Below are 241,613 nucleotides of genomic sequence, written 5' to 3'. Positions count from 1 at the left end.
ATGGCAAATGATCGAATTAGTGTTCTGTGTTGGTGGTGAAATATGAGAAATGATTAAACAGCATAACGAGAACAAATAACTGTTGTGTAACATGTTCACTGGGATCTGATGCATATAATTAGTTTAAAAATAGTTTAGGAACATTATGACGTATATTTGAATTTTTTAACAACAATTTTACGTGAACCGGTGGCGATTGTCTTGTTACCAAATTCTGCACTCGAATGATAACGTAATGTTTGTTTTCATTTCTTGCCATTTTAAATGTTTGCGTTTGCAGTTAGCACATTAGATAACTTTATGTTTAAATTAACTTTCCATTTACATTAAAGTTCTGCTAGTAATCGAATTAAGTCATTGAGCGGTTCTTCATGATGACTGGCTGAATTGACGAATGCAAATCTTAATTATATTGCTGTCGCTTATTTTCAATTGTAATTGTTTTAAAAAATGTTTAACTAAACAGAATTTTACTTTTTTTGAAGAAATGTTTTTAAATGCGTATTTATTTAATGTGACACTAATGAGCTGTTGAATTGCAAATTATTTACGTGGTTATTGTCAAATCATACTTATTTATATTTTTCATTTGTTGAAGGGAAGTATAAAATGTGGTTTTGCTATTTTAAAAATATACCTATGTTTTATAAAAATACTGATTCGTTCCCAATTTATAATTTTTTTTTCTTTGTTCCCAATTTTGGATATTAAAAAAAAATTTGAAATTTTAAATTTAAGAATTTTTCCCAAAAAGCTATTTTATTATCAAATGTACTTTTTACGATTAATAATATTAGGTGTTCTGGATTTAAATACATAAACAAATATTAATTATTAATTTACTGCTGAATGGAAAATAGTTCAACAAATTATTTAATGATACATAAAAATAAATGAAAATGTGTACTAATACAATCTTTTTTTGCAATCTTGAATCAAAATAGTGTTTTGTATTAATTGGTAAGTAATTTAAGGTAACAGATGCAATTACATCTGCAAAAGTAGAGTTTGAACATTAATATTGGAAGTTTTTTGGTGTAAATGACAATAATACATTGAAATATTGATAAAAAAATTCTTAGAGATCTATTAAACCACGAGTGCTTTAATAGATAGCCATAAACAACTCCAAATTGAATACAATAATAGACCTATTAGAGACGCAAATTCTAAAATAGCTTTTCGTATCCCACCTCCACCCGGCGGCACGGCAATTTTGCCGGGGTACATACACTATTACGGATATTACTATCAAGTAATAGTGCAGTGCTTATCAACATAATTACCGGCGTCTCGCCTCCGCATTTTGACTTTGTTGTGTATTATGTTCTGTGTCAATGTTTAGGAACTTCCTCACGATGTGACATGAGTATAATAATATATCTTTTTGAATTTCAACTACCAATGTGTTATCTAAATCAAGAATTTTTAAATTTTTAAAAAGAGATTGCGGTACTATTCCCGTTGCTGAAATTACAAGTGGTAAAGTCGAAATTTTTTCTAAACACCAAAGATTTCTCATAGCAACGGAGAGCTCTAAATATTTATTAATTTTTGTGTTATATGTCTGTGTTATATTATGTGAATTTGGAACAGCTATATCTAAAAGATATGCTTGCTTTTGTTGTTTATTTAAAATTATAATGTCTGGTCTGTTATGCTTAATATGAATGTCAGTTAAAATTGTTCTATCAAAATATAACGCATTCAAAACGAATGCGTTCACAGCTTTGTTAAAACAGCAAATTAGAAAAAGTTGGTTACTATAGATGCCAAAAAACATTATACAGGGTCTCTATAAATGATTGTCTGGTCCAGCCAGCCATAGAAACTTGTCAAATTTTGAATGTGCCGCTTTGTTCGGCAAATTTAATAATGAATGTCACATTTTCAGGTTAGGTTGTTGGCTTTTAACCAGAGACAAGTTTCAACTATGTTTTGCTCCTGCTAACATTATAGTTATTTATGTATTAAGGGCGTAATGAAGGCGTTTGTGGCCCGCGGCGTGACATTGGGCCATAACACGGTAAGGGCCACAAACGCCAATTATGCCCGTGGTACATACAAAATTTTATGTCCGGTCTAAGTTTTGAATTTTATAATAATTTAGGTAGATTCAATTTTAAAATAACGACACAAAAATCAGGAAGGTGGAATAAGCCAGTTATTGTTATTACTGTAGTAACGGCATAAACAAGGGCCATAAAAACGTTTTTTTACTACTAGTCTCAGAAGGCGTCATTATTGACTCTCGAACCGACCCCAGAAGTAGAATTTCTCTCCCTAGGTTAATAATATAATAATGAACAGCCGTCACCTAGCAACGAAAGATTTTCTTTGATTTTATTGGTTAACGTAGACAGACGATTTTCAATTTTCATAGCAACCGTTGAAAAATGAGAACTCGGATCGTTGCATCGGACAAACAAATTTAATTAATAATTATTATCAGAAAGGGTTTTAACGGATCTAGTAGTGAAAAAATAATATATACACCGCGCTAGAGAAGACAATTTTAAGGCTCGCTTCTTTATTCCCCGAGAAGCTTCGCTTCTCGGGGAATAAACTACCTCGGCTTAAAAAAATGTCTTCTCTACCTTGGCGTATAACATACTATTACAGCCCGGGGCCATAATATACTGAATTACGCCCTAAAAACTAGTCCATAAGTAGGCAAAATTCGCCCGATCGGACATAAATGTATTTATTATTTAATATCAACACCAACAGGGAACAATTAGTGTCCCCATCATACCGCCACACAGTGTACAGAAATTGGTATGAGAAGAAATCCAAACTGATAAATATTGACAACACCTTGTCCCCATATGCCACTATACAATACTGCCTTTTTGTCTGCTTTCATATTTCTTGTTTCATGCTAGAGATAAACACGACCTAGACTGAATATGGTATTGACTCCCATTTTTTCTTCCAATATAAAATCTGAAATGTATTCAACAACATAATTGACAACACTAAATAACACATTGGTATTTTTTTCATATACTTAATACATTGAAAATGTCCCCCATTAACTTCTCAACACTTGACAATTCTTCTTCATTTATTTACAAAAATATTTTGCAGAATTTTTTGGTAAATGGTACGGCAACATTGAATAATTCTGCCTGTTTTTTAAATAGCCAAAGTTTGAAAAGTCCATTGGGGTGAGATCGACAGACGAAGGGGTCACGCAGGATGTAAATTTCTACTTATAATGCGATCATCATAAAACTCTTGTAAATAATTTAATGTTTCTCGAGCTATGTGAGCTGTGGCACCATCATGCTGAAAGTATCCAGTTTGAACTTCTTCATCACAAGCTGATTAATGAATGGTTCCAGTATTTGTTGTCTGTACCTTTGTCTGTTGATAATTCCATTAAAAAATATTGGTCCAATCAGTCTACGGGAAACTGCTATCCAAAGTTCCACACGCCAATTTTCAAAAATGTAAAGGAGTCTATAAATTCGTGTGGATTCTGAGCACTCCAAATTCCATTAGTCCCATTACTTGACCGGTTGTGAAGTTGTGAACGTTGCTGTGATACTGCGCAATAGTCATGTCTCAAAATCACTTTAAAATGTTATAAAAAGAAGTAATGAATAAATTTTATAGTGAAACTGATGAAGTTTTTACGTAGCAGTGGCATTCTACTCGCGTGTAATGGCTATTCTTACTCGAATCTGATGAACACAAACATCATCTTATGAGTCATAGTCATCATTACACGCAGTTGAGTAATTTACTATAATTTAAGATTTTTGTAAATCTTAAGTATTTCTCTCTTTTCTTTTTTTAACTATTTATTTTTCAGTCTAAACTACTAAAATCTTTTTCGATATTTTCTGAGATTTTTCAAGAACATTTCTTAAGTAAACCATGCCTGAAACAATATTTTTCAATTTTTTTTTTTAATCAAAATGACATTTGAATTTCAAATTTAAGCATTTTTAACCTCCTCTGAATAATATTCATCTTTTCTGTCAACACCAACAACGTATTTAGCATTTAAATGTGTTTTTGGAAGTTGCCGAAATCCTCATTCTTGGGTGGACACTTTTATAGATTCTCGTCGAGAATAATTAACATAAAATTAATTACAAACTCTCTCATTGACAAACTGTTAATGTGTATTAATTAAAAAACATGAATCGTTTATTATATTTTATGTTAATTGTCGTGCGAATTAACATTATCTCTGGAACATGAAATACAATTGCAAAGATGTGACATGATCAAAAATTTCCCCATCACTCCGTATGTGTTTATTTTCTTATTGTAACACAATTATAAAGGCAAAGTAATTATACTGCGACCTGTCCAGTTGTAAAATGCAACTAATTATTTACGAGCAAGTAATTATTCCGGACAAAAGAATAATAAAAACTGATAACCATCGAGCTTTTTTATGGACACAACAGACTAATCTTCAGACATGTCGAGTTTGATTAACACCGCCGCCAACTTTTTTTGCGTTTTTCCCATCAAAATCGAAAGCTCAAAAAAGCACAGAACTAGACTGTGTCCTCCCACTAGACTGTACTGCCTAAGAATACTAATTTATTCGGTCATCATCGTTTGCAGCATTTGTATCACATTTAGTGTCGAAATTCGAAGACATTCCTCCCTCTCTGAAGATCTGGAATTAATTGATTGCATTCACTTCGTAGCTTTGACAGTACTCTCGATTTGTCCCATTTACTGCCAGATCATGAGTTTCTACCATAGGAAAAAATTTGGAAAAATTTGCGAACGACTTGTGTTATGTAACCCTAAGAGTGTAGCACTCGACTTAAGAGTAACATACTATTTTGAGCTTTTTTACATAGTGCTGGCCACTTCAGTGAGCACTTATTTACAAGCACGAGCCCATGACTCCGTTTCAGAGTTTATCTTCTACATTTTAACCGAATCCGTAGTGTTGCTGTCTTCGATAGTATTCGCCAACTGTGTCCTAATCTTGACCAGTAATTTGCGAATATTGAGACAAAACCTGATGGACCACGAATCAGATTTGATTTTGCAAAACTTCCAAGAGTTAGAGGAGTTGGCGCGCTTAACCAACAAAATCTTCAGTTCTCAGAACTTGACGATTTGTGCCAAAAGCTACGTCTGGATAATCTACAATTTGTTTTATATGTATCTTCAGATTAAAAGTGGGTCCATTTGGACATTTATTTTATCCAAATTTTTTTGGCTGATGAGACACCTTCTGCCCACAATATTCATATGTTGGTCGTGTGAAAATTTCAAAATTGAAATGAAGTTTTTTCGAATGGATTTGGTCAACTCCATGGTCAACAGAAACGACAAAACGGTATTTCTCTGATTAAATTTTTCTAGTTGTGGTCAAATTTGTTCTAGTTCTACAACACGGGGGTCAAATTGATGGGGTCAAATCGGACAGTTTTTAAAGCTTGTGACTGCTTCAATTTGGACATGGTATTTGTCTACAAAGTGGGTATTTAATAAACATCAAAGTTTTGTAGCGGGATGCAAAAAACTTATGCTTCTTTCAGATGGTTGCGTCTTTTATTAACTTTATCTTGATGTACAACCAGCTTCGTCATTCGAAGATTGTTTACAACAATCATTATTTGCTCACCGGTGAGTGAAAGAATTATTTTTAAATGAAATCATAAATCAATGACGAATGGAAGCAACAATATTTGCAGTGCAGTGAACTAACAATTTTTGTCTTAATAATAAATGAAGTGGTCAAGTGTAAATTATTTGATATCGAATAAAAATATTTTATTCTAATTGGATCAGTTATTTAATTTGTCTCTCTCTTTAAGTTATTTTGTAAAAATAATTTTGTTGACTCATTGATAGTGGCTCGCATTGTGAAGAATATTTAAACTGAAAAATATAATGTTTTCTTTTTGAATCTTTTGTTTTATTTTTAATCCAAGTCCAAAGTGTTGGTTTTTTGTACAGAAATGGATAGCCTAAGTTGGTAATGATTCCTTGATGGTTATTATTTAGATAAAAATAGAACACAGCATCGAGGCTGGATTTATTTATCATTCATTACTGTTATATTTTTTAACTTTTAATCTCCCTAGAAAGTGAATTTGGATCCATAGTTACCAGTAGGCGGACGTTTCTCTTTCGTTAACTTACCTTTTCCAAGACATTATCAGGAACGTATCATCCATTTCCACAATGTGCACACAACCACTTTATTGACGTTGCAGAACTTTGTTTATTTTGTATTTAATATTTTTTCTAGCAACAAATCCGTCCAAAAATGTGATTCTTTTATTTAAAATTTTGAATACAGACTGACTTTCTAAGGAGGTATCGAACAAAACCAAATACAGCACTCAAGAGTAAGGCCGCTTTCGTTCACTTGAATTGAATCGTCCACTCAGCTCCGCTTCGTCAACGAACACGCAATTTGCGTGGACGAAAGCTTTACCTTACTCACTCTTACTGTAAATAACTATTTATTATTAAATATGTTTTTACAGTTGTTGAATTCTTTCTACTTTCATTTTAGTATTGATTCTCGAATTCTTTTCTAAAGTGATTTTTTTTCGCTTTCAATTAAAATTTTTTCTTTCCTGAATATAGAGAATATACAAATATCTTTTAGAGAATTTTTATCGAAAAATAGTAATATTTGTTAAAACTTATATTATTTATTACTGAAATCGTTCTTGCAATGACGTAATAACTTTTGTTTCAAAAAAAAATATTTCAGACATTTTTTTTGTGCCAAATTAAATTACAGTTCAATATTGAATAGTTAAATCTTAGTTGGAACAACACCTTCTCCGCCACATACTATAGTCCAGTCAATAGAGACATAAAAATGGCTCCACCTTCCAAAAGGTACAGAAAAGTTTATACTTAGCAGGTATTTTCTATTAGGCATATTATTAATATTGCCGAGTTTGCGACCTTGGGGGGTTGCCGCTCGCCCCGCCATACTAGAGAGTAGGGGTGGAAAATCACACTTCTGCGATTATTTCATTATCCGTGCGAGATATGTCTATCTAAGTTATTATAGAAAATGTAGAGCGTACAATTCTCTACATTTTTTGTTCTTCATGTTTTTTTGTCAGATCAATAGTTTCGTAGTTACAGTGTGTAGAAATCGAGAATTTCTTTTATTTTTGTACTTTTTATTCTTTTCCACACCACCACAGAGGTAGAGCAATAGGGTGCGTTTTTTTTTACGTAGTGTCCCCGGTGGGCATAGTCCACGATGCAGTAGAAGTTTACTGTTTTACTCTTTTTGATCTCTTTGTAACGTTGACGGATCCAAATGATCTGGATCGATCAGTTTATGAATTCGGGAATTCCTCTTGAGAATTTTCCTCTTGTTCCTCGGGGTCATCATCATCATCATCATCAGGATCATTTGGCGTATCTTACCTGCCAAGTATAAACTTTTCTGTACCTTTTGCAAGGTAAAACTCCATATTGATTGGACTACTAATATTATTTCGTAATTCATACTAACAATTTTTTTTTACTATTTGATGATATATTCAAAATTTGACTGTTTTGTAGCATATATTTCTTTGACTAAGATCTTTTTTAAAATTTTTCACAAATGATTTTGCCAATTTTTCCAGTTTCAAGATATTAACACTGTTAACCTCAACCTATTTATCATTTAAAATATGTTTTTTGAATTTGCTGAAACCTTCATTCTTGACCAGACATTAGCTTGAAGGATAATTAGCATAATTAACATAAAGTTAATTACGAATCAACCCATTGACGAGTTTGTAATGCATCTTAATTCAAACGCATGAACCAGAATCATCACTATAACGTTAACATATTACATTTTATGTTAATTATTCTCATGAATTAACAAGGCGCTGAACTCCATAAATATAAATAAAAATTGAGTGTCTGTCTGTTATTTCAATATTTAAACAAATTTTTTGGTTACTTTAGCGTTACGGAAGACATTTTAGCAAATTTTAGAATTTTTGTCCGTTTGTTTCTCTGCTTGAATTCACGTAACTCAAAAACTGACGAATTGATTTTCTTCAAACGAATTTTGTTAGAAACAGAAAATTCCTTGTTGCGTTCTGTACTTCGTTTCATCACAATATCACACCAGAGAGCTGCGTAGTAAAAATAAATTTGCATAAGAATATTGCGGTGTAGTCAGCTCGCCTCGATTGTTTCTGGTTCTTCGGTGTGTAGTCATGTCACCTCACGTCTTGTGTTCTCTACGTTGCAAATCTAATAGACATTAATTATTTCTAAATTCAATTTTTTAACGTTTGTTACACGTTACAAGAATTTTAGGAAATTTTTCTACAAATTATTATCAATTTTAAAATCTTCTTGAGCTAGTGAAGCTTTTGAAACGACCTTTCAAACATGTTTTTAAATTGTTTTGAGCACCCAAGCGAACTACAAAGAAGAGTTTCCTGCCGTAGACTCACTGTTCTCTGAAGAACTAGTGTTTTTTGTAGAATATTTGAAGTTTGAAGGCAGGAGTTATTTAAAAACTTAATATTCAGAGTGGCGACAAAGTGTTTACGAAGAATAAATGCTGCAGAATCATTAATGAGGAAGTAATTGTTCCTGACTGATATCGGGAAAGATAAAATTAGTTTATGGACTTTTCTAACATGGCAACCCAGTCTTGAAAAATGTTGGCTGTGATCAACACTGTAGCCAACATTATTTGCGTGTTCCCTATAAAAATAAAAAAATCGAAAACCAAACTCCATCCTCCTACGAAAAAATATTACGTAAATATCCTAATCTATTCTATCATTATCATTTCCAACATGTATATTAGTTTTAAGCTTCCATTCCAAAGAATCTCACTACTCTATGAAGAACTGGAACTCATCGACTGTCTGTATTTCGCAGGCTTGACAGCACTCACCCATAATTCCATCTGCTGCCAAATCATGAGTTTCTACTATCGCAAAAAATTTAGAAAGATCTGTGAAAGGCTCATGTTGCACGATGTCAAAAGTGCTCCACTCGATTTAAGATTAATATACTATTTCGAGTTCTTTTACATAGTGTTGACCGTCTTGGTCAGCATTTACCTGCAAGTTTGGGCCCAAGACTCGCTTTCAGAAAAAATCTTTTACATACTATCCGAACTGGTGGTGTTGCTTTCCACCACTGTATTTGTCAACTTTGTTTTAATCTTGACAAGCAATTTAAGACTGTTAAGACGAGAACTGGTCCAGAACGATGTCGAGGCAATTTTCAAATCTTACCAAGAGCTAGATGAATTGGTTCGTTTAACGAACGACATTTTTGGCATCCAGAATTTAACAATCTGTGCAAAAAACTACATCTGGTTGATTTACAACTTCTTCTATTTGTATCTCGAAAACAAAACCACCCCCATTTGGTTAATGCTTTTCTTTGAATTTTTGTGGTTGATGAGACACTTGGTGCCGATGATTTCCCGATGTTGGTGGTGTCAAGATTTCGAAATTGAAGCAAAATTGTTTCGACTCGATTTGGTTAATGCCATGGTTGTAAGAGACGAACATGGTTTTGGTTTTTTTATAATTTCATTCAATTCCGTTTCAGTTCTACAATATGAGGATCAGGTTGTTGGGGTCAAGTGGAACAAATTTCATTGCTAATGGCTGGTTCAGCTTGGACGTAGCACTTCTTTACAAAGTGGGTATTTAGACTTTTTTCAGATGTTTGGTTCTTCTATTGGCATAATTTTAATGTACAATCAGCTCAGCCACTCAAAAATTAGTTATAACAATAAGTTTGTCCAAAACAGTGAATAAATATTCAAATTATTTTGACTGTTGGAGCATCTACAGGGTCATAATAAATGATTGTCCCATCGCAGTAGACGTTTAGTTGAATGTGCCGCAAGCCTCATAACATGAGTGAGACTAGTGTCACCGGTAGATGGAGCTACCGGCGGTAGTGGAAATCTGTCTACTAGTTTGTCTAACGTTGCGAGGCTGGCGGCACATCCAAAATTTATGTGGGTTTTCAACGCCAACTGCGTAGTAGTAGTTTGGATATGGACAATATTATCAACATGTGCATCACTTACAAAATCACACTTCAAGTGGTGTAACCATTTATTTTTCACCAATTTTACTGTACTTTCGATTTCTTCGATCTGCTGTCAACCGATGAATTTCTGATATATGTATAGCAAAAAAAAATGCAAAACCTGAAAGACTTATATTGTACAATTCACAAAGTGTAGACCATGATTTAAAAATGACGTACCATTGCGAGCTTCTTTACTTTACTTTACACTAACCTATTTATCATTTAATAGTTATTTAAGCTACAAGGACTGTAAGGACGTCATAACATTCGAGGTAGAATTGTACTGGCCGAGGTGTAACCGAGGTTTGTTATTCTTTCGAGAATGATTTTTAGTCCTTACATTTCGTGTCGCTTATTAAGTTTTTTACGCTACCGATACCGATTAATTAACCTCATTTCACATGATTATCTGATTTTAAATTAACATACAAATTAGAGACGTATCGACGTTTAATTTTTAAATTGCTTATGGGAGTTGCTATGTAAACATAATAAACATTACATGAAAAAAACAAAACTTGTGCGACTGATTTGCAAGAACTTTTTCTCATTTAAAACCTTAAAATATTGAAGTATATGAAGGACCAAATATTGCGTGTTTGGATTTATTGCCATCAAAATCCAGGAAAAGGTATAAATATACTTTTGACGTCTTTCAAAAGTGGTTACGTGCGAAGAATGTAACAATTATAACTGAAAATGTGATGCTGGCTTATATAGCTGAACGGTCTGAAAACTGAAGTCACCAGCCAGTTTATGGTGCGAATACTCAATGCTGAAAACAACTATTCTTTATAAAGAAGATGTGGATATCTCTAAATATGCAAAACTAATTGGTTACTTAAAGAGGAAAAATCAAGGTTATGTTCCAAAAATATCAAAAAAACCACAATAGGAAAAATATTGTGAAGTTCTTCAAAGATAAAATGAATGAAATTTACTCACTCATGAAGGTGACGTTGCAGTTTCTTGATCTTTTTAGACTGTAATAGTTGTGGGTATCGCAGGTGCCTGCAGGACTGATGAGTTTTGTAAAATGCAGTGACCTCACATTTACTGTTGTTAAAATTCCGAAGACAAAAACTGGCACTCAACATATGTTCACAATTGTGGATTGTGGATAATCCTGAACAAAGCATTAATTACTTGGACCAATTCAAGAAATATTTTGAAATTCGAAAAAAGATAACCAACAATCCTCGGTTCCTTCTTCGTTATGAGTCTGGTAGATGTGTGAACCGACGGGTTGGCAAATATACATTGATGAAAATTCCGTCAAAGGTAGCCTAGTTTTTGAACTTAGCGGAAGCAAATTTATATACAGGGCACTGGTTTCAACGTTCGTCTGCCACATTGCTAGCGAATTCTGGAGTGGGTTTCTTAGGCCTCAAAAGACACGGAGGTTGGAAAAGCTCTGGCATTGCTGAAAGTTATGTTGCCGAGTCAGTTAATAATAAATTGGAAACAACTAACAAGATTTTTACAATAAAAGACGGGACCAAAGACAAGATTTTAACAACAGCTGTGAGCATCATCGAACGGAAGAGCCAGAAGAAATAGATAAAAGGTTAGCACAAAAAGACTCACTTCTACTCTTAATGATATAATCTACTGTTCCTGCAGCAGACGTACTGTTCTCTGAAGAACTATTGGTTTCTGTAAAATATTTGAATTTCGAAGGCAGCAATTATTTGAAGACGTAGTATTCAGAGTGGCCACAAAATGTTTACAAAGAATAAATGCTGCAGAATTATTAATGAGGAAGTAATTATTGTTCTTGTCTGATATCGGAAAAGATAAAATAAGTATGGACTTTTCTAACATAGCAACCCAGTCTTGAAAAATGTTGGCTGTGATCAACACTGCAGCCAACATTCTTTGCGTGTTCCCTATAAAAATAAAAAAATCAAAAAATAACAGAACCAAACTCAATTCTCCTACGAAAATGTATTGCGTAAAAATTCTACTCTATTCTATCACCATCATTTCCAGCATGTACATTACTTTCACGCTTCCATTCCAAAAAATCCCACTACTCAACGAAGGACTGGAACTCATCGACTATCTGTATTTCGCGGGCATGATAGCATTCGGCCTTAATTCCATCTACTGCCAAATCATGAGTTTCTACTATCGCAAAAAATTTAGGAAGATCTGCGAAAGACTCATGTTGCACGATGGCAAAAGTGCTCCACTCGACTTAAGAGTAAAATACTATTTCGAGTTCTTTTACATAGTGTTGACCCTCTTAGTGAGCATTTACCTGCAAGCTCGAACCCAAGACTCGCTTTCAGAATTTACCTTTTACATTCTCACCGAACTGGTGGTGTTGCTTTCCACCATTGTATTTACCAACTTTGTCTTAATCTTGACAAGCAATTTACAACTGTTAAGACAAGAACTGGTCCAGAACGATGTCGAGGCAATTTTCAAATCTTACCAAGAGCTAGAGGAATTAGCTCGTTTAACGAACGAAATTTTTGGCATCCAGAATTTAACAACCTGCGGTAAAAACTACATCTGGTTAATCTACAACTTCTTCTATATCTATCTTGATATTAAAACCACCTCCATTTGGTCAATGCTTTTCTTTGAATTTTTGTGGTTGATGAGATTCTTGGTGCCGATGATTTCTCTATGTTGGTGGTGTGAAGATTTCAAAATTGAAGCAAAGTTGTTCCGACTCGATTTGGTTAATGCCATGGTCGTAAGAAACGAACAGACGGTGAGTTGGTTTTGGTTTTTTAAAAATATTTACTTCAGTTCTTTTTCAGTTCTACAATATGGGGATCAGGTTGTTGGGGTCAAGTGAAACAAATTTCACTGCTAATGGCTGGTTTAGCTTGGACGTAGCACTTCTTTACAAAGTGGGTATTTAGACAAAATTGTTCACAAATAATCCGACTTTCTTCAGATGTTTGGTTCTTTTATTGATCTAATTTTAATGTACAATCAGCTCAGCCACTCAAAAATTATTTATAACAATAAGTTTGTCCGAAACAGTGAATAAAAGAAGTGAAAATATGACGGTTGGAGCATCTAGTAGTTTGAATAGAGACAATATGTGCATCACACTTCAAGTAATGTTATCATTTGTAGAAGAACTGGCACTAATTATTTATTTATTTTTCACCAATTTGACTGTACTTTCGATTTCTTCGATCTACTATCTACTGATGAATATCTGATAAAGCAAAAAAAAAAAACAAAATCTGAAAGATTTATATTGTCAATTCACAAAGTGTACATTTCAACTTAAAAATGACGTACCATTGCGAGCTTCTTTACTTTGCATCGACCATCTTTGTGAGTTTTTACTTACAAAAGCTCAATCCAGAGCTAGTCTTTACCATTTTTATCGAGACAATACCGTTGCTCTCTGTGAGATTTCAAGTTGGGTCGCAAGTCATTGGCGCCGTCGTCATAGCAACGAGAATTTGCGACGGTGGTAACTCAACATGAAATTGGACCCTGGGAGATCAAATTTATTAATTGCGACTTGATGTTGATCATTAATTTGCGAATGTTGAGAGAACTATTTCAAAATAAAAGAAGCGACACTTTTAAGACAAGAGTTTCTCTTTTCCCTTTATTTCTTGAACAATCAGCTGAAAGGTGACAACACTTTTCTTCCATTTTTACATTACCTACCAAACGTTTTAACTTTGAGGTTATGTATTGCGTGTCAAAATCGACCTAAGACGATGTAAATTTATTTCTTGATCGCTCGTTGCATCATCAATCCGAGAGAAATAAAGGAGTGTTGCATTCCGACTAATCAAGTGTGTGATATAAATACTAATTACAGTTGTACCGATAACGTCCTCTAGACAAAAGCCCATAAAAGCGCTCATTTATCGAGCGCAACATCTCGAAAGGTCCCCTTCGAAACAGTCACACATGAAACAAGTGCCACTTTTAATTGTTACTTAAGTACCTACATACGTGCATAAGTTTACCAGTTATGACGTCACCACCTCCACCTACCGTCCGATGCCTGGATCAGGACATATCTCCATATTCGGCTCGCCTACGAATTTCGATCAAAAACCTTCACTCACTGAATTCTGCGGAAATTTCTTCATTCAACGGACACGAATTAGATCTCATTGACGCGGTGACGTAATCGAGGACAAACTGCACCAGAATTTTTGCCAGTTTCGTGCAGCCCTCTGATGTCACGTCGCCAAAAATATATGCAAATTTGTGATTTACAACCCTCGCCCGGATTTTTTTTTTTTTTTTGGTCTTGGAAGTGTCGTAACGGACAGTTGGAGTGATTGGGTCTTGATTGGATCTTCGGAGCTGGAAAAAGCGTCCGCGGGTTTTTAACCTAACAGTAAAGAGGCGTTGGCGATTTTTTCGGACAAATTGCTCGCATTCAACAGGTTGAAATGTTCGCCGGGATGTGTGTGGGTTAATAAGAAAAACACCAACGATTCAGGAGACATTCGGATTTATTTATTTCGATTCGAGGCGCAAGATTTTATCAGGCACAACTGGAATGTTTCTAATTTTGCGTCGTTGCGATTAAAACTCACATAAAGCTAATTTTCACTCGCTGCTCTGTGGAAATTGCACCCGTGGATGTCATTGTTTTTTTTTTTGGAATATTTTACGTTTATATTCATACGATTCTTGATGGAACACCTACGAAATTTATTGTGTTTACTATTGTATTAAGATAATGATGACTGTTTGTGTAGGTTAGAATATATTATCACTTAACAAGAATTTGGCTAGATTGTTATTGGTTGGCATAAGCTTATCTGCTTTGAATATATTAACTTTATAATTTCATAAATTTTACAATTACACTTATTCACAATTTCTTGTTGTATAAATTCCGTAAAATCTAGTAAGCCATGACTATTATGGTTGGTTGGCAGCCCTAGATTAAATACTGCCGGATTTGACAACAGTCAAGTTTTTGTTCATTATAAAACAGAAAACTTAAATATGTACGTTTCCTTGACAACAGCAATATTTAAACTAGGGCTGCAAACTAAACCGTGATAGTCATAGCTTACTCGATTTTTTCGAGTGTAGATTAATTATATGTACAGTTTAATTTTTTTTATCATTTCATTGCTGAATTCAGCTGAATTCAGAAAAAACGGGAAATGAAATTTTTCCTAATGTAAATTTGGTTTCAATTATTTGTCAATTAATTGTCTACTTGACAGTACCTATCAAATAATTTTTAAAAATGTCATTGAATTATTTATTTATAAACTGACATACCGTCAAATAATTCTAACAACATTGGCCCTAGAATAGATCCTTGAGGAATACCATTTTCAACTAGAAATACAGTAAATTAGCAACTTAAAAGGTAGATCAGCCAACGCTGAAAAAATGTTGTTCAAGTAAAAATACTAGCAATATGATAAATAAAAAATTATTCTCCGAGAGGTTTTTCCATAGTCTAAAAAAATTAATTATTTTAGTGCAAATGTTAGAAATTATTTGAAGAAAAATCGTATCAAATTTTTGGAACTCTAAGAATTTTTCCATTGCTAGAGCAGTGCTAAGAGAACTATTTAGCTACTTTTTAACATAGTGCTGCCTAAGTAAAAAACTTCCCTTTCAGAAGTAGAGAGCTTTATTCAATACAAAGCTCACCTTTATATGCTTTGCACTTTAATTTAATTTAATTTTAATATAAATAAATGATTCTACTTACCAAAATAATTGGAGATAAAAGTGTCGTTCAAAGTCAGTTGGGTGTTGCACATGCTACAATTACATTAAGTACTGGTAGGTATTTTGTATATTTTTTTCATTGTTGAAAGCTGTTACATGATAATTCTGTGTCAAACTTCACCGTTTGCAGCAAAAGCCAGTGGGATAAGAAACGAATAAGTTGCAAATTAGAGTTTTTTCAAAGTGTCTTTAGGCGATTCGTCGGATATCTAGACTTGCAATGCAATGTCTTTAATTAAAAAGCAATTAAAATGACTTAATGTGTAGGGTACTGGTGTCCTTCACGTATGTCCTCTGGCACTAGAATAAAAAAGTAATGAAGGTATCAATTGCGCAGAAAATATGTAAAGACTAGTGACAAGACAGATGATCGTAATTGAATATAGTGAATTAAAATTAAAGCAAGCTTAAGAAATGGACACTATAAGTTGCATGACATTTTTTTTATTTATCTTGTAAATTTCACCCCTTTACCATTTTTTGCTTTCAAGAGATCTTCAGAAGAAGAATGTGACACGACAAATTTCAACACTTAATAACAATTTTTACAAAGTTTTTTTTTGACAGCACCAAATTTTTACGTAAAAGGCAAATTTTCAAAATCATTTTTCAAATTTTTAGATGGTTTAGATAGGTTTGTGTGATCTGAAAACTTCATCTCGATACTTCAAAATCACGAAAGGCATGGCTTCCTTCGTTTTTTATAATATTCCAATTTCTTTATTTAGATTTAAGATAACGTAGTCAGAAAAAATAATATTGTAAGTGAAAAACATTAACTTAAAGCAAATTATAAGTTCTACAGGGTGTCCCAGAACTGGCTCCCCAGAGAAAAAAGGGAGCCTTTGGACGAATATATTAACGTGTATTTTGAAGAAAAAAAGTCCTATTTCAAATGATAACCGAGAAAAGACATTCTGAAGTTGACCAATCAGAGTTGAGCATCATTAAGGTGGAATAATCGCAATTATGCGTTGCCTGGGTTTCCTTTTTATCCGTAAACCTCTATAATTCTGTCTATTAAATTTGGTCCACTACATTTATTAGAATGATTGTTTACGTCAGTTTGACATTTGATATACAATTTCGCTGCGGTATTTAATTCAAGTGTATCATTTAACATGTATTCTTCCTCTGAGTACGTAGATATGATTCTTACTTTTGCACGATGTGGGAACAATGCACGTGAAGCAGTAAGGTTGTACCGTGAACAATTTCCACAAAGACAAAGTCATCCGGATCATAAAACAATTCTGAAATTAATCGCTCGGAGTCGAGAAACGGGTCAGATGCAGCCAGTTCGAAGAAGAAGTTGGGGGTGCTTCAAGAAATGTAAGGACTGTCGAACACGAGGAAGCCGTATTGAATGTCTTTGAGGAAGACGGCACCCGGAATATTCGAACAGTTTCTCGTGAAATGGGTTTATCCAAGAGTTCGGTGCAGAGAGTTCTATATGCCATTCACGATGTTTTGGCATAAGGGGAGGCCATGGAAAAAGTGCATTTAAGTTGGCAGTAAAGCTGTCTGTTGAATTAGGTTATGTTTTTCTAAATTTGAGGTTATAAACTGCGTCACTGTCTAGTGCATTGTTGTCAGTTTTACTAGTTTGCAATATAACAATACTCACACATTTTTAATCCAATTTAACAAAACAGGAAACTGACTTGAACAAACTACAGAATAGTAGGGACCGGGACCGAAAGACGAAGTGGCTCCTGTTAATTTATGCACCACTTAGATAACCCACCTATACAGTGTCTTAACCAACCAGTTAGTAACTTCTCAATGAATTTTTCATTTTAACCAAAACATTCCTAGAACTAGATTGTATAAAATCTTGTACCTATTTATTAAGCCTTACTTTATTCGAATCTTTCTGCAAAATATTTACACACCCATCGTCTATGACAAAAAAGAACAAAATTATTCAACTTCCATAATTTCATTAGAAAATTCTGAATCATCATTACCTGCTTCAAAATCCCAATCAAATTCCGAGTCAGATTCTCCTAATGAAATTATTAAACGAAAAACGTTTTCAAATGAAAGATTTCACATTAATTTTGCCCAATCTTCCGAAATAAGTTCTTCACAATATTTACAAAAATATTGGCAAATTTCAGGAGTACATTTCAAAATAGACTCAAGCCATAAATTCACAACTCTATCGGGAAGTTATAATAGGTCTTACAAAACCCCTGTGCCATTTCAATGGTGTCATTGTTTCTTCCTTCACTATCCGTGTTACATTTTTTTCTTGTACTCACCTACGATTCAATTTATACAAAAAAAAAAACTTGACTTCATTGTAACTTACTGAAAATATGTTCTGCAGTCTAATACAAAAACACCATCAATACGTCTTAAAGTCGCTTAATTATGATTACGGTAAATTCGGCAACATGTTACGTTCATTTTGATAGGTCCGCATGTCAGGCACTTTAGTGACAGCAGAGATGACAGAAATCAAACATGCATCCAACGTTAAAAAATGAAATCATAGCCTCCCCTTATGCCAAAACATCGTGAATGGTATATAGCTGATAATAGGAGGCATCCGTACCACTATACACGAGTACAACATCTTCTGCCAGAGGGTTATCCAATTAAGCGAGAGTTTTGTCTATGGTTAATAAACCAAAACGATGCTCCACACTTCTTGTTACGAATACTGTTTTCTGATGAGTCGCTATTTTGCCGGTAAGGTTGTTCCAATTATTACAACCTTCATATCTGGGCAGACGAAAATCCAAGAAAATTATTTCCCAGAGGTTTTCAGCATTGGTTTTCTGTTAATTTGTGGACTGGACTATTGGGCGATCGTTTGGCAAGTATAGTGTGGTGGATCCTTCCATTTGTTAAAATTCCGAATCCCCTGCTCTAGATTGGACCGTTTGAATTCCCCGCAAGATTAACGGGGGCGAGATATGCTCAGTTCATTGGCACGGAGCTACCTGATTTACTTGAAATTGTACCTCTTGCTTATCGCATAAATGACTGGTTCCAACATGATGGTGCTCCACCACAGTTTAGCAGAAACGTTCGGGAAATTTTGGATAACCAATATCCACAGCGCTGGATCGGTCGAGGAGGACCGCATCATTGGCCAGCCAGGTCTCCAGATCTGAATCATTTATCGGCGGCCCATAAATTCAGAGGCTGATCTGAGAGCTTTTGTTTCAGTTACTGAAGAAATGATAACTAGCGCTACTACAAGAAGTTTGTTACGTAGAGCACAATTGTGCATACAAATGAATGGTGGTCATTTCGAACATCTGCTTTAACATTATTACCTACTTAAATAACTGGTTCTATTTAGAATCGCCATTTTTATTGTTTTATTTCGAAGTTATTATCTTTTGCAATTGTCAAGTCTTGATGTTGATGACAGATAAACGTCAACGAATTTTTATATCGGAAAACGTCAAAATTCCAGTTGCCCAAACATTTTATTGATTTGTGCGATATCATAGATTTTTTGTTGTTGTTTAGCAACCGATCGGATTTTTTAGTAATACCTGAGGACGAGCTTCCAGGATTGGTGAAATTGAAAACTTTATAACTCGGTAATTTGAGCTAGCAGAAAATTTATTTTACTCAATTTAGAGTCTCTTTTGTTGTCGGCACATGCCTGTTTTCTCTGGGGAGCCAGTTCTGGGACACCCTGTATATTAAAAAAAAAAATTGGAAAAATTGTTCTAGAGTTGTTCTCAAATTATTATGTTATAAATAAGTAATTGCTTTCAATTATCTTTAATGACTTTTGCGTGATATAAAAGTTGCATTTTTTTGATAATATGATTTATGTGTCACATGATTCTTTATCACCGATTTCAATTGGTTAACAAAAAATAGCAAGGGGATATCACATCTATAATGTAAAACAAAAGAATTTCTTAGTTTATTTTAATCTGTTTCTGCATTTGTCAAATTTGAAACTAAAAAAAAAAGGGTACCTAGGACTAAGTATTGGAGAAACGCCACTGGCATAAAGAAGCAATCAGTAAGTTGCTCCCAAAAAATACATCTCCTTATGGATTTAAATATTTCTGATTTAGTGATTTACTATATTCTCTCATTAAACATAAACTCGTGATACGACGATGTGACTCGTGAAACCGGAGCAGCACATTCACACAGCTCGGTTTTACTCTGTTTGAAAAATCAAAATGAACATAACATGTTACTGAATTCCCCGCATTGACAGTAAAACTGACAACAATGCACTAGACATCGACGCTATTTATAACCTCAAACTTAGAAAAACATAACCTAATTCAACAGAGAGCTTTACTATCAAATTAAATGCAAGATTTCCATGACCTCCCGTTGTACCATGCATTTGATCTAAAAATCACATTTCAACCGCCTTTGATTAACATTTCAAATCGTGTTAATTTTCTTACTTAATTAAAATGAATAATTATGTTGTAATACCTACCGTCTGCAGTTGTATTTTCACCGGTTCATTAATGAACGGCAGAAGCCAGTAAGTTTCCTTGCTTTGAAGCAAACCAACTTACTCACTATACCCCACATTTAATAATCCCACTGTATATTTTTTAAAATTTTAATCTTGTTTACATCTGCTGTAAATTACTGACCTCTTCGGGTCTTTCACGCGTAACCGGTCTCAGTAATCAACGCAACAAATATTAAAATGACTCACTCGTTACATTTTATTCAGACTGGTACATTCATAATTCATGTGTTATTAGTACGACAAATAGAAAAGAGCTACTTGCTTAAATGTCGTCCGAAAAACACTCAAACAATTCTCTCTTGAACGCTTTGACATTCAGTTTTGACAATTTTCCACGAGACTTGGTGTCAAGTTTTAAAAATAATACTGTTAAGGCGTGTAGGTGTCGTGTGTTGTTTACGCGGAAAAACCAACAGAAACATAAAGTTGAAATTGTGGGAGGTGTACTTTTACTGTTTTTAATAATTTATAATATCTACTACGTTGAATATCAAAAGTTGTTCCTATTGAAAACAGTTGGGACACAGAAAGTTACGACTCATGGTCACGATTTTGAACAAACAAAAATTATTTTAATATTAATGATATTTTGTGTGTTTATTGGTTAGGATATAGGTGTCCCGTAATTATAGTTTCAAATTGCACAATGGGTGAAAATTAGTCGAGAAATAGCGATGAACCCTGTAATTATCGGAACACGTTCTGAATCATTAAAATTATAAAATAAGAGACTACTGACGGATTTTTTTATCAGATTAAACCTACGATTTTCAGGTTTTTGTAGAGTAGTTTACAAGTTTTTTTCATTAGATTGAATAACTAATTTCGAAATAAAAATGAAGTAAATTTGACATATGTCATACGTTATAAAAGGTTCTTCGTTAACTAACGAACTTGTTGTTGTTTGTTTGCTGTTGAATATCTTTTAAATATTTTTTCTTATTAGGAATTTGTTTCGATATTTGAAAAAAATCTGGAGGATGAAATATTAATTTAGAAAAAATTACATTTTGGAGATGAGAACACACTATAAACAGGAACTTTAGAGACGTCCATATCCATTTAGGATTTAATAACCAAAAGCGATTTAAAATATTCTCATTAGAAATGGAAACATTTTACATCTAGAGTTGAAAAATCAAACGTCGAAGAGAAAAAAAAATATAAATAAAAATTATTTTGTTCAATACCTCCCTAGAAAGTATCCATATTTACCAGTGGGTGACGGTTTCACTTTTGCTCATTGTCTTTCTTTCACTGTCTTTCGCTCACGCATAATGGAAATTGGATTTGAAAATAACCAATAATAAAATAACTATAACAATTCATCATTTTACATAATTTATCACGACAACCACGGAATATGCCCGTCATTAGTACAACGTTCTGAAGGATCCATTTTTGGTCTGCCGCATCCAGTAAATGCTTGCAAACATTGTTGCAGCTTTTTTCGGCTGATAGTTTCTACATTTTGTTTTCAAAAAGAAGGTAAGTCTGCTGAACCTGTACCATTTATTATATTAAAACAACAATAGTTGTTTTAATACCTATAATAAAAGGAAACCACACAAGTATTATCTCTACAGTATCGTTGTCAAAACAAATTGACATCCGCTTTACATAACGTCGTCTCGTAACGGTGTTACGCCAATTAGCTCATTCTCAAATTTGTCCCATCTGGGTCCACTCGACCCTCGCTAGTGGGAGTAATTTTTTGTCGGATTAATTTCGTCGCCGCTCTTCCAGCACCTGTGTGTGAAAGGAACCCACAGAGGCGTCATTTTTGGCCATCCGCTCACGCACCGACAAACACACCACCACATCCAGCTGTCAAATCGAACATCGCATTAACAAATCCTGAAGTTCCCCCAACAAGTCGATAAATTTCCACGCCGCGTCTGCATTTTCTCCGCGAAAATCCAATCCGATTTATTTTCGTCGACGACCTGAATGTCAAGTTTATTCTTCAAATGAAGAACAGCGTGGGCGTGAACCTGTCGCGCAAATTATTCTATTTAAGTACGAAGTAGTCTTTGATTCGTCTTATTTTTACGAGATCAAGTGGCCTGATTGCACCGTGATGTATGTAATAAGTGCATGGTGCCATGGCCGCCGCGACCAGACGCACGGAGTGAAATGGTTCGATTAAATACGCTCCTATATATGGGTATGGGTCAATGCCGACCCATTTCGATGGCTCGATCGATCTCATTTTCCCCGTGAACTTGATTTTTGCGACAGATGTGCGCCTAAAGCGTCATTTGTAATTGCAACGCCCACCACGGACTCATGGGGTGCAAATGGTCGCCGTCTGGAGGAAGAACAATCAATTTCGGGGGTCCGGAATGACCCAAATCCGCGCGTTGCGCCCCGTTGCGCACATCTGCAACGGGACGTCGTCGTGGGTAGACCTTGACGCGGACGACGCGCATGTGAAAGCGGCCTTAGCTGTTTGCCTTTTCTGGGCCGGGGGGTGACAACGATGATGAGACCAGTTTAAAAATTAAAAACTGACAAATGTGTCCGCGTGATCGAGTCGATTTTAATTTAAATAATAAAGCTTTGTTTTATTTCTGTGGGTTACATCATCCATCCAAGGATCAAGGCAAGGTCCCGCCTTTTGCACCAACGCGGTCGAAGCGTCTCTATGATTTATACTAAATCATAGGATGGTGCAAATTGAGAGTGGGTCCCTTATTATGTAATTGAGGGTAATGGACAAATTATAACGTTGTTTTTGCAACGGTAATTAATATGGACCAGAAAATGTCGCAGTTGTTTTTTAAGTTTCAAGAAATAAAACAATAATGCCTATAGATAATAATAACAATCAGAATATTCAGTGGAATCAACACTACTTGATAGAAACATCCTAATGATAAATAAAATCCGGCCTTGCTGCCGTGCCCCCTTTTATAATAATAATACGGCACTATCATAATTAGATACAAGACACTGGCCCGGTTGTATAAAGCGATGTCAATTTGTTGTTAAAGTTAACATATTGTCAAGCGATCTGATTGGGGGATATTTAACATTGAATTTGAATCAGCCAATCAAATGGACTTGACGCGTTGTTAGCTGACACGATGTTATCAAACTAAATTTTATGTAACCGGGCCCTAGTTTCTTAATCAAAGAACCACCAACCCTGCAATGTACGCCCAAGGTATAATCGGCAACAATGGATAAATCTGAAGTTAGGATAACTGAAATTGAGGTTATGTAGAAATGAGAAATGTCATCATAAGTCTAATCGACAAAACAATTTTCGTACTTGCTGTGACTTTTTCAAGTGAAATTGAAAAATTCACATTTCATATTTTCTCCGCAAATATGAATTTACGTGTGTCGGATGATTATTTGAGAGTGACAGTTCAACTAGCGCAGTGTAACCAATCAGTAGACTAGAATTATACAAAAAGAAACTGTCAAGTGTTTGTCAATAATGCCAGGAGTGTCCAGATTTCATATTAAATAAAAGTATCAAGTTATCACTGGATAATGTATTACTGGCTGCATTTAACTTTCGTTAGGGTCGGAAAGTTACGTGAATCAGTCTGTATTAAACCAATTAGCACCAATTCTTATGATCACTGTTTTGTAGGTTTTGTAGGATTTCTAAATACAGAGTGCTTACTTAATTATAATGTTTCTCGAATAGTATTCAGCTAATGACAGTAATGAATGTTTATTTATGCTAAAATGTCAGTTGCGTTTAGGTACAAATAATATTATGATGTTTAGAAAAGAACCTTTCCTGTCTTATTTTGTTGTGGAGTCCCACAAATAAACTAGGCAAAAATGAATAGGGAATTTTTCCATTTTTGAATTTTTTTTAAATAAGTACAGTTTAAAATGTAGATACATATAATGATAATAAAATGTGTTAGAAATATATATATATACACATTAAATGTAATGTTTCAAGTACCTGTAACATTTTAAATTTATGAAGGGCCAGTTTATAGAAAGAGAATTAAATATTTAATTCGAATTAAATTTTTAATGCGCGATTAACCCATATCCGAAACTTCGATTAGTTCAATCTGATCACGTGTTCAGTTAATCTCGCATTTGATTACGATTAACTTAATTTCGCTTCTGTAAACTGGCCCCTAGTGTTTAAGAATACGTGGGAGGATTGGGGCAATTATTTTGCTTTCTAAGAAAAATTGTGGAATTCCCTATTCATTTTTGCCTAGTTTACATGAATTGTTTCTTTTTTGTAGATATTTGATTTCACATTTTTAAGTTATTTGCAATAGCGTGAAAATAGCGTGAACGAAAGTTGAATAATTATTTGAAAAAAAGGCGCTGCGAAAAAATATGACGCGCTGTGGTAAATTTTGATGGTAGCATAAAATCAGAAATATAAGGAATATTGCAATATTGACAAATCAATAAGCATTTTTATAATACCATAAATTCAAGCAGTAATGCACCTAGCATTTTAAAAAACGATAATTCCTCATTCAATTAATCCAGAAATAGTTATTTATTTGTCGCGTTCTTGTGTAAATTGGGTTTTTGGCACGAGTGGGTCAATTTAAAACGCGTTTTAAAGGCCCAAGAGTGCCAAAAAAGCCCAATTGACACACGAACGAGTTGAATACAACGTTTTTTTTTGTTCGACGAGCCCCTTAAAGGCTTCAAATCGCTTAAAATCTTTAAAATTAGCTTGATGTTTCGTTTTGACAAGTGGTGACATTTATCAAAATCCGTTCACACAGGAGAAAATTCTCAAATTCTGACAGTGTCGAACAAAAAAATATTTTTATTCCATACCCCACTTAACTTTCGCTCATCGTTTTTCGCTCACTGTCTTTCACTGACTGGTTTCCATTCCCTCGTAAATTTTTCCAATTCTTTCCGATAACGTAATTTTGATTTTTTTCACAACGTGCACACAACCACTTTATTGACGTTACAGAGCATTGTTTATTTTGTATTCTATTTTTTTCCATAGCAACAGATCCGTTCAAAAATGTGACTTTTTTACTTAAAATTTTGAATACAAAGCCGCAGACTCACTTTCTAAGTGAACAAAACCGAATGCAGCACTCGAGAGTAAGGCCGCTTTTGTTCAGTTGCCTAGTCCTAGACGAACACGCAATTCGTGTGAACGAAAGCTTTGCCTTCCTCACTCTTTCTGTAAATAACCACATATACAAGGTGACTGACGAAAAACCTTTGATGCTGTATCTTACTTATTCTTTATCCGATTTGAATAAATGACACATCAAATGAAATATTTCGAAAAAGAATTCATTATTATCCTACTCGATATTTTTTTAGACATCTATTTTTTGACAGACGATGGCCAACTTTTTTTTTATTACACTGTATATATTTTTTTATTCGTTCTTATAGAGAATTTTCTCCTGAACATCCAAACATTAAAAAAAACAACAAAAAATTTATTTTAATTGAAAAAAATTGAAAATCCAAAATCGAGTAATCGAATTTTTAAACAATACAAAATGTATTCTAGTTGCTCAAAATTGCGTCAATGATGTTGCAGACACTGTCGACATCTTCTAGAAATGCCCATCTTTGCATTCAGTAAAAAATTTGAGTATTTCTTGACAGACTTCCACTATCCTTTTTATTAACTCTTCTCGGGTACCCGGTGGGGTCAAATACACAATGGGTCATATGCATAAACCATTAGCAAATGCTTTTACTTGTATTAGTAAGAGATAGAAATACATGGACTCTATTAGATAGAAAAAGACAAATATATAGTATAAGCAAATGCTTATTCTTATTCATACTACCCATTGTCTCGAAAGTTTCGAATGAATATAAAAAAAATCCAATCTATCCAAATCTGAGGATCTAGCGGGCCATCGAATAGGTCCGTGAGTACCCATTCTACGATCATCAAAATAAATTCAACACTGTTCAACACTGCTAATGGCGTCTCATCCAGAAAGTTGCTTATTTCGTTTGATAAAGACTGCTGTCAACAAAAAAGGGACCCACTAGTCCAATCTATCTCCAAAAATGCGACAACACACGTTAACACTAGGTACATTGTCTTTGGAAATTTTCCTCCACAACAACATAATAATAATAATTATTAAACTGTTTTGACAAATGACAAATATTCAGAGCTTACTTAGTCATTTCGAACATTTAGAACAAAATTTTCTCTTGTTTATTTTCTTGACTTTTGTGTAATGATTGGATATAGTTCTTTGCATTTTTATATTCAGAAAACAAATCTCTGCAATACTGAATTAAAAAAAAAATGTACAGTTATATTTGAAAAAAAGAAGTTGATCTTCATCTGTCAAAAACTGAAACAAGAATTTTTCTTTGTTTAGTTGGTATTGAAGTGTTTTCAAAATTACTTCATTTGATGTGTCATTTATTCAAATCGGATAAAAAATATAAGCAATATACAGCATCAAAGGTTTTTCGTCACTTACCCTGTATATTACATTTGACGCTAAACATAATCGAAATTAATTTCTCTGATAGATTTTAGTTTGTTTTAGTGATTATCTAATAACCACCAACGAAACAAACTAAAATCTATCAGAGAAATTAATTTGTTTCGTTGGTGATTATTAGATAATCACTAAAACAAACTAAAATCTATCAGAGAAATTAATTTGGGATTATACCGTGTAAGAGTAAAAAGCAGGTTATCCGAATGTAGTTTATTAATAATTGTCCACGTAATAGCAAAAAATTACGGAAAAACATAGCCGCTGTAATGATTTGAATACATTACTTTTTCCGCCAAATATTTGAACCTGCGCAAAACGGTAACAAATGTGGTCGTGATCGTCATCGAATCGGAGGAGCCCTACGTTGTGTCTTTCTTTTGGCGGAAAAAAGGTTCGGAATGCAAACGATGAGGGTTCCAGTTGGAAGAGTGCCGCAAATAAAACACACATGTGAGGGACGCAAAATACCTTTTATTAAAAATGCCTGTAATAACTTTGATGAAAAAGAAATTGAAACGAATACAAAGGACAGAAATTAAATTTAACGAAGTACAAGAAATTAACTAGTTGAGTACATCACAAACGACAGGATGAATGCAACAATATTTAAAATAACAGAAAAACGGGCACATGACAGACAAAATGACAGTTAAAGCTTGCAAAACAAGTAAACAAATTATGGTGCAGTTATTACAGACAGGGACGGATGAAAAACCCTCTTCAAAAACCGTATCCCAGGTATTACTCATATTTTACAATTCGATTAATGACAAAACAATGTTTAATTTGGAACTACGCGGTCAAGGTACGCCAACGGGAGCTTAGAGCTGGAGGTAACCAACTTTCGGCCGCGAGGGGACTCAGAAGAATAATCTGAATCATCTTGAGAGCAAGCGACGTTTATAGATATTCGGGGTATTAATGAACGTCAGACTATTTCGCCGACAAAGTAAGAGTGACAGAGCGTCTCGGGGTTGTACGATTAGCATCACTAAACAGCATAAGCGAATATTTAGCTCCACCGTCCCCAACCAACCGTTCCCGACAAGCCCCCGAAATCTCTATAACCTCGACGGAAGCTTCACGAAAACATCCCGCCGCCGCATAAGCGAAGACCTAGGTCCGCCTCCGCTAACGGCTTTAAATAACCGTAGCTTCCACAGAAATTTGACTAAACAACCTCCCGACCTCCTGATTGTCACCTAGCTCCCATGGGGGCGCACTTACAACATTTTACTTTAACTTTTCCGAAATCTAGCAACAACACAAAAAAAAAAACCGAGTTTAATTCAATCGAACAAAGCGTAACATTAAACGATGAGAAAATCCAGCAAAACAAAGCGCAACATTAAACAATGAGGAAATAAAAGAGAACAAAACGCGAAGTTAAATAACGATAAAATAAAAAAATGCTTTAAACAGGAATACAATACTCGCTGGCAATACTAAACAAAAATATGGCGGGTCGAGTGCCGTTAAAAAAATGTTAGTGGAAGAAAAACAAAATGGACGCACACGGTCCGGACGACGGCTACTAATTTCCGAAATTACAAGATTGCAAAAAAAAATGAACCTCCCGGGAGAAACTTAGGGATAACGCTTAAAATTAACAAATGGGCGCTTCTTAAAGAAACAGCATGCAACAAAATGAAATCTACAACGTACCCTTACCACGTGGTCCTGGTCCCAAGAAAAAAAACAACGGACAACGAACGTGAGATAAATAATTACCCGTGTGGATAAAAAAGAAACTGCCGGATTCTTCACGGGGACACAAAATATCTACTCGGGACGGTAGTGTAATTCGTTCGGATTTAACTTACAAATTTGAGAAACTTGGATCGCTCTTCGCAAGGTGTGTTCGTTTCGAAAAACTAAACAAAAGTGGCCTAGCCCCTTCAACCACCGCGCGAGAGCCCGCTTCAACCCCCGCTATATTTCCGCTCGCAGAGCCCTTAGTTCCTAGTCTAGCCGCTGGTACCTTCACATTTAAACTGGGTCACTACACCTCTTAAATACTTATGATGTTGCCGCGCTTAGAACCTTTGATAAAAAACTCTTGATCTACCTTACTTCTTGCCTGGTGGAACACGAACAAAAATAAAAATTTCTAATATTGCTAATTTCTGAAAAAAGACAAACCAATTAACGGTATTTTTACAAATTGAAAATATAACAGTTCTATTTGTGAGTAAAATTTTTCAAACGCTATGGAAAAAAGTATGACAGGCTTTACAGTAATTTCATTCAAACATTTTTTCTTATTCATAGAGATTGAAAACATTTTTTTTTTCAATTAATATAATGAGTTTTTTTATTCAGAGCTATACAGAGTGTTTCTGAAATAAGTTTGGAAAAAAAATGTAGAGTATCCTTCACACAAATTAATTCTGCGTAAATGACTTTTAGAGGTGAAATCAAAAGGATGGAAATTACCCTATATTCTTGTATTTTCAACGCCTATGAATAAGGACAATTTGTCCGAATTTGTTCATTTCATTAGCAACCATTGTTACATCAACTCCACAATGAAATCGTACGTGCAAGCACACTGCTTTGTAAATGTTTCTATGGAAATGATCGAGAGGAGTTTGTGACTGACGAGCACCTTTTACCTTTGATTATTATTATTGTTGCTAAACTACCAAGATAATCAGATAATCCCTTTAACTCAGCAGCGTACTAGCAATTTTGACCAAATTTTCAATCATTTGTATCTCGAAAACGAAAAAACTTTTATAAGAAAATTTTTTTGTCTATAACTTCTTGTCATTATCACCAATTACCGTTTTTTTTTTCAAACTTATTTCAGAATCACCCTGTATAAAAAAAATGTAGGTAAGGAGAACCCCACATGCATCACAAATAAATGTGTAGAACAATGATTTTTAGTTTTTAGCTTTGCATAGACATGAACATTTATTTTCAACTTGTCACTTCACTTCTGCAACTTTTCACTTAAATTTTTTGGAAGTTGGCCAAAATTAGGTTAAAATTAAGTGGTGAAAAGGCTAACAGTCGAAAATATGATCCGCATTTTCTATTACTTAATATTTGTAAAATCGTTTAGCGGCGTCTCTGTGAAAAATTAAAAGTTAAAGTTAGTATTTTAAAACTCGTTTCAGACAGTACGTAACCACCTTTTATCTCAAATAATTTTGTTGTTCGACACTCTCAGAATTTGAGAATTTTCTCTTGCGTGAACGAATTTTGATAAATGTCAACTTGTCAAAACGAAACGTCAAGCTAATTTTAAAGATTTTAAGCGATTTGGAGCCTTTAAGGGGCTCGTCGAACAAAAAAACGTTGTATTAAACTCGTTCGTGTGTAAATTGGGCTTTTTTTGGCATGAGTGAACCAGTTAAAACGCGAGTGAAACGAGGAACTCATTATAGTTATTTATGCAACAAGTGCAAAAAGTGATTGATTATTGCACGCGACGTGAAAATTGTCTCAAGAGCCGCAGGCGAGTGGGACAACACGTCAAGTGCAATAACACTTTTTGCACGTGTTGCATACAACATTTTTTCTACGATCGACCTAAAAAACGAGAAAAAGCAACGATAAACAACAGTTCAGTCCTGTGCGTCGTGTGTGAAAAATGGAATAAACACTCACTTTTAGCACGATCGTAGACAGACTGTTGACAGATGCGTGCAATAAACACTTTATTGCACTAGTGTGCAATAAAAAATGTCAAGAATATCAACGAAAAAATTTTTCATTCTCCCCCCATACGAAAGTGTAACTTTCTATTTTAATGAGGCGATTGAAAGCGAAAGTAAAACATGCTAGGGGATCGGTTGCTAGTTATGAAAAACTTTCGTGCCCTGGACGACAAAAAAGGAAAAATGTCAAAAACATCATTCGTTACACACCATTTAATGAAATTTTCATAAGATTAATTGTACCTACCGGTCTTTGGAATTGTCCGGCAACACACTTCTGCACGCAATATACATATGTAGCTTTTTCAATAAAATGCATTTTAAACTAAATTAAGACCAAGTATTCAACGACAACGATATTTGATATGATAAATGTCATAAAATAATGTTTTTGTATTGTTACTAAAGTAACGTTAACAACAAGCCAGCTTATACTAATTTTATTATTATATTATAATCACCGAATCATTGTATTTTATTATTAAATGTCGATGGGAGAATGAAAAGTTTAATACATTACATGCTGCGAAAGCTCTTTCATGTGCTTGGAGTTTTTAAATAACCTCGGCTACGCTTACCCTTCGCCTCGGCCATTTAAAAACATCTCGCAGATAAAAGTAAACTTTCGCACCTTGTAATGTAAATAACTATTTCCTAAACAGTTAGGAAAAGTGTGACGTTTTCAAATGTCAATTAATTTTGAAAAGTGTCACTTTATATGGCAAAATTAGAAAAAATAATTGCTTTCTTCAAGTGTTCTTGTTTATAATATCTTTAACATAAATAAAACCTAAAGAAGTTTATAAAAATCGTCGTTGTATTTGAGAATCTTAATACGTAGGTATTAAAAAATTCTGAGCTTGTTCTAAAATTAAATTTAAATTGTTTTAAAGTACCTAGGTCGTTGGCTTGAAACTTACCAAACAAGGAAATACCTATATTGTAGTTAGAACAATTTTCGTATTTGCCTATGATTCTGCTATTTGAATAAAATGTGTCATTAGCCAACACAAAACATTGGTCGAACCCTCTGGTTCAAAGACTGATAAAAAGTGTTAATAACATCGCAAATATTTGTGACGTAAAATGCCAACAAAGTCATGAAATTAATAATAAGTGTTGGGGAACAAGAGTATATTATACACCAAGGTGAAGAAGTTCATGATTATAGCTAGAGCGCCAAGCTGAGGGTTCTAAGGCGCGAAGGCTATAAGGGACTTCACCGTGGTTTATATACTATTTTTTCCACTACTAGATACGTTAAAACCCTTTCGGATAATAATGATTAATAAAATTATTTTGTCCGATGCGACGATCCGAGTTCTCATTTTTCAACGGTTGCTATGAAAATCGTCTACGTTAACCAATGAAATCAACGAAAACCTTTCGTTGCTAGCTGACGACTGTTCATTATTAACCTAAGTTAGTAATGAAAATTATTATTAACCTTGGGAGAGAAATTTTACTTCTGGGGTCGGTTCGAGAGTCAATAATGAAGCTTTCTGAGACTTGTAGTGGAAAAACTTCTTTAGAATAGCTATTTATACAACAAGAGGTAAAAGCAATATTTTTTATCACCAGGCGTGAAAATTGAGGCGAAGTCGAGAGGAACAACACGCCGTGTATACAAGATTTTATCGAATTTTGAAGAAAAATAAACTAAAAATGTTCTCCGTACAAATTTATTGTCGAATTTGATCTGGAGATCTAGAGTCGTTGCTATACCAACTTCTAACAATAACGAGTTGTTTATGAAAATTTTCAAAGTGTTCGAGTTGAAAGTGCATTTTGTTGCAAAGAAGTGAGTTCTTCTGAATATCCAAGTACTGAAAACGATGCAAATGCAGGTCTTGCAAATTTGTTGGCAAAAAAATCAAGCCAACAAGGTGTGCTGAGAAAAAGTTCTTGTGACATATTTTGTAAACAAAGCCAAGCAGCAGAAATCTCCTACTTTGTGGAGTCGAAAGAAAATAAGAAAAAAATGTCGAAAATATGGAACTGATACCATAAGTGCTAATGCTCCAGCATCGTCCACCCGCCCAGGAATCTCACCAACTATCAGTGCCGGTTTCAGAAGATAAAAAGAATTAATTTTCAGAATTGCATTATAAATATTTATAATAAATAATAGTTATTTATGCAACAAGTGAGTAAAGTAATACTTTTTTTTACAAGAAGGGAAATTTACCGCTCAAGCGAAGTGAATGCGCAAATCCGCCAAGTAAAAAAAAGATACTTTACTAACGAGTTGCATACAAACATTTTTTGGCGCCCGTAAGTTTAGATAACAATTTTTTCGACACTCAAAATTTGAAAATTTTCTCCTGTGTGAACCCGTGGACCTGCTCACGCCAAAAAAATCCCAATTTACATACGAGCTCGTTAAAAAATCTACTAACGCAAAATGCGTGCAAAAATGAACCGCTATGGCACTTTTTTTAACGCTTCTTGACCGATTCAAAAATCACATATTTTATTAACGCAAACGAATGAAGAAACTTGCATTTTTTTTTGACGGACGTTAAAAAAATTTCTTTTGCTGTTTTTGTCTTATTTATTGGAAAGAAAACTTATTCGCTATGAGTGACAAAAAGTAAAAGTAAAAAGCTCTAGTTACAAAAAGTAAAAGCAATTTATCACTAGTTACAAAAAGTTAGACTTTATAAAACTATGTACAATGAGATACAAAAAGTTAACTTTACCATCAAAATTCGATAATAGTTATTTTTCTACTGGAGTTTGGAAAACTTTAACATTGTAATACTAATTTGAGTTAGGAAAAGTGAAAAATTTCCTACTAAGGGCGGAAATAATATTTCAACACTAAAAGTTCAATTTTGGTCGTTTCCTGGAATACGTAACGTAAAAACTGGTATTTAATTGAGAGAAAAGCTTAAACGCCTTCACAATTTTTCATTACTAAATTGTTTCTCTATGGTAACGAAAGCAGAACAATTTTGATTTCGCTTTTTAATTTAGAAAGAATTAATAGAATATTAAAAATATCCAAATTTTATGTATTTTCCAAACTCCAGTAGAAAAAATCATGTGCGCAATACGTAGGAAATCCATTGTTTTCCGTACACGGCATGTTTTTGATCTCGACGAACGTCTCGATCAAAAATCCCATGCCTAAAACGGAAAAAAATTACATTTTCTAACTTATTGCACAAATAGCTATTACATAATTAGTGGAATAAAAGCAATATTACAGGACCCGATTGTGAAGACTGCAGATGACGAGGGCGTTAGCCCGAGTTCATCTGTAACACACGAGTTTCCTGTAATATGCTTTAGCCCACGTGTTATGTACAACATTTTATCTACGGCTGCGAATTATTAATAAAAAAAAACAATTTTTGGCAAAAACGTCAAATTTGACATTTACAAAAATATATTTTGATAATTGTTAAATGTCAGTTTCAATCGTTTTAATTCAAAATCAAATCAACAAGATTGAAACAATTTGCTCAATACCAGGACAACCAGCTAATTCTGTTTGTAAACAACGCGTTGTTTTTAACTTTTCATACGTGAGAGCCGGGTCGTTTACGTCTGACCGCGGCTTTCGGAAGTGAAGTGACTTCGAAAAATGTACATTGGGGTTACCCCGACGTCAAGTGAAAAAAGTACAAGAACCTGGAACAGAAGACGGAAACGTGTGTGATCCTGTTTCGAGGACCACCTGGAGTGCAAGAGACGAGCGTCTCTGGAGGTGTCACTGCAGTTTGCATCGTTTTTCCAGTATGGCGTGTATTACAAAGTGGTCTCTTGTGCGAGCACCCCAAAAGAGAATAGTAGATGATATCATTAAAAGTCGAAGTGAGTCTTTTTGTGCCAAGCCCAGACATTGAAGACCGAAACGAAGTCGATGCCGGTAACGGGGCAAACAAAATGCAAGAAGTGTGTTATGTATTTACAATAAGTACCTAGCTTTTCTTTTGTATTGTTGTATTTCAATAAATTTTGTCTGTTTGCTTCTAAATAAAAATGCGTTACGTAATGAAACCAGTGCGGTAATGAACTACATTACGCAACTGAAATGACAATAAATGAATGTGGTTATAAGGTCTTATCCAAGCAGCCGTAGATAAAAACATTTAATTGACGAGTTGGAAGAGTAGTTTATTTAACGAGTTTGTGTGTAAATTGGACCTTTTTTGGCATAAGTGGGCTTTTAAAGGTCCACGAGTGATAAAAAAGGGCCAATTTACACACGAACGAATTGAATACAACGTTTTTCACACAGGAGAAAATTCTGAAATTCTGACAGTGTCGAAGAAAAAAAGTTATATTATTTTAAATCTTTTGTTTAAATTTATCTATTATGTATCAATATTTGGACGGACGTTTACTCAGATACAAATTTAAACTTAATGCTCCGGTGGTTAATGAAATAAAAACAAATATTTAGATACCTATTTTAAACAAACTTGACCAATATAAATCAATTTAAAAATAAAATACCGAGAATGGTGAATTTCCCACTTGTTATTTTTATTAAAACCAATATGTGAACATTTGGCGCGCCCTCTGATTTGTAATGCTCTAACATTTAGCAAATTTTCCCAAGGTTGGTAGACGTAGAACTGACTAATTTGTATAGTAGGTTGCCTCGTTGCCATTTAAAACAATAGTTCGAATTTTTTCTCCCCGAAAAAGTTACTCGTGACGTCATAATGCACTAAACTTTTACGACGGAGTCTGTCGATCACTCATTAAGTGTTCCCTCACTAGAATAAAACCCAAAAAACCACTCAATAAACCCCACAGAGCTTATAAACCTTGGGTTCTATTCGAACACTCAAAATTTCTGGGTTGATCTTACGTCACGAGTTACTTTTCCCCCCCGCCCCCCAATTTTCAACGAGGCAACCTATAGTCCAATTTTTACCATTTTGAGGTGACATCACGATTTCCTTCCTCGCTTTCTCTCTACTGAAACGACAAAAACAGAAAAAAACAGAAAAAAAAAACAAAAAAAAAACAGCATCTTTATTTATTGTTGGTTACTTTGTGGTTATTTTATGCTCATGTCAATTTGAGAATTTTTAATTTCTTTCACTTATTTATTAGTCTTATTACTATGGCGGCCAAAAAATTTTGGCCGTCACTTTCTTGACATTCAAGTAAAGTGTAAATAAACCTTTAGGAATCGTAACCCCACTTTCGACTCTTGTCATTTTGACAATCAATTTAAACTGTTTGAAGCTCAGATATTCCAAAAATCCGACATGAATAAACAAAATTAGAGCAATCGTACATAGATAACCTGAGGTAAACGTTTTGTGTAGTAGAAATGACAAAATAATTTTGAGTTTTGAAATTGACCACCCAAAAAATAACGTTCATAATCAAGACGGTAATCATGATGACAATAAAGTACGGATTACACATTTTTTTTTTTTAATTGACAGACAATGACGGCCAAAATTTTTTGGCCGGCATAGTACATTGATTAAAAACATAAACTTTCAAAGCAATTGTCAACAAATTTGAAACATAATACTTATTTATGATCAATTCAAATTTGTTTCTGATTCTAGCTCAAACATACGTGAAGTTACTAGATAATGACTTCATTGCAAAAGGGTAAAAATTGGACTTTACTATACAAATTAGTCAGTTCTACCAACCTTGAATTTTCCGCCAACTAGCGGCTTCTAGCGGTGTTCAATTTAACATCTAAGCAGATAGTGCACTTGACCAGCAGTGCGTTGTTAGTAGCGGTCTAAGATTCTTGCCGCGGTAGCTTTCGTTTGGTTCGCGCAAATTTAAATGTGAACCGATCTACGCGGAATTATAAAACTGTAAATAAAGGAAATCAACCAATATATGAGTTCTAATAACTTCTGTTGATGTTATGTCCACAAAAATTATACAGCGGCTTCTTTGTCGTATTTACAAAACGAACTAAACAGGCTTTTAAATTCGTGCGAACCAAAAGAAAGGCATGCGCCCTAAAACTGGAAACAATTCGAGGTACGAGTACACTATCTGTATGGATGATTAGTGATTGCTTAATTGATTAATCTGTGGCAGGGTTATTCAGATAAGAATACGAATTTGCCTGAGAGCCATAGGCAACCCAAAATACGCCTTCCATTACCACGTTGATAACTTATTAAACCTCTACCTTATTAAATTAAATATTTTTTCAATCAAAGTTATCTCAAATACGACATCACGACACTGACATCCTGTCATCTTAATCTGGCCGTTAACAGTATTCTTTTACGTTTCATATCTTCTTCTTGTTCAGCCTATTCGTGTAAGTAACACTTTGAATAAAAGAAAGCGAATTTATTAAACTTAACTTCAGATTTGAAATTTCAAATTTTTGCGCCAACGTTAAAGTAAAAATTATAGACTACGTCCACTGATAGAATGCATTTTTTTAAATATCCTTAGATAACAAAATTCCCAAACCATAACATTAAAATATTAAGAAAGTATCATAGATTGTGTTGGTAATATCTTGAAGCATTCGCGCCACTGTTTCTCATTGGTTGTTATGAAACCACGCGAAAAATTTAAAAAGTGCAAGTGCTTTTGTTAGCTCAGAGTGAAAAGAGTCAGAGGACTATAGCATATCGCTTTGATTCGAACCAATCTATCGTATCTAAAGTTCTAAGAAGACGTCGGGAGACTGGACGACACACAAGGACGCCTGGACAAGGCCGAAAACGAATCACAACACCTCACCAGGACCAATACTTAAGATTAATAAGCATTAGAGAAAGGTTTCTCACTGCTCTCCTATTTTTTAAGATCGCATGTTAGACAATATGCACTCCGTCTGAGTGAAAATACGGTTATCAAACGACTAAAGGAGGATCGGATACATCCGAGAAGACCAGCTACTGGACCCAAGTTAACTGCAGCCCTTCGGAGGGCCTGCTTAAATTTTGCATTAGAACATGTCAATTGTGTCGAACAAGATTGGCGCAGAGTTTTGGTCTTCGATGAATCCAGGTTCTGTCTATACGAGTCTGACGGACAGGTATTAGTGTATAGACGACCTGGTGAACAATATGTGCCATGTAAGGAGGAGGTATGGAGGAGGGTCAATAATGGTATGGATAGGAATATCTTTAGACGTAGCTACAGAGCTGGTGGTTTTAGATAGAAGCAATTTAAATGCACATCGATATATCACGAACATCTTGGAACCTGTTGTTGTACCATTTGCCCCATTCGTAGGGCAAGACTTCATTTATATGCAGAATAATGGACGGCCACATATTGCAAGGGTAGTTTCCTGCTAATTTGGGAATATTGAAAATTCAGTAATGGAGTGGTCAGCACGTAACCCTGACCTCAACCCAAATCAGATAATATGGAAAAACGGTTACGGGCAGTGGAAGGGCATCCAAATCATTTCAGTCAGCTAACAAGAGCACTTCTGGATATTTGGGAAAATATAGGCCAAAACCATAACAGAAATCTCATTCTTAACATGCCAGAACATTATGGAGCTATAATTAACGCTAGAGGAGACAATACAAGATTTCAGGAAAATAATCTTTAAATTTACATGGTTTTTTCGATTTCTCATTTTTACTCGTGATGTTACCTTTTCGATTGTTTGTATTTTTTTTTTACATTTACTCTCGTGTCAAAAATAAATTACTCCCTAGAATTCGAACTTTTAGGGAAATAACGTTTTTCATGCTGTGTGTAACTAGAATTTTCAAAAGTAATTTTGAATGCCTCAGGTTGGTTACTTTGAATTGAGAGATTAAATCCACAGACAATTAAACTATAGTAAGACACTTCAATCCCATATAATAATGTTGGAATAGCTTCGACGGTGCTGCTCCGCACGCATTTGGCCAAAACACTCCGTCGTATTTATTCGCAAAATTTCGATTATTACCATTGTATTTAAAACAGTCAAAAAATATTTGTCAATTGTGACACTTTTCTGAAAAAAATAAAAATGTACAGTCGGAACGTTATAGATGTGGATTAGGGACTTGTCGTTAAGTTGGTACTACCAGCAAAAGTAACTAGGCGCGCCAATAAGGTTATTGGAATTTATGACAGATTTCACTAATGTACAGTTCAATCATAAGTTTTAAGCGACCTTGAGTTTGACAATCCATATCCAAAACATTTCGATTATAGGTGCTTATTATAGCTATTAAGACAACAAGTGTTTTATAGACGATTTAAAAATCGAGATCGTAGTTTAAATCAGAGCGACCGCAGGGAGCGAGGATTTAATAGATCGAGATTTTTAAACTATAAAACACGCGTTGTCTTCAAGATTTTTTCTAACACTAACATCTTATCAGAAATTTTAATAAATTCAGAAATTATTCGAGGCGCGTCACAATACACAAAATGCGGAGGTTGCCGTGGGTACTATGGTAATAATATCAACAAATTTGGAAAAAACAATTATCATCGTTGAAATGTGCCAAAACGTTCCAGAAGAAATAAGAAAAAAGGGGCAATTTGTTACCAATGAAGTCTAAAAGTGCATACGAAAAGGTGTATGTTTCGTTTCACGGAGGTAACGGAAGATGTCATTTTGGTTTGTAGAACTTGATTAAAAGTTAATTCACACTACGGCAAGAATAATTTGAAGAAAATGTAAAGATTGCCAGTTTTCCATGGCCGGGCACTTGCATTGGATGAAACAGCAGAAGTTAAAGAAGAAGATGTTAGGAACAAGAGCACGAAGCTAATGTGACAGTTCCAATTCAATAATTGTACTTTTCACTTTTGTGATAATTACTGTAAAAATGATGAATAAAAATAATAAATTTTTATTTTTTGTGTGAGCGTATTTTATGACTCTATAAGATACGTTGCTATTGACGACGTGTCTTATAGAGAAAAGCGTATTTTATGGGAAACATAAGGTGTGAGCTCAAATGCACCATGGAAAGAGTATAAGATATTAGTGTTAGAAAAAAGATATAAGACTTTCTGTGAATAAAAAGGTAGAAATTAGTACCATTTATTAAATGAAAGTAATTACAATAGCCAACGTTTTCAGCATTGAGAAATTGTCAATAAGAAAACAATAAAGAAAGGAAAAAAATAACATTTTCTACTTTTTCGGCAATTTGTGAATCTGCTACGTAATTTATAAAGGTAAAAACTTAAGTGATGAAACTGACTTCTTAATAAAGTTATACTTCAGTTTCAATTCAAGACAAAAAGAAACCAAACAATAGTGTGTGCCCCCGGTACCTATTCTTTTAAGGAGCATAACAAGTTAAAATTGAAACTAAAATACACAGTGGGCCGAAAAAAAACGGTACAAATTTTGTTCGTTTATATCTTCCTGAGTAATTAAGTTTTTTAAATGATTAATATACCAGTGAAAAACCCAATATTTATCGAAAAGATGAAGGCCTCTTGCTGTGTAGAGATAGTCCTAACTCAAAAGTTGTGCGTCATAACATTAAGACATGCAAACATTCTGGTTTTGAAGATTACCTATCTCAATTATGAGTTTCCAGATATGGTTCAATATGCCCTCCATTTTTATTTGCTATCATTTGTAATCGTCTTTGTCCCTCCCCAATTGCAGAAGCTACATATTTGTCTCTGAGGTAGCTGATTCCAGCATTCCGTTAATCGTTCAGGAGCCTTCAGCTCAAGGTATATGATTGTTTGTGCCGCTCGGTGCGATGTTGATGTTGCTTCATCTATCACTAGTGAAGACGATTGCAAATGGTAGCTAATAAAAATGGGGAGCATATTGAACCATATCTGGAAAACTTATAATTGAGAGAATTTTTGCATGTCTTCATGTTGTGACGCACAATTTTTGAGTTCTGGACAACAACAGGGCTTCATCTTTTCTATAAATATTGAGCTTTTCACTGGTATATTACTCATTAAAAACAGATAATAACTCAGGAAAATATGAGCGTACAAAATTGGTACTGTTTTTATCGACCAACTATGTATACCGGGTGATTTACGAGGAATAATGACCCCGACGGAATAGAAAATGCAACCCGCAATTCATCAGGAGAAAAACCCGGACATTTACCGCTTCGATGTCCGGCTTTTTGTTGCAATGTATTGTGGGTTGCATTTTCTATTCCGTCGGGCTCATTATTCCTCGTAAATCACCCTGTATACAGGCTGATTCACGTAGCCCGTTCATTAGAAACTTTTTGATTTCCCAAAATCATATTGATATGAAAATTGGTAGTTGACTATATCCGACTAGTCCAAGTTCAAATGAAATATTTTCAAAATGGCGGCACTTCTGGAAATACCGGAAATCGATGCCATCTTTGTTTTTTTTAATAGAAAGGCCCCATTTTGACTTCACATTTCGATTCTACGTTAACTTTTAAGTTTAGTACGTCTTTTTATCAATACTTATCTGTCATCGTTTTTGAACTATGTCATCTTTTTTGCAAAAAAGTGAGGTTGCAGGGCTTCATTAAAAAAATTATAATTCGTGAACCATCAGAAATAAATAATTTATTTTTATTTTACTGACTTGCCAAATATTTGGCCGCTTTTTTGCGCTATCAACGACATTTTTTTAATGTTTCATACGCCTACTGCAACTTTTTAAAATTGATAATCAAAAAATATCGAAAACTTCATTTTTTTAAATAGCAACTACCATTTCTGATACTAGATATAAATGTAAAATTGAATTTTAAGGTCACTTTTATTAACATTATGTATACCTATTTGCAGCCGTTTAGGCGTAATTTCAATTTTTTGAATAAAATATTATTTTTTATAATCAATTGTTTTATTTGAATTTTTATTCAAAAATAGCATTGCAAAAAATATTAGATAACAACAAAACAATAAAAAATAAGCAAATTAAAAAAAATATATTTTAATGTACATAAATGAATTCATTCAAAATATTTTTTTGTTAATTTGCTTATTTTTTATTATTTCGTTGTTATTTACTGTTTATTGCATGTGATTTTTGAATAAAAATTCAAATAAAACAATTGTTTGATAAAAAAAAAACAATATTTTACTCAAAAAAACGAAATTACACCAAAACGGCTGGGAATAGGCATACACAATGTTAATAAAAGTAGGCTTAGAATTAAATTTTACATTTATATCTAGTGTCACAAATGGTGGTTGTTATTTAAAAAAATGAAGTTTTTGACATTTTTTGATTAGCAACTTTGAAAAATTTCAGTAGGCGTATGAAACATTAAAAAAATTTCACTAATGGCGGAAAAGATCGGCCAGGTCTTTAGGAATTCAACTAAAAAAATCTATTATTTATTTCAGATGGTTCAAGAGTTATAAATTTGTTAATGAAGCCCTGCAACCTCGCTTTTTTGCAAAAAAGATGACATAGGTCAAAAACGATGACAGATAATTGTTGACAAAAAGACGCTCTAAACTCAAAATTTAACGTAGAATCGAAATGTGAAGTCAAAATGAGGCCTTTCCATTTAAAAAAATAATGATGGCGTCGATTTCCGGTATTTCCGGAAGTGCCACCATTTTGAAAATATTTCATTTGAACTTGGAGTAATCGATTATAATCAACTAGCAATTTTCATATTAATATGATTTGGGGAAATCAGAAAGTTTCTAATGAACGGGCTACGTGAATCAGCCTGTATGTATAACAGAAGAGTTGTGTGTTGTGTTGCCAAAATTTACGATCTAAGTGTATTTTTGAATAAAAGAAGTATTGGAAAGAAATTACGTATCGCCTTAGAACGAAAAATTAATTTTCATGGTTTATATGTAAAAGCCATTTTCTGGAAATTAAAACAAATTTGTTGGATGCATCAATCAATTTGATCATTTATAAAAAAAAAACTGCAGGACGTAAGAGGAGAATTTAAAAAAAAAATCTTCAAAGACATGTTACTTACGAAGAAAATGGGGATTTTCAGAATATTTAATTTTAGTTTTGGTTCTAGTTTTTAATTTAATTCATGTTGCTGATAAGGCAATGGTTTGCCTTTTGGTTTTTTGTTATTGAAAATTGCACAAATTTATTGACATATATTTTTCATTCTACTCTGCTTCCTTGATTACAATTTTTTTACATAAAAAATGCAACTATGCACTATGCAACTAAAAAATGTAACTATGTAACTATGGACATCAACATATGCCGCCCGCCTTGAAAAAACCTATTCTTTTTTTTTTCAAAACGAACAATACAATTATGTAATTAACTTAAATTATTACACATTTTTTCCGACATCAGTTCACGCAGCTCTAATCTAAACAATAGCACTTCAATAAACAAATTGAACAAAAAAGACAGGCCATAATAATGCACTCACTTAATATCACTCCGACAAACCCAAATTAGGCAATGCACATATTTTTGTCACAGCTCGTTTGCTGATTCCCGTCTTGAGTTGAATGGTAACGACACGCGTGATGCCATCTGGACCTGGATGCAAGGATTCGTCCAAGCTTCCACTGGTTCACTGGCACTTGGTTTTCCTTTATGATGACTAAAGTTCCAACCGCTAAGATGGTGTTTGACTGAGATTTCCATTTGCGTCTTTGCTGCAGTTCTGAAATGTACTCAATCTGCCATCTCTTCCAAAATTGTTGCGTCATGTACTGAATATGCTGGTATAAATTTAGACGATTTTCTGGTAAATGGGTGAAATCAAAGTCGGGAACATACGATGGAGATCGACCAATTAAAAAATGCGATGGTGTTAAAGGCGTTAGATCATTAGAATTTTGTGATAAAGGGGAAAGTGGTCTTGCATTTAGTATACCTTCAATCTGTACAATGAGACTATATAATTGTTCAAATGTTAGAATGGTTAAACTCATAACTCTTTTTAAATGATATTTAGTCGCTTTAACGCCTGCCTCCCAAAGGCCACCCATGTGAGGGGAATATGCAGAGATAAATTTCCAGTTGCATTGTTCTTGAGCGTAAGCTTGCACTAGTTCGTCTTCATTTTTTTCGGAGAAATTTTCCTAACTCTTCAAATTAAGATTTTGCACCTTGAAAGCTCGTTCCATTGTCAGAATTTATTTCTTGAGGCATTCCTCTTCTCGATGCAAAACGTCGCAATGCAAGAATGAAGGCCTCTGTGGTCATATCTGAGACAAGCTCTAAATGTACTGCCTTTGTTACAAATTTAGCTAACATCAAAGCTGCTTGTAATTCAAGTCTCGGAATTGTCATTCCTTTCAAGGGTGAAACTTTTGATTTTGCACACAAGAGACGTACAACTACCTGTTCATCCTTGACAGATCTTATATAAATACAAGCTCCATAAGAAGTTAAACATGCATCCGAAAATCCATGAAGTTCTAATCTTGTTGGAGTATTAATTAAAACGTGTCTTGGTATAGGAAGTTCTTGTAAATATTTGAGTTCGCTGTGAAACTTTCTCCATTCAGTGAAGATATTACTAGGTAGAGATTCGTCCCATGTTAGGTTCTCTAACCAAATTTTTTGTAACATTATCTTGGCTTGTATGATACATGGGCTCAATAATCCAAGCGGGTCGTAAATTTGAGCTATACAAGACAATATTGACCTTTTAGTCCACCTGGTTGTTGATGGTGTCTTTGTCACTTTGCATTTGATAACATCCTCTTGTTGTGACCAAAGAATACCTAACGTTTTTGTATTTGCATCTGAGCCTAAATTAGTCATGCTTGAAGTTAAAAGATTTGGGTCTAATTCCTTTAATGTTGTTGGATCATTTGAGACCCATTTTCTCAGAATTAATCCCCGTGTTTTCAATGCGTTTGTAAGAGTCTTACATATTTGTTGTGCAGATTCTATGTCATCAGCTCCTCCTAAATAATCATCTACATAAAAACAATTTCTGATAATTTCGGCGATGTTTGGTTGTTCATTTTCTATTTAATTTGCAATTCCAAGCATACGTCTAATGGCTAAATATGGTGCCGATGTAGTACCATACGTCACTGTTTTTAATTCATAAATTTGTATTGGTTTAGATGGATCTGTTCTCCAAAGAATCCGTTGTAAAAAATGTTGACTTGGATCTACCCATATCATTCGATATATCATTTGAACGTCGCTTGATAATCAATATGTATATTGTCTGAAGCGAAGTAATATTAAAAAGATATCATTTTGAAGAGCAGGACCAACTCTTTGTAGGTCGTTGAAAGAATATCCCGAAGTCGTAGGTGCTGATGCGTCGAATACGACTCTTAGTTTGGTTGTCAAACTATCTTCTTTCAAGACACCGTGATGTGGCATGTAATATGATACACCAGAATGATTTGCATTACATAAATTCATGTGGCCCAATGTTTCGTACTCTTAAGAAACTCTAAATATTTCCCTTTTAACTCAGGGTTCGCTTGAAGTTTGTTTTCTAGTGATAAAAAACGTGCTTTTGCCTTTTCATAAGAATCTCCTAGTTTGCTTAATGGTTCCTTTAATGGAATTTTTACGATGAATTTTCCATCTTCATGAATTTTTGTAGTTGAAAGAAAATGATTTTCTGTTAACTGATCTTCTTTCGATAATGTTAATGGAGTACTGGAGATGTCTTCTATTTCCCAAAATTGTTTCATTTGAGTATGGATATCGCTTGATTGTAAGAAATGACAGTGTACTGTTTTACATGATGTCTTCATCTGTAAAGGACCCGAGATTATCCACCCTAATCGTGTCTTTTGAAGTATCGGAGCATCCTTTCCAAGATTTATTCTTCCCACACAAAATAAATCCCACACGTAATCTGCACCTATGAGTAGATCAATTTTTGAAGGTAAGTATAAAATAACGAGGATTTGCTAACTTGATATGACTTGGAATTGTTATCTTGGATGTGTCAAGTTTGATAGTTGGCATACAACTTGTCACTTGAGGAACTATCAAACAACTTGCTTTAAAACCAAATTTTACATTTGAGGATTGAATGCCTACGGTGCATGCGCCTGAAATTGTAAGACTCATATCGCTGATGCCTGAAACGACCGTTTTGTCTTCAAACTTTCGAATGTCTAATTTTTTGTGAAGTTCTTCGCTGATATAACTCGATTGTGATGCTGTGTCTAGTAAAGCAATGGCTTCTTTATAATTTCCCTCATTGTCCTTGATGTTAACAACAGCTGTTGGTAACAACACATAGCTGTTGTGCTCTGAATATGACGCAAAGGTTGTGGAATTCGTACTTGCCGAATTGTCTATTGTTGTTCCAACTTCTTTTTTTTTTGTAAATGAAGGAGGGAATTATGTTTGCCTTTGCATTGTTTACAGTATCCTGATTTGCACGTTGCGGTGTAATGACCTCCAATTAAGACATAGTTTCAGTTCTTTGATCTTTTTTATCCTGTTATTGATATCTAAATTGAGAAAAGCTGTACATGAATATATGGCATGATGTTCATTACAAACAGGACAACTGGATTCTGTGGATGTTATAAATGTTTTGTTTTCTTTCCTTGCTGGATTGTTGAAATTTGTTCTGAATTTTTGTGCTTCATTTTGATCTATGGTTTCTAATAAGTTTGCATGAGTTCCAAGGAATGTTTTTAACTGATTTAAAGTGGTACATTCTTTTGTGATTTTGTATTGTTCCCATTCACGACTGGTTCTATTATCTAACTTCGTAGTAATCATGTAGATTATCAACGTATCCCACGAAGAGACATCTTCACCTAACGATACCAGTGCTCTCAAATGCTTCCAAGTATCGTCAATGAGTTTTCTTATTTTTGAAGCAGATTCCTTTGTGATTTTTTCTAAATTAAAAAGTCCTTTGATGTGGTTGTCAATCAATAATCTTCGATTATCATATCTTTCACATAACAACTGCCATGCTGCACCATAATTTTCTGCTGAAAGTTCCAATGATTTGATGACTTGAGCTGCATCTCCTACTAAAAAGGATCTCAAATACTGAAATTTTGTAATTTCTGCCACACTTGTATTGTTGTGAATTAGAGCGGAAAACGTATCTCTAAGTTCTAACCAATTGTCGTATTGACCATTAAACTTTGGTATATCAATTTTTGGTAATCGCACAGATTGACCGACATTTATGGCATTATTTTGATTTATTAATACACTGGAATCAGCGTCTGTAGTGATATTAGCTTGATTTGCAGAATTTATTATTCTTTTTGCCATCGCCACGGTTCTGTGATACGACGCTGTGAATTGTATCCTTTTTTCCACTTGCCTTTCAATTTCACAGTCTTCTACTTTAAGAATAATCTTCATATGATAGTCATCAAATTCTCGAATAAGATTTTCTACTTCGATTAAATATTGATTTTACATGCCCTCTTTGTCTCAATAAAGTAGTGAGTTCAGCCATTGTACAGATGAAGTAACACAGTTAAAAGAAGACCACCTTTACTTCCTTGTTTGCGATTTTCACGATTTATGCACTGATATATCCGGCGCTCGAAGGACCACAATGTTGTTGATAAGGCAATGGTTTGCCTTTTGGTTAAATTATACTTTTTTTGTTATTGAAAATTGCACAAATTTATTGACATTGTAACTTTTCGACTTCCTCGACTTTCCTCCATGATTTATTCTTCTCCCTCATTTGGTGTATTGTTGGTTGCCGCATTCCCTCGGATGAAATTTTTCGGAAAAATTCGAAACAAAAATAATGAGAAAAGAAATATTTATGGATCCTACGTTGTGTTTTATTTTTCATTTTGTTTAATTAGGCTCTAACGAAAGGCCGTACCTTTGGAAGGTTTTCAAAGATAAAATTAAAACGATTGCGCACACTTCACTTAAATTTTATTTAACAAATAATCGGGTGTGGTGGAGTTTGGTCCCAACAAATGATAGAAATAAATAAATGAACTTAATAACAGAATTTGGTGGAAATTTGACCCAATGAGATTTGACTCGCGCCCCTCGAATTGAGATCTGACTCATGAATAAATGACTAAGCTGGGCAAATAAAGGAGTTTATGGCACGAACAGCATTATATGAGTTTGAGATGCGAACTATGTGATCCGATTTAGATCTGAATTATTTCCCCAATTAAACTGAGCCCGACGCGATGCCCTGGAATCTCATAGATCACCCCGGTCTACTCCGGTGGTCGAAAATAAAAGGGAAAAAGGTTCTAACAGGGCCAAAGGGTACCTCTCTTCACGTGTCAGCTGGCCTAGTCTGGTCGCTGGCCCCCTTGGGGGTGACGCGGCTAATTTTGTGCTCTTACGCCGGACCACAGCTTATTGAGTGCGACGGACACTGGCGGTAGCTTCCCGAACTCGAGAATCCAAGACATAAATAATGAATGGAAATGTTTTATAATAATTGCATACTGGTTCCCCTTGACAAGAGCACGTTTCCCCAATCGGTAAATGCAAGAAGATCACATACTTCGCGATAGAGAAATTAATATAAGATTCTAAAGAGTCACGTGGTCATCAAAAGCTCAAAGAAAATAATATAATCTTTACTTTAGAACGATAAAGAACTAAATGCTGTTTGACTAATTAAATCGCGACTACAAATAATGTACAAGAATTAGAGAAATAATTTACCTTGTGAATGTAAAGAACGTGGTCACAAAATGGCTGCTGGAAGTACTGAACGTACCTCCGGCTACTTTGGAGATCAAACCCCGAGTGAATCAAAAAAGCCCTCTTTCCCGTTCCGCAATCGGTTTTATCATTTCTGGCGCACCCTACTTTCGCAACCTCTACTTGACCAAAGTGACCAATGAGCTCGGTTCTACTTTACGCCGATCGCGACGCCTTTTCGAAATCTCTAGAACTTTTGAAATTACAGTTTCCGTTTTTCCACCATTATTTTAAATGTTTAAATTTAGACTTTTGTTAGGACCAGACCGAATGTACAAATTTGTTCTTGAATTAGAAGCCTGAAAAAGAACACTAAATTACTGACTCTATACAATAATAAAAATCAGCATCAAGAAACAAACACAATCTAAAAATGGGACAAACCACAGACAATTAAACTATAGTAAGACACTTCAATCCCATATAATAATGTTGGAATAGCTTCGACGGTGCTGCTCCGCACGCAGTTGGCCAAAACACTCCGTCGTATTTATTCGTAAAATTTCGACTATTACCGTTGTATTTAAAACAGTCAAAAAATATTTGTCAAATGTGACACTTTTCTGAAAAAAATAAAAATGTACTTTTTAAAGATATAGGTAAGACTTTTTGTGAATAAAAAGGTAGGAATTAGTGCCATTTATTAAATGAAAGTAATTACAATAGCCAACGTTTTCAGTATTGAGAAATTGTCAATAAGAAAACAATAAAGAAAGGACAAAAATAGCGTTTTCTACTTTTTGGGCAATTTGTGAATCTGCTACGTAATTTATAAAGGTAAAAACTTAAGTGATGAAACTGACTTCTTAATAAAGTTATACTTTCAGTTTCAATTCAAGACAAAAAGAAACCAAACAATAGTGTGTGCCCCCGGTACCTATTCTTTTAAGGAGCATGACAAGTTAAAATTGAAACTAAAATACACAGTGGGCCGAAAAAAACGGTACAAATTTTGTTCGTTCATATCTTCCTGAGTTATTAAGTTTTTTAAATGATTAACATACCAGTGAAAAACCCAATATTTATAGAAAAGATGAAGACCTCTTGCTGTGCAGAGATAGTCCTAACTCAAAAGTTGTGCGTCATAACATGAAGACATGCAAAAATTCTGGTTTTGAAGATTACCTATCTCAATTATGAGTTTCCAGATATGGTTCAATCAATATGCCCTCCATTTTTATTAGCTATCATTTGTAATCGTCTTTGTCCGTCCCCAATTGCAGAAGCTACATATTTGTCTCTGAGGTAGCTGATTCCAGCATTCCGTTAATTGTTCAGGAGCCTTCAGCTCAAGGTAGGTATATGATTGTTTGTGCCACTCGGTGCGATGTTGATGTTGCTCCATCAATCACTAGTGAAGACGATTGCAAATGGTAGCTAATAAAAATGGGAAGCATATTGAACCATATCTGTAAAACTTATAATTGAGAGAATTTTTGCATGTCTTCATGTTGTGACGCACAATTTTTGAGTTCTTGACAACAACAACCTTTTCTATAAATATTGAGCTTTTCACTGGTATATTACTCATTAAAAACAGATAATAACTCAGGAAAATATGAGCGTACAAAATTGGTACCGTTTTTATCGACCCACTATGTATATATGTATAACAGAAGAGTTGTGTGTTGTGTTGCCAAAATTTACGATCTAAGTGTATTTTTGAATAAAAGAAGTATTGGAAAGAAATTACGTATCGCCTTAGAACGAAAAATTAATTTTCATGGTTTATTTGTAAAAGCCATTTTCTGGAAATTAAAACAAAATTGTTGGATGCATCAATCAATTTGATCATTTATAAAAAAAAAACTGCAGGACGTAAGAAGAGAATTTAAAAAAAAATCGTCAAAGACATGTTACTTACGAAGAAAATGGGGATTTTCAGAATATTTAATTTTAGTTTTGGTTCTAGTTTTTAATTTAATTCATTTATTGTTAATTTTTCTTATAATTAATAAAACGTTGTGCATTTTAAAGACATTTTACATTTGAAATTAATATTAAATGAGGACAAAATTATTAATTTAAACAACTCCATCAAGCATGCTTTATAAAATTAGTTCGGCCAACTGCTCGCGCCGCGCTGGAATCGTGTTTCCAAAAATTGGGTAGCAATGCGACGTCTTACTATAGTTTAATTGTCTGTGGGACAAACCGAATTAACAGGAACACTGAATTACCGACTCTATACAATAATAAAAATCAGCAACAAAAATTAAACAGAATTTAAATGAAACAAACATAATTAAAATGCAACAACATAATTAAAATAAAACAAACACAATTAAAATGAAACAAATTAACCTTATTTTGAAACCTAAATTGGGCTTGAAACGCTGTTACGCAAGTGCCATTTCATGCAACTAAGTTCCGTTGTTCTGCTACTTCTAAAAATAGTTCTACATTGGTTTGATTCCCCAAAACCAAAATCTAATTAATAATTACTTCGTAAATTTCATTCTCTCTCTCTCTCACTTACACGTCTGATTTCTACGACTACCTGGCTTTACCGTTACCCGGTCCTCTGTGTTTTCTACCGACTCCCTTTCTACTTTGCTTTGTTACTTTTCTAACTAAAAGTGCAAACGATTCTAGTTATTTTCTACGATAAAGCGCTCTGTTTTTAATTTGCAATTCTCGCCCTTTAATTACAAATATGCCACAAATTTGAGAATGCTAAAAAAAAGTAAATTAACCTAATGAACATTAATTTTGTTGTTCTCTCAATTTGAAACCTGCTAACATCAAATTCATTAATTCAATTATCCCCTGATTTTAACTGGACTCCCCAAATTGTCGAACGAGTAAATTTTGCAATGTTTCTTTTCCCATAAAACTGTTATCTTTGTGTTGTGTTTGGACCGGACGTGTACCTGCATTTTCAAAGAAAGGTTGGCAGATTTCACTTGAGGAATGTGGAGCCGACACGGCTTCAATAAATTTTACAACTGACCAGCATTTCCGTCGCAGATGAACGGTATTTAAAATATTTCGTTGAAATTATTTTAAAAATTAAAATTCTTAATTTATCGAACCTATTCGGACCGTTACAACATATATTTTTCATTCCACTCTGCTTCCTTGATTACAATTTTTTTACATAAAAAATGCAACTATGCACTATGCAACTAAAAAATGTAACTATGTAACTATGGACATCAACAATTCATTTATTGTTATTTTTTCTTATAATTAATAAAACGTTGTGCATTTTAAAGGCATTTTACATTTGAAATTAATATTAAATGATGACAAAATTATTAAGTTAAACAACTCCATCAAGCATGCTTTATAAAATTAGTTCGGCCAACTGCTCGAGCCGCGCTGGAATCGTGTTTCCAAAAATTGGGTAGCAATACGACGTCTTACTATAGTTTAATTGTCTGTGATTAAATCCAAATAAATATGCCGCCAGTAACCAAAATTGATTGTGAAACGAAAAATCATCTATCACTTAGAGAGAAATTAGTCTTGCTGCCTTACATTTTTGGGATATCTTTTGTTTGTCACCAGAAACCACATAGCCTCCAACCTGACCAAATTTATGGCAACCTTGTAACGAATATCCCTAAATCCTAGGGAGTAATTTATTTTTGACACGAGAGTACTCTCGTACATATCGACAAATGCCGTGAGTGTGACACAGACAGAGTTATACACAATTTTACGGGATGTTTGTATCGTGTCACGGGATGTTTGTATCGTGTCGAACAGATAGACTCCAAATTAAGTGAGATGGAAATATTGGCGCAACCGTTGTCGTCAGGGGATGAGCGGCCATGTTTTCTTTGGGGACACTTTTGGTCTTGACTGCAGAGTGGTGCAGACAGAGACAACTTGCAGAAGTACGGTGTATTTTTCTGTGTCCAAATTGTGCGATTTAGTTGTTTCTTTTTTTAATTATTGAACTGTGCTAAATGTTGCTGTCCAGCTTCTGTTTTTGAACTAGGTATGTGTTTGGGGTACTAAAATTATTGCTGTTTCGCGCGAAATGTAGTATAACAATAATAAGACACAGATGGGTCGCACGTGGGTTTCTGATGCTTCCACCATGTTTTAAAAAAAATCCACAATTATCTCGACCATCCCCATGTATTAGATACGCTTTTAACATTTATAAGCTTGCGAAGGAGCGTAAGGCAGTGTGGTTCTAGCTTTGAAAATTTTATAAAATTGTACGGATCACGTTTTCTTTTGTTGTCAAATTAGGTTTTACTAACTAACTTTCCTAAAGAAACAACCAAGGTTTAGCGTGGGTCTGTGGCTTTCACTTTTTATAAGCGCACTCCCTCATTTTTGATCCCTTTTTTAATTACTCCGAGTGACGCTTTTGGTGTAACAAGTATTTATTTATTGCTTAACACTTTAATCAAAATTTTAAAGTTTCCACTTTCCATCCCGGTAGCAACCAATTGGGTTTATATTTCAGGTATCTGCGCGGGCTTTTCCTTGTCCAGGGATATTCTACATTTAGCTATTTCCATCGTCCCGGGGCGCCCTCCATATTATTCAGGACCCCCCTTGTCGATAAACCGGCTCAACTAAGCTAGGGTCGACCGGACTGTTGTTTTAAATTTTTATGTATGTGTTATTGGTTGTTACCACTTTTCCATCCCAAACTGAAAGTGTTCTTACATTACTTCGTCAACAAAGCTTTGTCGCGGTTTCGTTTGCCTTTTCCAGTAGCTGTAAATGTCAATTCTTCCTTATCGCGAGGGTCTCTCTCTGTTTGAGGGGTTTAGTTTCTCCTAACATCCAATCGTTGAACACGACCCCGCGGCCTCTCGTTTAACATGTTGTGCCCCAAGAGAGACCCGAAAACCATAACGCTTGGCGGGGCTTGCTGAATGCTGGTCCGCAACGTCGCTCATGGTGTAAGTTGAATCCGAGTTCCTTGGCACACAACTTCCGGAATGGTGATCTGTTCTCTAAGTTTTGGTACTTGACAAGCGTCGTTTGTTTTTGCTTTGAAATAGTCATATTCAACTCAACCGCTGAACTTAGAGTAGCTAAATTGTTGACTTAACGTAAAGCAGTTCGGACTTTTCTCTTAGCACCAAATCACGGGTAGGCGGGAAATGTTAAAGTCGTAAGGATAGGTACCACAGACCACCGGACCACACAAAGCCACTCGCTCCTTCTATAGCGTATCTGCCGCACATTGTAAATTAACTTGAAAAAAAAAAAACATGCTAAAGTTCTCGTCTAGTGCTCGCTCTCGCTCGAACGGTCCGAAGTAACTGCATTGTTTGTAATGTACATGACCCTTCTGTTTTTCCTTAATTTTAGATTGTGTTGTTTATGAAATGAGGTTTGCTCAACTTACAATAACTGTCCCGTTCACGTCGTCACTTCGGATTTGTTCGTATTTTCAGGAGAGGTTTTTAGCGGAGCCTCATTCGGGGGTCTAGGGGAATGGCCAGAGCTCACCATTTTCCTAGAGTTCTAAATGAGTGGTGGGTGCCCTCTCTCGAGACGTTTTATTATACATTAATCCCGGCGTTAACAAAATCATAACATTGAATAAATAGCTGGTTATAATTATTGTGTTGTTTTATTTGCACTCTTCTGTGTGGTTCACAAACCCTGTTGGAACGAACCTGGTAATGTTTAATTTGTATATAAAAAAAAAACAACGTAGGGAAATTAACGAGGTACGATCACGCGCTCTTAGCCATTTTTTTTTTAATTTCGCGGGTTTTATTTTCATTGCGTATGTTGGTAGAAAAAAAATGAGGTGGCCGCTTGGTGGAATTTTTGAATTACCCACTTGGTTCATCACAACCAAAATTTCCGATAATATTGCGGAATCTGGAAAAGTGCCCCGAATGCTTGCAGCGTTTCCACGTTGAATGGCAAGGGAAATCCTCTTGAAAAGGAATTTCTTTGATTTTCAATCGCCTGATTCCACGATAAGTCGGTTTCCGATGACATTAAAGAAATCGATGGCTTCTTTGCACCAAGGGCCTAAGGTTTCAAATGCTAAACATTTAAACACGTAGTTTGACGAAATGATTGAACTATATTTGCTTGTTTGCGTTTGCAAGCCATTTCAGCGGCAAAACCTGAGACTTCAGATGATTTCAATACGTAACTGTCTGCAAGTGTATCTACAACAGTAACGTCCCAAACCAAAGGTTGACCTTTAATCCACGGTACTAAAGTCATCCCATGTGGGCGTTTTCCGTCATCCCGAGACAGTCCGTTTGGTTCTAAAGTTGAATTCACATGAATTGAAGTTAAAGACTGGTTGATAATGGAATTAATTTCAGTGTGTCTTGAAAATCTACCACTGCTTTTGAAACAACTTAGATCGTTGTGATGAACCAAGTGGGTAATTCAAAATTCCCACCAATCGGCCATCTCATTTTTTTTTTTTACCAACATACGCAATGAAAATAACACCCGCGAAATTCAAAAATGGCCAAGAGCGCGTGATCGTACCTCGTTAATTTCCCTACGTTGTGTTTTTTTTTTTATACAAATTAAACATTACCAGATTCGTTCCAACAGGGTTTGTGAACCACACAGAAGAGTGCAAATAAAACAACACAATAATTAAAACCAGCTATTTATTCAAAGTTATGATTTTCGTTAACGCCGGGATTCATGACTAATAAAACGTCTCGGGAGAGGGCACCCAAGTCTCCTCAAATGTGAGAAGACTACTCATTTAGAACTCTAGGAAAATGGTGAGCTCTGGCCATTCTCCCAGACCCCCGAATGAGGCTCCGCTAAAACCTCTCCTGAAAATACGAACAAGTCCGAAGTGACAACGTGGACGGGACAGTTAGTGAGAATTGAGCAAAACTGATTTCATAAACAACACAATTCAAATTCAGAAAAAACAGGAGGGTCATGTACATTACAAACAAAACAGTTACTTCGGACCGTTCGAGCGAGAGCGGGCACTAGGCGAGAACTTCAGCATGTTCTTTTTTTTCTTTTCCAAGTTAATTTACAACATACGGCAGATACGCTATAGAAGGAGTGAGTGGCTTTGGGTGGTCCGAAGGTCTGTGGTACCTATCCTTACGACTTTATCATGCCTACCCGTGATTTAGTGCTAAGGGGAAAAATCCTAACTGCTTTACGTTAAGTCAACAAATTGAGGTACTCTAAGTTCATCGGTTGAATTGAATATGACTATTTCAGAACAAAAACAAACGACGCTTGTCAAGTACCACAAACTTCGAGAACAGATTACCATTCCGGAAGTTCTGTGCCAAGGAACTCGGATTCAACTTACACCATGAGCGACGTTGCGGACCAGCATTCAGCAAGCCCCGCCAAGCGTTATGGTTTTCGGGTCTCTCTTGGGGCACAACATGTTAAACGAGGGGCCGCGGGGTCGTGTTCAACGATTGGATGTTAGGAGCAACTAAACCCCTCAAACAGAGAGAGACCCTCGCGATAAGGAAGAATTGACATTTACAGCAACTGGAAAATGTAAACGAAACCGCGACAAAACTTTGTTGACGGAGTAATCTAAGAACACTTTCAGTTTGGGATGGAAAAGTGGTAACAACCAATAACACATACATAACAATAAAACAAAAAACACAGTCCAGTCGACCCTAGCCTATTAGAGCCGGATCATCGACAAGCCCCCCCCCCCTTGGATAATATGGGGGGCGCCCCGGGACTAAACGATGAAAATACCTAAATGTAGAAGATCCCTGGATAAGGAAAAAGCCCGCGCAGATACCTGAAATATAAACCCAATTGGTTGCTACCGGGATGGAAAGTGGAAACTCTCAAATTTTGATTAAAAATGTTAAGCAATAAATAAATACTTGTTACACCAAAAGCGTCACTCGGAATAATTAGAAAGGGGATCAAAGTGAGGGAGTGCGCTGATAAAAAGTGAAAGCCACAGACCCACGCTAAAACTTGGAGTCATTTTCTTTTAGGAAAATTAGTGAATTGTAAAAACCTGCTTTGACAACAAAGGGAAAACGTGATCCGTCAATTTTATAAATTTAGCAAAACTAGAACCAGGCTGCCTTACGCTCCTTCGCAAGCTTATAATGTTAAAAACATAATACATGGGGATGGTCGAGATAAATGTGGATTTTGTAAAACATGGTGGAAACCCACGTGCGACCCATTTGTGTCTTATTATTGTTAAACTACATTTCGCGCGATGCAGAATTAATTTTAGTACCCCAAACACATACCTAGTTCAAAACAGAAGTTGGACAGCAACATTTAGCACAGTTCAATAAAAAAACAACTAAAATGGCACAATTAGCACACAGAAAAAATACACGGTACTTCTGTACTACTCTGCGGTCAAGAAAAAAGTGCCCTCCAAAAAAAAACATGGCCGTTCATCCCCTGTCGACTTTCACCCACGCCCCCAAGCGGTCGCCGACGGTACCGAACGCCGGTAATTCTATAGCTTTCATTGGTGGTCAGTTTTGAATTCAAAAGCGGTTATCTCACCGTGGGTGCCAATTTCGTCAACTTTCGCAAATATGAGGTGTACAAAGATTAAGTACAACCCAATCTTAAACCAATACAAACTTGGAAGGAAGTGTTATCTAAAAGAGTACCAATTTTAGGATTCTCTGCATTGCAAAGCCTTAAAACGAGCCAAGTCTCTAGGTGAATTAAAGATTAAGTCATTGGCAATTATTCATTTGATATTTAATATTTATTTTAATATTTAATATTATCTAAATTCTTCTGAAATTGTGGGATTGTTGGTATTTCGTTCTCATTTGCTACACCCCAGACTCCTAAAGCTTTGAGTTTAGTAATAAAGAAACAAGCTTTTTAACCCCATTAATTGAAGATAGGAAAGCAGGGAGGCAAATATCGGAAATGCGACGAATTCCCAGACCACCAAATCTAATCGGTAAAGTGGACTGACGCAATTGTAAATCAGTTAAACGTAAATTAAGTATTCTCTCTAAACAAGACTTTAAAGAAGAATCAATAGAATTAACATAATTAGAAAATTTCCAAAATGGAGTTGTTCTTAATAAAAAATTAAATTTTGGTATGAAAAGACAGTTTTTGATTAAAATATAAACCACGTGTCTGTTAAGGAGTTCAGCTTTGTTTAAAAGATTTTCAACTGTAATTATAGTTTTTCGACGGTGTTTTTGAAACCTTGGTCAAAGATTGGAGAGCCTAAAAGAGATAAACTTTTTCGGTCACAGATTTTAATGCCTGGTGCTAAATTTTGAAATTCCTTTATGACTTTTAAATCTGTGTCTCCAGAACAGCAAAAGATCTCGCATTTGTTAAAGTTTAATTCAAGGCCAATTTCCTGAGATAAATTGATAACTTTCTTAAAGTCGGATAAAACTACTTCTGGGTAATCAGCTAAGGTTCCATCATCTAAATACCATATATTCATTTGAGAATCCAAAGAGAAAATAATTGGTTGAATGGCAAAACTAAAAATCATGGGACCGCAGGGATCTCCTTGCTGGGCTCCAACAGAAGAAGAAATTAAATGATTACCGAAAAATAAAGTTGAAGGATTTCTATAGCATTGATTGAAGATAAAGGTACAGAAGTGGGGTATGACATATTGGACTTCTTTCAGAATACAATCCCGTTCGACTGAGTTAAAGGCGTTTTTGAAATCTAATTTAAGAAGAACTTTGCCACGGTTTTGATCGTTATTAACAAAGGTTCGTGTGGTATGAATTGCTGCTTCGCATCCTAGTTTAGTTGCAACTCCAAGTTGGTGTGGAGATAAATACGAATTTACAATATTTCGACTTTGAAAACAGGCTAGCTTTGAGGTCAATCTTCGCAAACAGTTTCCGATAGGGATCGGTCTAAGTCCTCCATCTTTCTTGTTAAGGGCACATAAAGACGCACCATACAATAAATGGCAGATTTCTGAAGGAAGTTGCCCAGATAATAAAAAATTGCACAGTTTGGTTAAAGCTCTTAGTGCCTTCTGACCTGCTTCACCTGCTGACAAAGATATGATATCTTTCAAGTATTGTGGTCTCATGCCATCTAAACCTGGTGAAGAACCGGCAGGAAATGAATTGATAGCTTCTCGAACGTTTTGCTCATTGACTATTAAACTAATGTCTCCTGGTTTGGAAGGGTCTGGGAAAAAAGTTCGCGAGATGGTGAAGGATGTTCTTCAGCAACATCTTCGTTGAATGAAGCTGATGAGTCATCCGAGGACAATAATTTAACAGCTCATAATTAGATTTTTGAGTTTTTATGAAATTAATGCGACCAAAGTAGAAAAAATAGTATATTACACTCGCAAGACGCACTGTGACACTCGTTCTATTGTCAACTCGTGTCACAATCAAGCGTCTTATAAAACTCGTATAATAATATGTATATTTACATACTACATATTTCTTTTTCAATTTGTAGCACTTAATTTATTGAAATGATTTTATTTGCTCTTGTGCTAAATCGTGATATCTTATAGCAATCGCTTTCTTCTCATCCAATAGCCTCATTTACAAATAAATAGAGCCTTGTTTTTCTGTGTAACAATCTTGATAGATGGAGGAGATTGCACTGGAATGGGGGGTTTACCGGTCGGACAACCTTGTCCTGAGAGGGCCCTACATCGTGAAAGGTCATCCCAACCCAAAAAACTACCAGAAAAGCATTGCTCGATAACTAATTGATAACCGTCAACATCTACTATGACAAACACCAACATTTCTTTTTCGAGTGGTCAAGACGTTGTCGTGGAATTGCACCTTGTTCTAAACACCGTCAAGACTGAGCCTAGATTTGACAGTGAGATGTTCCATCTGTCCATGATACATCACGTCCCTCACAATTTTATTGGCGATGTTTCGCTGTTGCTCGCTCATTTCGCGCATCTGATGTGCCAGGTTTTTGGCGATCGTGTCGAAAATGTCATCTTCTTCGTCTGTTTGTTTCACATCGAGCTGCAAGTGTACGCTTTCGGAGGAGAGCGACGAGTCCGATTCCTTTTTGATGTCCTGAAAAAAAGTCGAGTAGCGTGAAAGAGAAACGAGCGACGTAACACAACTACCAAATCGTCATCTGATTCTGAAGTACTGTTTTTCCGCCTGTTCTTGCGCCGCTGCAATAAAAAAAATTAGCGAATCACCTAAATTCAAAACGGCAATTACCAAATTCGCCTGGTTTTGTGAGGCTTTTGAGCCTATCCGTTTCTTGCTCGAATACTCTTCTTTCAAGAAACTCAACATCTCGAAGCACCACAGAGTTGGGGTGTAGACCTCCCCCAAGCTCTCACTCTTTTTAATTTTTTTATATTCATACAAAAACTGCCCCCTGATTAAGGATATCTTCCTGCGCACGTCTTCCGCATGGAAGTACTTCCCAGTTGTTGCCATCAACCTCTCGGTTACTTTCTTCACTGCCTCATTTCTTTTCCTTTTGTTCTTGTACTCAGGATGCGACGTGGAGTACAAGCAAGGATGGTTTTTGTAGAAGTTTATTAAAATTGCTGAATGCTCCCTACTCCAGAACGGTATTTTCTGCAAAACGAAAAAAAAAAAACAATTGGTTTCTTTTGACTGTGTCATCTCTTACAACATAATTTCCCTCTTCTGGATTATTTGCAACTGCCAAACTGTCCTCTGTTTTTGTCCCATCGCTCGTCTCGCCCTCTGCTTCCTCCCCCGCCGTAAACAACAACAAATCGTAATACCACAGGGAGGGCTTGTACACATCTTCTGGATTTGTCGAATTCTCCTTGGAGTTCAACACTTTTTTCCGTTCCTTTCGAAATGTGGAACGCATCGAGTCGATTTTCATTTTTACGAAATCCTCGTCCGCTTCGGAATAATACTCTTGACACTTTCTCACGAGAACTTCGTAGGCCTCTGACCTTTCCGTCCGGTTTCTGTACTGGGGGTGTTTCTGTCGCCACAAAACGGGCTGCTGCTTGTACAAAGTTATGAATTCGCGGATAAAAACCTCGTGCTCGCTCAAAGCGGGCACGCACTTATCCATAATTGTGTATTCACAGGTTGAAATTTGACATGTACACAAAATAAAAATTTTAGGTTATGTGTCAACCCTGTGTCAACCACAGAACACACACTTAACAGCTGCTTTCCAGGTATCTACGCGAGTAGTTCCGAACTACTCCAGGAGTACAACAAGTGTTCCATGTAATTTGTGGAACTACTCCAGAACTACTCCGTTATACCCTTCCCCTGCCCCCTGAAGTACCTACCTAAATTTTGGTACTCGGAGTTTTTTTGTGGTGGGGATGTTAAGAAATGTCAAATATACGGCGGGAATCGGACTCAGATGACACTAATGACAGTGTAGAGTGCAGGAGTAAATTCAGCGTTCCAAGCGGCACAAACCAATGAACAGTTCGGCGTAGAACTGTTCGGAGTAAATTACTCCCACTTGGAAAGCAGCTAACAACAACACTATCAAGTGTCAAAGAAAAAGTAAAACTTTCAGAATAGGACGGACCCTTCTCCTTATGAATTATGGTATACTGTCGGTAGTAGAACGTTTTTCACGTGTCCCCATAAGAAAAAATCTAAAGGATTGAGGTCCGGAAATCGTGCAGACCAGTGGCCTGGACCACCTCGTAGGTAAGTACCAAGAACCAAGAATAGTAAACAGTAACAGGACTAACAGATTGCTGCATCGATTTGAAAAAATGCCATTTTTGTTGAATATTTTATTATAAAATTATGTACAGGGTTATTTTAAATGATTGTAGTCGAAGTAGGCCATGCCCATGATATTACATTTTTGCCGCTTGCATGTGAACTGTCAGTTTTGTCGCTGTCACTCATTTTTTAGGTGAAAAGTGCGGTGATGAGATTTTTCTTCATTTTTGTAAAATTAACAATTGAATCCAGAAAGATTGAGTTGTTTTGCAATCAATTTTAAAAATATTGAGTTGTTTTGCACTCAATTTAACTCCCGTGTGTGAATGGCGTGTACTCACTTAATCACATTTTGATGTTTTTTTGGTAATTGTTCACTTTAACTACTTCTGGTATGTTCGCGTTTTTTCTGGCTAGACAGCCTCAGGACGTCCTCCTACATCGTTTCCCACCAGTCAAACTTTGTGCAAATGAAAATTTTCCTTACCCTTTAGTTATACTAAGACTTGGCGCGACCTTGACGCGACCTTGAAACACAACAAGAGAAAAAAAAAGGCATCTGCACAAGGTTTGAATGGTGGGACACGATCTAGGAGGACGCCCTGAGGGTGTCTAGCCAGAAAAAACGCGAAAATTCCAGAAGTAGTTAAAGTGAACAATTACCGTTTTTTTATGTGTAGCGGCAACCATAAATTTTACATTCAGTTTTCACGCCTACTTCGACTACAATCATTAGAATAACCCTGTATAATATTTACGTATACAAAAATATAAAAAAGTTGCGGAGGACTAGAAAGAAATAGGTAGGTATAGAACATTTTATTCTTCACTATGTTTAATTAATGATTTTATGTAATTTTCTAATTTTTTTTCTTCTACCGATGTCGCCCTGTGGAATTTTTCTTTTCATGCCCCTTGTAAATTTGGATTTTAAATTTCTGAAATTCATCGTAATTACATATTAAGCTTCGCTTGCAAAAATCCTTAATTAATTGGAATGGTAGAGTCGTTTCTGTTTTGAAGATTTTTTTTGCTCAATTTTGCATATCGGGTGTGTCAAAAAGGTCGGATAAACTTTTATCCACGAGCTACTGGCTTCATGTAGAACTCGGAAAAAATATTTAAAAAATTTTATGTCAAAAAATAACACCTCAGCATTTTCTTTAAAATCAGAGCGCTCTTTAGATGCATTTGAAGATACTGGTGAGTGATGAGAATGATGAGCTGCTTTGCAACTCATTTACATCATCATGAATTTACTCTGTTGTAATCGTGATTTCCTTCTACAACGAACAATCCATTCTTTTCTAATAATTTGTGGAACAAGGTGTCTATAGCTTTAGGAAAGCAGTGAAATGAAAATTTTTCGGCAATCACTTTTTGCTTAATATAGGTGTTATTAGATACATCCATACACCGCACATTATTGTGCTATGCATGTTTTGCACAATTAAAATATTACCTCTAAAGTTAAAATAATAAACTTCTACTAAGTAGAAAATAAAATGTCCTTTTCATAGAAAACCAAAAAATTAGCGTCTAAACACACAAGCTTTTAAGTCATTAACGAAACTCAAATAAACTGTATTTTTATTTATTTCTATTCTAGTAGAGTAGAGAATTTTTTTTTCTGCTTTCAATGATGTCTAACACGTTGGCTTTTGTGCAATAAAAATTAAATAAAGATAAATAAAAAATTCATTGTTACGATGCTTTATAAATGAATGTGAAAAAAAACAAGCGCGCCGTGGAAAACGATAATGTCAAAGGGATAAATGTCATTTCGTTATTCTTCGAACGAAGAATGAACATTGTTTGTATAAGTAAGCTGTTCATGATAAATAAAAATATCCAAGAGAAACAGAACTAACAAATTTCATAGATTGAAAATGCACTCTCACAAATGTTAGCAAACCGGTCGAGGACTGCAGTGACGTCACAAGCGATCGAGACGTTGGCGAACGCATGTCTTATGGCATCTAGCAGTCCTGTTAGGTATACTGTTCTTGGGTAAGTACGGTCGATGGACAAATAAAAATGGGATGATCAAGGACTGTTTAAGTTGGTAATGCTGAATTTTATTTTTAAATAGTACAACTGCTGCTGGAGCGCGTTCATAAAATATGGGCGAAGGTAGAGTGTGGGGAATATCACGTGACTGCAGTGTCACTCCGGCATTATGAACGGAATCGGGTAAACGCGTGTTTTTTGTTTTTGTAAATGTCGACATTGTCAACTCATATTTAATTGTCATCTATTTAACCACCTGCTTAAATGAAGATCAATAGATTAAAAATGCAATTTGACGAAAGAAAAAGAAAATTAATTGTTTCTGGGGCAATTTGTTCTGCAAAAAAACGTTTTTTCCTTGTAAATTTGTTATCACCGGATTCAATACAGGAAGGGGAAGAAGAGAATATGAGTGTGGTTGCACAAGGAATACCTTTAAGAATTGGATATGTTGAACGGATTGCACCGGGGTTAACCAACAGATAATTTCAAATGCACTGCAGTCAGCCATTCCAGTTTCGAAAATTTTGTCCCCATTATTGAAAACATAATTAAAAAATGTATAAAAACACCTCAGAACATATTTTTTCACGCAGCCGCCGCTTCACTGCCGTCAGATATTTGACAGACGTCAAATCTGACGTATGGGTAATTTCTCCCGCACCGTTAGACATCGGTAACATGGGCACACTCCTTGTGTCACTCTAAACATTTGTGAACGATCTGGGGTAGTGTGATTATTCCCCCAATTTTAATTTGTGAACGGCGTTTGGGTGACCCATAGACAACACAGTAAACCTATAGAACGCAAACTCCTATGCATTTTCCCGATTTTTTTGGAAACGCACCCACCACAAGCCGTCAGGGGACGCTGCCGTTTTATAAAAATAAAAATCGCGGAAACTTATGCCAAAATTTAAACAATTGTATTTTGACATATCAAGTCATAAGTAATAAATTTACTATTGTGCGACTTTGCACCCTGCAAAGGAATTATAAACCATGTGGAACTCGCCATAGATTTCCTAATCCAATTAAATATCCTGGGCGTTTTATGGAATGAATTAAAAAGACGGGTAACAAGCAGTTATCAACTTTGAAGCCTATGAAAGTGTAGGTACAACAGCTACACTGTGTGGACTTCATTTTACCAGCAAAGACTTCGGCACGAACGAATATGGCCGTACCCTCGATACAACTTCCTTCCTTTTCCAGTCCAGACTTACTTCCAGTAATAGTAAAAAATATTGATAATTATATTTTAACTGAAAACTACTTTTTATAGAATTTTCATCCGATCTACTGATCTACGACATTTCTACTGAAGACACTATAATTGTGTAACTCCTGTTTTATGTAGTAATGAAGATATAAATTCTTGTGAAAGTTTTAAAAAAAAATAAGAAAAGCTGAGCTTATTCAGAATTATAAAAAGGAAGAATGTCGTCCAAAATTCGGGTTCCAATGTACAGAAAATGTATATCTAAAACTTCATGCAAAATTCGATGTCAAAATAAAGAGCAATGCAATGCAAGGCAAGGATGCAATAAATTTCTATTTGCCGCAATTGAGGAAAAGAAATACCAAACCAAAATTAATAAAAATGCAATGGAAATGTATCGAAAAAGATTGAAAATAAAAACTTCAAAATAAATGTTGTCTTTTAGTTTTTTAAATGAATTACTTTAAATTAAAATGAACAAAAAAAGCCAGAATATCCAGCTGGCTGTGTCTAATTTTGCACCTACCACAAGCCAGTAGATGGCGTCGGGGCACAAAAAACTATGGGAGTTTGCGTTCTATAGGTTTACTGTGTTGTCTATGGGGTGACCCAAGGGTAACCTTTATACCTACCCAGAGTATTTATGAACGCGCTCCTGGAGTAACTTCAGGAGCGCGTTCATAAAATATGGGCGAAGGTAGAGTGTGGGGAATATCACGTGACTGCAGTGTCACTCCGGCATTATGAACGGAATCGGGTAAACGCGTGTTTTTTGTTTTTGTAAATGTCAACATTGTCAACTCACATTTAAGTGTCATCTATTTAACCACCTGCTTAAATAAAGATCAACAGATTAAAAATACAATTTGGTGAAAGAAAAAGAAAATTAATTGTTTCTGGGGCAATTTGTTCTGCAAAAAAACGTTTTTTCCCTGTAAATTTGTTATCACCGGATTCAATACAGGAAGGGTAAGAAGAGAATATAAGTGTGGTTGCACAAGGAATACCTTTAAGAATTGGATATGTTGAACGGATTGCACCGGGGTTAACCAACAGATAATTACAAATGCATTGCAGAGTCAGCCATTCCAGTTTCGAAAATTTTGTCCCCATTACACTACCCGACATTTTTGAATTTTTTTTAGTAACTGCAGTGAAAACACCTAATCTGGGGTAATTAGGGTCTGTTAATTCTATAAACGTCAACAGATTTATTCTAGCACGTCTAGATTCCGAGTTAGGAATAACATGTGACAACCCATATGCATGTTATTTTTATTAAAACAGTAAAAAAACTTAAAAACCAATGATAATTATATTGCAAATTGTTAACAGACTAAGGACGATTAAGTACCAATACAAAACAAATTATTTTTTTTCTTTTGCGGGCTATCATCTTCCTTTTGAAGAACCCAACAAAAACACCCATTATAGCGGGATAGCATATCCCCTGGTACATATGCCAAACACAACTTAAGCCTACTTAATTTTGCACCTTCTAGTGTACTCTTCATGCTTGTAAGAGAAATTGATTTACAATAAATATATTATTATATACGAGTACATAAAAAATGTTGGTCATTGTTCACTTTAACTACTTCTGGAATTTTCCCGTTTTTTCTGGCTAAACAGCCTCAGGGCGTCCTCCTACATCGTTTCCCACCACTCAAACCTTGTGCAAATGAAAATTTTCCTTACCCTTTAGTTCTACTAAGACTTGGCGCGACCTTGACGCGACCTTGAAACACAACAAGAGAGAAAAAAAAAGGCATTTGCACAAGGTTTGAATGGTGGGACACGATCTAGGAGGACGCCCTCAGGCTGTCTAGCCAGAAAAACCGCGAAAATTCCAGAAGTAGTTAAAGTGAACAATTACTAAAATGTTCATAGGTGTCTAGTTCGCAAACGTGACGTGATGGAATATGGAAATCGGGTGTCGTATAGTTCTAATAAATGAAAAGTATAAGAAATTCTCATAGTTGGGTCAGTTAGAAAAATCATGTCGGGTAGTGTTATTGAAAACATAATTAAAAAATGTATAAAAACACCTTACAACATATTTTTTTCACGCAGCCGCCGCCTCACTGCCGCCAGATATTTGACAGACGTCAAATCTGACGTATGGGTAATTTCTCCCGCACCGCTAGACATCGGTAACATGGGCACACTCCTTGTGTCACTCTAAACATTTGTGAACGATCTGGGGTAGCGTGATTATTCCCCCAGTTTTAATTTGTGAACGGCGTTTGGGTGACCCACGGGTAACCTTTATACCTACCCAGAGTATTTATGAACGCGCTCCAGGTTGTTGACGGCGTTACACTGACAGGAGTGACAGCCGCATCAGTGACAAGTGAAATTTGACATTTCAAATTAAATTAAACATGCTGGTGAATCATTCGAGAGAAGAGTTAATTTATGTTTAGAGCAAAATGGAGAGCACTTCGAGAATTTCCTTTAGTTAATTTTTAGATTATTATTCCGAATTCCAACTTTGATTTGTTTTTGCTGTTAATTTTTACTCTCATAACCTACCATTTTGTTGTTGTCAGATATTTGTCAAATAAACCCACAAAACATATCCGGTTGCAGTGTTGTAAATAGTCGAATAAAAAAATTTTCTTAATTGTCTTGCCAACTTAAACAGTCCTTCTTGATCACGCGGTAGGTAAATCAGACTATTGAATTGTCAATATATTTGTCAGTGTCTACATAATATGTCATACCAAAGTTAAACTGTTTGTGATAAAGCCGTAATTAAAGGATGCAAATTTGTAAATTTTGACTTATGTGATTGTTATTTTTGTCCCAGATTTATTTGTCCATCGACTGTACCTCGTCCGATCCAACGATTACGATTGGGATAGACCTACAGTCGCGAGCAATAAATTTTGATCGTCAAGGTCATTCTTTGACGCAATAAAAAATGCTCCATTGTAAAACAGTCGTAAATATCATAACCTATCATCATGTTGTATGACATTAATTGTCATTTTTTTCTCAATTTTTTGACACTTTGTTGACGTGGCGATAATCAGGCAGGGAAATTTTTTAAATTTGTGACAATCTAACCAAATTTTGAAATGACATTGACGACCAGAATTTATTGCGCGCGACAGTACATTCGATTCAAAATACCTTGCGCATCTCTGTTGCGCATGCGACTGAAATGTGGTGGTGCCCCGTCATGTTGTAAACACTGATTTATGCGAAAAATCAACGGAATATCTTCAAGTAAATGAGGCAGTTCCATGTTTAAAAAGTTTGCGTACACTGCTCCTGTTAAACGCGTAGGGAATTCAAGAGGTCCAATCTGAAAATAAAGAAGAACCTAAGCTGCGTTCGTTTATATCATTTTTATGCTAATGTACAGTTGCGAGCAATAAATTTTGGTAGTCAAGGTCATTCTTTGACGCAATTGAAAATGCTCCATTGTAAAACAGTCGCAAATATCATAACCTATCATCATGTTGTATGACATTAATTGTCATTTTTTTCTCAATTTTTTTACACTTTGTTGACGTGGGCATAATCAGGCAGGGAAATTTTTTAAATTAGTAACAATCTAACCAAATTTTGAAATGACATTGCCGACCAAAATTTATTGCTCGCGACAGTACGTCAAAATCGTTCGGTAATTGTAAAATGAACAAATTGATGTAAATCTAAATCGTTCGGATATTCGACGTCAGAGTCATTAGAGGAAGCTCGATTTGCTAGGAGTATTTCGACCGAGCATTTTGAGATTTTGCTGTCTGTCACAATAGTAAGGTTATGTCTGGTTATGTTTATGTCGTATGTGGAACAAGGAAGAAAAATAAGGGCATTTGCACAAGGTTTGAGTGGTGGGAAACGATGTAGGAGAACGCCCTAAGAGTGTCTACTCAGAAAAAACGCGAAAATTCGACCGGGAGTTGAAGTGAACAATTACCTACCCTATTTTTCGTTCGTTTATTTCAGATTTATCTCCAACCAGCTGTTCAAGTCCATTAAATTTGTGCTCGCATCTCCGATGTATCGGGCCTTCAAGAGCCCATGAGTTCTTTTAACTGGTTATTGCATTGATGGAAAACACCTACTTCTAATTGATTTAAAATTCTCAAAAAATTCAGGAATGATTATGTATCGCTGTAGAACATTCTATAAAAATTTCAAATTTTTTACTGAAACAAGTAAATATTTCGGTTTAATTCAATAACAGCTAGGTAAGTACATTAATTTACACAATTTTTCACTGAGAATTCAACGCACGTGTCAAAGAACCAATGAACGTTAAGAATTGGACTGAATAACAACCAATTACAGTCTCTTTTTTAATAAAAGAACCACAACACCGCAATTTACACTTAAAATAGAGCTGAAAACATTGTATACTTTTGGCCTAGGGTGAAAAATCTCATTATGTAGAAATAGGTTATTAGAGATATTAGAAGCGCAGCATGTTAATAAAGTTAACAATAACTAATAACAACTAACTTGAAAGTTTAATAAATGTCTTACTTTGCGAGGCATTTTTAATAACATGTTCAAATTTTAGATGTGAGTTTGCGTACTTTCAAGGACATTAAAAATGACGAGAGGCTAAATGACCCAGGCCATTCCATTACTTGTGCGCAAGTCCTATAATTTTGCGCGTTATTTAAATTTGACATTCACGGACTTAGAAAATATTATAAAATCGTAACTGTGGTCGAATACATTTTTACCAGCTTCTTCTTTATTTCTTTCTAATTGATTATTACCATACCATTCATATCTTTTACGACAATTTCATTACACTCAAATTTTAGATTATGTGTTTCCCTTAGATGAGCAATTAATCCCTTACTTTGCTGAAAGGAATTACTATAGCCATTCTCCAAGCAATTAAAGCTCCAAACACTTTTATCATACGATACAGGGTTTGTCTGTATTTTGTGAACGTTTCACTCGCGTTTTAAAATGGCCCACGCGTGCCAAAAAAGGACCAATTTACACACAAACTCGTCAAATAAACTACTATTTTAGAATTTGCACCCTTGTTTTAATTTTTAAATAAAAAAATTAAATTTTCAAAGTCTAGGGAATTTTGTATTATGTAATTGGTAATTCAAGGTAACGGATGCAACTACATCTGCAACATATGATAAAAAGTAGAGTTTGAAAATTAATATTGGAAGTTTTTTGGTGTAAATGACAATAATACACTGAAATATTGATACAAATTTTCTTAGAGATCTATTAAACTACGAGTGCTTTAAGAGATAGCCATAAACAACGCCAAATTGAATACAATAATAGACCTATTAGAGACGCAGATAAAAACATAATTATATCTTTAGTCTGTGTTCTACTCATCTACTGTTCTTTGCCTTTCGTGCAGCACGCGGTACAGTACCATGAGGTACATGTAACAACAAAGCAGTAAAGCACCCACTAACGCATGCGTATTGGTAAGGATCGCCCTGGGTTATTTAGCCTCTCGTTAAAAATGACAGGCGTTGGCTGGTATAGCCAACAGATATCATTAAATTTCCTAAATTTAGTAAAATTTTATATTTGCAAACCTAAATCAACAGGTCGTGGTTCTTTGATTAAAAAACAAACTATACGAGCGAGCTTTTTTGATTACACAGGCCTGCAAAACAAAACTTTTTAATCGATGTTTTGATTTTGATAACTGATTTTGCATAACATTGGAGCCCTGATTACAAAAATACAATTGATTTTTTTGTATCACGTCAGGTTTTTTCACAATTAACAAAAAAAATTAAGCAATTTATTTAGGAAAATAAGATGTTTATAATAATTCTTGGTTAATAATCTAACTAAATTTTTTATTCCTTATGAGAATGGCATCTTTAACGCTTTGTGAGGAAGCTTCTTTTAATTGATTGCCTGCTGTATATATTTTTTTGGGTACATCGCGCTGTAACATCCAGCAAAAGTCTACCATCATTGATACGCTCCATCTTCCTTGATATCACCGCTCCATTTATTTTATATCTTGGTCAAGACGTTCCCCTTGTTCCTCGCTGACAGCACCAAGATTTTTAGGAAAAAGATTTAAGTGCGAAAAGAGGAAATTCACTTTCAAACTCATATTACATCCCAAGATGTGAAAATTTTTAAACATGATTCTTACAATATTTTCGTAGTCTTCATCTTTGTGATTTCCAAGCAATTTTTCTATGACGTTCTTAAATGCCGTCCAGGCATTCCTTTCAACAACATTAATAGAATTTTGAAAATCATTACCTTTGTACAGAGATCTTATTTGAGGTCCTAACCTCTTTTCATTTGGCATTGGAGAGATCTGGTAACTTTGTACATTAATACTTGAAACATTGTCCATTTTTATCAAGAGGCTTTACAAATTGCTTCATCAAACAAAGTTTGATATGCATTGGTGGTACCTAATACTACTTTTTTTAGGATACAACTAAATTATTTTTTATTATTGCTTCCCGGTACAAGTCTAGTTTATTACAATATCGAAATTTTGAAATAATTCATTCATTCTAGGTGAACATTTCAATTTTAAGAAAAAACGATTTGTGAAAAAACTAGACGTGATAGCGCAAAACCAAAATCATTTTCGTAATCAGGGGGTCGAAATTGTTCAAAAACTGTCAATTTTATGCAAACATCGAAATCAGTGCAGGCTTGTGTTATTCTGTAGGTACAAAATAAATAGGCGATTATTCTGCATCTAACTCTTCAATTGTCACCAAATCAACAAATTCGCTTTTGACAGTTTAAATTTGTCATTATGCAAGCAAATAGATGGGGGTCTAATTCAGTGGCAGAAATTACCATTGTTGATATAATTAATAATTAATAAATACCGTTTCGTAAATGTCTGTGGTTCTGATTTGTTAAATTCTCATGTAAAATACAACTCTTGACATGAACATGTGCCGAATATATTTCTCCTGAATTTTAACTCGTTGCTATGATATTTGGAAATACAACTCGTGCTACGCTTCGCTTCGCACTCGTTATATTTCCAAAATCATAGCAACTCGTAAAATTCAGTCGAAATATAATCGGCAATTTCCATGTCACTCGTTATGTTACTACTGAGAGTCCTTTCAAACATGTAGGAAAAATTTAGTGTCATTATTGAGATCTTGAAAACATTACCGGTTTTTGAAATAAATGGAATTTGATGTTAAAATGCAGAATTCTGCCATGATTTATTATTAAATTGGGCGATCCACAAAAGAGGTTGACATGGACTGTTTATGGTACCCTTTATGGACTTAAGAATTACTAGAAAAGTTCTTAACAGATGTTACTAACAATGAGGTATTTATTTATGACACTGTATTCGTAGTAAATCTCGGTAATTTTTCGCTGTTCAAATTGGAATAATTCCAAAAAGTAATAATTTACTTTTAATAACATTTAGGTAATTATATTTGTCCTTATTTTTTTATAATAGTTAAATTGGGATATTTTCAATGATGGGGAGTGCTATGGTCACCATGGCAACCGAATTGTTTTGTTTAAATTATTATTGAAAAGTTTGCGCTACTTCCATGTTGTGTTTTTGTCGGTTGTTTTACCTGTTAAAATTTTTAATTTGACAATAGGAGATACTAATTCAAAATACTGTGATGAACCAAATGGGTAATTCAAAATTCCCACCAAGCGGCCATCTCATTTTTTTTTCTACCAACATACGCAATGAAAATAAAACCCGCGAAATTCAAAAATGGCCCAGAGCGCGTGATCGTACCTCGTTGATTTCCCTACGTTGTGTTTTTTTTTTAATACAAATTAAACATTACCAGATTCGTTCCAACAGGGTTTGTGAACCACACAGAAGAGTGCAAATAAAACTACACAATAATTATAACCAGCTATTTATTCAATATTATGATTTTTGTTAACGCCGGGATTAATGAATAATAAAACGTCTCGGGAGAGGGCACTCAAGTCTCCACAAATGTGAGAAGACTACTTATTTAGAACTCTAGGAAAATGGTGAGCTCTGGCCATTCTCCTAGACCCCCGAATGAGGCTCCGCTAAAACTTCTCCTGAAAATACGAACAAGTCCGAAGCGACAACGTGGACGGGACAGTTATCGAAAATTGAGCAATACTGATTTCATGAACAACACAATCTAAAATTCAGGAAAACAGAAGGGTCATGTACATTACAAACAATGCAGTTACTTCGGACCGTTCGAGCGAGAGCGAGCACTAGACGAGAACTTTAGCATATATTTTTTTTTTCCAGTTAATTTACAAGGTGCGGCAGATACGCTATAGAAGGAGCTAGTGACTTTGTGTGGTCCGGTGGTCTGTGGTACCTATCCTTACGACTTTAACATTTCCCGCCTACCCGTGATTTGGTGCTAAGGGAAAAGTCCGAACTGCTTTACGTTAAGTCAACAATTTTGCTACTCTAAGTTCAGCGGTTGAGTTGAATATGACTATTTCAAAGCAAAAACAAACGACGCTTGTCAAGTACCAAAACTTAGAGAACAGATCACCATTCCGGAAGTTGTGTGCCAAGGAACTCGGATTCAACTTACACCATGAGCGACGTTGCGGACCAGCATTCAGCAAGCTCCGCCAAGCGTTATGGTTTTCGGGTCTCTCTTGGGGCACAACATGTTAAACGGGGGGCCGCGGGGTCGTGTTCAGCGATTGGATGTTAGGAGAACTAAACCCCTCAAACAGAGAGAGACCCTCGCGATAAGGAAGAATTGACATTTACAGCAACTGGAAAATGCAAACGAAACCGCGGCAAAACTTTGTTGACGGAGTAATCTAAGAACACTTTCAGTTTGGGATGGAAAAATGGTAACAACCAATAACACATACATAACAATAAAAAAAAAACACAGTCTGGTCGACCCTAGCTTAATTGAGCCGGTTTATCGACAAGGGGGCCCCCTTGAATAATATGGAGGGCGCCCCGGGACTAAACGATGGAAATACCTAAATGTAGAAGATCCCTGGACAAGGAAAAGCCCGCGCAGATACCTGAAATATAAACCCAATTAGTTGCTACCGGGATGGAAAGTGGAAACTTGAAAATTTTGATTAAAGTGTTAAGCAATAAATAGATAATTGTTACACCAAAAGCGTCACTCGAAATAATTAAAAGGGGATCAAAAAATGAGGGAGTGCGCTTATAAAAAGTGAAAGCCACAGACCCACGCTAAAACTTGGTGCCCCTTTTCCTTTTAGGAAAATTAGTGAATTGTAAAACCTGCTTTGACAACAAAAGGAAAACGTGATCCGTCAATTATTATAAATTTAGCAAAACTAGAACCAAGCTGCCCTACGCTCCTTCGCAAGCTTATAAATGTTAAAACCGTAATACATGGGGATTTTGTAAAACATGGTGGAAAACCCACGTGCAACCCATTTATGTCTTATTATTGTTAAACTACATTTCGCGCGAAGCAGAATTAATTTTAGTACCCCAAACACATACCTAGTTCAAAAACAGAAGCTGGACAGCAACATTTAACACAGTTCAATAAAAAAACAACTAAAATCGCACAATTAGAACACAGAAAAATACACGGTACTTTTGTACTACTCTGCGGCCAAGACAAAAAGTGTCCTCCAAAAAAAACATGACCGTTCATCCCCTGTCGGCTTTCACCCCCGCCCCCAAGCGGTCGCCGACGGTACTCGGCACCACCGTAGCTTTTATTGGCGGTTAGTTTGAATTCAAAAGCGGGTATCTCAATACTGTTAAAATTTTGACAATTTTTTATAACATATTTTTTTTTTCTAAAAAATAACTTTTATCATTTTTCATTAAAATCTTATTTCCTATGTTTAATGTTTTGTCTGTCGGATATTCTTTGGCAAAGAATAATTTAAATAGCACCTACCAAAACAACATGATACCAAAAAAAAAAATTCTAAGACAATGAATTACTTAAAATTCAAAGTAAGTCGCGAGGTGAGTCGTTTTTTCTGCCGGTCAGTGTATTTATAATAGTAGTAATAGTACACACATAATATCATATTTTTTTTATAGTGATATAATAATATATGTTATCACTGAGTTCAATAAGAAAACACTTTTTGATCTTATTGCCGCTTCGGCTTTATTAGTTTTTCAAAAACAGAGGTTGTACCTTGTCTCTCTACGATTCAAGATGGACTTAGTCGGACTGCCGGGACTGCCCCCTCTCGTCCCATTCGCTCCTTCATCACTCCTCTTCCTCTTTTCCAGCCTCTTCTGCGCCTGCGCCCATGAGGTGCCCCATTCGCGGGAAATACGAAATACGGCGGACTTGCTAACATATATGTAATATAACAATATATTTAATATGTATAAAAGTTTATTAATCTTATTTTTACTACCAATTTTCATGAAACACAATAATACCAGCCATAAGCTCCTTTATAATTGCCTGGCACATGACGTCATGCGCAGTGTTCGCCAGTTCTCGCACAGCTACCTGTCATACCGTTGTAAGTGTATCGTGGGCGTAGGCGACATTCTAATTCTGTTAACAGTGTAAAGTAATTTTTGTAGGTAACAAATTATTCTCTGGAGTTACACAGGTTACATAGTAAGCTTTTTCCCAATTTCATATTGTCATATTCCGTGGAGGAGGAATAGGGAAAATGCACTACAAAAATTGTTGAAGTTTCGCCAGGGAGATCTTTTAATTCTAATATTTTAACATGGACACCGGTTTCAGGCAAAAAGTATCTCACTATAATAAGTACTATTTTAATCTCTTTGTGATTTGCACTATCAAAATATATTGAAACAAAATGTGTTGTGTCTCTATTAAGTTCTGCATTGTAGTGACCCAGTTTAAAATTTAAAATTTTAAAATTCCCGCTACCGCCACGAGAGCGCGCCAAATGGGAAGGTACTAGCGGCTAGACTAGGAACTAAGGGATGGGGTTGGTAATCTTGGCGAGTTGGCGACGCTGTTGAAAAGCGGAAATATAGCGGGGATAAAACGGGCTCGCGCGGGCGGTTGAAGGGGGTAGGTCACTTTTGTTTAGTTTTTCGAAACGAACACACCTTGCGAAGAGCGATCCAAGTTTCTGAAATTTGTAAGTTAAATCTGAACAATTACACTACCGTTCCGAGTAGATATTTTGTGTCCCCGTGAGGAATTCAACGTTTTAATTCACCTGGGTAATTTATCCCACTTTCGTTGCCTTTTTTTTTGTGTTTTGTTTTTGGGACCAGGACCACGTGGTAAGGGTATGTTGTAGATTTCATTTTGTTGCATGCTGTTTCTTTAAGAAGCGCCCATTTGTTAATTTTAAGCGTTATCCCTAAGTTTCTCCCGGGAGGTTCATTTTTTTGGTAATCTTGTAATTTCGGAAATTAGGAGCCGTCGTCCGAACCGCGAGCGTCCATTTTGTGTTTTTTACTAGCATTTTCTAACTGCACTCGACCCGCCATTTTCTTTTTGTTTAACATTACCAACGATTATTGTATTCGTTATTTATGCTGCTTAACGATATTTGTGCCAGTTAAAGCGTTTTTTTATTTTATCGTTATTTTACTTCGCGTTTTGTCCCCTTTTATTTGCGCATGGTTTAATGTTGCGTTTTGTTTTGTTTATTTATCATTGTTTAATGTTGCGCTTTGTTTTGCTGAATTTTCTCATCGTTTAAATGTTACGCTTGTTCGATTGAATTAAACTCGGTTTTTTTCTTTGTGTTGTTGCTAGATTTCGGAAAGGTTAAAGTAAAATGTTGTAAGTGCGCCCCTATGGGAGCTAGGTGACAATCAGGAAGTCGTGGGGTTTGTTTAGTAAATTTCTGTGGAAGCTACGGTTATTTAAAGCCGTTAGCGGAGGCGGACCTAGGTCTTCGCATATGCGGCGGCGGGATGTTTTCGTGAAGCTTCCGTCGAGGTTATAGAGATTTCGGGGTTTTGTCCGGAAACGGTTGGTTGGGGACGGTGGAGCTAAATATTCGCTGATGCTGTTTAGTGATGCTAATCGTACAACCCCGAGACGCTCTGTCACTCTTACTTGGTCGGCGAAATAGTCTGACGTTCATTAATACCCCGAATATCTTTATAGATATTTATAGACGTTTATATGTCGCTTGCTCTCAAGATGATTTAGATTATTCTTCTGAGTCCCCTCGCGGCCGAAAGTTTGTTACCTCCAGCTCTAAGCTCCCGTCGGCGTACCTGGACCGCGTAGTTCCGAGTTAAACATTGTTTTTGTCATTAATCGAATTGTAAAATATGAGTAATACCTGGGATACGGTTTTTGAAGAGGGTTTTTCATCCGTCCCTGTCTGTAATAACTGCCTTATAATTTGTTTACTTGTTTTGCAAGCTTTAAACTGTCATTTTGTCTGTCATGTGCCCGTTTTTCTGTTATTTTAAATATTGTTGCATTCACCTTGTCGTTTATCTTTGTGATGTACTCAACTAGTTAATTTCTTGTACTTCGTTAAACTTAATTTCTGTCTTTTGTATTCGTTTCAATTACTTTTTCATCAAAGTTATTACAGACATTTTTAATAAAAGGTATTTTGCGTCCCTCACATGTGTGTTTTATTTGCGGCACTCTTCCAACTGGAACCCTCACCGTTTGCATTCCGAACCTTTTCCGCCAAAAGAAAATCACAACGTAGGGTTCCTCCGATTCGATGACGATCACGACCACATTTGTTACCGTTTTGCGCAGGTTCAAATATTTGGCGGAAAAAGTAATGTATTCAAATCATTACAGCATCTAATATAGTTTGAATATATGGTACAAAGACCTGGTCAATAATACTTTCACATTTTGTGCGAGCACATGTAAATCTTGGCTCAAAACAGTGTTTTATTAACTTACATGTGCAGTCCATAGATCTAAATGTCTGATTGTGAACTACAGTATGATAAGCCCAAGCGCCTTCAATAGCTGCTAATTTTTTTTCATCGCTTTGAAAACTTCTTTTTGAAATACGACGTCATTGACGAAGAGCCAATTTCAGCAGCAATTGCCCGTTTATGTTTCCCTGTGCCAATATGATTTTCTATATCCGTTTTCCCACTATTTGCAATCGAAAATGTTCCCTTGCACTTGAAGCATTGTACTTCACTGCTTATTTTTGTAGATTTTAAGTACGGGTATTTTTGTTGTAGTTCTTCGTTAAACACACACTTTCTTCTTTTAGGCGGCATGGTCACAAATTACATGGGGCCAGGAACGTACAAATCACAATCTATCCAAGTGCACTCGCTACTCGCTCAACTTTAACCTCTAACTTAATCTAACCGCATAATAACCAAACCACAGAACCTAATTGACATTGACATTTATGGTTGGTCGTTGGTATTCTAACAACTTCAAGAACCAAACAACGTAAATTCCCGAAAGGTCTGATTTTGAAGCGCAAAACTACATATGTACTTATACTTATCCGCTTATACTTTTTTTACAATTTAAAAAAATACCTAGGTTGCCAACGTGAAAAACCAGGACAAAATCCAGTACACTGTTTATCCAGTACAGAGGTGTTAAAAACCAGTACTGTACTGGTAAAACCAGTACGAATGGTCACCTTAAACAAAATGGATCATCTTCCCCAAGGAATGTAGAATGAAATGTATCACAAAATATTTATTGATTGCAAACTTGTAATTATTAGTTTAATGCTAATGTTGAATGTAGCTGTATTTTTCGCAAATCTCATTCAAAAATCCTGAATTAAAAGTGACATACAAAAAAAATCCCACATATGCCCACTCTCTTATCACTCCTATATTGTTTATTAAACCTTCTTGTACAATACTATGCAAAAATTAGCTGCGCCCACCTGCGCTTTTTCTTTTTTTTTATTTTTCTTCGGAAATGGTGATGAAGTTGAAAAAGCGAAAATGTTTACAGAATGCATTTGATCATGTATTTTATTTCATAATTAAAATGTTGTGGACGGCAACAAACTGTTTATCTCACGAGATTGCAATTTTTCAGGCTCATTAAACCAAGTTTAACTGTAACTCTGAACGTTATATTATAATCACCATTTTGGATCCGCCATTTTTTTTTGGAAAGACTAATACCAAATTTGTAATCAGTGACCTAAAAACAGCCCCATTACTAAATTTTATTAAAATTGATAAACTTGGTAATATTTCGAATCGCCATTTTGGATCCACCATTTTGTTTTTGGAAAAACTAAGAACAAATTCGTAATCAGTGATCTCGAAAACCCCTATTTCTCAATTTTCAATAAATTATTTTGATACTTTCGACTTTTGGTCAGCGTTTCGGTAATTTTTCCCACCGTGCGGCAGTTCGAATTCTACATTCGCAACAAGTAGACGTAAATTTGTAAGCAATGGCACAAGTGAAACCGTTTTGTGTGTTCTGCAAGAAGAGAACTGAAAAATTAATCATTTTTACTGATGAGGCAGTCAACAAGTGTAAAAATATTTTGGAAATTCGGCAATAGTATATTAAGTAACAACATATCAAAAAAAAAAAAAAATAAATTAGCAATGAGTGATGCAATAGTACCATCAGAGAGTACATTTACACGGGCCACTAACGCCGGTGTTATTTAAAACCGGTGTTGTTAAAACTGGTTTAAAACGGGCGTTTACACAAGAGGTGTTGGCGTGGTGTGAGCTAAAACCTCTTCGCAGTGTGACCAACCGAAATGCTTCGAGATCGGCGATGGCGGTCGGCGCTTGTTGTTGAGCGGTTGCCAACGACAACAGTGCTTGTGTTGGCAGGCCTGCTTCAAAACCGGTGTTAAGCAAAGGTGGCCATTTACACGTACATTTTACACCCGCTTAGTAACGTCACGCCTGTTGGTGAAGTGGTGTAGCGTTAGTAAACCGGTTTGGTAATTGTTCACTTTAACTACTTCTGGAATTTTCGCGTTTTTTCTGGCTAGACAACCTCAAGGCGTTCTCCTAGATCGTTTCCCACCATTCAAACCTTGTGCAAATGCCTTTTTTTCCTCTCTTGTTGTGTTTTAAGGTTGCGTCAAGGTCGCGCCAATGTCTTAGTATAACTAAAGGGTAAGGAAAATTCATTTGCACAAGGTTTGAATGGTGGGAAACGATCTAGGAGGACGCCCTGAGGCTGTCTAGCCAGAAAAAACGCAAAAATTCCAGAAGTAGTTAAAGTGAACAATTACCACTGGTTTTAGTAAAACCGGCGTTGAATCCCATTTACACGTCAATTAACACCGGTTTAAATAAAACCGGCGTTAGCGGCCCGTGTAAATGTACAGAGAGATAAATGATTTCCAACGATATCATTCCAAGTGTTATCGATTATTTACCGCTCTACGCTCTACCAACGAAATATCGGCAACGTAATGAATCTACGTCGAATTCTGAAGCATCAAAGTAAGATTTTTACATTACTTATTAGCTTATTACATTACTTAACATTACATTACAGTACATATTTTTTTTCAGAGTACAAATTCAGATGATATTAACGAAAATTGCATTATTTCTAGTTTGACTGAACAGGTGGGAACTAGCGGAACTTCTGCTCAAGGTGCAACCATCCATCTCCCAGAGGAGTCAGTATGTGAAGCGGAAACTGAGGGAGCTGAAAATCAGGAAGCGACAAGAGAAGACGATTCAAATTCTGTAAGTGCTGAGAAATCAATAGAACATGTATGTAGGTATTGTTTGTCTGAAAAAGCGCAAAAAACATAGCGGTCGTGAGCAACAACTACAATCATGCATAACAGAAGATAGTCTGAAAAATTTGCAATCAATTGCCAATGAAATGGGTGACGAGCAGCTTAGTAATAGAATCACAGTAATGAGTACGAGAAATGAAGTAATTCTTTATCATAAAATCTGCAAATTAAATTATACAAATGCACTGCAATCAAAAATGAGGTCAGAAGCAAAAAAAGTCAATGGCATGTTACTCGTGACATTCACAAGTTGGACTTTGAGGAAGTGTGTTGCTTCGTTTCTGAAAACATTATAAAAAGTAGTAGGTAAATGCTACTTTTTAAATTTTTTTAAAGTCACTATTCGTCGAGTTTGCTTCAAATCTTGATCCCAATGCATCAATAGACGTGGAACCCTACAGTTTTGAGAACAGATTGTTAAAGACATTCCCAAAAAAAAATAAACATAGTCACTATCAACTGGAAAAAATTGTCAAACCTTATAACGGAATGATGATTGAAAACGATTTAGATCTTTTGGAAGAGGAAGATATTTTGGACCGTGCTGTATTGATTTTGAGAAAGCGTATTCGGAATATTGAACGTCGACGATTACCAGATGATTTAACAACAGATAGATACCTTGTTAAAAGGTGAATGTGACGTTCCACAAACATTGCTCAACTTTTATAGTACAATTATATCTACCAAATATCCGGCCAAAATGAGTAAAAATGTTGAGAGGCTCGCTAAATCGCTTTCAGAAGACTTGATTTATGTCGTCACTAATGGAAATATGAAAACTTCTAAACACATTAATCTGGGACTTGCTATGAAAAGCTTAACTAACAGCCGAAAAATTATAAATATTCTCAACAAATACGGGCATTGCTCTAGCTACACTACTTTGGAGGAATTGGAAACGGAAGCTATATTCGCCGCAACTTTGCGTTTGAATATTTGTCCAGAAGGCATAATTCCAACAAACAATTTGAGCACGGGATTAGCATACAATAATTTTGATCGCTTTGTGGACACTGCAACTGGAAAAGATACATTGCATGACACGGTCGGAATAATTATACAAAATATTGTCGATGGTCCACAAACTATTCCTGGAACTGATGTTCTTGCAGAGGATTTAGACGAAAATGAGCCATCTACAAGTTCGAAGAAAAGAAGTCGAACTTTTGATGTTCTAACGCTTGACTTGCAGTCGTACAACAAAAGATCAAAAATCCGTCAAAGTTTAGAACCCGTCGACAGTCCATTACGATCATTTAATGTTGATATTAAACAATTGCGATACTCGTACATCGATCTCGCTTGGTTGGTATCTCATTTTTTAAAAATACCTAATATACCCGCATGGGTCGGATTTAATACACTACTCAAAAAATAAAAGTAGTCACTTTTTTGAACTTCGATATTTTTTTTATATTTTAAGAGGTTTCATTCAAACTTGGAATATGTAAGGAACCATTAATTATTGAACTTATTTTAACAAATTAAGAACAGAGAGACACTTGAGCAACCTTCTGCTAACTTCTATGTACTAACATGTGCAAAAATAAAGAGTTTTAAATCAAATTGGATTAAAAAAAGTCTGACAACTTGGCTAATTTGTACCAATTGTGATGTTAATATCTGGTGCGGCTTCCTCTTGCCTGCCAAGCGTCGTTGCAGGCTTCGAATAAGCCTTCGCAACCCATTTTGGGGAAAATTGACCCGTTCTTCAACTAAAGCCTATGCCAACTGTTCAGTTGTAACTGGAGGATTTGGACGTCCTCGAACACGTTTCCCTAATTGTTCCCAAACCTGTTCGATTGGATTTATGTCTGCGCTGCATGCGGGTCAGTCCATTTTACGGATATTATTGTGTATTGTCAACAACTACAACGAAGAAATATTACCGATTTTGTAAAACAAGCTTACGAAGCATATTTTTTCCAAATATACAATCGGCTAAACCATCAATGTTGCACAGTGAAGATTTGCCAGTACCGATATTTACTGCCTTATCAAACGTTTCCTATGATGATGTTGAAATGTTAGACTCTTGAGAGTCAAAACAGAAGCGAAAGTGAATTTGAAGGGTGCAATCCTACACTTTAGGGTTTTTCTCAAGGAGAGCTCAATGATTTGATTGGAGATTTAAATTTATGGAAGACATATGGAAGAAATTAGAAATATCAAGGCTAGTGGGACCGCCATATGATGGTGGACTACTGCTAACCAAAATTTATTTATTCACTTTGGATCCTTCCATATAATGATGGGGTATTTTAAAGCAATTGGAAAATTAATAGACAGTTGTGGAATAACTAACATCATGGTGAATGCGGATATATTGGCGAGTGGCTCAATAAATAGCTTCATAACTGGCAAGCATTTTAATCGATGCAAACGTATTCATCCTCTTCTATACCTGGGCCTTGAAATGCTACACTTTGAAACTTTCCTTGAAGAAAATGACATTCGAGTGTCTAATGATATTAACAATTATTTATTACTATTCAGTAAAGAAAAATCAGCCAGTCCAACAATTAGACATGACGAAATGATATGTCTGTTTGAAAAATATGAAGAATCTAAAAAGCAAACTTTCAATGGTGCACATGGAAAAACGCCAGAGTTTTTTATGATATACATGCATTTAATTGAGCATTACATCATATTATGTAGGAGTATACGCACTGGTAACATAGAACTCTTCAAATATATCTTACCTAGTACTTATGTATAGCAAATACAGTCTTTACATTTAACCAGCAGAACTATTTACGTTATACTGTAATGTATCATGAAAAATTGATGAAAGCACGTGAAACTCATCCAGGATTGCATTTGCGATTACAAAATGGATCATATGCAATTAAAAGGACTGACAAACCATTTTCTCGACAGCCAATCGACTATACACTTGAAACAACGTTCAATGCAGACGCAGCGAACAAATTGACAGGAATAAGTCATATGACCAATTCAATATCAGCACGGCAGCGCTGGTCTAAAAGCCATAGTAAAGTCCCTCTACGGTAAAGTCACTAGATATACAACAAAGTACCGCAATACGTATGGACCATGTGCTAGAGAGAGAAGTACATTCGGACCCAAAATGGTGGACAACAATTGACTCTTTTACAGTTGTCTGCACCCATACCAAATTGTCATAATATAATGTACTCTTTACTTGAATTATTTGTTAAGAGTAGGAGATATTTTAGTCTCAGAGAATCTAATAAACAACATGTAATAAATTTTTTAAAATTTGGCGTCGAGGTAGGCGTTGAACTGTCGATTGTGAACGCACATACAGGTTACGGATCACAGTTCAGCTGTTTAAATCTTACGCTTTTACACGAGTGGTGCGCTCTCAATCGACTCTCTAACGCCTACTTTGACGCCAAATTAAAAAAAAAAAAAAACATCCTTTACATAGTAGTTCAGGCAAAGATGGCAGAAGTGTTGCTATGAAATCCGCAATGGCAAGAAAATAAATGTTTTCCACTTCATAATAATTCGTGTTTTATTGACAAAACTCAATAAACATTTTAATACGTATCTTTTATTCGCAAACAATCGTTTGCTGGTTACAATTGAAAATTTGAATGGCGCCTCCATTTGGACTAAAAATGGATGCCTAATTGCGGTACTTTGTATATCTAGGGTGCGTTTTTTTGCAATCTTCTAGAAGTTGAAGATTCTTCCAAAAGAGAAACTTCTCACAGTCGCTAAATCAGACGTTTTTTTGCTGCATTGTCTTTGACAGTCCACAAACACACATACCTCCATTAGTAATAAGTGTTTACTTTTTTGCCATGAATAATAACAATAACACTATGATATTATACAACATGTTAAACAAAAGGCAACTGTGATTCTGCGCAGAGGATGTGGCTAAATGAACATTTTTGTCGTTTCGGTTGCACTATTTTGCACTTTGCAACCTTGCAACTTTCCTGCTTTCTCTGCCATCTAATTTGATGGCAGAAAAGAGAGATGCTCGGAGAGAATCTTCCGCGACCAATAAAACGACACTTCTGACAGAGGCAGATTCTTCCGTTGAGCAAAAAAACGCACCCCTAGTGACTTTAAGCCATAGTATTCGTTCAACAATTACTGCACATGTAATGGAGGAAACGGGATTGTGACCTGTTCAAGATATAACAGCAGATCTTGAACGGAGTAGGATCAACCGACATTCTTTGCAACTTCAAAATTTAATTGCTCACATGAAACTACTACTAATTTGCGAAATTAATTGATTGCCTGAAAATTACATCTTCCGGGAGAAACTTAGGGCATAACGCTTAAAATTAACAACTGGGTGCTTGAGAAACAGAATGCAACAAAATAATATCTACAAACGTACCCTCTACCACGTGGTTCTGGTATCAACGAAAAAAACCACGAAAGCAGGTTAATTTTCCGTGGGTGGATTGAAAAGTTTAATTCTCCAAAGCGGGATTGATTTCTCGTTTAACTCATGGTTTCAAAATCTTGGATCGCTCTCAACACTGTGGATTCTTTTCGAAAACAAAAGCAAAAAACACCCTCACACGTCGGAACCCGCCAAAAAGTGACCTCTCTCGCTCTCTCCCCCTATCTACCCTCTACCTGCCGTGTTGCCAACCCCTCCCTTAGTTCCTCGTCTGTGCAGTAGTAATTTTGTTTTTGGCGCGCTATTGTGGCGGTACCGGGAATTCAAATTTAAATTTTAAACTGTGTCACTACAACACGTTTTCTTCAATCTTGAATTCTTGACTTAATATTGAATCTCCTACTAGTTCTGCCCACAAATTTACGGAAAATCGACGCTGAAATGCACGCGGATAAATAGCCCTTGGATTATCGTACATACGACCAGACAAATGTTGGAACATCTCTGACCCAGGAAATAAAATTTTTACTTTCTGCCGCTTTATTCAGCAACCAAACACAAACATTTCTTCGAACAGGGTAACCTTCTGGTTCGAGGTGTTGCACACAAGTACCTATAGGCATTTATTGGTAGAAGAGTTGGATATCGCGTTTTATTTTATCTATGGTTGTATTGGTTGTGCTGGCGCCATCTCATGTGAATGATAAAACTCAAGACCGATCGCGATCGGTAATCATCCGTGTCGGTAATTCAGAGAGAATGAAACTCGAAAATTGTAGTTCGCAATCACAATTCACAATATCAGGTATTCAGGTACAGAGATAACCTACGAGAAGTTAAATTGCATAAATTGTTAATAAAAAATAATTTTAATATCACTTCGAAAATCATTCCTTTTGGTACAGTATATTTTTCTCCGTTACTGTTGACTTAACCTTAAATTTTTTAGCCTATTTAAACATGTCAGACCTCGATAAGATCTGCACACTTCTGGACAAATTAACATTAGACGCCTTGACCCTAATCGAGGAGGAAATCCAAACGAAACTGAACATCGAAAATGCAATGTGTGGGGGTGAGACACATCTAGCCAAGTCTCGATACATATTGGGCCAGAGCAGTGTCTCATCTTTGCAACTACCTACAGAAAATAGTCCCGATTTCGAGGCCACAACTACAGTGCATTCAGAAGAAGATGAAGAATTGTTTGGAGCGAAGTTGAGACATTTGGAAGCAGAGAAAAAGGAGGAACAAACTGATCCAGTCAGGTGGTTTGGCTATTTGGTCCCTCAAGATTTGTACCATGCACAGACCATGTTCAGACAAGCTCTCCAGTGGATAATTAAATGTGTGAATGTGCAAACTAGACTGGTTGAGACTTGTGGTAAAATTGGACAGCTGAAAGAATTAAAAAGTGAGTTGGTAGCAAAGTAGTTGATAATGATAACCACAAATAGTTTCAATATTTTGTTATAAATAGAAAGAATTTAAATAGGTTTGTGCAATTATTAAGCTTTGCTGTCACAGCTTTTCGTGCTTGTGGTGCTTGTGGAAAATGTTTTATAAAATAAAAATCAAGTTGAGGTTGTGGTAGCCAGCTGTCACTTTGAGTGTAATTTTGGTTGCCTAATTGATTGTTGGAGCTTTAGCTTCTCGTTCGGTAGAAGAGTTTTGAAACAAATTAAAGTATTTTTTATATATACTCTGTTGCATATTAGTGTGTAAAAGGATTATAAATAAAATTGTAAATAGTTCATTTAATTTATTTATTTGAAAAAAGGTATAATACAATATTTATTCTATGAAACAGCTGTAGGGGAAAATATTGTTAAATGTAGATTCATGTATTTTATTTTAGCATCCGGAACAGAGGTGGCGCTTACGGTATCACATTCATTTGTTTCGGCGGGGATCCCGGCAGTTTGAAATAGTTTCCTGCAATTAAAGAGGAAGTCCAGGCTCGACAACAATCGGTGTTGTCGCAGGATTCTTGTCCCGGCGTGAATGATTTTTTCGTCACCATTCCGGACGGGTGTGCTGTTGGGAAGGCAATTTTTCACGTTATCGAAAACACATAAAAAATGATGAATGTCTTTATAACTGCACATTTTATTCGTCATTGATAAATCTGTTCCCATACATGAAAAAATGTTCGGTGATCAATCATGCTTTCAATAAAAATCAGGAAAGGTAGTATCGTCACAACCGTCTCCACCGGCTCGAGGAATTCTCATTCCGTTGGCGTTCTGCGAGATGAACAACAAACACAGTAATGATGTATGGAGCGGTGCAGGTAAATAATGACCCGTTCAGTCAAACTCAACTTTGACATTTTTATTATTTACGAGGTGAAAGTGTGCCTCATCAGGCTAAGTAAAAATGTATTATTCCTCCGCCTCGATTCCAAATTTGTCTGATCTTGAAGTGCGCCGCGCGAATTGAAGCGCACTTCTGGGGATGAGGTAATAATTAAAGCGCAACTACAAAATACAGTTTTATTTTGTCGCCTTTTAATTACATTTATTAACAAACAGTTGCAGCTGTAACCTGTATTAGATAGCGCGTTCGTCCTCGGAATGAAATATTTTAGCGTTAGTTCGTCTGAAAAACAACGTTCAGGCTTGTCGGAATTTGCAGAACTTGAAGTATTTTTCCCTGGCCTCTGACGCGTCTACCAATAAACCCTACGGATCATATGAAGAATTAATAAAATTTTCGCTGTACAAAAATATACATATTTTACAAAATACCACCAGGAAATGATGAAAAACGGACAAATAAAATTTGCTCCCTTAGTCACCAATAAGAGTACCAGTGTGTGCCTTGCGGGGTTGTTTCTGCACATTTAGAACAAATTATGTGTTGTTGGATTTTGGTAAAATGTTTTTGGAAGTGGTGGCAAGCGAACAAATTTTATTCTGAACAAATGTAACAAACAATCGTCTTTGCTAAAGTCGAAATTATTTAAATACAGAAGGATATCGACCATTTGTCAAACTTGCCAAAGGATAATTTGTTGTAGTTGATATATCAAATCTTAAACCGTCATCTCGATTTCAGTCTTGATCGATCGGATATGATAGCAAGCCAGATCCAAGAGCTGGGATCTCCTTCCGTACGATAAACACTTGTTACTAATATTTTTTATCAAAGATTTATTGAACTGTAAGCTCACATCGAACGACCGAAGGTTGTACAACGAACTGAAAATAAAAGACTCGTCTGCACTTTGCAAGAATCCCAATCCCTTCGGAGGTTCGGTGCGGCTCGCAATTTGTACAAATCAGATCGCTCGAATAATCGAAGTCCTACTGTACATTACGTTATATACATTTAGACAACCGCTATCAACAAAATGAGGCTGAGTCTCGCACGTTTAAAATCATCCGGGCTGTCGATTAGGTGAGGGGATGCGCATTAAGGGCGGCTTTAGCGCACTTTGTAACTTTTAACGGGCGAAAGCAAGAACAATTAAGTCGGTCGTGAAAAGTTCGTGACGAAAAGGAGTAAGTAGAAGACAACCTCGCGCGTTAATAGCCTTGTCCGAAAACATTAACATTTATACAATATAATTGCAGTATTTACAAACACATTTAATATCATATATTATGTATCACATAAAATTCGTGGAAGTTATTATTTTGGTATGTTGTGGAGTTGTAGGTTTCGCAGGAATCATCTCAGCAGGAGCAGAGACGTGACTGTGAGGACTATTGAGGCTGCTGGCGTGCTGACGGTGCTGCCGCCAGTGGAGGAGTTGTACACGACTGAAAAGAAAAAATACATTACTGGTGTGCTGGTAGCAGGGCAAAACAAACATATTTCTGTTGTTTCTACGTTGCATCATAAAAACAATTTATCGAGAAACAAACTGTTTTTCTCGCGATTTGTTAAAATTATAATAAACTTCTCGTTGCAAGATTTGTTAAAAAACTCGTAATTGCTGTTAAGGAGATGTTAAATTTTATTAACAATATTTTAAACAATCAGAATTTGTTTATACATAAATCCAATTGAATATTTGAGATATGTACCAGTAAAAAAAAAACTCATATGGTGCCTGTGTGGCGTCGCAGTAGCTAATTGCTCTAATATACGAAAATATTATCAAGCTTTTTCTATTATAATAATTTGTCGATAGCGTTACAATAATATTGTGTATTTCATTCTGAAATTTGCAATTTTTGAAAAACTGCTACACAATAAACTGTTGGATTTTGTACATTTCTTTCAATTTTCTTTCCAAGTTTCACATAAGATTTTCATGTTCGCCACGTCCAACACATCACAACACAAATTATAGATAAAATCCGCCGCAATCGCGTGCACTAGCTTGACTAATTCTCATAATGATAAGTTTTGTTTGTTGTAAGTTCTGGTCTGCAAACCAAAGCAGTTTTTCACCTGAACTGCACAACCTTATTATCTCTTTTACACTTAGGTAAAACTTATTACTACTACAGTGTGGAATAAAATGATTTACATCTAGTTACCTTTGCATTACCCTTGTAAAAATACGAAATGCCGCTCTACAAAAAAAGAAAGCCTAACCTCAAAATATTTATCCAAATTCCAAATGTAATTTATTGCGAAAGGATGATATGAATGCAAAGTTGAGATTGAAATTAAAAAGGAGCTAACAAAAGCAAGTCACAGCTAGTGTTGAAAGTGGCCACCAACGTTTGTTAATTCAATTTAGTAAATTGTAACAATTGTCAATTCGATTGATGACATTTATTAACAGAACTAATAGTTCGGCACTTCGAAAAAAAAAGTAGAGCGGTACAGGAAAATTTACATGTGCAAAAATTCCAAAAGTAACTAGATGTAAATCATTTTATTCCACACTGTATTATTATTATTATTATTATCGTTTTAATTTAATTAACCGAAGAGGTTTGTTATTAATTTTCGGCAATTGATCATTGCAATCTTCCGCAGCATTTTGCTGATGAAATTCTTCCCGAATATTAGTATCTCCGAGTAAAAACGGTCGGCGCCCTCGCCCGTCGGACATATTTGTCTAATTAAGTGAAAAAATACAGGAGAGAGCGGAGAACACAAGTTGGAAAAGCCATATTAGTCATCTCGCCGGAACAAGAAAGGATGAAGTCGCTGTCATCCGAATTTATTACTTTTGTCTGGAAATCACCACTCCCCCGACGTCGTGGGGGTGCAATAAACGGAAACAATTGAAGGACGGCGCTTTTGTTTCGGCTGTTTAGGCCGGGACCGCGAACCTATAGACCTATTACTTGTGGAATTGTGGCATGGGAATGACAAATTATATTAAGAGGGAGACCTCCACCCCTTATACATTCATGCATTGTAATAAGGATTTGGCTGCAGGAGTCTTTGTTCCCTAATGGATAACTATAAAACATAAGCATCTCTACTGAGCCACTTGGATAACATTTTTTACTGGCGGTTGGCTGTTCTATTAGATGGTCTACGCTGGGGTAAAAATTGAAGTCTTCTACTCGAAAGAGCAACATTTTGTTACAACATGTAACACATTTTGTACCAAGCATCGCGCGTGATAGGCCAGAGCCGAGCGTCTCAATGAGGCGTGGCCTGCGTGCAAACTATAAGACCATACTGTACCATATGTTAGAGTTTAATTAATTTTGAGCATAATCGCACTAAGAGATTTATCATTTTCACAACTAGAAGCGAGAAAAGAAACTTAAACATTTTTCGTCTTAGGACAAACTACAAATTGCACTTTGTTTCTAGGTTATTGTCGCTCCACTGTCGCAAAAACATGTGTAAAACGTTTTGTTTATTATAATACTGACCTTGTTTGTAGTTAATTATCGAACTCGAAGTGAACATGAACTGTGTTTGCTGATTAAGTGTGGTACTGACTACTTTGTTTCAACTGCCAATTCGATTAAACGCAACGTTATTGGTTGTCAGATGGACGTGATTCGCTCAGGTGCATTAATTAATTGCGTAATATTTGAATTTACAACTTCACGGTTTTAGTTTTTGGTTTATTAAAGTTTCGCAGTTATATTTTCAAGCAAAAGCTTCATAGAGAGAAGAAATGAATGGTCCCGCATTTCCAACTGTTTACAAGGGTTCGTTGCCTCTGGATAAAAAGTCTGTCTGTTGGCATTGCCGTTGTTCCAAATCGATGACCTTTGTTTAATCTAGACAACGACCGGATCGATTTGAATGAAATTTTACGAGGTTTAGTGACATACAAGGAGAAATAACTACTTTTTATACACAGTGGTCTGTTTTTGGAGAGTCAGCAAAGCGTGTTTTGATTTTACCTTAGGTATATCAACAATCCTCCAGCGCGGTTGGAAAAGTTGTAAGAATTCATATGTAATTGAATGGTGATGGATGATGAAAAATATTTTTGTTTTACAAATACCAACATGTCTGGAAATGATGGATACTACACTGACGATAAGTGTAGCGTACCTAACAGTGTCAGATTTAAGCAAATTAAGGAAAAATTTGAAATGACATTTTTTTTTCTTATTTGGGACACTGTTGAAAAAAATAATAATAAACGAATCTTGTAGACAGAAAAACGTACTGCGGCAGCTGAAATGGCAGCAAATTTACCCATGTTTAAATTTATATTTTGCTTGACTAAATATTTACCTCCTCTTTAATTTTCTTTCCATTTGAAAGCAGTGTTTATATGATTGTGTACGTTATAAGTTATAACTTTTTATTTTGAGTGAAATACATACATAGAATCCAACATAACTGTTTTTTTCTTGCTTGGTAAGTGCTTTGGGTAAGTCTAGTACGTCCAGTTTTATGAAAATGGCAACAATGGATTATATACTTTTTTAATTAATTAATTTAAATGCAGCCAGTAATACGTTTTTCATTCATAACTTGATCCAAAAACATGAATAATTTTAAAGTTTTGTATGGTTTGGACATCTCTCACAAAAGTTTCAATTATAAAAATTTAAAAATGTATTTTTTTTATTCAAGAAACAGATCATACAGAGTGATCACAAAAAAACGCCCCAGCTTATATCTTTCTTATTTGAAATGCAATTTCAACGAGCGGTACATCTAATTAAAGGGTTTTAAAAGTACTATAAACTGTATATAAAATATTGCCCTTAGCAACCCTACCTTCCAAGGATCAAAGGTCAACTTACTTTTTTTAAATGGCAACATCTAATTTTTTTTTGATACAGTTAGATTCATTATGTTTTTCTGAGTTAAAAAATATAGCACACCCTGTATATTGAAATGTTATTATAATACACTGCTCAAAAAATTAGGGGAACACTTTTTTCAAAACCTGTAACTTTTTAAATAATAGTTCTAGGCAAATCAAATTTGGTATGCTTTAAGGGCATATATTTAACTAAAAAAAATTCAAAAACAATTTTACAACTCTTAGTTACTTCTAAGTTACACTTAAAAATGTAAATTAATAAAGCAAAACAAAATGGAAAAAATGTAAATTATGCTTTGAATTTACGTATGAAAGCCTACTAAAGATGACAAATGAATTCAGTTGTCAATTTTCGTTGGTTAGAAGCGTGATTAGAGTAAAATGAGGCATCTTAGTGAAGTGCAAGTTGCTCGTGCTGTCGCCCTTATTCAGCATGGCCACTCTATTCGACATGTTAGCAGGGACCTTCCAGTTTCCCCTTCTGTTATTCAGCGTTTATGGAATCGGTTTCGGGAGACTGGCCAATATGTTAGAAGAGCTGGACAAGGTCGAAATCGAAAAACTACTCAAAATCAAGACCGATTTCTTGTCCTTTCCTCTCTACGTAAGCGTACTGCCACAGCACGAGACCTCCTAAACGACCTAAGACGAGCACATGGAATAGAAATTTCTGATCAAACTGTTAGAAACAGATTAAAAGAAGCAAATTTGAAACCAAGAACCTGTCCGAGCACCACGCCTTACGTAGCATCACAAAGAAGCGCGAATGAGGTTTGCTCTGGATCACAGAGATTGGCAACTTCGTCACTGGACGTCTGTACTGTTTACAGACGAGCCCAGATTTCGTTTAACTCGTTGCGACAGTCGAGTACGTGTATATAGACGTCCTGGTGAACGCTACACAGCCGCTACTGTACAGGAAGTGGATAGATTTGGTCGTGGATCTGTGATGGTTTGGGCTGGAATCAGTATAGACAACAGAACTGATCTTGTTGTGGTTCCTGGTAGACTAAATGCTATGAATTACATCGAAAATATCTTGGAGGACCATCTGGTGCCTGCTGCACATGGCGTCGGTCAAAATTTCATCCTAATGCAGGACAATGCAAAGCCACCTACCGCCGGCATCACTAATCCACCACTAACCATACAGGAACTGACACGAGTGACACAAGCCCTGATTGAGGAATGGGAAAGTATACCCTAAGAATCTCTTCGCAGACGAGTGCGAATTTTGCCACGCAGGTGTGAGGAAGTGATTCATACTCGTGGAGGACATACACAGTATTAAACCTCACCAATCCAGAGAAAACCCGACTATCATCGATACTATGACAGTCGTTTCCATTTTGTTTTGCGTTATTAATTTACATTTTTAAGGGTAACTTAGAGGTAACTATGAGTTGTAAAATTGTTTTTGTAATTTTCCTTTGTTAAATATATGCCGTTGAAGTATACCAAATTTGATTTTCCTTGAGCTCTTATTTAAAAAGGTACAGGTTTTGAAAAAAATGTTCCCCTTATTTTTTTGAGCTGTGTATAAGAAATAAATAAATGCCAATTACAAATTATCAGGAATAAGTAGAACTTTATTCGTAACAGGCCATAAATTACTTGTAGCCGTGGAAACACAAAAAATAAACATTTATTTTGAAAATAAACTTTATTTGTTGTAATTTTTGTTTATTCTCCAATTTCATATTGTGAAATAAAATGAATAATAACGAAATTATGGATATTTTACAAGCATATTTCGAAAATAATAGAAATTACTGCATGCAGAGAAACGCCACCTGAAATCCTTCTGAATGCCACGCAAAATGTGATACGTAGATGCCTCGAACAAAATGGTGCTCAATTTGAACAGTTCCGTTGAAAAATGTTTATTTTTATTTTTATTGTTTGTATTAATGAATAAAAATTGTTTCTATGGCTACAAAAATGTCTTCATAAGTAATTCATGGCCTGTTACGAATAAAGTTCTACTTGCTCCTAATAGAATTAAAAATTAGAATAACATTTAAATATACAAGGATTGCTATATTTTTGAACTCAGAAAAACATAATGAATCTAACTGTACCAAAAAAACTGTATGTTGCTATTTAAAAAAATAAAATTGACCCTTGACCCTTGCAAGGTAGGGTTGCTAAGGGCAACATTTTATATCCAGTTTATAGTACTTTTTGAACCCTTTAATTTAATGTACCGCTTGTTGAAATCGGATTTCAAATAAGAGAGATATAAGCTGGGGCGTTTTTTTTGTGATCACTCTGTATATCAATATCATATCATGCCTTTTGTCATTGCAGCACATTTTAATTAACAAAAAATATTTCAGAATTATACAAAAAATAATTGTCAAGTGATTGTCAATAATGCCAGGTGTGTCCAGATTTCATAGTAAATAAAGGTATCAAGCATGGTGTCAAGTTATAACTGAATAACGTATTACTGGCTGCATTTGAATTTCGTTAGGGTCAGAAAGTTATGTGAATCAGTCTGTGTATACATATATTTTTTTTACATAAAGCACGAAAATTAGGTGTGCCTGTAATACAGGTGATTCTGAAATAAGTTTGTAAAAAAAAACCGGTAATTGGTGATGATGAGAAGTCATTGACAAAAAAATTTTCTTATAAAAGTTTTTTCGTTTTCGAGATACAAATGATTGAAAATTTGATTGAAAAGGTGATTAGCTGATTATCTTGGTAGTTTAGCAACAATAATAATCAAAGGTGCCCGTGGAGGGAGAAAAGACTGGAGATGGCACTAATTCAAATACGTGTACCAGCCCGCGAAAACTACAGAGTCATAAAAGGTTTCTGAATATAGATGCTGGGCCAATGGCTTCCTTCGCCTTCCTTCCACACGCATTGTGCTTCTTTATCTAGCGCATTGTGGACTGGGTCATAAAAGGTTGTTGCACGTGCTTTTAGAGGGTACGGATTTTTAACATGGGAAACATAGGAAATGCCATCTCCAGTCTTTTCTCCCTCCACGAAGGTGCCCGTTAGTCACAAACGTAACCTTACTCCTCTCGATCATTTCCATAGAAACATTTACAAAAAAGTGTGCTTGCACCTACGACTTTATTGTGGAGTTGATGTAACAATGATTGCTAATGAAGTGAACAAATTCGCACAAATTTTCCCGATTCATAGGCGTTGGAAGTACAAGGATATAGGGTAATTTCCATCCTTTTGATTTCACCTCCAAAAGTCATTTACGCAGAATTATTTTGTGTCAAGGATACTCCACATTTTTTTTCAAATTTATTTAAGAATCACCCTGTATACAGGGTGTTTTCGAAGTTGAGGCGTTCCTTTTAACATGTGATAGTATGCCTTGTTCTAAAGAGTTTTAGCCAAAATCACCTTAGTAAAATGTGTACGGCAATGAAGATACAATAAGTTAATATTTTTGAAATTTTTGAAACCGGTCCTGCTCAAATTTGCTCTGATTTGTTAGAAATTAGAATTGTCAAAAAAAAATCTAATGAGCATGGACATGTATACAATTTTATCGTTGCTTAAAATCTGTTCTGATTTAATGTTAATTTTGTTAATTTAATGTTAACAGTCATTTGCGAAACAGTAAGTTCAGATCGATGTCCTGTAAGAAAAGTTTAACAAAAGATAAGAAAAGAGAGAAATTGGAATCGTCACCTATTGTTATAGTATAACAATAATTTGTGTACCATGTATTTATTTGTACGAGTATATGCTATAATTTGAAAGAAATACGATACTGTTTACAATAATCTAATAAACTTCGTTCAGAGAGAGATTGGGAGATTTTAAATTGTAGGCTTGTAACCCGACACTACAAAATGCACTAGAATACATTAGTTAGAGCATAATTTCAGGGAAAAAATGTTACTGCTTGAAGGATATATTTCAAATTTTACGTGCGCTAGATACTACCATGAGATCGAAAAAAAATTAGACTTGGCTGTGACCAAACATTTCAGTTGGCAATTCGTTAAGATCAGATGTCAGTCTTAAAAGTTAGGTTAATGATTTTGAGAATGAAACAATAAGATTTAAAAATCCCGCGTCTTTATTCAGCGGTTACTCTTCGCTTCATGTATTCAAATGACCTTCGCAAAGTCGGGACATCAATTAAATTGTAGTTATCAGTAATTACTTGCATTAATTCGGGAATTGTGCCAGGCCTGTTTTTGAGCACGTTGTTTTTTAGGTATGGAAAAACAAAATAATCAAGTCAAGTTGTTGGTAAGTGCCTTGAAAGTCCGGAAACTTTTGTTGAAATTACTCAAAAACTCGAGGTGTCGAATAGGACCATTCGCCGTTCTCAAGTCTTTCTTAATTTCTAAAGTAATACTGCACAATGAACATTTTTTGCTCTAAAGGGAACATAATATTGTAATGGCAAATTTTAATACTCAGTAATTAATAATGACAGTTACTATTGTAATGACATCTGATGACATTTGAATTAAATTTTTACGTGTTGCCAACTCAAGCGTATTAATCACGGCCTTCTAGATTTTTTTTAATTTTCGATCGCACGGCACTTTCCCTACGTATAATTTACTGATTTTTATGTCAACCAATGTTTCGCTGGACAAACTATAGTTAACTCTGCTTTGATAATGTCAAAGTTTTAATAATTCATAGAAATGCAATTTCTCAGTCGGTGTTGAAGGTGAAGTAATACGTTTTTTTTTTTGTATTTTATTTGTCATAACTAAGTCTATAAGATACAGTTGTCAGATTTAATCTAACCTAAACTATCAGGAAAATATATATACTTATTTTTATACGAAGAAATATCGCGGTGCCTCCATCATTTTTTGGTGGAAATTAATCATTTCTCGATCGGGGTTGGAGATGAAGTCAAGCTGTGTCTTGCATTCCATTCTCTAAAACTAAGTCTAGACATTACAATTTTCATATTTGATTTAGCTCAAAACGCCAAGGAGATATTGACATTTTTATTGAACAAATAACACCTTCAATCTAGCTATTTGCAGAAATGCCATTTTCTCAGTCAATCGTAGTGTCTGTCTTCTATTCGATTCGACATTACCAGATCAGTAACACAATTATCAGGTTTAAGTTAACTTAAACACTATTTTTAATTGAGGAAGTATCCCGGCGTCTCCACTATTCCTGCGAACCACATAACGTTCCTTTTCTCCTTCGGTGTTAGAGATAGAATCAAGATGTTTTCAGCATTCTATTGGTCATAACTAGATCTATCAAACTTCTATCTCAAACTATGAGGGGTGTATCGATATTTTAATTCAATAAAAAAAAACATCAATTTAGTGAGACACAAATGTATTTTTCTCAACTAATTATTATGATTAGTTATTTTTGTATTCTATCCGTCATTATCATTAATTAAGCTAAAAAACACAATTTTCCATGTACTTCTAGTTCGAATTGTACATGAGAAAATTTTATGGAATAAATAAAAATCATTAATTTAGTGAACCACAAAAATGCAATTTTCTCAACCGGTCTTAGACATATCTGGTTTTTCTTTTCGATTCGTTATTGCTATCTCTAGAAAACATAATTCTTTATTTAGTTCTAGGTTAAAATGTAAGCGAGATATCCAGATTTACATTGCAAAAATATCCTGGCGCCTCCTCCATTTTTGCAAACAATATAATGGTTTTTGTTTCTGAGTTCGGTGTTGGAAATTGAATCTAGCGGTTTTTTGAATTCCATTGTTCATAACTAAGTCTACAAAACACAGTTTTCAGATTAAATCTAGCTCCAATCGTGACCGAGATACCGTCATTTATATTGAATTAATAAAATCCATCAATTTACCAACCCACAAAAACGCAATTTTTTCAATCAGCATTAGAGGGAGAGTGATGTGGGTTTCTTTTTCGATTCCTCATCACCAAATCTAGAAAACTACTATTCTTAGTTAGTTCTAATCCAAATCGTAAAGGAAATATTAGAATTTTATTCGAAAAAATATCTTGGCGCCTGCACCATTTTTGCAACATAAATTTACAACGTTTATAAATAATAGTGCAGATAAAGAATTGCAGTTTTTTGCAGTAAATATTGTACTAGTAAGTGTCATTGAAAGAATATATAAGCTTCTCTCGTAGATGTATCAAATTCAGTGAAACCATTTTTTAAAAGAAATAAGCGATTCTTATATCCATTTTTAAGTATAGGCAGAAAAAAATGTGAATGATTGAAGAAAAATTGTTAGTTTTTATTCCTAACTAGATGCAAGCTGGTTTTTGTGTCTTACTTGACGGTATTTACATAATACATTTTTAGACATTTTGAAAGTAACAGGCATTGCGCGATAGCCTTGGATGTTGATTTTTCTGACAGACATGCTGCGTAGAACGCCAGAGGAAGTAGTTGGAATTTTTTTTAGTATTATACGGAGCGATCAACAATTAGTTAAATAAGGGGCGGCTATGGCTTTGGCATTGTCAGATTTTTCGTATCTTTGCTAACTCAGTTAATAAACGTCAAACAACTGTCACTATGGTTCAAATTTTAACGTAAAAATGGTTTTCACTTCAGGACATAAAAAATTAATCATACTTTCGTAATGGTGTTTTCAATGACGAAGAATGGACATAGAGCGCTGTTGCCGGTTTGGCCGAGTTTCGGCAAAAATTTCCAAATTTACATTGTAAAGGGAATCCCCGTCGACATACGGCCGAGATTTCAACGCCTTCTTTGATCTAAATAATTGTTGATCCCACGGTATAAGACGTAAATATACAGAGTCATTGTAAATGATTGTAGTCCAAGTTGGTATGAAAAGTGAATGTAAAATTTATGGTTGCCGCTCCATATGGAAATGATCAAAATTATATGAATTAGTGAATACACACCGTTCACACAATTGACAGTTTACGCCACACTAGAGTTATGTTTGTAAAGAGCGGCAAAAATTTCATAACATGGGCATGGCTTGCTTCGATTACAATAATTTATAATGACCCTGTATAATACAAACACAATATTTTCTGTTATTGGTAATATTTTTTTATTCTTCTCTCGTGCCAAGCTTTCAATACGCGAGTACATCCCAGGACCTCCCATTTGTCTTTTTCGAAGTAATTTAATATGAGAGCACTTACATCTTACTTTCGGAACCGATTCAGAGTCTTCGGTCAGCTCCCATTGTAGCAGCGGGTTGGTGGTGGTAGCCACGTAATGGTGGTGTCTCTTTTTCTCCGGTTCGACGCTCTTCTCGTGGCTCTTGTAGTAGATCCCGTACATATTCGCCACGCACCGTATTTTCAGCCGGTGCCTCAAGAACGACTGCTTTGTAATCCTCATCCTCAGCATCGAAACGGCCCTGGAAAAAAACAAACGCACTCGGTACATTTGGTATGCGGGAGGCGTCGAGGCGCTCTACAAATCGACGGGACGTTTAAATTTCGTTTTCGCTACGACTAACGAACGGATTTATTCCGCGGTTGCGGTAATTGGGCCCCTGCAGAAGCCGCTAATGAAATCTCTTCTCACATGTGTTTTTCCTTGCCATATCGGGATTAGATTAATTGCTAGTGTACTGTTGTTGCCGCTGTTTCGACGACGTTCTGCAAATTGGTTGCTGTGTTGGAAACGTGCAACGTAATGCCGTTATTGTTTCCGATATTCGTTGCTTCAGTCTTTCATCCGCACGAAAGAGAGGGGTTTTGTCGTGATTAACCTTTTATATCGTGTCTGGTTCTTCGCTGCTAATAGCGATGCGATTTTTAAATGCGCACCGAAGGTGGCACAAAGAAGAAGGTGCGAATTTGTAGACGCTCGAGGTGCAGTGCAGAGCTTCGGAATTATTGAAATTTTTCAAGTGCGGTGAAGAAGAGTTCTGATGAATACAACAGCAGTGATGGAAGACGTCAATCTGAATGATAATGATGTGAGGAAATAGTTATTTACGAAATGAGTGCGAGAAGATATTTTTCGCGCATGAGCGCATAATTTGAGGCACGAGCGACGAATACGTCTTCTCGCTTCGAAGTTCGTGCAAAATTTTTTGAAACGAACATTATGTCTGATTTGTCGTATACCTTTTGTGAATACGATGGCGCTTGTCGATGCGCTTGCAAATCGACGTTCGGCACTAGTGCTTCAAAATCATCCAAAAAGCGTTTGCACTAGTGCGCGAACATCGATTTCGCGCACTACTATGCGGTCGCGAAATGTCATTTTGTAGGTACTAAGTTCAAAAAATAATATATTGTAGCGTTTACTCTGACTTTAGCCTGACGATTTAAAGAAACTTGTAGAAAACATTAAAAATTAATTTATGACTGATTTGTAATTTACACTAAATCTACATTAACTTGTCATTAGAGAAAATTAAACTGAAATTGACAGTCTTGCACTAACGCTTCTTCATCACAGTCTCTCCAATCACTCGTTATCGTTCATGCCATATAGTTCCCGACATTCCAGGTAGGCCTCGGAGCCTTCCGCTGCTAAAAATCTAAATTGCTTGGAAATGACTTCCAACTGACATAACAGAAATGTCTTTATAGTATCTAGACAATATGCGAATTTTTGTTTCTTAATTATTACCAAGCTGTATGTATCTGTAAATCATGCGAAGCTGGAAAATTTCGCGAGGTGCTTTGGATCTCTTACACATAAATTTTGATATCTGCAATAGGGTGATCTTTGACTAGTTTAATGATCCCGGAAAATATTTTTTTACAGAGGCAGGGCACAAGAGAACTACCCCAATTGCATCAAATAAGCTACAGCACAATTAAAACAATATGGAATTATTTAAAGCACGAATTTGGGTCGTGGAATTGTATTTAGATTGTGGATTTCTCGACAGACATTTTAATTTACGCTGAAATTGAATAGACGTCTTGTCGGAGGTGTAGACCTGGAGGAAACATCTGTTTAGCAGCATTACCTTTTTCATAAAAAACAACAATTCTACAACATGATGGAGCTATGTAATATTGGCGAAGCCACTGCGAACGATGTGATTCTGCGTCTGACGCAGCACATTGCCCGAGGAATAACCGTTTTTGTTGTAGAGCTTTATCCATTCAGTAGATTTTGTCTAGGTTTCTAGACTAGTTCGGATAGAATACAATTGGGGCGTAAGTTCTTTGAACACAGGAAAGACAACGGATTGCATATCCATCATTACCAACTGGTAATTGTGGAGATGTTGGTGATGGAATAAAAGGGAATCAATGGAAAGAGCGTGTTTAAGAATTTTGTTAAAATTGTAATTCTGCTGTTGCGAACGACATTTTGATAAAAACCTTAAGTTTGAGTTATTTCAAGGATCCGTTATAATTATGAAGTAGGAATAAAGTTTATTTGTTCCCATTGTGGCGTACTATTGTTATAGATAAAATAATTGCGCTTTAGAGAGAAGGAAAGATAAATGGAGCGAATTCGTTGTTATTGTTTGGTGAGGGCAAACGGACAACGAAGGAAACACAATATGAGAATCTTTATACTCGCTCCATTTACAAACAAGTATTCACCATTTTATGATACATTTGTTATTGCGGTGAAGTGGACAAGAAAAAATGGATTCTCATGACCGGATCAACATCACCGTTGGAATCATGGATACTTCGATATGCTAGTTTTGTGTTGAACGTAAAACTTGTTCATTATTTGTACTAATTAGCGCGCTCCTGCTGCTCTAGAAACCAACTTTTGCTTGAAAAATTAGTTTATCTGAAGCTGGATTTTTCTATCCAATAATGGAGTGCACTCTGAAAGTACATTCAAATCACGAGACATCAAGAAAAAGTAAAATGAATAGTACGAAAATCGGAGGAGGAAGCGGTAAATTAGTTTGCTTCAAAAAAAGAGATTGGTGGTTGTGAAAAATATAAGAGTCATTTATTCAATATGTCTATGATACACAATTTTTTTTTTAAAGTAGGAAGTTTTCACGCACGGCAGCAATATGTACAGGGTTATTATAAAATGCGTCTATCGATATTTTAAAACGACCTTTTGCTTCCTTCAGTGGTTTATTGCCCGCTAACAAAGATTATCGTAAAAGTGGTGAGTAACCGATCCTCAATAATCCGCAGGTACCATCGAGAGTTTTTGTTACAGGATAGGTAAATAATCCCCTAGTAATGAGACCATAAACGACCCAAAATGTTAACGAGTGTTTAAAAAGTCGTTTCAAAACATCGATAGACACACTTTAAAATATTGTACCATCGTCGTAGGCGTCGGTGGCTTAGTTGAATGTGCCACAAGCTTCATAACATGGGTGAGACTAGTATCGCCGATAGGTGGCGCTCTTGGCGGTAGTAGAAATCTGTCTACTAGTTTGTCTAACGTTGCGAGGCTTGGGGCACATCCAAAATTTGTATGGGTTTTCAACGACAACTACGACAGCACAATGACCCTGTACAATCTCACTCGTAAAGAAACTATTTTATGTACTCGTATAACTTACTTTATTTTTAGTAACATCATCGTCTTTGCAAAATGAAATTATTAAGAAAAAAAATCATTAGTAGGACTTCAAAAGACGAATGTTGAAGCATAAACATTATTAGAGTTCTTTTGCGATTATTTTCAAAATGAGTGGTGAAAGTGATAATGGATTATTTTGTCAAAAATTCATTTCTCATTTCTACATTTGTGTAGCAAATTGAGGAAAACTTTATTAAATGAAACTGTACTAAAATGTAGAATAACGTTCCCCAAACTGTAAAACCAACAATAATTTAAAGTTACTTTATAAAATAATTACTATTTTAGAAGCAAATATGTAATATACGTATTTGGGATTATCATGGAGAAACCAATATAATTAATTGTGGTGGTTTAAAGAACAATCGGTTCAGACCAACCACCCGTTAGTATTATGTTACCACACTATATTGAAGATAAACGCAAAATAACTCATCGGATAAAGCTCAAACTACAAAAAAAAAAATCATTTCTTGGCGCCTCCGCCATTTCAGCAGAACATAAAAATGAAATTTCTAAACTGATGTTGGAGATAATGTAATACCGTTTTTTTCATTCCATTTATCATAATTTACGCTGCGAAATGCAGTTAACCAATTTAATCTTACTTAAACTACAAGTAAGATATTTTTTATATCATTGAAGAAATATCCTGGCGCCTCCGCCATTTTTGCAAGCTATTTCTCTCTTGTTGTTAAAAATAGAATCAATTGGTTTTTTACAATTCATTACTTTTAACTAACGCCATTAAATGCCACTTTCAGATTTCACCTGACTCAAAGCACCACTTGGAGTCACAAATGCAGTTGTCTAAACTAGTCTTAGACATTAAATCATGTGGTTCTTTCCGTTAGATTCGTCGTTACTAAGTCTACAGTGAGTTTTTTTTAAGACTGGCCATAGGGTTTTACATGCTAATTTTTCAACCCCCTGTTAACTTTTGTTCCGATGAAAATATTCAAAACATTTTTGGAATAAAGTTGAAAGATTTTTTAAACTATCGGATAGATTGCAATTCAAAATCCCAAACTGTCGAAAAAGTTGTGAAAAAAATATTTTCAGGGCGCCGAAATAATAGTACGTCGAGCGGCCGCCAGAGTAGCGCCATTGTCGGCTCAACCAGCACATGACGATTTCCACTTTTGGACGCTTTCGGCGCGCTAAAATAGTATATTTCAAACCAAGGTAAGAAAGTGGTTTCTTTCAGACCGCAGGCAAAGATTATAAACCGAGTCGTAGACGAGGTTTGTAAGTGCCTAAGGTCTGCAAGGACACTTTCTTAACAAGGTTTGAATACAATTTTTTTCCCTACCGGCACAACTTTATTGAAAAAAGTAAAAAAAGATGGTTATATTCGTGATTAAAACGAAAATTTTGAGAATTGAATAGTAGGCTGTGTTATTTGTTTAATTAACTTGTCATCGCATTTGAAGATTTGAGGTTTGTTCGAAAATTTGATATAAACAGGGTAAAGTAATCTACCTACCTAGCTTATCTGTTTATTTTCCAGATTATATGATTGACCTACCAACTTACTTCGTTGAATTGGCTTTCATTTATCAATAACTTATTTCACTTTTGACACTTTTGACATTTGTATTTTGGTACAGTTTTACCATAAACATTTCATGATTAACTTTCTTACCTTAGCGAGAAAGTTGAATTTTCTCACTTCAAATGAGGTATGCACAGCCTACATTTCTAACCGGTAGGGAGAAAAATATTTTTTTCACAACTTTTTTAACAGTTTGGGATATTGAATTGTAATCTATCCGATAGTTTGAAAAATCTTCCAACTTTCTTCCAAAAATGGTTTGAATATTTTCATCAGAACAAAAGTTAACGGGGGGTTGAAAAATTAGCGTGTAAAACCCTATGGCCAGTCTTAAAAAATACTCACTGTATGAAGTACAATGTATTTCTCATTTAAATTGTAAGGGAGTTATCGTAATTTTTATTGAAAACTAAGGCTAAGGGTCCCCACCATTTCTGAAAGCAATATAAATGCAGTTTTCTCAATCGATGTTGGAGATAGCATCATAAGGTTTTCTGGGTTTGATTTACCACGATTATGTCTAAAAAGTACAATTTTCAGACGGAATGTGCCTCAAACAACAATAAAATTATTGTTTTTCCTATAGAAAAAATTTCATAGCATCTCCGTCCTATCTTGCAGCATCTCAACCGGTGTTGGTGGTACAGTCATCACTCATCAGGTTTCTTGAATTTGATTCTTCATAATTTACTCTATAAAATGTGGTGCTCAGATGTGATCTTATTTAAAAAATAAGGAAGAAATGTTTATGTTCATCGAAGCAATATTTTTGCTAACTATATAACTGCTCCTTTCTCGACAGGTGTTGGAGACACAATCAAGCAATTTTTTGCGACTTGTTGCCCATAATTAAATCTATTAAACGCAGTTCAGATTTGATCTAGCTCGGATCGACAGGAAGATATCTATATTTTTATCGAAAAAAATAAAACCATCAATTTAGCGGACCAAAAAGATCCAACTTTCTTAGGCGGTCTTAAAAATAGAATCATGTGGTTTTCGCATTCGATGTGTCTTACCAAATTCATGAAACATATTTTTTGTCTAGTTCTAGTTCAAACTGTGAGAAAATATCGTGATCTTCATCAAAAAAATTTCCTGGCGTCTCCGCCATTTTGGTAAGCTACATAAATGCAATTTCCTCAACCAGTAGAGCTGTACAGTTTTCTCCATTTGATTCGTTATATTTAAGTCCAGAAGATACTGTTATCCGATTTAATATAACTTAAACCACATGGAAGATACCTCTAAATGTATAGAAAAAATATCCCAACGGCTCCACTATTTTTGCATCCTCTACAGGGTTATTCATGAGAGGGGTACTTCTGAATTTTTATTTTGCCGCAACCAACAATACCAATAGCAGTAACTACTAAATCAAATGTGTTATTTCTTTTAAATTACCCCTCTCGTGAATAACCCTGTATATTGTAGTGGTCCGAATAGGTTCGTCGGATTAAGAATTTTAATTTTTTTAAATAATTTCAAGGAAATGTTTTAAGAAACGTTCATTTAAGAACCGGACATTTTTGTCAGTTGTAAATTTTATGTTCTCGATGTCTTTGTCGGCACAAGAACCCTTAAAAGTCGTACTACATTCCTTATAGAAATTGTTAGAAATATGAATATGTGCAAGAATGGATTCTCTCAAACGCGATAATTCAAGTTCTAAATGACAGTTGGAGAATAAAACCATCGCACGTTGTATGTCAAACTTATTTTCACCGAAAATAAGCAATCCGAGCTTGACTCCATGTCAATACAATCTGCACACTGTGAATGTTTCAATTTACAAGTGCAGACAGACGGACTTTTTATTGGCGCTCTGGAAAATGCCATTTTTATCTCCGTTGTCAGCGTCACTAACATGATCAGCCGAAAATAATTTACATTCATCCACTTCCTTACAAAATCAATTCATTCCCTGTCGCTCTTACCAGAACACGTTTTATTTTAGTAACTTGACAAAAATGACGACGTTTTTGTAGAATTCCAGGTGAGAGATTTAGTGTAATTTAGTGGTAGGCCTGAGGTTAGACAGGTGATTCAATTTTTTAACAATTCACGTGTCAGTGTAATCCCATTCTGGGGTAGTAAAGAAGGTTGGAAGCAGCTTCACATATCAGAAATTCCTCACAAACTACACCCAATTGACGTAATAACCTCAATTCAATTTTCCTGTGATTTAATATCGGAGCTCGCAAAAACGTGAAAACTGCCATCACCGAGGGACTCAAGTTTATAACGTTCATGTCTTTATAAAGAAAATGAGAGTGGAGCTGTCGTGACGAAATTATTATCGAAAAAATCAAATCTACCGTCTAGTTTATCGCGATTTAATTACAGATGGAGTTAAAATGAATGAGTTATTATTTACTCTTTTTATTTGTTGCGAGAGAGTTGCTTAAAAATGGTGGATGTGCCGGGAGAATTTTATCATTGGACTTAACCTCTGAACAAAAACAAATTTTATTGTCAAACTATTTTTATTGCTGTGAGAGACTCGAAATTTTCGGAAATCTTCATTAATCATTTTCAGGTAACAACAGCAGTGATAATTAGAGCAATTGTTAAACGTAGATTGGTGTTTCAAATATTGAATATCAGTGACTGCTCGATTAATATCTAATAAACAATCGTAAGCTGAGAACCTTTACAAAGTGAAGTCACGTCATAATTCAACGTAATATTGTAACAATACGAGCGCGATTTCAAACTTTATAGTTATAGATTTCAGAGAGAGAGAGAGAGCATTATTGCAGACTAGCTGAAATCACGATATCGAAAAGTATAATATGTGAATTTGCAACTGGAAATTGTAAGTAATTCCCTGAAACAAATTGTGTTGTGTATATTTTGTTGGGTGAGTTTTTATGCAACAGATGCAACGCGCTTGCAATTTGATGCACTGGTTAGGGTAATGCTTGCAGGAAATATGTCCTTGGCTAATTTATTTTGTAGAAATCTTGAATAAACGACGTTCACAATTAAAATGTTCATAAAATTATAGGAATATTGTTTGATGCCATTTGTGTCAACCATGATCATTATGGACAATTGATAGTTGGATACTTAATTTGTCAGGAAGAGAATCAATTTGGTTTATAAGGTTTAATAATAATTAATCTGATAGGGAAAGATATAAACAGTAATATGTCAAAAATATGTTTATGTGTGCGCATTTAATTATGGTAAATGGTCATTGAGGTAAAAAATAAATGATTGTGACAATCAGATAGTTAAAAAAATGTATTGGTTATTTCAGCCAAAGAATTCGTTTAATTTTCCCTCATAACCTGGTTAGGTGGTTCTGACTTGTGAAAAGAATTAAGGGATAACTTTCGTTTTCATATGAAAATTTTCCACATATTCCTTAAGAAAATTAAATTAAAATGGAACTGGCTTAATTTTTTTAAATGCTGCTGCTACTTTAACAATCACCTGTCATATTTTGAAGAAAGTAAAAAATCTTCAATTTTTCTAATTTTAAGACTGAACTATTGAAAAGTATAAAAAATAAATGTAAAGAATATTTTTTTTTTACAAATATTTTACAGACTTAAACTCTACGGTTTTTTCTTTGTACTGAAAAAGCTAAGACCAAATTGAAAACAAGATTTTTTTGTTCGATACCTCCTGAGAAAGTGAGTCTGTATCCGTAGTTATAGTTACCAGTGTGTGAAGGTTTCTCTTTCCTTCACTTCACTTTCGCTCATCATTTTTCGCTCACTGTCTTTCACTCACTGGTTTTCATTCACTCGTAAATTTTTCCTATTCTTTCTGATAACGTAGTTTTGATTTCTTAGCAACATTTGTACTTGGCTTTTGAACGAAAGCTTTACCTTCCTCACTCTTACTGAAAATAACTACATATTTCTTTCTACTTACATTTGCAGCCTTTTGAAATTCTTTGGCAAGATTATATACAAAGGAGGATTCTTTCAGCCACAACATTTCTGAAAAACATCTAGTTTTATATTCCAACAATTTCAAAAACAAAAAATATACAATTAGGAAAATTCTTCTAGACTTGTGAATTTTACTTTAAAAAAAGGATATCATTACGGAGTGAACGCTCTAATTAATAACTTAGTTTCTTCAAAATTACCCTGTCAAAATGAAGAGTTTCTTTTGGAGCACAAATAAACTATAAAAATGATGATATATGATAAAATATTCTAATATGAGGTCTGCAATGGCATTTTTGCACAAAAGTCAGATGGAATAGATTCAAAATATACGTAAACCAAGATAGGTTTCAGCTAAGTGAAGTGAATTTTCTCCTATCTAAAAAGAAAAGAACTGCAGATAAATCCACATAGTTTCTCCATGAGTGGGAGTATATTATTCTTTCACAGGAAAGAATTTGTTCAAAAGCAAATCAATACTCCGTTATGAATATACAAACGAACTGCACCACCAAGAACTTTCTCTTCTTGTAAAATCAAGTTCACAGAGAGCGTAAAAGATTTAAAGGAGAAATCTTTGATCCTTATCTTTTATCCAGTTATCCATCTCTTTATCTAAGTTAGAAAGTGATAATCAATGTTTATTTGAACTTCTTCTAGATGACTTTTGACCAATTTGGAGAATTGTTGATATCATATATCACTCTCAGGGCATTTCTCTTGCACCCATCAACTTATTCAGTTGATTAAAAATATGTGCTTAATAAGTTACATTACTTAATAAGGAAAAATTCTCCAATTCATTCCTTGGCCACATTGTAGTGACTTTCAAACTGATTTCGAATCGTTTATAACAGTTAACAGAAAACCGATGAAACGAGTTATCACTGTGAAGACAATTTAAATCGGTTTAAAAATCATTAAAAATGTCACCAAATTCTCAAAAGTCAGACGGATGACCTTGAACTGGAAAACAAACCTCCATAAAGAAAAACACGGTGTTTTGGGCTAGAACCCGAACAATTTACCCTCTACATATTCTTTCAGCAACCACTTTTTCTTTGTCGTAGATACTTCCGATTATTATTACGTACTTTCCCATACATTCGGCGCCAGATTCTTTTGATTGATTATAAATTGCTTTGGCCTCAAATTTTTTATTCCATTGACACGCGTGTTATTTTTATTCCCGATAGACACATGATGTATCTACGTGATATCCTCGACAAGTTGTCAACCTGACAGTCCCCTCTGTTTATCAAAACGCCACTTACGTGTAATGCTGTCCATCAGCAGATTTCTGTCGAAAGTTCCTCACATGATTTTGCTCCGCTGGCATTCCATTAATGTACCAGGTGAGATTAGCCGCAGGATTGGAATGCTCTGACGTGCAATTAGCCTTGAGTATTTCCCCGTGATGATAGCGCGTTTTCATACCACTGATGTACGGATCGTTCGGTGGCAAATCCACCACCTGGAACACGAGCAACACATCTCTCTCAAAGAGTCTTGTCGCGCAAGACAGTTAACAGTTGGTTACCTGGAGGTAAGCCGTCTGCATGGAGGTGAAGAAGCTCGGCGCGTCCGCCGACACCTCGCAGCTGTAGCGACCGCTGATGCTCCTGGGGACGTGTTCGAGGACCACGCACGTGGCGTTGGAGGCGGATTCGCGAACCGTCAGACCGTTCTGCGTCGGGAACTGCTTGATGGGGGGGATCTCTTTGGGGGTGTAGCGGTAGAATTCAGTTATGCCTAGATACCATTTGACCGCATACAGCTGGTCGCCCTCCAGGTCGTAGTAACATTCCAAGATGGCGTCGTCGCCACGAACTACTGCCGAGGGTACGTTGATACGGACATCTCGCAGTCCTCGCGTGCCTGAAATGCAAACCATTGACAGATTTCATGCCAGGAATCGGAACGGATCAGCGGATAATTAGTCACGATTCGAGGGTGGCGCACGGTTTGCAGCTTGTTATGGTCAGGAGAGGACTCCTTCATTTTGTGAATTCGCCTGAGGATTGCTTAAAACCCGTAAGAAAATGCCTTCTACGAAAAGTAAAAATTCTCACATCGTCTACATCCGAAAGACATTAGCTGATGCCACGCCACACGCGCACCGCAGTAGATTTTTTTTTATTAAAAGATTTTATTTTAGTCATTTGCAAAATTCCTTTCATTACAACATAATTAAGTAATTTCATACACGTTATTTATTACACTATTCAGTTTACAGACGATCACATGTGACCATTAATAACTGTACACTTTACAGTCAGCTAGAGCGACACTGTCTTATTGTTAAACAACGATACATTATACATGTCTTTGTTTAATACATTGTAAAGTTAATTAACTACCGCTTTACATATTTGCCTAACAACGACATTTACATCTTTGTTATTTTCACACTAAGTGCATTATTATGTTATTACCAGTTGCAATAATACTGCACCAGTTAAGCTAAATCGAAATATGTTTGGTAGAACTTCTGACCGTTGTAATTTAAATTATATACAACCTTTTGCAACTTATGTATTTATTATTGCCTCTCCAAAATTACATCCATTACTGTTCACTGCTTCTTTCTATTTGTTAACAGTAATGAATCACACATTTGAGTAAAATGTTCTTGAAGACATAAAGAGTTTTTTAGGCACCCTTAATGAAAAAGGAATTTTACGTACTCCCATGCGGACAAGAAGTAACTCTTTTTCGTACGCACTTTTTCGGACGCACTTTTCAAGGCGTGGACCGTGGTGCCATCTGTTGGTCTAGTTAGTAAGTTAACAACGAAACTGACAAAACCGGCATGGACCGTGGCGCCATTTGTTGGTCTATTTAGTAAGTTAACAACGAAACCGACTGAAAATCAACGAATATTTGACAGTTAAATTTACCTAACTAAATTGTTTTATTTGCAAGTGTGGTATCGTTTATTCTGGTAGTGGTTATTTGGCGATTACTTACGATTACGATTTGGTGTTTACTTATTTTCTTCTTGTTTGTAGTTAAAATGTATTACTATAATAAATTTGTAATTTTTTCAAGAATGTCTTTTGCTTTGTAGTTGGTGCGGTTGCCTAAAAAATGTAATGTGCACCTCGGCCAAAAAGTCCCTTTTGTCCTCGCCTGTTTTCAAGTCTCGGCTCCGCCTCGACTAGAAAACTCAGACTCGAACAAAAACGATGCACTTTTTGGCCTTGATACAATAATAACTATTCTAGGACAGTCTTCGTAGGCAAACCGAAAAAGTGTAATCCATAATTTAGAGTGCTTTCAGGAATCTTGGCAACCGCGAACTTGCATTATTCAGAATAGGACTGTTATCAAATTTTGATTAAAGTGGAAATAAATATGAAGGGGAGATCTGTGTGTTGCTATGATCAGAACATCTATTGATGAGATTGTGGTCTGGGTATCTGGAACAGGTCCAGACACATTTCCGAAGTGTGTTTTGTTTATGAAGTTCGAGTTTTGTTTGCAAACGATTGGAGCAGGGAAATGGATGTTGTTAAATGTTTAAATAAGTTTGTGGGTAGTTGTTCTATAAGAGAAAAGTTTATGAATCGTTTTTTGATTTTTTTGTTTTGTCTCAGAGAAGTAAACGTAGTATTTTCTCCGCACTAAAAGTAGGAGAAGCGGCTACTGCACTCCCACCACTGTTGTCGCCCCACCCACTTGTCTTTCAAACTCCACCCACCGACCTCGAGCAGCTCCGCCTACCGCTTCCTTTAAACCGATTTCTAAGGTTTTTGCCATCCAAATTATTGTTATCAGATGGTTTAAAATGGACTTGTTAATAATTTACATCGACATTCTTGAGCGAGCTTCTGTTGAAAATTGTATCGCTTCGAAATTTATTACTTCCCAAAGTGAATCCAACACCCTTGCAGCGTAAGTAATTCATAAAATTCTCCATCTCAGATGGTGGAAGTGCCATGTAATACAGAAATAGTGAGTGCCGGTCCATAAACAACACCACCCAGAAACGTTCCGGCGTTGTCAACAGCTAAAACAAACTCGCACGAAACTAATAAGCTGCAATAGTGCGAAGCTCACTCGAAGAAAAATAATCTCGGTGGGAATATATTTAAGGATACGAGAAGGACGACAAAAGATATCTACACGTGTCCTTATCGCCTACGTTCCGCAGCGACGGAATGAAACTATTTGGAGACCTATCGCTTTAGTTGAGATGCAAAATATCATCCTTCAATTCCAGCAGCGAAAACATGGAAAATACATTTGTCACGTATACATGTTTATTCAATTGGCTCGTCTCGTCTCGCGTTTTTACGAAATTCCTTTTTAATTTGGAGTGGAGAATTCGTGAGCTGTGACGTAATCGAGTCGAGCTGCACCTGGTGCCAACCTCGGAGGCGGCACACATGACGAGAATCTTCCGTCATAACGACGTTAGCTTCCTAATTAGCCTGATGACTAGTGACTCACCATTATTTACTTACGTAGATTAAATCCACGATTTTTGTTCTCTCAGTTCTGCAAGTTTCATCATCAAATTAAATTTCAGACAGAAAACTTCGATCAGACATGACTCTAAGATTACAAATCGGGAAGTAAAGTCAGCTGGGAAACTCCTAAAGAGACGAAGACAAGTCTGCAAATAACTGAAAAATAAGAGTTTCGTTTCTTATAATTGAACAGTTGTCTGCAGCATCCATTCCACTTGTCTTGTTGCATTTTTGCATGGTGCTAACGAACCTAAATAGGAGACAGATCTAAATCTAAATCAAACCTAGACGTGTCCTCTGAAAGTTTTTTAGATTCCACAGGATATTGAAACAATCGATAAAATGTAACACTCGCCTTGATGCATAATTTAATACAACTGACTTCAGACAAATAGATAAATGATTGGAGCAAATGATGTGATGGTCTGTGGATGTATGATGCCAGAATCCCTTTGTTGGCAGATAGTTACTAAAGTATGGATATCGGACTGTGTGCATATCCGTAAATTGCACATTGGCCATCAATGGATACATACGTAGAGGTGAATAATCGCTTATTCACCATTCAGTGACAGACCGCACAAATTTCTTTGATGTCGCGAAAGAATTGTGCAACTAGGAGAAAAGAAGAGTATTTTTTCTTAATTGTACCGTCCTCTCAAGTTATTGTATGTAGATGTATGAAAAGTGGCACTGCACCCCCTCTCCCCAACTTCTTGCTTTGACCTCGACAAGCCACACCTCGTGATCTCTTAAACCCCGCCCGCTAACCTCGACAAACTCCGCCCACCGCTTCGTTTAATTCCTACCAACTTGACCTTGACAGATTCTCGATCACAATATTTTAGTCTCGACGACACCCTTACTTGTTATAAAAACGAGATAATTTTTGCGAAAATGCGCCGACACGTTTACAATCCATTAAATTCCGGTGGGGCGACTTTGCAACCCTTTAATTCCGTTAAAATAATGACGCAAAGCGGATTCGTCAGAGCAAGTGTGTGAAAAGAAAAATTCAACTGTGCCGTTTATTTATTTAAGTGTAAAGCGAGATGATTTTTTGTCGCAAATGGAAACGTGTCCGAATACCAATGGCATTACTTTGTCGACGGCAGACTTCATTAAGACGGCGGAATTTAAAAGACAAGCTGAATCCTGGACTAGGAGATTCGGAATATAGCGCACTTTAAGGAAACGTCACGTTTCAGCTAGGTCCTGGATGTAACAGTGCACGTGACTCAGGTCCGAGGTAAATGGTGAGGAGCTCCCTCCACTCCAAGAAAGAATTCAATAAGTTGAGGTGGCGAAGAGGCTGATGGCGGAAGATTGACGCGGTGAACCCTTGATTGGGAGGAATTTGATCGGACCCGTTTTGCGGTGACAATACAATGATAAACAAATGCCGGAGCTGTTCGATATTGATTGGGGGCGGCGGGGAAGGGGCAAGATCCAGAGGCAACGAGACAAGAAACGGATGTCTCGTAAATAGGATCTTGAAAAAAATAGCAACAAGAAACCAACTAAAATATTTTAATGTTGCAGCAGTTTAGTTCTTCTTGATCTGAGCTTCTAGATGAAAGTTGTTACACTTGAGCAGAGTTCAAGATCATTTGAACAAATGTTTTGGCATTCCGAGGGGTGCGTAATGACTGCAAAAATCCTGCAAATCGCAATCACTTCCACTTTGGAGCTTGCTGTTTTGCAGGAAGCGCATGCACCCTGCGAGACAAGCTCGACATCCTAAGGACCATAATTCTAGTATCGAATCTTGTGCGTTTGTCTTCCAGCTATTTGTTCAGTTCTGCAGGAAATTTAATTTCACCCCCAAGCACTTGTTTATCGAAAGCATATTAATAAAAGTGATTTGGTGAAAGGTAGCGACGGGTATAACTCGCCAAGAATGAAATGAATTCGTTCGGAATCTGTTCAGGCAGCCATTTTATTATATTTAGTGAGGAATTTGTCGGGATCGATGTGTCTTCCTCGTCAAGGCAATAATTTCGAAAATTCCAGACAAACGTCTCCAGACTTATTAGCAAGATTTATGCGATAAGTCAGGGGAAGTTTGTTAACGGAAGCGTGTGCTTGTTTTGTCTTGTCACGCATAAATTACGAGGGCTTTACAGTGCTTCTTACTTTATTTATTGACACGTGAAGCAATTTTGCACAATTAGGCACGCTCGAATCGAACTGATTCCACGCATCCGTGACGCGGCATTCAGGCCGGATGAATCTATTATTACGGATATTACTGTCAGGTTAAAGTGGAGACAAGTGTAGACATGAATGCACAAACATATTTATTTTTTTCCATTGCACGCCGTTGAATGCACTTCTTTGATAGTATTTCATTTTTCATTCATTTTTATACAGCGCAGTTCATATCTGGGGTTTATGGTAATAAGTGCATACAAACTAGGTAATAATTCATTTGCAACAGTGTGTTTTATTTTTAATTTTATTAAGTAAAAATATTCGCCTTATACATTTTTCTTTCCACATATTATTTAATTTACACTCGTTAAAAAAATATTGCATCCCTCTGAAAGAACGGAGTTACAAAACTTTGTGAAACTCAAGATTGCCATTCAAACTCTTTGAATTTTTATTTTTGAGTGATTGAGCAACGCTTTTGGGAAACATTCAGCACTGTAGCTTTATTTTTCGTTGGCGAGTAATAGATATATATTAACAATCAAATTGTAATAGTGTATTGCAATTAAATTTTAAAAAATGCTTTCATAAAATTGTGATTTGAATCGTTAGTTAATTATGAATAGGGTGGAATATAGTTAAATGTAATTCACATAAAATTTATCTGACGTAAATATTTTATGTAACATACTGTGTTTTACTGTGGCATCCTTAATAACACCGTAAAAATTTATAGCAATTGTTTGAAAAATAATTTCCAGTAATTAATGGTTAGCTAAAGCAATATTCAAAAATTTCAATTTGCACCATTTAAGAATTTTAACTGAAAAACAATATTGAATTAATGATTTTAAATTGCTGGAACGTGCTTAAATTAAATTAAATATTTACCAGCGCTAAATAAATATAACAATTTTATTGAGCTTGGGATGAATTTTTTTTGTTGATAATTTTGTACCATCTGTCTCAATTGTGCTAGTGATTTTACATAGGTAGGAATGTGCAAATAAGAGTATTTTTGACAATAACACGTTTAGAATTGTTCCTGTGATAGAAACTGTTAAGACCAGTTTTGTAGCTAGTTCCCAGAACCTGATGATAGATCCCCAAATAGAAGTGAAGAAGGGAATAAAACCAAGGAAATGGATAATGAAAGAAAACCATGATGAGAGAGATAAGTGAGGATACGGCAGGAATAAGAGAGGAGAACAAAGTACTAAAAAAGGAATTAGCTGCAGTAAGAGAGTGTGGAGCTAAGGAAAGAATTAGCGGCAGTGAGGGAGGAAAGGAAGAAAAATGGCAGGCGAAGAAGGCAGATTGAATGAAAAGGATAAAAATGATAGAAGAAAAGATGGAACAAAGAGAAAAGAGGGAGAGGAAGAATAATGTTATAATAACCGAAATAGGGGGAATAAGTGGAAATATAGAGAGGGGGGTGGAAAAATGGATATAAAAGGAGATAGGCGTGAAAGTGAATGTAAAAGGAGCATTTAAAATAAATAAAGATAAGAGCAGAAGTAGAACATTATGCTAAATAAGAGTAAAATGAAGGAAAGAAAAAGTGAGAAGATGTATATAGATTAGGATTTGACAAACGAAGAAAGGAAAACACAAAAGATTAAGTTAAGTTAAGAGAAGAGAGAGAGATACTGGAAAAAGGCGAAAATAGGATACAGATAAACGGAGAATGGTTTAGATGGGATGAGAAAGAGGAGAAACTGAAGAAATTTTTTTAGAAGTAGGAGAGAAGAAGAAAAGACGAACCGGCCAGATAAGGTACAAAGAGAAGGTGAATAAAAAGAAAATGGACAAAGGAAATGGAATACGAAAAAAAAAAACACAAAGGGGAACACAAGAAAAAAGATGCGAAAGGGAGGGGAGAAGCAAAAGTACTATATTGGAACGTAGCGGGATAAAAAAAAAAAGGAGAAGAATTTTGGGACTACGTAAGACAATTTGAGATAGTGAGTCTACCAGAAACATGGGTTGAGGAACGGAGCTGGAAAAAAATTGAAAAGACGCTACCGAAAGAGTACAAATGGGAAGGTCAAGGGGCAAAAAGAGAAAGAAAAAGGGAAGAGCTGCCGGGGAATAATAACAGGGGTGAAATTGGGGATTAAAGAAAAGTGACAAGAAAATGGAGAAGAAGAAGGATGCATGGAAAGAAACGTTCGTATAGGCAATAGGAAAAAATAATTTGCTTTGAATTTGATAACACGTGGACGTAAAAGAGTACTTCAAAGTGCAAATTTTTGTTTATCTTGAGCTGTCAGTTCTGTTAAATTTGTTATTTTAACTCATTCCGTTCACTTTTTCAAAATTTCATAATTTGTATAACTTTATATGTTTCCTCTTTTTCCACTGGAATTTTAAATTTTGAAAGTTTAATTTTGTTAGAATCAGGCTGAATTTACATATTTTTTGTTGGATTACAAATTTGAAAGCGAATCTAAATTTCTGATTCCATATAAAAATAATAGTGCAACAAAAAAGAAACAAATGGAAATAAAATTGAAGAAATTAAATAAATTTAAAATCCTAACGTTGGGTTAAATGTTATTTTCGCAAGGACTAACGAATTTGATTTGTGTAATGCCATGAACCTGTAATTTTGTAAATTTTCCAAATCTAAAAATACATTTAAAAATTATTCTACTTTTGTTTGAACTTTACAGAACATTTATAATTATCTTAAAATGTTCATTCACTTTCGCTCACTAACACATTTTGTTTCTACAAATGCAAATGATACTACAGTTGCATTTTTGTGTTTGCTGCGAACCTCTTTTCTACTTTGTTTTCTTTCTTTTCTAAATACACATGCAAACAATTTTTACATTTTCTAATAATGCTAACGTTATCGTTAGTTCCTTCTCCCAAAAATTAAGTATCAATGGTTAATTTTGATTTTGAATTTTATACATTTCTTACTCTCATTACACTTCATCGCTGCACGACTCCACAATACTCACAAATAACATATTATTATAAGAAATGTTGGAAAGAAATATTCGGCGATCATGTTAAACGAGTGAGATGAATTTGGGTCATTTCCCTCAGGTCGGCATAATTTTGCCCAAATCGATTTAAATTCCGATTTCTAGCGTCGTCCTTAAATAAGATTAGATTTTATCCAACACGTGGTTCACTCCTGATGAGTCTGAACGTGAATACACTTGGAAATACAATTTTCTTATCGTTTTGTTGTATTTTCAAGAAAATTAACTGGAAACCATTGTGCAAAGAAAACAAAATACATTTGAAAATTTAATGTATTGTTGTACGCGGCCAGTGGAGTTTTGGGAAACGAGCCGGAAAGGTGATTGCAAGTGAGGAAAATATTGTATTGTTTGGTGCTATTTTCAATATAAACACAGACTAACGATGTTGTAAGAATTTAAATTGGTATTGTTGTTGAAATATGAATTTGAAAACTTATTTACAATTTATTTCTTTTAGGAAGATTCACCAGAGCTTGATTAATTTTTTTGTTTGTCTGGTAGTTATTTACATAAAGGAACTAGAAAACAATATAGCAGAAATATGTTTATTAAAAGAAAGCTTCATGGCCACTGACGAAAAACGTACAATGGAAGCATATTTTCAGTAATGGTTTACGAATGAAAATCGCTCTCACAATAGGAGCAATCAAAAATTCATTAAAAAGAAATATGCTTTTGTTCAAACTATGAAAATGCCATAAACAAACAGAACAATCAAAGACGTAATTGAATAGTAAATGGGATATCAAAGTTAAGGTTTACAATACATATTTGTATTACAAAAAAATTCATTGAATATTGCAGTAAGTAGAAATAAAAATAGAAAAAGGTAAACAGAAACAGATTCTTCGTTAATATTGACTGTTTGAAGATTTCTTTCGTAAAACATTTAAAAAACTATTCTTTACTGATTTGTACTCGATTCACAAAGTGTCAGTGACACTTCACAGAAGTAATTAGATCATTAGAGGAAATGTGGTGCTTGCTGCAGATGCCTTCGATTGGTTGTTCACGGACAAAGGTCTGGTAAAAGGTGTTATCACATAACGTGAGCGGATTTATTGGTACAAATGCTTTGTACAGATAAATGGTTTGATAAACACGAACAAGTGATTTTACAGGTCAGTCAGCATTGACATGACGAGGATACTTTTATGGACTAATTATTGGACGGTAATTTATTGTACGCACGCACATGCAGCGGAGTGAATAAAAACGTAAAGCTTTGTCACAGTGTAAAAATGACAATGTGTTAACAAATAGCAAAAACAGATTTGAAAATATTTCTGTTTTGTCATCAAAAAATAATCAAGAGAAGTTAAAACAGAAAATTTAAAAATAGTCAGAAGAGATTCTCTATTCTTGTAATCTGCAAAGTTGAAAGACACTTAACGTTAAGGTGGAGTGAAGAGTAAAAAATATCTTGTAGATTATTTAGAACTTTTTTCAGGAGTCGTATCCACATATTTTTATAAATGAAACTGTCCGGAACTTTGCCAGATTGGTCTTCTACACTCCTCGATGTTGCTTCAATTTCCAGTTGTCTTCAGTGACAAAAAATATTTGGACAGATTTTGGGAAGATTTCCGGCAAACTGTTGTATTTTACTCAAGAAAGAATTTTGGTGGAAGAGAAGTAATAAATTGAGTGGGATTAGTTTTTTAGATGTACTAGTGTGCGGTGTAAATTCTTAAGAAGATATCAATTTGGTGGTTCTTGATTTCAACAGTAAAATATGTGGGTTTTAGATTTCCTGCGATCGGAACTGGTGGCTCTAGAACCAGAAATTAATGGACACCCAGATCACCAGATCTAAAGATAAACTCCTTCGAGTTCGTAACAAATTGATGAGGCAATTTTGTAACATTTTCTTTGAAAATTTTGGAAGCTGTATTTATTGCTTCAAAAACGATTTTCATCTTCAAGCTGTGTAACTCTATAGAAACAAAATCAAAAATAGAAAGATGGCCGTTCAAGGTTAAAAAGTAAACTTTAGACTTTAGTAGACTTTACTTATATTATTGAACCTTCAAGTACTAATAATATTGTTACTGGTGCCTTAAATTTTGAAAATTGTCATTTTACTGCAGCAAAAGAAATGAGTTCATCTCCGACTTTTTTTTTGTAATCCGTTTGAAGATCAAATAGTATATACAGTATTTTGAAAATGTGCCGAAATTTTACCTACGAGGTTGTGGGACAACGTAGAAGACTAAAAGAAATAAAAAAAAAATGTACCTCAAAAATTAAATGTAATTTTATTTTTTGAGCCAGTAGCTCGTGGTTAAACTTTTGCCGTGCATTTCTGGGACAGCCTGTAGAGTAGAAGATTTTTCTGAGCTTCGCCCAGTTGTTGACCTCGACTTGACCTCGGTCTTCAATCTCTGGGCTTAGCACAAAAATACTCACTTTTACTCTTAATGATATCAGATTGATGTACAGATTATTTCTTTTCATATTTAATAACGTAACATGATTATACATAAACATAGACCTCTCTACATTTTTCTCTTTTTTATTGCTGCCTGAAGTTCAAATTTTGCGATTGAAAAATTCACGTTGCCACATTTGTTCTCATCTCTTTTTTCCATTTACCGTTCATTATCCTGCAACGTGTTTGTCGTCGCGTCATGATATACATTTCAACCGCTTAACTCGCCGTCGTCTCTTTTGATCGCCTTCCTGTATATGGCACTGGGTTACAGAACAAACAATCCTCTCCGGAGGACCGTCCGTAAATCTACACTATGGTTTTTCCTTTCGCCGGCGAAAATGCAATCGTGGAATTTTATCAAGGATATGCTCCTTTCATCGTTCCTCGAGACTCGTCTATTATTTACGGAGCGTCAGATTAATCTTTAAAGGAAACGGTCACAACTTCCACTCTTTTCAACTCCGACGACGTTTTTGCTCCATCCTAGCTCTACGATTTATAGATTAGATTTAATAATGATCGCGCCAAACTTTTTCATCATCGTAAAATCGAAATAACTTGATTGTCGAGGCCGTGTGAATCGTCGGTGACGGCGTCTTGTTGGACGGCACGTCTTTAAGTTTGCCGGACCTAAAAGTGTTTGCTTTGCCCACTTGGTTATAGATTATCTTTCGATCTTGACATGGCTCTTCCTGATTCGGCAAAATATTTGCTCTGCAAATCCAATTCTGCTCTTTTATAGGCAATTAGTGGCTCGCGACGGGAATTGAATCTACAGGGTGAACCCTTGAACCTGTTTAAATAAATTACTAAAAGATCGAATGAAAACGACATTGTTAGATGAGGGAATGATCGAAGCGCCGATAAATAATTTACTGTTTGCTGTTGGAATGAAAATTGGAGGAGAACGGTAAAGGTTCCACAAATTACTCTTTTCAATCATTTATTTACTCTTTCGTCGAAAATATTCCAGGAATTGTGGAATTCGGTGTCTGCTTTCAAACAAGTTGTCGCTTTTACAACGACAGTAGGTGAACTTTACTGACTGAAGTCAAAATCCCACGCATTTTCTTATGGAGGTTCGTAATGCTAGTCAAGGTCATTCGAATCGTTGTATGTCTGGTTATCTAATAACGACCTCACACTCTCATTCAAGCTCTCACTACATAAAAGCTATTTAACAATAGTAGTATATTAAAGAACGAGTTTTATAAAAGTTGATTTGGCGTGTAGAAAACGAGCCGTAGGGGAGTTTTCTATGGGACGAGTGCGCCAATGCCCTTATAAAACGAGTTTTTTATGTTATTTTTTAGAATTTGCACCCTTTTTTTAATTTTTAAATAAAAAAATTAAATTTTCAAACTCTAGGGAATTTTTGTATTAATTGGTAATTCAAGGTAACGGATGCACTACATCTGCAACAGATGTTAACAAGTAGAGTTTGAACATTAATATTGGAAGCTTTTTGGTGTAAATGACAATAATACACTGAAATATTGATGAAAAATGTCTACTAAACTACGAGTGCTTTAATAGACAGCCATAAACGACTCCAAATTGAATACAATAATAGACCTATTAGAGACGCAAATTCTAAAAAAGGAATTAAGCACTCTTTGTAATTGATTAGTTATCAATAAATCACCCCTCTAAATTAATGAGGCCACTTCTATTTCAGATTTAAGTCCAATCGATTTGCTGTAGAGGGTCGATTTGGATCTATTACTGCACATGAACTTTGACATTAACGAACGAGTTGTATTTAAACATTTTTATTTTATCAAATTTTATAGACATGGTTAATTTTTTATTATTAGTTCATTCTTTCTTGTTTTATTTGTTTTTTAAATATTACTAAACGAGTTATTGTGCAATTTGATAATCCTCAGTAATTATGAAATATTGCAAATTTAATACAGTTACGAAACTTGGAGCATTTATCACATTTATCCACACCTGCAGAATAGTTGCTTGAGAAAGAAATTCAGCAATATTTTCTTATTTACACAAGAAAGCTAAATTGCTTTATAAGTCTCTACAAGGTTTGTTTTTCATATAGACTGAGAAATATCCAGCTGATTGGAAAGCTTCAAGTTTATCAATAAAAATAATTTTGCGGTTGCACAACTTTGTACAACATTTAAAAAATTATTAATGTCGCAATTTCTCTTCGCTGCATGTTGTTCGACAACCTTTGGCACACTTTTACGCCGACTAAATAAATAATTAGCATTTTAAGGTGCTCGGATTGACTTATGAAATTGTTTTTTCATCATTAATCTTCCCCTCAAAGGAAACTTCTTAATTAGTTTCCAGGATATCGCAAAAATAAACAATTTGAAGGTGCCTCTTGGGAGGTTGGAAATTAAAAGCGAGTCGGAACTTTCTCCAATAAGTAGCTCAGCAATCAACAATTAATCTAACAATCACGGAAAAAATCTTCCGTTGTGGATACTTTCTTTCATGTGAAATTTAACAAACTATTTGCAATTTAAACCCGTCTGGAGGAATTTATTTGTGGTTTAGGTCGACGCGCACAGTTCCAGCTTTGCCCAAACTCGAATAAAACAAATACATAGAGCGGATTCGTATTTATTTATTTATTTGAAGGAAAGTTTAACATGTTCAAGTAGTCGAGAAAAGTTTCCAGGGAAATGTACAAGCTTGCACCTTGCATATACAAACATTCTGGTGGTCGCCACGGAATATGCATTTGCCAAGTCGCTAAAATTGGCAATGTAAAAAATTCAAGTTTTCGATTTGCATCACAAACTCGCCTGGTTCCGCTTTCGCCGTCACAAACTCGCGCCTACTACGCGCGTTTGTGATCACACTGATTACTCAATTAGTGGTCTGCAGCTGTCGACGCATCATGATAAATCGGTCGTTCGAAGCTTCACAAACTCGCCTTTGCTTTCACTTTGAGCTGTGTCGTTTGTGCTTTGTTGAAACACTTTATTTTGCACCAAGTACAAATTTTCTTTTGATCGAGCTTAATCAGTACACGCCCCTCGCCTAAATTGTGATTTCACTGCCTTGTTGGACAAGTGTACGGTGCTTTTCGGGGCATTAACAGCCAAATCCCGCACATAAAGAGCGGTTTCATCTCCGAAAGCTCATAATACGTCCCTGTTTTAAGCGACCTGTTCGCCGTTCATTAGGATGCAGAGAAAGTAGCGAAGTTGCCCAGGAGAATGTACAGAAGCACCGGTACATCTGTAATTGGAGGGGCGGTCTGAGAAACAACCCCACGGACCAAATCGCATGACTACAATTTTTGCCCTTTTATCTCCTAAGTGAATTACCGCCTCGTTCGGCAACAATTCTTGTTTATTTAAAAGTTTCGTGCCGAAACAACGTTTGGACACACGAAACGTCAAACTTTCCAATTTCCGCTTAATGCCGAGAAATGAGTCCGCCGGGATGTTTAATTGAATTCTTATAAAGATATTGTGCGTCGAGGAACTTTTCAGATCAAACATTTTTGTATCTAACAGTCGATAAAATTAAATCAACAATTTGCGAAAAGCAAATTCCCAATTTTTATTCCGATCCTTGGCCAAAGGAAAACCGAGAGCTTTGTGTTTATCCGGGGCCAAAGCTGGACCTGAGCCGCTTCCAGATCGCGGATTATTTCCAGGAACGTCTGCACCTGATTCGTGCTGCACCCGGAAAGTTGTCTTATTGTGGTAAATTGTTGCAAAACAACATCTCAATGCACTCCGTTTCTCTTTTTCATTGCGACGTGTACGCACTGTCTGGAAAGCTCAAATGCAACTCGCGGACCATTACACAAGTCTGAGATTTCCAAGCTCCCGATTTGATCGAAGTTGTCATAATCTTGCGCCTTTTAAGCGGAAGTTGCGCCGTATTTCAGAATTCCGTCGGAGCCCGTTTTTTATTTACATAATTACGAAGCAGCTCATTTTTCTCCGCAGAGGGCGCCCCTCTTCAAATAAAGTGTCAAACATCATCTGCAGCGCCATCGTGCGGATTTACGTTTCCATACTGGTCCTGTACGTTCCTCAAAGTAACTTTTAAGGATGATTTAAAATCGCCTTTGGGTCCGATATTTTATCGAGCTGACAGCTTCTCCGTAAGAAATATTAGTTAGACGGGGGCGAAATATGAATATTTAGGTGAGGAACTGCAGCCCGCATTCGGAATTTAATATGTACAAGGTGGAACTGCCTTTGATCAGGCCATAAGATCCGCGATAAATTACACGAAGCTGCGGAATAATAGAATAAACCTACACACCGTGTATTACATGTCAAACAATTTTCTTTCATCTCGGTCGGGGGTTTTTCCGGCCGGAAAATAAATTCCCGGAACAAGGCCGACATGTATATCGAACAAGTGCGTCCCGGATAACTTCTCCTTTATTTAGTACCAAAGTTGCAAAAGATTTTTATCAACCGACAAAATAGAAAAGGAACATCCTGTGGCATTAATTTTTTCATAAATGTTAAAGCGCGAGGGCGGTTTTATTGTTACTGCCATAAAATAATTTATGGCACTTATCTTTTTACGGACGTTAAATTTTATAGTAGTTTTGAATAATAAATTTCGGAACATAACTGGAGTGTAATTATCGTTTTGCATTGATCTGTCTATGAGCTTATACCAAATTTTCGACGTTTACGACTTGTTGGTGGGTTTTTAGCGGCTCTGAGGGCTCAAATTTTATAGATGAAACCGTAATTTAACATTTTTACGACGCACCTATTGGCTGACATCATCGGAGTATTTGAAAAGACGAACCGCAGCAAGACAATAAATTCAATCCACAATTTTGTCCCTATTATTTGAATGTTCCATAAAACTTTGCCAATTTTAGTTTTCGCCTGTTTCATACAATTCCAGTTACTATCACAAACTCGCCCCGCCACAATCGTCACAAACTCGCCACTGATCAGTCGAGTTTGTGATGGCGCTAATTATCACTGTAGATTTAATGTATTTTACGTATTTCATCTGTGAGGCATCATTCTCTTTCGACTCTGCTTAAAGCTTCCAGTAAATTGTTTATCAGCAGTCTCATTAGTCAAAAAGCTTCTCGAATACTCTATTTTTCGTCAGCTTGTTAGCATTCTTTATGAACTCTTGTGAGTAAAAATAAAAATGTAAAAATATCGTTGACAACAGAGCTCTCGAGAGTCTAAATCGGTCCTCATCAAATTTACATTAGTCAAAGATTCCTGCACAACACAGGTTTGCTTACACATTTAAAAGCTTCGTTGTAAAAAACGGGAACATACCTGGATGTGCACTTCCCGAAACAGGCACATTGATACATTTTAACGAAGCGTAAACAATTTGCTTTATCTAGGAGTGTAGGCTGGTGAGAGTAAAATCAGTACCCCCACTTAAGAACAAGGTGTTGTGTTACTAATCAATTATGAAACTTACATGAAGTTGTGGTCTAGAAGTTTGGGGATCCGCAAGTAATTCTAATATCGAAATTCTGTTCAGATTTCATTGTCGTGAGGGAGCAAAATAGCATCTGCGTGGAAGCTACTCTTGTTTTGCACTTTAAAATGAATTAATTTTTCTCGTGTGTTTGCTTTTACTGTAGGTAATTTCGTTGGACAAAACACAAACAGACACAAATGTTTTTGCGTCGTGTTAAGCAGCGCAGCGTATTTTCATTACAATGCAAATATATTCTTGTACTGTCGGTGGTTTAATTACATTAAAACGTCTATTCAAATTGAAATTAAATAAAATAGGAGGAAAATATATGGTACCGAGCGCCAAAAACTTAAAATATGATAATGCAAATAATTTTTGGAAAGTAAAATATCACCTGAAAATATATCGTCGAAAGCCATTCAAACTTTTTATTTACAGAACGTGCCACCCAACAACCATGAAATTTTCAAGTGCAGATAACATGCCGGAAAAGCACATTTTCATCAATTTGGTTTTTTACTTTTGCCAATTTAGCTGATTAAATCTGCACAAGTACTCCAGATTGTATTTGGTGTAATCACAAAAGCTCTTCAAGACGACGACGCTTTAACAAGAAATACACTTATTAGTTTTGTTCAGGTAAATCTTTGCAGGGAATTTTTATTGAATATACACCGTGGACAATTTTTTGCAAATGGCTATTACTAAAATTGAGAGAAACTTGCAACGTACAGTAAAAAGTAAAAATAAAAATGTAATGTGTTGTCTTTCAAAAAAGCGAAATAAAAATGAAACCAACTTACATGAAATATAAACCGCATTTTATCTCCTATATTTTCAACTAGTAGTATTTTTCTTTTACCGTTAAAAGGTCGTGTAGCCGGATATTAAATGATCCCAAAAGGTATGATATGCGAGTTTAGACAATTGCACCTCGCTCAGATTATCGATATGAGAGAGGCGAACTCACTACGTCCCGTGCACTGGCCTTATATTTATTTTTTGTTGCGCAGCTCCCTGACGTCATATCGTGATGAAACAAAGTGCGGAACACAGTCAGGAATTTTTTCTTTCTGACAAAGTTCATTTAAAAAAAATCGATTCGTTAGTTTTTGAGTTAAGCGGATTCAAACAGACAGACACACAGACCAAAAGATCTATAAAAAATTGGAAAGCGACTTTACCGCGAATTAGACACATTGTATAAGTGTAGAAGTATTAAATTTATAACGCAACAGTGCCAACTCCTCTTTTGCATAATTGTGAATTCAGTAGATTTTGATCAATAATAATTAATGAATAAAGTAAACTCTTAATTAGGTGTGCGATTTTATTGGCGAATTCAGCCCCGGTCGTGTCAATTATTTAAATTAGAATCAGAACGGCAATACAATATTTACATTAATTTGGGCAATTGGTTGACATAAACCCGCCAGTTCCGCAACCCTTTAATTGAAATGTTTCCGATTAATTACATCGCATCAGATTTGCCCCCAAATCGCATAATTTTCTCATAAATTACAATATTATTGGCCGCATTTGCGCTATTCAAACAATTAGCTGCTGCTCCTCGCCTCGAAGATAAAACGAAAGTTTCGGTGACAGTTCATTTAACTCCGTCCAAAAGTCAAACACGTGGCGGGAGCGGTAGCAGAGTGGACTCGGGGGCGGCACAAATATTTTTTGACTGACAGGATTGGTGTTTAAATGATATAATAGAGACGAAGAGAGGAAAATATGGATGTGTATAGTTGGGTTTACGAGGGAGGTGGTCGTAAAGTCGCCAGTCGAAGAGAAATTTAAGATTGAAAATTTTATAACTAATCGGTTTTATCTTGTTCTTGCCTTGTTTATGGGATATTAGAGAGATTTATGGCAACGCTTCCACTATAACTTTCGAGTATTGACATAACGGAATAGAGCCTTGGATTTTATATCGGTGGACACGGAATCCGCTCAAGTTGATAAAAATATGATAGGAGGACAGGGTGGAGGAAAGAGGGGAGAATTAATCCGCACCGACGATGACGACGATAATGCTTTGAATTGCTCCAATAAAAATTTTAATTTTCTTACAAAGCTCTACAACTCACGACCAGTCGCTTTTATATTGTAATCTTCGTTTTATTTTATAATTGTCATTTCATGATTTAATTTGCTACAAGTTTTTTTATAAAGGTTCAAAGTTTTACCAATCGAAGCTCCAAAGGGTGGATTTTCTTCAGCTTGGACCGTACCTGAAACAGACATAAACGAGTCATTTTATTTGTCAGAAGAATAAGAAAAATTGACTAAGTATATGACACACGTCTAGATCTGAGTTATAGTGTAGTCATTTACAAATTAACTGATGGTATATTTAAGCCATCTGGTTGTGGTGATGCTCCAATTTTTGTTTCTTGAATTTTATTTTTTTTACACATATTGCGTATTTTTTTGATAAGCCGGTCTATTGCAGCACGAGTGCTCTAATGGAACGAGTGTTATGATGCCTGATGAGTATAATATACTGTTTTTATCTACGCCCGTGAGATAAATGACACTTATCCAATCCATTTTGTGTGAGATAAGAATTTCACTACCTCACGTATTTTCATTACCACACCCATTTTCATTACCGCACGCTTTTTTATAATAAATTCTTATCTCACGCAAAATGGATAGTATAACTGTCATTTATCCCACGGGCGTAGGTAAGAGCTTCATTACCACAGGCATTTTCATTACCGCACGCTTTTTTAATAACAACCAATTAATCAAAATTCTAATTTAATAAACATTCAACTACAGGAGCAATTGATATCTCTTTTTTATAAATATTAATTACACAGTTGTTGTGAATTTTTACCTACTAGGTACATCAAATTCTTGATTATAAGTAGTGGTCCATTCTCACTTCGGTAAAAAAAAATATTGTACATTACACGTGTGATAACGCAACATTAACAAGCTTGTGCGATTACACAACTTGACTTCGCCTTGTTGCGCAAATTTCGCACGCGTTTGTTAATAGTGCTCTTATCCCACTCGTATTGTAAATATCTATTTTCTACTCTGCGTAATTTCTTTAACAAAAATATATTGAATCAAAATGTGCAACATTTAGCAAGATCTGACCAACCAATTCTTAAATCGACTAGAACCTACTTGAGCGCAGTTCGGAGTAATTGTAACTGCGTTAACCCTCTTGATAAAGTCTTTGTGTTTTCGCTGAATTATGATTAACAGGTTCGTTTAATTGGTACACTAACTATTAGCATTGTTGTATGCTTACGTTCCGTGCCAGACTAGTTACGGTTGTGAGCGTCATTTATCGAATTGTGTAATAACCGCACCGAGGCATTCTGTTTAAGCCCCAGAATTTCACCCACGATCAAGGTAGAACACAACTGGTGCGTGGGATTAACACTAAAACGGAATATCGCTTAGGTAGATAGTACATTTACACAATTTATCCTCATTTTGTCAAAGGAAATATTTAAGACTCACCACTATAACAAACAAAATGTGAAAGAATCAGTGCAAAAGTGGTTACGTTAGAATTAAAAATAAATTTAATAGTGTTTTGTAGTAGTTTGTGGGGTGGCTTTGCGTGCTCTGCTTCGCCACTCCGTGACCTTGAAATTGTGTGGCACCGTGCCTCAAGCTTTGCCGCAGTTCAAATAAAAATTGAACTTGCGCACCTGAAATTTAAATATTTGAATGTGCCCGCAAAGCAATAAAACTAGCGGGATGATGTAGTTAAATCTGGTGCAATAAGTTGGCAAATTTACACAAAGCTGACTTCCCACGTGTAAAATGTTTGTTTTTGGCGAGCTTGTTTGAAGTTCATTTTCGTGTCGTCTCCATTTTTCGTGGGATCAATCTGTGAAATTAGAATAGAAGATAAACATGTTTACAATCTCAATAAAATATGTCTAGTCGAGATATTAAGCTTCACAATGGCTCACAGAACGAGTCCAATTAGCCCTTGTCTGTATCTCAATACGGCTTCATTAGACATTAAAGCTGCTTGATTTATCCGCGAGTAATTTATCTAATCATTTCATTATAACTTTACTTGTTAGTGAAGCGAATCCGGTTCGAATTCGTTACCTGCAAATTAAAATTAGATAATGGTGCTCGCTCAATTAATTTTATTGAAAAGTGGGGAAGTGATTTTTAGATTGTTGTTGGGTTATTCGATATTAAATTCTGATCTGGATGAGCCCCAGTTGAGTCAGAATTCCATCGATGATTTTGTGTTTTTATTATTTTAAGAGCATCAAAGTCAGCATCCGGCCGGCGAGGAAATTAAATTTCTTTCCTCCTCAGGAAAACAGATTAATTTATGTACGAAATAAGCCGGCGCCGCCGCCAATACCTTTGCATAAATATCTTTTCAGTTTCCCTTACTTACATTTATTTATTTATAATTAACTTTTTTCTATCGATATTTTCCCAAAACGCGCTTTTATGTCGGTTATTACGTTATTTACTTTATTGATTGGATTTTTAATCATGGAGAGTGTATTCTGAGTGGTCTTATGCAACAATCAATGACACGAAAAATTATTTAAATGGATTGGTTTTACGACTTTTAAAAAGATCGCGTGGGCGGATTTAAAAATTAAAATAATAAATATACAGTTATCTAAAAATGAGAAATAACCAAACAACTAGATAATAAAAAATTACATACAATGAATACAACAGGTTCAACAAGTTTCAATCTATGCAATTTATACAAGAAGCACTTAAATCTGAGCTCCCTCAAGGAGCAGCATTGAGACTAGTGAAACTAGAAATTTTGAAGAAGAAAACTAAACTAAATAGTTACACAATAAATAATAAGGGTAAGATATTTATTTATCACTGTTTGGAATACGATTTAATTTTCTTTAACTAATATTTGGATCAGTCGCAAGTTTTGCGTCATAACTGTTTTATGAATTTTTCTCGAGGAAAAATGAAGCAAATAAAGATCACAATTAGTTCATTTATAACTTATGAGAGAGTCTTTTCGCAGTAATAAGCTGGAAAGTTTCATGAGTCATTTGGGAAAAGTGTTTTCCAGTAGACTCTATTATGAACGAAATTAACGTCAATATTATGTAACAAAAAGACCACGTAGGAGGAGTTAAAAAATCTCAGAGGAATTTGCATTATTAAAATTGCAAGATGTTTCAAATACTGAAAACGTGAGATTCTTAGATGCAAAATGAAAATTTTTAAATGTTTCCATAGTGGAAGTTTAATTAAATTTGGAGCAAAATTTTTAGTCCAGTCGATCTACGACGGCAGCTGAGTAATAAATTGCACTAATTCTGAGAGGAATAAATATATCAAGGATACAAACGGGTTCATTAGAACCGAACACTCGGTCGAACACTCGGTCGATCCACCACTCGCCTACGGCTCGTGTTGGAATTTTCATCCTCTTGAATAATAGCCACCATTATACGCTCGTTGAAGAATGTGCTATCAATTGCCATTGAATAATATAATTCCCTTTTTTTCGCTTCCTACATTGGTCACATTTGTATGTTTTTTTTATAAACAACAACAGTTAAAACAACAAACCGTGTACCATCTTCTAGAAAACCAAAAGTGCTCTATTAGAAAAGGAATGATAATACTTTCGGAATAAATAGTACTAGGTAAGAAGTATTTTCAAATTTAGAAAAGAAAATCTAAATTAAATTTTATACCTTTTGGTGCTTTTTTATAATACCTAGATATTACGTGGTTGTTTTCAGAAGTTTTTGACATTTTTTAAAAATTCAATTGCGCCGGCTCTGCAAGTCACGCGAAAGTGAAGTATTTTGCGCCGCGCTTCTGAACTTCTTTCGCGTCTAAACTATCATGCGTTCAAATGAAAACCTGAGTAGGCGTTGGAAAAATTAAACCATTTAGAACAGTGTAAAGTTTGAATTTCCCGCCGTTTGAATCAGATTTGTTTATGTTTAATCGGGACACAATTGAATATGTTTGTTTTTAGTAAAAGGTGTCCTCAGATATTTGCTTCGAGAATAGGAATCGTTTATTCTACATGGTTATTACAAATGATTGTCACATCGCAGTTGGCGTTGGTGACGTAGTGAATGTACCGCAAGCCTCATAACATGAGTCAGACTAATATCGCCGACAGGTGACGATACTGACGGTAACTTTTACCGCCGGAAATCTGTCTACTAGTCTGTCTCATGTTGGCAGGCTGGTGGCACATCCAACATTTGTATGGTTTTCAGCGCCAACAGCGATAGGGCAATAATAACCCTGCATAATACACCTATTCCAAATTTCTAAATTATTTAGTACTCAATCTGGATAAAACTTGTGACTTGCGACACCCCTCTGTAAGTCCTTCACGACATTCATTTGATCAGCATCGCAAATCGAAATATCAAAGAAATAAACAACCGTCGTCCTGCCGCAAATTTAAATTAGTTCCTCTAAAATCGCACCGCTTTTCCCAAACACTCTCACTCCTCCGTTCCACCTCATTTAACGTTATTGTTCAATTTGTTTGTTGCCGTTAAAATTCAACAGGCGATATTTCTTAGTTAATCGATTCGCACAATGGCGGATTCTTAACGCACCCAATAATGCCGAATCCCAATGGGCGTTGGGTAAATCCCGAAATAAAGCGCGCTGCGATAGTGATCATTTTGGTAATTTTGCGAAGAGGAAGACGTTTGAAACGTTAGCGCGGCTTGCGAAATATTACTTTTGATGTTGATTACGTTTATTTTATCGAAAAAGCGTTCCGTCGACAACACATTACATTAAGTACCATTATCTGAATGGCTCTCGGGACAAATAGGCTTGTCAAAAGATTGTTTCGTGTATAAGATCTCTCATTAGAGACGACGGTTCCCTTTTCCCAAATTCGTTCCTTTGTCGATCGAATAAATTCAGACTTAACGACGTTCGCTGTGAAATGGTCCTTATGGTATTTCAGCCGGAAATCTCGTCAATATTTTTGTCTGGAGGGGCGAACCTTGACGTGATTACTTCTCTTTGAAAACTCTCTATTATGCAAGTTGTGAACTGCCTTAACACATTGTCCCGTATTTAAACACTTCAAAAAGTCAGAAAAACAGTTATTTAAGCAATACGTGTAAAAAATACAACATTTATACAAGTGGGAAATCTACACGCACGAGCGCAGAGGTGATCCAAAAAATATTTTTACTTTCCGCATTCACTGAGTACTGTAAAACTCTCGCAGATGTTGCGAAGTTGTTCATTTTTACAAAACTCGAAAGCGGGGCTGAAAGTGAAAACAGATTCGGGCTTACGTCTAATGAAAGGGTAAATAATGCATTTCACTTTAATTACTTTTTGTTAAATTTATGCACGTGCAGATGTCCTCTGTCAGCCCTGTTCAAATGAAACTTTAATTGTTTTTTAATGTGTATTATTCCGCCGACCGGTTTCCAAAAGTTGCTGTCCGCTTTGTTTCCATTCAGTATTAAAAATACATCGCAACTTTGATAAATCTTTGACAGGGTTCATATCTGAATTATCACATTATACCGCGTTAAAAGTTTGACCTAAATTTCTAATGAGGATTAGTTTTTATGACTAAATGGAAAGCGACACGCACAGAGTGATAAGCTCACAAATGATGAAGTTTCTGGATTAAAAAAAATGTTGTGTCATATTTGAACTATGTGGGAATGATTTGAAGACTTGCTAGATGCATGGTAAATATGTATTTTAACGTGAGAAGGTGTCGCTTCAATGAGGTTGCGGAGTTGTGATGAATAAGGTATTTCTGTTCGGATAAATAATGACACAGCTTTATGTCTAGTTTCCCTTGTAGCACGGTAAAATAAAAATAATAGATTTCCTCTATTAATTTTTTCATTGACTTAAATGTCAGATTTTACCATAACATTTTATGTAATAATTATTTACATTATAAATGCGGTAGGCTATATTTTACAGCGCGAGGTTTTAGATTGAAACACGACTGCGCAACGGGAGTGTTTTAACAAAAACCGAGCAATGTAAAATGCCTACCGCATTAGTAATATATTAATCTTTTTGGCCGACGACCCAGTTGTTACTAGTTTTCTCAAATTTGAAATTTGTTGTAACCGATAATTTTGAAAAACCCGTCAACGACTGACATTTGATTAATGAAATGGCAGAAAGTTATCTATTATACCGATAACTGACCTGCTTACGATTTACGGTACAAGATGGCGCTATCAGACTTTAGAAGAAAACAATTAAATTATGTTCGTTTTTGAAAACTGAGCGGATCATTGGTAGCGGTATTTTGTCTTAGTATAAATGGACTTCCTTTATGATAAGATAAATTTTTTTAGGAAGCCCCAGAACGCTTAAAATTTTCGCATTAGTTTACACGGTGTGCGGTAAAATGACAAATAGTTTGGTTAGTGTGTAAAAATCAAGATACCGTAGCTGTTCAAAATGTGTAAACATGTAATTTAGAGTTGAGGAGGGCAAAAAATGATTTTCTTAGAAGTACAGAGACTTGATTCAGGGGAAGATTTAGAATATCCTGAAAGAAATTTGGCAGAAAAATTGTAATTTTTGACACTAAAGTTATTATTTCTTTCGATCATTTCCATAGAAACAATTACAAAGCAGTGTGCCTGCACCTACGACTTTATTGTGGCGTTGATGTAACAATGAAGTGAACAAATTCGGACAAATTTTCCCTATTTACAGGCGTCGAAAATACAAGGATATAGGGTAATTTCCATCCTTTTGATTTCACTCCCAAAAGTCATTTACGCAGAATTATTTTGTGTCAAGGATACTCCACTTTTTTTTTCTAAACTTATTTCAGAATCACCCTGTATGTAAAATTTTAAAACAATTGTTTCCATTTTTCTCACAATAAAAATATACTAAGCAATATATGTTTGTAAAGTTCTAATTATTTCAATAATTTGTTATTGTAGATTCTATAGAAAAATATTTTACAGAAATGGTGGATGCGACGGGATAAAGTGTTCGATAAATAATGCAATATCTCACTTATTTTATGAGCTAGATCAAATCGAAAAACTGTGCTTTATAGACTCAACTGTGATAAATCCAATGCGAAAAGTTTCATAATCCTATCTCTGATATTAGTTAGGAAAACAGTAAATATACAGATATATTATATTTTGTAAATATGGCGCAAGGGCTGGAATAGTTTTTCAGTAAACATATCTTTGTTATTTTTCGGACTTAATCCTGGACATGTATTTTATGGCTTTGATTTCAGCGAACCAGTTATAAAACGCGGCATGATTTTATCTGTAATTAAAAAGAGCAGATACATATTTTTTGCGAAAATGTGGGAGGTTGAACCTTTGTACTAAAATTACGATACTCCGTTTATGTTTTGAGCTAAATCAAATCAACAAACTGCGTTTTATAGATTTGATTGTGGCCAATCGAATGCAAAAGTAGCGTAACTTTACCTGTAACATCAGTTTAGAAAATAGGAAATGCACATTTTGTAAGATGATGTAAGTGTGGAAAATTTCTTTAATAAAAATCTGAAAACCTATCTTACCGTTTGAGCTAGATAAAATCTAAAAATAGCTTAATAGAACTAATTGTGACAAATTAACATATTAACACAATTTCCTTGCGAAAAATGGTGGAGGTGTCGGGATATTTTTTCATTCCAAGTTACAACATCTAATTTATTTTTTAAGTTTGATCAAATACAAAAACTGTATTTTATAGATTGAAGTGTCACGAATCAAATGTAATAAGCCGTATAACTCTAGCACCAGCACTTGTGAAGAAATCAACAAACATATATTTTGCAAAAAAATCAGGAAATTAGAATATATTATTAAGAACGGTGAACTCTTAGTTGTTTGCTTGAGCTACCTTAAATTGAAAAACAATTTTGAATAGATTATATTGTGAGAAATTGAGGGAAAAAAGAAACAATTGGTTGTCTACAGTGACCTAAGAAAACGGAAAATATGTATGTAAACAAAAGGCGAAGGTGTCGAGATTCAACAATGCTCATTCAGAAAACTGCATCACCCTATCTCTTAGTATTATTTAAAAAATCACTTTTTTGTTCGACACTGTCCAAATTTGAGAATTTTCTCCTGTGTGAACGGATTTTGATAAATGTCACAACTTGTCAAAACGAAACTTCAAGCTAATTTTAAAGATTTTAAGCGATTTGGAGCCTTTAAGGGGCTCGTCGAACAAAAAAACGTTGTATTCAACTCGTTCGTGTGTAAATTGGACCCTTTTGGCACTCGTGGGCCTTTAAAACGCTCGTTTCACTCGCGTTTAAAAATGGCTCACTTGTGAGAAAAAAGGCCCAATTTACACACGAACTCATTAAATAAACTACTATTTCTAAAACTGTCTCATTTCACGAGTCATATCAAATCCAAACCTGAGTCTTAATGCCTGATAGTGGCGAATTAAACACCAAAGACAACATATCTCTGCCTCTAGCATTAATTAATGAAGTAGCAAACCCATATTTTGCAAAAGAAATGTTCGAGGTGCCTAATATATATTTTACTCAAAATAAGAATGTCTCGTTTGTTTCTTGAGATAGCTTAAACTTAAATAGATATTTTTGTATTAAGGGTGTGAAGGAGGCAATTTTGTGGAAATTGTGGAATTTCCTATTCATTTTTGCCTAGCTTATTAGTGGACAGGTCAGCAGATATATGTATATTTTTCAAAAAATGTTTATGGCTTCGGAGATTTTTTTTTATTAAAAAACTCGTAGTTGTTTTTTAAGCTAGTTTTCAATGTAATTTATTGGGAGGTATTGTTCAAAAAAAAAACCTGACTGTGCCTGGCATTAGCTGTTAAAATCCTTAATGAATCAAGCATTAAAAATTGAAAAACTCTAGCTTTAGTATTAATTATGAAAACTCCAAATATATAGCTATATCTTTGTTATTGTTTATACAAATTTAATTCTACTGAATGAAAGTTTACGAACATCTTAAATAAGAAAAATGAATTAAGTTTTTGAGGATAATTATCTGCGATCTGACTCGCGTAAATATCTACATATTTAAAAAAATAAATATGTGCTCCAAATACAGGGTTATTCACACAAGAGTACGAGCCTAACATGCAACCCAAATTACATTTCACAGGCAAATTCAATTCAAAATGTAATTTGGGTTGCATGTTAGGTTCGTAACTTGTGCGAATAACCCTGTATAACGGAATATTTTCTATTCGCTTTCTAGATGGCTGTAAATAATCCAACTACCACATCACACAATTGAGCCAAGCAGGCTCATGGCTTGTTTATTTTTATTTGTATTCTTTTCTTTCGGTGCGACACTGAACATTTATAATATTTATTTTCCTATGGGCCGGTTTCACTAACGTGATTTAAATTAAACATTGTTATAACAATAGGTAACTAAAGCAATGAAGCATTTTAACCTACAGTTAACTTGTTGTTGTTTGGCCCTTAATCTACTTCTTGATCTTATTCTCCGTAATCTATGTATTTGTTGTTGCCTTAAATTCTACTATTTTACTTTTTATTTTCTCATTTACTAAATATCCCATTCTTAACATTTTATTTTCATTTCCAATATTAAAAAATACGTTTCTGGCTTCCTCAACTCTAAATGACATGTTTACACATTTTGAACAGCTACACTAACCAAACTATCTGTCATTTTACCGCACGGAGTGTGTAAACTAACGCGAAAATTTTAAGCATTCTGTGACCTCCAAAAAAAAGTTAGCTTATCATAAATTAAGTCCATTTATACTAAGACAAGATACCGCTACCATTGATCCGCTCAGTTTTCTAAAATGAACATAATTTAATTGTTTTCTTCTAAAGCTGACGGCGCCATCTTGTGGTGTAAATCGTAAGCATGTCAGTTATCGATATAATAGATAACTTTCTGCCATTTCATTAATCAAATGTCAGTCTTTGACAAAATTATTGGTTACAACAAATTTCAAATTTGTGAAAACGAGTAATGAATGGGTCACCGGCAAAAAAGATTAATATAGTTTGTGTAGTGAGAGATTGGTTGACATAAAAATCACTAAATTCTACTTAGAGAAAGTAGTACCTAGCGCACGTAAAATTTAAAATATATCCTTGAAGCAGTAACATTTTTGCCTTTAAATTATGCTCTAATTGTAGTGTTGGGTTAATTTAATACAATTTAAAATCTCCCAAACTCTCGCTGGACGAAGTATACATTACTCATGCGGTAGGCATTTTATATCGCTCGGTCTTTATTAAAACACTCCCGTTGCGCGGTCGTGTTTCAGTCTAAAAACCTCGCGTTGTAAAATGTAGCCTACCGTATTTGTAATGTAAATAAGTAATTCTCTTTCTTTTTGCACTGAATCATCATTTATATAAAACTTTTCGTCTTTTACATTTCGTAATTTTCATTTATTCTTCATTATTTCTATCTTGTCAGTTGTGTTCCCAATTCTATCAAACATGTCTTGTCCCCAATTTTCGTTGAAATTTTACGTCTACATCCACCCCTAACTGCTTTTCTAAAAAATTCTTCGCTCCATCCTTTCACAAGTGTTCACTTTTCAAGCCCATCTGTAATCCATGAGCGACAAAATTATTACGTCTTGTTTCTCCATCCATATTCTCCACCTTTTCATTTATTCTACCTATTTCTGCTTTCAGTTCTCTATTTCCTTTCTTTAGTTTCTCATTCTCCTCTTTCAATTCCTTCATTTCCTGCCTAGGTATATTGTTTCTCTTCCTCCCTGATAACTCTTAAATCCTCCTGTATCTCCTCTTTAGACCCTGTATCATCTGAATTATTATTTCCAGTTTATCTTCACTCTTATCTCTTTTATTGGAGGTTTTCTTCATTTTCTTACTTCTTCAAAAATCTCTTTTATATTGGATTGGTTACTTTTCCTTTTTCGGTCGTCCTTTGTGTACTTACTGCTGTACATTGTTCTATTATCCTCTATATTTCTTCCTGCAACTTTCACGAACTTAGTGTTCCTTCCACAGCTGTATACCAAAAGCTTACTCAATTCCTCCCGAACCTGTTCAGAACTGACCGAGTTATTTCCATTTGCGCCTTTTCTGTTCTTCCTTATTCAGTTCTTCCTAAATCCAACCCTGTCTTAATTCCCAATATATCTCCGTAGCGCTTATCTTGATGGCGTTTTTCTGCTGAGGTTTTTATTGAAAAACGAGTTATTTACATTTATCTTCTATTCTGTGTGTTATGGTGAATAACCATCCAACTATACTAATCTTACTTTGAATCTACTCGTATTACATCCTCCTGTGCATCCACTCTAGGCCTCATAACAGCACTCTACACACGTTGTTGATTTTTCTCTAACTCGCAATCTCTCACAATATTGAGTTTAACTGCAGAGCAGAAGCCAACCAAAACACTTCGTCCCAGCAACCTATCCTAACACATTATATGTAGATGTATTATTTATTAAATGCACAGAAATTATTTCGTGTTTGTGTAGAATATCCTAAATGGTTTCGCAAAAAATCCAAGCTTTGCCGGTGAAAAAGTTGATGTAGATTATTCTCATAAGTTCCAGTTTTTGTACTGCGCGTCCATTATACAAGACAAAAGCGTCCGCTTCGAAGTTTCTCTCTCAGCAAATTAAAGACCACCCATTTTAAATTAGTATAAAACTACAATCAGTATTATCGCCCCTGTTAAAACAGTGGCGGTATCGCTCCAAGCCGCACAGCCTTCCCCTGTAATGAAGCGGCTAATTACCTCCCTAATAAATAGTAAAAGTTCAGATCGTCAGAGAGTCGACTTCCACCCTGCAGAATCACAATTTAGCAGAATCCTCCAGACAAATCCCTCACACATGAGCTCGTTAGCGGCGGTAACTTTTTGCCCACTTCTCGGATAACGTTTGTCGTCGTTTTCTTTTGGCGGCAAAAACAACGCCAAAATTACCTTCTAATTTTTATAAATGTAACGTGAAACGGTGTTCGGAAAAAACGTAACGAGCGAAATCCGAGCGGCTCCCGGATTTTGCTCCGTGTACAATGGCGGCGGTCCTCCGGTGAGACTTTTGTTGTGTTATGGCTCATAATAGACGGAGAGCGGTAATAATGAACAGAGGTAGTCATTCGAACCGCAAACTTGGCACTCTCGCAGACATTAATTTCAATTTGCGGCTCGATCGGAAGACCGATAACTTTCTTTCTTCTTATTGGTTTTCCTCTTGATTTATTAAAAACAGCAGAAGAAGCCGCTTATCGCGACTTTTGTGTTATTGTTGGCCGGAGGCCCCTCTAAATGAGCCGGCAAGTGGAACCCCTCGCCTATTATACCAATTTTATGATTTATTTTAACCAGTTTTACAAATTTACCCCACGAACTCTTACACTCCAACAGAAGGAATTCCCCATGATCTATTTAACTCTAATTAATCCTCTACTGCACACGTCCAAATAAATTATACTAATAAAGACTACCAAAATTTGTTTTGTGCAATCGTACGCGAAACGAGCACTTTGCGTACTTAAAACAGGCCACGAAACTGGATTTCGCGGCCATGACTTTTAACGACGAACGTTAAAGTAAACGTCATTTAAATATTTGATACAAATCAGACGGTATAATCGCTTTGGGCGTGAAATCCTTTAACATCCTCGAGATTGTCCTGCCTTGGCCGCAAGCGGCCTCGGCGGCAATTTTTCTCTCTGTACGTTGAAGAATGATTTCGCGGACTATAAATAACTATTACGACTGCTATAAATCGGTTCACTAGACCCTATTGTTCATTTTTACCGAACCAAATATGTACATTTAGCAATTTATAAAAATTGTTAAAGTTATTTTCTTGCACCTTCGTTAGCCTGCGTATCAAAAACTGCACCATATAAACCGAAATTGTTTAAAATATTTTCTACAGATCAGGCAGTTTTTAGTTGACGAATCTCTAAGTCACGCGAAATGGGAGTATTTCGTGACGCTCTTTTGGACTACACAATTTTGCTCTATCTGCCTCATTTTACAACACGCTAAGGTGATTTTCAACACTTGAATAATTTGTATACATTGTTTACATAATGAGAGTACAAGACATATTTTGTTTGTACTTTCGTAACATGTTTTCTTGTTTCTTTCGTCCTTCTTTTTCTACGTTCGCTTTGCACCCTCGTGTTGGTTTCTCCTGGTGACTATACGTAATCGGCGCCTCTTCTTGCGCTCCCTCAATCAGAAATAACTTTGTCGTGTATTTGTTCGTTTCCTGGGTACAAACGAACCCAATTAAAAGCAACACACTTCACAGGAAGCTGTGGGGATTAAGTGCATGTAATACTAATTTGTTATTTCGAGATCGGCGGTGTTTCCCCGGGTTGGCTTTTCATCAGTTCAAAACACGGTTATAAATTTGAAAAGTTAAGAAGTTGCGAAAAGTAATCCAACAGGAGATCCCCCGAGTGGAATAGCGGCCATTGTTCCGCGGATATGTTATACCAAAACCGTCGCAGCTATAAAGAGACAAATGGATTTGTATTTTTATATTCGAGATAAGGAGGGAGGGTCGGAGGTTTAATGACACTTGAAAATGCAATTGCAAGATACGGGAGAGCTGACGCCGTGAAATGTGTCTTTTTGTTTGTCGGTCGTGCTCGAACAGAACTGGGATTTTTATCGAAGTGCACCGACGAGAGTCCCGGACGATAACGAATCGGGAGGGAAAAGTGACTCTCGTGGACGTCGCAACCGCTCCGGACAACAATAAAAGGAGTCAATCCTTGTAAATTTGCCACTTAGGTGGCGGAATTGGGTGGAGCAAACCAGCGGAATCATTCTCGTGCAATGGAATGGATTTTAAGAGTAAAAGAAATTGAGAATTTGGGATTGCAAGACATCCATCTGCTTCAAAACATCGTGGGCAGTTCTTGCAACTTGATAATGCATCTGTCACTTGTCGATGCTGAAAGATGGAATTGTTTAGTAAAGACAACAGAACAATTTCAAGAAATTAATTTCATAAAATGGATCAGCGTGCAGAAATTTAATAAATATGACCAAAATCAATGTCCTCTCTTTTATGCAATAAACTTGCAAAACTGTACTGCTAGAAAAAAGAATGGAAAAACGTTGTAAGACTTCTTTAATGGTGGCGATCTGACTGAGTGGGAGCAAAAAAAATGCACATTTTTCATTCCCTCCCGAGGGAACGCCGGGCTGCTGAAGCTTTCCTAGCCACAGTGAAAGAAAATTTTCGGGATGCGGTGAGGATGGGTGCGGAAGGAAAGTGGTAAGGTCCTGTGCTCATATAAAAATGTGATGGTGTGGAAAAACCCCTGAAAAAACTCACACCATGTCTGGCAGCCCCGGGATTTGAACCCGGCACTTCCCCACTGCTAAGCCACGCGCTAAGCGCTTGGCCACAGTGCTCGGTGACTGGTAAGATTGAGATTCAAATACATTTATTCAATTGTTTTTGTAATACATGTCAAGATAAATTTTTGTAATAGTATAATATGTAGTGAAGCTGCCGCTGAGGCTTATGGCCTTTTCAGCAGCGGTGACTGGTAACAAACTTGAAGGATATTTATACGCTCCCGATTTTTATGGAGGGGATTTCGCGTGCTGATTGGTCGCAGTGTGCTGCATTTGGTGGCGGGAAATGTAAGTTATTTAATAATTGTTGTTTTTACAAAATAGAAAAAAACACGAATTTTTCAATTAAGAATTTCCTAAACAGTTGGAAGTTTGGATAATAACTACTTACGGCCTTCTTTAAAAAAAATGCTAATATAAATGTCTCTAATTAATATGTTTCTTCGAATCATTACAGTGTTTAACATTTAATTTATTTCTTTCTTATAAGTGCATTTGGAAAATATGCTGCAAGCTCATAAAGTCCAAAAATTAATGCTGTTTGTAGTGACAGTTCCACTTTGCTAACCTTACAGTAGAGGGTTATTGTGTCGCATAAAACTCCCTATTTGGGGTGTAATCGCAAATTACAACAAGAGGCCGTTGAAAAGATTTATTCTGTGTACAAAGGTTGCCAATATTAATCCGGAGTAATCCGTTAGTGTGGTGCAACTTTACACTATACGTTACCTTCCATTGTTCTAGCCGAAAGCTTAAGCCTAATTCACCGCAGAGTTAGTCGTTTAGAACAATAAACATCCGCTATGGAAATTATGGAATTTATTACACCAGCGTAAAACACACCCATTTAACAAAGTGCCTTCCCATAAATACTAATAGACAATTAACCCCATTCTGGCATCAAATCAAACTCTTCAACGCCTACCCACCACCCCGCGTCTGCACTTAAGAGCTTCGTTTTTGTACGTTTTTTAAGCAGCAGATGTCATCACCGATTGTACTAAAAGTGATAATAACATAATTGGAAGCAAAGGAGCGTCCCCATATACACCATTTCACAGTCCGTAATAGCGCCATCTGCACAACATCTCTTCAATCAAATAGAATCTCTTCGTCGTCGGCGAGCATAAATTTTAGAAAGAACGAATTTCTTCGCGGTGAAGAAGTGGATGAAAAAACGAGGACCTCGCTTTCTTATTTATTAACATTCTTGAGTTGTGTTTGCACACAATATAACCTAATGCCTTGCCTCGAGATTTGGGTGTTTAAATTATTAACGGTGGTGGGTTGGTAGCTTTGCGTTGGAATGCTTTATTCGGGGGCGTGTTTTTAGACACAAGGAGAATTTATTCCAGGCTGGTTCTCATCGTTTCGACTAAACTAACCGGGCCTTGTTTTACTCCATAATTACATTGGCGCCATTTTATTTTACCGGTTGGGTCCAGTCGGCCGCCCTTCACGAATTCTACAATTAAATTTTATTCCGACAAAATACGAGAAAATCACAGAAAACTTACTTGTCGGTGCTAAATATGACACAACGGGAACTACAAACTAGTAACAATAATAATAATGATGATTTTGAAGAACTTGTGCGCGAAATCTACGGTTAACTGTTGCGATTGCGTATTTGGTACATTCGCGCAAATGAAGCACTCGCTCCTTCGTCGCTCGTGCTCAATTAATGCGTTCAAGCGCGGAAAATGTCTTCCCGCGCTTGTTTCGTAAATAAGTATTTTCTCATCTCGAAAGTTCTTAAAACTAAATGTGAATTTTTCGTAAAATTCATTGTTCGTTTAAATTCAAATCGTTATAGCTTGCACATTTTAAGCCACTGAAATTGCACAAGCACTGACATAAATACACTTTATCATATTTATATACATTGCAGTTATTTACAACAACCTCCAAATAGTATTTCACAAACAAATTATTTTTAAAACAATTGCTATACATTTTAATGATGTTATTAATGATGCCAGAGTAAAACAAAATAGTATGTTAAATAAAATATTCATGTTCCATAAATTGTTTCATTACTCCACACAATTCATAATTAACTACCCATTGAAATAAAAAAATTCACAAGAAAATAAAATTTGTGAAATTTATTATTATACATACTGGTAATTTGATTACCAATCAACAAATAGTAGAGATTTAGTAGTACAATTTTTCCAAAGGAGTTGCTCATCCATCGTATGCTATCTACAAAAAAATCAAAAACTTTCTTGTGATTGTGGTGCAATTTTTTCGCCAATATTATGCGACAAGAGACAAAACGGACAAAGAGAATATTTTTACTAATGGCCGATTGCACCGTTGTGGCGTTAAGTAGGGAATAGATAAGCACTGCTTAAATTTTAAGTCGTGCTTAAAAAGTTCACCGTTGCACCGTCAACAATTTAAGAAACCTTAGTTAAGCTGAATTTAAGAATTGCGCATAGCGGCAACAGTGTAAAAATCCACTAATATTTGGGAAATTTTGATGAAATTGAGAACGCGGGCCATTTGAATGTCGAAATGATTAGCGATTTCTTGTCAACAATTAAAATGGATGAGACATTTTGCTAATTGATTATCTTGAGAGGGGGAAATCAATTAATGGCCAATACGACACAAGAAGATGAAAACAGCATTTCAGGAAAAATGCAGTAATGACCAAGAAAAAAGTGTTATTCTACCACGACAATGCACCTGTTCATTCAAGGGCAGTTGCCCAACAAAAAATAACGGAATTGACGTTTGAACTTCTTGCGCATTACCGTGTTCGACTGATTTGACTCCCTCGGACTTTCATCTCTTTCCAAAACTGAAAAAAAATTTAGCTGGAAAGAGATTTCGGTCGAATGAGGAGGTGATCTATGCGGCTAACACTTATTTTGAGGATCTCGAAGAAAGACACTTCCGGGAGGGAATCGAAAAGCTGGAGAAACGTTGGACCAAGTGTGTTAAGAAGCTTCGAGGGGATTATGTCGAAAAATAAAATATAATTTAAATAAAATTGATGTTCTTTTCACTGTTATTCCGGAAACTTGCCAATCAACCCTCGTATTGTTCAACGATTTGATTTCATGTACCTATCACTTGTTCAAATTCGTTAAAAAATAAAGAAGCTATGGACTCGTCCTTTTTGTGTCTTCCACCATGAAATTCAAGTTAAATTATTTTTAGAATATTCAGATCCAGTTCAAATCGCCTTTAAATATGTATATTTTTCTCTTTATTTTAAACATTCATTTAATTGTTTCTATTTCTCATTGAATTAAATACCCAACATTGAACGCCGCGCCGCCGCCGATAAAAATTTGATTATGTTTTGCGCTTAGCATTGCTTAAAATATTTAAGCCTTCGATTTTGCCTGCTTAAACTAAGCACTGCTTAAACAGATATAAGCATTGCTTAGGCGACGGCGCAACGAAATTTCCAATTTGAAGTAGAACTTAAAGTTAAGCAGTACTTAAGCATTGCGGTGCAAACGGCCATTAGTAAAATAAAAATAAAATACACCTTAAGAAATGAATTGTTACCTAGTTTGCATGCATGAGGTGCTGTCGCAAGGTATACAATAAACTGCAGTGCAAACTGAAATAATGCAGTTATTTCCTTAAACTTCAAAGATAAATTTCTCTATGGAAAAATGAAAACTAACATTAAACACTTCCAACCTGCAATATGAATCATACAGTGTCGCTGTTGCTGCCAAACAAGTGCATTCATTGCTGACTCATTAATTTTGCATTTAAAATGCAGCACGAATGCGTACGAAGTCATCAGACTATGACACTTAATCAAACATCATTTGCAAGGACGAAACATGAGGTACAAAAGGCGTAATTAACAGAATTGCAACTAAGCCTGATCAATATCTGAGCGTCGAAACTTTTTGTATTATTGTGTTTTGTGAAATACATTTCTTAAGACAGAATAATGAAGAAAATAATGTGTGTTTTGCAAAAATCTGCAAAGCATGCTAAAATATTATTGACACACGTGACCCACTTGCGATATATTCGTACGAGTCAAGCTACGATTTAACTTTAATTTGTCGCGTCCAGCAGAGCTTTAAAGAAAATTAGTTTCAGTAGTTATTTGAAAAACTATTGAACTGCATTCTAAACAGTTTATTTAAGGTGTAGTATTTTTTTCTAATCTTTGGAAAGGATTTTATTTCAGTTTGCCATTCAGTTCTATATCGCCGTTTCGCTTTTAGTACCGAAATCTGCACAACAAATAGATTGGAGCAAATGATTAAAAGGGCGTTTGCTTCGCATTAGATATACAAGATAAAATCCGAGAGATTGTTTAGATTTCAGTCGCGTCAAGTTTCGTGTTTATGTCCAGTAACAAAAGTTAGAAATAAATAATGTCCACATTTTTTCCAGACGTTAATACGTGTATTAAATTATTTTATCATCGGTAAATCAGTAATTCGAGACACTTAGGAAAACGAATAATTTTCGTTGGTCCAAAAGAGCTATAAATTGTTTGTAAATATGTAAATAACTCCGGGAGCGGACGCAGTTTTTGTGTCGAGGTTGGCAGATTTAGGTACTTGTTGCTTAAGAATTTGTGCAAAGAAGTGAAATCGAGATTTAGGGCAAAATGTTTTTGGCTCACTAAAAATTTAAATAAGAAGAATGAATTGAGACATAAATTGTTCTTACCTTTCATAAATGATTGTTGATTTTCTTCGGACGATTTCTTTATTTTTTATTTTTAACCAAAGGAAAAGGCTGAATCTAAACCAACACATGTAAAATTGTAGTCTTTACTACTAAACAATGCTAAAAGATTCTGTGATGGAAATTAAACAATATAGAATTGAAGCATTACTACAAAAATGTTAATATAGTTAAAATAAGAACAAAATATTATATTTGAAATGCAAAAAGAAAGTCCATTGTTCAATTCTGGGACACCTCGGGCCTTATAATAGAAGTTTACTAATAAATCTCATCAGTCATGAATTTTACAAAATTATTCGAAAAAAATGCAGAAAGACAAACTGAAAGGTTTTAAAAATCAACACAGGCGGAAAGATACAAGAAGATCCAGAGGGAACACAAGGATATCCGGGGGAGATACAGAAAGATCCGGGGGAGACAAAGGAAGATCTGTGGAGATATAGTGAGATCATGATAAAATATAGGGAAATCCGGGCGAGACACAGTGAGATTCACAATGGACAATCCAGGGAAGACAGACGAAAAATGACAGGAGAAACAGGGAGATGGGGTTGAAAGATACTGGAAGTATAATGGGAGATACAAAGAGATCCGAGGAGATCTAGGGGATATACAAGTAGATCTGGGGAACATTTAGGGAAATCTAGAGGAAATACAGTAAGATTCAAGGAAGACACAGTCAGACCCAGGATAAGAGATACACGAAAATCTAGAGAAGATACAGTGAAATTCAGGATGGGAAATCCACGGAACATACAAGAAGCCTAAAGGAAGTTAATGAAGATCTTGTGAGAGATATAATAAGATTCAAGATGGGAAATTCGGGGAAGACATAAGAAAATCCTAGGGAAAGAGAGGGAGAGCCGTGGAAGATACAAGGATATCTCGGAGGAACATGTAGGTTCTAAGGAAATACAGTTAGATTCTATGAAAATACAGTGTCATCCAAGACGGGACATTCAGAGGAGATACAAAGGGATGCAATTTAAGGGTAAGAATTACACAGAGTGGTTGATGAGATATATAGAAAGAAACGAGCTATATACAAGGAAATCTGGGGAGATACAAGTAGATCTGAGAGAACTAGAGGGGACACAGTGAAACCTAGGATAAGAAACACAGAAAATCCTGTAGAGGTACAAGGAAATCAAATGCGGGGGAGATACAGAGAGATCCGGAAGAGATACAGTGAGATTTGTGAGAGATACAAAAAGATTAATAGAAAATACAGGGAAGTTCGGATGAAATACAAAAGAAGATCATGAGGAGATATAGTTCTCCCAGAGCTGCAGCGATTTTATGGCAGGGCAATAGTAATTATTACGCCTGTTGAGATGCCGATAAGCGACATAAAAAGACCCCTGTCAATCATCATTTTCGTTCTATACCTGTCAGTTTACAGGGTAGTATTTGGACGAATTTACGATTAGGGGTTGTACTTGCGGTTTAACCCTATTGTGGGTGTTGTTAACGTTTATACAATGGTACCCTGCCATAAAATCGCTGCAGCTCTGGGAGAACTATACAGCAGTATCTTTTGTTCCGAAAATTTCTACTGACATTACCTGGATATTACTCGAAATTAATATAATATCAATTTTGTATTGTAAACCAAAATAGTTATTTACGTATAGAGAGCCGAAAGATTAACTTTACGCCCGCGGGCGAGGTTTGTTTGTCCAAGTAAAGGTCTTTCGGTCTGAGGTACTGTTACAACCCTGCTTATTAAGAAGCCCAGGGTTTGTACATAACGCTGTGTAACTCCGCAGGGGGGGAAATAGTTTTACACATGTGCTTGATTTAACTGGTATATTGTTCAACTGATTTTCATATGGTTCACACTGGGGATCGCTGGGTTTCCGGTGCTGGGTCGCAGGTGGACAGCTCCGTGCTCGTCCGGAGCAGTCTCCGGCTAGGGTCGATGTCAGGGCTGGATGATGTGGGCCGGTGGCCTTGGTTATTGTTGGGTGATGGGTCCAGGTGGACCTGGGGGAGGAAACGGCGTCTCTCGTCCCCGGTGATGGTACTGCTGACGGTGAAGCCTGCTCGCCACAAAATGGCGTGGTTGTTACTTTCGGAGAGATAAGGAGTTTCAACTTACTCTTTCGGTCTGGTGACCCCCCTTGATCCGCTCAACGGCGATATTTACTACGAGTGTCCCAGGGTTGATCCGCACGACGGCGATGACTCAAACCTTTTTCCCGGATTTTGTCACAATTATCCTGGGACACTAATTCGCGGCGGGTCTACCGTTGATGTTACTTGTGCCGACAGTGTTCAAGTGACCAAATCTCTCTCTCCCCCACGCTGACCCGTCATTTGCCCTCACCAACCGTCGTACGATGGTCCTAATGGGGTGGTACATTAGACCTCGTACAACGTTTTACGCACAAGTTTTTCTTTTAATAATATTTCTAACTGTGTTTTTAATTTTAACAAATAAACAAACAAATCATCCAAATGTATTATACAAACATTATTTTCCCATTTGCGGGGTTTTTGCTTTGGTTTACAGCCCGCCGGGCCTGTAAAGTTACTTTACCGCCCGCCAGATGTAAAATTGAAGTTTCGATCATGGTAACTAAGATGTAAACCAACTTTTCTAATGCAGTTGTGCGTAAAAGTTATTAACAAAAGCGGTCATTATAACAAATTGTTATTGTGAAGACACAGGTTCATTCAAAGCCATTGTTGATACCTTTTGAGCGCTTCCGCTCCCATTTAATATAAGTAATTGAAAATTATTATTCCTTAAAACGTTGTTGAAAGCATTGTTGTAATTTTTTCCTAATTAAATAATTAGAGATTAATTACTCCAGCCTCAAGACAATTACAAATCGTCTTTTAAGTTCTGTTGAAAATGTTTTAAAATATTGTATGATTAAATTTTTACTCATTTGTGTTTATCCTAAAAGTACTAAAAACATTATTTCATGCTTAGCAGGTTGCGCACAAAAGTAAAACTCAAAATTGTAGCTTACTATTAGTGCGTACCTCAAGGTTCCGTTTTAGGTCCTCTATTATTTTCCATATATTCTACACCATGACATTTATTACCTGGAACGAACATAACAATTCTCAAGAGTACGAGTATTGATAATAAAAATGCCGCACTCCTCCAAAACCCGTTTGTTTTTTTTAATAGTTTTCAGCGGAACTTAAGTGTAGAAGCTCAATTTCATTCAACTGTCCTCTATAGGAGTGGTGCATTTTTCTACTCGCTTCTAGCCCGCAGGTAATTCAAGCTCGTGCTCTAATTACGCAAATTCCTTTAATATGCAGTCAGCGAGTCCTCCTTGCAGACCGCATTAATCCTGCTCCAATTTAATTCGTCCCGGTTTTATTTTTCAATTAGAATTGGCATTCTTTCCTTGCCACTTAATAATTTGGTGTTTTTCCGTCGTCTACGCCGCCAAATTAAATTCCTCCTCATTCGAAAGAAGTAATTGTGGTTCCTCTCAACAATATGTTTTACGGGAAAAAAGTTCATTTACGGGACGCTCCCTGATTAATCCGCTGACGAATTTCGTCCCGAAAAATTTAATTAAACCGATGCAAACTTATATCATTAATATTGCGTCGACTTCGAAACTCCTCTAAATGGGGATAATGAGGATGAGCACTCCGGTCCAGATCGGGAAATCCGCGAAAAATAAGTTTTCGCATGTTCAGCACCGTTTTCTTTGAATCGACTCACAAAGATGGGTTTTCCTCACAAAAACAATATTTTTCCAAGAGGGTGAAAATTACCCTCGATTAGAACGTCGATCGCGAGGTGGTCATTGTCGGATCTTACCCCTAATAGTCCTTACAGGCATGTCTGAGTTGTTTTACACCACATTGTTTGTAACGATATTGATTGATGATGAGGTGGTTAATAATTCAGGGATGAATTATGAATCAGGCGGGTTCGGTAGATTCTTTCGCCTCAAAGGGATTAAAAAATAATTATCGTATTATTTTGGAGGATCAGGAGAGGAATACTGATGCGAAATTTGCACAAACTTCCTCTCAAAAATTCCGTAATGAGACTTTAATAATAAACTATAACTAATTAAACTCGGGCCGAGTAGTAAAAGCGCCAAGAAGTGTATATTTAAAATTTAATTAAAAGTTTGAATTCGGGGTCCCACGGGACCCTGGATGTATTAAAACTTCATCGAGGAATTCTTGATAATGCCCGAGATAAACCGTTGTTTTGAATTTTTTACGTCAGGTGTTTATTAACATCTTTTAAAATCTCCCAAAAGAAACTCGAGAAAATTACTCTTTCGCGACAATAATAATAATATTAATAGTTCGAAAAAATGTGTGGTTGTCGATTGATGAATCGTGCGGGGTGGGTTGGGGAGCTCCGTTCGGCCTGAATGCCGTGTCATCGATGTGAGATGTGGTACGTAACCGCCAGATTTAAAAGAAGGGAAGAAAATTTAATAGCTGTAAGAAGAAATTCTCTTTATAAGTTGTTGGAGGCCTGTCGGGGTCCTGCAGGACGATAAACTCCGGCTTGGAGGAGTGCACTCCGTTAATGAGCATCAAATTGGGAGCCTTTCCCTAACTGAAATTAGAGCATTACGCTGCACAATTTATTATCCGAGAAAATGTACACCGGCAATTAGGAGCGAATGTAAGACACGTCAAATTGTTGAGCAACGTTTGCGTAACAAGATTCTAATTACAATTAATGATCTTATAATAAACGTTTGAATAAGTAGTAAATGATAAAGAGTCTTTGTGCTGAAGACTGAGGGCGATGTAAATGTAAGGAGGAGTAAATTTTAACGGTGAATGAGATGCATAATGGAAACGAGGATAAGGGGTTGAAGCGCGGTTTTGTGCTGCGCTAAAACGAACATTTCAACAATTTCGCTCGGGGTTAATTTTTAGTATTGTTTATTATTTAGAGTCGGGGCCAAAGTGAAGCGGATCGTGTACTGTGCGTAATTAAAGTGATGGTCTTAATAAGGCATAAATATAATACAGAGTGTCTATAAAAGAACATACATCAAGAGTGCTGTGGAACTCGAATATATTTGATTTTTGCCGCTTTGTAGCATATTGTGGTACCAAATAGAAAAACAGAGGTTATGTAACTTTATTAATGACAGGTTTTTCGATTTTTAAAATAAATTTCTGTTAGGTACAGAACACACCACATGCCATTGTGTTGTCTGAAGAACGATCACTTCCAATTTGTAACACTCGATGGACTAACAATAATTCACATTTTTATTAGGTATAAACTATCAAAACATAACTTCTGCAGACACCTCATAATGAAGATTCGGGGTAATTAAAACAAACACATTTTGGGGGTTTATGTCTTCTCTATTTCAAGGGTACTATTACGACTCAAAAGGCGGGCCGGCCACAAACAGATTTCTGGTGTCCTGATTGGAGTACGGAAGGGAGAAAGAGATACCAAAGTTCAAAAGACAGCACAACGTTTATTGGGTCCTGAAATTACAGGGGCGGCTTGCCCGGTCTTTGCACCGCGCAGGGTGCGATATTGCGAGTATTGGTGACTCCTCGTTCGGGCTTGGATGACGTCGCGTGGTTCAAAAACTGTCAATTTTATGCAAACATCGAAATCAGTGCAGACTTGTGTAATCTGCAAGCAAAGTTAATATTAAAATTGTTTAATTCAATTCATCATTACAAACCTGTCATCATTCAAATTGTTTAAAAACCAATTGCAGTATTCTAAGCGCCTCTCAGAATCACCTGGTCGAAGTTCTTGAAGTGTAGTGATCTTGTACGGATATAAGTTCAGGTTTTTTCTAACAATTTTTTGGCAAGTGGAAAGTGGTACATCAGCCTGAAGTGATAACTTCCTGAGAGATGATTTTGGGCTTTGTTCAATTCGTTGGCGTAAATCTTCAACAATTTCTTCATTGACTGGCGGTCTTCCTACACTTTTACCCTTTTCAACACTTCCAGTTGCCACAAATCTATTCACAACCCTTCTAATGTGTGCAATTAAATTTGCTTCCACGATGTTGCAATTTGGAAATTTTGCAAAAAATTCTTCCTTGCAAGCGTTTATCGAGTAAACCCACTCTCCATTCTGCAGGGTACCATTTCGGTGATACGACATCACAATGAAGGTGTTTTGCTCTAGCGATAAAACCATTGCGGTTTACTGAAAAGATTGCTTATTACTTACTGTAAACGTACGAAAATAACTGTCTTACCTTCGCAACTCCGTAACTTGTTTCTGATATTATTCACAATTCACGCTTACGCGGAAAATCGTTTTAGTCTTGATAAAGACTGTTGAAGAAAATCACAAGGAAAACAACTAAGACACGGAATTCACAACTGAACTAAACTGAGAAACTGACGCTCTGACGCTAAAACGTATTTATTTGACATTTGTCATTTGACATCAATGATATCTAATTTACCGGCTTCAACGGCTTGACATAGTTCGGTCAAAAAAAGTATAGAGCCGCACAATTCCACAGCACTCTTGATGTATGTTCTTTTAGAGACACTCTGTAGTTATTTACCTAACGCATGCAGGAAGTGAAATTTCCCGCGTGAGCACTTTGTTTGCGGCACGACCCTCAAAAGTTAGGTACAATATTTTTTGAAACGAATAACTAATTTTTTTTATCTACGATCGCGTAAAAAGTAGGCACTTTTTGCCCTAAAAATCGTTGTCAAAGTTGACGTTTAGAGAAACTGACGGAATCGTTCTCTAAAAGTTTTAGAGGACGATTTCTCGCTTTTATGGCACACAACTGTCAGAATACAACAATCGAATTTGTTGGAAACATTGTTTAGGTTGCTAAACCATGTGGTTCTCAAACGACTTTGGTTATTCATGAAATATTGAACCAATGAATTATTTTATACAAATTTATGTTGAAACCGGTGTGATGATCTCACGATCGTAGATAAAATGTTGTAAGACATACGTGTAAAAAGTTCCTTTGTTGCACTCACATCTTTTAAAATACTCCCTCGTACCTCGGTCGTATTTTAAACCCGTTGGTGCAATGAAGGATAACTTTTTACACTTATATCTTAAATAACTATTAAAAATACATCAAATTAAAAAAGCAAATCATTAACATTGGTAATTTTTTACTATTGGGTTGGTAGTACCTTCCGCGCTGAATACTAGATTATTAAAATTTAAAGCGTCGGTGCCGTCTACTACGATCACACAACATGTTGAACAAATTCTTCCTCTTTACTTGAAAAACACCAATCATTATTTTCACGACCCTGTTAGTAGTCTTAGAGATATTTTCATATTTGGTGGCGGAAACAAAAGACTGAGAAATGTCACAAATTTGTATTGTCAGTGTCAAATTTCTCAAAGACGTTCGTGATTTCAACAGAAATGTAGCAAATTGGCAATAAGAAAGTTATTAATCGTCGAACTAGAGAAATAATTTGTAATACGTTTGATTATATGATAATAACTTTTCCTTTTGAAGCACTGACAAAAATTGGTTTCCTTAGAATTTGTTTTTTCAATCTATTTAGCGAAAATTTAAATTTACCTAGACATTCCTTTTTACGGCGTTTATGAGAAATTTGACATTGACAATACATTTTTGTGACATTTCTCAGTCTTTTGTTTCCGCCACCAAATATGAAAATACCTCTACCTTTTTGAATTGTATTCTTAATTGTTTTATAACAAAATTACTTATTTTTTGTGTTGATGAGAATTGATTTTACATTTGCAAATGTGAGAAAACGACCATTTTCTTCAAAGCGAATTGACGTTTCCGTCTGTCTACGTTATTAAATATGTAATACGAACCTTACAATGAAATTTCGCCTAGTTTCTGCTGCAAAGTAAAAAACGCGGCGTGCGGGAATTCATTGTTTTCGCACTACGAGGACAACCGGGAAATACCGATTTTGAAGGTATAAGCACAAAAAAATGTTTTACGATATGGTCCGGTCAAATTAAAATTTTGTTTGCATGGATTCTCATACTAAAAAGTGAATGACCGATGCAAATCAGTTCGTTGGATCACATTGTACAGGGTTATTATAAATGATTGTAGTTTGTTCCTCAGTTCACCGCTACGCGGCTCGTTCCGGAATTTCAAATTCTTGCTTCAATAGATGCCTTCTGATTTTAATATACTATTCATTATTGAAATAAAAAAATTAATGGAAATTAGTGGTCATTTAAAAATTTGAAAGTGCTTCCAAACCTGAACTATTTATCGTAAAATTATTATTCTTTCCTTTACTGTAGAATGTTGTGTTGTTATTGTTTATAAAAATACATTTTTTAATCATTATGAATTTTTTGAATGTTTATGAAATCATCAAATCATCAAATCATCAAATCATCAAATCATCAAATCATCAAATCATCAAATCATCAAATCATCAAATCATCAAATCATCAAATCATCAAATCATCAAATCATCAAATCATCAAATCATCAAATCATCAAATCATCAAATCATCAAATCATCAAATCATCAAATCATCAAATCATCAAATCAAATCAAATATTCAATAGTAATCCCGAGTGCATGTTAAGTTGGCATTTCTTTTCAGGGTGGTGATATGGGCAGTCGGGGAAACCACCCAGATTTTTTTTGTTCAAAAAGCTGTCGCACATCTGACGACCTCTTCTTGTAAGATCCGGAAAATTAATAGAAATACTGAAAAAAAATTGCGAAACATTTTTCTAAGATACTAGATAGATTTTTTTGTCTTATAACTTTTTTCGTGTTATAAACACTTTGGCGTTACAATTTTATATTAATAATTAAAGTGAATTAAAACGATAAATAAAGGGAAATTTATGGGAAATAACCAAATTTGCTCTAACTCAAAAATCTATATGTATGCTGTAAGTATTCACTGTAACATTACTTATAACACATTACTTGTATTGTAACAAATTGTTTATATTAACAAAATGTTTCAATAATATTACGGCTCTACCAGTTTTATATTTTAAATTCAATATCTCCTCTACAAAATATAATATTCGATCTCTCTATAAAATATGTATTTCAGTCTTCTTTAAAACACAAGAAATTCCAAATCTCATAAAACTGTTTCAACGAAACTTTTCTAATTGTCGAAATAGGTGTTTTATTTAGATTTCTTTTCCAAGACAATTGTCCCGTTCTACAAAAAATACAAGGTGAACGTGAAACTTTGTTGATGGAAGTTTAGTTGTATGTTTATTAAACTACATTACCGTTCATTAAATAAAGACACGTTTCTGTTCCTGTAATAAATACAACATAAATAATTAATTGTGTGAACATAAATTATAAATTGGACAAAAACCTCGCCGACACAATCGACAATCTCGACACTTTTTAACCTGACAGAGACATTACCCGAGTAAAAACCGAAGTTGACAGGAAAATTATTTCGAATATCCAGCCCTTAATCACCATCAAAAGCGACATTTGTTTTCGGGGAGAAACCATTACTTATGGGTGACCGACGAGGGCGACGATTATCGTTAACAGTTCTATTGTGCCACGAGCTAATTCGTCGGCAGCTAATCGATGAAAAACAAACATTTCGCCCTGTCAAAGGAAATAAATGACCAAACGCGGTCCGAAACGCGGCCTCTCCTGGAAATCACGTAGAGTTGTCGCCGTTCAGACAGAGATCTGTGTCGGGGCTTCCCCGTCAAATTTGAATTTCCATACGACGCCATAAATCGAACGGTAATTACTCGAGGAGGTCGGGAAATCATCCATTCGAAAAAACGATTACACTTTTCCAATAAAAATCGCTACGACATTTTTATTTCCCATTTTCGTGACTTTGATTGGAACTCGGTTTATTTTTCAATAATAACTGTCACTTTAACGCCATCATTTCTTGAAATGATGGGTGTGCTCCAACGTTAGTCGTTGCCGAAACGTAAACTGGAAAGCAAGTTCACGTCATGATAATGTATTTTGACCTTTCACCTTTTACAAGCTCACAAAAATTTATTATACCCTTCAGATTTTTGTGTATCGCTTCTATTATCTTTTTTATTTTCCACCGCAGTCTACATTTTCATATTTTAGTTTTCCCTTCATCTATTATTTTTGACTGTATCGATTGCCATAGTGAAAAATTAATGCCTGCTACAAATGGGTTCGTTGGATCCTTGTATACATTTTTCTTATTTGTGTACAAAATTTTGATATTTTTTTTATAAACAATATAGTGTTTTCTAGACATTAGACATTCAAATTATATTAAAAAAAGATATGTTTTTAGAACACACTCATTTCACAAGACATGTTGTCGAATTCGTTCCTTTAGAGCACTCCTCGCTGCGCTCGTCGTGCACTAAACCCTCTCGTTCGACAATAGACTGTCTTGTGCAACTCGTATAACAATATACTATAGGGTCATTACAAATGATTGTTTCATCGCAGTTGGCGTTCAAAACCCACACAAATTTTTGGATGTGCCTCCAGCCTCGCAACGTTAGACAAACTAGTAAACAGGTTGCCACTACCGCTGATAGCGCCACCTATCGGCGATTCGAGTCTCACTCATGTTATAAGGCGTGCGGCACATTCAACTACGTCACCAACGCCTACTGCGATGGGACAATCATTTATAATGACACATTTAAATTAATTAAGCATTGTCATTTACATTACATTTTCATATTTTCTTTTTCTTCTCTTCTATTATCATTGTATACTGTACTTTTCCTACCTCGTGGTTTCGTAATTTTTTTCCACAATTTCTAGACATTCAGAATCCTCAAAACCTTACTATTTTAGAAAATAGAAATGCTAAAATCCGCTTCAGAATCTTTTGAATTTTAAAGTTTGATTATTTGACACCACAGTCTTGAAAAACAATTAGGAAGGTAAGGAAAATATTTGTGGGGTAAATTAATTGCTTTAGGGTCCTCCAGGATTAACCCTTGACCGGCGAGGAATTTATCATTGTCCGATCATTTCGGTTAGATCTCGGTAGAGGGTTTCAGGAATTTTCAGCCCTAGTTCCAAGGATGTCTTCTCACATTACATTTTTTCGAATGCTTGGAGGTAAAGTAATTCACAGAGTTCTCTCGACATTTAATTAGAAATAATTCTGATTTAAGAAGCTTTATGAATGTTGGAACACGATGAAAAATGAAAAGAATGGCCGAAGGTGCTCCAAGAGGTTATATTAAAAATGTTGATCTTACTCGTAAGGTCATTGACATAGCACTTGACTCATTAAAAACCCCGAAAAAATATTATGTGAAGAAACAAAATATTTATTTATTTGTATTTAGTTACATTAAAGCATCATGATGGGATCGTGAACAGCTAAAGGTATTTGAAGAAATTAATACAAAAAAATTATATGTATAATTGAAGATTTTTTATTTGATTTTTTTCTAATTTGTTGGAATTGCATTTTATAAGAATATGAGGCTTTAGTGAATCTCAGTGGGTTTTTCTAACACTATTGCATTACACTGGACATTACTGTATAACAGTAGGTAAGTGAACAATAAAAATAACAGCTCAAAAATATGTTATTGCAGAAGGACCGATGTGAAGTGCAGTTTGGAAAGGACCAAATCTTGACATCAAACAACTCTAACTAAATAATAACCAACCACAATTTGGCCCCGATTAAATTAATAACTACCCTCTGACTGTCACCGCCCCCGAATAATCGTGTTTGTGCGGGTAATAAACTTACTGACTGGAAGTACAAAGAGAATATCACTTTTCGTTTTACTTTCTGTCAGAAAGAAAGTCAATAAAGTTGTTTTGGCGTTACAATCGAACACACAGGTCAAATGAAATGTTCATGAAAGGATTAAAGATTTATTCTTTCCATATTTCTACACGATCAATATTTATCGAAAAGTTCTTTCAGGATTGGTATTCTTGCAAAACCCGAAGCAAATCTAGATATTGCTAGGCTTTTTAGAAGTTTGTTTGTCTGAATCATGCCATTCAAAATTGTTTATTGTTGAAACAAGTCAACAATATGAAATACAGCTGGACCTATAACGGAACCCTGTGGGACACCACAGTGACTAATAATGATATATGAGAAATGTAAATATTTTTTGTACCTTTAAATGATACAAATTCAAATTCACTTCCAATAAAATTTAAAACTCGTTTAAATCAATATCCGGCTACGTTTAAATTTATCTGTTTGTAAATCTAGGAAAAAAGCACAATGCAGCTACTCTATCAAACAATTTAATATTATCGTGTTTTGTTAAAACAAAGAGAATTAATGCGCGCTTGACAAATAAATGGTTTTGTTGTTTTTATTTCATTTTAAACGAAATATTTTCCACGTTACGGAACAAAGAGTTTTGTGTTTTGTCGCAAATGACTAATTAAAAAAATGTACGTCTAATTTCTGAACGGAAGTAGAAGAATTAACGAATTGCATTAAGTTCAGTGATGCAAAGTCGAGCCCACTGAAAAATCGCCTAACCGCAGCGAACTTCCGCAAGAATTTACCAAACAATTAAGAGCTCATAATCTCCATCCCCAAACATTTACTTTGAGACGGTAATAAGTTTTTAAGTAATTCGGTAAGTGAATTTTAAATTCTAACTAACTAGGTATCTAGTTAAAGTGTCACCAAGTCGTGTTAGTGGAGTTTTGAATATGTTATGAGGCGAGCTTGGAATTATTCAGAGGGCAACAAATTAAGGTTTTCGCGCTTTTGAAGGTTGTGAAGACAAGTGGAATGTGAGTGTCAGGGGCGTAATTATCGTCACCAGTTTAACCAGTCTGTTACTTTTAACGCAATTAATATTATTTGCTCGAGTAATTTGTTGTGTTTTACAACATACATGTGCAGCAAAGCTGTTCATTTTTTACTAGCTTTGTGCATCAATGTGTTAAATAAAATAGCCATGGATAAAGTGCATTATTTAGTTATTTACACTTTTGAGTGTTTGTGAATCTCTTCATCGATCTTGAAATAAATTGTAAGATTTACATTGGAAGGTGGCAATTGTGTTAGTTTGATACTAGAAACACCATAATGTGCTTAAAATTTTATATTGAATGTTAAATTACAAAATCGATGAAAAGTAATCAAGTTGCGTAAAGAACGAAAGCAAATAATGCAGAGGAAACAATACACGAAGAGTATTATATCCTTTTTGATAATTTCAATTTTCAGTTTTTTCAGTTTTATTAAAGAAATACCAATTTTAATTGAGTGCAGTGACACCTCAATAATATTGCAAAGATTATGTGTTGTTCTTTAATTTTGAAAGTTAGGGACACCAGAAAGGTGAAACCAAGCCTCATCAGTAAAAAAGGAATATCTTGTATGTGATTATTAAATAAATTGTTGTACAAATAGCAAAAGTGGAGTCATTATAGCGAACCATCCTGCAAAATGCTTGCACTTGCTCACAATGTAGCTCTATTTAGAGAAACCGAAAGCAATTCGCTGCATATTCGCAAGACTGACTGCAGATATCGAATTTTGAAAAGATAATGAACGCTCGTTTCAAATGTAAAATGTTATGAGTTAAAGGAATTGCATACAACAAATTTTTGTATCGACGTATTTTTACTTTATGACCAATTTGACAATACATTTCACTTAATAATTTAACAATTACTGCGTGCTGACAACAAATATTTAACAATTCATGTAATAACAGAGGACGTATTGATTTCCATGAATAATGGATACAAATCTTTATTGTGTCAATTACAAAACAAATAAAATTATCAACAGTGGTGTCAAATGCAAAGCTGGAATGGTGTAAACAAGTTCTGTAGCTAACAGTGACAAGTTAGCGAGTTAAATATGTGGGAAAAGCGTAAAAAATAACGTTCTCTGCTGATATTTGCCTCCGGTTGCAAAAACAACACTGCATCAATTTTAACCAGTTGGTATATTGCATTTTTACGCCGCCAACCAACTAATTACGTTGGGAATTGGGAAATTGGAATTTGATTTGTCGATTTTTGAAAATGCCCGACCACATATTTTATTTATTTGATGTGTGAGATTTTGAAGGTGATCCGAAAAATCTGGCATCATCTCAAGTCAAATCCTGCAGAATTTATTATTCATCCTGGATGCGCTGACACCTGTGTTCGAGATTCGATTGCAAATCGAAATAATAAAAGACGACATCCTCGAGATCGTTTGTTCTGGCGACATGTCTAACAAGCTCCCACTAAGCGGGATTAAGTGAAAAATTGTGCGAAGCAATTAAATAAAAGAGAGAGGAAAGTCGACAAAGTTTGCTTTATCACGACAATGAGACCACCCACACGAAAAATATTTTAATAACGCTCTTGGTGGCTTTGCTTTGTGAGGAAGTTGCCGATTCTCCATACGGGAAAAAATGTAATCCGAGCTGATTCCGGCACATCCTATTAAAAGTAGTTTTTGTTGTTTCGCTAACGAACTTTTTCTAATTTTTTGTGGGTGCGTCGAGCTTTCAACGTTATTTTCGTTTTGTTATTGGCTTGGTGTATAATAGTACGAGTTCGTTATAAGATTTCATAATCAATCAAAAGTAAATTAAACTTTGCGGGCTTTTCACAGAAGTTACATGGACGTCGGCTACACAAAAATTAAAAAAGTTAATCTAATCCATCCTCCTGTTACACCGAAATCTGAGTTCGTGGTCGTCTGAATCTAACGTCTCGAACTAGAAATTAGAAACTTCTCAATGTCCAGACCTTAATTAATACTTGGATCAAATGTTCCAAAGAGGTCTTCAGGATACGAAGGTGGTTTACTCTTGATTTGGTGATATCGTAGAAATTCGTCTTTACTGGTCTCCAACTCAGAAAAACTACTTTTTCAACGCCTCTGACTAACACTTGAAATCATTAGGATTCAAATCAGGTAGATACAATAAAGAATTTTTCGATTATTTTGGAAGCTCCTCATTCGTCATCCCTTCTATAAGTAGTTCAAGCAAGAATGGCAAAAAGAAATTTAATTTCTTTTTAACTTTCACAAATGAACTTTAAAACACTTTCAACAAATTCCATCCTACAATTTGAAAATTACCATTTTCACTGTGATTATTTTTAAGGTGGAAGGAAGTCTTTAAGTAAGTTCCTTGTGTAGGTTTTATTTCACGCAAAGATGTAGGAAAAAAATTGCGGTACAAATTGCAAAAAGCACACTTTTCTACTCCTATACTTTAATTGATTTATTAAACATTTACTCTCTGTATTTTAATGAGATTCATTAAGATACAGATTTTTCATTAAGATATAAGTTTATAACCAATAGAAATGCAACATCACCGCAATGTGCGGTCAAGATCAAATATTGTCATGAGCGTCTGACAGATCTAACATTTTTCAATTTTGACAGTTCACAGTTACTGTTTACCGGGTCGTAAAAAAATACTGTATGCAGCTCACATTTAATGAGTATTAAGACACTCGTATTCATGATGACACTCGCCTACGGCTCGTGCCGTAATTCTCATACTCCTGTCTTAATAGCCATGCTTAAATGTTCGTTGCATAATACTATTAAATTACTCCCCAAAAATTCAATTGTACGATTTGATCATTTCCTTTCTAAATGTAATTACTGTCAATGAAAAAGTATTTTGGACATGTTAGCTTTTTTCTAAAATTTCTATTTTACAGATAAATAAAATATATATCAAAATGAAATTTTACTTACCTATAAAATGCAAAAATCCTCTGAATTATTTCCAAAAAATTTCATGTTACGATTTGAAAATTTCATTTAAAAATGTGAATACTGCTCACGTAGATATTTAGGACTGGTTAGCTTCTTTCTAAAGATTCTGTTTTCAGCGGAAGCGACCTAGGACAATTTCATTCCCCGACAATATTATAATTTAAGCCGCTGATAAAAAATTTCACAATAAATTTATTTTTAAAACGTCTCCACTGTCAAGGTAGAATTATTTTAAAAACGTTACGTTCCTTTTAAAGATTTTATTTCACAAATAAATGAAATAAATCGGTTTAAAAACTCCAAGAAATTTGCAAAGAAGAAAAATGTTATATCCGTCAGGTTTTTTAGACATTCTATTTCAAGCATAACCGGCAAAAGAAAATTTTATTTACCTCAATTATTGTAGAATTTGATGGTTGTGTTGCTATCAAGGTACCGTGCCTTCAAATAAATTCCGAATTAGAGTAGGCTATGATTTATATATTTTATCTGGTAACGGTTGGTAATAGACGATTAACATGTGTACTGTGCTGTCCAAGGTGCCTTTAAAAATTGCATGTTACCAACTTCATAATAAAATCACAGCCAACTTTAATTCCGAATTTATTTGAAGGCACGGTATTAACAAGTATACGTTATACCTATTTATTCTAAAAATAATTTTCAGGTAAATTTAAAAAGTATATATTATACAGGGTGTCGCAAAACTGCCTCCCCAGAGAAAAAGGGAATATTGGGGTAAAAGTGATAATCTGAATTTTAAAGAAAAAAAGTCTTATCTCAAGCGATAATCGAGAAAAGACGTCCTAAACTTGACCAATCAGAGTTGAGCAATTTTGGGTTGCCGAGATTTCGAGATTCTCTATCTAATTATTAAAATCTCCATAACTTTTCGCTGATTGTTGCGATCAATAATTAGTGAATTTGAAAACTTTATAAATGGGTGATGTGTGTTATATTTTGGACATATCTATTGTTCGGTTGCTTCTGATGATTCTCTCCTTGACGAATAAAGACGAAAATGAAATTTTATTCCATCTTACGATTTGAAAATTTCTTCTTAGAATGTGATTAGTGTCAACACAGAGATACTTCGAACGAGACAGACTATAAAATTCTTCTTCTAAAAAATTTAATTTTCTGGCAAATAGTAAATTTACCAGATATGGATGAAATGTTAAAGAAAGCACAAGTGGGGGGAGTGTGGGAGGTACAGAGAAAGTTTGGAGCCTGGCGTTTGCGAATGATTTGGTAATAGAAGGAAAGAGTGCAAGAGAAATGAGGAAGAAAAATCTAGAAGTGAATGTTGAGAAGACGAAAATGATGGTGTTCAATAAGAGAAAGAGGAAGAGTGAAGAGAATGAGTGGGCTGGGAAGAAAGGAAAATAAAACAAGTAAACGAGTTCAAATACTTGGGTTACACATACAATGAAAGATCCACGGATAAGGCACATATCACAGAGATAGTGACGAAAGCAAATAAGGTTGGTACTGGTGGTAGGATGCGTTTGGGGAATAGGAGAGAGAAAGTGAGGGGGTGGTTTCAGGAGGAGAATAATGGTGTTTGAGAGCATGATAAAGAGTATATTGATGTACGGTGCTAGGAGTGGACAGAGAAACGCCAAGTTACATAGTGAGGAAAGAGTGTAAGAGGAATAGGCTGAGAGTGAAAGCGGGAAAGAGACAGGCAAAGAATGAAGACAAAATGGATGGAAGGGAAGAGATCAAGATACTAACGGAATACTGGAAAGAAAAGAAAAAACCACGGAGAAGAAAGAGAGAGAGAGAAGTACTATCAGAGAAACGGGTATGTCAATGAAGAAGTGGAAAGATTAGAGCATAAAGAAAATGGATGAATGTAGAGCTGAGTGAAAGAGACAGAGACACAGACAAGCAAGAAAGAAGGGAAAGAATCAAATAATCAAGATAAAACAAGAAGTATGAGAGGTGTATTACAGAGGAAATTATGGAGTACCTGGAGCGAGATGGTGCGAAAGAAAGTAAAATGATGACAAGGTTTAGAAGTGGGAACGAAGAGAGAGCAAACAGGTATTGGATGGAAGGAGAGGAAAGAAGGTTCAGAATGTGCTATGAGGATTGAGAGCACATGTGGAATGGATGTAGCGAGATGAGAGAGAGGAGGAGAAAGAAACGGGGGGAAATACTAAATGTAGACGGAAGGGAGATGAGATGGATGAAAGAGATATAGAAGAGGAGGGAAAGAAGAGAAAAAGAAAGGGGTGGGGGAGAGAAATAAAAATGTTATTTTTGGAAAGGCCGTTGGGCAAATGAACCATAAAGATAGCAAATTTACTATTAAAATGTGATACTCTCAAGGTAGAATTATTTTGGACTTCCTTCTGAAGATTCAATTTCTCGATAAAACGACAAAAGAAAATCGTTGGGATCCATCTAACAATTCACTGTTAACAAGATTCCTCTTGAAGCTTCAACATTGCGAGCAACTGAGAAACTGTTTAATACTAATATTTCTGAAGGATACACAATTAATTATATGAGTTTACAAACTTATAATCTCTTCCGATGTTGCCATCATATAGTCCAGACTTCCCGCCTATTGATTTTCATTGGAGCACATTTTTCACACGAAGAGCTATATAAAATTTTGAATGTTGATTTTTACACAATTGTAATTAAAAATTAAAACATTGCACAAACAAAATTGTACACAATATATATTTTTTTTTAATTTTGACTTCACATTTTTTTCTTTGTGAAATTTTATTTTTTGTTCGCACCATTAATAGTTATTTACACAATTAGTGGGATAAAAGCAATATTACAGGATTCGAGTGTGAAGATTGCAGATGACGAGGGCGTTAGCCCGAGTTCATCTGTAATCACACGAGTTTCCTGTAATATGCTTAGCCCACGTGTTATGTACAAAATTTTATCTAAGACCGCCCCGAATTAAAAAAAAAGGTAAATCTAATTTATTTCCGCCAGTTTCATTACACCACTCAGTGGAATAATGACTTACTTATCCCACTGAGTGGGGTAATGAAGCTCACTTATCCCACTGAGTGGAGTAATGCAATGCGTCCGGTAATGAAGTTCCTTATTCCACTCAAATGAGTGGGATAAGTGTCATTTATCCCACGGGATTAGATAAAATATTGAACAACGTCGGACCAAGTCACTCCCTTGAGTAGCACCTCTCATGTTCCTTTATTAATCTGATCTTTACATTGTCAGAAAATTTCAAATTTTAAATTCGTTTGTGGTTATTCTTGATGCAATTTAATTCTTTGATCCTGCAATTTCTACAACTTCATTTTCAAACGCATCTCCTCTCTCTGAAATTAATTATTAAAATATCTTTTTCCCTTTTCCTTTACAGAATCTGATGCATCTTGGATAAATTACTCTAATTACACCTCGTTGCAACTAAATCGTCTTCCGAGCACTCCACATTTCCTTTTTTTCACTTCACCTCCGCACTTTAGCATAATTCTTCGATTCGGCGAGTTTTCCACGAAAGAAAACTTTCCGCATTGTAATTGTGCAAATATCGAAAGAGCCCTACGACAGTTCCTAATTGGACTCCAGGTAATAGAGATTTTCTTAATACTAACATCCGAACTTCAATTTAGATGGTAATAACGTAATTAAACTTTGTTACAGGCCCCTTTTACTCATTCTGTTTCAACTGAAAACACTTTTTCTCATGGTTCGGAATTTCCAAGTGCCCGGGAACATGCAAGAATTCTTCAATACTTTATTAGCCCTTTAAGGGACGCTAGTGCGAACAGGGGTATGTTTTATTTAAGCCGTCCCTTCCACATCCTGCCTTCAAAAACAAAATAAACAAGACATTTCCTATTGAAACATTATCGGAATGCCATCCGGATGTAATAAATTTCTCCGTTTCGCCACAACACCAACATAATTCTTCTCTCTCTCAATTTTTTTTTAATTCCAGTTTTACCATATTTAATTTAGTGCTTTGGCGTATTAAGATCGCTTTTTTGCTCGAAAAAAAGATACAGAGGGAGGTTTGTTTAAGAGCAAACAGAGAGATGCGATGTAATTGTGGATTTGTTTGAACAGCTCCATGAATATTCCGTTTTCCTTTTTATGCTACTGTTTGTTTTAGAACAGATGGAGAATGACAAAATAACAGAGCACCTGTCCGTTCGATCAGCAACAACACCGTTACTGTAACCAAATAATCCATAATTACGTAAAAATATATTCCGAAAAACACAAAAAGACTAAATTTCGTTACGCGAATGACCCTAACAAACTCCCACACACGCATTCTTTAATTAAAACAGGGATAGAATGTTTGTTTGGTTGTTAATGCAGGATCAGATTTGTTTTTAATTAATGCCTCTATTACTTTATTTTTTAATGAAGGTAAAATGTACGAGGCAAGTTTTTGTTGGATGAAAATGTTGCGATTTAGACGGAGTTCGTTAAGATTGTCTCGACCGTTCTGCAAGGAACGAAAGAAATTGGAAGTTTTAAGAAGCTTCAGGCACTCGATGAGAGCTTTGTTTATTGTCGAAACGTCGGTTACATTGATCGATAATGTAATTTAGTTCTATGGAGAAGATTCTTAGGAGAGTAATTTTTTGAATTTTTCTAGTTGAAAAAACAATTTTGTCCGAGCAAAAATGAGTGTTTCAACAATCTGAATAAATTCTAATAGAACGTTGGTGAAGCTCTGCAGATCTAGCCCATATTTTGGTAAAATAAACAAGATACACATAATCATGAAATTAGTGACAATTTATTCCTCGTTATTCCTAGTTTGGGAGGATATCAAGCGACGATCAGGATGACAGTCTTAAGCGAAATACTCGTATTTGATTAAATTCCACTTACCTGCGCAGCAAATTATTATTTAACATATAATACGAATTTTATCCTATTAAACCCATTCAGATTAAATCTAATGAAATTTCTTGGGTACTGCTTTTGCAAAATCCAATTTTAATTTCGACAGAATAAAGGTTGGTTCTGAAATTGGGGGGCTTTCATCACAGTGTTCTAAAAAATATTTATTAGAAGGGATGAAATTCAATTTAATGGGGTTTAAGTATTGAGGTTTTCATATTTTTTTTTAATTTGGAGAGACGAGTTGGTGGGTGTGAGTATCTTGGAGCGAGGGAGAAGACTGAAGTAGTGACATCAACTTTTGTTGAGTGTTTGGGACATTGCTAAATGTAGCGTCAATGTTTCGTAGTTTTCCGGTGTAAAAAGACACTTTAATTTTCAAATTTCAATATTTGGAAAAATAATCCAAAGTAATTCTGATCCGAAATTGGAAAGATAATTGTTTAAATAATATCTTTAGTTGAAATAATATTTATGTAGAGACTAATGATTATTTATAAACCTACATATATTTTTCAATTAAATTAATTAACAGCGGAACACTCTAATTAATCAGATGTCATAAATTAACAATAAAATGTAATCCCTTTGAGTCGTTGATACCAGAAGGAATCATTTTTTACTAATATTCCCCCGGACTGAGTTCAGTAATGTAATTAGGAAATAAACAAATACGTTTTATTTAACAGTGTCACATTCAATTCAATTTGTAATAATTAGATTGGTAAGGGGTGCCCAACAATAAAGTTGGTCAAGAACCCAATGGAAATAATATGCTGAGCAAGGACAGCAAGGTGCTTCATGATATTACATATCTTTGTCAAGTGAGAAATCCTGAATTTGTGTCAAAATATGTAAAAGCTTAACATAGCCTTACTGAACCATGCAAAAACAAGGAAGTAAGTACATATTTTATGAAATGTTATTGTAAAAGGTGTTAAAAATATCCACCATCTTTTCTATGATATACCTATTCCGATTCTGTTTTCAATTGCATTTATAATATTTAAAAAAATTATCTTGGTGCATCCACACTGAGGTGTTGCTCCATCTTGCTTAAAATATCCCTTGTAGCCAGCTCATTATAAAAAAAATGTATTCTCTATACAGATCTGCAGTTATGTTACCTAAAATTATCACCATCTTAATTTTATCTTCTATTACTTTCGAAGAAATTGATCCTCTACCACTAATGGCAACCCACACACCAAGTTTCTCCAGTAAAAAGTAGCCAAAGTACAAGTGTGGGTTTTGCACACGCCATATTCAAATTCACATATTCCGTCTTATAAAACCAAGCTTCATCAGTAAACAGTTTTGTATACAGCGTATTTAAAAACCATTCACAAGACTGAATTCACAAGCTTTTGTGCAAAATCACCAGTTAACAGTTCGAAAGCATGCGGTAAGGATATATATTTAAATCGTTTTTGATGCACCATGCACGCTTCCGCAGAAAGATTCATTTGTCGAGATAAACGACGGAGAGATGTTTTTCGTTTTCCATAATTATAATTGCCTCAATTGCATTGACAACTTCTAGAGTGTTGACCCTCCGGTACCTCTTTTTTCATGTTATGCTTCCAGTCTGCTGAAATAAACTCACAGTACGATCCAAACACTTTCGAAATTGTTTATAATCAGCGACAACTTGTACAAACGGAAACTCAAATTCTTGCAAACAATATTGCATTTGACTTTGCGTCGTTGCTAAATAATTTTCACATCAACGCTTTTTGCTCAGTTGAGTAAACCATTTTTGTTAAGAAAAATAGTATATTATATACCAAGGTGGAGAAGTTCATGATTATAGCCAGAGCGCCAAGATTAGAGCCCGAGACGCGCCGAGGGTTGTAAGGCGCGAAGGCTATAAGGGACTTCTCCACCGTGGTTTATATACTATTTTTTTCACTACTTGATACGTTCAAACCCTTTCTGATAATAATTATTAATCAAATTATTGTGTCGGATGCGACGGGTCCGAGTTGTCACTTCTTGACAGTTGGTATGAAAATCGGCTACGTTAACCAATGAAATAGACGACAATCTTTCGTTGCTAGGTGACGGTTGTTCCATTATTCACCACTGGTTAATAATGAAAAATTATTTACCTGTCACGGGGCCAACGTAGAAACACGAAACTTCTCAGTGTTCTATGACAACCGATAACGCTAGACTTTATTACTAGTAGTGAAAAAACTCTTTTTTATTAAAAACAGCACAGGATGAAAAACAATGACACTGACGAAAAAATCAAAATGTTGGGCAAAGGAATCTTGACCTGAAATTTATTTAGGTACACACCTCATTTAATTAATTATTAATTAATTAATAATTTGTTTTGTAAAATTCAATGGAAAGGAAATAAAAAAAGTAAAAACTAGCAATCTGACAAGACATAATACCTCAGGTGTTTTTTTTTTGTTTCCTAAAATACATACAAAAAAAGTACTGAAAACAAATGTTCCAAAGTTACTTCGCAAATATTTAATTAAGAAAAAAATATAACAAAGCTGGCGACAACTAAAAAAAGTTTCTGCAGAACCGCGCAAAGGATTAAACATTTCTCTGTGCTAATTGAAAAAACTCTCCGATATAAATATGCTTATTTTTCGTTTGATTTACATTTTATTAATGTATAAATTCTCATTATTTGCGATTCATCAGTTAGGTACACAATATTTATTTGGTTTTTTGTTTCTTGTATCTACAAGAATAAATATATTTATATGCAATCAGTAAATAATTAGAAAAAAATTCATGTTTGAAAAATAGTATATTATATCATTAAGAGTAGAAGTGTCTCTTTTTGTGCTAAGCCCAGAGATTGAAGACAGAAACGCAGTTGTGGTCGACAACTGGGCGAAGCATAAAAAAAGAGCTTTTACTCTGAATGATACGAGTATATACTATTTTATTTTTCACTTTAGTATAATTGCATAATAACTCCTAGGATACGAAATACGTAAACATGTCCATAACAACCGGGGAATAATACAGGGCATAATAAGAATAAGCGGACGTAATAAGAATAAGCGGGCGTAATAAGAATAAGCGAGCGTAATGAATTCATAACGCCCTCATCAATTCAAAATTGCAAAGATGCCAATTTTTTTTTTTGAAAAACACGTATAGTGAAAAATAAAATCTTGTATGCACCACGGCGTCACCGAATGATTACGCCCATCGAACGATATCCATCTCTCGGGCTGAAGCCCTCGAGCTGGATTCATCGTTGTCCGGGCGTAATCATCATTGTAACGCCCTTGGTGCATAAATAGCTATTATCTTCAAGCGGATCACCAACAAAAAATCGGATATGACCTCTTAAAATTTCTTAAAATAGTATTTGGATTTTGTTACACGTGAGAACAACTATGTGATTATTCTACTTATTATTTTTTCAGAAACAAAACTATGTCGCGATAGCTCTAATCTAATTTATCTCTCAAGCTCAGACATATAAAAGAACTTTGCCAATTGAAAACATCTTTTTTCCAATAAATAAGAAAATTAGAGTTATTTACAACTTTGCAATTGTACATTACGTAAGATTAGTATATTCAAATTTATCATCATCGATTGCTAATTTTGTCAGATTCGGTGTTTCCCAAGGGGCCAACTTCAGACCAATACTAGTTTCGAAATTTTTAACAACTTTTCAAATGCCACTCATTTGTAGAAACGGTTTTTGTAGACGATGTAAATAGTTATTTTCATATGAGTAACGCTGTCAGATCACTTTTCAGGTATGAGACCGAAATTTTAAGCATGAGGCGTCAGCTAAGTGCTGCAAAAAGGCCGAATACCTGAAAACTGACAGCGCACGAATATTAAATAACATTTTTCGTGTTCGTTTGGGCAAAGTCTTAAAAAATATTAATTTATTGTAAGTTTTGAGGTTATCTTTGACAGATGTCCAGTTAGGTATATAACCGGGAAAGTTTATACATATATTTAGTTATATACCACTTTCCCGGTTACATATCTCATGAAAAGAACACGAAAAAACACTTTAGAAACTTTATCTACATCGATAATAATCTTTTAGAAAAATTATTAATGATCGGGTGAGGTCCGTGTCATATTGCTTTTCTCTCAACCCTTCCGTGCAGTGCACAAATAGGTCTCCATTAAATGTTTTTTAGTCAATTTAGCAGAACCAACGTCAAGTTTTCTATTCAGTTAGAATTAATTTTTAAAAATGTTATGTTACTTTTTGTCCATCATATGACCTAATAGCTCCTAAATCTAATTAAAAGTGTCGGACCCACCCTCGCGCGGGCTGTACTGAATTAAGCGTCGCTCCACCAATTAAATTTGATTAATCATTCTTTCTAATTTAGCCCAAATAAAGGAAATTAGAGTAGCTTTTGTATCATTACGGCGTAATTAAAAATATTAATTCGGCGACCGAGCGAGCCGCATCTGCGGTCCGCGCCTTTGTTTTGTAACACCCCGCTCATTTTTTCCAAAACTAATGTGATGGTGCTAATCCATTCCGATAAAATCGTGCAGTTCTCGTGCAGCTTGTTGGCCGCCATTCGACGATCAATCATCAAATGGAAAAAATCCTTTACACTGGTCCACGTTGGTCGAACCATTTATTTGCTAGTCCGGCGATATTGACACAACTATAGTGCCCTGATCAATATATGCATGCGGCCTATCAATATTTTAGCGAGTTTGTCAAGTCACAACATTCGAAGCTTTCCGAATATTATTCATATTTATGAGTTGGCAAAGCTCCCGTATTAAGCGAAAAAGCGCCCCTCTCCCTCCACCTATCAAAATTTCGGCTCGGATTAGACGCGAATATTGACCCCGTTTCTTGAAATGGTCATAATTTATAGATGGCGCCAGACGACGCTATTCTTTGGGGATGTTTGTTCGGGAGTTCGAAGGGTGCACTATCGCCGCGTAACATCTCCCCACGCAGCCTCCCTTTGTTTACGGTCTTGTCTCGGGAAACTTTTAAATGTATGTGATTGTTGGAAGCGCTCTTTTAAACTTGTCTGCAGGGGAAGGGTAATAAGAGGAAAAATTCACGGACGAGCCCCATACATGAGAAATTTAATGGAAAAGTTTGCGGCCTCGGAATTAATAATTTCACAAAGGAAACTTTTATCTTGCGAACGTTTGACATCGCTCGAGAGTCAATATGCGTTCCATGAGGTGACAAGAGAATTCGTCTAACCAGCTTTTGAATAAACGCGTTGCGATTAATTCCGTGTCGGATCAAGAGGAAAAAAGCTCTAAAAGCTTCGGTGAAAAATTCGTCTTTTTACCACTGCAGTTGTCTTTTCTTTTATTGCAGAATGCTTAATTCAGCTCATTAGTTCTAATTGCTTTGAGCTGGATTAGAATCGTTGTTCTTAAAGTTAAATGCAAGATTTTGACACTTAACCCCAACTGGTACGGAGAAATCTATCATTTCTTGTATCATGTAATTACACGGGATGTGTCTCTAACTCTAATTTATTGCTTCACTAAAAATAGTTCTGCAAAAGTTTCGTAAATGTCCTGACTCCACTACCATTTTTGTAAAAGAAATACATTTTTTTAGTTTGTTTAACTATTGCTAAAGATAGAGTCACGCAGTTTTCTGTATTCTATTCGTCTTGATAAGTTCCAATAAAAACAGTTTTTGGATTTAATCTGTCCCAAACGGGAGTAGAGATAGCGAACAATTTATTAAGAAAATATCCTAGCGCATCCACCATTTTTCTTTCGTTTTTGTAATTGATTAATGACGATCACTGTTATTAATAGCTATTAAGACAACAAGTGTTTTATAGACGATTTAAAAATCGAGATCGTAGTTTAAATCACAGCGACCGCAGGGAGCGAGGATTTAATAGATCGAGATTTTTAAACTATAAAACACGCGTTGTCTTCAAGATTTTTTCTAACACTAACATCTTATCAGAAATTTTAATAAATTCAGAAATTATTCGAGGCGCGTCACAATACACAAAATGCGGAGGTTGCCGTGGGCACTATGGTAATAATATCAACAAATTTGGAAAAAAACAATTTTCATCGTTGAAATGTGCCAAAACGTTCCAGAAGAAATAAGAAAAAAGGGACAATTTGTTACCAATGACGTCTAAAAGTGCATATGAAAAGGTGTATGTTTCGTTTCAAGGCCGGAAGGTGTCATTTTGGCTTTTCTTGATATGGGGTAAGTGTGTAGAACTTCATTAAAAGTTAATTCACACTACGGCAAGAATCATTTGAAGAAAATGTAAAGATTGCCAGTTTTCGATGGCCGGGCACTTGCATTGGATGAAACAGCAGAAGTTAAAGAAGAAGATGTTAGGAACAAGAGCACGAAGCTAATGTGGCAGTTCCAATTCAATAATTGTACTTTTCACTTTTGTGATAATTACTGTAAAAATGATGAATAAAATGTGTGAGCGTATTTTATGACCCTATAAGATACGTTGCTATAGGCGACGTGTCTTATAGAGAAAAGCGTATTTTATGGGAAACATAAGGTGTGAGCTCAAATGCACCATGGAAACAGTATAAGATATTAGTGTTAGAAAAAAATATTTATTCTTCAAACGTCCGTAAATTATGACATTATCCTGCTGCATTGATAATGCTAAAGTGTCCCTTCATTGTCATGGCATCTAACGAGCTGACGAGCGGCAGATAAAGTTATTATCTCCGCTGAGAGCGGCAGATAAAGTTATTATCTCCGCTGAGGGCGTCCGTGAAGTTATTATCTCCGCTGATGAGCGGCAGTAAAGTAAACTAGCTAAATCATTTGAAATTCCTACCTGGTTTCTTAACATGTCTTAAATAATTTGTTATGAAGGTTTGAAGAAAAAATAGTATATGTTATTCAGAGCAAAAATGGTTTTATGTGCTTTGGCTGGTTTGTCTGTCTCACTGCGTTCGGCAGCCAATCTACCAGCCGCAGCACATAAAACTTCATTTTTGCTCCTCATAACATAATATACTATTTTCTATTCCTATGGGATAATACTGTAATTATTAAAGTGTCTTTCATTGGATAACAGGATTCATTACCCATGGCCCGTTGAATAATAATTTCAAAACTCACTGCAAATATCATTTTATGCAATGGTATCAAGTATACAAAGTAATAATTTTGAAACGTCAGTTTTTTCATAGTCGTAGAAAAAGTATAGTATTCTATTCGCGGAAAATGGCTGTTACTCGCTCGAATTAATTACGCCACTCGCCTGCTGATCGTGACACAAAATCATCCTCACGCGTAATACTTATCGTTACAACTACATAATATAGATACAATTATTTTTGAAAAAATTTAAACTTCCACTATTTTGTAAAATACTGCTGCAACATACTTAATTAGTGCCAGTTTATAGAAAGAGATAAATTTTTAATTCGAATTAAATTTTAATGCGCGATTAACCCATGAATCCGAAACTTGGATTGGCTCAATCTGATCACGAAGTTATACAGTTTCTGCATTCCATTAATTTAAAAATCTCAGTTGGAATTTTTTTTTAATTAAATCCGTCAACAAAAACTAAAAAAAAGCGAAGAATTATTATTTATTGAAAACATATTTGATGAGATATTTGCAGTTTTCCTAATTTATGATGAAAGTATTATTGTGAAAACCCTGCTTTATGTTCACTATAATAAAATCCATTAAAACTGTTTTCTGATGTAGTCTATTGCAGAAAAGAAGATATCGCAAAATATACTAATAAAATGTCCCAGCGTATCCACCATTTTTCCGACACATATTTACGCATTTCTTGATTACTTAATTAGTTTTAGGGATCCAGTCGTATGGCTTCTCTTACTTTATTTCGATAAGAGTTTAGCGCTAAACCCTCAACTAGTTTAGTGAAGCTGTAAAAGCTTCATAAATATCCTAATATCTTCAGCATTTTAGCAAGATGCATTTCAGCAGCAGCAACTAATAGTAGAAGTAGCGTCGTGTAGTTATTTGCATTATGTTCGTCTGAGTAAACTCGATTAAGCGCAGAACAGAAAACATAAAGAGAGATATTGATGAATCGGTTGATAAAATATCATTATTTTTTCAACACATATTTACACATTTCTTAATTAAAGCTAGAGATGACAGCGTGTTTTTGTATCGAACGATCAACTTAATTTGTAATCGAGTTATCCATGAATACGAAATCGTATGTCGTTTCTTGAACAAAAAACACAGCTTAAAACGTAGATTAGATCTGAGCATATCAATCGAAAAGACATACGGATTTAAATCCTTGGATGACTCGATTACAAATTAATTTGATCGCTCTTTACTTAATTCGTCGCGATAAAGTCTCTTCTAAACAGCTTGTAGATTTTACCTATCCGGTAAAGTAACAGAACTAACATTTGTTTTTCAAAAAAATTTAGAAAGAATAAAATTTAATTTTCTTTTTTACAGAAGCTCGCTCTAAAATCGTGTTTGTACAGGGTGTAACAGAAATAAGTATGTACATCTATTTTAACCAGTAACAGAACTCGTCATGATGAACAATTTTTCTATGTACCATTTTTTCCAAATCGGCAATTTTGTTTAGCATTTGCCCCCCTCCCCCCATAAATTAACGACGCGTTTGTGTAAACCACGGCCTCCTAGATTCATAAGAGACTCGTCTCTTATCCGGCCTATTGCATTCGATAAATGTCTGTTTTTGAAAATTCTCCATAAATTCCCCATAGACAACACAGTAAACCTATAGAACGCAAACTCCTATGCATTTTCCCCATTTTTTTGGAAACGCACCCACCACAAGCCGTCAGGGGACGCTGCCGTTTTATAAAAATAAAAATCGCGGAAACTTATGCCAAAATTTAAAAAATTATATTTTGATATATCAAGTCATAAGTAATAAATTTACTATTGTGCGACTTTGCACCCTGCAAAGGAATTATAAACCATGTGGAACTCGCCATAGATTTCCAAATCCAATTAAATATTCTGGGCGTTTTATGGAATGGATTAAAAGACGGGTAACAAGCAGTTATCAACTTTGGAGCCTATGAAAGTGTAGGTATAACAGCTACACTGTGTGCGGAATTCATTTTACCAGCAAAGACTTCGGCACGAACGAATATGGCCGTAGATACCCTCGATATAACTTCCCTCCTTTTCCAGTCCAGACTTACTTCCAGTAATAGTAAAAAAATATTGATAATTATATTTTAACTGAAAACTATTTTTTATAGAATTTTCATCCGATCTACTGATCTACGATATTTCTACTGAAGACGCTATAAGTAAATTGTGTAAATCCTGTTTTATGTAGTAATGAAGATATACATTCTTGTGGAAGTTTCAAAAAGAAAATGAGAAAAGCTGAGCATATTTAAAATTATAAAAAGGCAGAATGTTAATCCAAAATTCGGGCTGCAACTAGGGGATGCAATGTACCGAAAACGTTACATGCAAAATTCGATGTCAAAATAAAGAGCAAAATTTTGAAGGTGAGGAAAAGAAATACCAAACCAAAATTTATAAAAATGCAATGGAAATGTATCGAAAAAAATTGAAAATAAAAACTTCAAAATAAATGTAGTCTTTTAATTTCATAAATAAATTATTTGAAAATTAAAATAAATAAAAAAGCCAGGATATCCAGCTGGCTGTGTCTTATTTTGCACCTACCACAAGCCAGTAGATGGCGTCGGGACACAAAAAACTAATGAAAAACTATGGGAGTTTGCGTTCTATAGGTTTACTGTGTTGTCTATGAAATTCCCCATAGACAAAATAAGAACATATAGAACGCAAACTCCCTATACATTTTTTCGGCACAAAGCGTTTACCGTCATCTCTTATCCTGGTGAGGGTGCAAAATCACAGCCTACTGGATGAGTTTACCTTTCATTTGATTTTTTTTTATCATCCCAAATTTTCACAACAAATTAAAACGCCAGCAATACTTCCGATATTTTATTTTCAACCGTTTTGATACAGTTCTGCTTCATTTTTATAAATATTATTCCTAAATGCTATCGTTCTCGTATCCTACCATTTAAAATTCAATTTTACACCTTAATGTAAATGTGGTTAAATGAATTATTTTACCAATAAATTCATCTTCAATTTTATTTTTAAGTGAACGAAAAATTAATACATATTAGGTACTTATGTTTGAATTACCGTTGAAATTTTGCTTTTAATATTATCGGCCGAAATTATGTTCTGAATATAATTTTGAAAATATTATGAATCTTATTAACATTTGTTACAAACTCTAAAAAACTCACACTTGCCACTTTCTGCTAAATTTTAGTATAAATCCAAAAATCCTTCCAATGTTTTCATTCAATTTTTTTTATGGAAGGAAGTGCTGTTTTTTTAATCCAAAACATTTTCCAAAGTAGGTACATATTGCGTAAGTGTAGGACTGCTTCCTGCCAAAATTTTGTGTGCCCCGGATTTTTGTAAACTCCACAAGCAAGAGGTTTCTCGCAACGTGGGCGAAATGTCCCGCCCTCCAGATTATTATCAAAGAGTTTGTCAAAAATGTTATTGTTTTTGCAGTTCCCAAGTCTTCATCATTTAGGTTTGTTCTACCTGTTAGTTAAAATATATATTAGATTATTAACAACAATGTTATTAGAAATTACCACAGTTAACTAATAGCGTGATAGTTGAATTAATCATGATTATGACGACTCAAAACTTGAGTTGCATAGGACATCTTTTGAATCTTATCTGCATGTCCGTAATTTTGTGGAGGGCTCTTAATTCGCCCCACGCTGAATCATAAAGATAAACCTTCACTATATGGTCCAATTTCGCACTTAAAATTTCTTCGTTTACTTCCCAAACCAAATCTTTTGTTATCCTATAATTTCTAATTCCTTTAATAAGATATGGTGTATCAAATAATGGTGTAATCTCTTGGTCTTGAAGTACACTATCCCACCTCCACCCGGCGGCACGGCAATTTTGCCGGAGTACATACACTATTACGGATAATACTATCAAGTTATAGTGCAATGCTTATCAACATAATTACCGGCGTCTCGCCTCCGCATTTTGACTTTTTTGATGTATTATTTTTCTTTCAATTTGTTGACTGTTTTCTATATAAATTTTGCTTGATTCTCTCAACAACTAATTTAGCAATCTTAGCAGCGGTACTACATTATTTGTGAACGTGACACAGCCTCATTTTGAATTACTAGATAATGACATAAAGATTGACACTACTTTGACTGATTTTTAGATTATTGAAATTACTTTGATTTTAAAGTTTTGACTTTTTAAAACATTTGCGCCCTCTTGCGGTGTGGTGAGGGTGCGCTAAACGATTTTCCAAAAATGTATTAGGGACTTTTCATTCTATAGTATTTTATTTTCTCTATGAAATTCCCCGTATAGTATGTCCATCTAGCGACTTTAATGTGATCCATATATTAGTATATGCAACTAAAAATACGTATGAATAATGACATTTTATATAATAAATTGTCAATTTGAAAAACTAAGTGCAGTCGAAACTTTAAAAAATACCACAAACAAAGAAAAAATGTTGTATTAGTTCACGACATAAAGTTAACACTTCTTATCATAATCTACCCAATGATATTACTTTAAATGCGGCATGGAAGACACTCGAAGACAGGACTGAGAGATCATATCATGAGTGCCGCAGAATATGCAAGTAGTAAAATTTTACCAAGATTCCAAAATTTAAGGACCAATGTAAATATTTCAGTCACCTTGCAAGATAGTTCTCTGGAAAAACTAGAAAAATTGTCTTCTTTTAGTTATTTGCCAAGTACCAATTTTCAAATTGAGACGGCGGCAACAGCTTTTTTATGTGGCTACTTAATTATGAAAATAACGAAGGCAATCCATGGATGTGATTATTGCTTGTCACATTTACAAGATTCAAATTCGAAAAAGAAAATCCCGTTACTGGAATTAATTTATTACTAAGATAGAGGAAGGCTAAGTTACCCCAATGATCAATTTGTGGGTCTAGTATAGTTTGGGAATGAGAAATTGGAATTTTAGCTTCTTCACTTGCATCTTGCAATGGGTTTTGGGTAGGTTAAACATTATAGATAATAATGAAGATTTACGACTATGAGCAGTTCATTCCAGGAGGGACAAACAATCTGCATTTTGCCGATATTCGGCATCCCTTTTTAGTAACTAGCAATATTATAATCTTTACAATCTACCCTAAACCCATTGCAAGTGAAGAAACTTAAATTCCAATTTCTCGTTTGCAAACTATACAATTTACAATAATTTTAATAATAGTAGAAATTCTACCAAGCATTCCAAAGGAAAATATAAATTTTGTTTTGAAGAATATCTTGGCCTCATATCTTTCGGAAAATCCACTAATTCATTGTCCTGTTCATGGTAAAATGTGAGTGAGACACTTATTTAAAAATTAGAACTTCCTGTCATTGTAAATTTTTGTAACTTGCACTCACAGACAAATAACAAAAAATAATAAAAAAGAAATTTGTTGAAATTAAATTTACCGTTCATAAAAAATGTTTTTGATTTGAGATTTTGAAAAAGTGTCAGATGTATGTGTGCGTTAAAACTGTTGAAAAATGTTGAAAACAGCTCTATAAAACAATAATTTCCTGCAAGGCAGGCAACCAGTACAACACATAAGCCCCGTATTGTGGCGCACCCTATAAAACAAAAATAATGCTTAGAACTACGAATGCGGCAGGCCAGATAAGAGACGAGTCTCTTATGAATCTAGGAGGCCGTGGTGTAAACCTTCTAAGCACAGGGTCTAATAATGGGCAGTATTTTGATTTCGTAAAAATGCTTAGAAACGGTCGTCACATAGTCACTTCTGGTCTCCAGTGACGGGTAGCGAAATTTTTGGAAAATTTCAAACATTTTTAACACATTAACGAGAACGTTTTGTAGTTAATGCATCATGGCAAGATTTATTTATTGTTTTTAATTAATTTTAAACACATTTTTGATATCACATTGTTGAACAATAAAAGAATAGGCTTTTCTAATTCTGGCCTATTTTGCAAAATATTTACACGATGTACATGACTGACACTAGAAACAGAGTTGGTCAGTTTTTGAGTTCGATTAATCTAACACAACTCAATAGAAAAAAAAAATTAAATTAAATTTGCATCAAATACAGCGAATTTATTTATAAAGCGTTTGAAAAAGTATTTGCACTTTTCTTAATTTATTTATACATCGGATTTCTGCAGACACTATTAAAATCCATTTTTATATTTAATCTGTTCCAAACAGAACCAGAGATATTACTGAACCAGATATTTTTTTATCAGATATCCCAGCGCTTTCACCATTTTTACGTACTTGTCAAATTTAAGTAAGGTTGTGACACTTAACCCCAACTAGCACAGTGAAATCTAATAAAAAAAGATACTTATTCCTCCAATCAATCATTTTTGCACAATATATTTCAGAGTTTTTTTTAATACTGTTTTTAAATGTAAAGTAATGGAGTGTCTAGAGATCTATTCGCCCCAAAAAATTCCACTAAAATCAGTGTTCACGCTTAATACAGGGTGATTCACGAGCAATAAGTAGCCTAACGAAATTTGTGATGCAGCCAACATTACATTTGCACCGATTTGTGAATTTAAAAAAATATACTTTAATTTTACAACATAAAGTCAACATGCCCGATTTTAAATTTGTTAAATTTACTCAAAATCATTATGTGGAATAATCAATAAAAGCACAAAGCTAAAAATCTGTTGGGGATATGTATTGTTGCTTGCATCACGAATTTTGTTAGGCTCATTATTACTCGTGAATCACCTTGTATATTCCAAGCAGAAACAGAGACATCGATCAATTAGAAAAAGATCTCGACGCCTCCGCCATTTTTTCAACACATGTTTCCACATTTCTTAATTAACACAAGAGGTGAAGTCATACTCGATTCATCACAACAACGTCTACTGAAAAAATACTGAAACAGTAACAAAGATGTATTAATCTTTTGAAAAATTCTGGCACCTCCACCATTTTGCTAAATATGTTGTAGCAGTTTACACTGGTGCTAAAGATAGAGTTACGCAGTTTATGAGTTTGATTCTTTATTAAAAACAATGTTTAAATTAAATTTGCCTCAAACAGTAAACAAGGAATATTGACGAATTTCTTGAAAAAAACATGACATTATTTACAAAATATTCCGGCGCCTCCACTATTTTCCAACATAATTATGTTTGCACATTTCTTAATTAACAATATGTATAAAACAGAGTGGTGTGTTGTTTTTATCCTCGATTTATCACAACAAAGTCAATTAAAAATATTTTTTTGCATGTCGTAATGAAAGTGGCACTTGTTTACACGCAAAATCGTAGTAAAAATAGTACTTTTTTACAGGAAAAATCGTTGTGAAAGTAGTACTTTTTTGCATAATTTTATTCCATCTCCTTGGGGATGATTGTCAAAGCATACCTATTTTTTTTGTAATTTTTCATAAATCCTTTTAGACCAAATTTCTCAAATTACATCGATATGCAAAAAAATAGTGTGTACAAGACGTTATGAAAGTCTCTTTTTTTCACTTATTTGCTTGATTAACTCGAGCTATGCCCTCGTTATAAGCAATCTGCAAATTCGTGAAAAAAAGTATGACTTTCATAACTAGTGGTACAAATCACTATTTTCATGCACAAAAAAAACACTCACTTCAAGCATTTAATATTAAAATAAGTATTTCGCTTAATCAGCAAAAAATTGTATTTTTTAATCCCGGCGCCTCCACCATTTTGTTAGTTATTTGTACAACTAGTTATGAAAGTCATACTTTTTTTCACGAATTTACAGAGGGCGTAGCCCGAGTTAATCAAGCAAATAAGTGAGAAAAAGAGACTTTCATAACGTGTTGTACACACTATTTTTTTTGCATATCGATGTAAATTGAGAAATTTTGTCTAAAAGGATTTATGAAAAATTACAACAAAAAAAAATAGGTATGCTTTGACAATTATCTGCAACGAGATGATGGAAAAAAGTACTACTTTCACTACGATTTTGCGGGTAAAAAAGTGCCACTCTCATTACAATATGCAAAAAAAATATATTTCAGCTATTTGCTTATTTAAAAAGACAAGAACGACTTCGTGACTTTTTGTCTTTTCCATTTAATAGAAAGATCAAGAATTATGTATTTATTACAGTAATACATTCAAGCGACTATAAAAGCGTGACGGTTTAATATCATAAAAGTAAATACAGCGACTTGACAGCTGCCTAATACTTCGACGACAGAATTTCATTCCAATATCGCAAAGCTCGCTGTCCACCGGAAAATAGAAAAGAAATGCTGACTCATTGCGAAACATGTGAAAAGATTTAATTCGTGGCCGCCTGGAAGACAGCAATCTGGCTTCAAGAAGCCGTTGTGTCTTGCGGAGTTAATGAAGCGAGCGGTAAAGATGATAAAGGACGGCCATCGGAAGTGGCGAGTGGGGCACCGAATTCGGAAAGTCTATATTAGAAATTGTGTGTACGTATTTAATGGAGAAGTTTTCGAAGGGTTCGTTGTAAAATTTAATCGGTAAACTTGTCGAAAGTACCGGTCTCATGTTGAGCAGCTTTTATTCAATCATGCAAGATCGGAGTTTCTGCCAAACGAAAAGACGAAAGTTGTCGGGAAATTTATTATGTAATTAATGACCAATGAATTTTTATCGGGAAATTTTTGCTTCATTACAAGCTGACATCCTAAGTTTGGTACAAAATGTACAAATGTACAGTACAACTAAAATTGCATTAATTACTTTGTTTTATTACTTGAATTTATTTTGGGTTCGACAGGTTCATGTATTAACCACTGATATCGCGTAACAGTGAATGTGTAGTACTTTATTCTAAACCACAAACGCTTCAAAAGCTGAAATAACCCACATGAAACATATCTCGTTGTTTAATAATCAAAGCAGAAACTAGTTCTTTGTAACTCAAAGACTAACATTATTGCAATTTGTTCGTCATTTAATCCGTTTAACGATCCGGTGTTAATTTCAAACCACCGATGAAGTTAAAGTTAATAAAGAAGATCTAGTAACAGGTTGACAGGCTGGTTGGATATAGTGTAACTAGATTTAAGTACAAATTGTACTAAAAAAAACTCGAATGAACATTTTATCAATGATTTATCAATAAATAAACATTTATTATGGCAAGTAACATACGCATATCAAACTTTTTTCGTGTGTCTTTCAATTTAGGAACTGTCCTGTTATATTTATTTATGTGACACGCTTAGTAAATTATTCTTTACGGACGAGCTGGAAGTTTGTGGGACGAGCGGCGAAGGAGCGAGTCTCCCTAATCTAGTGAGCCCAGTAAAGATTAATTGCTAAGCGAGTTGGATACAAACTTTTATTTCCATCTTCAGCAATTAAAAATTGTTTTTTAATTATTATCTATGTTTATAAAAAGATGACATTTTGTAAGGAAAGGCGGTAGGGCAATTTATACCTACGTCGTCATAGTCTTGTGATAAACAACAAAAATACTGTCAGAAGTTTTGTGAAAATTGTTGCAAAAAGAGAGAAAAGAAAGAATGACTTTAATGGCCGATGAAGACTTTGAAGGCGATTTTCTTGAAGTAGATGGAAATATCCAAGGAATTGCCAAAGCTGCAAGTGCGGTTCTTTTGCTGATTAGATCCAAAGAGTGATATGAAAATATGTATGTAATTGCAAAAATTGCTAGTCAAATTTGTTTGTGTCAAAAATGATTTAATTAGTTTTGATTAAGTAATTATTTTTTGATGAGGATCGTAAAATTTTACAGGCTTTTCTGCGAGCCCGTAAAATGTTATCCCGTAACTACTCATTTACTTAGTTATCACAAATGCCTGTAAAGTGTCACTTACTTAGAAGGTGGAAATAAAACTATATAAAGACAATTTCCTCAACAGCTGCTAAAGATGGAGCCATGCAGCTTGCAGTTGAATGGTTATGATGAAATATACAAAACCCAGTTTTTAGATTGGATTTAACTCATACCACGAAGAAGTCATCGTTATCATAATTGAAAACATTTCCTGGCGCCTCCAGCAGTTTTGTAAACCACATTAATGCAATTTTCTCAGACTATTATAAATAAAGTAATGCAGTTTTCTGCACTTGATTCATCAGAATAAATCCTACAAAACACGGTTTCTAGGTTGGGTTTAACTCAACCGTAATGAAAATATCGTTGATTTTATTGAAAATTTTCCCGGCGCATCCACCATTTTTGTAAACAATACAAATGCATTTTTCTATTTCGTCGTTAGAGATAGAGTCATGCTGCTTTCTGCATTTGAATCGTTATAAGTCGTTCTATAAAGTGTAGTTTTCAGATTCAATCTAGCTCAAACCGTAACGTAGATATTATTATTTTTCTTTGTTTCTCAATAAGTTCCAACCATTTTTCTTCCATTTTATTTATTGTAATGAGATCTACAAAACACAGTTTACAGGTTGGACTTGAAGATGTTATTTTTATTGAATTCCTGGCTCCTTCTCCATTTTTCCAGTACAAATATGAAATAACTGTAATTTATCTTCAAGCAGTCGCCCCTTTGCGTATCTCAACAGAACACTGTTAAAGTGTCATTTTCTTTTCTGAGCGGAGTAGAAATGCTTCAAGTGCAAGTAGTAGAAGTATCCACAGGCTGCTCGACCGAGTCAAATTAAGGTCATTTCCATTTGAAGTATTTGTCACGAAATTACAAAATTATTACCCAATATTTAACCGGTTCCACTATAGTATATCACGAGTCGCCCGTTGTGGGCGTGTCCATCGCATGGATGATGGATGTCGATGTCAGATGTCAAAATCAAAAATAGCGCAAGATGACCGTTCAGTGTTAAAAAGTAAACAGTTGTAACTTGTAATCGTTTGCTATTCACGTTTTGATAATTTTTGTTATATTTAGCAAATAACTGTCTGATGCCATTGAAAACGAAATGCATTGTACATCACCAGAATTGACGCAGATCGCGGCAAACTCTATGTAGGATCTAGTCCCACCAAATTCCCGAAAAGTGTATGATTGCTTCTGATGAAAAGTATCTGGCTACAAAGCTAAAATTTCTGAGTTCTCTAGAGGAAGAATTATAAATTATTACTGGAAGGTGTAGTTATCAGATTGAATCTGGCTCAAACGGTAAGGGAGATAATATTTTTAGAGGAAAAAAATTTCAGGAGCCTTCACCAGCGCAAAAGTAAATTTCTCAATACATGCTACAGATTGTTCGCATTGTTTTTGTCACAATGAGAACTACAAAACAGTTGTCTGATTAGATCCAGGTCAAATTGTAATCGTAATCGTCATTCCTTTTATACTTAGAAGGAAACTTCCGGGTCCGCCACAAATATAAAGGCACTTTTCTCAATAGGTGTGAGAGATAGAGCTATACGACATTTTATATTTGATTTGTTCCAAGTCAGTCCACAAAACCTAGTATTTGACTACATCTAGCTCAAGCCGTCAAATAGATCTTTTTATTTCGTACTAAATTTCCCGGCACCTCCACCATTTTTGCGAAATACAAATTTGCAATTTTTCTAAATAACAAAAGTATCTAGCTATCCTCTTTTCACCTCCAATTCGTCTTTTTACACGCTATTAAGACAATTCTTAACTTTTTCATTTCTCTGATCTATCCACAAATCTAATACAAATATATTTTAACGCCTCCACCCAATATTTACAGCTTTTCAAACACTACAATTTTGCTTTTATATTTGATCTCTCTCAAATCTTAACGTAAATATTGTAATTTTATTGAACAAAAAGTCATAGAACTTCTACCCCTTCATAGATGTCCCAGGATTATACTTCTTTTTTCTTTTCGCTTCCCGCATTGAAAGATTTATTTAAACTGTCGACAATTAAAAAAATATATATATCTAAAGTATCTTAGAAAGAGTACATTTTTTTGGTTCCATCTGACTACATACGAGTATCATAACATAAAACAAATAAAATTTCATTAGATTCCAGAAACTTGAAATAAAGCCAAATAGGACCACGTTTACTTCCTTCATGTTTTATTCTTTAAGTCGGATTTGTGTCTCTTATACTTCAGATCTATATTTTTTTCGCTACATTTCCCACCATGCTGTATAAGATTTGCTTGTTTTTCTCCAAAACCCTTCGTTCCTGTTACGAATTGTCTCGCTTCTTTTTATTACATTACCCTAATTTACATAATTTATTTAATTCCATACGTCTTTTACCCTCACCTTAACGAAACAAACAATTCTCTTTCATCCCCCAACTCCCGCCCACTTTAAAACAAAACCACCTTTCCATGCTCAATTGTACCTCTAATAACATAATCGATAGCACACCGCGGACACCTCGCTCCAAACCACCCCAGAATTGATTCTCCAAATTTATTTTTAATCATTTCCAAATTATCAACCACATCTGTAAATGTTAAAACACGACTCGTACATTTACGCAACCCACTTTCTATTTCGGTGCGAATTATCTTGATAACCGCCTTTTTTCTAAATATTGTTGCGCAACGGGGGTAGTTTCTTCGAATCCCACATTTGCAGAAAAGACGCCCAACACCCGTAATTATTACGGGAATTAGTTGTGCGTGTAAAACCGCCCCCGGAATTATTCAGGTTGGGTCACGTGACCATTGTGTTGGCGGCGGGGATGATAAACAGCGCGTCTAACATTTTGCTTCGACTTAATAAAGAAATAATGTAACTGCAGCGTACGAGACTCATAACGAATTCCTTAATTTGCATTATAAAATGAATTGTGCCGGGTGTTGTATAAAAACGGACATTTCAACTAATAATCAAGGATATTGCATGCTCGAGAGCCATTTCGTTAGAGCTGAACATATTTTGTAGAATTGTCTTCGTCGAAGACTTTCGCATTTCGCGAAACAATGGACAACCTGACAATTACAATCGAGGATTCGTCGGGCGTGCTTCATTTTATGGAACATTTTTTGGGGTATAATACGTGCCCGCCATCTGTATAACGGACCGAATTCGTATTAAATAAAGTTCTATAATGGTCCATTACTTCACGGGTCATCAACTCGCTTTTTGAATCGTGCATTTTATAGGTGGAGTTTTTGTCTCTCTGACATCGATGCATTACACTGAAATTGCTCCATCAATATTGTCAGAGGAAGGTGGAGAGGAATCAATTCATAAATTATGTCAACATCTGGAGTGTATTACAATGTCAGAGATTACAACAAGCAAGAAATTATTAGAAAACATCAGGAGTTAATACGAGCATCACGTGATGTTAAGAATGAAAAAAATATGGATTATTAAAAGTACTATTGTTATTACAGAACGTGATTTCAGAAGGGCCACCCGTCCAAATGATAACTGCGACTGTCGTTGCTCCACAAATAAAAAACGTATTGATTCTACGAAAAACCACAAGTTGGGAAGAATTTTTAAAAAATCTTAATTTAGCGAACCTACTCGGACCATCACAATGCGAGAAAAAATAATAAAACTTGTTTTTGAATTTGATTTGAAATGTTTTTGTTAAGGACATTCCGAATCCCTCTCTTCAAGGATAATTTGGCCCCATCTGTTAAGGCTGGGACAGGTGACAGCAATCGATCTCCAGGACCGGGCCGGGTGACGTGTCCCAACGATCTCTCATCACTTTTTGAGCCAGCATGACGCAACTAGACAAATATAGGGGTGGGTTCCGGCATCTCAAGGTGAACGTCCTCGTGTCCGTTTTGGCCAAGACACGACATATCGACGGGCCCGGGGGCGGCTCTGCAGCGACCGCCACGCATAAACAACTCTTCCTTTCGGACAACGTAATCTACGCACCCGCACAGTTATAAAAAGGAAGCGGATCGAAGGCGATGTGCTCAAAAAACGTTGGATTTAATTCAGTGTTAGCAACAGAGCGTAAATCGGCTTGTACGATCTGGAACATGTGTTATCTTTGAGCACGCATAAATGGGGCCGCACGCGCTGTCAAAAATTACAAAAGAAATGAAATGTCATGATAAAGGGGCGGCGGGAAGGGGTGGAAGGGGTCGCCACGCAGAAAGCAGAAGTTTTGGCCACTTATGCGAAAGTAATCGTTTAATTAACTTCATTTGTAAAGAAATACACATGATATGACGCTTGCAAAGTTGTAACTGCAAAGTTGCTCTGAAGTGAGATGCGAATTAATCAAAACAGTACAGATTGGTTTAGAAGGTGAACTTAAGATCACGTTAAAATGAAATGTCATTTACGTGAAACTAATAATTAAATTAATTTCACTTGTTGACAAATTCAGATTTTTTGAAGTGAAAACTTCTTTAGGCGAACCACATACAGTTTATTCCCCCGGGTAGCGAATTAGTTTCATGCAACACGCTAGAATCGTTCGCATCACGCTAAAATCGTTCGCAGCAAGCTAAAATCTTGGGAGTCATTTGTCACTTCCAAATTTTCATTGTTCATTTTAAATTTAAGTGACCTCAGTGCAGAGCTGCAGGAGTATAAAAGCGATAAAGACACGACAGATGGATGTAGGATTTAGTAGATAATTCGCAGTTATATGGCTTCAACAATTCAACTATGTATTAGAAAAATTTGTGCAGAAAAGTGGTGTTCTATTCAATACAATACACAATAGTCAAGAAAATAAAGCTAAAATAAAACTTAAACATCAAAACCTAACCTCACAAATTTTGCCAGTCTGTTTAAAGCGGACGTATTTGCAGTTTCTATTGAAAAGTACAGATTTTCGGTGTTTATTTAAAAACAGTGTTAAGTTTAAATAATACGCCTATTAATTATTGTTTATGCCTTGTTCCTGATTCCTCCTAGTACTATCATCCATAATAATATAATTTATGTAATATAATTAATTACATACTTAAAATCAATTACGAGAGTTATAGAACTTTTTACTTCTCTCGTGCGGTCTTAAGCACAAACTGTTTTTTTAATTCTTGGAAACTTGTAACTCCAAATAAAAATTTAATAATACACTTGCTCAGATGTGGGATGCGAATTAATCAAAAGAGCACATAATGGCTTATGAGGAAGCCTAAAAAAGATTGTCTGAAATGAAATATCATGGCAATGGGGGCGGCGCAAAGAGGTGGCAATGAGCCACACAGAAAGCATATTTTTTTTGTAACTTATGCGAAACTAATCGTTTCACAATCTTTGATTCGTAGAGAAATTCAAATTACTTATTTTTTGAAAAATTATACTCCAAAAATATCTAATAATACACTTGCTCAGAAGTGGGATGTGTAGCACAAAATAGCTTGTGAAGCCAACTTAGAAAGATCTGTCTGAAATAAAATGTCATGACCAAGGTCATTAACGTGAAATTTATAGTTGCATTATTTTCACTCGTAGAGAAATCCAAATTATTTTACCTTTGAAAATTTGTAACTCGAAAGAAATTTTAATAAACTTGCCTCGAAGTGGGATGCGAATTAATCAAAAGAGCACAGAATGGCTAATGAGGAAAACCTAAAATAAATTATCTGAAATGAAATGTCATGGCAATGGGGGCGGCGGAGAAAAGTGGAAATGACCCGAATCGCTACGCAGAAAGCACAATTTTTTGTTCACTTAGGTAAAACTAATCATTTAATAATTATTTTCATTCGTAGAGAAATCCAAATTATTTTAATTTTTGAAAACTTTAACTCCAAAAAAAAATCTAATAATACACTCGCTCAGCAGAAGTAGACTGTGAATTAATCAAAAAAACACAAAGTAGCTTATGAGACAAGCTTAAAAACATCGGTCTGAAATGAAATGTCATGGCAACGGGGGCGGCAAAAGAGGTGGAAATGAGTCGGAGTTGCCACGCAGAATTTTTTAGTTACTTAGGTAAAAGCTAAACATTCAATTAAGTAATTATTTTCGTTTCTAAAGAATTCCAAATTATTTTAATTTTTGGAAACTCCCACAGAAATAGTATATGCAGATAATGATGGCTATTACTCGTGAGGATGATTTTGTATCACGAGTCGCAGGCGAGTGGAGTAATTCATCCGAGCGAGTAATAGCCATTATCTGCGAGTAGAATACGATACTTTTTCTACGAATATGAAGAGAAATTGATAAATAAGTTTCATTATTAGACAAACTGAAACTGACGTTTTAAAATTATTGCTTTGTATACTTGATACCATTGGATTAAAATTTGCGATCGGACTTCATAAACTAGTTGCTATGGTATTTGAAGTGAGTTTTGAAATTATTATTCAACGGGCCGTGGGTAATGAATCCTGTTATCCAATGAAAAAACACTTTAATAATTGCAGTATTATCCAACGGGAGTATCAAAAAAATATAATGCACTTGCTACGAAGTGGGATGCGAATTAATCAAGAATGCACAAAATGGCTTATGAAGCTAACATGAAAAAATCTGTATGAAATGACATATTGTGGCAATGGGGGTGAAGGGATAAAGAGAAGGAAATTAATGAGGTGTTATTTGTTCCCAAATTGTTTTAATTTTTGAAAACTTTTAATTCCAAAAAAATTGTTAATACTCTTGCTCCAAAGTGCGACGCGAATTAATCAAAAGAGCGCAAAATAGCTTACGAGGCGAACTAAAAAAATCCTGTCTCGTTCTCTCATTATTTATAATTTTTTGCGTTATTTCCCTCCCTTTGAAGTATTCAGGATTACGTCCTCCGTTTCCAGGACACACATCCACCCGTTTGAATTAGTTTAATGATGTCAAGTGTACTGCTCCTGCGGTACGAGTCCTTCTTTTCCGCTCCCGCTTAATCCCGGAATTAGCCCGTCGTGCATTGTTTTGATACACGACTAATTTTATGTTGGAGGGATTAAAGGCCACCCCTCGCATTCAGACCAACCACCGCTAATAATTAGTAATTAACAGCGTCGCGCCACCCCTTTCCACCTGTTCGCAAATTAAAACTAGCCGAAGCTTTCTTGGCCGCTCCACGCGAAAAAGCTCGGATTAAAGCGTTCAAAGCTAGTCGAGTTCACGTGTCCGGGCACGGCAACTTTTCAATTGAATATATAAACTTTACGGCGTCCTGCGTTTATGGCTGTGCAATAAAATAGATTAGAAAGGTTATGGCATGGTAAAGTGGCCACGTGACACACGTCAAATGCCAGTCAGTGACGTCATCGCGACGAGCCGCCTCTGGCTGACTTTATCAAGCTTTTGATATTTGTGCGAAATTAACAAGGAAATGGCGGAGAAAGGGTAAGGGTAAGGATACACGTGAGGCATCGCCGACCGATATGAAAAAAATATGAGGCAGGTTGTGCAGAGAGGAGAAATTGGAAGAATTCAGGCGAGGTTATGACTCGAACAATAAATGTTACAATGTAACATGTGTAATAAACTACCCTTGTCTCCGACAGAAGTTGTATTGATTGGTGCAGGATTATGTGTCAACTGTTAGCAGCAGGTCTGAAAGACGCGGATTTCAGCGTCGAGTTGTCGTTTGGATTTTTACAAAAAATAATAAGCGACGTGACGGCGTCTCGTTTTATTTTGATGTAAAAAGACTAATGTTGTTTCGGTGAGGAAGGATGTCATGTGACAAGCCGCATTTTATTAGAAATTCTGATTGAGGATAGGTTCACGAAAAATTTATGGAAATGAATTTGCAAATGTCACACTGACAGTTATGCAAACAAGGACGTGACACGTAATTATAATAATAATTACTACGGCGGTCCAACAACTGTGAAAGCTCTATCGTCATTCGTTCGTTAGCGTAAAGCAATATCGTATACGGACAATATTTGGATGGGAGGTCGACGGAAAAACCGCGTTTTGTTGTAATTTCATCGAAGTTACCACATTGAAATTACAAAATGCGGCCTCGCTGCCGTGCCTCTTCATCATAATAATATTTATTTATTTATATAATTACTCAAAAAGTCTGTAAACTTTGCCAAAATCGAAAACTTTTTTTCAAGGTTAACACCGTTATTTTAAAACTGACGTTTGTTTGACATTTCACCGACAAATCTGCTTACCGGTGGCGTCGCGTTTCGCAATAAAGCTGGTAAATTACCCATTCTTACGAATGTAAAATGTTGCTCTTGTTTCTTTTATAAATCATCTCAATTACCAGATTATAATAATAAAATGCAATTATAATTCCAGTCCATATGAAAAACAATATCTGTGGCGGCCTGAATGCCGTGTCGACGGCCTGAAACAATAATCGGCTATTGCCGGTCAAATTTGCACAAAGATTTACGAAACATGTAAAACAGCCTATAAATAAGTGAAATCGCCTGAAACGAACGTAGAATTCCTGAAATATCGAAGTTGTACTGTTGTAGGTGGACTGAATGGAGTTTAATTATAGGCAGTAACAGTTAATTACACCGACATCCCACTTACCAACTTGTTTTATTTACAACAACAGATAAGCAAATTTGCCCCAAGTTAGTGCTGTTTATTCGATTATTTTTGTGTTTTCGTTACTTTTCACAATTTCACAAACACGAATAAACTTGGGCAAATTACCTGAAACTTATTTTCTCTTCGGCTTGCTCTTTTACGCACAAACAAATTAAAGTGAACGACTGCACCCGGGGTCTGTAAACACCATATTGGCATCTCTAATTTCTTTGAGATGCTGTTCAAAGACTCGGTGCAACTTGCACATTTCTCCCCATCCAGATTTAATACTCGTATATCTCATTAATTTTTTCGCAAAGCCTCGACCGATTCCTTGAATGTTTCCTGCCAAATCCTAAGCCGTTCGATAAAAGGCAATAGTTGCGAATTCCTCCACTTGTCTTACTTTATTCTGTTCTCTCAGCCTCTTATCTCTAAATTAAGGTGATGGTTTGCCACAATCGTTTTCTAACCATTAAGTCGGATTTTATACGTCTTGATGTTATTGCAGGTGACGTCACAAAGAGATTTTCCCGGCCTCGGCTATCAAATGTTCGTCTTCGAGGGATGCCGTGATAAGGAGCTGGCCATTATTTTCCCTTTAAGTGCGCTCCCCACGTCCAGCGGTCCATCGCCTGCGTATTTCATTTTTATCGGCATCTTTTGCATGTTTTGTTTGGGGGTAAATTAGCCCGAGATAATGCACAGGGTAAGTCGGGGTTTATAACTACATTACAGGAGTCTTTGTGTTACGTGGTGAAACGCTAATTATAAGTTGGAATTAATGGACGGTCGTTAATTATTTAGACGGTGACGGCAGGTCAGCTCATGATTTTAGCATTTTTTATTTTAATAAAATATGTGTATTGATTATTTTATCAATTAAAAAGTCATCATTCATCATCAGAAATGTCTCGGCTAAACCAGTGGCTGTTGGACTTTCAGGCGAGATTCATCAAAGCTGGCAAAGTGGCAGCTTTAAGCTCATTACATTGTTGAACATTATTTTGTTAGTTCTAATTTATCAATGTCCAAAGAACAAAACTTGTTTCGTATCTTTTAGCCTGAAAGGACAAGAACAAAATAAGTAACTTAACAGTAAAAAAATTCCTGCATGAATATTGTACATATTACTAAAATATTATTACACTGGAATGAAGTAAATCAAATTCTGTTCTGTTCTGAACAAGTTTTAATAAGCAGAACATCACTGAAAATCTGTATCTGCTTGTAACATGGTTCAAACTAGTTTTCTTTCCAAACTAAAACTTGAAGTTAAACAAGTTTGAATTTAATCTGACTGTATGTTTTAGAAAATCACAGAATTTAAAAACTCGAGATAAAAATTATTAAGCTTCAGGTGATCTGCTTTCAATTTTATAATAAATTATAATAATCGTTATTTGTATATGAAGGCCGCGAAATCATTCTTTACCGTACCGAGAGAAAAATTGTCGGGGAGGCCGCTTGCGGCCGAGACAAGACAATCTCGAGGATGCTAAAGGATTTCCAATGTTTCGCCAATTCATTTACAAGCACTATTTTTTAAAACACTTACACCCCGTCCTAATTGACTTAAGTCATATTATCAGATCCATATCGCAACACACCCCTCATCGCTTGCGGAACATATTTATCATACAGTTCCGTGATTCCAGAGCATTCATTATTTTTTACAAGACTTTACATAAATATGTTTTCAGGTGAATTTCACACCAGCACTAAAGTGTTGCCAACGTGTTACTTTCACACGTGGGGGGGCGAATACGGTACCTGCAAGGGAGCCCTGCAGCAATTTTTATGCTTTGTTTTACATATGTCACACACACGTATTAGTATTTTTCTTTCTTATTGCCGTAGTAAACTGGCCCGAGCGAAGGATCAGATAATGAAGAAATCAATAATGAAGTACTCGGGGCGCATAAAAATAAAACCCAGAAAAAGGTAGCTTTTTATCAAAGGATATTTTAATAATATGTATATTTTGGGAGTGATACGGCAGATAGCGAGTTAAGGAATTTAGTTTTCTCGAAAATATTCTGTTAGCTTGTGTTCGGCAAAGAAAAGTTTTTATTTTGCCGTGAAACGTGTACATTTCTACTTTATAGCTTCTATAAAAAAAAAAAGAAAACATGAGTTGTTTATTTCTCAATTTTTTTTTCGAAAGTGTCCTTTTATTAATTAAAAATCATTAAACAAATCATAGGAATAGGAAAATAAAATTTACTTTTTGTTAACAAAGTATTAATGTCCTGTGACTAGCTTTTGTACTAATTAAATTTCTATTAATTTTCGCTTGTTTGTAAATAATTATTAACCTGATTAAAACAATGCATCATCGGAAAACGTCGATATAAAGTTAGTCCCTTTATAATTAACCCATTGAAGATTCATAATGCGAAAGAGAGAATGAAATAATAAAAATAATTAACATTAATTATTCCTGTTATCAACGATATTGATTCTTGGCGTAACTAATGTAGACATGAAACAACATATCGTAATCCGATATTCAGTGAACGAAAGAACATTTAGTTTGTTAACAAAGTTAATGATAGTTAATTTTTTTAATTGCTTAACGAAAATGCACAATATCGCAACAAAATTTGTTCCACATTGCGAAATATTTACAGTTGAATAAATTTGGGTTTTATTATTTGTGAAATGAAACAGTTTCTCTTGTTTGTCATCGAGTGTGGAAAGAAAAGGAAAATTTTCAGAAAGCAAAAGAAGAAATAAGTACAAGAACAAGAAGATAGAGATGATCGGAAATTTGACGGAATCATTAGCGGATTAAAAAAACAGAAATAGTAAATTGTATCATTAAGAGTAGAAGTGAGTCTTTTTGTGCTCAGCCCAGAGATTGAAGACCGAGACGAAGTCCACGTCGGCAACTGGGAGAAGCACAAAAAGACCTTCTACTCTGAATGATGTATACCATTTTATCTTCAAGCGGATCACAAAACAAAAATCGGACGTGAACTCATTTATTTTCTTCTGCTGCAGTTAGAAAAATGAAAATTTTCACTTACAATTTTGTTTGTTTTGATATTTTCTTAGATTGATTCTTTATAAATTTTAAGTTTCCTGGAACAAACGCTTAATTTTAAGAATTGTTATTTTTTTTCACACATTATCTGCGAATATTATTTATTTCGGATTTTTTGAGTAGCATTTTTTACAAAATGATATAAAATTTCAATTTTGCAACTTTTTAATAACATCACTGAAAGCAAGCCCTCACTTAATTCCACACAATTTGTTTTTATGTTGCTTGCTTTAATATCAAATAATATTTACAGAAACCCGCAGGTATTTGTTTTCCCGCGCTCCACCTCCCATCCCCTCGTCCAAATCGGGGCAAAGTGCCCCCCGCATTATTTACACCCGATTATTCCAGCAACAGCAAAACTGTGACCGCGTCTCCTTCCCCGATCCCCTTAAGCCGCGTGGGCCGTAATTCTATTTTGACAAAGAAAATATTTATAAAGAATCTGTTGTAAATTTCGGTAAACAGCATTATCCTCTCCTCCGGTCTTTATTTATCGGGGCACGTGTACATTAGGGCGTGTAGCTGCAGGTGTCGTTATATCGCCTCACTTGTTAGGGAGACAATAAAAGCTAACGGCTGCACCTGTAATCCGGGCTCCGGCTCCGCTCCGGAAAATTTTCGCCACTCCGGCTATCCCATTAGGGCCTGGAAATCCGCGTTATGCGTCAACTGCCGCACGACTCTTCTAATTTCATCAAGGGTTGCGGGTCTATGGAAAAATTACATCATTTTCCGATTCAAGCTTAAATGTCTGGAACAGAAAGGCCAATATGCTAACGGGACGGCGGATTAATACGCCGCCCCCGACTCGTTATTCCCACGTTAAGGGGTTGGTGCAGCGCTTTCTGATGACCGATTTCGGGGTATTTATTGATTTATAGGGGTTAGGTGTTTGCTTTCGCGAGTCCGGGCTTTGTGCTGTGGAGAGTTTCACTTCTGTTTATTATTCTTATTTAGTCCTCCAGATATATTGTTTCTTTATTCGACGAGACGAAAAAAAAACTAATAAAGCAAAATGATTGATAGGGTTACTAGTTGAAAACTTTTTTGGACGCTGATTTAGAGCTTCAAACACAAATAAAAATGATTTACTTTTGTTAAAGAACTCTACAAGTAAAAACAAATAAAAACATTGGTTTTTAATCCCACCAAAAATAAATAAAATTTGGCAGTCCTTCCACATTGAAAACACAAATTATTATCCGATCATAGGAGCTAAGCAGCACTGGTTACGGTTAATATATGGATGGACGGCCGCCCGCATAAGTATTATATTAATTTTTTTAATGCCTGGATTCACTCATAGAGTCCCGTCCCACACCCTGACTATTATTATTATTATTATGATTATTGCTATTATCTTCTGGTCTTTATTATCTATTTCGTATGAATGATGTGTTATTCTTGCTAATTGCTGTGTCATTTGGCAAGCTTCACATAACTGCTTGCATCATTGGCAGGGGCACATCGAGCAAGTTTGCGACGCAGAACTGCAATTGCATTATTAAACGCAAAGTTTTGTCATAATAACCCGACCCATTGCCAGACCATACGAGAAATTTCAATTAAATCAAGTGGGGCGGTTATTAAGATTCGCTGAACCGCACACAATTTAAGTAATGCAATTAGAAGGAAATTTAATAAAGTTGTCAAGATATATCACACATTTCAAAAATGAGCCGGATGGTGGGAAATCGCGGTTTTATTTTCACCGGGACGTAACGACATTAGCCTAGTTAGCTTGACGTTTATCAGACACGGGAGAGATAAAGTGTCGTGTTATTTGAAGAATAATTTTTGACGAATGGGTAAAATTGTGATTATAGCGTAATGGGGTGAAATTAGTTTAGGTGATTTGGCGGTGCGGCTCAAAAGAAATAACTAAATGAAGTAAAATGTCACTAGAGAAGAAAATAAAAAGATAGAACTAGAGAGAAGATAATTTTGGGAAAACTTTTTTTTCTTGATGTTTTCCAGCACGACGCGCTGATAAAACTGTTTAGTTCTTACTTGGTTGTTACATCGAATGTCTAATTCCTCGTGAATACTCATGGAACCTCTCGGTCAAGTCTCGAGTGATATCGGAGAAAATAAAAAGATAAGGTGTCATCAGGCTTATGAGAAACTCTTTTCACGTATCGGCTGTTTTGTCAACGATCCCCCATTAATGGGTGGTTTGGCTTCATTTTGTGCTCTGCGCCGGGCCACAGATAATTGAAAGCGGTGGACACCGGCGGAGCCTCCCCGACTGCGAGCGATCCAAGGATCGAATAATGATTGGAAAATCTTTTACTATTTTAGAGAAGCTCACTTTGGCGAGAACGCTTTTCCCCAATCGTCAAATGTAAAAAACTTTACGATAATGAATTTAAAACAAATAAAATGAAAGATTTTTAAAGAAACACTCTTTTCTTATAATTGAATTCTCAAAGAAAGTAATTTACTTTTTACTTTAATGCAAGAAAACAATTAATAACGGTAGTGAAATTTAAATCGTGAATATAAATCAAGTTAAAGAATTAGAGAAATAAGTTACTTGTGTCGAGTACGGAACGTACCACCAGCTACTTCAGAGATCAAGCCCCGAGATTTCTGTAGTGGTTTCGCTTCTCTCAAATACCCCACTTTCTCACTCCCTACTTGACTCTAGCCAATGACGAATCAGCTCTGTTAAATTCGAAATTCGTTATATTAACCAATCAAGAGGGTGTTCCGATATTTCTAAAAAAAAATTATGTAACAATTTTTCCCCCCATGAATTTTATTGTTTGATATTTAATTTTCTTTAAGACCAGACCAAATTTACATAATTTGTTGTTGATTACAAATCTGAAAATGACTCTAGGTTACTGGCTCTATACAATAACAATTGTGCGTCAAGAAAACAAACAAAAATAAAATGAAACAAATTAACATTATTTTGAAACCTAAATTGGGTTTGAAATGCTTTTACGTAAATGCTAAGAGTTTGACCTTTGCAATGCCAGGCACCTGCAATTCTGCTAAAACTAAGAATTGTTCAACTTTTGTTTGAACTTCACAAAATAGTTGTTAAGGACGTTTCGTTGAAATTAGAGAAAATTAGAAAAATCTTAATTTAGCGAACCTATTCGGACCATACAGTATCAACTTATGCAAACCACACTACATTTTAATCGAATTTATACAAAGCGGAACTGTGGTGTGCTCGAAACTGACTTTCTTTGAACGTTTCGAAATGTAACGTGATGACATTCTCATTGAAACATACCAACAGGTTTTATGGATACAAAATTGGTGACTCTGTCTTGCAGAATCTTTCTGCTGTCAAAGTCTCAGAAGTTAGCTTTTGCGGATCATTACGACTGGATAAAATTCTCATCATTCAAGGCATTAGATTTTCTCACCCACAACTGCAAAATTTTCCAGCACTACCGTACGTTTCTCTGTTAATATTTTTATTTGTGAGGTCGAGACTAGAATGTGGTTGCATTGTTTGGTCTCCAGGCTATAACACCCACTGCCTTAAAATTGAAAAAATACAAAGACAAGTTCTTAAAGTTCCTGCATTTTAAGTCGTTTGGTTTTAATCCTGAGAAAGGTTCTCTCGTCAATTTTCTCCGTTCAGAGCTTAGAAACGAGGCGTCTCATTCTATCGCTACGTTTTCTGTTTAAACTTGTGAACCGTATGAACGCCGGCAATGTTTTATTAGGAAACTGTCTTTCCTGGTGCCTCGACCCAGCACAAGAGATCAACAATGTTTCAACGTAGAGTTGTCAAGAACAAATATTCATCTGTTCTCACCAGTGGTGATTTAAATTTGTAATTTGTAAATCACATCAAATAAAGCCTCTTAAAAAAAATTTTAATAATAATAATAATAACTATCTAGCTTGGTCAATCGATGACTCTTAAAACTTATTATTATTATGATTATTATTATTAAAAGAAAAGCACAGTATCGAGGTGTGGTTTGGGTGTCCCCGGCAGCCCCCCATCCAAACATTGACCACATCCTGCGCTGCTTAAACTCTCTCTGACCGCAAGTCAAATTATTATTGTTATTATTATTTTTAGGGAGTCGATTTTTGCGGAACCCTGCGGGGGCCTAAGCCCCGACCGTGCGACCCTCTTCAATCTCGCGATTATGAAAACCGCCCCAACTTTTAACACAGATTGACCTAATGCTCTTTAACGAATCATAGCACATCACGATTTCGGCCTGCTTAGCTGAAGTTTCCCCAATCGGGAAAATGCTTATCGTTCAAGCTGACACAAATCCGCAGTTTGCGAACTATCAAAAACTCGCCGAGCCCATCGATAAATCTAAAAAATTTTATTTGCACCGAATAAAACGGCCGCAGAAGACGTGAAGACGGATCTCGTAAAGTGACGACGGAGTCCCCTCCCTCCGATTGATTTTTACCGCCTTATTCGAAATAGCGCGGCTAATTTGAACGGCGATTAGTGCGGTGTAGTTTTTAGGGGTAATTAGGGAGATTTATTGTGAGAATAAATACTTAATCCTATATTCGTTGCACTTGGTACGAATGGAATCCTCTAAAGCCGGCGAATAATTCAACCGAGCGGGGCGATTAAAAAACAATTAGAAAAAAGTGCAAAGGCACAGAGTTGCAGTTTGCAGTTCTTCATACGATTGGTGTCTTGTGCAGAGGAACCTACACCGTATTTCTTACGCCCAAGCGAACTTGAAGAATAAGAAAATTAACACAAAAGACGAATTAAACGCGACTTGCTTCCTCGACAGTAGATTTGAGAATATTTTGATAAAGTTATTAGCTTCGTAAAGTTGTTAACTCCAATCCAATTGAACTGAGTATTTAATTTGGGAAAGTTTAAGAGAATTAGTGTATTCCATTATTTGTGGTGCGGAGCTTTAATCCGAGAACAATAAACTAATTACTTTCAAATTAAAGCTCTGCAATAAAACAAAATTTTTAATTACTAGATGTGCAGTCAGGTCTAGGGAAATTTTCCTCAACGAATTCCTCTTTGCTCCCGACTAACCATTTCATTCGTAGAAACGTCTTGCCAACTTAAAAAAATTAAGTCACGAGCGTTCCCCAGCGACCCGGGGAGAAAGCAAAGAAGCACAATAGCATTTTTGGAGCATTTTATTTTACAAAACATACAAAACTGAGCACCGGTGACTACCATTATTAAATCATTATTTACTTGCAAGGCTTAATTAAAAAACTGTTCAACATTAAACGAACGTCGTTTCCGATCCCTAAACACACAAAGTAAACTGATGATTATTTCACGAACAAACACTGTTTATTTGTACTGGTAACCAATAACTACTCGTGTGTTTTAATCAAGTCATAAATAGGCTAATGTAAATGATAATTGAAAAAGTAATCAATAAATACATTATTCATTATGTAAATTATGAGACGTCTAATAATAGTCAGCTGTTCGATATTCTGTTTTCCAAAAATATTCTAAACGGGTCTCGGTGGAAATTGGTATTTGACCGGAGAGGACAAAGTGGAAGTGTATTATTGTTGCAGGCGTATATTGTGTATAACAATGGACCCAAGGTTGATCTCTGGGGAACACCAGCAAAGTAATGTGAAGTCGAGAATCGAGAGACAAAAGACAAGTTGACACAGTAGCAGTGTTAAGGATTGTCGTTCAGGGAGCAACCACCGAGGCGCTGCCTTCTGTAGTGGCGCGCTTTTCGAAGTTGCCATCTTGTAGACTGTTGGATAACGTGGCGATTGCCAAATAAATGTGTGAGTGGTGTAAAGTTAATTAGTAAGATCGATTGGACGGGTTGGTAGAGGGTAGTTCGCCATTTTTTCGAGATATTAAAAATCGTCCGGGGAAAAGTAAGAATCGAATCTCGGTCGGGCCTCTTAAATATTAAAATCAGTGGGTTGTCGTTTCGAATTGAAAAAAGGCTTTCAAAGAGGATAATTTCTGAAGCAATATAACTTTATCCCGTTGAGAGGACGGTGTTTTAATTAAAGTTACATTCGGCAAGTGACTCCGAGGTGGTCGAGGGGCGCGCCAAGATTTTTTCCGAAGCACAACACGTTGCAAGTTTGAATAAAAAGGAAGGAGCTTATTCCCGTCACGTTCGCCTTATTGTAAACATACCGGCTCGAAATTAAATACTGAAACTTCCCGGAAAAAATCACCTCGTTTATTAAAACGAAGAATTGCCAGGAGTGCACAGGCGGGATTTGAATGGGAAATGGCCCGATTTGCAATTAAAAATTGAGGAAAAAATCTTATTGGAAAAAGTTTGTTAACAAGACAACTTGAAGCCGACGTGCCTCAAGGATCTGTTCTTACACCGAGTCTATTTTGTATAGCATTTTGAGTTTGTCAAAATAAAAACAAGTATATATTTGTATGCACGTTCCAAACCGTTCGATCTCCAATTAATTTTATCAGCGACACTATTATGCCATATTGCATCCACATGCATTGTCACTATTCAACGTTGCAAACCTACTAAACACTGAATCGTTTGGTATCTGCCACGTTCATTATTTATTATCGCAGCTTTTGCACCGATCAAATAATTCCAACACCGTTTTCCCTAAACTGTGAAAACTGCGCTTTGATAGTTAAATAAAACAAATGGGCAAATAGTGAAAATTCAATTTAATCGGGACATTTTTTATTAACGAGTATTGGCACCTCCCTGTCATTAGATTCGCAAATGGAAGTTGTCGTGTAAAACAGATTAACTAAATTAAAATTTAAATATTTCGAAAATGCAGATCCCGTAACGTCCAGCTGCATATTTCCAAATTGGATTGTATTTATAGTTTCGAATAAATGAAACGAAAATGATTGGAGTTTTTTCAGTTTGACGCAAATGGATTTAAATTAGAATTGAATTTGGTCGAGTTCAATGTAAAAGTCTAGCTTTGCATAATATTTTGAAACAAATTTTTTTTGCACAACGCTTTTAAAAGTTCGTTGCGTACGGTTCAAAACTGGTTGAATTTAGCTCGCAGCTAGGCATCTGGTTTATTAAATTTGCTCGTTTGCGGGTGGGAGCAATGGCCACCAAAACCACTGTAAAAAGTCACAATACAATGTAAAAGTAGTGCTCAAGGTATCAGTCATAACAGTGCTAAAATAACATCAGACGTACAAAATTTGTTAAGAAGAGTTGCCGTCTCTTTTACATCCTTTTTTTTTTTTATTCTTTCCCTCCTCGTCCATATCTCTTTCATCCATTTTATTTCCCTTCCGTCTTTATTCAATATTTCTCCCCGTTCCTTTCTCTCCCTCTTTCCACATGTGCTCAATTATCTCTCTCACCTCATAGCACATTCTTTCCTCTCCTTCCGTCCATCTCTATTTTCTCTCTCCTTCTCGCCATCATTTTTGTCTCTCTTGCACTCTCTCTCCACAGGTACTCCGGAATTTCCTCTGTCATGCACCTCTCATACGCCCTGTTGTATCTAGAATCTTTGATTCTTTCCTTTTTTTCTTGCTTGTCTGTGTCTTTGTCCCTTTCACACAGGTCTACATTCTTCCATCTTCCTTTTGCTCTTAATTTTTCCACTTCCTCCCTGGCATACTCGTTTCTCTGATTATATTTCTCTCTCTCTCTCCTTCTTCTCCGTGTTCTTTTTTTTTTCTCCAGCATTCTATTAGTATCCTGCACTCTTCTCCTCCCGCCATTTTGTCTTCAAATTTTACCGCTCTCTTTCCCGCTTTCACTCTCAGCCTAATCCTCTTGCACTCCTCCCTCACTACGTGACCTGGCGTTTCTCTGTCCATTCTTAGCATCCCTCTCAAATATTTGTCTTACACTTTCTCTACCTCTTCTTGTTCCTTCCATTCCTCTGCCCCGTACATCAATATACTCTCTATTATGCTCTCAATCATCATTCTCCTCCTTTCGTTTAATATGTAACCCAAGTATTTGAACTCGTTTACTCGTTCCATTTTCCTTCCCAGTTCCACTCATTCTCTTCATTCTTCCTCTTTCTCTTGTTGAACACCGTCATTTTCCTCTCCTCAATATTCACTTCTAGGTTTTTCTTCTTCATATACTTTCCCAGGCTCTTCATCATTACTTTTTCGCTCTTTGCCACAATGTAATTTCAAATATTAATGAATCGATTTTCTCAAAGCAGAAATTATTTAACAGAGAAAATTGCTAATTGTGTTCTTTACTTCATTTTATTACGATATGACAAGGATAAATTTGGGGCGATTATGTCGCGATGCAGTGAGCTCAATTTGTATTGTATTGTGTTGTACAGCGTGATCAACAATGACTGAGTCTGTTGGCAATAAAACAATTGAAAAATATTGGTGTTTTTGTGTTTCGTAATTGGCACTGACCGGATGTTTTAACTTGACACGACATTAAAAAAAAAATTAGGTTATGTTTATGCTATTACAAAAATGACCCTTTGATGGTAAACGTCAAATTCGCCTGTCAACTCTGTCAAAGTTGACAACCGAAAATGCGTTTAGATTACAGTGGTACCAAAATCATTCAAATTTTCATTGTTACCAACAGATTCAGTCATTCTTGATCACGTTGTACAGGGTTGTTCTAAATGATTGTAGTCGAAGTAGGCCATACCCATGTTATTACATTTTTGCCGCTTTCATGTGAACTGTCAGTTCTGTCGCTGTCACTGTCATTTTTTAGGTGAAAAGTGCGGTGATGAGATTTTTATTTATTTTTGTTAAATTAACGATTGAATCCAGAAATATTGAGTTGTTTTGCACCCAATTTAACTCCCGTGTGTACTCGTTTATTCACATTATTTTGATGTTTTTTTATGTGGAGCGGCAAGAAAAATGCAAGAAAAATTGCTGACAAAAGCTCATAATTTATACATTTTTTAAAAATTACGTTTTTTGAGTATAATTTGCCTTCGTATCGAAAACTTCCGCAGAGAAAGCAAAATTCTATAAAAAAATTTTGTAGAGCAGAAAATTTCCTATAAGAAAGTCATAGTTTAGAAATGAGAGCGCCACGAAATTCGTCGACAGAAAAAAATTAACGGAATATCTAAATACCACAAAAAATGTTTAGTATAAGTTAGAAATAATTTCGATTTTTAATTTCAATTATTTACTGAACTTTGAAATGCTCCCTCTAGCACGGATGTAGTGTATATGATTATTTTTCTAAATTGAAATTTTTATTTTCTAAGGGATACTATACTCTCTTTTTGTTATGATCGATATTGTTTATAACAAACAAATGGAAAACCATACAGAACTGTATCTTCCTACCAATTCGTCTGTTGTCACCGGCTGGCTGATAATCGTTAAAATAATTCTAAATGTTGTTTAGTAATTATGAGAAAATTTACATAAAGTCTAGAGTCTAGATAGTGTAAAGAAATTTTCAACGCATATAGGAAGTAAATTACAATCATTTCCGATTTTTAACTCCTAAATCCTAGGACACAATTTCGAAACGTGTGCTAATTATTGCAATTTTTTTTTCAATTGTAGATTTTTTCCATCTTGAAGAATACTCTGTCAAAAGTGTTCCACATTATCTTTTACTTTTTCTAAACTGTCGATAGACTTAAACCTTCACATAAATTTTTCCACACTCCCTCTCGAATTAAATTTCAATTAGAATCCCACTTCTGAGACCCACCGATCCTGCATTCATTATCGACGATACAATTCTTCCGTGCTGCAAGCCGTTCCTTCCAACAATTTACAATTTCCGAACGTACCTAACAAACACGTCCAAGTAACGCAATTCTGTTTTTGCAACATTTAGGTCACTATTCAGGCGGATAATGTCGCCTGATTCGATGACTTAATTTCAAACTGACAATAGAGCTGGATAATTCGGTTTCATCAGCTAAATGGAACATCAATATTTCATTAATTCGGCTACTTTCATCGAAACGAAAATGTTAATTTAGTTTGGCGGGAACCAGAGCCGAACGTTTCGAATTTCGGCCGCTGCAAGAATAACATTAATTAATTTTGATTTTTGCCAGCCAGACACCAATTACGCTCTTTTTCCGCAGGAAGAACGGAATCGACGTCGTTTTATCAAGAGCGCTGCGTGATGCGTTCCTGCTGCACACTTCCTGATATGCTCCTGCAACATATTTCCGTCCTCCTTTTTAATATCTATGCAAATCGCGGCCCTTTTTAACCGTAATTTATCCGAGTGGCGGCCGTTTGGCCAACCGTATACATATGTATTTTTTGTTTTTGTTTAATTCCCAATTTAGTCCGTTACACAGCTTTTCATTAATTTGGGTGCGTTTAGCCTCTCCTGCATTTTACATGACGCGGGACTTATCTCCTGAGGAATATTCGGAGCTTGCTAAGCCAACTTTAAAGCGTGTAGTGGCGGGGTCATCGCACCGCCACCTAATCAGTAATCACCCAGTATTACGTTAAAACCGTAAAACCTAACGTTTCGGCACAAAGACCCACCGATTACCCACTCTAGAAGCAGTTAAGACTCGACGTCTGCACCCCTGCTTTACGACAAGACAAAGGTGAGAAACTTTGGATTGTTCCTGCAACGGCAGAGTTTAGCAGAAGTGCACGGAGCTTTTCACGTACACTGAGATACCGAGTGCACCGAAACAATACACAAATTAATAAACAAGAGAAAGATCTCATTAAGGGATCTTTCCTTCTGAGAAACGACTCATTGATTTTATTTTAATTCAGAAGAGAAAGTTGCAACGTACAACAAAAGATAAAAGCAAAAATATAATGTGTTGTCTTCAAGAAAGAGAAATAAAATGAAACCAAATTACATGAAATATAGACTACATTTATCTCTTCCATTTTCAACTAGCAATATTTTAGTTTTACCGTTGAAACGTCTAGCCCCAGATATTAAATGTATCTTGTATAATGTAGCGTTCCCTGCAGTACTATTTTCATCAAAAAATGTTTACGAAAGAACAATTCCCGTTAATGAAATGTGGAGAAAATAGGACATTTTATCTTCAAGCGCTCGAAAATCGCGCCTTTGTGTATCTCCGTAGAAACGGTTAAAGTGGCATTTTTTTCTGAGCGGAGTAGAAATGCTTCAAATCCTAGAAGTAGGCGGCTCGACCGAGTCAAATGTAAGGTCATTTGAATTATTTATCACGATTTATTTATCAATTACAATTATCAATCACACGAAATATTTAATAATTAAATTATCCCTATTAAAAAAAGTCTAAAAAAGAGAAATAACGAAATTATTACCCAATATTTAATAACCGGTTCTACTGTGGTGTTTCAGGAGTCGCCCCTTGTGGGCGTGTCCGTGGCATGTATGTCGATGTCAAATGTCTAAATCAAAAATAGCGCCAGATGACCGTTCAGTGTTAAAAAGTAAACAGTTGTAAGTTGTAATCGTTTGCCATTAACGTTTTAATATTTATTTTTTATTTATTATTATTATTATTTTATTTATTTTTAATACATTAATAATTTTTGTTATATTTATTGAATAACTGAAGTATGTATGTCCAACGCTATTGAAATCGAAATGCATTTGTACGCAGATCGCCGCAAACTCTATGAAAATCTATTCCCACCACGTCCCCGGCGAAAAGTGTATGATTTCTACATTACCCTCTGATGAAAAGTATCTGACTACATAGATAAAATTTCGGAGTTCCCTAGAGGAAAAATTATAAATTTTTATTGTAGGTGCGGTGGATGAATACTAGGTGTGACAGGGTTTGTCGATGCGATGAAATCACCAATTTAACAATGGGAGATATCGAAGATTTGGGCTCTGCTATCTTAGTAAAAATTCAGGATACTAAACATAAATATAACCCTCCACCACCCGGCGGCACGGCAATTTTGCCGGAGTACATACACTATTACGGATATTACTATCAAGTAATAGTGCAGTGCTTATCAACATAATTACCGGCGTCTCGCCTCCACATTTTGACTTTTTTGTGTTTTATGTTCTGTGTCAATGTTAAGGAATTTCCTCACGATATGACATGAGTATAATAATATACCTTTTTGAATTTCAACCACCAATGTGTTCTCTAAGTCCAAAATTTTTAAATTTTTAAAAAGAGATTGAGGTACTATTCCCGTTGCTGAAATTATAAGTGGTAAAATCGAATTTTTTTCTAAACACCAAAGATTTCTCATATAGCAACGGAGAGTTCTAAATATTTATTAATTTTTGTGTTATACAGTCTGTGCATTCTGAAACTCGAACATAGGCAATTAACATTGTATTGAACGTTTTTGCTGATTCCTGCTCGCCAATTGAACTTACAGGTAAGGTAATGGTATCAATAGAAAGATAAAATTATTGCGCTTGAAATGATACTAATAATAAGATTAAAGGTGCTATTTTTATTTTAAAATACTAATTTAAAACTTGGTGATTTTTAAATATGACATGCCATGATTTTCAAATTGAACAGCATTTGTCAATTTGTTGGGTTAAGTCAGCGAAAAATTAATAGTTACTCCATACAGATTAAGACAAATTTCTCTTGAAGTACGAGTAAGTTTATGTAAATCGCGGATACTGAATATCCTCAGGAAGTACAAATACCATCTCTACAAGACACAGTGTCATCAACAGATTTTTGCTGTTGATGAAGAAAGCAAGAGTGAAACCTGTTATGAAATACAGGAGCGTACTAATGATCGTCGCTTTCTGTCGACAATTTGCTTCACAGACGAATCTACTTTTACACTAAATAACGAACCAAATGTTCAAAACATGCGATATTGGGCTCAAGAAAACCCTCGAGTAAATATTCCTACTAGAACTCAGTATCCTCAAAAAATTCATATCTGGGCTGGAATTTTTAATAACATTTGAAATAAAGGAAAATTTAAATTCAGCAAATTATTTAGATTTATTATTAACTAAGGTAGGAACTGCATTGTAATTTTTTCAAAGAATTTATAATAAAAACTGCTTAAACTGCTTGCTTTTGTTGTTTATTTAAAATAATAATGTCTGGTCTGTTATGCTGAATATGAATGTCAGTTAAAACTGTACGATCAAAATATAATTTGTAATTGTCATTTTCCAAACAACTTTCTGGTTTATAAATATAATGTGGTTGAATTGTTGAATTTAGCTGCTAAATTCATGTGTATAATTTTTGCGAATATATCATGACTTCTTATATTCGCTTTGAGCCAAAACGGTGCAAGAAGAAATGATGTGTTCAATGGTTTCCCCTTCAGTTCCGCAAATCCTACATTTATCAATGATCGATTGCAAACCGCATATGTGTTTTTTATAATTTCTTGTATTTATAACAAAAAAAAAGTACCAATAATATTACAAGGGAAGTAGGAATTACTGGTGCCTTAAAATTTGAAAATTGTAATTTTACTGCTTGAATATATCTCATTCAGAGTAGAAAGTCTTTTTGTGCTTCGCCCAGTTGCCGACCTTGACTTTGTCTCGGTCTTCAATCTCTGGGCTTAGCACAAAAAGACTCACTTCTACTTTTTATGATATAATCTACTATTTTAGAACTTTTTGGAGCGTACAATGAAATAAAGAAATAGTGAGTTCGAGGAGGTGTAAGCCGGTTTCACTATCAAGCAGAACTTCTCTATAGGATGTGGCTAAAAGTGCAAACTATTTAAAAATAACAAGACCTATTTTTTTTATCGGATAAATTTTTCAATTTTACGAAAATTTCTTGCTTTGAAATTTTCCTAATTGAATTTGGGCATTTTGATTTCTGGTTAGACCCGAGAGCTTTAGCTCGAGGGTTTAACCTTTGAATAAAAATTCCCAAATTCAACGAGTAAAATTGTCTAAAGCAAAAATGTTTGAGTGAAAATTGGGAAATTTATCAGATAAATGAGATAAAAAATCAGGTCGTGTTATTTTTGGAAAGATTAATTCCAGAATACAAACTTTAACGTTAATTATTTATTTATAATATTTACAGTTATTAAAAACACATTAAAAACAATTTGAAAATCTGACAGGAGTAACATGAAATTTTATCCGCTTTTGACATAAGATAGACTAGAAGGACGATTTATCCGCGATAAACATTTTTGATTGGATGAAAGCAAGCGCTGTGATTGGCTGAATACGAACGTTTGATGTATGTGGGAATTAATCAATGAAAAAAATTGTGGGCAAATTTTTCCCTGCCCCATTGTTATAAATAAGACAAGGAAAGGATGTAAGCTTTGGGATTTGGTATACACAATATTCTACAATTATCCTAGCTGGGGTGATTTTTTTTGGACCGAGATGGCTTTGCAGGTGGGGTTGCACAGGATCCTATATTTATCGTGGTGGGGTCAATATTAAAGGAAGATGGATTTTTGGATAATTTTATTGACGCTCAGTTTTTCCAACAAATGTTATCATTACTTGATAACAGTATCCATAATGATAAATGACCTAAATGTAGTGCCACAGGATATGTAGAAGGTCGAAAGATAACAACAATTTGAAATAATTGGCAGTGATAGAGTAAACTTCGCTAAACTAATTATAATTATTAGCTGTATGGTTTGATCATACCGCGGGCCAGCCTCTATATTTTGCTGTAGTACACGCCACGTCCATTATTCTCGAATTAAATCCGAATCACAAACCTGTACCACAAATCGAGCTAAATAATGAAAATACACTAATTCTCTTAAAGTTTCTGCGAATTAGCTAATTTCATCCGAACAGGATTTAATAACTCCACAAAGCTAATAAGCAGAATTTTGTGAAGTGCTCTGCTGTCATTCATAAACTGGCAGCAAATCATGTCCGACTCCACTCGTGTGTTAATTTTGTTTTATTCAAGTGGTTAATTCAGTGGTTAGGTGCAAAATTATTTATTATCCGTTTTTATTGAGGGCAAAGAAAATAACACAATAAAATCTGCTTTTGCTGCAATACTATTTTACTTTATTAAATTACAAATGGAGTTCAACACACTCATCGGTTGTTACTTTGTTTGTATTGTTTCCGATCTTTTGTAGTGGCTTAGCATGCAAACATTTGAAGGCAAGGTTTTGACATTTCAGGCAAGCTAGGTTGCGTCAGTCGATTTCGTTAATTATTTCTTCAAATTGACAACAACGTGAAATTTGTATGAATAAATATAAATCAATACCCTAAGAAGCTCTCCTTTACAGCATCAAGTCGTCTGTGTCGGTAACTGCAACTCTAAATATAATATGTCTTGTGCACAAAGAGTGACGTTTGTGTGTTCAAATAATGGAAATAGAGAGTGCTTGCATGCGGTTTACTGTATTGAACTTTTATTCTTCTTTACCATCTAAGTATTATTGTCTGAAACAATTTTTAAATACTGCCAATTTTGGTACTTCCATTGCTTTTTAACTGTTGAATAAACTTGTTGAAGACATTAGCATTAAATGGGGAAAAAAATTAAAATCAAGAGGAGTCAAGTCAGGTCATCGTCTTGGCCACAATCCTGCACTCATCATTCGATTTGGGAAGAACTTCTCTAAATACCCAATTGTGGTTTGTGTCGTGTGAGCAGCAGCACCAGCAGCTGAATCTTGCTGAAAATAGCTGTGAAATGTATTCATTGTATTTGATATCTTCGAGCGTTATAGTTTAATTAACGACAATTGGTTTAATAATTCGCTTTCGAGACATTGCAGTCCAAACCAAAATTTAATCGGATTCAGTGGAGATTCACTAACATTGTAGGGATTGTGTGCTTACCACGTTTTATAATTTTGAGAGTTCACGAAATCAGACAGGTGAAACCAAGCCTCATCATTAAAAAAGTAATGCTACTATTCAGTAAATTATTGTGTCAATGGCAAAATTTGATTCGTGGAATAAAATCAAAAGGAAGGAGTTTTTCAACAACTAGAGGACCAGAGAGTATTTGTGGAATGTTTTTTGAAAAATCCCAAAATCAAGGAAATTCATTTTGGAGAGGAAAGCAAAAATGTTGATTTTTAATTAACTTGACGTATTTGATTTCATTTCCAAAATTTCATCCGTTCGTGAATAAAACGTAAATAAATCTCGATGTAGGTATAATATTGCAATTGTGTTGCTTGGTGGAATTTTCATTTCAAGTGAAACGAATGGAAACGTGGAAATTACGTAGAGGTATTTACGATGAAACTGTCGTTTACTCTGCTTACATGTAAATACAGTCGTTCAGTGGCGGCTGGTCGGGGGCGGCAGGTTTAGCATCGCCAAATAAAATGTTATTTCGGTAACAGTATAACACTATTGTAATACAACATAAACTACACAAGTAGAAACTTTATGGACATTTTTAAGAGCGTATGCAACCAACAAAACAATGAGTCAGGTGATGACGTCAGTAACACCTAGTCCAACAGCATTCATTGGGAAAGTGATATAGTTAAATATTTTTTTCTACGAGAAATTCTACTTTTATTGTTAATTACACTCGAGCCGCCACTGCTATCATCAGCATTTGTAGACATGAGTCTGCAATCTGCAGATCACTCATGTGGTTTTAGTAAAGGGTGGCAAGACAAGAACGACGAATTTATTTGATAAATTTCATTTACAAAAAATCTGATTAACATGTAATTGCGACAACAACAGAACGAAAGACCAATTTTTTCAGTAATATTTTTGCAGAAACTGGAACAAAAATGTTTTCGGTTGTCTCAGCCCCTCGAAATATTTTCCACCGAAATGTCACAAAATCAAAACTGTCCAAAGTGAAGCCAATTTAATTACAATGGGTTCGGATAAAGTTTGGACACCTCGGGAAATTTAAAACAGTAATTAGCGTTAAACGCTGACGTAAAATAATTAAGAATGAAGCTTTGAATAAATTGTTTTCCTGGTCACTTTTTGCTATGCAATAGTTAGTCGAGTTTCACCACCACATCTTTTTAATCATAATTTTAATTAAAACTATGCTGCGCCGATATTGGAGCTTCTGGCTGACGTACAAAACTCGAGTGGAAATATTACAATTACAAAACTTTAGTATTAGGTGTGTAAGTAAAAAAGTCAACAATATTTCATGATTTTTTTTTGATATGTGGAAACAACACTCAATTACTCACTATTAATCTGCGTGTTAATTACATTTATGGCGGACAATTTGTAATTCCCGAAATATGTCGGAAGTAGGATGGCACAAGAGTTGACCTATATCATTCTGTGACACCCCTTGACCCCAGCAATTACCCAGAGTATATCCAAGCGATTTAAGTAAAGTGCTAATCGAATATTATTCATTTACAACAAATCGCCACTACATCATTATTTTTGACCATCACAACACACATCGATCAGAAGAAAAATGAAGCTTGAACTAGAGAGACAGTACCAAAACTTTTTGACTGTGGTAGTGATATTAATTGTGGACGTTCTGGGGACCTAGAGCTTTACTGCTTCCACAGCTGAAGCTTATACCAGTCTGCAAGATTTTCAAAATTTTCGAAACGAATCTCAAACACATTCAAATTGTATTTATTTCTTTTGGAGTTTCTCCAGGTTTATTACCTATTAACTTCTACAATTTCTACTTCTTTGGGTATTTATGATACCCACCTATTATTTCGGGTGTTCATTTAAATTTATCCTCAAAATAGGCGTGAAGAGTCGATTGTGAACGCACCACGGATTACAGATCACGGATCAGCTGTTTAAATCTAACCTCACTTTTTGCGTTGTTTGTGTTTTACTCTGCAGACTGACGAGTGGTGCGTTCACAATCGGCTCTTCAACGCCAACTTTAAGGATACACCCAATTATATTATTAGAAAATACAGGGTGTTTGGGGTATAAGGTAACAAACTTCTCCTGTGTAAAGAAATAGACAAAATAAAACTTTAATTCTAGTAACATTTTTTAGTATGTGTTATAATTTTCTAGTAATGATTTTTTCAATTTGAAGGACTACTGTGTGAGATCCACCGGATTTCTAAATTATAAAGGCGGCAGCTAAGGCATTTTCCTTTACAAATCTTTATAAGCTTGGTATTAATAATTACAAATACGAACAGTGGCTCTCAAACAGTGGAAACAGAGTTTAGTCAGTTTAGTTCAGCATACTAAAAAAAGCAAATTGAAAAAATCTCACTAAGAAAGGTTATTCATTTAACCCAGCTGTGCATCTTAGAAAAGTTTGTTACCTTAAACACCAAATACCCTGTATTATACAGGGTGCGTCTACTAAAACTTTATATCCGAATATCTTTTTTAATTATCAATTAAGGTAAGGCAAGGATACAGAGTTATTTGAAAAATAACCGCAGTAAAATTATTTTTTTTTGGCTTTTTCTCAGATTACGGAGTATAACATATTCAGCTGTGGCCTCTGTATCTCCCTGTATTGTTTTTATTACACTTTTACTGATGACTACGCAATAAATTAGTGTTAAAAAGAACTAATTTTCCAGCTGTGTTCAAAACAGAGTTTATACGTAAAAAGTTGTTACGAATTTGTTTCACAGTTGACTCATTTTTCAGCAAATAATTTAGATACGTCAATTTGACGGGGCATTGTTATCTTATTTAAAATTCTTTTACTACTGAACTATTCGGTAAAATACAATAAAAATTCAAATAAGTATGTATGTACAAACTCCGGTGTAGGTACGTCTGCATCCTAGGGATCAGTCTACTCTAGAAAAATTTACTAAACTATTTTAAAGTAAGTTTTCAATAAAACGAATTCAAATGTTATTAATTTGATTTTTTAAACAATGGATCATGGGGTACCCGGTAGCCGATACCCTCCTTATTTTTTTGTTTTTTTTTTATAAAAGTGGCTATTATGGAAGTGGGTGCGTCAAGCTTAAAGAGGGGGTGAAGGTGAATAAATAATTTAAGCACACACTAAAAAAATAATAACAATTAAAATATCTGTAACACAATTAGCAGCACAGAAAATTTAAAAAATGTCCTCAAAATAAATTATGTATGTAGATGCTCAAAATTTATTTTGACCATTAACTTCCACACACCTTTCAATTCTGGAATAAAAACTCCTCAGTGAAGTTCCTGTTGCAGGATCATTTCATATGGATGAAATTTCAAAGACTTTAAAGTTCTAATAATCGTGCTTTGTGAGACATTCAGTGTAGCCGCTACTGCTCTTGTGCTTGTGTGTGGATTTTCAGTTACCTAATCAACAACGGCATTTTGAAAGTTAATATTTTTGGGGAGTGCATCCCTTACTCGTGGCAATTCTTTAACACTGCCAGTATCTTCAAACAGCTTTACAATTTATCTGATATTCATTTCGGAAAATTGATCATTTTCTTGACGGGCCTGAAGAATTCTTGCTGGGGCTCGATAGCACCGGTGACACTCTCCATACGTAAAAACAATATTAATTTTCTCTTGCTGTGAGAACGACATCTTGTATAAAAGATTATTTCAAAGATTTCACGAACTTTTTTACTTTGACGTTGTCAAATAATAAATTAATTATGTTTTTTTTTTGTAAATCAGTAAGCCTTGAAGTATTTTTTTACGTAAATACACACTGGTGAATGAAGTCTGGAAATTGTCTTTATTTAACATTAATTTATTCGTCAATAATAAGCACTAGGATGATTATTAGGCAGAAAATCTACACAGAAACATTTGATATGCATGTTAAAAGTTATATTGTTAGAAAATGGTGAAAATAATTTTTTTTCATTAATTTTTTTCTTGAATATTCCTCTTCTGTCCAGATCCTTGTTAATTTTTGTAGTGCCTATGTAAAGAGGGCAATGCAGCCTTTATTAAGACTAAATATCATTGAGCAGTCATTTAAAATAACGAAGATATTCAAATATAAAGTTTAAGCAGACGTACCCTATATAGTAAATATTAGATAAACTAGGCAAAAATGAATAGGGAATTTTTCCTTTTTTGAATTTTTTATAAATACCGTTTAAAATTTGTAATGAAATGTGTTACAAATATATTAATATACACATTAAATGTAATGTTTCAAGTACTTGTAACATTTTAAATTTATCTTATGTTTAAGAATACGTGGGACGATTGGGGCAATTATTTTGCTTTCCAAGAAAAATTGTGGAATTCCCTATTCATTTTTGCCTAGTTTATTATAAAACATATTTTGTTAATTCAAAAAATAGAAATATAGAACATTCAAGTTTGATTAATTTTGATTTTTTTTTTACTATATCAATGTGTAAAATCTCTGGCAGATACCATGGTATATTCTCTAGCACCGAACGAGTTGGTGGGACACGTTAGGCACACACAGGGCTGGGCCGTTGATCGGGCGTATACTGTAGGGATGGCCGGTGGTAGCAACCAAATGCACAGATCATATGTATGTTTGTTTGATAAAAGGTTATGAGGTAATCCCGGTTCCCAAGCACTGAAGGGACATTAGTAACGAATGGACGGGAGCTATCGCGCTCTCACGCTGACAGTGGCGGTCTCCTTCTGCGAAGACTGCGGGCGGGCTGTACATCGCAAACTACACACTGAGGGCCTGATTTCAAGTTGACTTGCGACGGTCGCAATTGTTGTTGTCATAGTAACGTCGCAAGCGAGAAAGATGACGCATATTGGTAATTAATGTGTAGGACAAAGATAGCTATACATTTGCGCTGCACCACCTATTTGCGACTATGACTTGAAATCGGGCCCTGAGGCTGTTACAATTGCTACCATAACATGCGACGCAACCTCGGAAGGTAGCGCTCTGAAGACGACGCCTGTGGTTGGAGCCTTTCATCATGATCGAGTTATGGGAAAAAAAACCCTGGTGAGTCACTGTATATCCTTGATTTGTGACAGATGTGTCAAGTGTTATCATTTACACGTTCGTACCGTCCCAATTGAGCTTTCCCGAGTTTTTTAATTTAGAAAAATATTTTTTATAATACGGTGCGATCAATTAAAAAATAAATCGAGTCGGCGTGTTACCTATGGCAACCCATGCTATAGCATAGGCTCCAAAGCAAACTCGATTTATTTTTTAAATGATCGCTCGGTACTATATAACTAAACATAGTATTGTTTTTATTTCTTGGCTGGAGATCCAGCGTCTGAATGTAGAATCTTCACAATCATCTTGATTTCTTCTCTTACAGACCTCTTTTAAATATAATATCATCATATTTATTATTGTTGAACATATTAACCCAAGCAATATTAATTACGTAAAAGTTTCTAATCTGAACCTTGAACTTTCCGATAACCCTTACTACGATGTGTTACACAAGACACGTTACGAAAAGCACTCCAGATTTGTGTCCTAATTAAGTATAGCACATTACACAACTCGGTTGCTCTCAAATTTTTACAAAAAAAAAAATTACGTCATGTAGGAAGTTGCCAGAACTTATGAGAAAAGAATCAAATCCAACTCGCTTTATTAAAGGTATTAGGCACATCAAACATCTCATTAAGAAACTTCAAATTTTGTTTTATTAAAGAGAAACCCTCTCTCACGAAGAAGCTTCCCGCTTGAACTTTCTGGCTGCACTGTCTGCGTAAAATACAATTCATTTAGTGATCTCTATACAAAACTGTTTCACAGCAAACGTTATCAACTTTTTCCGGTGTCATTCCTGTTGAACGAGTAAAAATCCTCAATGAATTTTACCTCCTTTTTAATTTTGTTCCAACTACTGAAAAAGTAAACAGAAGTCTACAATTAACAAGATTTTTTTTCTTAAATTGTGTAGGTAAAAAATGTGTCCGTTCTCACTAGGAACAATAGTCATAATAATAATAATTTCGAGATTCTGCTTTGCGGTGAAAATATTTAACATTTCATTTTGTATATGGAGCAATTTTCTCTTGAATTAGACTTAACAGTTCCCTTGGGAGCCTTAAACAAGTGATACACTTAGAAATGTAAATAACGCCGCTCCAACTTATGCTCCTTTCTAGGATTAATCCCCTCGTCCACTTTTCCACTTTTATTAAACCCCAGTCTCACCCGTTCCAATATTCCTCCCAAGAAATTATTTTAAGTATCCGATGAAATATGGGAGTAAGCAAAAAATATGCAAGTCAGGTATAGCTTTTCCGACAGAGAGAAGAAGAGAATATAAATCTGGGTCAGCATCTCCTCTTTATTAACTTTCTTAATCCAGAAGAACTGGACGAAAACTCCCTCCACTAATTTTTTCCCGAATTAATTGCTGATTATTCGGAAGACGCCGAAGTCCTCGACACACACGAGGTGAAATTCCCCCGGTCCTGCGAAGACGACCGGCCGGCGGCGGCCCGTGCTAATTGAATAACCGCCGCCTCCGACCCGGCCACCGTATCGTTTCGTCGTAATTAGTCGTTCGCGCGAAAAACAACAAGAATGTTTAGTTAAGACAATTCAGGAGGGTGAGCCAGCCGCTTTCTTTCGCCTGAAAGGAAAAGACTAAGTTGGATTAGTGGAAATTGCGAAAATTGCGCGTGTGCTGTCAAAATATTGTTATTGCGACGGCGACGGCCTAACAAAACAGACACAAACCCAAATCTCCTTGCATTACAGAGCGCGCGCGGCGCCGCCACAAAAATCGAATCCGGTGCGATTCCGGAGGAGGTAAGAATTGCAAGCGCATCCTTAGCCGAGGATTTTACATCTGGAGGCTGTTTGCCGCCGTGGAGATTAGCAGAGAGGGATCTGCGGAGTGTAACGAGCTCGATGCAGTTTGCAAGCAAAAAGGAAACTTCTTGAAAATAATAATAATACTAAGAGACACGTACAAGTTTTCAAAACTTTGGAAACTTTTCTTACAGTTGTCAGATCGAATTTTGGCCGACTGACAACCTCAATAACACAATTTTTTTAAATTACTAAAGTTTTGAAAATTACATTTTTTGATCTCAAGTTGTCAAAAACTCTGACAGCTGGGCCAAAATTGTTTAGATTTTTTTACAGAGCACAATATGTTTAAAATAAAGCCACAGATGGTATTATTCCAGCTACCATAAAAGATGTCGAGAAGCGCGCCGCGAAATGCTCCAATTTAGCATGATTCACAAGAATCTAAACGACGTCTAAAAATTTTGGAAAAATTCACATACAATCTAGATAGAGGTATTTTCATATTTGGTGGCGGAAACAAAAGACTGAGAAATGTCACAAAATTGTATTGTCAGTGTCAAATTTCTCATAAACGCCGTAAAAAGGAATGTCTAGGTAAATTTAAATTTTCGCTAAATAGATTGAAAAAATAAATTCTAAGGAAACCAATTTTTGTCAGTGCTTCAAAAGGAAAAGTTATTCTCATATAATCAAACGTATTACAAATTATGTCTCTAGTTCGACGATTAATAACTTTCTTATTGCCAATTTGCTGCATTTCTGTCGAAATCACGAACGTTTGACACTGACAATACAAATTTGTGACATTTCTCAGTCTTTTGTTTCCGCCATCAAATATGAAAATATCTCTACTACAAAGAATGTTTGAGACCAGGTAGAAATAATTTTAAATAGGTTTTCGATTTTTGAAAGTGGAAAAAATACACTTTTTTTCCTAAACTTTAAAATGCCTTGTAGTGTATACTATTTATCACAAAATTATAATTATTTTCTCAAATTGAAGACCTTTCTGTCTTCTTTTTCTTATAATACTAAATAGTCCCGATACAGGAAAGATTTTACTTACACTGCAAAAAAAATCTTAAAGCATAAGCTTGCTGTTTTCTATAAACTGACTCCCCTTGAGATATAAATTTATTTCATTTAAAATTCAACCAATTTGTTTTCTTCAACGACGTGCTGTAAAAGCAGCAGTCTTGTTTATATTTGTTCCTGTTTAACTATTCCTAGAGCAAGATTTAATTTAAATTTTTAGTGCATTTCCAAACATACTTCGCAATCTATTTTCTGTTTGTGCAGACTGAAACGAACAGATTTTTCTTGTATAAAGTGTAGACGAGCGATTTTATAAAAGTAATTCCTTTTCCAGATTATGGAAAGTTATTGATCATAACTGAAGAAACGACAGAAATGTGTTCAGAAGTCTATAATCTACGACATTTGATTGATGACCTCGTTTATATTCTGAATGTATGTTTCCAACAGTGTAGAAATTCTCTGATAAAAAAACAAACACAAAAAGTGATAATAATACAATACACATTTATTTAACAATTAATAATCTTTCAGAACTTCAAATTACAATAATTTTAATTTTAGGCATTTGCAATCAGACCAGACAAAGACAGAGATGGCAAAATAATTTTCTTTGTGATATACATAATGTTTCAGATACGTGACAGTAGTAAAATAAGACATTTTATAAAGAAATCACGCAAGAATAGAAATATTCAAAGTAGTGACAAATGTTTTTGTTTCGATTCTGAAGAGCTACGTCAAAGAGAACTCAGCTAGGGAATATCACACAGACAGCGACTGCTACTGCACTTCCCCAAGCCCAACATGAGCCCAAAAGCAACATCTCCACTTCAAATAAATTTCAACAAATGCATCCTTGCGTGAAACACTTTTAGCATAATGCTTGTGTAACTGCAATAAAAGTCTATCGAGAGACTTCTCGAGTGCTCTGTTAAGCAAGCAAATAAAAATGTCTATACGAAAAAAAATTTATCGATGGGGAAATAATAAATGAATGTTTCTGGAGAGGTCCAAAGTGTGATGATTTGCAAGGTCAAAATTCAATTATCATTGGGTTGAAAATTAACTCGTAACCCAAAATATCCCAATTATGAAAAGGTGACTGGCACAGAACAAACTAGGAATTAGCAGAAGCGAGTCGACTATTTTCCGGGCAATTACCCCACACACATTTAATTATAACGCCTCTAATAAACACCACTTAGTATGGAACATCCGGATAAATGAGAAAATTAAAATGGGAGGGACAAAATGTGAAAAGAAGAAAAAATCAGGAGATGGATGATTGTAAAGTTTCATTTGAAAAAAAAAAAAATGAGTGGAGAAGTTTCGTCGTAAAATTGCAGCTTTGAAGGGAGCATCCTCGACACAAATTTTCGACCTAATAATTTTCATAATGCACCGGAATGTGGCTCATAAATTATGAAGCACTCCTGTATTAGCAACACGCCTAACAGAACGCCTCGACAGTTGGGCAAGTTTTCGGGCGCATAAATCCCGTCCCCGGAAAATTCCGGTACTCACCTGTCAAAACCGCCGCCAGAAAAAATCCCACTCTGAAAAGCACCACCTCAAACTTCTCCATTTCGCTCAGAATTCACGGCACACCATCACTCGCGCGTCGTTCGAGCGGATCGTCGATGCGGCGTTCCGGGGGCGGCGCGCGAGACCAACTGGTGATCATCGGCGGCGAGTCCGCCGACGGGAAGCGGCGCGCGACTGCCCCCTCCGAGCGGTCTTCCTTACAGGTGGGCACGTCGCGCCCGCTTAGGGACGATGATGATGAAAAAAATAAAATAAAAAGGGACGGGAATAAACACGGCAGAGGTGCGATGGGCTTTAAATAAAGCTGTTCGGCGAGCTTTTAGCACGGCAGGACTGCGAAAGCAATCGTCTTAATGGAGAGGCTGAGTGAAAGGAGATGGTGCGGTTTTTAATTCAGTTGTGAATACTGGAGTGCTTTCGAAAATTTAATATTCTTAAACGGGAAAAAACAGGTGGGGCAGCGTGGGCAGGTGGAGAAGCGAAAGTTGGGGGCGGGAAGGGGTGGTAGTGCAAAGTGCAGATATTATGTCACAGTTAATTATAAAAATTTGGAAGTGGCTCGGAAGAGAGCCAAGGAAAAAAAATACAAGGATAAATTTTATTGTATAAGGGGGAGTTTCAAAAAATTGTAAAAAGAAATTTTCTCAAAGACTACAGTTCATAATATTTTAAATCTAATTCAAAAACTACAAAAAAAAAAATGCGAGGAGAGAGCTAGAAGAAAAAACAAGAAAAGAAGATAATTCAAGAAAAATTAACAAAACAAATAAAGATTTAAATGTGAAATTAGGTATAAGTATTGGGTACACCACTGCACAATCCATACTCCAAATAAACACTTTTAATAAATATGGATTCTTTTTTAATTGGGACAGTTAATTGTACATTGTATCCTTTATAATCCAATTAATTTGAAAAAATGTTTTAGCCCATGTACAAATTCAATACAGTCCAATTAGAGACGGATATAATTCCTAATTTGCATGAAAATTATTGTTCTGGAAGGGTGATTAAAACAGACTGATTGCAAACATGATAACGTTAATGGGAATAATTGATAAATTGTGTTGCACAAAATATTTTCAGTAAAATAAATTTAAGATGATGCTGCAGTGCGTAATTGTGCGTTATAGGTTAGTTCTTTCAGTTGAATTTTAATTTAATAATAAATACAATAATTGCCGCTTTGATAGTAATTTTTTTTTGTGCTCTGCGTCTCATGAAAAATGATACCCTAGTAAAAAATGTATTGTCAATTTATTGTTCTTCGTAATATTGAATCATCATTTGATTTTTGAAGTTTTCCTGGAATTGTATTTCATCTCTTTATTCGTGTTATAGTCTGATCAATCTACGCCGGCGGCCATTTAATCACTTGCATTAATTGTATGAATACAAAAATACAGGATGTTTCTGAAATACGTGTGTTAATTTTAACCAGTGGAAGAACGCGCCAAATCATGGAACTTTTCTCTATAACATTTTTACGAAAAAGCACTACAAATTGATTTAAAATTTGGAATAAATTAACCATCAAAGTGTATACCCGCCTATGGGTAAGGGCCAAAAATTTTCTGTTGTGATAGAAACAGAGCTTTATTAAAAAGCTCCATTGTTATAGAAAAAAATAAATAATCAAAATTTAGATTCTCATGGTTACAAAACATAGAAACTAGTTAATCACACAAAACGACTCGTTTGGTAAAAATTGTGGGGCAAAAAATCTTGGAATACTTTTACGAATTTTACAAAATGTTATAGAGAAAAGTTTCATAAATTGGCGAGTTCTTTCACTGGTTAAAATTAACACACGTTTTTCAGAAACACCCTGTATATAAAACTGGTACATTTAGATTCATTATACCCTGTTATAAGTTCACACAGGAGGAAATACTAAGGCAACTATTTAAACAATTTACAAAAATAATAAAAATTTGTAGAGCAACTATTATAGTTACATAATTAGTAAATTATATCATTAAGAGTAGAAGTCAGTCTTTTTGTGCTAAGCTCAGAGATTTTTAAAAGAAAATGTAAGAAGAGGTTTCAATTATGTATTAATTCATTTTTATTTTATAAGTTTGGACAACCGAAATGGTTTACAATACGAAAAAAACTATAACACAACAACGGTCATCTACTTATTTGCCAAATAAAATATTACTTTCATTTGCCAGGTATGTCCATTATTTCTTGAATAATTTGTTATATAAATTAGTGTAGAGAGGCAAAATGGCTATGGCGTGACGCGGCCGAATACTGCAAAACAATTATTGTAACTTAAATACATCGAGAAAGAGAGATATCGAAAAAATATAGGAAACATTTTATTAGTTTTCTTTCGTATTAATTACCGTTTCGGCCTGATAAATTTATAAACATTTGATCAAAAGAAATACAAAGAAAAAATACTAAAACCCCTTTTCTTACTTTCACTCACATTTTCGTTCGGATAAAATCAAGACATCAGAAAAAAATTGTAGGCTTGTGCGAAATTGTTTATGACATTTTGTTTACCTAAATAGTCAAAAAAAAAAAACGCCAAGAATCTGAAAATGATTTCATTGAATGGAATAAAAAAATCATTTAAAATTCAATGTTCGTTATTCGTTCCAAGCTAATTATTTTAATTTCCATAATATGTAAATAAATTTTTTGGGAAAAATCAAATGCTCAGAAGGTACAAAAATTCAAAGAATTTTGTGTAGACATTTACTGTGAAATTGTTTATAACAAGTTTGTAACTCTTGGATTTAACGCAAGCAAATTTTCAATTTGACTGGACTGTTATACAAATAGACAAATTACAAATTAGCTTGTATCATCACCACTGTTAGTGCAAACAAACTGCATAAATTGGAGTTGTTAGATAAAATATCTTCCGGTAAAACTATAATATTTATTCCTTCCTGTCATAACTTTTAATCAACAGATAAAAATAAAACTGTGCAAATATTATCATCTATTGCCCACTTCCTGCTAACTCGTAGAATGTTTTTTAATTGCAGAGGTAGATTCATTTACAATGTTTACATATAGAAAATTGTTCATTCTTCCACTACTAATACTATTTCTACATTTTTAAAATGTCGATTATCGTAATTATACAGGGTGTCCTCAAGTAGCAAGTTAAATACATTTTTTTTTTAAATAAAAGTCTTTTTGTTTTTGAATTATAAACCATTGCAAATTTGCTCAAAATTTGCTTTAAATTTCCAGTATCTTTTTTTCTCAATTACTTTAAGTCAGTAGCGTACTGGAAATTTCTAGCAAATTTTCAATGATTCATACATATCTCAAAAACAAAAACTTTTACGTAAGTACTAGAAAAAAAATCGTATTTAACTTCTATTCATCGTCACCAACTATGTACCATTTTTTTAACATGCATTTCGAGAACACCCTGTATTTATCTCGAAAGTCTCCTTTTTATTGTTGCATATTTATTGTCTTGAAAATTATTTAAACAAAAATTCATACACCACGTTAGGCTAATTTGACTCAAGCAACTTCTTTTGAAATATTGAAAAACGTGGTCAATTGAAAGTATTTTTTTACTAGTGTTTTGCTTATTTGAAAGGTTTAATTAATTCCAATGGAACACTCGTGACTCGATAATGAAATTCAAAATTTAAACAATCCCATCAAGTGATTTCAACTTCCCATTCGTTAAATATTTGAAGGAACACTTCGTAGCAGTGTTCTTAGTGTCGTAAATTTATTTACTATTTGATCAGAATGACAAGTGTTACATAATTTGTGTCCTTCTTTCCAACATCTCCGTGTCACTGTAACCACGCGCCATTAATATTTCACTCTACCCTCTGTCACTTAACAAAGCATTAAATTTGATAAACACCACCGAAAAGGTTTTTACCAACCAAGACAAATTTTATTCCATTAGCACTAACAGAGTGAGTATATTCATGTACATATACAGCTTGCATAATTTATGAGAAATTTCCAATTTAAACCGACTTGCATAATGGAATAATCCTGTCGTAAAATTGTTCAAATTCAAGGACCACAGACAAAGTTTTGCAACATTTGTTCAGAATGTCGTCGAGGAATGAAAAGGGAAAAATTAGAACAACGTGTGCTGCCTATAATGCAAAATAATGGAACAACCTTCATATTCTCTAGATCCAGTACCTAGATACTTTTTACTCTTAAAATTTTTATTTCGATAATTTTTTACTTTATAATGTCTACCAAAAATACTATATACAAGGCATTTCACCAGTGATAATAGGCCCGACTGAATTGAAAATGCAACCCACAATACATTTGCAAAGCAAACCTGAATATGGAAGCGGAAAATATTCAAGTTTGCTTTACAAATGTATTGTGGGTTGCATTTTCAATTGCGTCGGGCTCATTATCATTTGCAAAATACCATGTATAGTACCAGTTACTATAAAAAATTGAAACATAAATTACTTACAATTAGATACTTTATACTTTGAAGGGATTCAAAGTACCTTAGCACAAAAAATAAAATTATTTCAATTTTCCTACTTTTTTTGTCTCTACCAGAACTACCATAGTAAAATTTTGAGACATAAATAATTTACAATTGGAGACAATCTGATGAATTAGATATCTCACGGATATGTCTTTTTTGCGTTTTGTCCCAATTTTTTTCTGCCCAGTATATGCAAGCGCCCATTTCGCCCAAATCCGAGCTTTCGAGCCGCCCTAAATTTCCCACCTGATTAATTTGACATTTTTCCGGTTGCTAAACCCGAACGCGACTTTTTATTATAATTATTCCAACCGTTATTGTCCGAACGGCAGTTCTAGTCCTTTTTATGGTGGAGTAGGTTATAGATTTTCACTTCAAAGAGAGCAAAAGTAGTATTACCCGGGAATATACCTGCGCGTGTTGGTTTAAATTAAACGCAGGATTAGCGCACAAAAGCTCGTCACTGTTTGACAAAAAAAAATTGTTCTGAATTTTACTGTTTCAGTGGGACTTTTTTGTGAAAATAACCCTCCGCGAAATGTTTTAGGTCTGTAATGGGCTCAAACGATGCCAACAAAAATCAACTCGATTTAACTGACGGGATTAAAAAGAAATATTCGGGAATAAAAGAGAAACGCAACACGGACAGCAGCATTAAATGGAGTTTTTCATTTTGTTAACGAAATTTTAAACATTTAAAAGAGCGAGAGATAAAATGAATTAATTTTGAGTTTAATTAGATGGTAGATAAACCTAGAACACGTAAACGACGAAAGAAGTGAAAAAAGAAAGAATTTAAACTGCAAGACGAAAGCTCCAGAGCTTTTCACCTGAAGTTTTTTGCAATACTAATTCAAACGGTGAACTTTGGATTTTTAGGTAGGGAATGAGGCAGAAGAAAAATTAGAAATACTTCTAAGAAAGGTAGAAGGTTAGAACGTTCGAGTGTTGTCAAGGTGAGAATTTCAGAAGACAGAAATGGAAACTGGAAAGGAAGAAGCAAAGTAAGTCTCTCATCAAAAAGTCACGGTTCACGTTTAACATTTAAATGTATCTTAGATCTTTTAGATTCTAGAAGACTAATGTAGAAGAAATCTTCTTCTTGATATGATAACATCACCATGATTAACAATACACTCTTCAGTACTTTGGAAGATGCTTCAACAAGGTCATCAGTAACTTATTGCTATATACATCTCTCCCCCACGCAAATTATTGATGACTCTATATTCTGAAAAGAAATATTGCATCCCACTCGTTTCAATAGGTGGCAGATCCACAGAGCAAGCTGACAATGAGAACAGCTTTTCATCAATTCCCTCTACGAATCTCGACTTTTGTCTACCTACTGCATCTAGTCTTAAATTATTTTGTTAAAAAACTGTTTCTAATTCTCCAAATTCTACTGATAACTGTGGCATTTCTTGGCCCTTGAATTGCCATCGTTCTTTCTCAAATAAAATCTGAATTATTCCCATCTCAACCGATTTCTTTGTGAATTCTCTCTATCTGCAAAACTCCGATGATATCAAGAACGACAACGCTGAAGACGCATAATAGGAACATGCTCGGAGACAAATCCAGATTTTGTTTATGAAGAAATGATCATGAGCAGATCATGGGTTAGAAAATATCATCATGAGTGGTAGAATTTAGACTCGAGTATCATATACAGCGTGTAACAGAAATAAGTACATTAATTTTAACTGATAATAAAATTCATCAACTTTTCTAAAAAAAAAATGTTCGTAAACGTTCTCGTTAATGAGTTAAAATTGTTTAAAAGTTTCCAAAAATTTCGCTACCCGCCACTGGAGACCAGAAGTGACTGTAAATGTGACAACGGTTTTAACCATTTTTACGAAATCAAAATACTGTCCATTATTAGAACCTGTGCTTCGAAGGTTTACACAAACGCGTCGTTATTTTATGGGGGGGAAAATGCTAAACAAAATTGCCGATCATCATGACGAGTTCTGTTACTGGTTAAAATTACTTATTTCTGTTACACCTTGTATAGTTCAAAGTGACAAATTTGAGTTTTTAAGTGAAGAACGAGGAAAAAAGAATATTTAGCAAAGGTAATTAGAAAGATATAACATTAAAATGTTTACTTACTGTTCAGGCGAGGAGAAAGTTCAAAAGACAGAAGTAGGGAGAAAGAAGAAAATAAGTCAGACAACAAGAAGTAACCTGTCAGTGACTTAATAGAAATATTATTTGTTAACTATTTTTAGAAAAAAAAAATACAAGAAACTATATTTTAGATTCTAGAGGTGCAAGTTTTCAATTAATCTATAACCAAAGGTAATTGTCAAAGGAATTTTCTTCTTCGTAAAATATCATCATCGCGATCAACAAAGCACTCTTCAATTCTTCGGAAAATCCTTCAATGAGGTCATCAATATCTCATTGCGACATCTCATTCTAAGCAAACTATAGATGATGTTTCAGTTCTTCTAAGGTATCGAAACGACAAACTATAATCCCAAGCTATAACTATAGTCTGTATGTGGCAGATTCGAAAAAGAAGCTGATCACGACAATTGCACCAAATGTCTTTGCTCTTGAAAACTTCTCTTTATGGTATTATACTTAGTCTTGAATTGTATTGCTAAAAGCATTTCCCGTAATACCAAAGTTCAAATTCTATTGCTAACTATGGTACTTTCTAATCCATGAGTTAGCATAATTCCTCTTCAAACACAATCTGGATTAGTACCATCTCAAATAATTCCTTGTCCAATTTTTTTTCTGATTGTGTCTTCATTCATACCACCTAAATCTAGATCTTCTTCTATCTATGAGACCCAATTGATGCCAAGAAATATACGACTGGAGAGACAAATATTCAAGGGCGAATTCCAATTTGCTCATAAACGAGTGGTCCCAGATCATGGGTTAGAAGGTATCACCATGAGAGAAAAAATGTGAAATGTCATATACAGTGTGAAAACTACTTATGGAATAAATTCAGTAATGTCGAAACTAATGACATTTTTAGAAAACGTGAAACCGGTCAATTTTTATTTCTCATAGTGTTTATTTTAAGTTGCTTCACTTGTTCATGACGTCATCCATTTTTGAGTTATGATGTCATCACCAATTTTTTTAAATGGGAACCCCCACTGTTTGCTTCTGTTTCTGATAGACCTTCCTACTACCTAAACGATGAATGAGAAAAATTGGTACCTGACATAACAATTTTTTTGAGAAAATGATAAGTTTTACTTCAAAAATTTAATTTAAATTTTGATAAAAAAATTTTAACTGACCTCAAACTAAAACAAACAAACATTTAAGCTTAACAATAAAATGTAATGCAAATGTTGAAATTGCCTCCCGCCAACTATTTGGCACTCACCGACACTTTGTACACTGCGCTCAATAATGTTAGGGCTGATTTGTTCCATTTCATTCTGCCTTAAATCTTCTAAATTGTTTGGTCTATTGAAATAAATCTTCTATTTTAAATAAACCCATATAAAAGAATTTTTAAATTAAAAATTAAATTAAATTTTTGAAGTAAAATTTGTCATTTTCTCAAAAAAATTGATATGTAAGGTACCAATTTTTTTCATTCATCGTTTAGCTAGTATTGTAACGGTCCAAATAGGTTCGAAAATTAAGAATTTTAATTTAAAATAATTTCAACGAAATATTTTAAATTTAGTTCATTTGCGACGGAAGTGCTGGTCAGTTGTAAATTTTATTGATGCCGTGTCGGCAAGAATGGTACCACATTCCTCAAGTGAAATCTGCCAACCTTTCTTTGAAAATGCAGGTACGCGCCTGGTCCGAATACAACACAAAGATAACAGTTTTCATGGGAAAAGAAACATTGCCAAATTTACTCGTTCGACAATTTGGGGAGTCCAGTTAAAATCAGGGGATAATTGAGAGAACCACCAAATCAATGTTCATTACGTTAATTTACTTTTTTTAGCATTCTCAAATTTGTGGCATATTTGTAATTAAAGGGTGAGAATTGCAAATTAGAAACAGAGCGCTTTATCGTACAAAATAACTAGAATCGTTTGCACTTTTAGTTAGAAAAGTAAAAAAGCAAAGTAGAAAGGGAGTCGGTAGAAAACAGGAACAACACGGTAACGGTAAAGCCAGGTAGTCGTAGAAATCAGAGGTGTGAGTGAAAGAGAGATAATGAAAATTACGAATTAATTAGAACAGTTTTGGTGAATCAAACCAATGTAGAACAATTTTTAGAAGTAGCAGGTCAATGGAGTTTAGTTGCATGATATGACACTTACGTAACAGCGTTTCAAGCCCAATTTAGGTTTCAAAATAAGGTGAATTTGTTTTATTTTAATTCTGTGTGTTTCATTTTAATTCTGTTTGTTCCATTTTAATTATGTTTGTTCTATTTTAATTCTGTTTGTTTCATTTTAATCCTGTCTAATTCTTGGTGCTGATTTTTATTATTGTATAGAGTCAGTAATTTAGTGTTCTTTTTCAGAGTTCTAATTCAACAACAAATTATGTACATTCGGTATGATCCCAACAAAAGTCTAAATTTAAACATTTAAGATTATGATGGAAAACGGAAACTGTAATTTCAAAAGTTTTAGAGATATCGAAAAGATGTCGCGATCGGCGTAAAGTAGAACCGAGTTGATTGGTCACTTTGGTCAAGTAGGGGTTGCGAAAGTGGGGTGCGCCAGAAATGATAAAAGCGAATGCGGAACGGGAAACAAGGCTTTTTTGATTCACTCGGTGTTTGATCTCCAAAAGTAGCCGGAGGTACGTTCGTTACCTCCAGCAGCCATTTTGTGACTACGTACTTCACATTTACAAGGTAAATTATTTTTCTAATTCTTGTACTTAAATTGTAGTCGCGGTTTAATTATTCACACAACATCAGTTCACTATCGTAAAGATTATATTATTTTCTTTGAGCATTTGACGACCACGTGACTTTATAATCTTGAATTAATTTCTTTATCGCGAAGTATGTGATCTTCTTGCATTTACCGATTGGGAAAACGTGCTCTCGTCAAGGGGAACTAGTATACAATCATTATAAAACATTTCCATTCATTATTTATGTTTTGGAGTCTCGAGTTCGGGAAGCTACCGCCAGTGTCCGTCGCACTCAATTAGCTGTGGTCCGGCGTAAGAGCACAGAGTTAGCTAAGCCAGCTGACACGTGAAGAGCGGTACCCTTTGTCCCTGTTAGAACCTTTTTTCCCTTTTATTTTCGACCACCGGAGTAGACCAGGGTGATCTATGAGATTCCAAGGTATGGCGTCGGGTTCAATTTTATTGGGGAAATAATTCAAATCTACACCGGATCACATAGTTCGCGTCTCAAACTCTTATAATGCTGTTCGCGCCATAAACTCCTATATTTGCCCAGCTTAGTCATTTATTCATGAGTCAGATCGCAATTCGAAGGCCGCGAGTCAAATCTCATTGGGTCAAATTCCACCAACTTCTGTTATTAAATTCATTTATTTATTTCTACCATTTGTTGGGACCAAACACCACCACACTCGATTATTTGTTAAATAAAATTTATGTGAAGTGTGCTCAATCGTTTTAATTCTATTTTGAAAAACCTTCCGAAGGTACGGCCTCTTGTTAGAACCTAATTAAGCAAAATGAAAAATAAAACACAACGTAGGATCCATAAATATTTCTTTTCTCATTAATTTTGTTTCGTATTTTTCCGCAAAAATTTCATCCGAGGGAATGCGGCAACCAACAATACATCAAATGAAGAAAAAAAAATCATCGAGGAAAAGTCAAGGAAGTCGAAATGTTTCAGTATGAAGGTCTATCAGAAAGAGAAGAAAAAAAAAGTAGGGGTTGTCATTTTGAAAAAAAAATGAGTATGACGTCATAGCTCAAAAATGGATAACGTCATGAACAAGTGAAGCTACTTAAAATAAGCATTATGAGAAATAAATATTAACCTGTTTCAACGTTTTCGATAAATTTCATTAGTTTTGAAATTATTGAATTTATTCCATAAGTACTCGTAGTTTCCACACTGTATGTTGGACATCACTCTCCAAAAAATGACCATGTTTCTGGAGCAAGAAGATTTGAAGCTATAGCTGTAGCTTGCTCTTCTGACCTGTTGCCTATAGAGAGTAGAATGAACTGAAAGATGTTTCCTTTTCCTGGCAAAATCTGTCACTTATTTTTTATCCCAAAGCTCGTTGCAATTCTATTCTTTCTAGATTACTCACAGATTACTTTAAAAAATGTCTTCTATATACTTCTGCAACATCATTCTTAACTCGTGTACCTGTATGAATCGCGAATCCCGTAGGAAATATAATTCTCCTGGAAGCACAGACCTTGACCCTGATTTCTTTTACCCCTACTGTGCTAAAAATCGAGCTGAAGTGATCTCTTTTCGCCTTCAACTGCACCCAATCGCGTGCACCCTCCAGGAATCCGACGAATTTCCCAGCGCACGGTTGCCAACCCCATAATTCCATATCATAAAGTTTGATTTATTGTAAACCGGCGTAGTGTGTTTGCGGTTAGTTTTCATCGCGTACCACTTACCCTTGAATCGGAGAGGGTGCCAACCCTCTTATATGCATACTGAATAGTTCCAACTATCACTCGGTGGTTCTACAACCCTCCAGCTCTCTGACGCTGTTCGCTGGTGCATTACGAGGGTCGAACTCCACTCGCGAGGCGGAAGTGCAATACAACTTCGAATGTGTGCCGGCGGATTCCCGAAACGGAAACCCGTCAGAATGCCACAACCGCCAAATTAATTTATTCGATGAATTTAATTAGGATGGAGCGGTCACGGAATGGCGAGCACAGTGATAAGTGCGGCGCAGTTTTCTTCCCTCAAAATGCCCAAACAAATACCAATCTGATAAGGTGCGAAATGGATGGGGAGGTGTCCGAATTTAAAACGTCAAAGTGGGACACGCGACTGGGGGTATTTGTGGGGAGGCGATGAAGTCGTCGGTGGACATGCAATTTTTAAATTGGAAAAGGAAGGCGACCAGAAGTCGTTTTGCCCAAAAAATATGTATTAAATTCTACAAAATCGCTACAGCACTAATTTCGTTTCATTAGTGAAGTTAAGCAAAGTGAGTGCGGTCAATATTTGGATGGGTGACCGCTCAGGAAAAGTCGTTTCGTTGTCACTTCGTTGTTGTTGCTTTAACAATAAGAATAAGAAAGAAGAGAATTGAGTCAGAGTATGAAAAATCATTCATTTCGTGAAATAGAACGAGCAGAAGAATTAGATCATTCTCTATAAATTGATATAAACCATCACCGATTGAAGATTACTGAAGAATAAGGAGATTGCACCAAGCATTGTGGCCAAGCTCCTTGCGAGTTCGCTTCACATTCGGGTGGTCCGGGGTTCGAATCCCAGAACTGCCTGACCAGGTGTGGGTTTTTTCAGAAGTTTTACCCTACCATAAGCTGTGATCTATGATATGAGTCTACTGCATATCAAATATTGGGTGAGCATTTCTTCCCCTTGGTACCCACCTCCATCATTCCTCATCATGGCCATCCTAATTTGGTACCGAGTTGAAAGACTAGGAAAACCTAGGGATAAAAGGAGCAGAAGAATGTTGATTCTCCAAAAAACAAGCATCACCAATTGAAAATTACTGCCATTAATGAGAGTAAGAAAATAGCTTATGATATGTACAAAAAGAGCTATATTAAAAGATTCTCACTGAAGCAACTTCGACGTGCTTTTCACTCAATGACTCAAAACGTTTTAGAGATAGGAACAAGGACAAATAATTTTACATCATCTGCGATAGAACTTTATAGTACAAAAGGAGCAAACTCTCTACCTTCACCAGATGACATTTCGATAATGAATTATTCGAAGTAATTAAAATTTCAAAGTCTTTTTTGGTGAAGCGTCTGGAGCTGATGTATATCACTGTGAGAGAAGTGACGTCTTTGCCGAGGGCCAATCATGAGCGAAAGGACTCGTTATACTTTCAACTCTTTGAGCTGTCGTGATTTTTCGAGCAAAAAAGTCGCTTTAAAATAATGTAAAGGTGGGCCGGAGGCAAATTTGTCTCGTGCAAAGAGCAACACAGGCATTATGAAGGTAAATTTTATAACTCTTGTTAGAGTCCTCTTACAAACTTTAATTATAATATTACCATCTAAATTGGTGCTTTAGCCATTGTGTGCCTCCTTTAAAGACAGTTTCGGGCTTTTAAGCTCTCATTAGAGAATGCCGAAAGCCGTTACAATAACATCCATCTCCTTTCGAGCTAAAACAGATGAAATCTTTATAGGTGTACTAGAATCGTTAACAAAAAACCTCCGGGGCCAATTTTGCAAAATTTATGTAAATCAGAGCGCGGCCATGCTAGATGCGCGACACAACCTCCGGCCAATTTCTTTTTGTAATATTATCTGACAGAGCGGAAACTTAACACCAGAGATAAATTATATAATTTTTGGTAACATGTCCAGAGGGCCCGGCTTGTTTATCCCGGATCCTGCGCTTATAATTCACGAGGGCCAGCCGATGAATAATTTATAAGAATAATGTCACAAACCCCACTCTTTTTCTATGGCTTTTCATTCTGTCAATGGATAATTAAAGGGATAGGCTTGAATTATTCGCCTCTTTTGTGTCGGACCCGACACCGTAAAAACAAAGCTCGGTTTCGTCGCAATTTTCGCAACTAGAATAATTGCTTCCGGTTGTTAACCGGATGTGAAAAATAAGGACGACTTGGCCCGCCGTGTATTCCTCAATTTTCCGAAGTCTTCTAATTAAATCAATTATCCCGGAGCTTCTAAACTAGATTAAAAAAATTCCCACCAGACCTCCTGCCTGCCTAATGTCAAATTAGATCTCTATTGGTGCGCTTCCTCTAGCTACGAAATAGTGGAGGAGTTCTGACGAAAGGATGATATAACGAGGAGCAGGGGCGGCTCGTGAAAGGATGGTATTTTACTAAAGCTCCAAAAAACTTGACGGGGCTGATTAAAACAAAAGTCAGTTCGTAGATTGAAGCGGACAATGCTGCATAAGTAGGTCGAAGACACCGCCACCATTGAAGTGTGATACAACAAGCTGAAACGTGACAAATATTTTGGTAGAAATTAGCTTAAAGATCGTAATTTAAATATGACTTTATTATTATTATTATTATTGAACAACGGCGGCTTGAAGTTCTATTGAAGGCAAAAGTCAGCGCGTAGATTGAATCGGACAACGACAATTGGACAATCGGGTTAACGACAATGCCACCATTGTAGCGTAAAGCTGAAACCTGAAAAATATTGTTTTAGTATTATTATTATTACTTAATTATGTAGAGGTATTTTCATATTTGGCGGCGAAAACAAAAGACTGAGAAATGTCACAAAAATTTATTGTCAGTGTCAAATTTCTCATAAACGTCGTAAAAAGGAATGTCTAGGTAAATTTAAATTTTCGCTAAATTAATTGAAAAAATAAATTCTAAGGAAACCAATTTTTGTCAGTGGTTCAAAAGGAAAAGTTATTCTCATATAATCAAACGGATTACAAATTTTGTCTCCAGTTCGACGATGAATAACTTTCTTATTGCCAATTTGCTGCATTTCTGTCGAAATCACGAACGTCTTTGAGAAATTTGACAGTGACAATACAAATTTGTGACATTTCTCAGTCTTTTGTATCCGCCATCAAATATGAAAATATCTCTATCATGATATGAAAAAGAAATACTTTTTCTTCTATTTTTTTATTTTTCTGGATTTAGCAAATGGAAATATAACGTCAAATAATTTAATTTCACCCAAAGTGGCATTAAATGCTTGTATCCAATCAACCCTATCCTCTGCAGGAGATCAATACGTCACAGTCTTGAGCTCCATAAAGTATCTGTTTTATGATCATACTCATTAAACTCAAAACAACATTAATCCAGAAGCACTGTACGTGACTAATTGGACGAGAAATTCATATCTGCAGTTTACAGCAGCACTGGAACATGAACAGGATTGCCACGAACATCAAATTGTATTCAGGGAAACTGTTTATGATTTCCAAACAAGATAATTTTTTGCGTCATCATCAGAAAAAATAGTTGTTTTTTAATCAATATTATGCGTCAATTTTTTACGGATGGAATTATAAGCCGTGCTGCGCTCGTGCGTGTGAACTTCCCACTTGTAAAAAAAGTACATGGATTTAGTTTAACCGAAGGAAATGTTTTTGAAGCTCGTGGGTCACAACGACGTGTGCTCTTACTCCCAAATTACAACCAAAACAACATAGTTCTCGGTAAAGTGAATCTAATGAAAATATGCAAATAGCGAGAGAACTTTCGAGATAGTTTCAAGGTAATGGTCGAAGTTTGGCACTAATAGTGTAAAATTGTTCTCTAAACTCGAATCATGAGTAATAACTCTATCTTAGTTATGATGATGCATATTTTAAGAGTGTTGTAACTCAGTACGTCCAATTTTTTCCAAAATCTTACAAATGTTGTGGAGTATGTATTACTCGGTTAATTTCTGATGTAAGACAACACTCGTTCGGTGAGGGAGTTATCCTTAATTAGATTAAATTTCACTTCGTAAACACACCTGAAAAATTAATTTTAATCCTTTTTAAATTAATCAAACAAGTGGAAAACATCGCTTGGTTCTACACAATTACTGCACACACCCGTGCGTTTATTTTGTTGATTTCACTTTTACTCTCGTTATTTAATCTGGAAAGTGTAAATACATATATTCAAATCTAAAAATATATTCGATATAACAGTGGGATGTCGAAGACTGGAATTCGAAAGTGCAAATGCCACAATTTTAAAATACAGACTGCAACAATTTGAGTTTACATTTTTATTTGGTAAGGAAAGAAAAACAAAAAAAAAAATTGGTGCGATTAGAACATAAGATAAGTTCTAAAAGCAAAAAATTAAAAATTTATGATTGATTAATCTTTGAAAATAAGCACGAAACAATATACCGAGTGATCAAAAAGAAAACAAATCAAGAGTGCTACCTCATCTTTTGTTTTATCGAAAAGTTCGTCTTAGTTTGACTGATACGCATATGTACACTTACTACACACAATCGTTTTATTGGTTGCCTACCTCTCAAAAATCTATTAAAAATGAATTCATTATTATTAATAATTAATGCTTTTTTTTCAATAGTAAAATCCATTTTACCACTTATTCTGGGATAATGGTTCATTACAAATTACAATAACCGTCCGCAAACTTTGCCGAAATCGAAAACTTTTTTCAAGGTTAACAACACCGTTGCTTTAAAATTGACTGCTATCCAGTGGCGTCGCGTTTGGCAATAAAGCTGGTAAACTACCCATTCTTACAAATGTAAAATGTTCTTGTTTATTTTATACATTCTCTCCATCAGCAGATAATAATAATAATAAAATGCACAATTATAACCCCTACGTCTAAAATTCATGAAATCATGAGATATTATAAAGTAGCGTTTCAGACCACAAATTGTCTACGCCCATGTTTTGAACGCTTATTTCCATAGGATTCCGCTACAACATGACCGATAATTTCCAAGGCCTGCTCTGATTTGTTTTCTTTTTGATCACTTTGCAGATTCGAGTTTGGTCCCAACAAAATTCAATTGGAAATTTTTGTAGAAAAGGGAAAAACATCGCTTGCTCTAGAAATACTCACATAGTTAACGTAATTGGTTGAAATAATCAATTTTGAATTTAATAGAAGTGATTGATTGATTGGTCAATTAGGGGGTAAGAAAGTGAGGTCACTTGAATTTTTAAGTACCATCAGTACCCAAAGCATTTTTTTTGTCTAATTTATTTTTCAAAATCATCTTTCCATTTTCTATTCAATGTTTAATTTGACAATCATTGTAACTTCATTTCTCTCATTGAAAAAAATAATTTTATAAATCTCTCATTTATTTGATTTAAATTTACTACAGCGAAATATGTGGCCTTTATGCATTTAACAATTGTGAAAATGCCTTGAAACGAACAATTGATGATGATGACTGATGAGAGATATTTTCGCTAAGGCAACTTTTTCGAAGATATTTTTTTTAGTAATTTGCTTTGATCATGAACGACATAACATAACATAATATGAAAGAGAACGGTGTAAGAAAAAAAAACAAATTTGATAAAGCATTTAATAAACTAGGCAAAAATGAATAGGGAATTTTTCCTTTTTTGAATTTTTTATAAATACCGTTTAAAATTTGTAATGAAATGTGTTATAAATATATTAATCTATACATTAAATGTAATGTTTCAAGTACTTGTAACATTTTAAATTTATCTTGTGTTTAAGAATACGTGGGAGAATTGGGGCAATTATTTTGCTTTCCTACAAAAATTGTGAAATTCCCTATTCATTTTTGCCTAGTTTATTTTATACCTACGAGTACTTTATTAAGTGGATAATTTTAAATAATTGTTTGTTTATTAATTGTTCGTTTAAAGCTTCTGTCGTCCCTCATTCGTTTCCGACGGAGAGCACAAGAGCCATCGTCAAATTTAGATCAAGCTGACAACAAAGTAAAGTCCCACCCTGTTCCAGACTTGACCGGGTAAATTTGTGTCACAATAGTTATTTTTATATTAAGTGCGTGAAGAGAGTATTTTTTGTGCATGAAAAGGTCTTTTACGCCGAGACGAAGGTCGAGGCAGTATAAGCCTTTGAATGCACAAAAACATCTTCACGCACGAAATATAAACAATATTTTTTCTATAATTGATTCAAAAAATTGAAATTAAAAATTCAAATTTTTGAAGGAACTCTGAAGTTTCAATGCAGTGCGTGAAGTGAAACACAGAAATAGTCGTGTGCGTGAAATCGCATTTCACACACTGTTTCGTATGGTTTCTATGGTTTCGATCTTACTAACAATGCACAAAAAAAAATACACGTAAAAAAATGACCCACTTCATGCACGGATAACTGTGTGAATTTCAATTTTTGAATCAATTATATAAAAATGTATTTATTCCTTTTACTTACTTATTAAGCCAATAAAATTTTGTATAAAGGAAAAATTTGCTCAAGTCACAAAAATATTTTTTTAAATTATTTGTTTATAAGTTTTGTCTAAAGAAAACTCCATCAAGACCCTTTTTTTTTGTTAAATTAATTTTGGGTAAAGTGTGTTCATTCGTTTCATTTCAATAAATTTTCCAATGATGATAGAACCTGAATTAAACTATAAAAAATAAAACAACGTAAAATTCATCAATTTTACTTATCTTACAAATTTTTGTTTGATTTAAAAAAATTTACAAGAGACGAAACATTGCATTGCCAGGAAAAAATAAACAAAAAAATGTAGGCCTTAATGTTAGAATTGTTGTTGTTTTTTTTACCTGTGAAGTTTTTTCTCTCACGAGTGGACTTAACATTTCAATGAGAATTTTGTTGTCTGGCAATTTAACGAAAAAAACTGCCTCTGAAAAAATTACTAGTCCGTAGGACGAGTAATTTTTTCTGTCAGTTTTTTGAGTTTAATTGCCAGACAACAAAACTCGAATTATAAATGTCAAGTTTACTTCGACCAACAAAAAAAAAAGCTTGAGTGTAATTCGGTAAGAGAATTTATAGTCCAATCAATAGGGAGTTTTACCTTGCAAAAGGTACAGAAAAGTTTATACTTGTCAGGTATCTTCTATCAGGCATTTTATTAATATTGTTGAGTTTGCGACCTTGGGGGGTTGCCGCTCGCCCCGCCATACTGGAGAATAGGGGTGCAAAACCACATTTTTGCGATTATTTCATTATCCGTGCGAGATACCTCTATCTAAGTTATGATAGAAAATGTAGAGCATGCAATTCTCTACATTTTTTGTTGTTTATGTTTTTTTGTGAGATCAATAGTTTCGTAGTTACAGCATGTATAAATTGAGAATTTCTTTTATTTTTGTACATTTTATTCTTTTCCACACCACCACAGAGGTAGAGCAATAGGGTGCGTTTTTTTTTTGACGTGGTGTCCCCAGTGGGCAGTAGAAGTTTACTGTTTTACTATTTTTGATCTCTTTGTAACGTAGACGGACCCTAATGATCTGGATCGAACGGTATAGTTGAGCTGAATTCATCAGAGTTTATGAATTCGGGAATTCCTCTTGAGAAGTTTCCTCTTGTTCCTCAGGGTCATCATCATCATCATCAAGATCATCTGGCGTTTGCCAAAGTAGAAATTCTATTGCTCTACCTCTGTGGTGGTGTGGAAAAGAATAAAATGTACAAAAATAAAAGAAATTCTCGATTTCTACACGCTGTAACTACGAAACTATTGATCTGACAAAAAAACATAAAGAACAAAAAATGTAGAGAATTGTACGTATATAATAACCTTAAATAGACATATCTCCCACGGATAATGAAATAATCGCAGAAATGTGATTTTCCACCCCTATTCTCCAGTATGGCGGGGCGAGCGGCAACCCCCCAAGGTAGCAAACTCGGCAACATTAATAATATGCCTAATAGAAAATGTCTGCCAAGTATAAACTTTTCTGTACCTTTTGCAAGGTGGAGCCATTTTTATGTCTCTATTGACTGGACTATTAATGAATACAGCGTAAATTGTCGCCAAATTTTGGTTATCATGTCAGGGTTGCTAGAGACCGATGATGCAGACCTACTAGAATCAGACATTTTCAAACGTTAGGTTCCGTTTTGTCGCAAAAGGCGAACTTTTTTCGCTGTCATAATGACAAAAACACCGCTGCTTATGGGATTTTTAGTGTATGAATTAAATTGTCACTTTAATAATTTTTTAAAATATTGTAACTAAGAATTTAGGGGAAAGAACCAAAATCTAATAAAATACATAAAATAAATAGGGATATACGATACCACAGCAAATTCCTTTCTAACGATGAAAAAAAAAATTTCCTCATAATTTAATAAATCACATGCATAAAGATTAACTGGCAAAAAATAATTCAATAATATTTTTGAAATTAATATATTAATATACAGGTGTATCAAAACGACCGCACCAAATTTTTGTAATCGTATAAAGTAGAGTTAGAGAAACGTGAAATAGTTATTTACATAATTAGTGGGATAAATAGTATATTGTATATCAAGAGTTGAAAATGAAAGATTTCACACGAGTTTGCAGAATTGAGCCACAAGCCGTAGGCGCGTGGCTTAAGCAAACGAGTGTGAAATCGAATTTTCAACACGTGGTATACACGATATTTTTCCGACGACCACAAAAAAAAAAACGCTAATATTCGGCATCCCTTCAAACTTCAAATATTATTCGACAGAGCTGCGGACAACACATACATTGGTGGCAATGGTTACTACAACTGTGTGCAATCATTTCATTGCGCACAGGCTAGAAGGTATCTGATTGGCTAACCAGTTTCATTGCACACGGGTTCGCTATTTGCATGCAATAGCCAACTTTCAGTAATAGTTATTTGTGCGAATTTACGCATTTTTCATAGTGGTCGTCGGAAAAGCAATATTACAGGAGTCGAATGTGAAGATTGCAGATGACGAGGGCGTTAGCACACGAGTTTTCTGTAATATGCTTTAGCTCACGTGTTATGTACAAAATTTTATCTAAGACCGCCCCAAATGTAAAAAAAGGTAAATCCTATCTATTGATTTTCGCCAGTGAAATAAATGAGTTTCATTACCGCACTCAGTGGGATAAGAATTTACTTATCCCACTAAGTGAGGTAATGAAACTCATTTATCCCACTGAGTGCGGTAAAAACTCATTACCTCACTGAGTGAGGTAATGAAAATGCGTGAGGTAATGAAGTTCTTATCCCACTCACAATTAGTGGGATAAGTATCATTTATCCCACGGGATTAGATAAAAAAAATAATACAAAACATTATTTTCCTGATGCTTTTTTTATTTTTTCTTATTTTTCCAAATTTTGTTTTTTTTTTTGTTTACATTTACTACCACATGATTAATTGACCAAGATTTACTCAAAAATTTAAATGTCGGTTTTTAAAAAAGTAAATGGACTCAAAGAAAAATAATTTAATTAGTGAATGTTATCGCAATTAATAATAATACTGCTTTCACAGCATTCCCGCCCCCATAACATTTATATTATTATCAATTGTTAGTCCCGTCATGGTCCCTGTTATATCGAATAATAATGTTTTTTCCAATTTTTCATTTAGTCCAGTACTAACAAATAACGTGACTCGTATTTCTTGAAACCGTTTTGTTGTTTTTTAATCAATTGTTTTTCTTGTGAAAGAAGTTCTTAAAAGTAAATCAACACGCAAAATACATTTACGAGTTTTTTTTTGTTGAGCACTTTGCATACTGGTGTGGAGAGAGTAATAATCACAATTTATACACTGCGGAGTCAGTGTATAACTTAATTAAATAGCTTTTTACATGAGCGCCGAGAACTCACTGCACCACGTCCTTAGTCAGTTGCACTTTGACCACAAGTTCAACTGAGTGGTTTTTATTGTGCAACTTTATGGTTTCGAATGTGGACACGAAACTCGAGCTCCAACTTGGTATACAGTTGAAATTAGATCTGTTGGAGAGTTGACGTTAATATCCAACGAGCTTCCATCGACGAGAATAGAACGGTGATAAAGAGAAGCCTCGGGTGTGAGAGCACCTTTAGTAGTTGCTCTTTGACTGAGCAAATTGCTTGCAAATATTCTAAATAACTAGCGACTTTATTGAAGGAAACTCTGCAAGTAAAGTTTATTAATGAGGAACATACAGCTTCCTTAACTATTCTCTTTAAGTCGAACGATACTAACCGGGGTATAAATTGAAATAAACTTTCTGAAGCACTTCGTTAATATAATTTATAACTTTAGACTCCTTGCACTGCAAACTTGTAATTAAGTATTGTTTACTAAGTTATAAAATATTATTAATCAGGAGCGGCCATTTATAAATACAAGTCGGAGCAGGGGCTGCTCATTAATTAACGAAAAAAGCGAATAATTAACCGCGAGGGGGCGAATTTCACTTCTTCGCAGTTTTCGAATTACGACCAAAATGGGAAATATGCATGTGGAGGCGCTCTCTTTGAGAGTCCCTCAAAATTAAATACTACAGTTTAAGGAATGGCCATTTCGAAATACTTTAATAGGACTTTATTTGCTTCTTTACAATCGCTTTGAAGTGTAGACGGGCCTACAGTTTATTTAATAGATGAGATTTGTATGCACCATTGAACGACTTGAAAGCCCTTCCAATAGCCCGATAAAAGCAGACTCTTGTAAGGACTCTCCGTCGGGGGCCCACTTTATAAATGTTGACAAATATTGCGTGTGGACTTTTTATTCGATTTGCCAAATTAAAATGCCATCACACATTCGAAACCTGAATTTGAAAGGTGTCTCACGTAAATCGAAAATTGTCAATAAATGATCAATCGGAAAGCGATTTTTTTGCTTTAAATGAAGACAATAATATTGATAATTGACATTAACAATAAGAAGAAGGAGGTAAAAGTTTCTCAAAGTGAGTTATCTTAAAAATATCCGAAATAAAATAGGACCCAAGACAGACTCTTGAGGTACACGGTTTGAAAACCATTTCACCCAAATTATTTTTGTTCCGATGTAGAAACCGTTAGAAATTTTCATCAACAGCGCCGTTGCTTGAACTTCGAAGATTAATATTCACCAAGAGCCCTCGACATGACTTTTTCATCTACCCGGCACGTTTAATTACGCAAAATATTTCGCGTACGAAATAGAACACACAATTTAAAATTTTAATTAAAATTAATAAAGAGTGTCGAGTGGTGGAATTTTGCAAAGTGCAAAATATTTTTCGCGAGGCAAGACGGTGCTGTCTGAATTTGTACGTTTTTAATTAATAATGGAAATGAGCTTGTATTTATAATTTGATGGCTCATTCGAGATTCGTGTCGACGTTGCAGGATTTGGCATTAACGTGATGAAAAACCACTCGGTATATTAATTGAATGGGGATTGATGGGAATGGAAATTAAATCATATTCGAATATTAACAATATTGTTAATTTTGAAGGTTTTGTCTC

At 35.2% G+C, this 241,613-nt stretch overlaps 3 protein-coding genes and 3 long non-coding RNA genes across 9 annotated transcripts; 3 read left to right on the top strand and 3 right to left on the bottom strand.

The window, feature by feature from the left end:
* Positions 1–14,418: 14,418 nt before the first annotated feature.
* On the bottom strand, positions 14,419–20,576 carry LOC138138727 (uncharacterized). 2 transcript variants are annotated; one of them, XR_011162082.1, is made up of 4 exons: positions 20,189–20,576; positions 15,728–16,047; positions 15,286–15,345; positions 14,419–14,691 (listed from the first exon to the last, which is right to left on the bottom strand). It is a non-coding gene; the product is annotated as an uncharacterized lncRNA (long non-coding RNA). The 2 variants fall into 2 exon arrangements; XR_011162083.1 differs by lacking the exon at positions 15,286–15,345 and having other exon boundaries at positions 14,422–14,691.
* A 27,514-nt stretch (positions 20,577–48,090) lies between these two features.
* LOC138139014 (uncharacterized) lies at positions 48,091–49,841 on the top strand. Of its 2 annotated transcripts, XR_011162183.1 has the most exons (3): positions 48,091–48,488; positions 48,545–48,642; positions 48,693–49,841. It is a non-coding gene; the product is annotated as an uncharacterized lncRNA (long non-coding RNA). The 2 variants fall into 2 exon arrangements; XR_011162182.1 differs by having other exon boundaries at positions 48,091–48,642.
* An 8,248-nt stretch (positions 49,842–58,089) lies between these two features.
* On the bottom strand, positions 58,090–60,157 carry LOC138137821 (uncharacterized). Of its 2 annotated transcripts, none has more exons than XM_069057392.1 (4): positions 59,398–60,157; positions 58,971–59,339; positions 58,871–58,921; positions 58,090–58,817 (listed from the first exon to the last, which is right to left on the bottom strand). In XM_069057392.1, exons 1-4 carry the CDS (start codon positions 59,815–59,817, stop codon positions 58,575–58,577), a joined length of 1,083 nt encoding a protein of 360 aa, XP_068913493.1. In that variant the 5' UTR covers positions 59,818–60,157; the 3' UTR covers positions 58,090–58,574. The 2 variants fall into 2 exon arrangements, with proteins under 2 accessions (XP_068913493.1, XP_068913492.1); XM_069057391.1 differs by having other exon boundaries at positions 59,395–60,153.
* A 24,228-nt stretch (positions 60,158–84,385) lies between these two features.
* LOC138137832 (coiled-coil domain-containing protein 115) lies at positions 84,386–85,403 on the top strand. Its single transcript, XM_069057408.1, has 2 exons — positions 84,386–84,546; positions 84,597–85,403. Exon 2 carries the CDS (start codon positions 84,608–84,610, stop codon positions 85,079–85,081), a length of 474 nt encoding a protein of 157 aa, XP_068913509.1. The 5' UTR covers positions 84,386–84,546; positions 84,597–84,607; the 3' UTR covers positions 85,082–85,403.
* A 725-nt stretch (positions 85,404–86,128) lies between these two features.
* Positions 86,129–219,302, bottom strand: LOC138137828 (uncharacterized). Its single transcript, XM_069057401.1, has 5 exons — positions 219,136–219,302; positions 108,259–108,596; positions 107,993–108,192; positions 97,910–98,130; positions 86,129–87,414 (listed from the first exon to the last, which is right to left on the bottom strand). Exons 1-5 carry the CDS (start codon positions 219,194–219,196, stop codon positions 87,323–87,325), a joined length of 912 nt encoding a protein of 303 aa, XP_068913502.1. The 5' UTR covers positions 219,197–219,302; the 3' UTR covers positions 86,129–87,322.
* On the top strand, positions 113,933–118,852 carry LOC138139293 (uncharacterized). The gene is made up of 2 exons (XR_011162264.1): positions 113,933–117,748; positions 117,800–118,852. It is a non-coding gene; the product is annotated as an uncharacterized lncRNA (long non-coding RNA).
* Positions 219,303–241,613: the final 22,311 nt, after the last annotated feature.

The sequence above is a fragment of the Tenebrio molitor genome, chromosome 9 (genome assembly GCF_963966145.1).
Source record: "Tenebrio molitor chromosome 9, icTenMoli1.1, whole genome shotgun sequence".
Classification (NCBI taxonomy): Eukaryota; Metazoa; Arthropoda; class Insecta; order Coleoptera; family Tenebrionidae; genus Tenebrio; species Tenebrio molitor.
Note: the sequence above shows the minus strand (reverse complement) of the source record. Positions and strands in the feature narration are given on the sequence as shown.

Excerpts from the sequence above, each read along its gene's own strand:
- LOC138137821 (XM_069057391.1), bottom strand. The coding sequence starts at position 59,817 with ATGGATAAGTGCGTGCCCGCTTTGAGCGAGCACGAGGTTTTTATCCGC. Across the intron at positions 58,922-58,970 it reads CACAAAACCAGGCGAATTTG|CGGCGCAAGAACAGGCGGAA; the intron begins GTAATTGCCGTT and ends TTTTTATTGCAG. Across the intron at positions 58,818-58,870 it reads CAGAATCAGATGACGATTTG|GACATCAAAAAGGAATCGGA; the intron begins GTAGTTGTGTTA and ends ACTTTTTTTCAG.
- LOC138137832 (XM_069057408.1), top strand. The coding sequence starts at position 84,608 with ATGTCAGACCTCGATAAGATCTGCACACTTCTGGACAAATTAACATTA.
- LOC138137828 (XM_069057401.1), bottom strand. The coding sequence starts at position 219,196 with ATGGAGAAGTTTGAGGTGGTGCTTTTCAGAGTGGGATTTTTTCTGGCG. Across the intron at positions 98,131-107,992 it reads GCTGATGGACAGCATTACAC|GGCCGTTTCGATGCTGAGGA; the intron begins GTAAGTGGCGTT and ends GTTTTTTTCCAG. Across the intron at positions 87,415-97,909 it reads ATCGGTTCCGAAAGTAAGAT|TCGTGTACAACTCCTCCACT; the intron begins GTAAGTGCTCTC and ends TTTTCTTTTCAG.